Below are 276,929 nucleotides of genomic sequence, written 5' to 3'. Positions count from 1 at the left end.
ACATTCATAAACGTTGGCTATTATCTACCTTTGGGAAGAGGGTCAAGATACCCCACCATCACCACCTACACACACACACACACACACACACACACACACACACACACACACAACCTGAGGAAAAAGTATATGCACCCACTCACAATCCACAGTCCATAGTTCAGAACTTCTGGTCTTGAGAGCCTGAAATTATGTTTGCTCTGCAGGGTGTGCTGATGCTCTCAAGCTTCTGCTCAGAGCTGGCTTGCTTCCCTACTTCTTCCCTGCCCCCAACAAACATACATACTGAGATGTGTTTGAGACCTGGACCTGGCACATATAAATCAGCTCCATTTCAGAAGATGTTGACTTGTGCCCAAAAATCCAGCACCCTCGATGCCTACAGTTCAGACACTGCCTAGATATCGGGTCTCTAGTTGTCTCTTGCCTGCTGCCAGCTCATCTGGACTCTGGACTCCATCTGCCTGCTGGATGGGGTTGTGCTAACTGCAGCCACTCAGCTGCTGGCCGGCACTGACTTCTGCTTTCTCTGCCCTAAAAGGCAGGACTCAGTCTGCATTCTCAGCTGGGATTTTGTAAGAGGCTTTCTGATGAAGGAGCAAGGGTTAAGGGAACCAAGAAGGGGCACCAAGTCACCCAAGGACTAGCAACAGGAGAAAGCCCTCCGTACCCTGAGGCTTAAAAGGGACTAGAGCTTGATTAAAAACTAGAACCATCAGTTGGGCCCTCTTGATAGGATCCGTAGTCACAAAAATTTGCAGCCACTGCCAGGACTACAGTCCAGCAGAGAGGAAAAATTCTCTGATCTTTGTCTCCACCCGCCAGGGTTTTGCCCGTTAACTCCCACTGGAAACTGGTGATGGAGGTTGGGGGTCGGCCTCCCAGGCTAAGAGCAGAGAATGAATCAGAGGTGAAAAGAGAGAGGAAGCCTGCATGTATACCTTTCCCTACAATAACTAACTTCTAGTCTTCCTTCTCAGACATTCAGTAGTCAGTAGACTCCTCTGGTCTGACCAGATTCCTCTTCCTGGCTGGTCCTTCCTTCTCCCATTCTGTTGCCACTCCCCACGTCTTTGTTTATGACGCTCCCTCTGCTTGAAATGCTTTTCCTTCCACTCCAGCCCACTTTCTGTACGGACAGCTCCCCTTCATCTTTAAATCCAAGCTGAAACACACTTTTCCCAATAAACCTTCTCTGATTCCCTTCCTCCACCAAAAGTTATCCACACTCTTCTCTGCTACCCATACACGTTGTTCCTGTGCTAACCATGTCACATGTTCAGTCTAATTTAATTCAGCAAGTAGTGCTGAATTCTTGCTCTGTGTCAGGCATTCTTCTTGGTGCTTGAGATGTAGCTGAAGAGATAACTAAATAAAACACAATCACTGCCATTGTGAAACTAATATTTATTAAGGGGGAGCAAACTTAAATAATGTTTTTAGAACATCAGGAGGTGGTGCATGCTATGGGGAAAAAAAAAAGGTAAAGAAGAGTATGGGAGGTTGGAGAGCTGAGCGGTGCAGTCGGGAGTTGCGATTATAAATAAGGTGACCAACTTAGGCCTCATTAGGAAAGTGAAATTTGAGCAAAGAGTTGAAGATGGCGAGGAATTAGCTCTGCAGATTTCTGAAAGAAGAAGGAACTCCGGGACAAAGGTCCTGAGACTGGAATCTGTCTGACTTTTACTGTCTGAGAATCAGTAAAGAGGCCAGAATGGCTAAAATGGAATATAAGCAGGAATTTTTTTTCCTTGTCTGCCTCCACCAGTTGTTTAATCTCCTCGAGGTATCTATGTTCCCAGTACTCCGCTCTGTATCCAGCACAGTGCCCTCTGTAAATGTTGATTAATTTGAATATTCTCGGTAATGACAGCTTGCTAGACCCAGGGCCTTAGACCCTGACTAGAACCATTAAAACCTCTCTAACCCTGACTCCTATCCTTACCCAGCCCCAGACCACCTTTCCCATAATTTCCTCATTTGACTGCAGGAGCTCATTCTCAGTGGGAGATTCCCTCTGTTGTGTAGGATGGACTGTGGCTGTCTTCCAAGCCTGGTTTCTCCATGAACAGATGTCTAAAATCTCCTTCACTCTCCCAGAGAACCAGAAAGCTACTGTTTCCTGTCACAAACGTATTCTACACCACATCTCTCAATGCCTTCTGAGTACCACGAGGCGAGGTTTATTAATTCTCTTATCTAGACGCGAATGCATTTCCAGAATTTCATAAGACTAGCCCTTGTACACTGTTGACATCCCTATGGTAGTATAGGTTTTGAAGACAAGAAGAGTTAGGATCAAATTTAAACCCTCACTAACTGTGTGTTCTTAGGCAAGTTGTTTAAAGTCAATGAGCTTCTTTCCTCCTTATAAAATGATTCCTACCCAGTAGAGTTAGGAGGATTAAATGAGGTAATTAAAGTAAAGCATTTATTCCTGTGCCTGGCAAAAGCAGAATCGCAGTAAATATTCCTTTCCTTTCCATAACTATGAGTATCTCTGTAACTAACACCCACCTACCCCAAACTCTTTGCACACAGCAATAACGTTTGATTCAATATACTTTCTTTTTTTTTTTTTTTTTTGTGGTACGCGGGCTTCTCACTGTTGTGGCCTCTCCCGTTGTGGAGCACAGGCTCCGGACGCACAGGCTCAGAGGCCATGGCTCACGGGCCCAGCCGCTCTGTGGCATGTGGGACCTTCCCAGACCGGGGCACGAACCCGTGTCCCCTGCATTGGCAGGCAGACTCTCAACCACTGCACCACCAGGGAAGCCCCAATATACTTTCTTTTGATATTGATTTGTGTTCCTGTCTTGTCATATTTTCTGGATTGCTGACACTTGCTCACACCTCCCCATATTGCCTGAACTACTTAAATTCTTATTTGCAACCTGTTCCTGATTTCTGATAACTGCAAATTTCTTCATCTCCAGACAGCTGACCTAGAATGTAGGTGAATGTACCAACTTCTACTTGAGGACTTTTTTTATCCTGCCAGTCTGACTCTAAACTGAAGATTCAGATGAGTTAGAAAGAAGTGTTTCTCCCTGGAGGTAGAACCAGGTTTAGATTAAATAATTCTTGTTGAAGTTTAGGAGTTGTGAATGAGGAATCAAATTCTATCTAGATTTCTTTTTGCATTTTCTTCAAAACTGACTTCTATAGGGGTAGCTTTTTAAAGGATATTGTTCTTTCATAAATAGTTCTTTAAATGTGTTTTTAAAAGTATACTGTTCTTGCACAAATAGTTCTTTTTAATATAATCTAAAGATTATTATTGACTCAAGTACTTTAGTTCGTTCAAGGGGGTCAAATGTAAATAACATTAAAAAATTCAAACATACTTCTTGCCAAGACTTGCTGACCAGTATAAGATTTTCAATTTTGCTTTTCTTGTCATAGTACTTGCTCTTCTTTCTTCATCTCCTTTAAGAGCAAATAATTTCCTAGATGGTTATCATATAAAACAAAAAATAAAGTAACATCATTAAAGTGAGGTCACCAAAGCATCTCATTAGCTTCAAATAGATCTATGCCTCTTCAAAACACCACATTTTGGGGGCTTCCCTGGTGGCGCAGTGGTTGAGAGTCTGCCTGCCGATGCAGGGGACACGGGTTCATGCTCCGGTCCGGGAAGATCCCACATGCCACGGAGCGGCTGGGCAGATGAGCCATGGCCGCTGAGCCTGCGCATCCAGAGCCTGTGCTCCGCAACAGGAGAGGCCACAACAGTGAGAGGCCTGCGTACCGCAAAAACAAACAAACAAAAAAAAACCACCACATTTTGTACCCATATGTTGACAGATGGCAAGCAGTACTATGCTGAACATCAGCAGTTAGAGCAATTGGATCAGCCACTCAGGATAATCAAGCAGAAAACAAATGAGAGATAGTTGGTTGGCTTGTGGTATTTCATTTTGCAGTTTTCCAGGCACTGTGAAGGGTGAGTCCCTACAAATTCTGCCCAATAGTCCAGCACATGGAAATGCTCCTGTCTTTGTTTTTGGAGACCATTCCACTCTGTTAACTAAACCAGTCTTGGAATTTGCCTCTACTCACACCTTTGCAAAAATAAAGTCGATATTCCTACATCATTCAGGTTCTAAAGGCATCTTGGCATGAAGTAGCCAAGTAAGTTAAACTGGTGTTTCTCAACCTTTCCCCATGTCTGCACTGATGAGGAACATGGTACACACACATTAGCACCAGCAAGTGCTTAGAATGGTGGCATGTATGCGTGGTTTGAAAACTCCCTCTGATGAATCTGATAGATCATGCTAGCCATCCTCCATATCCTAACTGAGATCACAAACTTATGCAAAGTTGTGAGGTATTTTGTTGAATAGCAAATCTCCTTAGAAATCACCATAAGTAAAAAGTACAATTTACCGTGTACCTAAGTCACAGCAATACCAGGCAAAATAAACCTAGGTTTTAAGAACTGTCAGCCTAATTTTTTCTTCTATGCCATGGGTTCAGTAGCTAAATCTCCCTTTGTGGATTAAGGGGAACACTTGGCCCTCTGAATTGCACTATGCCACAGCCAGTTTACTGAATCCTCAGGGACCTCTTCAGAGGTGTATCATTAAAACATTTTTCCTTTATCTGAAGGAAACAGTCTTTTAGCAAATCAAAATATGTTTTGTGAAATGGAAAACATTCACTATCTCAGGGAAATCATATCCAGGTTTCAGTCTTACTATCTGATCTGGGTTATGACACCTTTTATTCTCTCTTCTTTTGCTGTTACATTAAGATTTTCCAAGGTCCTATAAAATCCAGTTTCATTATTTTGGATCCTACTTAAAAATAACATTGCTATTACTTTCTTTAACTTTGTCCCAGGGAAAAAAATAATATCATTCTTCTCCTTTCTGCTGTTTTTACCTACTTGGTGATATTGTTAAGTACAGCCTCTATTAATGAAAAGTTTATTCTGAGATTATGTGTGAAACACTCTAAATCAAAACAAAATAAATCAATAACTATGATGTATTGAGCATGTACTATAGGTTTACAACTACGCTAGGTATTGCACGGCTCTGATAATAAAAGAAAGTTTTGGCCACTGGAGTTTTATAAAGGGATCAGAAGTCAGATAACAATATTCTGAAATTTTTCACTTTCAAAACAGTCATCCAGGGCTTCCCTGGTGGCACAGTGGTTGAGAGTCCGCCTGCTGATGCAGGGGACACGGGTTCATGCCCCAGTCTGGGAAGATCCCACATGGCGCGGAGCAGCCGGGCCCGTGAGCCATGGTCGCTGAGCCTGCGTGTCTGGAGCCTGTGCTCCGCAACGGGAGAGGACACAACAGTGAGAGGCCCGCGTACCGCAAAAAAAAACAAAACAAAAAAAACAGTCATCCAAAAATTCCTTTGTCTTTCAACTGCTGACCAGCATTGCCACAATTTTCTTAAATCCCCCGTAAGTGCTTTCAATCCAACTACCACAATGCTTCATTCTATCATTTTAGTGAAGATTACTAATTAGTAATTGACAAATAAGTTTTGTTAGTTGTTTGATGGTTTCTCTGTACACAATATTACCATGTTACAGCTGAAGAAAAGTCTTGTGATATGGTTAGACAAATTGGATTAGAAAATAAGGAAAATATAGGTACTTCCTCTGTCAATAACTGAGTTTAGCTTTGTTTGCATTTGTGAAGGAGTCATTTTTATGCATTTAATTTCATTAGAACACTGAAGATCTGGCGTGGTTTTTTTAATGGAACTTATTTCAATAAATCAGTTTTGCCTGGATCCTTATAAATATCTGCCCTTGAATAGGAACGTAAAGTAAGGTATGGATTCTTGAGCGTCTCACTCACTTTTTATCTTATTTTAGAGGTTTGCTTCATGACATTAGTTTTCTTCCATTCCTGGATCAATGGCCCTTTGACGCTTAAGAATGAATACAGCTCTATCCTTGAGGCAATTTTTCAGGGAATAAAATACATATTAATCTTTCTGTCTTTCAATACCAAATGTATGCAATCTGAGAGTTCCAGAAGAAAACAATTATCTCATTTTACTGATAATTATTGCATTCTTTTTAAAAGAATCTATCACATAAAACACAGTCAAAAATCAAACTTGCACAATTACAAAAGAGAAGGGACATATTTATGAATCCAGGGAACAAAGTTTGACACCCTTGTATAAACACCAGGAAAGTTTGGTCTTCCACATCCATGTCCCCAGCTAACAATGCCAGTCAAAATCCATTTTCCATCACTTTTTCTTCGACAGGACAAAGGTCCACCCGAATCTCCCTACACAAGAAGATAATGTAAGTAAAAAGCACATTTGTCCCATGATCATCAATTTTGCATTAAGGTGTCTAATGAATTGTGAGCCAACGCCTACTCTGACAGGTTCTTGCTTGGCTAACTACTATGCAGTTTGGAGAAGTAACAAGAAATAATGTAAAACTTCCAATGTCATTTTAGAATTATTTTTCCTATAATCAAAAGGTGCATTCATCATAAGAAACTAGATTCTTTAGGCCAAGAGTGACATCAGAAGATTCTTGCAGAGGAAACAATTCTCACATACCTCCAAAAAAATAACAAACCTCAATAGTAATAATAATGACAATAATAATAATAGCTAACATTTATTTAGTGCTGGTATGTGCTAAGCACTGTTTTGGGTCATTTAATCCTCACAAGAACATTTTGAGGCATGGTTGTCTTGGAAGGTAGGTTGACTTCTACCTCTAGGTCATGCAACTTTAGTGTTGGCTCATGGCCCTGAGGAAGAAAGAAACGGAGACCCTGTTTAGCTGGCCAGGTCCAATTATGAAACCCCAAGGATCACTGGCCGATAATTATTACAGAGAAATCACCCTCACTTGAGAGTCCTTTCTGACATCTTAACTCCAAAAGCAAAGGCTGAAATAATTCAATGTTTAAACAGAATTCCTACTGTGCTCGGTATTTAAAGTATAATATCTGGATTTTTATTTCCTTATTTTGGAGCATACCTGAAGCTACAACTTACTCAGAGGCAAAGATAAAAAAAGCATTCCGAATGTGTCCCTGGGTGCCACCTTTACAATTCTAAACCCGATTAGGTGAATTCTAGCTAGTAGGAGACTGGGATCTTTTTATTTTAACCGTTGCCACACCAACTCTACGAAGTCTAATTTAACCTCTAAACCCTGGTGGCTATGGGGAACAGGACTATATAACCAACTAGCTGCAGGAAGCACCCAAAATATAGTAGCTTTAGCATTACAGAGGTAAATGTTCAAATCCCAGCTCAACTAGCTGTGTGACCTCGGGTAATTTACTTAGGCTCTCTGTGCCCCAGTTTCCTCTTCTATAAAATGTGGATGAAAGAATAATTTGAATGAATTTATGTAAAGGACCTAGTACAGCTCTTGTCACAAAATAGGAGCTTAGAAGATAGAAGTCACTACAGTATTATAATAAGATGATTTTTAAGGTTATGTAAAGATGCAGGAACAGCTCCCCTGCCCTCCTCATTCTCTAAATCATCTGTTCACTTTTTGGCAATCAAATAGATATCTGCATACATTGGAATCTGAGCCTCATAGGAATGTCCCCCCAAAGATGACCTTCAACTTCACCACTGTCAGGAGGCCTATCCAGAGGCATAAAAATGAGTGTCCCTGTCACCTCTCCCACTCCTCTTTCCTTTCCCCCAGCCTATGCGTTAAAGGAGTAAGTAAATAAAACACTGTTTCTTTAGAAGGTACATGGCCACTGCTAAGAAATAGCTAGTGATCCTAAAACACTGCGTGTGTGCGTTCTGCTTTGTTTTTCAGTTTTGGGTTATAAGAAAATCATGGCAGAATGATAAATGCTGACTTCATTCCCTAATTGTTGGAGGAAAATACATGGCGACTAGAAAATGAGTTTTACAGATCCGATTACTATTTAATCACCTTTTCCTGATCTCAGACTATTAGATTATAATTAATATATGAATGAAGGTAGGCCCCTGCCCGAGTTATTGCCCAGTGTTGTATAGATTAAACGTGAAAGCATTTATGGAAAGTACAACATGTTAGGCAAGGGAAACGTAAGATGACTTACCCTGCAAGCATCTTTCTTGCCTGACATGACGCCCGCACAGAGCATCCTCGAAGTGATGATCCCATAGGTGGAAACACAGAGGGTTTGGTCGATGAGCTCTACCTCTGCTTGCTGCAAAACAGGGGAGCCTTTATTGTCTGGAAAACACATAGAAGTAGAAATCACAGTAATGATTACATTTACTTTATTAGACAGTTTACTCATTTTCTCCTTTTACCCTCATAACAATTTTTTTAGGTAAATTCTATTATGATAACCATTCTTCTGATGAAGAAATGGAGACTTAAGAGGATAAAGGACTTCACCAGTAGCACAAGAATAGCTAGGAACAGAGCAGGATTCAGACCCAAGGTCTGACTCGACCATCTGAGCTACCGTGCCATACTCCTTCACCAGGTATCTCCGGCCTTTAGGACTGTGAATCAGCAGCAGTTATTACCAATGCTCACTGGTCAGGAAGGTCCCTTAAGCGGAGCATGTTAACTGACATATGGGAGTATCCTCGGAACCATAAAAACATAACACTGTGGATATAGCTCTTTCACTTCCTTTTCTAACCTCTGTGGCTAAGATGATTCAGAAAAATAAACACTCACACACTCATGCTTGTAAAGAAAATGTCCCATGATATGGGGTTTGAATAGACTCTTTCCTCTTGTGATATATGATGATGTAATTAAAGCCCTGAGCGCAGTCCTGATAGGTTATAGGTGTTCGAGCAGTGATCTGCCTTCCCTCAGCAGGGCCAAACAGGTGGTGAATTTCATGATTTCAATAACTAAATGTAGGCAGTTAGCACTGGAGAAGCTGCCCATAGTGAATCTTTAGAGAGTGTCAAAGCAAGGCCAAGATAAGGTTCAAGACTTACAGAAAATGTATCTGTCCTAAGCCCTTGGAAATGACTGCAAGGGAATCCAAGATGACTGGGAGATCAAGGGAAAGCATTAGCTCTAACCTTTGGATTAAAACTTTGGATTCTTCTCCTTACTGTGTATTTAGAATCCTAGGCCATAAAATCCTTGGCAGGACAGACGTAGGGACTTCCCTACCATAAAGTCTGACCTTTGTGCATATGAAAAAAGATGCCCCCTCTGGCTGGAAGAATTGTAAAAAGGTATCCCCTCTGGGTGGATCAATTCTAGGCTGATTTAACCCCCTATGCCTGAATCTGCAGTCTGGGAAGCTAAGGGCAGGCTGGATTTCAGCCCTCACTCTCCTTCACTTGGCCAGTTAGTTGCCCTTGTGAAGGACATACTCGTATTATCCTCCAGACAACTGTCTATGAGTTGACACAGTAAGATGTGTGTGTGTGTGTGTGTGTGTGTGTGACAGAGCATCCTTCACTTCCTTATGAAAATCAGGCAATTTTTTTGGATGAAAGGGAGCTAGCAAACCCCTCTGAGTTTGCAAAGAGCCCATACTATCTATCCAGTGCCTTGCCCAGAGACCTTCCCTTAAGAAGTGGGTCCTGCTTCTTTTTGGGGCAAGGGGAAACATCATAAAACAAGAACTATAATACTCTCCTCCATTCCACCTCTCAGAGTTCTTAGAAGGCTCAATGAGATCATATACAAAAACCCTCTCCATGAACCCTAAAGCACCACATCAACACGAGTTACTACGATCTGGAGAGGAGGGCATGGCGTTCAATGACACACACACACCTGCTTCGTGCCTTCGCCCCCAGCCGGTCACCCAGCACTTCTCTCCACTGCGCACTTTCTGGCCAGCAGGAGGAATGCATATTGGCTGAATGAGCTGTTTCAGGGTCTCAGGCCAGGCGACACTGAGCTGTAGCAAGGCAATATCATAGTCAAAGGTCTGGCTGTTATAGTACTCGTGGACCACGATTCTTCTCACTGGGGAGACGAACTTGGCATTCCCCTGCACGTACATGCCAAGGTGAGCAGTCCATGGTGTGGGGTCGGAGAGTCTGGTGCAAAAGGAATGAAGCATGGAGTCAGAGGCCTGAAGAACCAGACATGGTTTGGAAAAGAGCACTCCACAGAGGGAGGAGGGCTGCAGGAAGGGAGGTCTGACTTTCAGTCCCTATCTTAGTCGTTGCCTCTGTCCATGGGCATGGCAAGAAGCACAACTTCTCTGAGCCTCCCTTGTCTCCTCAGTAAAACCAAAGATGAAGTAAGGTAGAGCAGGGCTGGTGAATGATAGCTAAGGTCCAGAAAATGTCTTCAACCACACTCTAAGGACACGCTGGCGATTTTCTTGCCACCAGTATTTCAGGAATCACACACAGGTCAAGATGGTTAGTGACTGGAATTCATTTGTTACCTTCTCCCTATTCATGCTGACAGTGGTATTCGATGGAGACAGACAGGGCCAGTAAGACAGTGGTCTGGGGATCCTTTTGCCAAATTCAAATGATATGAATACCAAAATAGATGAGAAATCAAAGTATTCCAAGCAGGAATGTAAGGAAACTCCTTCTTGAAAACTACCAGAAGCCTTAAAGGTCACTGCTCTAGGGCTTCCCTGGCGGCGCAGTGGTTGGGAATCCGCCTGCCGATGCAGGGGACACGGGTTCGTGCCCCGGTCCGGGAAGATCCCACGTGCCACGGAGCGGCTGGGCCCGTGAGCCACGGCCGCTGAGCCTGCGCGTCTGGAGCCTGTGCTCCGCAACGGGAGAGGCCACAACAGTGAGAGGCCCGCAAAAAAAGATCACTGCTCTAACTGTTCATACTTGACTATTCACAGGGTCTCACTCCCTATGAGCCCTTCCAGAATTCTAATCCTGACCCCGCTAGCCTGGCATGAAGTCACTGAGGGTCTTGTAACCTCCACCTGAGGTTTCTGTCTCCGTGGGTGCAGCAGCTTTGCTCTGGTGGGGTGAAGAGAATGTGGAAGCTGTGGAAGAAAAATAAGGACAGATCCCAAAGAGTGTGGCCCCTTACCTGCTTAGCTGACATCTCACGGGCAGCACTGGGGACCCAGGGAAGTATTGAGGGCCACGTATTACTTGGAGCAGTTTCTTAGCATAAAAGACTAATGGTGGAACAGAAGTGTAGCCGTTTTAGTCATTAACATGAATCCTGTAACTTCCAGGAGAAACAAATACTCTAATTGTATAAATTTATTGAAATACTCCACTTTAAAAAATTCTGAATGAGAAATGAATGGCATATTTTTGTACCTAAGCTCCAATAGATTCCAAATAAGGTTATTTTTTAGTGAAGTTGTTTTCTGAGCTTCCCTTTCACCCTTAGCTGGTAGAGTGTCTGCCCCATAATAACCCCATTAGTAAAGGCAGACAGAGCCCTTCGGACGACAACCCTAATGGACTTTTTCATGATCCCCCCATGATATTGTGATTTATAATAAGAAATATATACTTGGTTTTCCTTACATTCTGGCATAGAGCTCCTAAAACAATTTCCTAAGTGATGAGAGGGGCAAATGTGTCTTTTGTTATGCTAATGAGGTTACTTTGGGACTGCAGCTAAGGCTGGGGGCTGGTCACCAGGAGAACTAACTATGTGATTGGAGGGTTAGAACTTTCAGTTACACTCCCAACTTCTAGGGAGGAATGAGGGGCTAGAGGTTGAATCCATGGCCAATGACCAATGATTTAATTAATCATGGCTGTGTAAGGAAGCTTCCATAAAATTCCAAAAGGACGGGGTTTGGAGAGCTTCCAGGTTGGTGAACGAATGGAGATTCGGAGAGAGTGGTGCACACCAGGAAGGCATGGAAAATTCTGTACCCTTTCTCATACCTCGTCCTATGCATGCCTTCCATCAGACTGTTCCTGAGTTATATCTTATTATAATAAACTAGTAAGCCAGCAAGTAAAATGTTTCTCTGACTTCTGTGAGCTGCTCTAGCAAATTAATAAAATCCAAGGAAGGGGTCATTAGAACCTCCCCTCTATAACCAGTCAGTCAGAAGCTCAGGTGACGACCTAGGCTTTGGACTGGCATCTGAATTAGGGGGAGAGGGGTAGTTTTGTAGGATTGAGCCCCTAAACTGTTTTGTTTGTTTGTTTTGTTTTGTTTTTTGCGGTACGCGGGCCTCTCACTGTTGTGGCCTCTCCCGTTGCGGAGCACAGGCTCCGGACGCGCAGGCTCAGCGGCCATGGCTCACGGGCCCAGCCCCTCCGCGGCATGTGGGATCTACCCAGATTGGGGCACGAACCCGCGTCCCCTGCATCGGCAGGCGGACTCTCAACCACTGCGCCACCAGGGAAGCCCCCCTAAACTGTTTAATCTGTCTATCTGGGTAGACAAAGTCAGAATTGAGTTGAATTATAGGACACCCAGCTAATGTCAGAGAATTGCTTGGGACTGTAGGAATCCTCCCCCACTCTACACTGGAAATTGGATGCAGAATCGCTACCCTCACGCTCTAAATAGGGATTCCTGTACCCCAGCAATCCCTTAATACCCGTTCTCCACACATTCCCATACTCCACAGTCTTCACACGTTCCCACAGAATTTCTTCTGACTTGAAAGCCCTATCCTGTTTTCTCAGTCTGGTAAAAGCCTGTTCACTCTTGATATTCCTTTGTGTTCTTCTCTTTGTATCAATAATTCCTAAAAAGAATGTTCGGCATACAATTGATGTCACAAAAACAAAACAAAATAAAAAACCACCAGTTGAAATGACTGAATGTGTCCAACAGGGAGCTTCTTCCCACAACATGGGGGCAGGTGTATGGTCTGTGGTCTGTGGTCACTTCAGAGTAAGAATTGAGATGCCCTACCTGTTTCCATGGAAACAGTGGGCGGCCGAGAGAAGCCACTCCCTGGAGATGACTGAGGCACCACAGTAGGCAGATCCAACAAAGTGGAGGCTGACTTGCCATGGCCAACCCCCTTCTTGGGTGTCGGTGCCCCCGATGATGCGGTGGAGGGTGGAGGGACTCCTGCTGCAGCCTTTAGGAAAGGAAGGGTCACACGAATTAAAGGCAGACTTGGAAGAAAAACTGGAAATCCAGTCAAGTTTTGAGCTGGGTTGGGAACTGACTAACCAGATAAGCAATTTGAAATCCCCTGCTTATCTAGAGAGGCGAGATGCGGGTCTGTCTGAAACCAGCACCAACAAATCACTACCTCCCTCCTGAAAACAGGCCTTGACACAGAGTCTCTGTACAATAACGCACATGAGGGGAGGAGCGGACCTATTAGTAACAGCTGTACTGATAAGAACAGGAGCCGTGGAGTTCAGGTTGTTAGGTAGAGAAAAACGATTAGTTCCAAATGCAACAGAATTGAGAGTGTCCTTGAAGTTGTGCTGATTTGGGAGAGAATTTGTAAGTACCAAACAAATGAAAACCTAGTTGGACTTACCTGGTAGCACAGTGATTAAGAATCTGCCTGCCAATGCAGGGAACACAGGTTCGAACCCTGTTCCGGGAAGATCCCACATGCCGCAGAGCAACTAAGCCCGTGAGCCACAACTACTGAGCCTGAGTGCTGCAACTACTGAAGCCCACGCGCCTAGAGCCCATGCTCTGCAACAAGAGAAGCCACCGCAATGAGAAGCCTGCGCACCACAACGAAGAGTAGCCACCGTTCGCCGCAACCAGAGGAAGCCCGCGCACAGCAATGAAGACCCAATGCAGCCAAAAGTAAAATAATTAATTAATTAATTATTTTTAAAAAACCTAGTTAAGAAAAACTAGTTATCAGAGCAATTATTTTCCAGTATAAATAGTATTGATAAGGATACATAATTAACAAGTTGGCACATGGCCAATTAGAAACCACACAACTAATAATAACATAGGGTGGATTACTGTTCTCAGGTCATAGCTAAGGAACGAACCAGCACTTGACATTGATCACAACATAAGGCATAATTAACAAAGTCATCCATGGCATTCCAGTACCTATTTCCTTTCTCATAGGTTTTTTTATTTAAGAGCTTATCCCTGGATTAGAGTTATTAGAAAGTGAAAGTTCTCAGTATAAACATCTAGTGCATGAATGCTTATTATCAAGAAAGAAGACAGAATCCACTCTAGAATTTTTAATTCTGAGAAACCATTTCAGATTCAGTTCACCAATGTTTACTATTCTTCCCTGGCCTGTGGCAACTTCTGCCTGGGGCATTACACCAAGAAGGGAATAAAAATGAAAAACAGATCAACTGAGGAACAAATACAAAGGATCAGAAGGAACATGTTTCTACTCACTGCAGCCTTCCTCATCACTTCCATCTGGACAGTCCGCAGCGCCATCACATTTTGCATTTTGTTTCCTAATGCAAATATCATTGCCACACTTAAAAGTTCTGTTGTTGCACGGAATACCTAAAAGTGAGCAAAAAAGAAAGAATTTTTCCTACTCAGAGACAGATTTGAGTGAATGACACTGAATTCCGTCCACAAAGGATGGCTTAGCCACAGGATCGGTGTTTGCTGCTCTGGGAAACATGACAGAGGGAAATGAAGCAAGCCCACACTGTCCCGTCCCTGCATCTCAGCAGAGCCACTGAAAGGAAGGCAGGCAGGTGCACTAGTTGAGAATCAACCCAATAGTCTCTCCTTTCTTCCACTGTAGGGGAGATGCCAAGCAGTTGGCCATATCCGTGGCTTAAGCCATGGCTTCTTTGCCATTACTTTACCTTGTTCCCCAAGAAAATTTTTGAGCAAAAATCAACACCATACTCAGTCCTTTTATACCATTGGGGGTGGGAGGGAATGGACAGATTTTGTGAATTACTGCACATTTGTTCACAACTCTGGCAGTGTGTGTTTTTGCAGGGGCTAGAATAGACCATACCCTATCACAGTATCTGGCAAATCCCTCTATATCCGATCCTCAGTTTCCTTGAGTCGTGTACAGCATTAAAAGCAAGTCAGCAAGGGAAATCTTCCAGAATTCACACACACACACACACACACACACACACACACACACACGCACACTCCACCCCAGTTAGAGTGACCAACTCTTCCACTTTGTCTGGGCCCAGGAGGATTCCCAGGACCTGGGATTTTCCATGGGGAAACTGGGACAAGTCGATTGCCCTAACCCAAGAGAGATATTTTGATTTGGGCTTAGAAGAGTCTGATTAGAAGAACAGCAAAGGGCAGAGGGCTCCTCCTCACTCTGAGTGCAATTCTGCTCATCCCGGCCATCCTCACAGTCCCTGAAGCCGTCGCAGACCAGAGGGCCGTGCTGCCTGAAGGAGCTGGAGTTGCAGGCAGGTCTAAGAGTCGCTGGAAGGAGAACAGGCAGAAAGCTCGTGAGCCTGAGATATCAGTGGGACTCCCTGATGACCAGCAGTGCCCCTCAAAACGTGCAAACGGTTAAGATGACTTAAACAAAACAAAACATGTGTTTTCTCAAAACTGACACCTCCATGAGGAAAAGCAGATGTTTAAATTTTGGTGTAATTCTTAGCACTTTGAGCTTGTCAGATGTGACTTTTGCTTGTGGAGAAATACATTAAACTCTGGTGGTTTGTTTCTTTAATTACAATTAAATGCATCATAAGATTTTAAGGAAAATAAAAATCATAAACTGTTATCTAAATTGGACTTGTCTACCTTCCTAAACAAAATGGAGTGTCCTGAGATTGGGGGTTTTGTTTTACTCATCTCTGTTCTTCAGGCGCCTGATCAAATAGTAGGTGCTCACTAAAAGTTTGTTGACTAGATTAACGAATGTGAGATCTTAAAGAACAACAGACTTGTAGTCTATTGGTAAGGAAAACTCTCTTTAAAATTATTTTACCCTGAGACACTCATTCCCTGAACTAGGAAATACCAGTGTAAATCTGTTACAATTTTTCTTCTTTGGAATATTTTCGGGAATTGCCTTTAGACCAGTGACAGACACAATATAGTAGCAAGCACTCTTAGAAGGTATAATTCCTTAGACATTTCTGTTTTTTTGAAAAGTTATCATTTTTGTTATCTGCTCCTGTTTTTTCAGAGGTATGTCTTGTGAGGATCAGGGGGGAGGACGTTGCTGCCCTGAAATAGTTCATTTATTTACTCTGAGAGTATCTAGTACCTAGTCAACTCCTAGAGAATAGCTCCCAACATGGCATGATGAGATATGATAATTACTAAAACACAGTCCTTGTTACGAAGTAACAGTAGTCACTTTCATTTGGAGCATAATAGTAGGGAATAAAAATAACATAAGAAACAAAAGCAACCTCAATCACTATACAATGGTATTTATTTTCTTAAGAAATAGAAGACCCTATAGATTTAAATTGTTAATGAAGCCTAAGTTAAGAGGGTTTTAATTTGTTTTGTCAATAAAAAAAAAAGGTGTAGAGTTACAGGTTATTTTTTATGAACATTATTTTTCAGCTAGTTATATTAACTTTAATATTTCTCCAAAATATGAAAAAGATTAAATAGCTTCATCATTGCAATTGTATTGGAATTAAACTCTGGATCTTTAGGAGAAAGTGTTGCCAGTGGTGTCATATGGTCCAGTGAACTATTCTCCCCATTTTGCTCCCTGAAACTGGAGATAGATTCAGGAATTAGGTGCAAATAGTAATGAAAAACCAATACAGAGACTCTCTGCCCAAAATAAGAATATCCAATACCCCACCACTTAGTTATTACCAATGTGATGTTGATGCAAACTATACAGGTTAAAAAAAAAAATCAACTCTTTTATTCTCAACACCTGTGCTCCATAAATGAGCACGCTGAAAGTGTTTACTTCTCTGCAGATTCTGAACTTCTTTCTAGAGGGAAGATCCGTGCTTTAAAATAGGATTATGTTTAAGATTGTGGCTGCTTGATTTACTAACCATAGATCCTCATTCTCTATGATAGTATTATGCATCCCCACACTTGCCACGGCCCCAAAGTGTGCAGAATAAACTTCCCTGCCCCTTGACTGTGGCCTCAGTTATTTGACCGATGGAATATGACACAAGTGATGGTGTGCCAACTCCAAGCCCAGGACTTAAGAGGAACCTTATATTTTTGGTCACCCCTCCTTTGCTTCTACCACTGCCAGGGCCAGGTGCCTAGCTCAACAAGGAAAAGAACCATGAGGAGTAGAACCAACCCCAAACTGAGAAGAACCAAGCTCAGGAGGCTCCACAGCTTAAAACAGTGCCACCCAGCTGAGCCCAGCCTAGATTGGTCCTACCTGAGACAACACAGAGATGAGTGATCCAGGACAAACGATTGCCGTAAGCCACTGAGTTTGGGGGATAGTTTATTATGTGGCAATAGATAACAGCTACAAAGACCCAGGATATGCATCAGCAGCAACAGTGGTCCTGACAAGCTATTTATTCCTAAGAAAGTCATAGTAAAAGCTTAAATACCCACCACAGAAGAGTTCATCACTTTCATCAAAGCAGTCATTTACTCCATCACAGCGCTGGGCCTGAGGGACACATAAACCGGAGGAGCATCTAAAAGATCCAACAGGACAGGCTAGAGACAATAAGACATAGGAAATCTGTGTGGGTCCCTAAAAGTCACCAGACCACATTAACAAAGAAATGTGAATCGTTAAGTGGCTGAGTGGCAACATAGCGGTAGTAATTATACGGTTTCTCCATCAAAGCGAAGCTATAGCTGGTAATTGAAAGACCAAAAAGGAGTATTTAAGAACAAAGAAATCAAACTAATCCACCAGAAGCTCTGAGTCGACATTGCAGCCAGGTCACACGTACAAATTCCTACACCTCCATCCTTGACTCAGCAACCTGGCTTTATCACAGACTTGAAGAAAGAGAAAGCTGGAAGCTGCCTTTGAGTCCAGTATGCTCAGTGTGCCGTCTTTAGAATCCCCGGGGAATTTAAGTGGCCTTCTGGTGTTTCTGAATCCCCTATGACCAGATGCATTATTCTGAGGGTTGGTGCCTTTAATTACATGTTCAAGGGATCTCTATGGCAAAATGTATTAGGAACCACTGATCTTAGAAGTTGGACCTAGAGAGATTAATGACTGGTTTCAAAACTCAGGACTCCTAGGGCACTTCAACCAGGCTACTCATCAAAGATCCATTCCCTGGAATGGAATCTTTAATCCTGGGCTTATAGCTAAACATGATAGTACTAATAAATCCTTTCTCTCTGCCGTGGTCTGAATATTTGTGTGCCCCAGCCCCCAGATTCATATGTTGAAATCCTAACGCCCAGGGTGATGGTAGGGGGAAGTGGGGCCTTCAGGAGGTGATAAGTGATGGAGGCAGAGCCCTCATGAATGGGATGAGTGCCTGCCTTATAAAAGAGGCCGCATGCTAACACATATATAAGAAATTTAAGAAAAAAAAATGTCATGAAGAACCTAGGGGTAAGACAGGAATAAAGACACAGACCTACTAGAGAATGGACTTGAGGATATGGGGAGGGGGAAGGGTAAGCTGTGACAAAGTGAGAGAGTGACATGGATATATACACACTACCAAACGTAAAATAGATAGCTAGTGGGAAGCAGCCGCATAGCACAGGAAGATCAGCTCGGTGCTTTGCGACCACCTAGAGGGGTGGGATAGGGAGGGTGGGAGGGAGGGAGATGCAAGGGGGAAGAGATATGGGAACGTATGTATATGTATAACTGATTCACTTTGTTATAAAGCAGAAACTAACACCCCATTGTAAAGCAATTATACTCCGATAAAGATGTAAAAAAAAAAAAAAAAAGAGGCCGCACAGAGCACTCTCACCCCTTCTGCCATGCGAGGGCACAACGAGAAGTCTGAGACCAGAAGATGGCCCTCACTCAACCATGCCGGCACCCTGATCTTGGACTTCCAGACTCTAGAACTGTGAGAAATAAATTTCTGTTCTTTATTAGCTACCTAGCCTGTGCTTCGTGCAAAAGAATGGGGAGGGTGCATGGTCAGGTCAACCACTAACTCAACGGCACACGATGGAGAGCATGAGCTCCTAGGAAATACTCATGGTTTGAAATAAGAGTTAAAAATAAGATGGCTTACTAGTTACCTGTATCATTGATGGGAATTATAATATTCTGATATTCAGAAGTGTAATAATTCTGAATCCAGAAGCAGGTATGTTAGCATTGGCAAAGAAGGAAGGGTCTAACTGAGCTTTCTCTCAGGACTTAACCTCATGGATTCCTAAGTGGTCAACTCTTACTTTCCCCCTTTTAAAATGGGTTGAGACACAATCACTGTTTCTCCAAGCACAGAGTGGCATCCCAGTGGCAGGAGAAGTGACTGTAGGTGGAATACAGACGAAAGCCTCCTATTTGAATTGTCATATATTTTAATTTCTACTACAAAAAATGCAATTAGATTATTAAACCTCAGAGACTACCGTTTAAGACAAAAAAAAAAAAACGGGTTGAGAATTTCCTGAGTCAGTATCTACTCTTTCCAGCACTAATGACTTCCCTCAGACATTGCCTTTTCTGCTGACCGCTTCCTGGCCACTGTTCCAGCAGTTCTCAGTGTGAAGTTCAACACTCTGCAGGCTGCTATTTGGACTCTCCTTGAAAGACCAGTCCTTCTATGCATCAGAAGCCACAGTGAGTTGCAACTGCTGCCCTCCGATCCATCAAATGTTGGCGTAAACCTCATATTTACAAAAGCTTATGGCTAGCAAGAAGAACAATGAATCAAGAAATTGTCCTATATTTCAGGAATAATGTAAGAAACTATTTTTCAATTGTAACAAACAATGATATTATTTCTTCTATAATTTAAACTTCAGCATAATAAATACATAATTGTATGTAGTATTTATCATATATTTTGTTCTTACTATATAGTTATTTAAGTATTATTATAAAAGTATACTAGTCAATAGCAGAAATAAAGAAGCAGTTTCCATTCCTTAAATTCTCAACCCTTAGAGTCAATAAAGTGTTAGCCTCTGTTTAACCCTTCATTACGGTTTTCTAAGGGGCTGATCCCCGGCTTACGTTGACTGATGTTGTAACTGCCATATTCCACCAAAAGTGGCTTGTCCGAAAGCCTTGAACTGCACTGAAGCTGAACGTGAACCAAGGAGTTGGGCACTCGGAAAATCGTCTGGTGATCCATGTAGGAGCCGCAGTACCTGAGGAGTGAGGGTAGGGGGACACACAGCATGAGGGCCTGTCAACTGCATTCCTGTCTTCTGTCAACAGCGAATTCACTGATACTTTGGTCATTTGAGCTTCATAAACGGAGATGCTTATGGTAGAGCTGATGGTAGTTATCCATCCTATGCTAAGTGATTGTCATTGAGTCACTTCTGTCCCCTTGATTTTCTCCTCTGCTAAATAAAACAATAGCGTTACTACCAACTATCTGTTACCTGTTGCTTTCCTCACCAATACTTATAATTAGAAGAAATACAGGTTTAATTCTCCTAGGCCTCTCTCTTCTTTGAACATAAATAACTGCCTAACAAAAAAAGAATTGCCTACTCTGGCCACAAACCTCTCTGCGGGGCAGAGTGGAACCCATGAACTCAGGTTGAAAACATGCAGAGAATTCCAGCAACACTTAAAGCAAAAGACAACAATCTTTCAATCTAAATTGAACTCTGATATGCACTTCAGGGCTTGTCCTTGGCAAAATTTCAAAATAGTGATGTCTATCTGCAATATTCCCCTACCTTGGTTTTGCTTTGCATCACCTAGGAGAAAATGTCCCTCCTATTAGTAATCCTTGCATGAGCACTGCCGTTAGTGGACCATGAAGTACAATTACACTGGGGCCCATGGTGAGTTAGGCTTCTGCCTTGTGTGAGCAAGACTTTCCCAGGTGTCTATTGTTTCTCAAAGGGAAACAGTAGACACTAGGCTTGAAGGGGGACGTCCTCCACTGGAATCTGTGAATGCCCATCACTCCAGGTCCCCAAAGCATTTGGGAACCACACGTTTCATGGATCAGATGTTGGCATTCAGTGTGAAGAGCACGGGGATAACCTATCATTTTACAGTTCAAAGCATTCACGTATATTTCAGGATGAATCTTTTGCAATTGGCTGAAGTTCAGGAGCTGATCGGCAGATAGACCAGCTCCTGGGATACGAGGAAGAGACAGCAGCTGCAGGTGGCCACCTGGCTAAGCGGAAGCCAGCATCTGAGAGGTGCATGAAAGCCTAGTCAAGCTCTTGGGGCCAGAGTCTACTCTAGTTGGTCATCTTGGGATCAGAAGCCTTCATTCTAAAATCATGATGATTGTTATCTGTATCTCATAGTTTTTATTGGAATTCTCCATTAATATTTACTAGAGTTTTCTTGCAAAGATTAGCCTCACTTCGACATTAAAGAGGAGTTAAGAGGAAGCCTCACTTCGACATTAAAGAGGAGTTAAAGGAAACTCCAGCCCAAGCATGAAACCATGCTTGGGCTGGAGTTTACAGGGGGACAGTATGTAATGGAGCATAGTGGTGGTTTATGAAATGAAAGTAAAATAAAGCGAGAGATTGGAGAAACCCAGCAAGTGTTAGTTTACATGGGCAGACATGTGACAGGTAAGAAAACTGAGACATAAAGAGGTGAAGTAATTTGTTAAAGTTCAAATAGCTAGTAAGCAGAGGCAGCATTAGGACCCAGTTCACCGGATACTAAACCCTAGCACTTTCTAACGCACCAATAGCCTTGCCCTCCGGAACTTTGCTGGACAAAAGCTTAGGAAGGCTGTCCATTTCTTCAGGTTTGTATACTGCATTCTAGTTGCCCTGAGCACTCATACCCCACCCCTGTGTTCTCTGAATTCAAGATCACTAGGCTTCCTGGTCTCAGCATTACTTTTTCTCCCTTCTCCATGACAGACCCAAAGCCTTTAGGCTAACCTTAGCAGCAAGGTGCCAGGAATTAGTTCAGTCAGAGCCTTTCTAATGAAAAGGATGGATAATGGGAAGGGCTGGCATTTTAAATCCCATGGGTACAACTAGTATCAAAAGAATCTGATAGAATTTCAGCCAACCCACAAGACAAAATGAAGAGCTGGTCCTTCAGGGAAAGTATTTAGGGCAGAGAGCTTTCCTGGTATTTGCAGAAGGAAACTATTCATATTTTGGCAGCAATACATCATGGGTGGCAGCGGTTGCTACTTAGGGGGAAAAAGCATCTCATTTTCAAAGCACTGCTTTATTTTAAGCATACAAGCTTACAATAGATTTGTAAAGATTTGTTTTCTGGACCGCTAATTAAATACCAAAATGCAGTATCTTTAAAGCCTTGGGGCACATTCCATAGTATTTATGCATCCAATGTCATTTCCTTAGCAATCCTATTAATCATATTAATCATAGCTAAGACGTCCTGGTGTGTGGTAAGCATCATTTCATTGAATTCTTACCGAAAAACCCCACCTCATTACCTCATTTTACAGACTGACAAAGTGATTAAATAATTTGTCCTAGTTCATGTAGCTACTAAACAGCAAGGCTGCAATTTGAACCTAGGTCTTCTGCCTCCTACTTAATAGACCCTTGATTCAAAAATACTCCCAAAAGGAGTACAAGCCACATGTTAATAATGGATCCAAGAAAACCATTAAATCAGGGAGATTCTATTCCAAGTCATTGACTCTAGGATCAATGACTATTTAGCAAGTCATCTAAGAGTCTAAATGAAATCAAAGAAGGTTGTTCAGGAAAATCATTTAGAAAGGGAAGGTTTCATTCATGGAATAGCTGTGAGCAAAGAATTAGCAGACAAGTCCCTCAGGCTAACTTCACAAGTTTCCTTAGAGTAAACTGAGAAGCTATTTGGCAAAGACAGGGCATCCTGTATTTTTTTTTTAATACAAGACCTATTATAACTTTAGAAGCAAGTAAACAATAACAACAGCTAAAGGATGAATTAAGGGAGAGAGTAAGGACCTTCTAGATCAGTTCGGGAAGCCCAGGTGCCTAAATTTCTCTCAGCTTCTTTCTCCTACTGCACAGAACTGGCTAATGGTTTCTAGCTTTTGTAATCATCAGGACTTCTATTTACTATTTTCCTCCATGGCTGCAATGGTTTTTCTGCCAATTATTTTTGTAAAGTATGGAGCGTGTACATCCATAGCCCAACAGTACAGAGCAGTGATGGAAACAGGGACTTGGGAGCCATAAGGATTTGAATCCTGGGTTAATCTCTTATGAGCTGAGTGACTTTGAGCAAGTTATTTAACTCCTGTAGTCCTCAGTTCCCCTGTCTGTAAGTAGTAAAGTGCAGATTCTCTGGGGGAAAGGAATCCAAGGCTTTGAACTCCTGGGTGAGGCTTTTCATTAGATTCTTCACATATGGAAACCACTTACATGTGCTCATTAATTTCCCACCATCCGTGGTCACAGCCTTTCAAACTCTTCTTGGTTATTGAATAGTTATGGAATTTCAGTGCTATGCCGAGAGTTGATAGAGGAGTCTATGAAAAACAAACGTAAGTCAGAAAAATGACTCAATTGAAGAATATGTTTCAGACTAAGATTTTGTTACTCAGAACTCATTCCTTGGGCTTGCTATTTTAAGGGCATTTTATTCTCTGTGCCCTGTGGCCCTTGGTGGGGTAGACCAGCTCCCCTGAACAAACTGACCTGAAGAGAAGAGCACAACAGAGAAGGAAGTGAGCTGCCTCCCCAGCCCACCCTGTGCTCAAGGAACAGCTGTGATGCCCCAGTGTGATAAGCTGAGATAGATACATTAGATCACCTCTAGGTCTCAGTTTCCTCCAAGTAAGTGAGCTTAACTTTGAAAACACCCACTTGTTAGCAAGTTTACACACTTTCCTCCGTAGATGACAATAATGACAGTTTATTTAAGGCACTATTCTGATTCTTTAGATAAAGGAGGAATGAATCAGCATCCTCTTCATATTAAACCTTGGTATTTCAGAAGTTTCTGAGTCATCCCTACATCTTCTCTGAAGAGATCAAACAAGGGAAGCAGCTACTTATGTGGTACGTGCACAAGTGAGCGCATACACACACACACATTCACATGTACACACACGCAATGCAACTGGCCTTGTGACATTGTATGACATGCACATACGTCACATCTGATATGCCATAATTTTTGTTTTAATTTTCACTTTAGCCCAGGAATTATTTAAGAGAGAGTTCTTACATTTCCAGGGAGCAGAATTTTGGCTTCCCTATTTTCAAGGTTTTAAATTCTATCTGAGCTAGATAACAGATTATTTATTGCAGTATAGCTTTTAATTTTTTAATTTACTAACAATTTTGTTGGGATCAAATTTATGAAGGCCCCAAGGTCATTTTTTTAAAAGGGTAATTTCTGTTTTTATATATTACCAAACTCATTATTTGTATGATTTAATACTCTTCCTAGCCTTATTTATTGTCCCCCACTGTCTCTGTCATGAACCAAGAGAAAGGAAAATCTCTTATTGAAGCACTCTCCATTTCTCTTTGTACTTCATATAGGTTTTACGAGTATTAACGCTATATCCTTTGGTGCATAAATAATTGTAGTAATTAGATCGTTATGTGGATCGCCCTCTTTGTCACTGCAGATTGCTTTCCTTTTCCCACTGAACGCCGTAATTCCAGCATTGTCTGGCATTAAGGCTGTGATCCTTGCTTTCTGATTGCTTACATATGCCTAGTATGATATTGCCCATTCTTTTATTTTCAACTTTACTAAATCATTTTTTAAATTCATTTTGTCTTTTAACAACAACATATAGTTAAGTTTTAGATAATACTTTGCAATTCAATCCTACTGTCTTATTCCTTTAACAGATGAGTTTTGTCCATTGACTTTTATTGCTCTGACAGACATTTGGTTTTTCAGTTATGTCATCATATTTTATGTTATAGTTTCTTTGCTGTATGGTGTGCTTCTTTCTAACTTGTGTTTAAATATAGTTCCCCTCCCGCCTTAGTCTACCTTTGAGAGGAAATGGATTGGGCACTTTATGACCGATTTAAACATAACAACATGGTTAGGCAGGTAGTATGATTCCCATCTTATAGAAGAAGAAACCTAGACTAACCAAAGACAAGCAAATTTCCCAACGCAGACCAGAAACTCAAACTAGTCCTGCATTTCTCTGAAGGCCTCCCTTTTCTCAGCACTGCCTGGAAACGCATGTCGGGAACCCCAGAGGAACAGGATTGTCTTTCATTCATCATAAGACTCACAAGGCTCATGAGAACACATATCACACTTTTTTCACTCTTGTCATTTGGTTATTTCTTCACATTAAAAAAAAGAAAACAAGATGTGAACTGAAAGATAGTAAGTATATTTAAGGAATCAATTAAATTTTCTAGCATGAGAACATATTCCAATGCAATCCTCCACCAAGAAGCTTGCTTGGGCATTGTCACTGAGTTCCAGAGCGCTGAAACAAAATGGATTTATATGCACCCCAAGCAAAAAGCCTCTCCACAGTGAAAGGAAATATGTCCCCTTGCACACTGATTCCGCTGACACAGAATCATACACTATTCTACTTTCATGCTCAGATTGGCCAAGAGACTCTACTGATATTACCGTCCTTGATAAATGGATGGATGAGGTGCAGTTTCACAAAGGATTGCAAGCTATTTCAACAAATGAACGAGAAACGTGAAACTACTAAGTACGCTATTTCCCTCTATGTTCTGTACTCTCTGTTCCCACTGCCCAATGCTGTACCTTTGTTTTGGGAACTTTAACCAAGTAAGGAGAGGAATTCTTCTGATCTGGACCTGCTGTATTTAAATATCTGTCTAGTCAGTGATGGTAACAAAATGCAGGACATACCTTACTTTTGGTCACCCCTAACTTGCCAGTGGTTGTGTACATGTGTACACACAACACAAGAACCCACCTCAGAAGAGCACTGGAAAATTATTTGGCAAATATGCTTGCCACAGAAGCATGGAAGAGAGGCTCCCTTCTGGGGAATTCCATCTATTTCCTGTGTGATATGAGAAGGTGAACTTGCATGGCCCACAGTGATCCCTGCTTATGTCTGGTGGACCTAACTGGGTGGTGCTGGGCTGATGACATCTGTGATAAAACAACTCAAGGGACTGCTTTACTTTTTCTTCTAAGACTCTAAAACAAAACTTATTATTTGGAAAACAAAAAGAAGGAAGAGAGAAGGAGATGAATGTTCAGATAAGTGAATGTTATGACAGATAGGGAAGCTGAACATCTTCAGGAGCCCAGAAAAAGAGAGGCTGTTGAATTTATTTATGGAGGGGGCGTGATCCCTTTTAATCCTACATGGGTCACTTACTATTGGAGTGGCCTCTGGCAAATGCTTTGTCCCCATTTCTGTTTCCTTATCTATAAAACCACCAGAATATTGCTCCTATATCAGAGGTATGCTTTGAAGAGCAAATAAAATTATGTGTGCTGAAAACACTGAAGTACTAAACAAATGTAGACAACATATTATAACCACAAAGTCCTTTTTTGGTTTTATTGATTTAATATCTCCTTCCTGCCCTGTAGTCTGTTAGCTCTGTGAGAGAAGGACTTTCGTAACCTTGCTATTAGGCATCCCTGTACAGTGACTGACATGCAGCAGACATTCAACAAACATTTGTTGAACAGACAGGAGAGCTTGGGAGAAGAATCAGATGAGCTTTAAGTTGGAGCAAGAGTTAATCCTTCTCAGATAAATAAGACCTTAAAAACTCAGCTAGAAGTGAGTTTGAGAAGGGAATTGATTGTTCTTCAGTAGATTTGGAAATCAAACCAGTCACTAAGAAGGATTGAGGATGATAAAATTAACTCTTGTGCAGAAAAGGTTTTATCATGACTTGAGTCAATATTTTTGTTACTTAGGTCATGCAGTTCTTCGTCATTTTTATTAAATGCAAAGATATTTAACAGGTCACAAATTATTTTTTACATGATTTCCATTGAGAAACATGATCTCTAAAGACAAAGCAGAAGCCACAATGAGACAGTAGGAGGGGCGCAATCACAGTAAAATCATAACCCATAACTGCTGGGTGGGTGACTCACAAAATGGAGAACACTTATACCACAGAAGTCCACCCATTGGAGTGAAGGTTCTGAGTGCCATGTCAGGCTTCCCAACCTGGGGGAGGAGGAATTCCTAGAGAATCAGACTTTGAAGGTTAGCGGGATTTCATTGCAGGACTTTGACAGGAGACTGGGAGAAACAGAGACTCTACTCGTGGAGGGCACACACAAAGTAGTCTGTGCACTGGGAGCTAGGGGAAGGAGCAGTGACCCCATAGGAGACAGAACCAGACCTACCAGCTAGTGTTGGAGGGTCTCCTGCAGAAGAGAGGGGTGGCTGTGGCACACCGCAGGGACAAGGACACTGACAGCAGAAGTTCTGGGAAGGACTCCTTGGGATGAGACCTCCCAGAGTCCACCATTAGCCCGACCAAAGAGCCCAGGTAGGCTCCAGTGTTGGGTCACCTCAGGCCAAAGAACTAACAGGGAGGGAACCCAGCCCCACCCATCAGCAGACAAGTGGATTAAAGTTTTACTGAGCTCTGCCCACCAGAGCAACAGCCAGCTCTACCCACCACTAGGCCCTCTGATCAGGAAGCTTGCACAAGCCTCTTAGATAGCCTCATCCACCAGAGGGCAGATAGCAGAAGCAAGAAGAACTACAATCCTGCAGCCTGTGGAACAAAAACCACATTCACAGAAAGATAGACAACATGAAAAGGAAGAGGGCTATGTACCAGATGAAGGAACAAGATAAAACCCCAGAAAAACAACTAAATGAAGTGGAGATAGGCAACCTTCCAGAAAAAGAAATCAGAATAAAGATAGTGAAGATGATCCAGGACCTCGGAAAAAGAATGGAGGCAAAGATTGAGAAGATGCAAGAAATGTTTAACAAAGATCTAGAAAAATTAAAGAACAAACAGAGATGAACAATACAATAGCTGAAATGAAAACTACACTAGAAGGAATCAATAGCAGAATAATGGAGGCAGAAGAATGGATAAGTGACCTGGAAGACAGAATGGTGAAATTCACTGATGGAGAACAGAATAAAGAAAAAAGAATGAAAAGAAATGAAGACACCCTAAGCGACCTCTGGGACAACATTGAACACAACAACATTCGCATTATAGGGGTTACAGAAGGAGAAGAGAGAGAGAAAGTACCCGGGAAAATATTTGAAGAGATTATAGAAGAAAACATCCCTAACAAGGGAAAGGAAATAGCCACCCAAGTCCAGGAAGTGCAGAGAGTCCCATACAGGATAAACCCAAGGAGAAACACCTTGACACACATAGTAATCAAACTGGCAAAAATTAAAGACAAAGAAAAATTATTTAAAGCAGCAAGGGAAAAATGACAAATAATATACAAGGGAACTGCCATAAGGTTAACAGCTGATTTCTCAGCAGAAACTATACAAACCAGAAGGGAGTGGCATGATATACTTAAAGAGATGAAAGGGAAGAACTTACAACCAAGATTACTCTACCCAGGAAGGATCTCATTCAGATTCGATGGAGAAATCAAAAGCTTTACAGACAAGCAAAAACTAAGTGAATTCAGCACCACAAAATTAGCTCTACAACAAATGCTAAAGGAACTTCTCTAAGTGGGAAACACAAGAGAAAAAAAGGACCTACAAAACCAAGCCTAAAACAATTAAGAAAATGGTCATAGGAACATACATATCAATAATTACCTTAAACATGAATGGATTAAATGCTCCAACCAAAAGACACGGGCTTGCGGAATGGATACAAAAACAGCACCCATATATATGCTGTCTACAAGAGACCCACTTCAGATCTAGGGACACATACAGATTGAAAGTGAGGGGATGGAAAAAGATATTCCATGCAAATGGAAATCAAAAGGAACCTGGAGTAGCAATAAACATATCATATAAAATAGACTTTAAAATAAAGAATGTTACAAGAGACAAGGAAAGACACTATATAATGATCAATGGATCAATCCAAGAAGAAGATATAACAATTATAAATATATATGCACACAACATAGGAGCACATCAACACATAAGGCAACTGTTAATAGCTATAAAAGAGGAAATCGACAGTAACACAATAATATTGGGGGGACTTTAACACCTCACTTAGACCAATGGACAGATCATTCAAAATGAAAATAAATAAGGAAACACAAGCTTTAAATAACACAATAGATATTTAATTGATATTTATAGGACATTCCATCCAAAAACAGCAGATTACACTTTCTTCTCAAGTGCGCATGGAAGACTCTCCAGGATAGATCACATCTTGGGTGACAAATGAAGCCTCGGTAAATTTAAGAAAACTGAAATCATATCAAGCATCTTTTCTGACCTCAATGCTATGAGATTAGAAATGAATTACAGGGAAATAAAAATAAAAAACACAAACACATGGATGCTAAACAATACATTACTAAATAACCAAGAGATCACAGAAGAAATCAAAGATTAAATAAAAAAATACATAGAGACAAATTACAATGAAAACACGATGATCCAAAACCTATGGGATGCAGAAAACTCAGTTCTAAGAGAGAAGTTTATAGCTATACAAGCCTACCTCAAGAAACAAGAAAAATCTCAAATAAACAATCTCACCTTACACATAAAGGAACTACAGAAAGAAGAACAAACAAAACCCAAAGTTAGCAGAAGGAGAGAAATCATAAAGATCAGAGCAGAAATAAATGAAATAGAAACAAAAAAGCCATAGCAAAGATCAATAAAATTAAAAGCTGGTTCTTTGAGAAGATAAAAAATATTTGTAAATCATTAGCCAGACTCATCAAGAAAAAGAGGGAGAGGACTGAAATCAATAAAAATAGAAATGAAAAAGGAGAAGTTACAACAGACATTGCAGAAATACAGAGCACCCTAAGAGACTACGGCAAGCAACTCTATGCCAACAAAATGGACAACCTGGAAGAAATGGACAAATTCTTAGAGAGGTATAACCTTCCAAGACTGAAGCAGGAAGAAATAGAAAATATGAACAGACCAATCACAAGTAATGAAATTGAAACTGTGATTAAAAATCTTCCATCAAACAAAAGTCCAGGATCAGATGCCTTCACAGGTGAATTCTATCAGAGATTTAGAGAAGAGCTAACACCCATCCTTCTCAAACTCTTCCAAAAAATTGCAGAGGAAGGAACACTCCCAAACTCATTCTATGAGGCCACCATCACCCTGATACCAAATACAAAGATACTACAAAAAAAAAAAATTACAGACGAATATCACTGATGAATATGGATGCAAAAATCCTCAACAAAATACTACCAAACAGAATCCAACAACACATTAAAAGGATCATACACCATGATGAAGTGGGATTTATCCCAGGGATGCAAGGATTCTTCAATATACACAAATCAATCTATGTGATACACCATATTAACAAATTGAAGAATAAAAACCATATGATCATTTCAATAGATGCAGAAAAAGCTTTTGACAAAATTCAACACCCATTTATGATAAAAACTCTCCAGAAAGTGGGCATAGAGGGAAACTACCTCAACATAATAGAGGCCATATATGACAAAGCCACAGCAAACATCATTCTCAATGGTGAAAAACAGAAAGCATTTCCTCTAAGATCAGGAACAAGACAAGGATGTCCACTCTCACCACTATTATTCAACATAGTTTTGGAAGTCCTAGCCATGACAATCAGAGAAGAAAAAGAAATGAAAGGAATACAAATTGGAAAAGAAGAAGTAAAACTGTCACTGTTTGCAGATGACATGATACTATACATAGAGAATCCTAAAAATGCCACAAGAAAACTACTAGAACTAATCAATTAATTTGGTAAAGTTGCAAAATTAATGCACAGAAATCAATGCACAAAATTAATGCACAGAAATCTCTTGCATTCCTATACACTAATGATGAAAAATTTGAAAGAGAAATTAAGGAAACACTCCCATTTACCATTGCAACAAAAAGAATAAAATACCTAGGAATAAACCTACCTAGGGAGACAAAAGGCCTGTATGCAGAAAACTATGACACTGATGAAAGCAATTAAAGATGATACCAACAGATGGAGAGATATACCATGTTCTTGGATTGGAAGGGTCAATACTGTAAAAATGACTATACTACCCAAAGCAATCTATAGATTCAATGCAATCCCTATCAAATTACCAATGGAATTTTTTACGGAACTAGAACAAATCATCTTAAAATTTGTATCAAGACACAAAAGACCCTGAATAGCCAAGGCTGTCTTGAGGGAAATAAATGGAGCTGGAGGAATCAGACTCCCTGACTTCAGACTATGCTACAAAGCTACAGTAATCAAGACAATATGGTACTGGCACACAAACAGAAACATAGATCAATGGAACAAGAAAGAAAGCCCAGAGATAAACCCACACACCTATGGTCAACTAATCTATGACAAAGGAGGCAAAGATATACAATGGAGAAAAGACAGTCTCTTCAATAAATGGTGTTGGGAAAACTGGACAGCTACATGTAAAAGAATGAAATGAGAACACTCCTTAACACCATACACAAAAATAAACCCAAAATGGATTAAAGACCTAAATATAAGACCGGACGGTATAAAACTCTTAGAGGAAAACATAGGAAGAACACTCTTTGACATAAATCTTTTTGATTTATGATTTTTGATCATAAATCTTTTTGATCCACCTCCTAGAGTAATGGAAATAAAAACAAAAATAAACAAGTGGTGGGGGCTTCCCTGGTGGCTCAGTGGTTGAGAGTTTGCCTGCCAAGGCAGGGGACACGGGTTCATGCCCCGGTCCAGGAAGATCCCACATGCTGCAGAGCAGCTGGGCCCGTGAGCCATGGCTGCTGAGCCTGTGCGTCTGGAGCCTGTGCTCCGCAACAGGAGAAGCCACAACAGTGAGAGGCCCGTGTACTGCAAAAAAAACAAGTGGGACCTAATGAAACTTAAAAGCTTTTGCACAGCATAGGAAACCATAAACAAGATGAAAAGACAACCCTCATAATGGGAGAAAATATTTGCAAACGAATCAATGGACAAAGGATTAATCTCCAAAATATATAAACAGCTCATGCAGCTCAATATTAAAGAAACAAACAACCCTATCCAAAAATGGGCAGAAAACCTAAACAGACATTTCTGCAAAGAAGACATATAGATGGCCAAAAAGCACATGAAAAGCTGCTCAACATCACTAATTATTTGAGAAATGCAAATGAAAACTACAATGAGGTATCACCTCACACCAGTTAGAATGGGCATCATCAGAAAATCTACAAACAACAAATGCTAGAGAGGGTGTGGAGAAAAGGGAACCCTCTTGCACTGTTGGTGGGAATGTAAATTGATACAGCCACTATGGAGAACAGTATGGAGGTTCCTTAAAAATCTAAAAATAGAATTACCATATGATCCAGCAATCCCACTACTGGGCATATACCCAGAGAAAACCATAATTCAAAAAGACACATGCACCCCAATGTTCATTGCAGCACTGTTTACAATAGCCAGGTCATGGAAGCAACCTAAATGCCCATCAACAGCCAAATGGATAAAGAAGATGTGGTACATATATACAATGGAATATTACTTCACCATAGAAAGGAATGGTATTGGGTCATTTGTTGAGACATGGATGGATCTAGAGACTGTCATACAGAATGAAGTAAGTCAGAAAGAGAAAAACAAATATCGTATATTAACACATGTATGTAGAACCTAGAAAAATGGTACAGATGAACCAGTTTGCAGGGCAGAAGTTGAGACACAGATGTAGAGAACAAACCTATAGACACAAAGGGGGGAAAACCGCAGTGGGGTGGGGTTGGTGGTGTGCTGAATTGGGCGATTGGGATTGACATGTATACACTAATGTGTATAAAATTGATGACTAATAAGAACCTGCAGTATAAAAAAAACAAAACAAAAAACAACTAATACTAATCTTTCTTTGGGTTATTTATATAGAAATATGTTAATATAAATGTTTCAGACATTACATGAAATTTCTAAAAATCTTATATGTTCTGGTATAATGTTATAAGTTATAATTCTAGTTATTATTTTAAAATGTATATCTCAGAAGTAACTAAATTTCCTTGTCAATTGCATTATTATGAACTTTCATCAAATCTTTATCTGTGGTCATTTTTAAGTCTTGTCATTTACAGACAGTTCTGGGTATACTCTGATGCTTTTGCAAAAATGTTCCTCTAAAAGTGTTTCATCTTCAAGGAATTCATGGAAAAATCTCTGACAAGTACAGGTTTCTGGTAACTGACTATACTGCTGAACTGAATGAATAAGCATTTTGAGAACTCTAATGGAAAACTGATGAATTCATAAAAGTGCTAAAAAAAGATCAAGATGAAAAAAAATTAATTACCTGGGACTGGGTGAACTGATGGGGATGATTATAATTTTTGTGACTTTCTGTTTGAATAAAAAAAAAAGAAGAAAAAAATAACAAATGCTGGAGAGGGTGTGGAGAAAAGGAACCCTCTTGCACTGTTGGTGGGAATATAAATTGATAAAGCCACTATGAATAAAAGTATGGAGGTTCCTTAAGAAACTAAAAATAGAATTACCATATGAGCCAGCAATCCCACTACAAGGCATATACCCAGAGAAAACCATAATTCAGAAAGACACATGCACCCCAATGTTCATAGCAGCACTACTTATAATAGCCAGGTCATGGAAGCAACCTAAATGCCCAATGACAGACGAATGGATAAAGAAGATGTGGTACATATACAATGGAATATTATTCAGCCACAAAAAGGAATGAAATTGGGTCATTTGTAGAGATGTGGATGAATCTAGAGACAATCATACAGAGTGAAGTAAGTCAGAAAGAGAAAAACAAATATTGTATATTAATGCATATATGGGGAACCTAGAAAAATGGTACAGGTGAACCAGTTTGCAGGGCAGAAATAGAGACACAGATATAGAGAACAATTATATGGACACCAAGGGGGGAAAGCGGCAGGGGGTGTGGGTGGTGGTGTGATGAATTGGGCGATTGGGATGGACATGTATACACTGATGTGTATAAAATGGATGACTAATAAGAATCTGCTCTATAAAAAAATAAATTAAATAACATTCAAAAATTCAAAAAAAAAAAAAAAAAAGAAACATGCTGTCACACAGCTACCGGTGGCTGCTCAAAGCCTTCCAAGAAAGCAATAGCTTTATTTAACCTCCTCACTGAGAACAACCAACCTTGACCTCTGGGGAATGGTGTCTTCGCACAAGTCTGTCCTCAATGTTTCCTGTCTCCCCTTTCCCATCCCCCACCCCCATGCTCTTTTCCTTGTCAAGATTTCCTATTGGGGCTTCCCTGGTGGCGCAGTGGTTGAGAGTCCGCCTGCCGATGCAGGGGACACGGGTTCGTGCCCCGGTTCGGGAAGATCCCACATGCCGCGGAGCGGCTGGGCCCGTGAGCCATGGCCGCTGAGCCTGCGCGTCCGGAGCCTGTGCTCTGCAACAGGAGAGGCCACAACAGTGAGAGGCCCGCGTACCGCAAAAAAAAAAAAAAAAAAAAAAAGATTTCCTATTGTTCAGCATTTCTAACCCTTGACCCAGTGAAACAGAAAGTGATCTGATTTTTTTTTTGTACCCTGACTAAAACTTAATCACAGCAACGTTTAGGGATTTTCCTTTTAAATCTTGTGAGTTACCATGGGATCAACATTTGTTTTATCTCAAAGGACTTTCAAACACTTGATGGAGCTTCTGGGAACGGGGTCTTTCTTGTTCTAGATATTATAAAGAAGATAACTCTGCTTATTGGAGAGTTGAAGAGGCAGAGGTTTGATGCCTTTCCCTCCTCTTTCCCCAGCGCTTCTTTTCTTCTCTTTCCATCTACCCCTCTCCCCACCTTCAGACTTGCTAGTCACCTGAGGCTCTGAGCTTTTGCTGCTCTAAGGCACCAAGAATTGGGCAGTGAGCAAGAATCCAGAACCTTTATGTCTTCATTATATTTTAAATATTTGGGATAATGATAAAAAAATAATTTAAGGATGCCTACTAGTAGGTAGAGATTTGGGTATAATAAAAACATTTCAATATTTAACTGTTAGGACTGTGCACGAACCCTACATGCAGCAAGCACTCTCCTGCCTCCTCGGGGCCTTTGCCTCAGCTCTTCCCTTTGCCCGGGACACTCTTACCCTCAGCACGCACCAGGTTAGTTCCATCGTGTCTCAAGTTTCTATGCAAATGTCCCCTTGTCAGTGAGGCTTTCCCTGACCATCCTACTTGAGATAACAAATCCCAGACTTCCTACCTTTCACACCCCCACCACCCCCACTCAGCTACAGAGCCCCTCCCCTGCTGTATTCTCCATAGCATTGTACCATCGTGGAACACACTGCATGTATTTTACTTGTTTATTTCTTTGTCACCTGTCTCCCCCTACTTTATAGAGGACTCCATGACAGCAGAGCTTGTGTGTGTGTGTGTGTGAGAGAGAGAGAGAGAGATCTCATGCATCCCAGTGTTCAGAATACTGCCTGACACGGAGCAGGCATTTAATAATAATATGTTGAATGAATACAAACTAGACACTGCTTGTCACTTACATCTAACTGCTATGCCCCACAAAAATGATTTCATATGTATATGCTGAAAGAGCAAAGGCGACCTCCCTCCACATTAATATAACAGCTGGAGAAAGAAAAATAGGTTAGACACTGAGATTTTGAGAAACAAACAGAAACCAGGGACTACCTGTCTAGCGCCAGAGGGAGACATATGTACCTTATATAAATTTACACTCTGATTTGCTTATACAGCTGAAATATATATTGCCTAATTCAATTTATTATTTCTTTATTATTCTCATTATAATGCTGATGAAGTAATTAAAAATTAATAAATGAGCTCTACCATAATAAAATAAACTGTTTGATCCTATAACAATGTCTTTGCTCTTTTTAATACAAAGTAAGAAACTGGACAAATAAGCCCCAGTCTGCAAAAAGCAGTTAATTGTGAGCAGCGGCTTGAAATTACAACAAACCTTCATGTTCTAGATAATATATTTTAATAAGGTTTAAATATTATAAAATTAACTGACATTCTTTTTGTAATTTAAAAAATAAGTATAATTAAATTCAAAAATAAATAGCTACTAAAAATAGGATAGCAATATTTTTCTAAGATACTGTTAAAACTAGGCTACCTGAAATTTCCAGGTACACTTGCATTTTGGAGGGTAGTAGCTTGGGTAATATGGACTTGAAATTTTCCCTTCAAAGCCAGTGATTTCTTTGACCAACACTGTGTTTTCACATTCTGAAAAAAATATCCAGTAACACACAATGATTTTCAGTTGTGAGATTATGGGAAATAGACAGCATACATTTCTTTAACTACAAATGCACATTTTCTTGGTCAATAAGCTTATGTATTTTTGAAATTAAACTATTTAAAAAAAATAGTACCCTATGGATGTATAGCTAATATACTGTTCAAAGTCTATACTTGTTTTCAAATCTTTTTTTTTTTTTACATCTTTATTGGAGTATAATTGCTTTACAATGGTGTGTTAGTTTCTGCTTTATAACAAAGTGAATCAGCTATACATATACATATGTTCCCATATCTCTTCCCTCTTGCATCTCTCTCCCTCCCACCCTCCCTATCCCACCCCCCTAGGTGGTCACAAAGCACGGAGCTGATCTCCCTGTGCTATGCGGCTGCTTCCCACTAGCTATCTATTTTACTTTGGTAGTGTATATATGTCCATGCCACTCTCTCACTTTGTCCCAGCTTACCCTTCCCCCTCTCCATATCCTTAAGTCCATTCTCTAGTAGGTCTGTGTCTTTATTCCTGTCTTACCCCTAGGTTCTTCATGACATGTTTTTCTTAGATTCCATATATATGTGTTAGCATATGGTATTTGTCTTTCTCTTTCTGACTTACTTCACTCTGTATGACAGACTCTAGGTCCATCCACCTCACTACAAATAACTCAATTTCGTTTCTTTTTATAGCTGAGTAATATTCCATTGTATATATGTGCCACATCTTCTTTATCCATTCATCCAATGGACACTTAGGTTGCTTCCATCTCCTGGCTATTTCAAATCATTTATTTTGGTTACATATCTATAGGAGGCTATTCCTTTCTTTAAAAAACATGGTTTAAATATATTTTTTCTTCTAGTTTTATTGAGATATAATTAACATATTAACACTGTATGTATATTTTGACATGCAGCACTGTAAATATATATTTTTAAAGCTTCTGAGTTAATTTTGTTCAAATTAGTGTGTATTTGTTGTTCAAGAGATATCCAGTTTTCATAATGTGTTCTACTATTTAAATAAGACAATCTACATGTCTCTTCTTACTGTTATGGTCATCCTTCTGCTAGAATATAAGTAGCCCAAGAGCACTGATTTTCTTTCTATTTTGTTTACTATTTCCCTAACACCTACAGTCATTTCTGGCATACAACAGATGCTCAGTAAATATTTGTTGAGTGGATAGACAAATTCCACTATAATATTTCTGTTATAATTCTATTTTTAACCTTTGGAGTTACAGATAATTTTCAACCTAACACTATCTCAAATATCTAGTTCAATAAATCAATTTTACATTTTGTTTTGTAACAATTTGACAGAGAAAAACCTATCAAAATGAGCCACTGCCCTAAAATAGTGATGAACCTGTAGCTCTCACTATCTACTTAAGCCCAATTCTCTTCCCTCCTCAGCCCCATCTCCCATTCTGACCCCTTTAGCTTTGTTGATGCTCATAAAGAAGTTACCAAGACATGACCTGTAAGATCTGACCAGTTTCCAAGGCAACAAATATTACAAAAACATTAGAGTTTCAGTGAAGGCTCTTTTCATTTTGTTTTGTTTGACTTCGTCAACCCAAGTCAAAAAGAGAAGAACAAAGAGGAGGTCACTTTCTGCTCACTAGAAAAACCCATTAAAACCTCTGGGTTTTGGGCTTCCCTGGTGGCGCAGTGGTTGAGAGTCCTCCCGCTGATGCAGGGGACACGGGTTTGTGCCCCGGTCCGGGAAGATCCCACATGCCGCGGAGCGGTTGGGCCCGTGAGCCATGGCCACTGAGCCTGCGCGTCCGGAGCCTGTGCTCCGCAACGGGAGAATCTACAACAGTGAGAGGCCCGCGTACCGGAAAAAAAAAAAAAAAAAAAAAAACTCTGGGTTTTGCATCATGAGCACTTTCTAGGATGGCACTTATGTGCATTACTATAAATGAGAATTCATGAAAGAATGTGCTAGTTACTGAGCTATTGTCCCTCAGCTCCAAGCCCACCCCTCTCTACTCTGTTCTGCAAGGCTGGGCTGGACTATACAAACCACTTCTGTCCTTCACTACCTGATAGGCTCTGCCAGTAGGGGGTGCTAAAGGGAAACTAGAAGGCTGGAGAGGGAAGAATAAGACTTCACTCTGTTTCTTATTCCTGGGAGTGTCACCCCAGCAATGCTGCTTCACCCTTGCAGTTACTCTTCCTTCCTGTAACAGAGTTGAATCCGTTAGCAGTTTTTCCAACTTCCGCTTTATTGTGTCTCCCTAAAAGATGCCAGCTCAGCTGTCTGGCACCCTCTCCTCAAAGGTCTGGGTCCCAGGTTCATGAACACCTGCCTCCGAATTTATAGACACCAACACCAGCTGGGCATAGGTCTGAGTTCCATTACACAGACCACCTCCCCCTCCTCCAAGCCCTAAATTGTAATCGTTCCAATTCCTTTCCATTGTTCCTCTAGATCTACAGTGCTAGTTGCTTCCTACATGTGTTACATCCATGATACCTTACAGTTTTTTTGTGTTTTGTTTTTTTGCCTTTTGAGTTACCCAGTTAACACCTCTGTACTGAGTCAACAGTTCTTTACATTAAGTTCTCTGTTAGAATAACTAATACCATCTCCCTCTTTGAACCTGACTCAGGGTCCTGACTAATGCAACTAGTATTACAACACAGCCTTGGGAGAGATAAGACTGGAGTATCTATCATAATAAGTATTTCTCATGACTTTTTTTCAATTGGGGAAGCTTACCTTGTTCTGGAATGACCTCGAAATATGCCCGGATTCCTGATAGCCTTGGTATCTGAGGAGACTTAAATATCACCAACATGAGATTATTTGTCGAAACAAATGACATTAATGTTCTTGTGGGTTCACAAATTCTGAAACCAGATAACAAAACAAAAGCACATAAACAATAGGTTATTGAGGATCGGACCTCCATCCACCACTAATTCCACACATTTCTTGGGCCATCCACACAGTTCCTGTAAATCAGACTCTACCAGCCAGGTCTTCATCAATTAGTGGCCAGAAGGGACTACAGATGGAGCGGAGCTGATATAGATGCCGAAATTTTTGTCCAGTGACTAATGAAGAATTCTCTTGGATGGCTGTCACTGGACACTCCTTGAGAGCAAACAAGGTATACAGGCAGGGTATTTAATAGCTAAAGTCATGGGCTCTTCACCAGGGAAAACTGGGTTCAAAACTCAGCTCTATCACTTAACTGGGCAATGAAGTAACTAGTTCTTCATAAATGCCAGTTTCCCAACTCTGAAATGGTAGTAATAATAACAGTATACTCCTCATAGCATTGTGGTGAGGATTAAATGAGATAATAACTAAATATGTCTGGGAATAGTGAAAAGAAACCAAAAACAGTGATTGAGGGGTGAGCGTCAGTGACAAACTTACTTTTCACTACAAATCTTTAGACACTGTTTGAATTTTTAACATGATCATTCACCATCAAAATATAAATAAATAATACTTACATAAAGTACTATTATATACATACATAAACACCATTTAAAATGATAAGATAATTCATATGCCCTTTAGCACAATGAGTAAAAATAGCAAATTCTTAATAAAGCCTAACTGACATTACTAGGTTACCAAAATATTAAGCACTCATAAAAAGATGTCTACTAGTGAGTAAGAAATACTAGGATATGTATATGTATACGTGTGTGTAATTATGTACACGTATGAATGAAAGAATGTATGCAAAAATATAACAGACATTTATTCTGGGTAATGGGAATGGAAGATAATTGACATTGTCTTCTCTGACCTCATTTTCACAATAAACATTGTGTTATCTTTATAAGGAAAATAAATTGTTTTACTAATGCTATGCAATTATAATAGAATATTCATTCTCACATTCTATTGAAACAGTAGCCTTCACTGTGATTGCAATGAAAGTAAAATTAAACCAAAAAAATGTGAAATATATATCAAAACTATTGACTGAAGTTCCCAATGATTTTGACTGTTGTATGCTAGAAGTGAAAAGCAAACACTGTGTCTGACAGGCTCTGGCTAAGACAGGGGGCACTAAACAGGGCATGGGTCAATCTTTGACCTCATGAGTATATACAAAAATGGTTTAAAAAAATCCAAAGGCAAGCCAGATACTGCAAAAGAGAGACATTGTAAAAATTCTTTTCACTTGCCAACCAGAGTGCCTGCATAATACCTATACAAGATGGTGCTCCGGATTGGCATGAGGGAGTCGTAAATGGTCAGGGAGTCGGTGACACAGTTGTCGGCTTCAATCTGGACGGACTCTATTGAGAGACGGATCAGGTGGCCCACTATGGCCACCAGCTTGAAGTGGCACATCAGCCTCCCTGAGGTTGCCGAAATCTCCAGAGGGTAGCGGAGAGACAGGTGATCTGCGTAGAAGTACTGAGAGCAGCCTTTGTCTGTGGAGACAGCACTTTATTTTGCTTTGTTTTGTTTTAGGAATGATTTTTCTAGAAATCTTTATAGAAGAGTAAAGAGCAAAAGAGCTCACATGGAGAATATCTGCTGTCTTTGCCAACCTGGAATCCACTCTCATCTCTTCTGATAATAGCACCTAGATTTTACTTTGAGAAACTACACCTACCCTGTCCATGTGGCTTGGTTGGGGTTAAACTCACCCTAGGTCCAGAAGTGAGCACACGACCCAGACTGACCAATCAGAGCCAAAGCAGCTGTTTCAGGAGTGGGCACGTCAGTCAATTTGAGACAATGAAACTCAGCCCAAGGACTTCTCAAAATACAGGTGAGATTTTTTTCCACCATGGTAGCTAAACTGATAAATCATAAGCTTGGATCTGCTGGTGGCCATTTATGCCACCACATTGAAAGAACCCACTTGATGAAGTCTCAGCAGAAGAAAACAAAAATGCAGAGTCCTGACAATATTTTATCTTAGAACCTGGACCCAACCATGCCTGCAGCCAGCATATTCCACGTATGTCCCAGCAATCACATTTCTTTTGTGCTTAAGCTAGTTTGAATATACTATATCTGTCACTTGCAACAGAAAGAACACTAACAAACACCAGCATGTGAACAGGAAAACTACAGCCAAAAAGGATACTGATTTGGAGGCAGTTGGGGATGGGGAGGTTGGAGGGCAGGGGAGAAACCACAGACATAATTTACCAGATCCTATGGTTGAAGAGTAATCTGACCGAAGCCCAGCTGCATTGAAAAAGCACATAGAAAAAACACTATCAGTCCCAGCATTTCATTTTGTTAGAATTTTGCTTAGTAAAAATATCTTGTCCTTTAAAAGCAATCCAACATATCTGGGATTTGCTTTAAAATAATCCTGTGAGGGTAAAAGGGAGGTTGTTTAGGTATTTAGACATCAAATAGGACAGCTATGAGTTGATAGTTGTTGAAGCTGAGTAGTGTGTAAGAGTTCATTAAACAATTCTCTTTACTTTTGTGCTTGAAATCATCTGCTGTAACAACTTTTAAACATTTTTTGAAGATAAAAAAGCAACTAAACATGGTAATAATTGGTTCTATATCTGAAGTAGTATATGTGGTACAGAATTTTCCACTAGAGATTTTTTTATTGATTCATTACTTATTACAAACACTTATCAACCTACTATATGCCTAACATATATATATATAATTTAAATCAAAATAGAAAACTGCATACATTTTGGGTTAGACAATAATTAAACCACTTTACTGTCAAGATAAATGATGGAATTTGCATTCTGACTGTGTTTTGGGCAGGCCATTTTGGAGCATTGGGGCACACTATAGAACACAGGCGCAGTTCTGTCTGAACAAGGGAAGAAACAAGGAAGGTAAACCTCAGCAAAATTTTCCTTCTCCAGCACCTTATCCCTTGGAGTCTTAGTTTGAAGATGCATGAAGCCAAATTAAATATAGAAAAGGGTACGCTTTAAGAAATTCATTTTCATGTGTATTCTGACCCCAATTCTATTGTCTAATCACTGTATATAACATTTAGCAACTTCTTTTATCAATGTAGCTCCAATGTCTTCAGCTAATCCTGTTCCACTGGGATTGTGGAGAAGAATACAGTCATTCCTCAGTAGCCACAAGGGGATTGGATCCAAGACACCCAAGGATACCAAAATTCATGAATGCTCAAATCCCTTATGTAAAATGGCATAGTATTTGCATAAAACCTATGCACATCCTCCTGTATACTTTAAATCATCTCTAGATTACTTCTAATACCTAATACAGTGTAAATGCTGTGTAAATAGTTGCCAGCCTGTGGCAAATTCAAGTTTTGCTTTTTGGAACTTTCTAGAATTTTTTTTCCAAATGTTTTCTATCCATGGTTGGCTGAATCCACGAATGCGAAGTCCATGGATATAGAGGGAAGACTGTACTTCACGGCAACATTGACTACGACAACGACAGTATCAAGAGTGCTGCAGGAAGGAGTGCTTGAAGGAGAATTACCCAACAATCACCATTTAGTACCACAGAGTCCATGTCCACAGCCAGACCCTGCAGGCTCCCCACGGAGGTCCGGTTTATGATGCTTGTCTGGATGGAGTCCTTCAAGATGGCAGCCACACAGTCCTCACAGAAGATATGGCCCTTGGCATGTGGCATGACAAACACTAGCCAAAAGTGAACAAGGAGGCCACCTTTGTTGTTACTGCTGTAGTGAAAAGAGAAAGAAGTCCAGGGATACCTCTTAGGAAGTAGACTTTCATAAGGAGCCAGTGACCCAAGTGATAAATTCAAGGTGAGGCCAATGGACACATCTTTCAACTGACACATCTTTCAACATCTTTCAAGTTCATCTTTCAACTAACTTCCTTCTTTAGGAAGCCATTGACTCCTATCATGGGAATTTGGAAAGGAAAGCATCATGGTATGTGTATTCTTGTGCTGTGTTCAAATCTAGAACTGTTAGTATATTTTGCATCTCCATGGAGAATATACTATTTCTATGGATGTCAATCAGTATTCACTGCTATTACAAATAACAACAGTTAGAATGTTTGATACTTCACCGTGTCCAGACACAGTGCTAAAGCTGCTTTATCCCATTTAATCTTTTGAGGAAGGTCCTGTTACGCTTCCAGTTTTACAGATAAGGAAATTAAGGTCATCTACAACTCAAAATCACACAGCTACTGAGTAGCAAGTCAGGAATCAAGCCTAATTTGGTTTTCAATCTGACCCTGGAGTAGGAGCTCCTACCTGCACAAATATTGTCATATTTTATGAAAAAAACATAAGATAGTGTTCTATAGCACATAATTTGGGAAATGGAAGGTGAAGGAGAGGAAACAAATTGCTTTACTCCAAGACTTCTCAGTGCCTTTAATCTGCCCAAACGGATTGTGAATCTCTGCAGATATATCAGGGGTGGGGGGAGATGGGATACAGTACAAGGCACACAAAGTTTCCTAAAAATTATTTGACCATGGGATCCTTCTTTGCTCAGAAGATCTCTAGTGACCAGTTTTTTACTGAACATATTTTGAGAGACACTGACTGGTCTGTGTTTTCTGTTGGCCCTCACCCAATATAGTGGATGTGTTTATGGTCATTTTGCCCAGTGGCATTAATACAAAGGTCTAGGATCCCAGTTCTGGAAAGAGGGCAGGCTTTGGTAAATGAAGAAAAAAACTCAGCATGATAGCATGACAAAGAGTTCAGCTGCAGGTTTCCCTGGTGGCGCAGTGGTTAATCCGCCTGCCAATGCAGGGCACACGGGTTCGAGTCCTGGTCCAGGAAGATCCCACATGCCACGGAGCAACTGAGCCGATGCTCCACAACTAATGAGCTGGAGCTCTAGAGCCCCCGAGCCACATCTTCTGAGTCTTGTGTGCCACAACTACTGAAGCCCACGCACCTAGAGCCAGTGCTCCGCAACAAGAGAAGCCACTGCAATGAGAAGCCTGTGCACCACAATGAAGAGTAGCCCCTGCTCACCGCAACTAGAGAAAGCCCGCGCGCAGCAACGAAGACCCAATGCAGCCAAAAATAAATGCATGCATACATACATACATACATAAAGTCTTTAAAATAAATAAATAAAAGGGGTAAAAAAAGAGTTGGATTGCTATTGTGCTAGAAGGGTATTAACCCACAACTGCCCCCAAGTGGTTACTTGAGAATGGCACTCTTTCAGCCCTTCCACAGCCTTTTGAGGTATTACAGCAGTGAACATAGAAGTCCCAAAGCAAGGGACATTCATTACCTGACATCTGCAACTACCGACTGCTGGTAAAATTTGGAGAAGGCAGATGTTGTATAAACCAGGTTTACCTGCAAAAGAAGAACCAAGATGTCTGAAGGCTTTCAAATTGGCTTCCTCTCATGATACCCAGTGTGCCGTAGGTCCAAGCTCTGACAGTTAGCAAGGTGAAAAGCAAGGCTCAAACTAAAGGCCTCTAAGCCCAAACCCAGACATTATTCCTTGAATTCAAATAAATTCTTACTTCCTGTATCAGGGTTACTTACTGTCATTCTGCTCTCTGTGAAGATTAATCAGCTACCTTTATTCATTTATTGCTGTCTTTAGACACCCTAACCAAGCTTAACTGCTGCATTCTGCCTACTCCAAAAGTTAATTTTCTCCACAATGAATAAGCGAAACTCCTTTAAGCGTATTTACAAGGTATTCTGCCCAACCTCTTTTCTACCAATGCACGCCACGGAAAATGTATATTAGCCGCTAGAGGGCGCGTGGTGCCCACAGTCCAACTTCCATATCCCACTGCAGAACTCTCGTTTCCAGGGACACACCCAGATCTTTTAAAACACCATAAATGGATCTCAAAAGAGAGCTATTTCAGTCAATTGACTCTTTGCCCTTACTTAGCATTTCTAAAACCAATTTCTTCTGCCAAATCTTCTCCTCCTGTAGTCCCCTTTTTACATAATAGCAAAATCACCTAATTGCCCAGGAAAAAAAAACAAAAAATGAAAAACCTTAGAAATAATATAGCATTGTGGAAAAAAAAGGGCCATGGAGTTTAAATTCACTGTGCAACACAGAACACATTACCAAGGCATGCTGAGCTTCTTTTTTTTCTTTTTCTCTCTCTCTCTCTCTTTTTTTTTTAACATCTGTATTGGAGTATAATTGCTTTACAATGGTGTGTTAGTTTCTGCTTTACAACAAAGTGAATCAGCTATACATATACATATGTCCCCATATCTCTTCCCTCTTGCATCTCCCTCCCTCCCACCCTCCTATCCCACCCCTCTAGGTGGTCATAAAGCACTGAGCTGATCTCCCTGTGCTATGCGGCTGCTTCCCACTAGCTAGCTATTTTACGTTTGGTAGTGTATATATGTCCATGCCACTCTCTCACTTTGTCCCAGCTTACCCTTCCCCCTCCCCATATCCTCAAGTCCATTCTCTAGTAGGTCTGTGTCTTTATTCCCATCTTGCCCTTAGGTTCTTCATGACCTTTTTTTTTTTTAGATTCCATATATATGTGTTAGCATACGGTATTTGTTTTTCTCTTTCTTTTTTTCTTTTCTTTTGTTTTGTTGTTTTGTTTTTAACTTCTTTATTGGAGTATAATTGCTCTACAATGGTGTGTTAGTTTCTGCTGTATAACAAAGTGGATCAGCTATACATATACATATATCCCCGTATACCCTCCCTCTTGCGTTTCCCTCCCACCCTCACTATCCCACCCCTCTAGGTGGTCACAAAGCCCCGAGGTGATCTCCCTGTGCTATGCGGCTGCTTCCCACTAGCTATCTATTTTATTTTATTTTTTTAACATCCTTATTGGAGTATAATTGCTTTACAATGGTGTGTTAGTTTCTGCTTTATAACAAAGTGAATCAGCTATACATATACATATGTTCCCATATCTCTTCCCTCATGCGTCTCCCTCCCTCCCACCCTCCCTATCCCACCCCTCTGGGTGGTCACAAAGCACCAGGCTGATCTCCCTGTGCTATGCGGCTGCTTCCCACTAGCTAGCTATTTTACATTTGGTAGTGTATATATGTCCATGCCATTCTCTCACTTTGTCCCAGCTTACCCTTCCCCCTCCCCATATCCTCAAGTCCATTCTCTAGTAGGTCTGTGTCTTTATTCCTGTCTTACCCCTAGGTTATTCATGACATTTTTTTTCTTTTTTCCTTAGATTCTATATATATGTGTTAGCGTACGGTATTTGTTTTTCTCTTTCTGTCTCTCTCTTTTTTAATCTGTAAAGTGGTGATCAAAATGCCTACCTCTTTGGGTGGGATGTTAAATAACTATAATAAAATGCATTGAGTGCAATACTAACTATATAAATGGGGTCTACACAAAGCCAGCATTGACTCTGCAGGAGGCCGGGGAGGATTTCACAGAGAAGGAGGCTTTTTGATGGGTCATGAATGACGGGTGGAATTTCACTCCATAGAAATTGGACAGATGGCTTTAGGTCCTGAGTGAATAGCAGCAGAAACCAGGGCTGCCAGACATGTAAATGCAATGATTATTCATAACACAAGTAATGACTGCCTTAGATCACAAGGTTTCTGTTGGGAGAAAGTGGTAAGGAATGAGACTGGGACAATCAGGGGACAGATTTAGAAAAGTGCTTGCCTGCTATTCTTAAGAATCAGTATTTTATCTGGCTATTCTTAAGAATCAGTATTGTATCCTTAAGCCAAAGGAGAAATGTTATTTTTGAAGGATAACTTCAGCAGCAGAGAGGAATGGCTTTGGGTGTTGAAGGAAGAATACTGCCTGGGATTGGAAAAAATGGTAAAGAGATTTTAAAAGAATGTCCATCTCCTTGGGCTAATTTGAGGGATAATTGATATATTGAAATGGTAAAGGGTTTTACACTTTACCCAGTATATAGGAGGCCTTCAATCAATAAAAGCCACTATGCCTGCTACCGTCTTTGCTCGCTCTCTCTCTCTCAGCCCTTCTTCATTTTACACTGCAGAGCGCCTGTCACTGCAGGAGAGTCGCCACTGCTAGGCCACCCTCTCCATTACTGTGCAGATGCAAACTGGCAGAAACTTTCTATTGGTAATAGGTACCAAGAGCCATGATAAATATTCTTCTGTGTGACCAATTATACTTTTAGGAAATCAGCTAAGGAAGTAATCAGAGATACAAACAATTTACATGGCAGTTTTGTTATAGTGTTATCTGTTAATAGCAAAAATTGGAAACAACTTAAATATCCAATAAAAAGGGACTTGCCAACTTGAAGCTATCAAAACTTATGCTTTTTAAAGAATATGAACTTGCATAGAGACATGCAATCTTATGTTAAGAGGAAAAAGTCAGATTATAAAACTGAATATCTACTAATACTCCAATTTTGCCCTATGTCCTGTGTCTACGTGGTCCAGAATCAAAAGGGGCTCTATCTCTGGAGACGATGTTAAAGGAGATTATATTTTTAAAGTACTTTTGTAAATTTTATAAATTTTTACAATAAATACTTATCAGTTCTACAATAGGAAAGGTTTTTTTTTTAAGTGAAGAGATACCAGTGCATCAAGGTTGAAATAAATCTGTATGGATCACAGAATTAATCAGTATGCATGTAATTTCTGTACTGGAAGGCATCTTAAATATCACCTGATCCAATTCTTTTATTTTAGAGATAAGAAAAACTGAAGCTCAGAGAGCCATTTCTTTTGAATTTCAGGAGAAAAAAAAAAAAGCAATTCTATCAAATAAACAATTTTATCTTACAACCAAGATGAGCTAAATCCCATGTTTCCCTGAGTTCTTCCTTCATCCACCCTGCTCACCTGTGACACTGTAACCCCAACCCCTCATCCCTTACCCCCTGACCTCACCTTCCCCAGCCTTTCAAGATCCCCCCATCACCTCACCACTTGTTGCACGGTCCGGGCCACTGATAGAAATTCCCTGGACTCCTTCTGTCGGTATTCAGGAAGAAACTCAATGTTGGTGATGCGAAACATCCCAGCAAAGTAAAAAGCATCTCTGCTTTCTGTCTTACCTGTAAGAGAGGAGAGAAGGTGGTTAGGAGTCTTTCCATCTGTGTGACAGTGAGGCATTGTCTGATATATGTCACTGTCGGGCTCCTGAAATGATTTTATTTTAGACACCTTCTTTAAGCAGTTTTTTTAAATAATTTATTTGTATTTAATTTATTTATTTGTGGCTGCACTGGGTCTTTGTTGCTGCGTGCAGGCTTTCTCTAGTTGCTGTGAGCGGGAGATACTCTTCGTTGCGGTGCACGTGTTTCTCATTGCGGTGGCTTCTCTTGTTGTGGAGCACAGGCTCTAGGTGTCCGGGCTTCAGTAGTTGTGGCTCGTGGGGTCTAGAGTGCAGGCTCAGTAGTTGTGGTGCACAGGCTTAGTTGCTCCACAGCATGTGGGATCTTCCCGGACCAGGGCTTGAACCCGTGTCCCCTGCATTGGCAGGCATTGGCAGGCAGATCCTTAACCACTGTGCCACTAGGGAAGTCCTAGACAGCTTCATATTTTACAGACTGTGAAGCTCTAAATGTAGTTAATAACATCTCTTCTGGACTTCCCTGGTGGGAAGAGCCAGGCAAAGCAAGATGATAGGCCAAAGGAAACCCAGAAGAAATGCCCCATATAAGTGATTCAAACTACCACGAGGGTGCATCTCTCTCTCTGAGTCCACCCATGTGTTTATCTACACTTACTCTTTTTTCTCCTAATAAACACTTCACTTGTTTCACTACTTTCCGTCTCTATGTGGAAATTCATTTCTACAAAGCCATGGGCCAGGGTCTTATCACTGGCCACTGGCCTTCATGGTCTAGTGGCTAAGGTTCGGTGCTCTCACTGCTGTGACCTGACTTCAAACTCTGGCCAGGGAACTGAAATCCTGCTTCAAGCTGATGCAGGCTGAGGCCACCTGAGATCAACTCCTGCTCAAAAACTCTGCCCAGGGAAGACCATGGGACTGGGCATCAGGTGGGCCAGAAACTGCTATGAAGACAGACAAAGACATTGCTGTGTCTGAGATGCCTTCAGGCACCTGAGAATAGCCTAGGGAGATGAGGGACTCTCCTTTCAGCCGTTCCTTTTTGTTACAAGGTCTTACGGGTATGAGGCATCACTCCCAGGCTCTCATGGCTGTGGTATCTTTCTTTCCTGTGACACATGCCCCACGGTATCATAGCTTCCTTCTGCATGTCTGTCTTTCTAGATGAACAGTAAATTATTGTCCTTCAACCCCTAGCACAGGGTAGCAAGTGCCTGACTTAGCTTTCAAGCTCAGTAAATGTTCCTGGGAAGGAAGAGAGAGAGGAAGAGAGGGAGGGAATAATCTCTCTTAGCACAATGCCCAGTGCGTGGAAATGCTAAATAAGTGATGGCTGAATTAAAAAGAAGGTGCAGCCTCTGTGAAGGACAGGGAACAGCCTCCCTGTGTGACCCATCCAGGCTCACATTAGCCCTGTAGTGTAGTGAGGTTGTGGAGAGTGGGGAAGGGGCCAGAGGCCTGAGCTCCTGTCCTAGATTTGTTCTTCGAAGTTATGAAACTGAGCCCCCTAAAACTGAGTTTCTCTGCCAAGTTTATGTCTAAGCTCTCTAACCAAAACTTTACTCCCTTTCTTGTGCTGTACTTGTTCACCTCAAGATTAAGGAGTAGCAAAGAAAAGGGGGATTGAAACAGAGCAGGACCATTCAAGGCCCTCCTGGGTACAAAAGCCTTTCCATTTTCCCCATTTCTTGTTTGTAGGAAAAAGGCTTCAGCCTCCCAGACCTTCCCTGAGTTCCAAAAGGCAGATTCAAACAGTTACTAATTAGAAGTGAGGGAATGCAGAAACAAAGGAAAAGCAGTCAAGAAACAATAGTGCAGAGTCCCAGTTCCTCCTTAAGGGATAAACCTAATAATCTGATACATATCTTTGAGTTCTTCTATAGGAACTAAGGACCTATCCCAGTGGAGGATGGTGACTTCAGGCTGAGCACAATCACGTAGACCCCAGACTGGTTGCAACCAGAAGGCTGATGGTTGAGATTCCTGAAATACCATCCTGTTACCTCACCACCAACCATCAGAAGAAAGTCACACACCCCATAGCCCTCCCCAACAAAATTTGCCTTTAAAAACTCTTCCTTGAAGACCATCAGGGAGTTAGGGTCTTTTGAGCATGAACTGTCCATTCTCCTTGTTTGGCCCTTAAAATAAACCTTTCTCTGCTCCAAACTCCAACATTTCGATTTGTTTGGCCTCACTGTACATCAAGCACATGAACTTAGGTTCAACAAAAGTTATGTTGAGGCAGGAGATAGATGGGCCCTCAGGGCAAACAGTTTGAGTTCATTCCCTGTGGACCATACTCCAGATGGGAATAACAGGACAATCGAGAGAGGACACTGGGTCCTGCCCAGATAGAAGATAAGAGACCACATATTTTATTCTCAAAGTCAGGAGACCTCTCCGCCTACACATGCGTAGACTTCCAAGTGGCCAAATCTACCCATACGCCTCTTTGGTTGAATCCATCTTGGTTAAGAGATGCACACGCGCACATGGAAAGATCCTGAGATATACCAAATATGGACTCTGAACTAGGCAAATCAAAATGATTGTCCAAAGGAGACATGGAAGAAATGCCCCATAAAAGTGATTCAAACTGCCACTTCGCGACTCTCTCTCTGAGCCTGCCCATGTGTCTATCCACACATACTGTACTTCTTTTTCCCCTAATAAATACTTTACTTGTTTCACTACTTTCTGCCTTTGTGGGAATTCTTTTTTCTGCAAAGCCATAGGGCCAGGGCCTTGTCACTGACCACTAGTCTAGTGGCTAGGATTCGGTGTTCTCCTGGCTCAGTCCCTGGATGGGAACCGAAACTCTACTTCAAGCCACTGCAGGCCGAGGCCACCCAAGATCAATGTAACCTTGGACAAATCACCTTGCCTCACTAGGCCTCTTGTATAAAGCAATAGTTGTTTTTGTCTTTGATTTTACCAAGAAAGTCCTTAGATTTTTTTTTTCTGTTGCAGATTCTTTAAAATTTGAATGAAAGCTATGACTTCTACCTAGAAGCTCACACATCCTTCTACTATCAGTAAGTAATCAAGGGATAAGCAATGCAAGAGAGATCAATTTAGCCTTCAACCAGATTACATTTGTCTAACTCTTGAGCTCAGCCTAACATACAAGCCCTCCATGTGAAACTGAGGAAGACCCTGTGGGGCCATCCTGGGCACAAAAGCCTTTCTTTGTCTCCCTTTTTCTTATTTGCAAAAAAAAGAAAAAAGTCTTCTGCCTCTTAGACCTTCCTGAATGCAAAGAGCAGATTCAGACAGCTGCTAATCAGGGAAGTAAGGGAATGCAGAAACAAAGGAACAATCAAGAAACTATAGTCCAGGATTCTGATTCCTCCTCAAGGAATATACATAACAATATCTTTGAGTTCTTCTGCAAGAACTGAGACCACACACAGGTGGAGGATCATAACTTCAGGATGAGCACAAGGTTCCTGGAATACCACCCTGTTACCTCACCACCAACCAATCTGAGGAAAGTCACACACCCTGCAGTCCTCACCCCAAATTTTGCCTATAAAAACTTCTCCTCCAAAACCATCAGGGAGTTCAGTTTTCCTGAGCACGAGTTACCCTTTCTCCTTGCTTGGCCCTGCAATAAACCTTTCTCTGATCCAAGCTCCATTTTGTTTCATTTGGTCTCACTGTGTGTTGAGCACACAAACTTATGTTCAGTAACACATGGTTTTCCTGATGAGCTGTCCATCTCATTTCTGTTAAAAAAAAAAAAAAAATCACAAGCCCAAAATGTAGTCCTTTGCTCCCAAAACTGCAAACCAAGACTTAATTACAGTTTCACATTCTCTCAGGAATGTGACCTTTAAACAGAAATTTCCTGATCAACACTAGTGTGATAATCGACATGATAAAGACCCTGCTATTCCCTTCCCCCAAAATTTGATGGCCTGGCCTGAAACAATCCTTTCTTTTCTTTTGCTAATAGCTTCCTTGCCCCACCCTCCTTCTGCCTATAAAAACCTTCCATTTTGTACACCCCCTCAGAAAGCCCTTTTATTTACTAGAAGGGATGCTGCCAGATTCATGAGCCATTGAATAAAGCCAATTAGATCATCAGATTTACTTGGTTGAATTTTTGTTTTTTAACATTTCTCAAGGCCACCCTCCATACCCAAATTTCATCTATCAAAACTAACCCCTGTTGTTTGTTGAACAATTCTCACTTACTTATACCAGTTTTCCTTTGCTTGTACTGGTCTGTTTTGCTGAAATGCCCTTAACTGATTTTCACACAACCAACAAATTAACTCTTTACAATGATGTCCCGAAACCTTGTACAAAAATGCAAGGGCAATGCAAATGTATCAGTTTAGGGCTGGCAGAGAGCTGAAGGGAAATAAACTGGTTTGCTCTGGATTGGGGTCCTGTGTCTTTTGTGTTTTTCTTAATTGCTCATTGACTTGACCGCCCCCACTAGTCTGTAAAGACAGATTCTTTCCTGTCTACCACTCTGTTCCATGCTTATCACAGAGCTCAGCTCATAGTGGGCACTCCCAAGATGTGTCAAATGAATTTTCAAGAACCAGTTCATGAAGACTTATCTAGACTCTATCCCTGGGCAGGTTGTTGGATGTCTCCCTTCTGTGATTGCAAAGTAATTGCTTGAGGAAAAAAAAAAAAAGTCAACTCACACTCTCTCTCTAGTACTGAACTATGAGATTTTTTGAAAGTAGAAAAATGCATCTGTGAGCTTTTTGAAGGTAGGAGATGTATCTTGGTGTGCCTGATATCTTATATTGTGCCACACAAATTATAGGTGGTCAATTTCTATATGTAAATGAACTGAACTGTTCAAGACAATATTCATTCATTCTTTGCCTATAAATCTAGCTTTCCAACCAAATTTTAATATCTTTGAGAGTACACATATCTTGTATCAAGTATATTAATATGCGTAGGGTGGGAAGTCCAACATAAATCAATAAATGCTGTAGTTACTGAGCTGCTTGGGTAAGCACTCTCTAAGGAAGAACTTAGTTATGACTCCTATCCAAAAGGATCAATAAGACTGACAAAAACAATCAATTGGACAAATAAAAACATAAAAACAGAGGAGAAGGGCTTTCCTGGTGGTGCAGTGGTTGAGAGTCCGCCTGCCGATGCAGGGGACACGGGTTCGTGCCCCGGTCTGGGAAGATCCTGCATGTCGCGGAGCGGCTGGGCCCGTGAGCCATGGCCGCTGAGCCTGTGCGTCCGGAGCCTGTGCTCCGCAACGGGAGAGGCCACAACAGTGAGAGGCCCGCGTACCGCGTACCGCAAAAAAAAAAAAAAAACAGAGGAGAGAAAGACACATGAGTAAAATGAAGCTCAGGGAGCTAGAAATCTAAGGTTGCCTAGAAACAGGCAGTGGGTGGATGAGGAAATAAAACAGCTTAGCATCCCATTCATTTTTTAAAGCTAAAAATGCATTACATTTCTGAACCAGTCAGAAGCTCCTGAGCATTCTCCTCAGCTCTTCTCATCCTATTCCCCCATCTCTGCTCCTCTGGGAAGAAAGCAGTGGTGGTAAAAGAAGAAATGGGAAAGACAATTCTGGCTTCTTCCTTAAAACCTCAACAGTTTTGAAAATGACCGTCAGTCTGAGAAATAAGAAAATTCTATCAGAAACCCCCAAGGTCAGATCGGGCCTGCATTGCTGATGCAGAACTCACAGGGCAAGACTTAACCCCAAAGGTACACAGATTTCAACTCACTGATATAGAGCCACAGCAGTGTCCAGGCTACGACCGCTAAGATGAACAAAAATACTGTGAAGAGAATGATTTTGATTTGGACGTTCCAAAAGGGAGCTTTCTTCTTGAGTTGCTTCTTGGGTTTGGGTTTGGGTTTGTTGACGGGTTTTCTTGGTGGTCGTCTCCCTGGCAGCTTCCCTTGGGCACTGACCACCTGAACTGAGATATTGGATATCTTCAAAAGAATGAAAGAGGTGTTAACAGTTAGAAGTAGTCTAGAGCTTAAATGCAACCACCTAGTCAGGAGAATCTTGGTGCTAAAAGGCCTAAATAAGCCAAATTATTTACATAAGCATTGACTTGCATTGAATCACACAGTTAAGACCAATCAGAAAAAAACAGGAGGTATATGAACTCTAGTGGAATGGTTCCCAGGTCCTCAACTGGTTTCCTCAACTCCCCAACTCTGCTAAACTGACACTGTAGAGGATAGGCCTGAATTTTATGGAGTGTAGACTAGAGGACCTGAAGGTCAGACAGGATTCTATGGGGGTTGATTCATCTGTCCACCACTCTGGGGATGTGTGTGTTTGTACGATATAGCTTTTCTCCCACAGTGTCTTCTGGGCTGAGGCAGATTGAAAGTAAGAATAGAAGTGAGTTCCTCAGAGAAACTAATTGATTTCTTAATTATGGTTTCGTGACCTGGTGGTAATGATACCGAGCAGGACCCTGTGGGACTCCTGGGCACAAAAGCCTTTCTGTGTCGCCATTTCTTGATTACAGGAAATAGGCTTCATTCAGCCTCCATGACCTTCCCTGAGTTCCAACAAGCTGGTTCAAACAGTTGCTAATTAGGGAAGGGAGAGGATGCAGAGACAAGGGAGGAAAAGTCAAAAGAAACAATAGTGCAGCCTTGGGGCAGGGTCCTGGTTCCCCATCAAGGGATATATATAACAGTATCTGTGAGCTGTTTTTCAGATACTGAAATCCCCATCAGGTAGGAGAAATTAACAGTATGCTGCCCACAAACACATAGACCCCAGATGGGTTGGAACCAGAAGTTACCTTACCACCAACCAGTCAGAAGATTGTCTACGAGCTGATCATGCCCTCTTTGAACCATTACTATAAAACTCCTCACTACCCCCTCCAGGTTGAAACACACAGTTTTGAGGGCATTAGCCCACTGTGGCTCCCTTTGCCTGGCAAAGCAATAAAGTTATTCTTTTCTACTTCACCCAAAACTCTGTCTCCAAAAATTAATTCAGTGTTGAGGTACAGAGGCCGGATTCAGCTTCAGTAGGAAGAAAAATGTGAGGATGATGCTCTCGTTTGTGTAGGGATGCAGGACAAGGATCAAACTGATTGTTCTACCATTGCCTCACAAGCATGCACTTCGAAGCCAGCCACTGAACTGGTCAGTGACTCAGGTTTTCAATACAAATGAAAGAATGATTAAAAAATAAAGAATGAAATAGGGGACTCATGTTAGATTAGAAAATTACCGGGTTTAGTGCAAGGTGTTCTGTGCAACAGGAAAAAATACATTATTTAACTCTTTCCCCTCCTCTTTTTTTCCTCTATCCTCTGTCATTTGATGCTGTCAATTCTTTAATAATGTAAGTGAGAGTTTAACTTCTTTGAAGGAGAGATTTATACATGTCAGGGTAACTAAACTTCAGTGACAAAATAACTTTTAAACACACATTCTTTTAAAGGCAAGAATATGGAGCACCAGTTCCAAAGAAATAATCTTTCGAGCTCTCCTCTAAGAATGCTCTCATTCTCTCTCTCTCACTGTTCCCTACAAAGTACATGTCTTCCAGTCTTTAATCCTACCAATTAATGGGATAATATGTGGCCAAGAACATTCTAAATTATTCATGGCTCCCTCATTCTTTTTGCCAAACACTCCTGTCAACCCCTGGAGTGAAATGTAGCTTATATGCCTCCTGCTGAAACTGAACTAGACCAGATCTCATCTAATGTGATGTCCTGCAGGACTGAGGTTGGTGTTTCTAAAGAGAAAAATATTCTGTTGTTGGATGACTTGACTATAGTGTCAAGCTACTTTCAAATATTCCCCCCAAGAAGTAAAAAAGGAAAACACACAGAAATGCTAGCCCATGTAGAACTGACAAGGTCAAGGTTTGGTCTTTAAGTGTGGGAACACATTATAGGCAGTCTCAGTTAGCCCTGATTAAATTTTAAAGTGGAATTTGTGTAGAGATCAGTACCATTTCCCTGGAGTTTTAGAAAAACAGCTGCAAATCAATTGCCAAGTACAGCACTTTAAAACAAGCTCAAATTTGTAAAATCCATTAAGTTCCAAAGGAAAGCTAAGTATTTTATTATTGTTTCCTTTATTTCTGTAAAGTAACTCAGTCTCATTTTACTAAAAGGGTCAGCAATAAATGGTATTCGAGTAACAAAGAAGGCTTCTCTCGATGTACTTACATTCACATCAGCAGGTTTGGATGAAACATCGCTGTTTCCTTTGTCCATTTTTAGTTGTTCTGCAGGTGAACATCCAGAGGTACCTCCAAGCCAGTTTTCAGCCCCTTACATTCCCGCTTGAGAAGAATTGGTTGCCACATTCAAGCTAGCTTTCCGAGGAAAGGAATCAATTTACCTCCACCGGCTCCAGTTCAGAAACTGAAGCTGCCTCATTACTATATAGTGAATGTTAAAGGGACCTAGCAGAGAGCCTTGCAAACCCAAACTAAAGGCTTTTTAATGTTACCCTAATATGAGTCAGGCCTCTCAGAGCCCAGCCTCAAGGCAAGGTTGCCTCACAAGGATACAGTCCAACAACCCCCAAATATTTACAAGTCATTTATATTTTTGTCTGCACCTACTAAAGTATATTATGAGATCTAGTGTATAACCCTCAGCGTTGCTTCTTAGAAATCCCCATGCTGCCCAGGGGAAGGTAAAATGGGTGAAGGGGGTGAACTGTATGGTGATAGATGGTGATTAGACTTAGGGTGATTGTACATTGTAGTGTATATAAATATCAGTTTATAACGTTGTACATCTGAAATTACATAATGTTCCATTCCAATTTTACCTCAATAAGAAAAAAAGAAAAGAAATTCCCCCACACACACCCATTTCTCTTGCTGGCATCTCAAGCCAACTCCAGAAGCCTCACTGTCCAATTCTGCTCTTAGCTTTCCAGCTATACTCTCTGAAAATCCCTATCCAAGAGGTTGGGGGTTTTCCCCCCTTTTTTTCTCCCCCTTCTCTTGCAGTTCTCAGTAAACCCAGGCCTTTCCTGATGAAAATCTTCTTTTCCCCTCTCTCCCATTCGTCCCCATGTCGATCTGAATTAGGTTCAAGGGTAGGAAGCGGAGAGTAATCGTGAGATGCACCGTCAGGGTTTTCCTCAGCACACAGGTGGAACAAGGCTGACACGTTGCACCCCTTGTCCCTGTGACACAGACATGCTTCCCTCTAGACACTGAGAATCAATGGAAAGCTGATCAATTGCCCTTTAAAGGGGAAGCACTGCTCTGCTGATTTGGACACAAACTCTGCATCATTCAGGGGATGGTCATAAAGAAGCAAGTGAGAAAGTGCCTACTGAAAGTGGTGGAAAATTACTAGTTAAAGCCTCACAAACAAATTATGTCATGTTGTACAAATCTGCTTCCTGGCTTTGTTATTTATTAATAACAGTGATGAAATGACTGATAATGCTTTAGCCTTTATAATGATAAGATTGGGAAATTTAAAAATTTCTTTAATTGCCCATCCTTTTTGTATTATTTCCCTTATTTCTAAAATTACTCATTTCACCAATATAAGTAAAATATATGTCCTGGGCAGTGGCACTGAGAAGACTTTCTTCTTGAGAGTCAAACTTTAGACCGGCTCCTCTGAGCTCTCTTTGTGACCAGGCCTCATTCTTGGGTCCTGACAGCAACTGCCTACCCAGTTGTAATAAGAATCTTGCTATCAGCTTAGTGAGAATCCCCCCTACTTTGATATCTGATCAAGTTCTCCATCCTCCATTCTTGATGTATAAATCCTTGTCCTGCCTTTAGCAAGAATCTATCTACCCTTGGTGTTTCCTCTTAGTCATCTCCCATCCACTGACTCCCTCACTCTGCTCATTTGCCATAAATGACCAGCTGTCTTTACTGTATCTGGAATTGAGCTAAGTTCTATTCTGAAGACTCTTTCCCCTATTACACTAGTATTGAACAAAATCTGTCCTTACAGCTTTTCACTAGTGTGCCTCTGTTTCTCTTTGACACCAAGAATGGGAAAGGGGCAGCAAATCATAGGAGGCTGAACTACATATACAGAATTTTAAAACAATCATAAAACCAACTACAGGCTAATTTTTTTTTAATCTCCATTTGCCAGCAATTCTAAATAATTTCAGTGATAAAATACTTTTCTCTGAAAAAAATCTTTGGTATAAGTTCTAAACAATTGCTTCCATTACAACCGAGTTTTAATAATATATACATAAGCTTCAAAATGAGCACAGTTTTATAACTCATTGTTTAATAAATGAGAAATATTATATAGAAGTTAATTTGAAAAACTTCCATTTGTACAGTGGGTCTCAAGCACAAGAGGACTCTATGACACATGCTCATTTTGAGAGTAAGTTTCTAACAGTTTGGAATCATTTAAGTTTACTTGGAGTAGAATCCTTGTCTCCTGTGGTACTGCATATTCCTGCACTTAAACAGAATATTCAACATAAGCAATAATAGTACCATGATTGTAAAGATGAAGAAACAGAATCGCAATTATTTCATATCTGTTACTCCATGTGACCATTCGAAATTAATTAATATTTAAAACAAGTATACAGACTGTGAACTGCAAGGTATAATATTTTATATATAATATTTTTTCTGTAATACTTATTTTGTTAACTACTTTTTCTAGCAAAATTATGCATATAAAGTCGAATAAAACTTTTTAATGTGTTTTGTTATTGTTTTTTCACTTTATTCCATGATTATTACTGAAAATGTGTTCATTGTATCAACTCAAGGATTGTTTAAAAATGATCCCCTCCAGATGGATAGATATATGATAAAGTAAGTATAACAAATGTTAATGTAGAATCTAGGTGTGGATATATGCATTTACACTACAGAATTTTTTCAAGTATATGTTTCAAATTTTTCTTGATAAAATGTTAGAGAGAAAATTATCATCTCCAGGAGTCAAGTCTAGATAAGTCAAGTCTAGATAAGCCACTGGTTTTGAGAGGCAATAGCAAAGGCAGCTGGGGTACAGGAAAGTCTTGGTGAATGAGCTTGTATTCATCTCCTTTTGCTGGCATGGATGTTCTGGTGCAAAAATCCCTTCAATTCCCAGAACACATGGCCAAAGACAATCACAATGGCCAGATGTAAGCTAGTGCTTCCCTTCACAAAGATCTTGAAAGACAGTGAAGAGGTTTCTGTTCCTTTCCCAGGAACAAAGGTCCCTGTGCTGAGGGAAGGGAGACAGGTGTCTGCCCACTGGCTGGTGAGCAAATAGTGTGCAGTGAGCTGGGTCAGAGGAGAAATATCTCGCCATTGGATTCGGCAGTGATCGCTGAGAGCACATAACCTAGCCAATACATCAATTCATTGATGAAAGTATTTAAAATGCTTCAACCTTCTGCCCAAAGATGAGCCCAGCACATCTGAAGGCCTGGGGGTAGGGCCAAGTCATCCATCTAACATGAGCAAGGTTCTGAGCCTCTGGCACAGAAAGCACTTAGCAAGGGGCAGTGGCGGGGGAGTGACACTTCCAACCTTGCCTAACCAGAGGAGACACCGGCTCTCCCGCAACAGATAAAGTTCTTTTCTGCTATTTAGGATCCACTTCTCTCTGTTATGACAGATAGCCATGTGCAAAGTTGTCACCTGATCACCACTCACCACCAAGCTCTCTGCAGAGGGGAGTGAATCCTGAGGAAACACAAGGTTGCACAGGAGCCTGGGAAGCCAGCCTGCCACTTAACACTATCACCCTTGGGGTCCTGTAATAAAGGGACACAACAGTGATCCTAGCCTCTCTTTTCCTGCTGACTCACAGGGAGCTTGATCCTAATCTTTACATCATATCACATGGATTATTTTTAAAAATGAAATGACGTGGAGTGTCTTAGAGAGCCCCTAGATCTGGACTGTTGTAATATCCCCTTAACAGGTTTTCCTCGTCTAGGCTCATCCTTCCCATGTACACATCACTACTAAATACATCTTCCTAAAATAACTCTCCAGTGTCACCTCCATCCTTGACAATGGCAGCCCAGTTTCCTTTTGTTTAGCTCCCTAGTCTGACATTCAAGGTCTTCCTCAGTGTGGTACCAAGCCACCTTTCTGTGTCCTCCCATCACATCTGTTAAACCTGCTCTGTCAAATCATGCAGTTTCAATGTATATTCATCCATCTGTTCACCTACCCTTCTGTTTACTCAATACGTATTGCATGCCTACTATGAGACAGAGGCCAAATATTTTTTAACTGAATAAACTATATCTCTGCCCTTAAAAATCTCTCAATAGAGGAGGCAGACAGGCAAACCATTGATTACAACATTATGTAATAAGTGCTATCAAAGAGGTGTCAACAAAATGCCACAGAATCATAGAGGAGGCTGATATTAGCAGCCCTCTCCTTTGACTCTTGTGCCCCCAGTCCACATTACCTTATTCAAATCCTAACCACTTTCAACAACCTACTTTCCTGCCAGCTTTTCAACCCCAGACCACAGCACTCTCTTCTTCCCCCAACTCAAAGCCTTAATTGTACATATCAGTACTTGAGACTTAAATAAAGTTATAATAATCCATCAAACATTACTTTGCAGCATCTCTCATGTTGTCTTGTCAGTTATTTAGCTTGTCATCTGAATATTCTATCTCCAAGCTCCTTGACCTCATATTAACCAATTATATCTGCAATGACTCTATTTCCAAATAAGGTCACATTCTAAGATAGTGGGAGTTTAAACTTCATCTTGTCTTTGGAACAAATGACACAAGCCCATAACACCCTCAATTTCTGTAGGAGTGGGAGGGACTCTTCGAGGGTAGTCACTCCCAACAGAGTAAACTTGCTTTTAATGGACAGTATTGCAAACATTCTAAAGCCTGGTCATAGTCTGGGGCAGCTGCAGGTGGCATTCTAACCATATTATCTGGATGTTATCCTGAAACCCCACCATGCTTTTCTGACTCCTTTTCCCTCCCTGGTGAGGAGAGGGAAGGATGGTGTAGAATGACGGAGTCATGGTCCAGGAGGAGCTGTTAGTACATCATCCATGATCAGCCATATCAATACCAAGGGATGAATGTTCAAATGAGATTGTCTTACATTAGACCAGTAACGGGAAAATAAGGTGGTGGATGGCTACCGCATCTTCTTTTTCTGGTTCAATGGACACATTAAAAAGATCTCTTGGACTTCCCTGGTGGTGCAGTGGTTAAGAATCTGCCTGCCAATGCAGGGGACACGGGTTCGAGCCCTGGTCTGGGAAGACCCCACATGCTGCGGAGCAACTAAACCTGTGAGCCATAACTACTGAGCCTGAGCTCTAGAGCCCGTGCTCTGCAACAAGAGATGCCACTGCAATGAGAAGCCCACACACCACAATGAGAAGCCCACACACCACAATGAAAGTAGTCTCCACTGGCCACAACTAGAGAAAGTCCACATGCAACAACAAAGACACAATGTGACCAAAAATAAATAAATAAATAAAATTATATTAAATAAATAAATAAATTGTGACCTTTCTCTCAGGTCACACAGATTGTAACTTAAAAAAAAAATAGACCTCTTTCCCCTTTTTAAGTGTGTAATATAAAGAGTACTTAATTTAGTAAAAGCATGTGGTCGGGCTAAGGAGTACTTGAGTAAACTAATCCAGAAGTCATTCTACAATGCATCCCTTACCAGACAAACCATAGAGGGTCAGATTGGCCCAAGTTGGTAAACAGCACTGTCACAGAGAGATCTGAATATATAGAGCTGGAAAAGTTCTGGCTCACTGTAGGTGCTGAATTAACTCAATGTTTGATAAAGGAATGAATCTGCTTCACTAAAAAGTATTGATTTTGGAAATTATGGAAAGGTCACTAGAATACAAAGGAATACTTTTTTAAAGTCAACTTTAGAAACCAGATGAGATCTAGGGTTCAAGACGGCAGAGTAGAAGGACATGCGCTCACTTCCTCTTGCGAGAGCACTGGAATCACAGCTTACTGCTGAACAGTCATCGACAGGAAGACACTAGAACTCACCAAAAAAGATACCTTACATCCAAAGACAAAAGAGAAGCCACAATGAGACGGTAGGAGGGGCACAATCACAGCAAAATCAAATCCCATACTGCTGGGTAGGTGACTCACAAACTGGAGAACACTTACACCACAGAAGTCCACTCACTGGACTTCCCAACCTGGGGGTCCGGCAATGGGAGGAGGAATTCCTAGAAAATAAGACTTTGAAGGCTAATGGGATTTGATTGCAGGGCTTTGACAGGACTGGGAGAATCAGAGACTCCAATCTTGGAGGACACAAACAGAGTAGTGTGCCCACTGGGACCCAGGGTAAGGAGCAGTGACCCCATAGCAGACTGAGCCAGACCTACCTGCTAGTGTTGGAGGGTCTCCTGCAGAGGTGGGACAGACGTGGCTGTGGCTCACCATGGGGACAAGGACACAGGCAGCAGAAGTTCTGGGAAGTACTCCTTGGGGTGAGCCCCCCCAGAGTCCACCATTAGCCCCACAAAAGAGCCAGGTAGGCTCCAGTGCTGGGGTGCCTCAGGCCAAAAAACCAACAGGGAAGGAACCAAGCCCCACCCATCAGCAGACAAGTGGATTAAAATTTTACTGAGCTCTGCCCATCAGAGCAACACCCAACTCTACCCACCACCAGTCCCTCTGATCAGGAAGCTTGCACAAGCCTCTTAGATGGCCTCATCCACCAGAGGGCAGAAAGCAGAAGCAAGAAGAACTACAATTCTGCAGCCTGTGGAAGGAAATTCACAGAAAGATAGACAGAAAGATAGACAAAATGAAAAGACAGAAGGCTTTGTACCAGATGAAGGAACAAGATAAAACCCCAGTAAAACAACTAAATGGAGATAGGCAACCTTCCAGAAAAAGAATTCAGAAAAATGATAGTGAAGATGATCCAGCACCTCGGAAAAAGAGTGGAGGCAAAGATTCAGAAGATGCAAGAAATGTTTAACAAAGACCTAGAAGAATTAAAGAAAAAACACCTAGAAGAATTAAAGAACAAACAAACAGAGATCAACAACACAATAACTGAAGTGAAAAATACACTAGAAGGAATCAATAGCAGAATAACGGAGGCAGATGAACGGGTAAGTGACGTGGAAGACAGAATGGTGGAATTCACTGTTGTGGAACAGAATAAAGAAAAAAGAATGAAAAGAAATGAAGACAGCCTAAGAGCCTTCTGGGACAACATTAAACGCAACAACATTCACATTATAGGGATCCCAGGAAGAGAAGAGAGAGAAAAAGAATCTGAGAAAATATTTGAAGAGACTACAGTTGAAAACGTCCTTAACATGGGAAAGGAAATAGCCACCCAACTCCAGGGGTGCAGAGAGTCCCAGGCAGGAAAACCCAAGGAGAAACATGCCGAGACACATAGTAATCAAACTGACAAAAATGAAAGACAAAGAAAAAGTATTGAAAACAACAAGGGAAAAACAACAAATAATATACAAGGGAACTCCCATAAGGTTAACAGCTAATTTCTCAGTAGAGATTCTACAAACCAGAAGGGAGTGGCACGGTATGTTTAAAGTAATGAAAGGGAAGAACCTACAACCAAGATTACTATACCCAGCAAGGATCTCTTTCAGATTCGATGGAGAAATCAAAAGCTTTACAGACAAGCAAAACCTAAGGGAATTAAGCACCACAAAACCAACTCTACAAAAATATGCTAAAGCAACTTCTCTAAGTGGGAAACATAAGAGAAGAAAATGACCTACAAAACCAAACCCATAACAGTTAAGAAAAAGGTAATAGGAACATACATATGGATAATTACCTTAAATATGAATGGATTAAATGCTCCAACCAAAAGACACAGGCTTGCGGAATGGATACAAAAACAAGACCCATATATATGCTGTCTACAAGAGACCCACTTCAGACCTAGGGACACATACGGACTGAAAGTGAGGGGATGGAAAAAGATACTCCATGCAAATGGAAATCAAAAGAAACCTGGAGTAGCAATACTCACATAAAATAAAAGAGACTTTAAAATAAAGAATGTTACAAGAGACAAGGAAGGACACTATATAATGATCAAGGGATCAATCCAAGAAGAAGATATAACAATTATAAACATATATGCATCCAACATAGGAGCACCACAATACATCAGGCAACTGTTAACAGCTATAAAAAAGGAAATGGACAGTAACACAATAATATTGGGGGACCTTAACACCTCATTTACACCAATAGACAGATCATCCAAACAGAAAATTAATAAGGAAACACAAGCTTTAAATAACACAATAGACCAGATAGATTTAATTGATATTTATAGCACATTCCTTCAAAAAAACAGCAGATTACACTTTCTTCACAAGTGCACACGGAACATACTCCAGGATAGATCACATCTTGGGTCACAAGTCAAGCCTTGGTAAATTTATGAAAAGTGAAATCATATTAAACATCTTTTCCAACCACAATGCTATGAGATTGGAAATCCATTACAGGGAAAAGAGCGTAAAAGACACAAACATATGGATGCTAAACAATATGTTACTAAAGGACCAAGAGATCACTGAAGACATCAAAGAGGAATTCAAAAAATACCTAGAGACAAATTACAATGAAGACATGATGATCCAAAACCTATGGACTGCAGCAAAATCAGTTCTAAGAGGGAAGTTTATAGCTATACAAGCCTACCTCAAGAAACAAGAAAAATCTCAAATAAACAATCTCACCTTACACCTAAAGGAACTAGAGAAAGAAGAACAAACAAAACCCAAAGTTAGTAGAAGGAAAGAAATCATAAAGATCCGAGCAGAAATAAATGGAATAGAAACAAAGAAAACAATAGCAAAGATCAATAAAACTAAAACAGGTTCTTTGAGAAGTAAACTAAATTGATAAACCTGTAGCCAGACTCATCAAGAAAAAGAGGGAGAGGACTCATATCCATAAAATTAGAAATGAAAAAGGAGAAGTTACAATGGACAATGCAGAAATACAAAGCAACAAGGATGTCCACTCTCGCCACTATTATTCAACATAGTTTTGGAAGAACTAGCCATGGCAATCAGAGAAGAAAAAGAAATAAAAGGAATACAAATTGGAAAAGAAGAAGTAAAACTGTCACTGTTTGCAGATGACATGATACTATACATACAGAATCCTAAAGATGCCACCAGAAAACTACTAGATCTAATCAGTGAATTTGGTAAAGTTGCAGGATACAAAATTAATGCACAGAAATCTCTTGCATTCCAATACACTAACAATGAAAGATCAGATAGAGAAATTAAGGAAACAATCTCATTTACCATTGCAATAAAAAGAATAAAATACCTAGGAATAAACCTACCTAAGGAGGTAAAAGACCTGTACTCAAAAAACTATAAGACACTGGGGCTTCCCTGGTGGCACAGCAGTTAAGAATCTGCCTGCCAGTGCAAGGGACATGGGTTAGAACACTGGTCCGGAAAAATTCCACATGCTGTGGAGCATGTAAGCCTGTGCACCACAACTACTGATCCTGAGCTCTAGAGCCCGCGGGCCACAACTACTGAACCCACACACTTACAGCCCGTGCTCTGCAGCAAGAGAAGCCACCAACGATGAGAAGCCCGCGCACTGCAACAAGGAGTAGCCCCCACTCGCCGCAACTAGAGAAAAGCCTGCGCACAGCAATGAAGACCCAACACAGAGAAAAATAAAATAAGTAAATTTTAAAAAACAATTTGCAACTATTATATAAAAATATATTTATAAAAACCAAAGCTATAAGACACTGATGAAAGAAATCAAAGATGACACAAACAGATGGAAAGATATACCATGTTCTTGGATTGGAAGAATCAATATTGTGAAAACAGCTATACTACACAAAGCAATCTACAGATTCAGTGCAATCCCTTTCAAATTACCAGTGGCATTTTTTACAGAACTAGAACAAAAAATCTGAAAATTTGTATGGAGACACAAAAGACCCCAAATAGCTAAAGCAGTCTTGAGGGAAAAAAACAGAGCTGGAGGAATCAGACTCCCTGACTTCAGACTATACTACAAAGCTACAGTAAACAAGACAATATGGTACTGGCAGAAAAACAGAAATATAGATCAATGGAACAGGATAGCAAGCCCAGAGATAAACCCACGCAATATGGTCACCTTATGTTTGATAAAGGAGGCAGGAATGTAGAGTGGAGAAAGGACAGCCTCTTCAATAAGTGGTGCTGGGAAAACTAGACAGGTACATGTAAAAGTATGAGATTAGAACACTCCCTAACACCATACACAAAAATATGTTCAAAATGGATTAAAGACCTAAATGTAAGGCCAGAAAGTATCAAACTCTTAGAGGAAAACATAGGCAGAACACTCTATGACATAAATCACAGCAAGATCCTTTTTGACCCACCTCCTAGAGAAATGGAAATAAAAACAAAAATAAACAAATGGGACCTGATGAAACTTAAAAGCTTTTGCACAGCAAAGGAAACCATAAACAAGACCAAAAGACAACCCTCAGAATGGGAGAAAATATTTGCAAATGAAGCAACTGACAAAGGATTAATCTCCAAATTTTACAAGCAGCTCATGCAGCTCAATAACAAAAAAACAAACAACCCAATCCAAAAATGCACAGAAGACCTAAATAGACATTTCTCCAAAGAAGATATACAGACTGCCAACAAACACATGAAAGAATGCTCAACATCATTAATCATTAGAGAAATGCAAATCAAAACTATAATGAGATCATCTCACACCGGTCAGAATGGCCATCATCAAAAAATCTAGAAACAATAAATGCTGGAGAGGGTGTGGAGAAAAGGGAACACTCTGGCACTGCCACTGGGAATGTGAATTGGTACAGCCACTATGGAGAACAGTATGGAGGTTCCTTAAAAAACTTCAAATAGAACTACCATATGACCCAGCAATCCCACTACTGGGCATATACCATGAGAAAACCATAATTCAAAAAGCGTCATGTACCAAAATGTTCATTGCAGCTCTATTTACAATAGCCTGGAGATGGAAAAAACCTAAATGCCCATCATCAGATGAATTGATAAAGAAGATGTGGCACATATATACAATGGAATATTATTCAGCCATAAAAAGAAACAAAATTGAGCTATTTGTAATGAGGTGGATAGACCTAGAGTCTGTCATACAGAGTGAAGTAAGTCAGAAACAGAAATATAAATACCGTATACTAACACATATATACGGAATCTAAGAAAAAAAATGTCATGAAGAACCTAGGGGTAAGACAGGGATAAAGACACAGACCTACTAGAGAACGGACTTGAGGATATGGGGAGGTGGAAGGGTGAGCTGTGACAAAGCGAGAAAGAGGTATGGACATATATACACTACCAAATATAAGGTAGATAGCTAGTGGGAAGCAGCCGCATAGCACAAGGAGATCAGTTCGGTGCTTTGTGACTGCCTGGAGGGGGGGATAGGGAGGGTGGGAGGGAGGGAGATGCAAGAGGGAAGAGATATGGGAACATATGTATATGTATAACTGATTCACTTTGTTATAAAGCAGAAACTAACACACCATTGTAAAGCAATTATGCTCCAATAAAGATGTAAAAAAAAAAAACAAAAGAAAACAGAAATATCGATCAATGGAACAGGATAGAAAGCCCAGAGATAAACCCACACACCTATGGTCAACTAATCTATGAGAAAGGGGGAAGGATATACAATAGAAAAAAGACAGTCTCTTCAGTAAATGGTGCTGGGAAAACTAGACAGCTACAAGTAAAAGAATGAAATGAGAACACTCCTTAACACACAAAAATAAACTCAGAATGGATTAGAGACCTAAATGTAAGACCGGACACTATAAAACTCTTAGAGGAAAACATAGGAAGAACACTCTATGACATAAATCACAGCAAGATCTTTTATGACCCACCTCCTAGAGAAATGGAAATAAAAACAAAAATAAACAAATGAGACCTAATGAATCTTAAAAGCTTTTGCACAGCAAAGGCAACACAAACAAGACAAAAAGACAACCCTCAGAATGGGAGAAAATATTTGCAAATGAATCAATGGACAAAGGATTAATCTCCAAAATATATAAACAGCTCATGCAGCTCAATATTAAAAAAACAAACAACCCAATCCAAAAATGGGCAGAAAACCTAAATAGACATTTCTCCAAAGAAGACATACAGATGGCCAAGAAGCACATGAAAAGCTGCTCAACATCACTAATTATTAGAGAAATGCAAATCGAAACTACAATGAGGTATCACCTCACCCTAGTTAGAATGGGCATCATCAGAAAATCTACAAACAACAAATGCTAGAGAGGGTGTGGAGAAAAGGGAACCCTCTTGCACTGTTGGTGGGAATGTAAATTGATGCAGCCACTATGGAGAACAGTATGGAGGTTCCTTAAAAAACTAAAAATAGAATTACCATATGATCCAGCAATTCCACTACTGGGCATATACCCAGAGAAAGCCATAATTTAAAAAGACATCTGCACCCCAATTTTCATTGCAGCACTATTTACAATAGCCAGGTCATGGAAGCAACCTAAATGCCCATTGACAGCCAAATGGATAAAGAAGATGTGGTACATATATATGATGGAATATTACTCAGCCATAAAGAGGAACAAAACTGGGTCATTTGTAGAGACGTAGATGGATCTAGAGACTGTCATACAGAGTGAAGTAAGTCAGAAAGAGAAGAACAAATATCATATATTAACACATACATGTGGAACCTAAAACTTGGTGCAGATGAACCGGTTTGCAGGGCAGAAATAGAGACACAGATGTAGAGAATAAACGTATGGACACCAAGTGGGGAAAGTGGCAGGGTGGTGGTGGTGGTGGGATGAATTGGGCTATTGGGATTGACATATATGCACTAATATGTATAAAATAGATAACTAATAAGAAGTTGCTGTTTAAAAAAGTAAATAAAATAAAATTCAAAAATTAAAAAAAAAAAAGATGGCATCTAAAAAGAAAACAGGTAAATTAGGACTTCCCTGGTGGTGCAGTGGTTAAGAATCTGCCAATGCAGGAGACACGGGTTCGAGCCCTGGTCCGGGAAGATCCCACACGCCGTGGAGCAAGTAAGCCCGTGTGCCACAACTACTGAAGCCTGTGCGCCTAGAGCCCGTGCTCTGGAACAAGAGAAGGCTCTGCAATGAGAAGGCTGCGCACAGCAGCAAAGAGGAGCCCTGGCTTGCTGCAACTAGAGAAAGGCTGCGCAGCAACGAAGACCCAACTCAGCCAATAATAAATAAATAAATTTCTATTTTGAAAAAAAATGAGATGAATCAGATTGAAAGGATAAGATTGGGGAAATGACAGAATGGGGGAAAATGAGAACAGTTAGGTTAGAAAGAATGAAATAAATTAGATGAATCAAAAATGGACATGGCATAGGGCAGCATGGAGGAAAAGGAGGAATAAAAACAAGAGGAGAGGCTTCCCTGGTGGCGCAGTGGTTGAGAGTCTGCCTGCTGATGCAGGGGACATGGGTTCATGCCCCAGTCCGAGAGGATCCCGCATGCCACGGAGTGGCTGGGCCCGTGAGCCATGGCCGCTGAGCCTGCGCGTCCGGAGCCTGTGCTCCGCAATGGGAGAGGCCACAACAGTGAGAGGCCCGCGTACCACAAAAAAATAAATAAATAAATAAATAAACAAGAGGAGAAGAAAGCAAAGGGACAGGAGCAACTAATTCATTTTAAGTGTATATTCCATGCCATAATTTGGCCTGGAGAGCACCCCCCTTCGTAGCAGAGCCAAGTCCTACACTGCTTTCTGCAGAGTTAACTTCTCCACCAATTTCCTCTCTCTCATGCTGTTCGATGCTCCAAGCTTCTTTGGAGTTTAGCCCCTTGTCATTCCAACTTCCCCGTAGGCTGTGTACATATTTTGAAATCCGAAATAAATATTGTTCAACTCTTCGCTCATTATCCTAAATCATTTGCAATTACAGACCCCAGCGGCCTTGAAGTAATTTACAAATGTCAAATGAGAAATCCCTTATTATATATTCTTGTCATTTCTGTCAAAGATCAGATGATTGGGAGCACAGCTAAAATCCAGATGAAAACATCAGTGATGTGGTAAAACAAAAATCCTACCCTTCCCACCCTTCCACCCTCAAGAGAGAAGTATTTCTGAATTGAATTAGACACTGTCTCCTAAAAAAATGGTTGGGCTCACCAAGATTTTCTACCCTGACTGAGGGAAGTTACATAGTGTTGCAGAAGGGTTTTGGTTTGGGGGTTTTTTTTTCCTCCTTTTCAATTACAAACTGTAAGTTAAGGTCTTGTTCCAGCCAGCACATAGTGTCTGTGTGTGGTTTCTGTAGCATGAACTCCTAAATTATTTTTTATTCAATTTTTTAATCTCAATTTGATTAAGCTGACCTACCTAAAACCTCAGGGCATCAGGTAAATGTTTACTTGCCAGGAAGTCTCCTGCCTGTCATGCTGTTTTTGATCTCATCTGAGAATGCTACAATACGGTTGGGAGTGTTCATCAGGATGCAGGAGCCCCTCCTGGGATTTTATTGTCTTTCCCAACAGGCTAAGCGCTTTTGACTTATTGAGATGATTGCTGCCATCCTCTTACTTTCTTGTCAAGCATAAAGGGCAGATGAGTGGATGTCTCTGCTAAGTGATCACTCAGTGCATCAATTTGAGGCAATGGGCCGGAAAGGGTTTTATCTTAAACGGTATTTTTGTACTTTCACAAGTTGAATGTCACTAGAAATCCTTGAGAGCACCACCTGACAGTTAGCCACAGCTGCCAAATCTCCTTTCTCAAGATACAGGCTCTTCAGCCTCACTGACTGAATGCCTTAGTCTCTTAGCAAACCAGCAAAAGATGGAGTCTATCCACTGGGCTGGCCTCAGACAGGGAGAGTCATCATTCTCCACAGTCATCCAGAGCCACGAGGCAGGACTATGCAGGTAGGGGGCTCTGCTTCCGGACTCTCCTTATGATAAACCCACATCAGCTGAAGGAGTCTCTGTTCCTTACAGACACACTGAGGGTGGCATGGGGCCTGACATACAGCGGGTGCTCAGTAAATCTTGGCCAACGTATTAATTTTAATTAACAACATGTACTAATTACTATGAATTAATGAATACAACATTGCCAAAGACCTAGTTTCTCTATCCTTATTCCTTTTACCACAGGAGTATTAGAGACTGTTTTGTATTATATTATAGACTGGTTTGCTTCTCAGAATTAATTTTTGTGCCCAGAGAGAATGCCACTTTCACCTTACCCTAATTAAAAGATTCCAAAGAAAAAGAAAGATTTACATAATATTTACATAGCTTTGTAGGAATAATTCTGATCAAGAATCATGAGTTAAATAAAAAAGAATCATAGGTTAAACTTTTATATATAAAACAAGCTACCTTAAGTGTCGGTTACTTGTATACACAAGGGTGCTCCAAATTCAGGAAGGAATTAAGCACGTCTTTTGAGAAGGATCCAGAAAATCCTCCATATCTGTGCTTTCCTGAAGCACAAACAGGTGAGCTCTTCACTGTGCGTTCTCACTGGGGGAAGATGAAGTGTTAGTTGAGTACAGGGACCACGTCTTCACTTGTGTATCCCCCAGAACCTAGCAGTGTGCTTAGGATGGAGAAAACAGTATTGATGGAATTCATAAAACTTTGGAATCATAATGTTCAGAGTTCAAATTCTAGTTCCCCCTTTTACAACTGTTCTACTTCCTTCGACATGTCTAATCCTCACTTTCCTGATCTGGAATGTTATGTCAATACTCACCTTGCAGGATCATTGTATGCATTAAAGGAGATGAATTATATAGATTGCCCAATATTTAGTAGGTGCTCAATAAATATCATTCAAGTGAAATTCCCCTGGGTCATTATTTTTCCCTTCAATTGTTCTGAAGCAGGGTTCCTTCTTTGGCAGAGTTTCTCATTTTGCAATTTATGTGAGTCAATCTCATCCCATCACAAGAGCGATGCAATGTTCTCCCAAAGAATTATTGTTCCAAGAATGTGGAACCAGAATGGCTCTTTAACTTTATCTGACAGAAGGCCATTTCAATATCTGTTTCATTAAATAAAGGTCGGTAGGGTAATATTCACCCTAAACCCATTTGAACCATATGAGTTGTATCTTTGCCCTTCAAAATGGCTTTACATTCTCAGCTCAGGGCTATGAAAGTTGACATATTTATTCTGAGAATATATAATAGGCTCATTGCCACATCAGAACTTTAATTTTGCTGAATGACAAATCAATTAACCACATTTTGCTTTAATTCTCTTGCCTAAGACATTCAAGTTGAATTCTGGAAATAATCATTTCTGTTCTGGTCCCATATTTTGTAATTTTTTTTTACAGCCGATGCTTCTGTTTTTACCAACTGTGTCAACTTCAGAGTCATTAACAAGCATGAATAGCTCATGGATTTAATGTGCTCTTTGGCAGAAATGAAAAATGCTGGGATTTCGAGCAAGGACCCAGAAATCATAAAACTCCTTTGCAGCTGCTGAGGAAGAACATCAAGTTCCACCAACATCCTAGTAGATAGACGTTGTCTTTCAGAATATTCACAAATAGATTTGTGTGTGTGTGTGTGTGTGTTACGCGGGCCTCTCACCGCTGTGGCCTCTCCCGTTGCGGAGCACAGGCTCCGGACGCGCAGACTCAGCGGCCATGGCTCACGGGTCCAGCCGTTCTGCGGCATGTGGGATCTTCCCGGACCGGGGCACGAACCCGTGTTCCCTGCATCGGCAGGAGGACTCTCAACCACTGCGCCACCAGGGAAGCCCCACAAATAGATTTTTAAAGTGATAATTCTGATGGAGTGTAGCGAAATGGCCTCACTTATCTTTTACAGGTGAGTGTAAACTGGTACTCTGGATAAAATTTGGCCATATTAATCAAAAATGGATATTTAGCATCTAGGAAATTATCCTAAGGAAATTATCATAAAGATACATCTGTAAAAAATTTTGTAGTATTAATTTTAATGGTGAAATTTGGAAACATTCTAAAATTTAACAATAAAGGATCAATTAAGTGAAATGTGGTACATCCCTTCAATGGATTTTCAATGGGAAAGTATCCAGTAGTTTCCATATAGAAGAGCTTTCAACATAGAAGGGATTACTTCCTCTTCCTATTTGGTTGGGACATCCTCATGAGTCACATCCTCTTGTTTCTTGAGACGATATTTGCCCTTCGCTTTCTATGAAGCTTTAATGATGAACAGATTGTATCCAAGAGGAACTAGTTTCCTGCAAAAGGATAATGAAGTTGGAGACACTCTAAAAATGTGATGCTGATTGCATATGTATTTTAATATTCTATGATGATGGGCACTAAACTGTGGGCAGTGGTTATCCTGGATGATGGGATTAAGGAGAGTCATTCATGTTCCCTGAATTGTTCAGATATTTTACAAAGTTTTATCAAGAGGGGAAAAATGCTTATGTTGAAATTTAAAAATGGAAAAGTTATTATGCTGGCCCAATGCACAAATACTTTGAAGCTACAGTGATAGTAAATTAAGTATGCTAAACATTAATTGAGATCAGTGTTATTAATAAAGAAGCAGCAAGATAATAAAATAACTATAAGCCAACATCTCGAATCACTGTGCGCTTCCAAGGAGTATTGCCTCAGAGACTCATCTACTATGGATTATGTCATAACTACTGGCAATACAAGGTAATTTTGACTTAATCATATATTTCAGAAAGGATTAATGTTAGAAAATATTCAAATATCTTTCTTTTCTTTGTTGGGTGCACATGATGGCAAAGAATTGATTTGACATGGAAGTTCCCATTTCTACAATTTACAGTATGTCACATCACATGGAGAAAAACTAAGCATCAGAGGCCTAGAAGAAAACAACTCAGTTGGCCTCCTAACCAGTGGTTTTAATGGCATAATAGTGTCCCTGAGGAGACACAGTGTTTGCATAATGACTATTTAGAGTTTATTCTGCCTAAATCACCACTACTTGTAATTAGAAAGAATCATAGCATTCTAAGTAGATCTATAATTTGAGAGAGAAGAAAGTTGTTCTTTATTTTTCTTTTTGGCCATGTGGCATGTGGGGTCTTAGTTCCCTGACCAGGGATCGGACCCATGCCCCTGCAGTGGAAGTACAGAGGGACCACCAGGGAAGTTCCCAAAAGGTTGCTCTTTTTAAAAAATGGACTTGACTATACTCTGGATCCCATCAAACCATTAGATTATTTTGTGGAGCTGAAATGGGTAAAGAAACTATCAAGGATTGGCAACCGCCATTTGAAGTATTTCTTAAACATTGCTTGGGGACAGAGAATCTTACCTTGCTCAGGGCATGTGGCGGCCTTATGCTTATTCACCATTGGCATAACATGAGGAAGATGGCCTTGAATCCATTCAAGAAGCTGGGCTGTTTAAATGGAGAAATTTAGCCTTCAAAATGTTCAAGGGAACTAGGTTTACAAAACAACTTGCAGGAACGACGTACTCATTTCTGCCAATAACACAATAATTTACATTTTAATCTTTGTGCTCTACAGTTACCATAGCAGTGAAAGACACACAGTCAACAGGATTATGTCACTTTCAATGAGGATATAATCAGCAGTTAAGCTAATTTGTGTCCATGGCAATTAAATTTACTGTCAGCAATAGTGCTGCTGCCTACTATGTCATTAAAGTTTTCTGTAAATGTTAACTAAAATGGCAGCCTGCATGGAAACAAAAAGACAAGATCTTATGAAAAGTGAGCTTTGTGTTTCCATTACCAGAAGACCCAGCTGTAGTCACAGCTCTTGGTGGAAGGAATGATATAAAAAGTAGAGAACTGTGGCCTAGTTTGTCTGTCTGGAGTCAGACATTTTCTTAAATCATCTTTCTGTTCTTTAACATATCAGAGAACCAGAAACGGGACCTGCATTCACACTGCAGCCTGGTACAACCTTATTGATGGCATGTCTACAGATGTCACTAGCTTTTAGCAAATCTTTTTGTTTCTGTGATAACAAGGAACCTTGATTCTGGTTCGTGGGTTGAGGCAACAGATGTGTGAAGTGGAGAGCTGGGTGTCTTGGTCCTGTCGGGGACCTGCAACCATCACCATGGAAAGTTTTGCACATTCCACGTCAAGGTGAGCTCTAACTACACTGACCAAATTTGGCCTTTTAAAAAGTAACTTGACATGTACACACTGCTATATTTAAAATAGATAGCCAACAAGGACCTACTGTATAGCACAGGGAACTCAGCTCATTACTCTGTAATAAACTAAATGGGAAAAGAAATTGAAAAAGAATAGATGCATGTGTATGTGTAACTGAATCACTTTGCTGTACACCTGAAACTAACACAACATTGTTAATCAACTATACTCCAATTTAAAATAAAAAGTAACTTGAAAACAAACTTTTATGCATTTCTTTAAGATCTCGGGACTTCCCTGGTAGTCCAGTGGGTAAGACTCTGCTCCCAATGCAGGGGGCCGGGGTTTGATCCCGGGTTGATCCCACATGCATGCTGCAACTAAGAAGTCTGCGTGAAGCAACTAAGAAGTCCGCATGCCTCAACTAAAAAGATCCCACATGCCGCAACTAAAGATCCCAAGTGCCACAACTAAGTCCCAGAGCAGCCAAATTAAACAAAGAAGTAAACAAATATATACTAAATAAATAATAATCATCTTAAAAAATCTCAACCTCTAACCCTGTCTCCTAGAGGTCTAAGACTGAATAAGACTCCGAGGCCTGGATACCACAGGGATCTCTCAAATCACCCTTGCTCAAGTCCACCCAGGAAGGATCCGTCTTGAAATCCAAGCCGCTTCTTCATTGTTTTAACTCTTTTGGGTCCAGGCAGGTTAGAGGCCAGTACATTCTCATAATGGCACAAAGCAGAAGTTCCCGTGTCCAGTGTCCCCTAGCAGACATTCCCTGACCAGCCAGGTCAGAGAACTCTTCCTTCAGAGGGTCCGAGTGAACACTGCTGTGATTTGGCCCTTAAACAAACAACTAATGATACAAGGAGCTATCGGGTATATTGTTTGCTCAGCTAGACTGCAAATTCATTCAATTAAGAGCCACGTCCATATTTCGTTGTATCTCCTGGTTCATAATAGAATTCCTTAAATATATTAGGAACTCAGTAAACTCTTGTTGACTGACTGATTACAGGGATGGTTTTCTAGTCATTTTCCTACATTCAGCACATAGATGGCTTTTGCTGATTACCAGGGCAGTTTTTGAATAAATAAATAAATGAAATAATAGAATGAGACATTAGGACCTTAGTTAGTAATACCTTAGGAAGAATTAGTGAGAGAGATTTAGCAGAAAGGCCATGTAATAGAAAGAAATGAGTGCTGCTCTGGGACCCTAGGAAGCTAGATTTAAATCCTCCTCCAAAACTTAATTTGCTAAATGCTGTTGGAGAAGTCATTTCACCTTTAGTCTCTAGTATTATTCTAGATAAAATACAGGGCTTGGAATAGGTGATTTCTCTAGGACTTTAGAAGAGAAAAAACAAGGAATGGAATATGAGTTCAAGTTTTACTCAGGGCTAGCTCTACAAGAGAGTGGGTCCCCATAGAGCCCATCCAGCTAAAAAAAAAAAAAAAAAGAATTCTCTCAATAAAGAAAATGGCTCAAAAATGGCCCATTCTAATACACTTTTGAAATACATTGTTAGATATTATTTTATTTAGAATTTTTCACATCTATGATCCCAAGTGAAATCAGTCTGATTTTCTTTTCTTCATTCTTTTTTTTTTTGCGGTACGCGGGCCCCTCACTGTTGTGGTCTCTCGCATTGCAGAGCACAGGCTCCGGACGCGCAGGCTCAGCCGCAAAAAAAAAAAAAAAAACTGAGTTCTTAGGTCTTTTCTTTTCTAATTCTGGGAAATTCTCAAAATTATTTCTTCAAATTTTTCCTCCCCTACCTTGATTTTTTTCCTTTGCTTCTGAGGTTTCAGTTATATGATTTTTGGCGCATATCACTTAACGTTTCTTTTGTATTCCCATCTGTTGTACCTTTTTACAGAGTGTCTTGTTTTAATATTCTAATTTATTAACTTGTTCTTTTTATCCATTCTACTATCAATCTGTATTTTATTTTATTTTATTTATTTATTGGCAGCACCTCGCATCTTGTGGTATCTTAGTTCCCTGACCAGAGATCGAACTCTTGCCCCTTGCAGTGGAGTCACAGAGTCCTAACCACTGGACTGCCAGGGAATTCCCTTTTATTTTATTTTTATTTTTTAAGAGACTTTATTTTATTTTTTTGGCTGCATTGGGTCTTTGTTGATGCGCACGGGCCTTCTCTAGTTGCGGCGAGCGGGCTTCTCATTGCAGTGGTTTCTCTTGCTGTGGCTTGTGGGCTCTAGAGCGCAGGCTCAGTAGCTGTGGCGCACAGGCTTAGTTGCTCTGCGGCATGTGGGATCTTCTCGGACCAGGGATCGAACCTGCATCCCCTGCATTGGCAGGCAGATTCTTAACTGCTGTACTGCCAGGGAAGTCCCTATTTTATTTTTTTATGTTTCATATCTCCAATTGGCTTTTTCTTCATAATGGAAGCAATAGCTTCAAGTTTCCAATATTTTCCCTTATCATTTTTAGTATGTTATTAGACTAATTGTAAATGATTCTTCTCTCTGGTCCACAAACTCCACTTCATCTGGTAAGAGTGCTCCAGTGTGTCTTTAGATGACAGTACTTACACTCCTCAGGGGTCTTCCAGTTGCTGCTCATGAGCTCACATTGCGCTGAGAGTATCTGCTACCTTGACTGTAAATGCAAAATGGGGAAGAGGGAGAACATCTCAGGCCCTAGCTTGGATCGATTCTGTTGGGAATATATATCTGGAGCTGGAAATATATTGAGGCAGATTGTTTTTGGAATTACAAACTGGACTCTCTCATTCTCTGTTACTTCCTGTCTCAATCCCAAGCACTCCGGGTAAACCTCCATCCTAGGGCCTCACATTTTTCAACACCCTCCTCTCCAGGCTGTAAGCATCTGATGGGACTGAAGGGGTGGGGGAGCCTGTCAGGGCCGGTGGGATCATGTTGGGAGAAGAAAACGCCTGTGTGCTGGCAACCTGCTGTGTTACCTGCTCCTCCCTTCAGCTGGGCTCTGCACCACTCTAGATTGGGCTGCTTTTCCGCCTCTTAAGCATCTCTGGCACAGCAGTGGTGGAGCCAGGGCATGCGAGAAATAGCACAGGCATAGCCTGGAAGCACTCTCACACACCTAGTCCCACACACCGCTGGTGGAGGTGCTTTCCCATGCCCTCCACCTCCCAATCCCAAACAGGAAACTAACCACTTTCCACCTCTCACCAGGAACTTCCTCCCAGTTTTATTTCATTTTGGGTGGGGATCCATCAACCTCTCTCTCTTGCTTTTATGGCAAATCTAAGGTAAATTTTGAGAAAGGAATTCGGCTTCATGTTAATATAACATCTTTTCAGGAATGGACAATTCACCAGTGATTGAATTGGTCACTAGGGATCCTAGAGGATGAATTCCTGGTTTTTTTTGTTTGTTTGTTTGTTTTTTATTCGGTACGCGGGCCTCTCACTGTTGTGGCCTCTCCTGTTGTGGAGCACAGGCTCCGGATGTGCAGGCTCAGCGGCCATGGCTCACGGGTCCAGCCGCTCTGCGGCATGTGGGATCCTCCCGGACCGGGGCACGAACTGGCGTCCCCTGAACCGGTGGGCGGACTGGCAACCACTGCGCCACCAGGGAAGCCCCTCCTGTTTTTTTTTTTAATATTAAAAGTCTTTAAAAATCTTATGCTGGATCCTAATATATAAAATAGATAAAATGAGCAACGCTCTCATTGAAGCAGGAGTGGGGATCAGAATTCAGCCTCCTCCCCCTCACCCCAGTCCCATGGGAATCCCACAGAACTCTCTATGGAAGGCTAGAACTGCAAAGAATGCAGTCTGAAAAGTCATCATTCTACATCTGGAGTGTGGCAGTGTCTATATTTTCATTTATTTTATTTTTTCTTGTTAATTAACAATTCATTATATGAGTGAAAGACTATTTCTTTTCTTATTAAATGCATCACTTTTTAAAAAAAATTTTATTGACTTTTGGGTGAGTTGGGTATTCATTGCTGCGCGCAGGCTTTCTCTAGTTGCAGCAAGCGGGGGCTACTCTTCATTGCAGTGCGCGGGCTTCTCATTACAGTGGCTTCTTTTGTTGCGGAGTGCGGGCTCTAGGCGTGTGGGCTTCAGTAGTTGTGGCTCATGGACTCTAGAGCGCAGGCTCAGTAGTTGTGGTGCACGGGCTTAGTTGCTCCGCGGCATGTGGTATCTTCCGGAGCCAGGGCTCAAAGCCGTGTCCCCTACACTGGCAGGCAGATTCTTAGCCACTGCACCACCAGGGAAGTCCCAACATGAGTCGCTTTTTTTTTTTCTTGTTTCTACTGGTAGGAAAGAGTAAGATGAGTTGGTGGTCCCCAGGCGTACTTGCCTACTTAAGTGTTCTGTGGATGAGAAAATGTTTAAAACCTTTCTCATCTTAGCTAGATCTCAGTCTTAGACAATGTCCAAGAGTCTTAGGGGGTTAGACCCTGTAAACAACTGTAAGAGAGCAATCTACATTGCTTTCACTTCTGGCTAATGAAGAAGCTGTATAAATGTCTGCATCAGACCCAGAATCTGGCCTGTGGGGATAAAGATTGTTGATACAGAATGGAAAAATGCTCTTTCCTTCAACTAATCGTCACCCGTCCGGCTGATAAAACCACCCCTCTATCAGATAGCTCCTGAGCATCTGCAGCAGAGCTCTTGAAGAGTTGGGGCTTCAGCTTGTTCATTCCTGTGTTCCCCCAGAGTCTGGCATAAAAAGCACAAGGTAGGTACTCAAAAAATATGTGGGAGCCAAAGACCGTGTCCTTGAACTCATGGGTTTAGGCTGTCAGAGTGGGCAAAACTGTTCCTAAACTTCTACTGCAATTGTCAAGATAAGCAATACAACCTTGCAAGGGCTTCCTCAAAGTTAACTTATATTTCTACTGCTACAGCTGGTTGGCCTCTTGAATGAAGTGGAGACCAGCCCTGCCGGCAAAGTCCCTAAGACGAGGAAGGAACTTTACACTTGAAGACACAAGACTAATTTGTTTATTAGGTGCGTTCTATAAGTTGAGGAGGGAAATTTTTGGCAAATAAATAAATAAATAAATAATCAGGTACATGAAGGCTTTCAGGGCAAAGAAGGAGCTCAGGAAGAGGAAGGAAGCGGAGTCTTTGCATAGTTCTAAATGAACAGAAGGTGGCAGCCGTAGGCAACGTGGATTCGCGGCAGAAATGCAGCACTTGCAAAAAACCAGGGACAGGAGGCTTTGAGAAGAGAAGGTCAGAAGGTGACTAACTATTTCTTTATCATAGAGACCATGGTGTGGCACGTTCGTCCTCTCTACTGGGTCGCGGGATGCAGCGTCTTACATGATTTGCCTGGGCATCCCATATCCGGTCATGCCTGCCTGGGAGGCCCCCTTGTTGCTGCCCATCTGCAGGCCTATTACGTTCTGTCCCTGGCGAAGCTGCTCCTCTGAAAATCCTCTCCGATTTTGCTGGGCTTTCCTGGGCAGAGGGAGTGAGATGAAACAATGTCATTCTGTTTTCAAAACCTTTCCAAGATATGCAGTTACACAGGCTCTTCTGGGGGTCACCAAATAGAAAGGCTGGCCTTATACAGAACTATAGTCCTGCCATGAACTATGGCCCTACCCTGAGCTATGATCCTATCCTGGGCTATGGCCCTACCCTGGGCAGTGATCCTACCCTGGGCTATGGTCCTACCCTGGGCTATGATCCTATGAAATATGGCCCTACCCTGGGCTATGGTCCTACCACAAACGGGCCCTGCCATGAAACACGACCTCTCGACATCTTAGAAGCTCAGGTGATTTTCCAGAATTTCCACAGCAAAGAACAAGTGCTGCCTCTCTGGATACTTTCCTCTCAGACAGCTTTCCTGTCCCCCCTTCTCACAGTTACCTCAAGCCCTTGTGAAAATTAAAATCAGCTCTTCTTACAAATCATGTCACTAATCCTACTCCACCTTCCCTGTATGGGGCCAAGGATTAATGTCCCGCTTTAAAGCTGACGGATTTAGGTGTTAGGAGGGGAAATTTCCTACTCTAGACCAGAGGCTTGCAAGCTTTTGTGAAGAGCCAGATAGTAAATAGTGTTGGTTTTATGGGCCACATAGACCATGGTAGATCACTAACAAAATGGGGGCTAAAACCAGGGTTTCAATTGGCCGATATCTAGGAGCATTTCAGACCAGGTTCATTTAAAATGTCACAAGCTGGTACCTTTTCTTAACTGTCAAGAAGAGGAGGGGATTAGGGGAATGAAGAGTCAATTATCTGCTACAACATGCTCTTTTCATCTCTCACTGAGCTAGGGGTGGAGTTTAAGAGTCCTTGCTACCCCTCTCCCCCCAAAGAAACAAACAACAAAGCAAATAATCTCTTTAGAGAAAGGCCCTTTACTGACATGACGATATAACTTATTATCCACTTCAGGCCTCCTCCAAGAGTGACAGACAGCGCTATCAATGGATACACTGGGGTGACAGGACTGTCTCAGGACTCTCCTGGCAAATAAAACATGTTTTCCCTTCATTACATGAGGAAAATAATTAAATAAATAAGTAGATTCAAGGCTACTTGGCTCCTAGTGAAACCAAGTTCAAATCTCAAGAGAGACATAACCTGGGCAGAGCTGGAGGATCCAGGTATCTAGTAGGAAAGGCCCAACGACTTCTGCCCTGGGTGGTATATTGGCCTGAACAGGCAGCATCTGTCTTTCCTTGTTCCAGGGGATTCAGTTATGGGGCTGGGAGTGCTTGTTGCTAGGCTGGACTTTGTGTCAAAACAGCCTCCCGGGAGCTACAAGGCTTCAGATGCTCGCTCTTGTTAAAATCCTCCTCTGCCTGGGGAGGAAGAGGGTGTGTGGCTGGGAAGGGATTTTTACCTGTGAAACCAGGATGGCTCTCCCCGGTAGCAGCCATCATCCTTGGTGACTGCAACGCTGCCTAGAGCCATCAGGGTCCTCTGCACGGCCGCCATGTCCTTCCCTGGAAGCCGAAGGAGAGATTAAAGCCAAGCATGTGTCAGGGCCAAGGAAGAGGGAAGGATGGGGCTGGACCTCTGGGAAGAAAGTTCTCATAGGAGGCTGTAGGCGAGCACATTCAAGGGAGAGGGATACAAGATACTCCTCAAAGTGGCCTGAAGACAACCACGGCCAAGCTTCTCAGAAAGGAGCAAAAAATCAGGCTAATGATTCTCTATATGGTACATGCCAGGGATAGTGAGTTTCTAATCCATTCACAGTTGCTACGTGAATAACACATTCCAAACACTGAGCAGCTCAGACAGCGGTAGGTCCCTGCCCTATGCAGAGGCCCCGGCCTCGGTGGGTTCTGCAGGCGGTGGTAAGGGGAGGTGCTGTGGGTAAGGGGAGGTGGTAAGGGGAGGTGCTGTGGGTGAGCTGGCATGAGGTCTGCACAAGAGGACTTTCGTAAGGACTGGAAAGAAAAAAGGAAACCGGAAAGAAATTTACTGGTGGGTCAACTACACCAAAGCCCAGGTGGCTTCTTTCTTTGACTATATCTGGGTTAAAAGGGTCTAAAATCACCCATGTGCATCAAATTGAGTCTTCACTTGGCTTTTTTAGGCTGGAGGCCTGGCAGATGAAGAAAAGCAAATAAACACAGAGCACTCCAACATGACACAATGAGAAGCTCTTCATTTTGTGCTGCTTGAGAAGAGCTAAAGGGAGACAATAAATAAATGGCTTGTGTGTGTGTGTGTGTGTGTGTGTGTGAGAGAGAGAGAGAGAGAGAGAGAGAAATGTGTGATGTGCTCCCTCACACAGTGGAGGGGGACATTGTCACCCGAGGAGCCCAGGGACCCTTCATCCACTGGGCTACAAGGCAGCCTCCTCTTCCCATCCTTTCTCCCCTCCCCCCTTCCAGCGGACCGACGTGCCCTGGACAAGGAAAGGGAAAGATGCTACTGTGTGGTTGGCCCCGCAATTTAGAACCAGATCGAAGGTCCACGCACGAGAGTGGAGTGCAAAAGCTAAAGGGTTAGGCGGGGGCAGGGTGGCTGCATTCAGCCTGGCAGGGGCTGTGAAAGTCAAGGGCAAGCATTGAAGGTCCTCTTGAGACCGAGTGAACCATCCGTAATCTCCGGCTGGGCTGCTGCAGCCCGGTCACTGGGGAATACAGAATTACAGGGGAAAGGCAGACAGAAAGTGAGAATGGAGCATAACTCTAACAAAATAAACAATTAGGGCCCACAGAGGAAGTCCAGGTCAGGATGTCCATTTATTCAAAGAGGAGAGAGAGACAGCAGATCCTTCTTTCCTTGCTCTCTCCCCATCCCCCGTCCCACATTAACCACAGGATGATTTCCTGGATCCTGAGGCCCTGTGGGATGGATTGATGGATACAAGGATGTGAGGTTCTCAGTGCAGAGCCCCCCAGGAGCAAGGAACAGCTGGGGTGGTGGAGAAAGGAGGACCTGGGCAGCAGATGGAAGGAGGAGGGCACAAGGGATACTGAGAAGGCAGAGAGAGGAAACGCAGAGGAGGTTATGAGAATGATCTTTCTCTTCCGCAGATGAAAAGCATTTCTGTAACTGTCACTGTATTACAGGATACATTTTTTTTTTGATAGAACTGGCATGATGATATTTTGAAGGATCACCGTGGGAAGAGATAGGAAGAAGGTTTGCTTTCAAGCAGTGAGTCATTAAAGAGAACCTCAAGAAACTATGAAGCACATGGAGGCTTAGGAAGGTCCAGGTACATCACTCATCTCTACTCTGTACGTAAAGCACACCAGAAATCTGTTTCTGGTGGTTGGAAACAGCGCGCATCTGGCACGTCCAGGATCTGGGGAAATGTGGAGCCTGGCACCTGGCAACCAGCCACAGATACTACCCTGGAGACCGGGGTGGAAAGCAAACTCTGTTAAACCAAAGACCCAGTCCCCACCACATATGGCTAATGCATATATATCTGCATGAACCCAGAAAGGACACAGGGAATTAAGTTGGGGGCAAGGGTAAGATATCCAGGCCCCCTGACCTATAATTCTCACCCCACCCTCATCCTGGGAGAGTGCAAAAGGAAGTAATTGCACCATTGGGGCAGAAGAAGCTGGGGAAGGAGGCATTAGACAGGAACAAACTGGAAAAGCTTTTTTTTTTTTGAAGAAAGGGCCAGAGACAAGAGATTTGTTATAAATGATAGGCTAGACACTTTATTATAAGTGACCTTGCCCCTGTGGACTTGATATGATTCCTCCCAACGTGTGGATGGGAAAATTAACTCAAGGAGGTTAATTAATTTCCCAGAGCCACCCAACAAGTGAATCAGGGCCCAGATCTAGCTCAGGTCTGTCTGAACTCAAAGCCTGTAATCAGTCCAGGAGGCCACACTGCCATCTCCCATGGGTCCCCAGCACAGGCTGGTTGGGAGGCACGGTGCTCAGAGATCAGGAATGACCTGAAGGGTGGCAGTGGCTGCTTCAGTGCCAGGCCAGAGGGAGGCACTGGAGGGATACAAATGGGGAGTAGTTCTTGGGCCCCACAAAATCTGGGGCACAAACTTCAAATGACCATAAGTCTATGCTCTGTCTGGAATTATTTCTCAAGGTCTCAACCTAAATAAGATGAAAGCAAAAGAAAGCAGTTGGGGCCCAGAGTCCCCCATCAGTTTTCCCATCAAGTTAAAATAATTATTGTCAAGATTCGAAATAACGTAACAAACAGAAATCTGCCTTCTGTAACCAGTTCATGTCTAGTTCATTTTCTAATAGACATTCTTTGGAAAGAATTCCAGTGTTTTGGGCTAACCAAATGGGAGGAGCGTCTCTTTCCAGACTCATTTGTCTTGCCAGTTCAGAAGCCCAGATCAAGTGCTGTTGGGTAGAAGGGGGCGGTTTGTGGAGACTGAATCCTGTAGCTGAGGGTCAAAAATTGAAATGTCTGAAGGAGCAGTGAGATGAGGGAAGATCTGTGAAGCGAACCAGTTATAAAGCAACAAAAGCTGAACTTCTTGTATCCCAACAATGTGTACCATCTGCCTAGAACCCAGCCTGCTGCAGAACATGGTTTCCCAAGCTTCTGGGACTACTTATGGGCTGGGGTTGGAAGGCCTTTTTAAAAATATGAAATTTGAGGTCATCCCTGGACAGACTGATCTGGCGGTCCTGGGGTGGGGCCTGGGAGTGTGTATTTTTAATAATCTCCCCATGTGATTCATGCCATCAGACAATTTTGAGATACATGGGTTTCACCTGGTGACTCCCAACTGGACTGAGCAGAAGAATTACCTGAGGATCTTGAAAATTCAGATTCTGGGACAATATCCTGCGATGATTCTGACGCATAAGCAAGCACTGCCTCAGTACTTCAGCTTTTCATTTTTAAAAGCATCCCAATGTCTGGCATGTGGCAGGCACGAAATAAAAGTTGTTAAGCAGTAATTCCTTGCTTCAGGCTATCGTCCACAAAGTCAGAAGTCACATCAATAGTTAAAGGGCTCTGATACAAGTTGGGAGCCTGCTCAGAGCTCCAGCAGCCCGGAATCTCTTTGTTCCCTGAAAGGTACCCCCAGAAACTTTGGCAAGACAGCTTGAAAACTGCCGCTCAAACTAGTTTTCCAAGAAGAAGAAGAACAGTTCTAAAGAAGTACCAACTAGGTGTTGGGAATATTCTAGGTGCTGGGAAGGCAGGAATGAGACTGAGTCTGGGTGGTGATCAACAGATGAGACCGCTGGCCATAGAAGGAAGTGATACACGAAAGAGAGGGGTCAAATTTACACTAACAGCTCAGGATTTCAATCAGGTTCCTGGACTCTTCTAGCTCTCTATCATGGGGGGAAGCTAATATTAGACTCGAAGTTGTAAAAAGAGATGGTGGCACAGTAGCTCTCCTTGTCAGAACCTCAGAGAGCAACTGACACTTTGACTTGACATTACTGTATTCCCTGTTTATTGCGTTATCACAAAGCAATGTCTCCCCACGTGTGGTCTTACACTCCAGCTACTAAATGGTCATCTCTGGGGAGAGGGACCAAGGGTTCTGCATTATAAGTACCCCTTGCCCCGACCTAGGAATTCTTAGTGCCCATGAAGTTTGAAGACTTTTACCATAGAGATACTTGAACAAGGATTTTGTTCCCTTAATTTTTTTTTATTACTTTCATGCTATCTTACACATGTCTTTGGGAAGAAAAAATAAAAAGAAGGGTAAAGAGAAAGGAAAAGACCAGAGAAATTACATCTGTGCGGTTAAAGTCAGGTTGGACACTCTACTTTCAATACTAAAAATCAGTCTTACATTCAAAACTCTTTGCTTTGGAGTTACTTCTATTTTACATTAGTCTTTTTTTTTTTTTTTTTTTTTTTGCGGTACGCGGGCCTCTCACTGTTGTGGCCTCTCCCGCTGCGGACAACAGGCTCCGGACGCGCAGGCTCAGTGGCCATGGCTCGCAGGCCCAGCCGCTCCGCAGCATGTGGGATCCTCCCGGACCGGGGCACGAACCTGTGTCTCCTGCATCGGCAGGCGGACTCTCAACCACTGCGCCACCAGAGAAGCCCACCCTATTTTACATTAGTCTTGACTCAACCTTGTAACTCTTAGAATACTGGGTTGTTTTTTTTTCATCTTTCTGGGACTTACAGAGAAAGCGGTCAGTGGATGAAGAAACCACTTCTTATTTCCCTGAGTAATAACTTAGACATAGCCCCCAATTCTCCACTCAGAGTAGAAAAATTATTGCTTTGGATAAGGGAGAAATGTCAGAGGGTAGGTTGGGCTGCTCTGCGGGCTTTATGAATTTTTGTTGCTTGCCTCCCTGGAGAAAATCTGTAAGGAAGTGGTTCTCATAGTGGGGTTCCCAGGCCAGCAGAAGCAGCATCACCTGTGAATTGGTAAGAAATGCAAATTCCTAGGCCCTACCCCAGACTTAATACCTCCGAAACTCTGGGGCTGGGGTCCAGCAATCTGTGTTTTAACAAGCCTACCAGTAGATTCTGATGCACACTGCAATTGGAGGACCACCGCTGCAGGAAGAGCCCGCCAAACTCAAGTGTGGTATGAGCAGTGCTTGCAGGAAATGCGGTGAAGGCTGCACTGAGAGAAAAGGAGGCTTCAGGCGGCAGGCATTTCTGTACTATCTTGAGTCACTACAGGTACCGTACGATATCCCAGAACAGCTCTCACATTGGGTGAAATGTCTCTTCTGTTCTTGCTATTGAGGAATGACACATACAGCAACACCTCCCAGAGGACATATTTGGACCTTCCAGGCACTCTGCCCCACCCCCGGTATAAACCAGCCTCCAACACCCAGTCATCAAGGAGGGGAACAGGGAGGCAGGACAAGGCCATGTGTCCCGGATCCTCGTCAGCAGGATTATGGAGAAGAGCAATCAGAGTTGATTGATCTTTGAGTCTTGCCTGCTCTGACATTCTAGAATTCTAGGTGGCTAATGCTCGTTGCCTGGTTAGGCATGGGAACCAAAAAGGCTAGTTGCTGATGGACTAACAACAGAGGAGAAAAAAGCCAACATTTATTAGGTGTCTCTTAGCCGGGCATTGTGCTAGGCATTTTATACAGTTAATTCTTGAAAGAACCCTGCAAGGGAGGTGCTGTTTACAGGGAAGGGAACTGAGGCTCTGAGAAGCTCAGCAGCTTAACCAAGGTCACGTAGCTAGTATGTAGCTAGTTTCCAAAACTCATGCTCTTTCCACAGTATCACGATCCCAGGGTCTGGAATTGACAAAGCAATACTATATCGTGGGGAAAAACATAAAGGGTAATGACCACGAGGTGGAAAAAAGTCAATGAGGACACCCATAAAGGTGGCCCCTCGTTTTGGAGAATGGTCAATGAGGTGAAGGCACCTCAGATGACAGAGAGGGCAAAGGTCATCCAGGCAACCCTACCAGCTGCTGTGTGAGGCGCTTCATGAAGTCTGTCTGTTCTGAGACAGAATATGTGCCCTTCCAGCCTTGCTCCTGCCGCCCTTATTTTCTATTAGTCTTAAAAAAATAGGCCAGTGATAACAGTAATTTGAACATTGCTACCATATATTATGGTCTGTTCTTTCCAGCACTGTGTTAAGCACTTTTAATGCATTATCTCATTTACACCCCATATCAACCCTGTGAAACAGACACTATTATCCCCATTTTACAGCTGAGAAGACGGAAGCTTAGAAAAGTTCATTGATAGGTGGTGAAACAGAGGTTTGAACAGAGTGGTCTAATTTCTAACTTAGGAGCCTGCAGTCTCCTACCTTCAGGGTAAGCTTTCTTTGCAGGCTTTCTGACCAGCACACTCACTCGCTCTCACGAGAGTGAGACACACACACACACACACACACACACACCCCTCATTTTCTGTCTACTCCCTTTCTCTCCTTCCCTGTTTCCCTCCACTGAAGAGATGCTGAAAGCTAACCTCCGTTGTGCTCTCTGAGTCACAGCTGAGACGGCCCCGCCTGCCCTTTCCAGGTTCTCAGGGCGAATCCCAAAGTAACCTGCCCGGCATCTACCTTCTCTCTTCCATGAGAAAGACCTCTCCAGTCCCCTTGCACGGCTCTAAGCTTCCCTCACTTCTCCCCCATCACTGAAGGGAACTGGTCACCCCGCTTCCTCTGAGGGGAACTCCAGGAGCCTTGTCTATATCTCTGAGGTTGGGTTGTTTTTTAGGCCATTCAGCCCTGGGTTCCTTCTTAAAGCCTTGAACCTTTTATTCTGGTTGCCCCTGAGTCCATTCCAAACATTTCGCCTTGCATCTAAAAAGGGTTTCAGGAGAGAGGGTACATCTGGGGCGCCTGCCTGTCTAAACAACTGAAGATAAATGAGAAGGCATCTGGCGAGCCCTGGCTCCTGCGGCGTTATTCATCTGCAACATAAGAGCAGCACAGAGTCATGGGCAGCCATGGGCAAGCAGAGCCCTACTTAGGAAGATGCCAAGCAGGGGAGATGGGAGACCGAGAGCTGCTGAGCCTAAAATGCCTGCAGAGGAGGAGGAGAAGTTCCCAGGCAAGGAGGGCTGGCCGCTCAGAGCCACAGCCACCATGACCACAGTGCATGGGATCAGGAGTGAATGTGAGTAATCTGAAATTTGAGGACAGCATTAAAACCCCAGCCCAGGTGCAGAAGAGCAGGAAGAATGTGAGACTAAGCTAAGGGGATGGCCAGTCCAATAGCTGAGCACACAAACATGGACAACCTCACACGCGCACAGGCACGTCAACACGTGCCAGCCCGCCCAGTGGCATCCCTTTGATTCCAGCTTACTCATCCCTAAATTCACGGGTGACAAGCAGCTCTGGCAGAAGGATCCAGCCTCGCACTTCTCCATGCTGCTGTTCCATGGGTCTCAGTGCTGGGCTCGCCCAAGGCTGCCGTCCCCCCCGCCCCGTTTCTCTGCTCAAAGCAACCCACTTTCCTGTCTCTTGCTTCACTGTATGGTCAGCAGCTCCAGCCTGAGCTGCAGACAGTGCACTTGGGGGATGTCAAGTATCCCCTCCAGCAAATAGACTGAATCTCCCAAACCTCAATCCTGAGCTGCCTCTCCATGGAGGGGGCCGCCAGGCCCTGGTGCCTCTAGAGGCCATTTGGACCCTCCGAAGCATCTGTTCTATTGCCAGCTGTCCTGCCTATAGCATCTCAGCTACAACACCCTGGGAGTGGTCTCCTTCCTTATTTCCTTTAAAGCCCCATCTTTCTTTGCCCTGGGAATGAGACCCCTCAGTGTCTGCCTTGTTCCCTTGTTCTAAGAGCAACACCCTGCCCTGGAGCCCATCTGTCCACCACCCCATCTCAGGCTCCTGCAGTCACACTGATGCCTCTCAACTTCCCTCTTCCCTAAGAGGTATCTGACACACAGGGCTGGGGCAGGTGGTGTAGACTTCCACCTACTCTGCTTATCAGGGACCTTTGTTTCCTATCCTCCTCCCCTTCACTACCAGCACCTCCTGGGTATACAGTTCACCTGTGTGGTCTTTGGAAAAAGGGGAAAGGCAAACAGAGCATCCTCAACACAGAAAAGCACCCTTGGGATCCCCATCTCCCGTAGCCCTCCCAGTTTCTTCCTCCTAGTATATACTTCCCGTACTTGGGGGGTCTCACTGGGACCCCTTCCATTTATACAAACCTCCAAGTACTGGGTCTCTCACCTTCCATCCCACACAGCCCTGAATCATCCTCCCCCTACTCTTCATCTCATCAGTCACTGTTATGACTCAACAGCACACTCACGGTGTAGGATAAGGAAACAGCATCCTGGCCAAAGCATGGCATGGCAGACTAGTTAAGGCCCTACTCTTTGGCATCACGGAGCCTGAGTTTGAGTCCTGGCTCTGCTAATTACTAGCCAGTCATATGATCTATACGAGTGATAATGGGCGAGCTCCAGTTTCATCATCTATAAAATGGGGAAATTCCTAACACCCACCTCCTGGAATTGTTAGGAGAATTGATTGGCGTTATGCAGAAAGGCACGAGTACCATGCCTAGTGTAGAGGAAAATATCAATAAGCAGCAGGAGTTTTTATCAGCAAGGGAAAGTCATCATAGCTTTGACCTAAAAAGCAGGGACCAAGTCTCAACTGTGACCTTCTGTGGGGATTTGGAGGCAAGTGTCCATGAAGTCCAACAGCCTGGCCTGAAGGTCTGAATATCTGAGTTTCTAAATAATGGCAAAACATTACTGATAAACTGATTGGCGTCTTAGGATTTTAACTACTCATCTGTGAAGGAAACAGGAAATGCCAGCTCTGTGTATGACATGGAGAAGGGGGTGAGGATTAAGCAGGCAATGGCTTCTTTATAAGTTGTTTAGTAGAATGGTCCTCTGCTAGAAATCCGTTTCAACCATCATCTGAATACCCCTTTAACTATCATTCTCTTGATCACAGGAGAGAGTTAGTCCATTCTCCCTGTCAGCAGAGCCACTTGGGTCACTACCCTGGGCACCCTCTTGGTCGGGCCACTGATGACAGCTAGTGACAATGAGCATGAGAGTGCAGAGTCGAACTGGCCGTCCTGCTGGGACCTGTCTGTCCCCCCAGCAGGCCCGACGTGGAACAGTCGCATGGATGGTGAGCACATTTGGGCTCTGGGGGACACTAAGCCCTAAGACCACGGGTCCCAAATTCTCTGGCGGTACCTCCATCCACATCACTTGCCCTAATCATGGTGGATTGTTAAATATGTCCAGAAACTTGATTTCCTTTTTATGCCTTGTTAGATTTCTTACATCAATTCACGACTATGAAAGAAAAAAATCATTTGTCACCCTCTCTAAGAAGATACACATCTGGAAGGTATAGTCACAAAGCTCCCAGATAATCATTTAGTAAAAGGGTGGGGTGCTATCTATTTCTCAGGTTGAATGACAGAATTGCACCAGGCAGCTTTGTCTATAAGCCTGGCTGCTGGTGAGTCAGAAGCGTACTCGCCGCCCCCCTCTCCTCCAGGAGCTATCACTTGTGGGGAAAAAGTACATGGTGGGAGGGGTAAGAAGAAGGAGAGGCTTCCGTGTAACCGTTTTAGCTTCCTCTCCACGGAGGCTTCTGTTTACCAGTTAGTTTGCTGGGGTCCCTGCTGTGTTCTGGGGTGTGTGCTCCTTAGAGGAGGAACCCTTTCAATATAGAACATCACGAACTGGGAGGCTAACAGTGCTCGCGGGTAACAGCTGATAATCCCCTCACACGCACACACACGCCTGGAGATACGTGGAAGAACACTGTGGGCAGGTTTCACAAAGAGAAAAGCAAAAGGGTGGGGGGAGGGAAGAATGATCCCAAAGGCACGAGGGCTTTACCTTCCCAAAGGTCCACGGTCTGAAAAATGTCAGTGGTTCTGACGCCATAGATCTCCGCAGCTTTTAGGAACTGGGAGATTTGCTCCATCTGCTTAAAAGCCATCTTTGACTCTGAGATCTTGGGAATGGGCTCTTGTCCGGGTGGGTATAAACTGTTTATCAGCTTGCACAAGACCTGAAGAGGGAAAGGGGGAGGCAGAATCAGCGTTTCCCTTTGTATTTACCCCCCCCAATGCAAAGTGAATCCTGGGCCTCACAGGGCACAGCCCACGGGTTTGAGCGTGGGCCCATCTTGCACCCCAGGAAGGCATGGGTTCTGAGCTGGGTGGTCAGGCTCCCATACCGAACCTCAAAGACCCAGGCGACTCCATTCTCAGGGCTACTCCTGACCACGGAGAGCCCGGGAGTCCTCTTCCCTCCTTTCCTTTTGCTGGGTGAGCGAAAGAAGGTTTATGGGGAGGGAATGATGTGCAGTGATGAGGCCACGATTTCAGACTTTCAATGGAGGGAAGAGTTAGTGGCTCCCGGAGAGATTAAATGATGGACTCTAATATTATTTCTTCTTTCAAAAGGCAGATCAGAATCAGGCTTCAATAACTCATCCAGTAAAAGCTAATGATGTGTAAAGGAGCCGAACTGGGTGGGTACCCCCGGATCCCTATAAACAAAGCGCTGGGCATAACCGGACAGAAGCGTGAGATAGCAGTTATGTAACAGTAAATCACAGCCTGCGGGAAAAGACGTGCTTGTTGGAATCAGCAGAGCCTGTGGTCTCCAACCACCCAAACACACGGGAGCATCTCCTTAAAAGCAGTTATCAAATAAGGATTCCCTTCAGTTTCAAGAGAATCCATCCATTCGACAAACAGGCATTAAGCATCCCCAAGGCTATGGCTCCAGGAAGAATGGGAAGGTGGTGAGTCCTGCCCCTCCAGCCCTTCTTTTGTTTTACTATGTATCCAACCTGTTCCCCTGCGGGAAGGAGTGCCGCCGCGCCCCCCCCCCCCCCCCCCACCGCACCCGCCAGAGGATCTGATGCACCTAGAAGGCTGGAGAGATCTCAGGGAAATACTTATCTCTATTCTCACTGGAAAAAGCAAAAGGACTTCGAATTTGCCAACAACTCAGGAGGAACCTGTGATGTCTGGGATGGGTGGAGAGTCCTCTAATCCAGCGAGGGAATTGTGCAGGGAGCCCAGACCTTCCAGTCCCGAAGAGATAAAGGCATTCCCGTCCCCCTCCCCCCGAGAAGGAGCTTGGCAAGGCGCAGCTCCTCCGGTGGCCTCTCGTTAAAAGAGGAGACCCTGGAGGGTTTCCCAGCCCACCGCCCCAGCATCCGAGATCGCTGCCCGCCCTTACCGTCCCGTCCATTAGCCATTTCTGAAAATGGGCCCTGCCAGGGGGCGGGTGCTGTATGTCCTCGGCGCACTGCAGGATGATCCAGTCCACCAGCTTGTTCTCCAGGTCCGCGTCGTACTTCTGCTCGATCTTCTCCTGCACCTCTCGGCTTAAGCCGTAGCTCGGGCCCCTGTTAGCCATCTCTGGAAGAGAAGAGAAGACACGCGGGGCATCCACACAATAGCAGCAGCAGCCCGGGCTCCCGGCAGACGGGGTTGGGATGTGGCTGGGCCTCCTGGCCCAGCAGCAGCAAAGCCGGCAGCAAGCCGGGCGTGGTTTAAATCAAGGAGCCAATGAAGCCACTGGGGTTTCACCTACAAACGGGGAGGAAAAGCGCAGCGCCAGTGACTCTTAGAATAAAGCCCCTGCCGGTCCAGGGGGGCTGGAAGCCCCCCTCTCAGTCCCGTCTATCAATGAGACGAAACGATGCACAATGACTCACAATCAAGCCTGAAGCCCCCAGGCAGCAAGGGGGCTGGGGGGCGGTCGTTTCTTCCCTCCTCCCAGGAACACTTTGCAAAGGCAGGAACCCTGAGATGGGAAAGAGCAGGTAATTAACAGGCCGGGAGGAAGGCCCCCTTGACGTAGAGCTGCGGATGCTGCATCGCGCCTGGAAGAATGGTACACTGATTCTATTTTCTCATGGCCGAGGAGGGTCAAACCAGGGCCGTTGCTAAGAGCCGTCCAAAAAGCCAGCCCTCTCGTGTGTCAGTCTAGCCCGCCCGCCTCCCTCCCGCTGAGAGCGGCTTTCTCAGCAGCACAATTCTTCCCCCTCCTCTGGGGAACAGCCGGTTGTACACAAGGCCAGCGCACAGCTGCACACGGAACGAGGCCTGTGGGAGGGTCCATTCCGTCAGCTGTCCATCTGTCAGGAGTTGCCAGACCACTTTCCCCCTGCCTGGAGGGAACAGTTGTCTGGTGGGGCAGGAGGGGCAGGGCTGTGAGCTGCAACCATTAACTTGTTCAGCTGTCAGCCAGATTTCATCCCGAAACTTCCAACGTGGTGGGAAACTGTTGTGCCTCAGTTTGACTTATTCAAGGAAAGTAGCGTTTTAATGCCATTTTTAATCGAAAGACACCGAGAGTACGTTTTATAAATTACAAGGAGCTCAACGTGCTAAGAACGCTTGGAGTGAGAGGTCTTGATAGAGTGTAAAGATTTCATCTGTTTAATTAAGGATCAGAAAGGCACCGCTGACACACTGTCAGTGGTAACTGCGTATCTGGTGTGAGCAAACAAGACCTCGGGAGAAATCATTAGACCTAAGTTGGCCCGAAATTTTTATAAATACTGAAGGGCTTGGTAGTTTGTCTTCCTAGACTGTAAGCCACTTGGGAATAAAGATTAAGTCTTGTTGGTGTTGGGTAAGTCTTTGGGTACTTTTCATGGGAAAAAAACACCATAAATTTTGTTCTTTGGTTCATTCAACGCATATTGTTTTTGAGCACTTAACTGTGCCAAGTTCTGTGCTGGAGAGAAATAAAATATAAATTTTTCCTCTAGAACAGATCAATTGACTCAGAACATTAGATAAAACAATTTTAGTACGTGGGATAGCGATCTTTGTCGCTGTGGGTAATTGATTAGAAGCTATGCAGGAAATGACCTCAAACAATACATGTATTGAGAAAAATCTCCTGCCAGCTGGGGCCTGGACTCTTGAAATTTTAATTACTTAGTAGATATGTGGGTGGTTTGCTTGAGAAAAGACTTAGTGGTCAGTAGTTGAAGGCATAGGAGAGAGAGCTCTGTGAAAACCGGTTGTGAGAGAATCAGAGCTTTGAGGAGAGCAGTAGGTTTAGAAAAAGGCATTACAGGGGCTGACGGATGCAGGTCTGCATGCTGCATGGAATCGACAGTTGAAAGAGCTTTAAAGGCAGCAGAGCTGGCTCCAGAGACTTGGAGCTCAGGGGTAGAGTTCAGAGCAGGGAAGTTGTCAGCAGAATTTTGGAAGTCACTCAGTTGCATCTTGGTGGCAGCAATAAGGTCAGTTCCAACCCGGGACTAAGGAAACAGAAGCCCAAACAGGAAGCATGTTATTTCCTCTGTGGCTGGAATTGCTCTAAGGAAGATGTTGGTTTGTTAAAAAAAAAACAAACAAAAAAACCCCAGAAAAAACAGAAACAATTCTAAAAGATGTACATTTGCCTTTTTTTTTTTTCAGACTCTGTTTTGCAGATCTTTTGTACCCGAAGATTTTTTTGCCATTGTAACAAAATATGTGGGGTACTTTAAATGAATGATTGAAATCATGGTTCTGGAGAGGATACAATGGCAAAGAGGAGAGTCCAAGCAAGGCCTAGAAGGTTAGAAGTGTCCAGAAATCAATAGGAAATCATTAAAGAAAAACCACTTGATCCCCTGGGTGGTGACAGTGGAAACTGGCTCAAACTTCTGTTTACTGAGTGCCTATAAATATTATAATTTTTTCAACAACTTTTTAAAAGGGTCTATGTATCTGAGATTTAAAAAAGAAATGAATGAGATATGGCAACATGGTCTACCAGCAACATTAAACTTGTAAACCATAAATGCCAACCAGGTGTCATGCTAAAAATATGCACAGGGTACTCAGGTACATTTATATCTGGAGGAAGAGGGTAGGAAATTAGAGAAAATATTTATGAATGGGATGACTTTAAGTCTCAAAAGAGACTTAGGTGTTTTAAAAACTTAGGTGTTTGCCTAGTGAATGGGATGAGGCAGGAGGGATTGGGAACGTTGCTAGCAAAGGCAGCTTATGTAAGAAGGTGAACATGTTCTAATATCAACAAAGCATAGGGTTAAAGGGAAGAGACACAGAAATAAAGCTGGAATGTCAGACAGTCTCCAGATTACCAAGTAGAGTGCTTGCAAATGTCCATGGTTAAATTTTCAGGAATTTTGAAAGCCAGTTGTTAAACTCAGCCGCTGTAACCACTTAAATTATGTAAGCTTACACTTAAATATGTTATATTAAAAGCAAAGGTTAAATACTCAAAACGGATCACTTCCTAATTTATTTTGCTACATTTTACTATTACTTATGTTTTCGAGGATATTTATGCTTATTGTCTCTATATGGGGTATATACTATGTAACAGTCTGGTACTGGCCATGTCTTCCCAGCTTCCTTTTATTCAGTGACGTCCCAGTGGTAGCTTTAAACCAGCTATGACAAGAGTATAGCTGGCTGTTGGCAAATGCTGCAAATCGGGGCTCCCCTCCCCACCCAGCTAGTTGTTGAATATTTACTGGCCTTGCCACTGGGCTTATGTATCACGCAAATGAGCTTGAGTGTTTTCATAGAGAAAAAGAGCCATCAGATCTGATTTAGGTGCAGGAAAAGGAGAGGGTCAGAATGACTCAAGGGTTTGATTTGTATAACAGGGGTCATGGTTGCACCAATTATTGTAAGGGGACCATAAGCGGGGAGGTACATTAAGGGGGAAGATAATAGCGTTTGGACTTACTGCATTTGGGAGGGCCACCACAATCCATCCCGGTCATTCAGTTTTATGCATCTGGAGCTAAAGAGAAAAATCTGGAATGAAGGAAAGTACTTGAATCATCTGCGTGCAGATAGCAGTTAAAACCAGGAACCTGCGTGAAGTTGCTCAAGGTGAATAAGTAAGTTGCATGAGAAGAGTGCCAAGGTCAGAACAGAAGGGAGTATTAACAATACAAAGTGCGTAAGGAGATGGTGTGGCATGGTCAGGGACACCTGGGGTTAGAGTGTCAGAACGAAGCTCCTGATCTCAATGGTCCTTTGGGAGAGGGAGGTTGGCATATAAACGGAGAATTTCCATGTAGTAAGCTCTATCAAAAAGGCCTCAGCGGAGTGCTGTTCGTGAGAGAGCAGAGAGGACCCATCGTCAAAATTCTTGGACACAGAGATGAGGATGAGGTAGGAAAGGCTTCAGTGAGAAGCTGAGATTTGAGCTTCTTTTCAAGTAGAAGTTTATCTGTCAGTAAAAATCTGAAAGTTCAAGAAAATAGAGAGGACAGTTTCTTCAAAAGACAAATTTTGTTTAAAAAAATTACCTACATTTTTCTAGGTATGTTCTCTAAATGTACCAAAACATCATATTTTTTCATTAAACCAAGTTATGCATATTACATGATTGTGTTTCTAAACTAAAAAGTGACTTTAGGTCTGTAATGAAACGGGATCTTAAAAAGTTATATTGGGACTTCCCTGGGGGCGCAGTGGTTAGGAATCCGCCTCCCGATGCAGGGGACACAGGTTCGATCCCTGGTCCCCGTAGATCCCACATGCTGCAGAGCAACTAAGCCTGTGCGCCACAACTACTGAGCCTACGCTCTAGAGCCCGTGCTCCGCAACAAAAGAAGCCACCGCAATGAGAAGACTGCGCACCGCAACGAAGAGTAGCCCCTGCTCGCCGCAACTAGCGAGAAAGCCCGCGCGCAGCAGCAGAGACCCAAAACTGTCAAAAATAAATAAATAAATACATTTACATTAAAAAGACAAGTTGGAAAATCTTACTGGTTCTTTCCTTTAAAAAAAAAAAAAGGTATATATAAATTCCACCGATCTTCTTTCTTCCTTCAGAAAATGAGTTCCTTAGTTGTTTGTTTTTTTAACAGTTTAAAATGTAATGAAAAGTCGACATATCCCCTTTGGGCACTGCCTTGGGAATGGTTATGTCGCAAGTAATGTTCTCTTTGCTCTGTATCTCTGTGCTTTATAAAATTCAGCCTTGCCCAAAGCTCCTTTCCTTCTCTCCTCCTCACAGACCTTTCTATTGGCTGCTCAGAGAACAGCCTACCGTGTAGATATGTGTCTGGAAGTACCTGTAACCTCAACAGATGCTGCAAAAGCAAATGTATTCTGTGGTCTCATTAGCCTTCCTCTCCATTGGCATTGACCTTATCCCCTTCCATTGCATGCACTGAGATTGTTTAGAGGGGTCATGTCGCTGCTTTTAAATCAGTGCAGGGGTTCCAGAGGATAGGCACTGAGGGCCTGCTGGCTGTTCAAGCATTTACCATGTTACTGAATACAAGGCATGGAGTGGTTTTAGAAAAAAAAAAAAAAGAGCTTTGGGAGAAAAATAGAAAAGCACACTAAAGGAATTAACAATGTACTAGAATACACTAAATCCCACTGCTTCAAACTCATTTGGTATTTATGATGCTAACCTCTGCAAAGCTAGATTAAATTTTAAGACAGCTTTTCATGTCTTTAGATAGTCAAGTTTCCTCCCCCTCCCTTTTCCTAGCCATTGATGGATACCATACAGCTAACATTCCAATTTGGGATCTTGAGGTTAGGAAGTTCCAATCCAGTTCAGTTTCAGAAGACCTACTCACTTCCTTGCCTCCACTTTCCTTCCCAAAGCCCCAAGAATTGTGCCCTCCAATTTCTCACTGGACTGTGTTTTGTGCATATAAAAATACAAGTGAAATGGTAGTGACTCCTACGTGTCATTGTTCTAGACGTGTTGTGCTTAACCCTTACACTTTATTAAATAGGTTTATATTATGACATTTTACAGATGAGGAAACCTCAGGGAGGTTAAGTAAATGGCTCAGTCACAGGGCTAGTAAATGGTGAGCCAGGACTTAAACCCAAGCTCTGAAGTCTGTCTTTAACCACTATATGTACTGCCTCTACAGAAATACTATGTATCTCCAATCATATTTATCACATTTTATTATAATTATGTTTAACCCTAGAAAGCTCTAAAGGGCAGGGCCCTTTCCTCATCTTTCTAATCCTCATGCCTAGCAGTGTCTGGGCAGCTTAGGCCCCGGAAGAGGCACCCTGCCATCCTCTAATAACCCATTCTAGCATCAGGCAGTGTGGCACACTGAAGGTTCGTGTATTTTTGGTTTGTAAATGATTTTTGTTTGGTATGAAAGATATCTCCTAGATTATATTGTATTGCCCTGTAGGGTATTAATCTGCTTTGTATCTGTGTCGGGGTCCCCAAGACCACCCCCAGGTTTGACAATTTTTTAGGAGGACTCACAGCTATGATTTATTACAGTGAAAAGATACAAAGCAAAATCAGGAAAGGAAAAAGGCACACAAAGTGAAGTCTGGGGAAACTAGGCATGAGCTTCTAAGAATCCTCTCCTAGTACAGTCACATAAGTTGAGCTTAATTCCCCCAGCAAGGCATTGTGACAGCACATGTGAAATGTCCACCAGGGAAGCTTGTCAGAGACTCAGTGCCCAGTGTTTATTGGGAGCTGGACACTTGGGCAGTCTCTGCTTGGCACCTACCAAAATTCCAGACTCATAGGAGAGCATTTGTCCAGTACAAACCACATTGTTTGTACAGACAATTTAGGCACAGTGAGCCACTTTGATCAGTTCTGGAATTGTTGCAGGAAGGCAGACCCCTTGCAGGGCCCGAGAGTGGGCTCTTGACTGACACTCGGAAATGAATTGTCCGAGGAGACACACGTGCTGAAAAAGCAAGAGACTTTACTGGAAAGGGACACCCAGGTGGAGAGCAGCAGGGTAAGGGAACCCAGGAGGACTGCTCTGCCACGTGGCTCGCAGTCATAGGTTTTTTTGCGGTACGCGGGCCTCTCACTGTTGTGGCCTCTCCTGTTGCGGAGCACAGGCTCTGGACGCGCAGGCTCAGCGGCCATGGCTCATGGGCCCAGCCGCTCCACGGCATGTGGGATCTTCCTGGACCGGGGCACGAACCCGTGTCCCCTGCATCGGCAGGCGGACTCTCAACCTCTGCGCCACCAGGGAAGCCCCATAGGTTTTACTGTGATGGGATTAGTTTCCAGGTTGCCTCTGGCCAATCATTCTGACTCAGGGTCCTTCCTGGTGGCACATGCACCTCTCTGCCAAGATGGATTTCAGCGTGAGGGTTTCTGGGAGGCAGGCAGGACATATCACCTCCTCCCTCCTCCTTTCGGCCCATCCCAAATTTTCCTGGTTAGTTTTCGGTGGCAGCACCTTGTTCTTTATTGGGACCTCCTGTTGTGAGACAACTCAGGCAAGTGGTTATCATTGTGTCTGGCCAAGGCTGGCGGTTTTGATCAACAGTTCCCTGACAGACTGCTGGGACACTCCTAAAATCCAAGTTCCCAGATGCTAGCCAAGGGCGAACTTTGTAAGCAGGTCTCTCTGAGGAGAAGCAGTCATCTGCTATGTTAACTCTTTTCAGCACAGGAATTTTATCCCAACATTCTTCAAAACCTATAAATGTTTCTTCAATTGTCCTTTGAACCAGGTTTACCATTTGCTGGTTCTCTTACTAATGAGTTAAAGAAATTTTTGACACATGCAAGCTAAATAAAGTCCAGTCAAACTTAAAAGCTAAAAGATACCAATTCAATATCAAGGTTGATTACTGCACAAGCTTATTTTAGTTATTAAAAAAAGAACTTTGGGGCTTCCCTGGTGGCACAGTGGTTGGGAGTCCGCCTGCCGATGCAGGGGACATGGGTTCGTGCCCCGGTCCAGGAAGATCCCACATGCCGCGGAGCGGCTGGGCCCGTGGGCCATGGCCGCTGAGCCTGCGCGTCCAGAGCCTGTGCTCCGCAACGGGAGAGGCCACAACAGTGAGAGGCTCGCGTACCGCAAAAAAAAAAAAAAAACTTTGTATTTCCCTTTCATATTTTCTTACTATCTCTACATTTTAGAAAGCCCTCTGATTTAGATGGCAATCACTTGGCTATTTGTACTTAAGCCACATATTAATAAAACAGGAATGTTTCTGCAGGTAGGTGGTAATATAGATTCATTTCTTCTTTGGAATATGAAATCTGAATATGAAAATATTACATCATTGCTTAGGATGAAATTCCCCCAGTTAACTACAAGACATATACGCCAAAATTTAAAGTGATATATATCCTTTATATATCTGTAAAGTTTTGAGCCCTTAAAAAAGAATAACCTTGATTTTAAGTTCAAATATAACATGCAGAATATAATATATAAAGTAATAGCTTTATTTTGAACTTTATTATGCTTCAGTCATTTCTCTAGTCATTTTAGATTTATTTCAATAAACATTTTCCTATATCTTGTAAACTGCATTTTAAAATCAGAAATAATTTTGCAAATCTCCATATACAATGATACCAAACAAAAAACAAAAAAATCAAGTTTTATTAGCAATTCTGGCACAGTTAACATAAGCATTAGAAGGTAAACATCTCTTGAATAAAAAAATAGGAAATATTTTAATGAAAAAAATCAAGGATTGAAGGAAGGAGAACATTTTTCAAACAGCAGCTGGCACTTTCTTCACAATCTGAATCACTTGTGCAAATACACCATTAAATACTCACATGATATCTACAAAGTAGAGATAAGAGAAACAAACCTTCTAAATATCAGGGTCCTTCATCTGTTATCCAGCTTCCATCTTCTGGATCCATTACTTTACATTCCAACTAAAACTGTGATTCTAGTTAACTACAGTTGAAAGCTTATCAATTAAGTCATCAATAGTGTAAACCAGCAGTTGAATGTCTGCTTTTTCCTTCATTCGGTGATCACTATTCTTTCGGAGGATGACATCTACATCTGTGCTGACTACTCGGTCAGCAACCTGCATGGACGTATGCCATGGTACAATGTCATCCTTCATGCCGTGGAGCAATCTTATAGGGCAGTTCACAGGAATAGGACTATGTAACAAGCAGTAGCGCTCTGCTTCTTTAATGACACTGTACTGAACGCGATAAAATCCTTCTTCACTGTATTTTGATGGCATGGACCACACACCTTTCATCTCTATTTCCTTTCTTACCTATTGGGAAAAATGAGGAAAACAAAAGTATTTATGCAACATTAACACATACAATAGTCTTAATTCAAGAAAAGCAGTCTTTGAAGAAGGGGAAAACAGATAAAAATATAACGATGATAATTATCAGTAATTAACTACTATGTGCGAGGAGCTGTGACAAGTATTTTCCACATAGTATCTCATATGATCCTGATACTATCTGTTCTTATTTCATTTTTACAAAAGAGGATATTAAAGTTAGAGTAATACATATGTTTAAAGTTGAAAGGTAGTTAACTGCTGTAACTAGGATTCAAACAGATTTAACTAACTTTAACGTGTAATATCTTAAAAATCAGGTATTGCTTCATTCCAACTTGAAAGGGAAAATGAAGGGGAGAAAAGTACAATAATTTCTTGGAATCAGTACAGGTGGCATTCATATTACATAAAACCAAATCTTGGGAATAAAAATTGTTTACATTTAAAAATCATGAAACTAAAAGTGCATATACGAGAAGTTAGTAAAATGGGGATGGGGTGGGAGAAGGAGAAGAAGAAAGCATAGTGCTAAAAAAGAAAAGTAAGACAGTGGTTATTCTGGGGCAACCATACACACCCAATTTTACCCTGAATATTAAAAAAATGTAGTTTTTGCCTTTTAGAGTTCTATGGAATGAGAAAAAATTTGTTTGTTGTTGTGGATGACAAAGAAGTCTTCCAAATACTTCCTGAAAACTGAGCATGGTATCATTTCTACCCTTAAAATAAAACGCTGGGTATTCTTTGATTCTTGAAGAATTTCTATTTTTTACATTATAATTTGTCTTAAACAATTTTTCTAGTTAAAGTAACATATACTCATTATAGAAACGTGGAAAATATAAAAAGCATAAAAAGGGACTTCCCTGGTGGTGCAGTGGTTAAGAATCCGCCTGCCAATGCAGGGGACACGGGTTCAAGCCCTGGTCCAGGAAGATCTCACATGCCGTGGAGTAACTAATCCCGTGTGCCACAACTACTGAGCCTATGCTCTAGAGCCCATGAGCCACAACTACTGAGCCCTCGTGCCACAACTACTGAAGCCCACATGCCTAGAGCCTGTGCTCCGCAACAAGAGAAGCCATGGCAATGAGAAGCACACACGCTGCAAGAAGAGTAGCCCCCACTCGCCTTAACTAGAGAAAGCTCACACGAGACCCAACGCAGCCAAAAATAAATTAAATAAATAAAAAACAAAACAGGGCTTCCTTGGTGGCGCAGTGGTTAAGAATCTGCCTGCCAGTTCAGGAGACACCGGTTTGAGCCCTGGTCTGGGAAGATCCCACGTGCCACGGAGCAACTAAGCCCGTGCGCCCTAGAGCCCGTGCTCCGCAATGAGAAGCCACAACAATGAGAAGCCTACGCACTGCAGGGAAGAGCAGACCCCGTTCGCCGCAACTAGAGAAAGCCGGTACACAGCAATGAAGACCCAACGCAGCCAAAAATAAATAAATAAATAAATTTATTAAAAACAAAACCAAAAAACTCTACCTTTTTTTAAAAAAAAAAAAGCATAAAAATAAATAAATCACCATAATCCTATTTCATGGATATAACAACCATTATTATTCTGGCTTATTTCCTTCCAGTATTTTTCTATATGTGTTTGGTTTTTATATATACAATATGTAAAACACTTAGCTATTACAATTCATATACAGTTTTCAGCGCTGGTTTATTTATTCAATATATATATTTCTGGGTTTTAAAAGATTCTATTAAAAGTTTTTAAAGGCTGCATAATTGTCCACTATAATGCATCTAAGATAATTAACTTGACCATTCCCACGCTGCTGAATACTTCCATGAACATCTTTGAACATAAAGGTTTATATGCATATAATAAATTCTTTGGAAAGATTATCACAACTTGAACTAGTAAATCAAGATGTAAATAGCTTTAAGCCTCTTGCAACCATATAATATGAAGGGCATTTCTGTCTAGAAAAACAGATGGACATCTTATCAAAAATAAAGAAAAATATAAGGAAAGAAAAGCTACATACAACATATTTCAAAAATTTTGTATTTAAATTTTCAATGAAAACATTATGATTTTTCCACATTTAAAATTGTTGACTTATTACAAAGAGGCAAAAATGAATTTAAACAGTAAAATATGTATGATATAATCTGTGTACTTAGGAATTTTAATGTCTTTTATAAAATTCCAAAAAGATTTGATTCAGTGTAAAAGCTGTATATCTGAAACCTAGACTTCTAAATATCTATATCCAAATGATTTAAAATTAGTGGAAGCCTAAAAAAACTATAAAATATATGAACCTATATTATTATCATGGGGTACTTTGCATTAAAGCAACATATGAATCAAATATTTAAAGTAAAAATGATATTCTGTTACCTTCAAGCTACTCATGACTGTTCCTGAATTGGTAATTTCAGTAATAAGAACTTAGTCTCATTGATTATTAGATGAAGTGGGAACTATGTTAATTACTGAGACATAATTAATAATAGTTGTATTTTAAGCATCATTGCCCACCCCAACTAGCTCTGTTATCTGCTATTGAGTTGAATGAATATTGTCCATTTGAAGAACAAACTTAACAAAATCTTATATGTCCCAAAGCCTCAGAAAGTACAGAAATAGCAAAAACAGTATTAATCAGAGAAAATGTACAATATACATAATTTCTACACCAAGAAGAAACTAACAAGGCAATGTGGCTGTGAAGCTTAGACTCCAACAGCTGTGCAACCTGCCTGACGCCCTCTACTGTCCAAAGAAGCAGACAATGATTAGAGTTAGTTAAGAGGTAAGTCAAGTTCCTACATAATGAGTAATGCTGGGTCTTAACATTCCCAGGGCTAAAGAAGACAGTAAAAACCTCCACCTCCATTCCCTTGACACTGCTAGTACTGGCTGTCTATGTGGAGAAGAAGAGATAGTGGTCCTAGTGTCTCTGCTCTTTCTTTACACATGCTTTTAAGTTAATAAGGGTCAACACGTTTCTGTTTAAGGATTTTTGCTGGTCTGATTTAGGATTAGCAAAGATGTACCCTGATTTGCAGGCTATAGATCTTCTCAGTCACTTACAGGGTATCTACCATATCTTCCCTCTGAGTGACGGATACACACACATAAAAATAAATGTACACAGATCTTGTCATTTACCAATAACCTCCCAAAATTGTTTAATCAATTCTTTTCCAGTAGGCCATCTTCTTGAAATAATTTCCTATCATGAGAAGCACTGCATGACTGAGTTAGAGAACAGAGTAAGGGGTCCAAGGTTTACATGCAGAAGGATACAATGGTAGGAAAAATTAGCAGCATGAGGACATGGAGCAACCATGTATAAGAAACAATCAAGAAAGTGAAAACAATTCAGAAATAGGAGGTAAGTGCAAAGAAGATCAGCTTTGTAATTTCAGCTCTGATAGGAAATCATATGAAGAACCTGACTATGCAGACAATGCCATTCTTAAGGAAATGGAAAGAACAATGTGAACTAAGAATAAACAGAACAGAGAGTACATGGCACTGAATTCAATGCCGAACTTGAGGCAAATTCAATGACATTCTACCATTCAACACCACACAGGCTTTTTTTCTTCTTTTGCTTTTCCTCCCCCTCCTGCTCCCCCACTCTGTAGAGCAGTGGTTCTCACACTTCCCCTGCGGGCTTGGTTAAAACAGATTACTGGGCCCCACTCCCAGTTTCTGATTCAGCTGGTCTTGGTGAAGCTCAAGAATATCCATTTCTACAAGTTCTCAGGTGATGCTGTTGCTGCTGGCCTCGGGCCTGCACTTTCTGAACCACTGCTCCGGACTGTTTTTCTTTCTGCTAGGGTCTTAGTCCCACAAGTGAAATTTAGAGCCCTAGGAAACATATGCCCAAGGAGAACTTAATTGATTGCAAAACAAAAAAACAACATACACAAAAATAAACAACTATTACCCACCATTTTTTTTATCCTTGCAGACAACTGAAGTGCTTAAACGTATGTCCAATAATAAAGTATAATTAACGAATTCCCTTCCCAATTATTCCAGAAACCTTATTTCTATCATGAGTTACTGAAGAACATGCTAATGGTGAAAAGCACCTTCTTTTTTTAAAGGTGAGAATTAGGAGTAGAAAAAGAATGCTAACTTAGTATCTAGGCCAGGAATGGCAAGTCTCATCTCCTGTGTATGACTGACAGTGTGTGCCCAGATAACTCTTCTGAGAGAGGATCTGAGGCTTTCAGGCTAAAAAAAAAAATAGTTTCATAATTGATTAGCCGTCTTAACATGGTCATAGAATAGGTACTATTTCCCAGAAGCCACAAAATAAGACTAAGAGTTCCAAAAAGAGATCACGATGTATAATTCAAATAAACAAATGTGGTTAATAAAATGTTGCTAAAACAAGAAATTTAAAGTGTGATTTCATTCATGTGGCTCAAATATTTGGCAAAATGATTTGAAGTGACTGTGAAAAAAAGAAAACCTTAAACAGGAGACCAAATAGTTAAAGAAGGCAAAGAAATGGTATACAAAAAGGCAGTTAAGACAAAATTTGGGCCAGTGTAACAAGTCAAAGGACAGATGACACATGAACAAAATTCAAAGAGGGAGCAAAATGACAGGAGGGATACACGGAGGTTGCCTGGGACTTACCTCAACAGGAAGCTGATTAAACTGTGTCACTAGGCTATCCACAGCTGTCGCTACACCAATAAGAGCAACAACCTTTTGTGGCCGTGCGATTGCAGCATGAAGCATAAGCCATCCACCGAGGCTAGATCCAACTAGTATCTAAAAATAAAAACATGTAGTTTTAAAGAGGAATTTCTTTTTCTTTTCTGTAAGGCAGTGAATAATTTCATAGAATGTATATACTTTCTTTCTCTATATTCATTGGCTCCCAGACTTTTAATATTTGGCACAAAGTAAAATTAAGATTATGATTACATTTTGTTAAAGTATTAGGTTTATAATAGAGAATAAACTAGACAAAATTTGTAAAATGAAAAGTAAAATGCTACCTTCGTTTTATGAGAAAGTGAAAATAATAGAACTGATTGATTTGATATTGAAATATAAAAATGGATTGTTAAGACATTTAAAATATTAAATAAATTTTCACATCTAAAGAAACAGCTCAAATGTCATGAGGTTGCAGTCAACAATTATCATCATATTTAACAAAAATAGTCACCTGTGGTCCTTCAGCTAAGTCATCAATTATAGAAAGAACATCTTTTCTCCATTTTCCCACTGTGCATTCTTCTAAGTTACCATCTGAATTTCCAACTCCTGAGTAATCAAACCTGGAAAAAGAGAAAACATATCTGTATTTAGATATCTATGTATTTGCTTCTCTAATTTTTAAGGAAGACAGCACATTAATCATTATTACAATGTCTAAAATATATTAAAGTAAAACTGTGAAGTCAATATGTATTTCAGCAAATCCTACTGTCTTAACCTTCAAAGATCTCTCATAGCCACTTACTTTCTCACCTCCTCCACTGCTGCCAGCCTGGTCCAAATCACTATCCTCTCTTGACTGAACTAATGCAAGTCTCCTAGTAGATCTCCATTTTCATTTTTCACCCTCAAAGTCTATTCCCCACACAGTAGTCAGTGATCCTTTTAAAACAAAAATCATGTCTTGGACAAACCTTCCAAAGGCTTTGTATAATCTTCAAATAAAATCCAAAGTCCTTACCATCCTCTAGCCCCTAACTACCTCTCTGATCTCATTGCTTACTGTTCTCTCTCCCTCCCAGTTGTATCCTTACTTTCCTTTTTGAAGTTAATGGAATATAGCACCCACATTCCTGCCTCAGGAGTTTTACAACAGCTTCTCCTTCCATGTGGACTACTCTACTCCAGATATCCACTCAGATTGCTCCCTCACTTCATTTAGGCCTTTGGCTCAAATGTTACATCTCCGTAAGTCTTCTCTGACCATTCAACCTAAAGTTGTGCTTCTTTCATCATTCTCTAGCTCCTTACCCTGCTTTATTCTCTTTATAGCAAATATTGCTACCTGACAATATACATATTTGATTATTGGTTTGTGGTCTATCTCCCACACTAGAATGGAAGCTCCATATGGGCAGATTGTTTTGTTCACACTGCTTTCCCAGTGCCTAGATCAGTCCCTTGCACATGGTAAGTGCTAAGTGTTAAGTGTTATGTTTACTCAATTAGTAGAAGGAAAAGAGAAGTCCAGAATCAAATTCATCATCACTAGCTCCTCCTCTTGTTTTTCTTTCCTTCCAACTTCCTAGTTCCCCAGGCTCAGAGTCTGTTTGATCTGTGAACTTTACCTCTCCTTCAAGGTCTCAATTCAATAAATCATGAAGTATCATACCACTCCTGCAGACTGCCCTAAACCCTAGTCATACTGAACTACTCCCAATTCCTGGATAAGCCCTTTCCTAACTTTGAGACTTTGCATGCTGTTCCACTGCCTAAAAAGCCTTCATTCCCCATTCAAACTCCTAGTCATCCTTTAAGTCATGTCACCTCCTTTGAGGAACTTTCTTTGACAGAATGTGTCGTTTAGTAGTAGTAGGTCGCTTTCTTTGTACCCAATTAACACTTTTTTTTTTTTTTTTTTTATGTGGTACGCGGGCCTCTCACTGTTGTGGCCTCTCCCGTTGTGGAGCACAGGCTCTGGATACGCAGGCTCAGCGGCCACGGCTCACGGGCCCAGCCGCTCCGCGGCACGTGGGATCTTCCCGGACCGGGGCACGAACCCGTGTCCCCTGCATCGGCAGGCGGACTCTCAACCACTGCGCCACCAGGGAAGCCCCCAATTAACACTTTTCATATTGTGTGTTGTAATCAAGTTTTAAATATATGTCTCTGACTAGAATGTCAGTTCTTCAAGGGCAGACTGTTTTATTTCAAGTTTGTTTTTCCGCAGGGTATAGAACACTGCCTGCCCTGTACTATCCTCACTCTCTCATTTTTTCTCACATGCACCCCTTTCTCCTCAGTTTGGTAAGACTGGTGTCTTGGTGCAGGTCTTTCTCATCTTAAACCTCCCCTATCACAGCAGCCTCCTCATTGTGTCATTCTTTCTCCAAATGGACCTACTTTATACTGTCAGGTTTTGTCTGACACATTGTATTGATATGACATTAATTTCAATGCCTTCCTGTGATATATAACATAAAAATTTAGTGCTTTAGCCTGTTTTTAAAGAACGTATTTTAGTCATCTCAGATTGACCTTTTATTTCTTCTGATGAAACTACTGCTTTAGTCAAACTGATCAACTTGCTGCTCCTAAAAAAGACTACGTTTTCTGTCTCTGTTTTACGCTTCACCCATTTCCTTCAAGTGGAATATCTTCTCCCATCACCTTCATTACTAATATCCCCTCTCAGAGCTTAGTCCAAATGAAATTTTGCTGGAAAGACTTCCCAGACAAGCTGAAAAAAAAAAAAAAAAAACTCTACCTAATGAAACTTGGATAGAATTCACTTTTATTAGTCACAATCATTTTATTATATCCTGCTCTACAAGACAGCTTATGTATTTGTGTCTCATCATTCCTATGAGACTGTAAAGATCCTAGAGGGGAAATACCATCATCTTGTTTTTGTTTCTGCATTCTCCACAGTGGCTAGCATGTGAACCTCACACACTGAGTACTATAATACATATTAAATGAATAGAAGTAGAACGTAAAAGTATAAAGAACTATTTTATTTAAATTTAAAGTATTCAGTATTTTTCTGATTCTTAAAATCTGGTGAAAACTATTAAATCCTAATGTTTTTCGTGTACTTGAAGAATATATATGTGATATATAGTGTATACTCATTTTCTTAGAGATAAGGGATTAAAAAGTGATGGAGGGACTTCCCTGGTGGTGCAGTGATTGGGAGTCCGCCTGCCAATGCAGGGTACACGGGTTCAATCCCTGATCCGGGAAGATCCCACATGGCACAGAGCAACTAAGCCCACGTGCCACAACTGCTGAGCCTGCACTCTAGAGCCCACGAGCCACAACTACTGAGCCCGCATGCCACAACTACTGAAGCCCGTGCACCTAGAGCCCATGCTCCACAAGAGAAAACACCACAATGAGAAGCCTGCCAATCGCAACAAGGAGTGGCCCCTGCTCGCTGCAACTAGAGAGCCCGTGTGCAACAACGAGGACCCAATGCAGCCACAAATAAATAAATAAAATAAAATTTAAAAATAAGTAAATAAAGGTGATGGAGAAAGAAATTAAAATTAGGTATGAAGTGAAGTGGTTTTGGATCCTAGGGAAATAGCGTAACAAGGCAGCTACTGAAGTCTAAATCACGGTTATTATTTCTCCTAAATCCAGGGGATATAGAAGACAGATCAGGGAGAAGAGGGGAGAAAGACACCAACTAATTCTCCTCTAGCCCCCTCCGTGGGCAATCACACATCTCTACTTGCTGTATTTTGTTTACAGTTGCCTTCCAACTACATGGTGAAAATGCAAAACAGATGTAGAGGGCCTTCAAAAAGGAAAATATAAACATTCAGTGATACTAATAGGTGACAATATAGTTCATTCTTGCTGAACCCTAACCAAGTGACAAAGATAATTAAAAAACATTCAGCAGTTTAAAACTTTTAAACATAGTAATGCAATTCTGTCTTAGCAGCCCCAATACTCTGGAACATATTCCCAAATCTAAAATTTTAAATTTTATTAGAAATAATTATGAGAGAAGACCAGCCCTAAAACCATGTGTTTCTGAGCTCCGACTCACTCTTATTTTAGGCATGGTGGCAGGATATTAAAAAACCATTTACACAGAACCGTATGTACTATTCCTTGTGTAATATACAGAACTAACCATTTCCTCATTCAAGATCTAAGTTTCACAGACAAAATCACAACAAAAGTAAACTGAGAAATTGGGAGTATAAATAGAAGATAAAATCTCTTATAACAAGTTAAAATGCAATCAGTAGCTAATAGTGATTAGATTGAAATGAAGTTTGATGAAAGCAAATAAAAAGGAACCTGATCAAATTAAAAATTGTAATGAAGGGCTATACTTTATAAAGTTTTATAAAGATACACTTAGGCTACATTTTAATACAGTATCACATAATTGTCTGTATACATTATAATTTCATTCTCATTACTTAATATACCTTTAAAAAGAAAATTTATTTCATATGCATCCAAAATGCAGAAAACCCCCTTATATGTCCTGTAGGGAGCTAGGAACTGGTTATAGCTCTCATAGTCTCAATTTAAATTCAAGAACTGATAAAATGGGGATTTCTTGAGTCAAATTCTTTTGGGGACAAAGAAGGAGAATGGTGGCAAGTTTTCTGATATCATCATGTTTTGCTCAGGGTAGTCCTCCCCTTCCTGGATAGCTCTTCCTTCTTACCCAAATCCTAACTATTTTTCAGTGTTCCTTTATAAAGTTTTTTCTATCTACTTCGACTCCTAGTTTTCTCTCACCCTATACAATTTAGTATCCGGCTCTTTGACATAATCACATTTTGATGAATATTTCTGTCTAATTTCCCATATGTATTTTATCTTGCATTTCCCCACCCTGATTAAAAGATCCTTACAGGCAACGACCATGTTTTATAATTCTTTGTATATTTCACAGCACCAGTATAGTGCTAGAAAGTCTACCTGTAAAAAATACTCCAGAGTTCTGATCATGAAAATGAAATAATTCAGTTAATTTGATAACAGGAATAAGACAAAATTCATACAATTGACATAATTTTTGCTAATATATTGAATAGATAAAAGTCTTATTTTTAATTCTAAAAGTTTAAAAATTTTTTATTTCTAATTATTTTTTATTTTATTTCTAAAAGCTGTATTTTCTAGACCTATTGAGTGAATGTTAGTGAAACTCTTCTAAAAACTAGATAAATAGATTTTTAGGTTGCTAGTGCTAGAAAAGAATTCAGAAATTATCTTTCGTCCAATCTCCTCCTTTTTATGATGAAGAAAATAGGTCCAGCATTTAACTGACTCATCTCATCAGTTATTGCTAGCATTAATTCTAGAGCCCATGTTTCCTGAATTCCAGGCCAGTGTTCTTTTTACTAAACCATACTATCTCTTCTGGCAAATCAGGCGCTAAATAAATGATTGTTATAAGTAAACAAATCTAATAACAATGTAAACACATGATTTTAGTAAAATAATTATCAGTATGAAATATTAGGAACTGTGAAATCAAGTAGTAAACAACACATCTCCTTATTTATGCTTATACATATTCAGGCTACAGAAGTGAAAGAAAAGAAACTCAGTGGAAATGCGAATTATACAATATTAATTTTACAATACTTTTAAACACATATATTATTTTAAACTACATATTTTAAAAGGAAATAAACAGTGGTCAAATAAATGTCCTTAAGTCCCCAAAGGAAAACCACAATATAATTACGAGATTACAAAAAAGCCAATTAGTATACTGGTTTGTTGTCATGTTAGAATATTGTTTCTAAAGAGCTAAGTTACCACTAGTTTTTTTCTGCCACCATTGTTGGTGTGGCACAAAGACCTTTATTTATTTATTTTTGTTTTTTGTTTTGTTTTGGCAGCGTGGCTTGTGGGATCTTAGTTCCCAGACCACGGATTGAACCTGGACCCTCAGCAGTAAGAGCTCGGAGTCCTAACCACTGGACTGACAAGGAATTTCCCACAAAGACCTATAAAAAAGGCCTTTTAAAGGCTGCACTTTACAAGAACCCTAAATCACAAGATGAAAGTTTACAGACCATTAAAATAAATGAATCTATAAAAATGCTGACATTTGTTCCAGTTGGTTAGAGCAGAAGGAATTCTCTACTGCCATAGTAAATGGTAGTAATATTTTCTCTAAAATGTGTTGTTCCTACCTTATATAGGCGTGACCTAGAGATTTGCAAAACTCCTCAATCGCCAATGCTTTTGTACCATTCATATTAGACATATAGCCAGGGATGAAGATAATTCCTGGACTTTTGCCTTTTAGCCTCTTATAAGCCAGGTTTGGAAGGTCTGGTCGACTAAGGAAAGAGATTGATGTCTTTTGTCTGCAAGCTAAACAAAATACACAAAACATAGTTTGCAAACACAGTTTTTCGAAAACCATACATATTTTTAATCTTAACTTTCTTAACTCATCAAATTGATGTCAAATACTATTTCCATTTAATAGAAAAAAATACAGATGTGAAGTATTAAAGTCACAAGTCTGTGCATGGTATCTTTTAAAATCATGTCACAATCAGTGTCTTCTCTGAGCAAGGTCCAATCAGGATTCTTCCAAAATACACAATGAGAAGGAAATTTGAAGGCAACAAAAGACAGAGACTTGTCAAAAATGTTTTTCTGTTGCTGCTATATCATCTGTCCCAAATAGTATCAATCAACATTCAGATTTACCCTACACTAGTTTTAGCCCTTTCTTGTGAGATTTGTCTTCTTTAAATTTTTTTTTAATGTTTAAGGGATTTCACATCCTCTACTTTTTAGTGGGGAGGGGGAGAAACAAGTTTGGTCTGCCCTTGGGAAGTTGTTTCAAAGGTAGAGGTGCTGTGCCCCTTTTATTACTGATTCCCTCTCCACCCATAAAATCATGGGCCATGGTAACAGCCAATCGTGATTCCATATCTGCTGAGGCAGGTTCAATGAGCAGTTTCCTTACAAGTAACCTTGAATAAGTGCATGATAATACCATTTTTGGAAAAAGATTTCTCATAGGACTCCCAATCACTGTGTTTTATTTGTTGGCCTGGTTTTCTGTGAATGGTACACACAAATCTTAGTTCAAGTACAAAGGCACAATGGGTAAACCTTACAAGATTGTTCCATTTCATTATTTTTAAAGTTCCTTCCCTACTGTAAAATCAATACTTGCTCTTAAAAAATGTAAAGACATTTTAAAAAAAAAAGTCATTTATAATCCCACTTTCTTCTTCCAAAGAAACTAGGCTTGTGTACTCCCCTTAACAGTCCTTTTTCTGGACCAACGGAATCTCTTTTTTGTTACATGAAACCTTTCTCTACTTTATTGTGGCTAATTAAAACTTCTCACTCTCTTCCATGTAAGCTAATAAAGTTTTCCTCATTTTGGATCTGAGAAGTTGATTTTTTAAAAACTGAATTGAAGCCCTTAAAGCTATCCCTTTTATATGTAATCCTGTTTCAGAGTTTCAATGTATAGTGAAATATGCCAAATTTAAAACTTTTAGTGAAAAACAAGGCTAGTAGGAGCCAGTTATGTTGGTTGACAGATTGCAGCAGCAAAAAATTTCATTTCCCATTTCCTTAGCACTCCAAACTTCCTTCATATCCTCTCTTCCATATTACTTTCCAACAGGAAATTCTCCATGAGATAATTACAATTTGTTTAATCTTGGTGAGTTATAACATTATATCCGTGAAAGATCTTCGTACTGTAAGAATTAGCGCAAAGCCTGGGGCATAAGTGTTCAATGAATGTTTACTAAACAGTAAAAGAGTATCATATTCTAGTTAATGTAATGACATACTATACTTTGCTAGAAAAACAGATATATAACAGCCTTTCGGTTGTGTACAATTAAATGTAAGTTAAACTGATAATATGCTTAAAATTTTTAACTCAAAGGGTATTTGCCATGACAATTCCCATTCCAAGCACGATGCATCTGACAGCTGTCTGGCAAGGGTGTGAACACAACAAAACAAAAAAATAAAAAGACATAATTCAGAAAGACAGACTACATATATGGGAGTTGGGAGTGGAGGTAGGGTGGGACGGAGAAGAATCAAGCACAAGGAACGGAAATATTCAGGGGCTCTAATTTTTCGTCCAAATTCTAGTTTCCTTTGTAGAGTAATGACTGCGGTTTTTACTGGGCTTCGATCATGGAAAAAAAAAAGAACAAAAAACTAGAAATTAGGCTTGATAACGGCGTTTATACTTTTCCAAAGAAAATGTTCATACTTTAAAATCGCTCAAGTCAAGGAAGGGTAGGTCTAAGCATCTTAACAGTCACGATCTGTAAACCCTTTAGAACTAGCAGAGAAGAGCAAAAGCAACTAATAATCAAACGCATTAAATGCACATCTGAATGTTTCCTAACGTTGGCGCTTAACAAAGGGGAGGCGGGCAGAGAGGATCCTTAGACTGCAGAGCGTAACGCCACCAACGGCCCGGGCTGTCCAGAATACCCCAGGGCCCGGCAGAGCTCTCCTCACAGCCTTCACCAGAATTGTCGAAAGCGCCTAGAACTGGGGTACTGAGAACCGGGGAAGGGCATTTCTGAACGGGGCGCCAAAAACGCATGGCACAGGAACTGCCGGAATCCGGGATGTTCGAAAGTACGCGTCCTACTCCAGCCTTTCGGACACTGACCTGGGAGCCACCGTGGCGCCCGCTCGGCCTTCGGTGCAAGTAACGTGCTGAGCCCACGGTGGAAGCCGAAGGAGACGGCCATCCAGCCCCACCTGCGACAAGGTACCCAAGAGGGCAGACCCACCCTCGCCATCTTCCCAACAGCCCCTGCGCCCCGCGCCGACCTACAGAGACGCACAGCGCCCAGAAACTGAGCTTGCGCATGCGCCGCCCTCTGGAAGACGCAACTTGGTAAACAGCGCCTGTCCGAGTTTCGACCCCCGGAGAGCGCACATGCGCAGAGCGTCGTCGCTCTTCCCAGCCTTTCGCTGTTGGGCTGTTCTGTCGGGGAGGTGCGGTCTGTGAGTTTGGGATGTTTTGAGCGCCCTCTGTAGGCTGCTTTCTCGGTGGGTAGATACCCCAGGACTGGAAGCGAGGAGAGTAACCCCACCCACCGTTCCTAGATAGGAAACCATCTCATCATCCCGATGACAGTACGGAGCTGAAACATAAAGTGCTAGACTTGCTGCGTTACAAGTAGTTCTCACCACCTGACAGTTTTGACCTGTACCGGAAATGGTTTGAAGATCTGACCTTAATCCTGCTTGTATAAACGCCTGGAGTGGAATCGAACTTTCGCCGCTCCTTCGCCCTTTTAAAGTTTGTTTTAGCTCTTTGTATGCCTGACTGTTGAAATACTCTGACCCCTGTCTCATACTATACGCAAAAATAAATTCCAGTAGATAAACGGTCTCAACAGAAGAATAAAACCGGAATAGTTCTGTTCACCCTGCTCCTAGAAATGATAAGAAAAAATATATAATTCCAATAAAATTGGCCAACAGCTGTGATAGGCAGTTCATATATGTAAACATGATGATCAACCTCACTAACTGAAAAATTGGAATTAAAAAAATAACCCATGCCATTTTTCCTACCCATCAGATTGGCAAAAGTTAAAAAGAACAACTATTGTTCTTTTTAACTTTTTTCCGGCAAGGAAGCTGGGCAATGGGCACTCATGTATGGTTGGTGGGAGGGTATACTGACAAACTCTTTTTGTCAAGTAACCTGACCACCTATGGCAATTTAAAATATGCATCATTTTCAATGCCCTTTGACCCAATGGCCCCAATTTGTGACTATCCTATAGAAAATACTAGTTTATAAGGATGCATATTATCTACTAGAGCACCATTTTTAGAGGCAAACAGAATAAAAAAATGGAATGGCCAATTTAAAAAAATGGTTGAATAAACTGTGGTACAAGGCTTTCTGGATTCCTGCTCTGACACCCTTCAAAGCAATTCTTGGAGGCCTCAAGCATCAACAAGTAAGGACTAGTTTTTTGTTGTTGTTGTTTGTTTTCTATTTAAAACTTACTGTAGCTGGTTTAATACTGGATACAGTGAATCCAGCCTCTCTTTGGAGTCTTGAGAACCTGTCCTATTAGAACACACCAGAAAAGCTGGATAAATAAAAACTTAATAGATCTCTTTCTTGAGAGGTGTATTGCCAGAAACACCTCCTTGACAGCTGCTTGATTTAGCAACTTTCTCCAAAAGCTGCTGAGCTATTTTGCTAGTTCTCCGTTAAGTCTGTTGTAGACTCTAAAGTGACTAAAATCACTAAGGTGATGCCCAATGCACATCACTTCAGCATCCTTTGTATCTTAACAATAAACACTTCTCCCCATGGTTCTGGATATTTGCAAATATTCCCAATCATTCCTGTCCCTGTTCTGTCCCTTTATTTTTGCAGGTCTTCTTTCATTTTATGTGCAGGAAAAAAAAAATCTTACTTGTTCTCATAGTGGGAAAGGCACTGCACAAAAAAAGCAGGGAAACCCATGGACCATCTTCTCCATACACCTTCATCAGTATAACAAATCAGGAAAAATTGTAGCTAGAGTCAAGTGAAGATGCTTTTACTGACAGCAATGGGCCTGAAGTAGACATATTTGTTTCCGTTAACCTACTATCAATGTTGCCTTCATTGACAGGTGTGAAAGGACATACTGTAGAGGGCAGTTTCTTCCTCTGAAATCTGCTGCCTTGTTCAGGGAAACAAATGATGTCCCCACCAAGTAAAGCCTTAGAACTTTAACTTCATACCTGCATGATTTTTTCCCCATCAGAGAGAAGGATAGGTAAACACAGTCCTTCAATCCCCAGTAGTAATTGCATCTGTGCAATTAGACAAAAACATGTCAGGTTTCTCAGGGGTTATCTCATTTTGTTAGCAACAGGAATGTGTCCAGAGATATTTCTGATTACTTCAGTTTATAAACTACAAGTCATAATGTTAGCACACAACAACCTTTATGTCGATTCTACAATGGACTTTTGCTGATTAATCCATCCCCTGTCATGTAACCAATGGGTGACTTCCTAATGAGAGATGAGTTTATTTTCAAATGTGAAATCTGGTCAATATTTTAATCCAAACTCAACATATTTTAACACACATATTGGAAAGGTTTACTATATCATGCAAGGCATAAAGTTGATTAGAATATCTTTACAATCCTATGAAGAGGGTAAAGTACAGTTCAGAAAAGTTATATCTTTATATTAACCAACAAAAGTTTAGCAATTGTGTTTCACTCTCATTACAGGGTTTAGGGGTGCTCTCTGAAAAAACAGATTATAAAAATGTCTTCTGCAATTGTGATTTTGTCCTTCACTGTTCAAGTAAAATCATGTGTCATCCAGTTGCAAAATCTTATTATTGGCAACATGTATACAAACCACTGCAAATTAAAAAAAAAAAAATTGTACCCAGGCAGGCCTGACAAAGATTTTACAGACACTTCTAATCTAATCATTTCGCTTGTACTAGTAAGTAATGTCATTATTTTCTGCTTCTATTCTTTTGCCAAAGTGTAGAAAGAGTACATTCATACTTACAAACGCACACAACATGACAAACCAGGATAAATGGCATTTGAAAATCATTATAAAAGGACTTTCCTGAAGTCATTTCATTCAACAAAAATTAATTTAACTCTAAAAAACAAAGGCTAATTGTAAAGAAAATACATAATAAGATAGTACATTACAGAGTACATTAAGTTGAACTTCATTTGCCTTTTAATGGAATCACAATACTTCTGTAAATAAGGATTTTAATTGGTCTGTTCTTTGGTGAAAACAGCTGTATTTCATAGTTATGTCATGTGAGGCTGCAACAAAGAGAAATCAGATAATATAAAGAAAATCAGCTACTGGTTGCCTTTATTCTCAGTACTGGGAATGGAAAAATCTTCATCAAAATAGCTCCTAAGTATTCTCTTTATTTTAAATTGCCCAATGTGACAGAATGTCTAAGACTGCTTCTTCCGAAAACAAACAGCTTTTTGTTCTTCTTTTACAAAGAGTAGTTTGCTATATATGTACAGTAGCTTATGCTGGTAGTGATTCTTCAAAGTCAACTTCCTGGGCACTTGTTGGCATCAAAGTACCATTTTAAAATGTAGAATAACACTAACTGCAGTTCATCACTTGAAACTACTACTGTTAAACAAAGGTGATATCAAGTCTTTGGTTTTGGTGTAGTACTTTAAAAGTAGGGCCAAACTCCTCGTACAATATATTCCCTTCCAAGCCCTTATTTGCTTATATTTATAAAATAGCATTCAGCAAAATACTCCTTTTTCAAAAAAGCCAGTTGATTACCAGTAAAGTCAATGCCAATGATTTGGGTGCTAAAATAATTTCATATTTTCCAAGTACATATAGACATTTGTAAACGGTTTAGTTTATTTCACCAAAATCAACAATTGATAAAAAAGAATTTATAAGAAATGTTCCTATAAGTGATGCTATTTACGAAAATAGTGTTTTCTTTCTCCTAGGTGCTTCAATTCTTTGCTATTTATGATCAAGCTTTGAGTTATTTATGCTCAAGCTTTGAATTAAAATCCCTTCTTTCCCTTTTACAAATGACTTCCTGTTTATATGAAAACAGTTCTGAGTATCCATAGTTAAAGGGATGGGTCTCTTGGGTCTTTCCACCTGGTGTTGAATATGGCTTTATTCTTGTAAGAAATTATTGCAGTCTGCCCTGAAGTGGACTATTGCGTTAGTTCACTACAACAAGAAGTGAGTGTAACCTTCCGCCCCAGTAACTATAACATCCATCCAGATCCGCATGGCTTCTGGCGATGGGGCCACCATATAGTAGATTCTGTCATGCGTCTTGACGCTAAAGGTAAGTAATGGATTAGGACTCTAAAAAAAAAGGAAAAGAACATAAAATAAAATCTTGAAATTATAATATTAAATATAACACAGAGATATGTGAAGGCTTCTATGTAGCTATTACTTCTGTTCTAATGTAACCTATTCCCTCGCCCTCAACACCTTTCTCAAGATTGACCATATTTCTGGCCTTTCTGCACAAGAACTCTCACAGTGAGCTCACCAGTAGTTTTAGCAGCTACTTGAAAAGCTCCAGCAGGGTATCTAGCTGATAGTGGGTGCTCTAAAAATAGCTCAATAAATGTTATTCTTAGCCCTACTAAGATGTTTCCTTATGATCTTCCTCGTAAGTAGGTAGTAGCTCCTTCTTAGAAGCCTAGCAAAGAGTTACTTGGCAGCGTCTCCCAAACCAATATATACAGAATATTTTCTCATTTTGTCATGATTTATTTTTTCACAAAAAGATCAGCTGCACTAATTACTTTACTTCCATGTTTACTTTTCCAGCACCATTCTGATCATATCTACCCATTATGTCAGAATAACAAATCGAAATTAATTAGAATTCAAAAAAATACCTTTTCCCCTACTTAATTATGCATTCAAATTGTAGGAATCTGAAATTCAATGTTTACCTTATTAGCATTCTTGAGGTGATCATAATAGACTTCTTCAATGGCTTGAAAGTATATTACTCCTTTTAATTTAGCTTCATGCTTGTCTGCAATGGTAGATGAGTGTTAAAACAAATACTTTATCACCACTGATGGACAGGAAAAATTATAATGTCATTATAACTATCATCATTAAAATATTTATCTAGCATTTAAATTATCTAAGATTAATTAAGATAACCTAGGTTAGTACATTAGCCACACTCTATCCTGAAAAAAGAAAAAAAAAAAAAGGTTGGAATTAGCAACCCTAAACAAAAGAGACTAAGTGACTTTACTCAAGGCTCTTCACAAATTAGCAGTCAAAAGGTAACCCAGAATACTGACTGTCAGGTTAGCACACAAAGTGTAAACACCATTGACATCAAGATAAATTATTTCCCCACATTCTCCAAGATAGTAGTTGTAATGAAAATATTAATATGCAGCTCTGTTGCAATGAAATTTGCAACAAGTGTGTTTTTGATTTCTAATTTAAAATAAGATTCTACTTATGTTTCTTTCCTATCAAATTTCTTGTCTAGTATACTTGATATTTTATCCTGTTCTCAACAGAGTTTCATGTCAATAATTTAATGTCCTTTCAGTGCAGCGTTTTCCAAACCACTTCCAAAGATTTCGTCAGATTTGCCATAAAAACCAAACAGAGCATAAAACAAAACAAAAACAAACAACCAAACCACCGACCAAACAGCGTCACTCTGTGGTGCCTAATAACACCAATATGTTCTTGAGACATTTTGTAACTTAAACTCTGCAGGGATGATAACACATGCAAGCACTTTAAAGAATCTCAAAATGATGGATGAGGATACAGAGAAAGAGACTATCATACCCTGTTGGTGGAAATGCAAATGAGAAAGTCTCTTTTGGGAAGTCAATTTGGTCAAACATACACAATGAAAAATGCCAGAATTCTTACTCAGCAATTCTGCTTCTAAAACTGTATGGTATAAGACCTACTCATGCACGTGCACGTGCATTTGGGTTCGTTAGAGCACAAGCTGCAAAAGATCTGCTGGAGCTTTAATAGGGAACTGATCTAATGCTAGACCAGCCGTACACTGCGATCTACACAGCCACTGAAAAGACTGAGGTAAATCTGCAAGTGCTCAAAGAGAAAAACCTTGAAATACTGTTGTGTGAAGAAAGGTATGAACAGAGTGAATAATTTGGTCCTAACTGTATTAAAGAAGAAAGAATACCTATATGGACTGAAACATACATGAAAAGGAATGGAGAAAGTCTGAAAGGATATTTCAGGCTTAACAGTGTTAGAAAAGGTAGAACTTTTGTGATGGGAAGAGACTTACTTTCATTATATAGACTTAGTTCCTAGGGAAACTCTGTTTTAATTAATACCATGTTTGGTGGGTTTCCACCAGTTTCTGTGAAAGAGGAGGTCAATGTGTCTCTCAAACATTTGGTGGAAAAGGTCCTGCAATAATGAATTCATGGGAAAACAATAATACTTTGTTTTTTGGAAACAGAGGTAAAAAAAAATCTGGAGATAAAAGTAAACCTTGTCAGTGTTTCAAAGCAGGCAGAAAACTGGGGAAGAAAACTTTTGTTTGTAGGGGACTTCAGATATGAGGAAGAATCTGAAAAATACAAGCTTAAGAATGAAATACAAATCCCAGAGAAAAGGAGCAGAAAAGAGTGAAGCTGTTTTGTCTGAGTTCTTTTAAAATTTTATTTTTGGAAAATTCTGGCTGAGGTTGTCTTTGGAGACTAGCATGTAGCGAAGTTTTGTTTATGCATTTTGCAGACACTAAATTGGCATTTATTACATAGGCATCTTTTCTATTGTATCAACTAAAGAGACTGTCTCTGGATTCTTATAAAACCCAAGGTCAGAAAGCCCAAGAGAGACAACCTGTGAGGGTTAGTAGACCATTTACTTCAGGCCACTCGCCCCTGTAGCAACTGGAACCCCACCCAAAGAGCCCCTAACTGAAAGGCATGCACCCCCTGCCCTTTCCTCACCCCGATTCTGGGGCTCCGTTGCCACTGTTTCCTTTCTTCCACATGCTTCTTGGTTGCTCACACCCCTATTCATAAACATACCCTGACCTCACACTACAGATTAAATGACTGGACTGTTATTTTTTATTACCTTGATACACTTGGTAACAATTCCCAACAATGCTCATAAATGCTGATACAGTCACCCCAAGGCAGGGTCTCTTCATAACCTCTAGTCTGATTCTCCTCTTACTCAGCAGTTGAAAAGAGGGCAGAGCTATTCTTATGCTGCTAATGGACATATTTCATATGTGATCTACGTGTAAATAAGGGGCTTCTTAATAAGTAAACCGGTTACACAAATACTCCTATATTTATAGAAGATTCAGTAGGGTATCGTTCTCATAATCCATCATTTAAAGAATCCAAAAATATTCCAGTCACTTAATAAATACTTATTCACTAGTTCACTGATAAGCTTCACTCTCTGTGCTGAAATTGTCATTCTAGTATATAAACTACAATTGAATGACTGTCAGTTAAGCTGCCTAATTGTGTGTGACTTTAGAGCATATGACCATAGAGAAATAAATAGAAACCTTTTTTTTTCTGATTTCACGGTTTAAAAGATAATATTTTGGTCTAAAAAATAAATTCCATTTAATATTTATTTGGGCTTGAGCTTATTTCAGAACTAGAATAGACTCACACTTTTTAAATAACATAATTTTTATTATTTCTAGAGGAAATTCATATCTGGTGGACCATATAATCTGAATAGAAAATAATATACATCTATCAAGCTAATATTGCCATTAATTCTATTACTTATCACTCTAATTATTTATTCTGAATTTCATTGCCTTTGTTCTTTAACAGAGAATTCCTGATTTGAATATATCACTCAGATTTTTTTTATCGCCCACCTGCATAATAAGAGAAGGTGCGCTTGTTCCGATCAAAAACAAACCAACGTTTTTTCCAAGTTTTAATTTTTCCACCCATTTTGATGAGGAATCCTCTGCAGGTCTTCTCTGTGATTGACACATGATAACAGGTATCAATATTGTGGCCAGCAGTCTCCACGTGGCTGCGCAAATCAAAGTCTTCCTTCCGGATAGGCAGATAACGGGTCAGAGGTCGAGCCTGGAAAAGCACAAGCCCATCTCATCTATAGCTAATTATTTGTTTTGTTTTAGGTCACAGATGTTTACAAGTGAAAGTGAACTGAAAAGCCTAAGTGTTAAAATGTCCATGTGATTATGAGAACTTAAGCTAAACATTGTCATTTGGAATCTAAAAAGAGAATGGCATTTTAAGAAGGATGCTATGGTATGGGGGGGAAAATGTGGATAAACTCAGGCCAACAGATTCTATTCCTTGAAATGGCCAGATGAGAAAATGGAAACATGTCGTTTACCTTAGCTTTAACAGAGGTACTTAGCACTTAAAAACACAGGGAAATAAGGCATGAAGTTATCTGGGCTGCTCCTTACAGATGAGGCCTCCTCCTCTGTAACGTATCCAGGAGTTCTCCCTGCCACAACTCAACAATAGTTCTCCTTAAATAACCGCAGACATGACACAATTGACTGAACATTATTTAGTAAGTCCAGCCCCCGAGGATGTATGTACATGTCGGCTTGCATACACCCTGTGATAGAAATTGAAGGCAGAGATGGATGTTTTGAAAAGTGAAGCTAAAATAAGGTAAGAAGTGGAATCAAAGCTGTACCCAATGAACTGTCCAGGACGAGACACTGAAGAGATGTACATAGATGTCTTTGATTTTACTATGGCCGGAGTAGAGGCTCATCGAATCTAGGAAGCACATATTACCACGGGTAGTATTTCTAAAATAGTCTTTTATTTTATCCTGTTAAATAACCCCACCCCTTTGCCCTGGGGGAAAATAACCTAATCATACACTTGGAAGCAAAAGTTATAATTGGGATTAAAATAGAATTGTGCCTTTTGGTTTTGGCTTCAGATATAAAACAGGCATGGGTGACCTTTACACTAAATCAAAATGTGACAGAGGTTTGGCATAATGAAATAAAATGAACAAGTTTGACTTTTGCCTTTATTTTGCCTTTGATTTTGTGGTACTTTGACGTTAGACAGATGCCACAGATTTACTGAGCCCTCGAAGCACATGAGGCCTTAAGGCGAGTCTCCAACCGTTGTACTTCAGACTGCCAGCAACTGTGAGGAATAAGGGAACTGGTACCTTTTCCCATGAAGTCTAGTAAGCTTTGGTAAAACTGATTTGAACTTTAAATTACATAGCACTTAAAATTTTATTTTAGTTTCTCAGGAAACATACATTATGTAAGCAGTTCTAGTGACAAGAACAGAGACTCAGACTCTACTGACTGAGATAGGAAGTCAAACAAAGTGGATGGTTTTCCTGAGTTTTGCTTGAGTTCAGGAATCCTGTGCACATGTGTGTGGACTGATGCAGCAAAGGGGAAACGTGTGACAACACAGTGGTTAGGAAAAAAAAAACCCAAAACATGACCACCACCACCAAAAAACCGGGCTGGTAAAAGTATCCTGTTCTGGAGTGTTTGCTTCCAAAAGATGTCTTAATAGAATCCCTTCTCTTTCTCAACTGAGTTTGGGTGTTGTATTTGTTTTCAGTAATGAATCCAGCTGCATTTTCAAAGCTGCTCAAGAAGACATTCTCCTTTTAAATATACTACAAAAAAATGGGTAGAAGAAAAAGTGCCTCTCCAATCAAAATGTGCCACATATAACTAAAGAAAAATATCATTTTTTTAGTAGTTCCCAGTGGGTTTTGAAATAAACACACATTTTTTTTGTCCATTAATGCACATCTTTCTCTCAGCCATTACAGGTCAAGGGCTAATAGGCAGCACAACCAAAGGCATTCTCAGACATAGCATGACCGTCTTCTGAAAAACGACCACCAGGGGGCAACCTACTCCAATCCATCCAGATTGACCAACAAACCTGTGCCCTTTGTTTCTCCCTTATTTTTACTTCCTTTTCAATTAACTTCTGCCTCTGGCTGGTTTCTTCCTGCAATCGTTTTTCCAGGAGTTCTCGGCGTCGTTTTTCTTCTTCCAGAGCTCGTTTCTTGGCTTCCATTTCCCGTTCCTAAATATCATTATGCAGAAAAAATTTTCAGACATACTGGTTATACTTGAATGATTCCAATACGAAAACAAATAATTCTCACTATACAATTCCTGATTTTATAGCCCAGTATATATCTAAGACTAAAACACCCGTAATCACCATTCACAGAACTTTCAAAAGCATCCTGTGCAGAAATGCAACCACTACATTTAATTAAAAATGAAATATTAAGTGAAACACAGCTTGTGACTCTATTCAGTCATTTCATACTAATGACCCCATATATTAAAAACTCTCCATTTTTAATATAAAAAAGGCTCACTAACTGTGACCCAACACCAGTCACAACTTTTGGCCTTTCTTTGATGGCCGTAGGTCCTTCCAATTCCTGTTGTTGCTCTGTGGCTTCCTGGCCGACGGTCACAGAGGAAGTGCCCAGGGAAGTTAGAAGAGGAAAGGAGGTGCCCTTTCAGGCAGGATGCAAAGGCATTTGGGGAATTCCTAAGGAAGTTCAGATTCTGGCTTGAAATACAGTCACAATAACATGGGAGTTTTAATATTACAATAGTGTCTTTACCACGAACTGGCAAGGCAGAGAGAACGCGTAAAGACCTGCCATTCCTCCTGTTCCCCGGCAGGCAAACAAAGGCGCCATTGAAGGCAAAATGTAATACAAAGCATTCATTTCAGTTTATGTCCACACAATATACATTTTACATCATGAAAAATGCTAGTGCAGTAAAGAGCCGTAGAGAACATCTCTCTAACACCCTCACTTCTCAGAAAGGAAAATGGGGCCGGTGGGAATTCCCTGGCAGTCCAGTGGTTAGGACTCTTTGCTTTCACTGCCGAGGACCTGGGGTTCAATCCCTGGCCAGGGAACTAAGATCCCACAAGCCATGTGGCACGGCCAAAAATAAAAAAGGAAATGAGGCCAAGAAAGGTGGAGTGACTACTCCAAGATCACGCTGCTTACTGAGGCCTGAAAACAGTTTCCCAGTGTCAAGTGCAGGGCATCTTGAACTACTACATGAAAGATATTAGGCCTACCCTGGATTCAAGAAGCCTGGTCTTCTCTGCATGAGCTTGCTTCAAAAGTCTCTCCATTTCTTCTATTCGGGCAATATTTGAAGTGCTGGCACTGAAGAAAACACAAAAGCCTTTCAAGAATACTGCTTCTTACTGATGTCTCTTCAACACACACACACACACACACACACACACACACACACACACACGACAAGATCCAATACAATTTAAAGGATGTTACTTACAAGAATCACTGGTCTGAAGAGGCAAGTCAATTCAACTCTGAAAACTGTAGGTGAAACTTAACTTACCTCAGTTTTAAGAGATAAAACATAGGCGAGGAAAATAATACCAAATAAAGTGCTCTACTCATAAATAAACTAAAACCAACTCCTACAAACTGTGTTCTCAAAATGTCTCCTCCAAAGTCTAAAAAGTTTGGCTTGCGGGAAGTCTTCCCGTTAGTTTAATTATTCAGGGATGCCAGACCAACAACACTCTCACCAAAGTTCTATGTAGATGACCCCTAAATTTGGAAGTCACTTTATTTGGTTTGGGATCATGTACCACCAGCTACTTTTTTGTTATGCCTTTTTGCTTGTGGACATTTTATTTCTTAAATGGTGATCTAAGATGGACAGTTAAAAAAATGAATTCTCTTACAGGTGCGATAGAAGGGTAGTGGCCAGTTTTGCCAATAAAGCCCTTCCACCGTACGAAGGAGGAAACTGCATTAAGGGATTCAAGAGCTCCAAAAGTAATGCGTCTTGAGAAAGACATCACATAAACACGTGAGGGAAAAAACCAAAGGGAGTAAAAGCTGCAAGACCAGATAGGATAACTAACAGAGAAGGAGAAGAACTTAGAAATGTTTAACATTAAACAAAATATATTATTTTCCCTTGTTTACATTTTATTTGACTATTCTGGAAAAAAAGGACGATGGCCTAAGTCAAAACTTATTTATTTGGATGTTCCAGCCATGGAGAACCACTGCTATTTCTCATGCGTGTTTATTTGCATAGTCACTTAAATGTATCTTCTTTTCTAGACTCTCTTGGCTATAGAGAGGCTTCTGTGCCTGTATCCTCCATAGCATAAAGCCTGGCACACAGTAGGGGTTCATGTTGGCTACACACATTCATATAAAAATTAATTCATATAAAAATGAATAAGATAATCATTAGTATAGTCTCCCTAAATCATATTGTTGATCAACTCAAACCTAGGATGTTTGAGGGCTAAGAGTTCTTTTGAAGAGAAACATGACCACAGTAATGTAGGACATATGGTTTATCTTAAAATCAGTACTGTGCACATATGTTTATAGCAGCTTTATTCATAAATGCCAAAACTTGGAAGCAACTAAGATATCCTTTAGTAGGTAAATGAATAAATAAACCATACTACATCCAGGCTATGGAATATTATTCAGTACTAAAAAGAAACGAGCTATCAAGCCATGGAAAGACATGGAGAAACTATACATGCATATTACTAAGTGAAAGAAGCCCATCTGAAAAGCTAAATACTTTATTACTCCAACTATATGACATTCTGGAGAAGACAAAACTATGGAGGCAGTAAAAAAATTATATTTTATATACTTTAAGAGCTACTTTGGTTATTTTGTTAAAAAATAATTAATTTTTATCCATGGACACCTACTTGTTCTCTATAGCTACACTTTTGCTATTGATTTAATATTTCCTTGACATGTAAACCACTTTTATTCAGCAAAATTATTGCTGCTCTATGATACTGTGTTGCCACTACCTGATACTTTTGGGGGGATCAGAACTGCACCTGCAGTGAAAAGCAAAAGCAATTGCTATAGAAATTTAGGGTGAAGACTTGTCAATACAATGGCATGGAACAAATGAAATGCCATTTGGCTAGCACCTGTCATGCCAAGGGAGAGCCTGAAGTCACTGAAGATACACTTTGTAATGCATTACCTGTAGCACAAGACACTCATCATTGGTTTCTCCAGCCCACCTAAATTACAAGAGGAGCAATGCTTTCTCCCATTGCTCCAAATTCTGACCTTCAGAAGACAGGCACATTTCTGATCTCATATGTAATTACTGTATGATACTGAATAATACTGAATCACTTGGTCATTAATGGTATAAAGATGACTAGTTTTGGGCTTCCCTGGTGGCACAGTGGTTGGGAGTCCGCCTGCCGATGCAGGGGACACGGGTTCATGCCCCGGTCCGGGAAGATCCCGCATGCCGCGGAGTAGCTGGGCCCGTGAGCCATGGCCGCTGAGCCTGCGCGTCCGGAGCCTGTGCTCCGCAGCGGGAGAGGCCACAACAGAGAGGCCCGCGTACCGCAAAAAAAAAAAAAAAAAAGATGACTAGTTTTGCCTCCTTTCTCTACTTGGCCATATTCTATTTTATCAACTGAAGATTACTTTTTTTATGTGACCAACTTTGGTAAAAACCCATATTCATAAAGAAAAATGAAACTTCAGTCAAGGGTACAGGAATCTAAATAGCAGATTTAGTTTTCAGTGCTGAATAATACCTTTCAGCAAAATTTGAATTTGCTTTTTAGAATATTCACTTTAGGGGCAAAGGCAAAAACAGAAAAAGGAAGAAAAAAAAGCAAACAAGAACATTGTCATACAACAAACAAACAAATAAGCAAAACGCAAAACAAAATTCTCCATAAAAACATAAAACTTTTCCAAGACTGCCTTCAGCATACCAATGTTGCCACTAAATGAAAAGCCAGTGTCCCAGAATATTTATTTTCAATTCATTATCTCAAGCATTTTTTCAGGTTAAGCAAATTATTACTCCTTATAAAATGTCTAATCTTTCTCTATTCAAAAAGATTAGACTATCTGGTCTCTTTGACAGCTGTCTGCCCTCCTCTGAAATCCTCTGGTTTTCAGTATCTCTTCTGAAAGAATTCCCTAGAATAAAATGCAAACACTGGGTGTTGACTATCTAGGGTAGAAAGCAGAATACAAACCTTTGCCTGAAACGAAGGGATTAGAAGTATCTGAAATTCTGGTTGATGTATCTCTTAAAACCAAGCTCAGCCTTGGATGCCCTCAACCCCATACCCAGTCTTGTCCCCGCTCCACACACACACTGCTGGTGGGTAATAACTATAATGAGAGATCAACTTCCTTAACATTTTCTCAAAGCATGAACACAAGGTCAGGGCTTATTAGCAATAGTAATAAGAACATATAATTTTAGGTGGTATTCAGAACACTACACTCTATGAGCTCATTCAATAATTTTAGCAGAAAACAGACTTTATGCAGAATTGACCTTCAGCTGCTGTTTTCTAAGACCCAAGACCTGTTTTCTTAGCTTTATATTTGTGTACAGTGTAAGTAATGATGTTGAAAAAGCAAAAACACTGTCTGGCTCAAAGAACTTTCTGCTGGACACGAAAATGATGTCTCAACAAAAAGTGTAAGGCAAAGGTACCCACAACTCTGAGTAATTCGATAATTCTACCAATGGTTTTTTGTGACATAATAACCACAAGACTAAGTTTATGTTGCTAGAACTTCAGCATGGAATTACCTCTTTAAAATGTGTATAATTTCAGGATATTTTAATACATAATTTTTTAAAAATCTAAAAAAAGAGAAAAATTTTTAGTTCTTTCTTTTTCTACCTGTCTGCAAAAAGTTCCCATTTAGGATGTGCTGTCATACTATACATGACAAACGTTAGTTCCCTATTACCATTTTCCTGATGTTTATCACATCATTTTCCTTCATAAAAATAGGTACAAGCTTATCTTAGGGCAGCATGAATTTTTTTTAGGTAGATGGTGGCACAGAAGAGAAATGCTTGTTTGTTTGTTTGTTTGTTTTTTCTCTCTCTGTCCCTTTTATTTATACTAGACCTTTTGTAGGCATCTTCTACTTTGGCTTCAATTTTTTGACATTCAGAGAATCTGACAGCATATTTAAATAAATACTATTAGTAATTTCTGACCATGGTGATTGGTTAGTTATCTATGACTGCTAGCAGCACTGGGTCAGTTCTCTGCGAAGTAACTATGGAAAATGATCATGGCCACATGTAGCTACCTTCCAGGAATGATCACTCTGCAATAATGCTATCCTCTTAATGTGGCACATGTAGTGGAGTCAATTCTCATTTTCTACCTTTGGAAACCATTTAAAGGAAAAGTAAGTAGGTGAACAAATAAAATTAAATTAAGATTTTGGTGGCCACTGTGCTTAAGTCTCTAGACCTAAACTTCTAATGCTTGGTAAATCTAACTGAAGTGTCTCCCTTTAAGGTAATTTCCTGTACTCACTGCTGCACTGCTGCTGTTACCACCTTTAAATATGAGAGATGGGGTTTGAGGAGTTATCATTTGAAGGGATGCATATTTACTTTCAGTTTTTGGTGGGGATGAAGAGGCAGGGGGCAGAAAATGGAGCAGAAAAAGCCACCAAGATAGGAAAACTATAATATAGAGTGTATTTATTTATTAAAGATGGCTCAAAAATAGACAAAAAAAAATGGTCAAGCTATCAGGAGTTCACCACAGGAATACTGCTTTAAAATGTTCACAATTATTTGGGAAAGTAGTCTGATGTTTTCAAAATAACACCTTGCAAAAGTGCAGAGTGCCTAAGAAACCCCTCTGAGATCCCTATACTTGGAAATGAAACGGCTGCACCGTCAACTTTTATTCCTCCCATCATCATTATACAATAGTTGCCGTGTTGCTGACTTTTGTTTGTGTCCTGTTATTCAAAAGTAACACATTTAATTGGTCGGTTTACTGGCATTTACGAATGCCAGTACTCAAAGTTCTAGGCTTTCTGTCCTGAGAACATCAGCTCCAAGCAACCCTGCATGACTCTTTGACATCCTCCTGGGAGCAGCGGGTATTACGAGAGCTCCTTCAGAGCAAGAGATGGATGGTTTGATGCCCAATTATTCCACACACTCAAGTGTCTTTCATTTTTTAAAAAGTGAGATACCGGGCTTCCCTGGTGGCGCAGTGGTTGAGGGTCCGCCTGCCGATGCAGGGGACGCGGGTTCGTGCCCCGGTCCGGGAGGATCTCACATGCCGCGGAGCGGCTGGGCCCGTGAGCCATGGCCGCTGAGCCTGCGCGTCCGGAGCCTGTGCTCCGCAATAGGAGAGGCCACAACGGTGAGAGGCCCGCGTGCCGCCAAAAAAAAAAAAAAAAAAAAAAAGTGAGATACCGTCTCTTCTAATATTGAATGAAGTGAAATACTAACCCTTCTGACATTAAAAAATAATGGCAGCAAAAAATTAGCTTTATTATTTATTATTACATAACTCCCTACTTAAATTTAAATTAAATTAAGTTTTCCCTTGTAACAAGGAGAAATACCTATAATTCTCAAGGTTGCTTTAGTGTTTTTCCCAAGGGACTCCTTTCCTTCTCTGACAGGATATATCCAGTAATATCAATATTTCAAACATTATGATGCCAGAATTAAAATACACTATATTTTATTTACCACAAACTGTAGCCTCTATCCTTTTCTTCTTTTCTTCCACTCCCCAGATTTCCTGGCTATAATATCTGGTTAGATTGAGGTCTCTCATATTCTTTTCGTTTATGAGACACTAACCCAAAGCTAAGTATACCTTGCTGATATTACTTTCCCTCTGTCTCTGTCACTCCTTTTTTGGGGGGCGGGGGTGAGGAGCAAATGATTCAAACCTTTGTGAAGAAAGAAATTCTATATACACGATGGTAATTTTCCACCCAAATATTTAAAAATCCATCATCCTCTTGCATTCAAGAAACAATCCTCCACTTAGCAGATGAGCAAATCAGGACCGAGAGAGTTCTGTGATCTGCCTGCAGTAGCACAGCAGTTGTCAGGTCGAGCCCCCAAAGCTCCTGTCCCAGCCTGTGACTTCATTGCAATAGAGGAAAGTTTTTTTGAAGGCCATTATTCAACTAGACATTTTCACTTGAGACACACAATTGCTTAATGAACATTGATTAAATATTGGATGCTTGGGGGGTTGAACTCATAATGGTTCTCAGCCAATTGAAGTAGATCAAACAAAGAAAAAAATCAAATATCCCGAGGTATTTATTTAGCCGACACTTACTGAATGCCTACTATGTGCCCAGATCTCTGCTGAATGTGGAAACCGAAAGATAATTAGACATCCTCCTTGACACTGAGGAATGTACCAATTAATTATTGAAGAAAAAAACTGTATGCTGCAATGTGATCAGTGATATAATAGGAAAAAGTATCAAGTTCCATGGAAACATGAAAGAAAAATGCCCTGAAAGGAGAAATTCTCATGAGTTTCCAACTTAAGTTTCAGCTTAAAGGATGAGAAGACTTTCTCCAGGCTAACATGGGAGGGGTTGGGGGACGGTAAAGACATTTTGCAATGTCAGACACTCTCAATGCTCAGTAAGTACAGGCTGAGGGAATAAACAAATGAGAGGATGAATTGACTCTAGATAGTGGTGTGCTGGTAAACTAGCTCTCTGGAGAAAAACAAAACCCCTGATATGCAGCAAATGTCTATTTACGTGGAGTAAATACTCCCACCGTGGCCAATTTCAAGCTACCAACATGACATCACTGATCACAGAGTTAGGAGGAGATGTGCACCTCTGGCTCTTGCCAGCCACTTTGAGCCCACTCCGGCTCACTGTTAACTGTAGAATACTCTATAAGGATTTGTGGAATGAATGAGCATATAAATAAAAGAAAGAACAGATTACATGATCCCAATGCTAGAACCAATATGGTCAAAGGCACAGAGATCTGAGAATTCTTCGCCCTCTCAATGAATAAGAAACTCTGGGAGGTGTATCAGGAGGAGAGAATGAATGGGGAGTTGGGCTGGATCTAGAATGCCAGGCTCTGGGGTCTGACTTTATTCAAAAGGTAGTAGGGCAGGGCTTCCCTGGTGGCGCAGTGGTTGAGAGTCTGCCAGCCGATGCAGGGGACACGGGTTCGTGCCCTGGTCCAGGAAGGTCCCACATGGCGTGGAGCGGCTGGGCCCGTGAGCCATGGCTGCTGAGCCTGCGCGTCTGGAGCCTGTGCTCCGCAATGGGAGAGGCCACAACAGTGAGAGGCCCGCGTATCGCAAATTAAAAAAAAAAAAAGGTAGTAGGGCATCATCACAAGCTTTTTTTTTTTTTCAATTAATTAATTAATATTTGGCTGCATTGGGCCTTCGTTGCTATGCGCGGGCTTTCTCTAGTTGTGGCAAGCGGGGGCTACTCTTCGTTGTGATGCACGGGTTTCTCACTGCAGTGGCTTCTCTTGTTGCAGAACATGGGCTCTAGGCGCTTCAGTGATTGTGGCGCACGGGCTTAGCTGCTCCGCAGCATGTGGCATCTTCCCGGACCAGGGTGCAAACCCGTGTCCCCTGCATTGGCAGGCGGATTCTTAACCAGTGTGCCACCAGGGAAGTCCCCATCACAAGCTTCTGAAGGAGCGCTCTGACTAGATCCATATTTTAGATGCACCTTTGGCCATAATCCCCTAAGACCACCTTTGCTTGCCTCAAAGTATGAACACGAATGTGAATGGTTAAATCCTTACAAAATTTTAATATGCAGAACAGCTAATGCCTTCCTTTCAACAAAACATAAGGGTAAGATATCCTTCAAATTCTTACTCTGTTGCTGGAAATTACTTCTTTACTGAATCAAAAGTAGTCCTAATGAAGGTGGAGTCAACCAACAGAGGCAAATCCATTTTGAAGCGCAGTATATGCGTAAGGAATAGAGTAAAGGAGAAAATGGATTAGATGGTGTGTGACTGGCTCAGTCACACAGGATACAAAGAAACTACTTTCAAAGACCACTATGACACCCAACCCTCTTCTCTACTGCAGAGTCTTTATGTTTCAGATATTTGGGCTTGTACATATACATGGCCCCAAATTGATGGCTTTACTTTTTGAAACCGACAGGTGCTTTTCCAAACCAGAAACCTTCCCCAGGAATACATCTTACCTAGAGATATTGTCAGGTGAGCAGGCAGAGATGCTTGTCTCCATGCTGTCAGAGCTGTCTAGGCTCAGAGTATCAAAGGCCTGGTCCTTGTAGCTGTGATCTGGGTAGTGGAAACTGTTCAAGTAGACATTTGATTCAGATGCTGTGCGGCTGTAAAATTCAGAAGACTTCTGCCTTTGACCTTCGCTCATCTGTTGGTGATTATATCCTAAGGAGAGAGCCATAAATACGTTAGTATGCCTCATTTTTTTCAGTCTTAGATCTTCTAAGGCTTAAACCAGGAACCCAAAACATCTGCCTATGAAACTGGGACCTTGGTCTAATTTGTTTTGAAGCCAAGAAGATCAAAGAAATGGCATAATGCTCAGTGCAAGGAAGAGTTTCAAAGAAGTGGTCTTGGGAATGATCTTTTCTGTCAGCAGATCACTTGACACTTTCCTATGCCATTTCTACATCTCAGCACAACCGAGAATAATACATCAGCACACACACACAAACACACACACAAAACCAAAACAGAAACACATTTAAAGGCCGTGAATCCTCTGATAATAGCTGGGTTTAAGTGAAGCAAGATGACTCTAGTGACAAGCAACACCAGGGTTTACGGGCAGTCCCTTCTTCAGTGGTATTGCCATTGAAAGGGTACTGGATCTGGTCCTAAAATAGGTGGATCATCTAGGTGTAGGATTTGAGAAACCTGTGTCTCACTCATATCACTCACACTTTTAATCTGGTTAATGTTCAAACGGACATTTTTCTCATTCTTTTTTTTCAAATTCCCTTGTCTGCCAATTACTTATTTAAAACACTCAGAATCAACAGTCCTTCCAATGGCTGTATTCCTCCTAATTAGGTTATATATAGCTCTCTTCTTTTTCTGCCTTAACAGCCAGCCTTCAGCTAGTTGGTGATATCAACCGTATGAAAACATAGGGATCCCATCAACAGGAGCAAAAGTTGCCACTAATAAGAGGGGTTTTCCTTACCCTGGTACCTGGTCAGCTGGCACATTAGGCCACTGGCTTGACTTTGTGTTATCCTATGGCTTTCTTCTGGTAGTTGATTTTGGGCATCACAAATCGAATTATTCTTCCTTTCAATTCTCTATTTAGCATGTATTCGGGAATCAGGGGTCATAGTGATAAACAAATCCCTTAATTCATTAAAAAGATGTTTCTTTAACCAGTACCATAGTTTGCAATCACTTTCTCCCTGATCAAATTTACTTACCAGACCTATGAAGAGTTTACAGTTGGACCATCTGGATTTTCCCTGTTTTCTTGTACTTTACCTACCTCTCTATGAGGCTTTTCATTAGTAATGAAATGGCAAAAAGCAGGCCAGAGGGCAAAAGAAGGCAAGTAATTCCAAACAGCTTCCTCAGCTGTTCATTAAATATTTCCATTTAAAAACGGAAGCCACATCCACGATGCTTTAACAAAGCATTATAGACCAAAACTAAATCTGTAAAATGATTAGCGTCCCATGAGGAGTTTGCATGCCATTAGTATGTAGAGCAGTTTTAGATGTCTAAGTGAAAATATGTTAGTTCAGGTTAAGGCATTTCTGGGCAAATAAGTTTCCTTGATATAAGATGTAATTGTAAGTTATAAATATACACGTATGTAAAAACTACACATCACTTTGCTAAGGAAAGATGCAAAACATAATAGCACACCATGAGACTTCAGAGAGAATATTATTAATTGTAATGATTAATGCATAAAAGCGTTACACAAAGCCAGTGCTCTCATAAGCGTGGAGTTTGTGCCTTTTTTTTTTGGTCTTAAGAATGGCAAAATAATTCATTACTCAAATATTTACCTTTGATACTTGAACTTTTGGAATTACTAACTGCTCCTGTTAAATCGTTTCCAATTATTCATTATGAAAAAAAAGGGGGACGATAAAAAAAAAAAAACACCAGAAATTATTTGAAAAGCTCACACACATATCTTTCCTTATACTTTCAAAAAAGGTTCGTTGGCAAGGAAACCTTCACACTGGCACCAACGACATGGAAGACATTTCCTTGTTTTAGTATGAACAAAACATCCCTAAAAGACAGCCCTGTCATTTCAAACATATAAGACTTATCTCCTTGGTGATGACAGGTGCCACAACCTCCCTTCCCTTCAGTTTTTCACTATGAGGAAAAGCCAGTTCCTACAATGCAATTAACACTTTTTTGGAAAAGCAGAAAAGAGGGGGAACGTATTTCTTCTTAAAGCAACTGTATGCCCTGCTTCTCAGATGTTCCAGGATTTTTTTTTTTTTTTTCCCCAAAAGTACCACAGAATAAGAAAATGAACTTACCGCCTTCGGGTGAGGCAGACAGTAAACTAAACTGGCTCCATGTTTTCAGATGCGGCCATGAGGGAGAGCCGTGTTACAGTGTGTGCTGTGCTAAGGACTGTGAATGTAAATTCCCTAGATCACCTCACTACGTGTTTTATTTTTATTTTATTTCTTTGCTCTACGTCTGAGAAAACCTTGCATCACTCTGGTGGTAGGATAAGCACCTTGCATTTTCGTGGCAACTTAAATGAAAAAGGCTGCTTCTAACAAGTAGCTTCCAAGGCAAGATTTTAGTCTCCTGTGGATCCAGTGTGAGTGGGAATGTCCGTCTTATGCAGTCCCTTCTATCCCCGCAACCGGCAGTATTTTACTGATCTCAGTGAACTCAGCTGTCACCTGGCTTAGCCTCCTCCCTCCTGAACAATTCCAAAAGAACAAGTTACCCCTGCAATTACAATCGAGGGCATGGACCTCTCCCTCGTGACCCCAGAATTGCACCAGCGTGATTCCTAAGAGCTGGCTTTAGGATCCAGGCTCTGGCCTGGCCATTTAAAGGTACAGATACTTTCAACAGAAGGACACCATGGAAGCACAGGAGACGGAAGGAGCGTTCCTGGTAGGAGGCCCAAGAAGAACTGCTGTGCATGAAGCAGCACCAGAACAGGTGTGAGCTGGATTAAGCCACTGCTCAAGTACGAGTTATCAGGGAGGGGGTCATATATGTCCTGTTCACCACAGAATCCCCATTTGTTTAGCATTCAGATGTCACAAAATAAAGAGTCACTGACTGAATGCACTTGTTCAAGAAATTCCAAAAAAAGTTTGTTCAGGTTTTTCCATAAGATGTTACTGAAAAACCCAAATGAACTTTTTGGCCAACCCAATATATTAGTGACTAAATAAGGAAGTGGAATGCATCTACTGTTTCGGGTGGGGCAAAGTAAGTGGACTGGAAAAAATGAGACTTCCCCAAAGCCCTGAGACTGCTTGGTTTTTTGTTTTTAAATTATGTAGCAAGAATAATATTCAGCAGTGGGACAGCATCTGAAAAGTAAAAAGGGCCTTGTAAATGCTCTAAATCCTTCCTGTCCAGATAGAAATGGCTGTTTGAATAGGGTATTTTATAAAGTTTATAAAGTAAGACCTGATAATACCTGAGGCTGGTCACTAAGCATAGCACATACCCGGAATCCTAATCAACTCAACTCTCTTCACTGCCCCGGAAGAGCCAATAGGTTGGACGTTCAAGGCCCATTTATTATTATTATTGTTATCGTTATTTTTAATGTCAATCTCTATGAATTCTGGCTAATTGTACCTGAAAAGTGCTTTGTGAGTTAACCATTGTGGGATGTATAATCTCGCCAATATTTTCCAAATGTGTGTTACATACCTTAACATGGTTATCTGGGCCTTAATACAGAAAATGAGATGACTTAAAATTATAACCTCGGTTTAAGAGGATAAAATTAATCAGTATTTCGGACAATTTCTCACCTGCTGAGACATTCACTCTTCCTAACCATAGTCCACAGCCAGAAGACGAAGGTGCAGGACAAGTCAGGAATGAGGAGGAGAATGATAGAGAAAGGGAAAAAGATACAAGATCAAAAAGGATGACAAAGGGCCAGGGAAAATAAACGTCTTCCAACATGCAGTCATTGACCGTGTTAGTAACAATACCAGCTTGACGAGGTAAGATATTCACATTTTTAGATTAAATTTGAGTTTATAGAGACGAACTCAAGAAGTTAACAAAACAAAAACAAGCTTCTGATACATGCACACAGTCAAAAATGATTTGTTACAGGAGAAAAGAAGTTTTCACACATGTTCAACTAGAAAATAGGGAGAATAAAAACAAGATTATATCTATAAAACAATCCTTTTTTCCAAGAAGACATTAACAAATAGTTTTTAAGACTTAAGGTTTGTAAAATGCCATTCAATGATTTGAAGCACAGTCCATCAAACTTTATAGCAAGTCAGTCTTTTAATGCCCTACATTTCTGTCTCCCAGCCACATAAGAATCATTTATTCTAGCCAGCAATTTAGGCTGTTCTTCACTCTTTACTAAGTCTCGAGGCTTAAATGGAATGAATAGGTAGGAGCCTCCTAGATCCTTCCATCGTCTCACATAGTCTGCCGCCTGCCTTATTTATACCTGGCCTTTATAAAGGGGAAACGTCATATTTTACACTTAGCCTACACACATCACAAGGCCCACTCTTTTCTTTATCTAGATCCTGAGTCTTACGAAACGGTGCTTCCGAAGCACTCGTGTTTCCTGCATGGTCTGACCTTGCAATAAGAAAATCAAAACAAAGAGGGTCATGCAGCTGCCGGTCAATGAACAGCAGCTGCACGCAGCATTGTGCTTCTAGCAAATGTGCAACAATTTGCCTCTAACGTGTAAAAAGGAAGAATCATTAGACTAAAAGTCCACCATTGTACAGTTTTAAATCTGATCACTTCTTAAAGATGACAATGACCTTTCATTATTTGCTGGAAACAAAAACACCACACAGGGAGGTTGTCATACCTTTCCTGGGCTTTCCTGCATTGAACAGAAGATAAGAGGACAAAGATTTCATTCATTCTAAAGCTTACAAAGGAATAGTTCACAAGTTGTACAAAAGCCAATAACCATTACAACTTTAGGATCTGAGTCCCTGGACTCTTTGCTTTAAACTCTGCTCTCAGAGATATTTGTTTGCACGATTCACGCTGTCAGGGCTACTAAAAAAGTGCTTATTGAAGGAAGGCTTATACTTACACCATCGTCCTTGATGTATCCATTACGAATAAGCAGCAAAAAGATAGTTCATTTAAGTTAATTTGTGTAAGTCACAAAAATGATAAGACCTATTTAATTTGAGTTAATGAAAAATGTACGAGGTCTGATTTTTTCAAAACCATGGACTTTTACTTGGTGTTTGCTATTTTAATGGAGCCAACAAGTAGTAGTGAAACACAATTCCAAATGAATTATGAGTCATCCTCCTTGGTCCTTGTGGGCTACCTGTATGGGCTTAGTAGAAAATCCTGCCAATTTTATGGTCCAATTTTAGTAGAAAATCCTGCCAATTTTAAAAACTGCAGTCCCTGACCCTTCCTCCTCTGGGCAGGGAAGCCAAGGGTGGCAGGCTGGCCTCACAAGGTACATCACATCCTCTTGGGTCAGCACACATATGAGGCTTCTCTATTTCCTCGGAAGCTGTCTCATCATCACCACATGAAACTCTTTAAGAGGAACACCACTCAGAGCTGCAGCAGGGAAGGACAGGCTGCAGACTTCTGGGATGTACAAAAGACCCAACAGTGAAGAACAGGGGCACAAAAGACAGGTCAAAGACAATAGATTCTGTAGACGGCACCTAATGTGACCTAAGGGAACTGGCTCAGTTCTTCTTCATGGACCTAACATGGGGATTCCCATTATTTGGGGGGAACACAGATGAGAAAAATAGAGATCAAACATCCCTCCAGTTTCACCATATTCTCACAAGAATCCTCTTACACAGTATTGTTTACAGGTTTGTTTGGTATAAAGGACTAGTTTTTCTTACTCTCTATCTTAAGGCAAAAACTTTCAACATAAAGTGTGGGTGCCGTGGCCAGTCCAAACTTTGATGCCTTCAGCCAGTGGGAAAAATCCGTTTAAAAAGAAGTCTATAAATATCACAGAGAAATGCATCAACAGAAAACAGACTTGACCCACAAGCGAACAGTGATTAATGAGAGCCAAAATATACTCATTTATGTTTATTATTTATATACCATAAGAGATATTTTTAGTTTATTAAGAAATTATGATAAAATAAAAGAGAAGTTCAATCAAATGTATTTTATTCAAAGGTTAACACTGTAAACCTCTCATATATTATAAACCACTTTTAGGAACACCATAGCTTCTATTAACTCTTAAATCACTCTGGTAGTGATAGGAAATCCTCATTCAAGTGATATAGATATAGCTCACTTATCCACACACATATACACATTATGTATACATGCATATATATACACCAGTATATAAACATATTTCTAATGGTACTAGTGATTATTCCCTGGTGACGTTAGCAAAGAGGCCGAGCAGTCAGAACTGCCTCTAAGCTGGCTTGGAGGGAAGGGTTTCAATCCCACTAATGAACACATTGAGAGGCCAGACGCTCATCACTCTGTCAGCATCCCCATTCACATCCCGGGCATACATCCATCACTGCATTTACCACACTTTATTGAAAGCATCTGTTTGTTTTTCTCTTCCTCATGAGACTCTAGGCATCTCAAGGGCAAAGATCATGTAATTTATTTGTATTTTTGCTGTCTAGCACCATGCCTGCTCAAAAGTGAGGGCCAATATAAGCTGACCTAAACTACCGTGTTAACACAATAAATCTAATCTGCACAAGAAGCTCACCTCTGGAACTGCCTTACGGTATTTTCTTCTAGCCCCACAAAGACTACTTGAGAACCCCATTAGAGATGCAACATATTACAAAGAAACAGAACATGCTGAGAGTCCAAGTCTACCTGAAACCTAACAACCACATAGAAGAAAAGCTCAACCCGGGCTTCCCTGGTGGCGCAGTGGTTGAGAGTCCGCCTGCTGATGCAGGGGACGCAGGTTCGTGCCCCGGTCCGGGAAGATCCCACATGCCGCGGAGCGGCTGGGCCCGTGAGCCATGGCCGCTGAGCCTGCACGTCCGGAGCCTGTGCTCCGCAACGGGAGAGGCCACAACAGTGAGAGGCCTGCCTACCGCCAAAAAAAAAAAAAGCTCAACCCACTTTAAAAGGCCTAAGGGAAGTCTGTCCTGAGCCACTAGTGCTCTGTGTCAGCTCAATGAGTCTTTAGCACGTGTTCAACAGGGCGGCTCAGCCACAAACCAGGCGAGTGATCTGACTCGGTTAAGTGCCTTGGTAATCTCTCAGGATCTCAGGGGTCTCTTTTTTCCTTCTCCCAATCAAATGGGAAGGTTAGTATTCTCTGTGGGCCTTTCTGATTGGAGAAGTCTACTGAATTTATAAAATACAATGGTTATGTACCAGCCTAATGTGCATATAGGAAAACTTATCTCAGTACAACAATAAGGAAGTATACCTCTATATATCCCTCCCCTAAGTGGACACATGAAGAGTAAAGTTGACTGAATCACTTTGCTGTACAGCAGAAATTAACACAACATTGTAAATCAACTATACTTCAATAAAATTTTAAAAAAATGAAACGAGTAAAGTTGAGGACTTAGGTTGATCCCCTCCCTAACGATCCCCAACTCTGTTTGGTCTCCCCCTCCCTGAGGAATTCTAATGCTTGACAAAGGACATGACACTGGGCTTAAAAGGTACCTACCTCTGAGCATCCTCCGAGATTCTGAGTCTTTGGTCATGGTTGCCAGCGAGTGGGGGAGCACACTGCCACAGCTGTTGCTCTGTCCCAGGGGCAGGTGGCCCTGTGAGAAACAGGAGGAAAAACTCAGGCAAACTGCAGGCCCAACGGTCCTTCTGGACATGGTCACATCGCTGATTCCTAGCTCCTATCTAAGCGCAGAAGGCAGCGAAGGTAGGTCTTTGCATCCCGTGTGTTGATGCTAAATGGTAAAGCCCAGTCGCTGTCCCTCCCCAGGAGCTCCACAGCAGTCTCAACATCACAGCCATTCCTCCAGTGGCAGCAGTTCCAAAAGTGAAGACAGATAGGGAAAACACTGTCCAAAACCACCTTGGAGAACAACTCAAAGTCCTTCATGCGAGAGGAGCAGATGCAGGGACAAGAACGCATGCACATCATGCACAAGGACAGAGCAGATCCACACACGTTACAAGGGCACCAATTTCCATCTGCTCCAAGCGATCGAGTGGGCTGAAAACTGGAGACACGTAACGTTAACTATCCCGGTGGTTTTAGCACTTTTAAAATAGCAAATTCCTTGGAACACCAGTTTATAAAATAGATGAAAACAAAGTGATTAAGGACAAGGGAAGGACTCCAAAGTCTGTCCCACTCAAAACCTCCTTCTCACTTGCCCTTCCCCTCCTCCTGCCATGACCCCTTGGTAAGGCAGCAGAACAGGCGTGAGGGCAGCTCAGGCATCAGACCACATGGATCTACTTTCTAGCTTCAGGGCCGACCAGCTTCAGGTGACCAGGTGGACCAGTCACCTAGCTTCTTTCCACCTCAGTTTTATCCATGTATACAATGGGGATACTAATTAGTACCTCTACTACCTAGTGTTACTGGGTTTTACAAAGAAACAATCCATGTCAAAGGCTTAGCCCAGTGTCAGCTCCAAGAAATGGTTCGATAAATATTTTTTGCCATTATTCCTGGAATCCAGAGCTTATGTCCTCCAATTTCCATATCTGGGATACAGCTACGGGAGTGTGTCACATAAGTGAAGGCTACTCACCACTTGTGTGGTGGTAGAAAATACCCTGGACCAGGTGCTTCGGTCCCAGAGCGTATAATTCCAAACATCCTCTGAACAGGATAGAAAATGCAATTTAGTTATGACGTCTGCCCAACAAGCAAACTTAATGGTATATTATTTAGCATTTCCTTTAGGGGCCTTTGCATGTCAGTCAACATAAGGACAAAAAGACTCACTGAAGGTGAAGCCCGTGGTTCTCCCCGTGTCCTACCTTTGGGGCGGTGCTTCTCCCCATAGTAGCACTGCTGAAATGGGGGGATATGGAAGGTGTGGTTTTCTTTCGAGGCAAAGTGTCACTCAGATAGAGGCCTTCTTGGTGCTGTTTTTTCCTTTCTTCCAGACTTCTAAAATGCTTTAAATGCAAATGTAAAGCAGAATAGCAAAACTTGACTAACTGAAACAGGTCACTGAAGTAATTAAGAGGTATGCATGTACAAAGAAGCTTTGGAATTTTAATACAGAATTTTTAAAAATTACTCAACTTAGACTTGTATTCACTAAGAAAATTGGGCTAGTATTCGGTAAGGTACACTGGAAGAATTTATTACTGAACCTAGAAAAATTCAGAAAAATCCACCTGTCATTTCTGTAGTAGTGCCTGCTGCCCTGGGGCCTCAGGACAACTTACAAGTTATTATGATGGTTGCCATGTGGATGGCAGAACAGCCAGTGGACAAAGCAAGTAAGCAGTTTCTCCCTTTGTCTGTCTGGACAGTTCTGTGTGATGGCACGGATCCCAGTGTGAGGAGAATAAGAAAAGGGAGAAGGAAGAAATGAAGAGAAAGCATAAACAGGGAAGTGGGTTTAAAGTTAGAATCATATTTCAATCACATAAACACACTCCAAATCCACATGTTTCCATATAAGGCATCCTTCTAGACTGAAAAAAGATCTTGGCCAAGGAGCCTCTACAGCAATCCCTCACAGTTAAAAATCCTTCTGTTGACTATTTCATTTTTATTTTCAGATTCCTAAGGCAAAATTTTTGCCAACTCGAAACTTATCCAAATTTTTCTTGGCCTCCCCCAAAATGTCTTCAATAGTAAATTTATTTCCTAGTTAGAGGTTCTTTAGGTTTGATCATTTTTATACTGAACTCAGGCTTTTGAAATATGTAAAAATTAATGCAACTTTGGGTTATCAAACTTACTATCAATCTCCAAACACGCCAATCATGAAGAATATCTGCAATTTAACTTTACAATGATCTGTTTATACTAGATATTTATTAACCTAAAAGTAGTGAGGAGATACAGTCCTTTAACCAAAGGTAATAGATAGTAAAGGTAGCTGTAAGAAAGGTAAGGGCTGGGCATAGGAAACTAGAGTTCACCTACTTTGCGGGGGGGGGGGTGTCTATTGACTGACTCCTTAGGATTTTCTAGGGCCAAATTCACATAAGGATTTGATTATAATGGAAAGGAGTCTCAAAATAGATTTTTTGAATACCCCAGCATGAGTATGCATAGAATGTATCAAATGGAGGGCAACACTTTTGGAATAATAAATTATCTATTTTAAAAAGTGCAATAAAAAACTATTGTTCTATGTACCAAATGCACTGCCTGTGGTGTTACCCTGGACAAGCTACTCACCAATGCTGAGCCTCAGTTCCCTAAATATCAATATGGAGATAGTTCGTATTTCACGGGATTGTTAAAAGGAAGAAATGAGACATTTGTAAAACGTTGAGGAAATTTTGGCTCATAGCAGAGGAATGACGTCTATTATTATGGTTTCAATAATGTGTGAGGAAAATATTTTGTGTTGACACAGCAACTTTTTACACCATGGATTTTATAGAAATAATTATTATGGTTTTGAAAAATACCTGAAGTAAGTTGCAATATTTTGGTTGAATGGGAACTGAAGCATGAGGATGTGAAACTAGCTCAAACATATCAAAAGCCAGGAGAGGACAATCAAGGTCTCAAACTTTCTAACAATTCCCACACTCTTAGGCCATAATAAATGTCCTTAAAAAAAACAGGAGTATGCGTCTTATCTTTTTAAAAAATACCTTTGGAAGACCCTAGCACATATTCTGCAACCCACCTGCCACCTCTTTGTTAGGTTTTGAGTTTTTATAAAGGGACCAGGGGGACTTCCCTGGTGGTCCAGTGGTTAACTTCGCCTTCCAATGCAGGGGGTGCAGGTTCGATCCCTGGTTGGGGAGCTAAGATCCCACATGCCCCACGGACAAAAAACCAAAACATAAAAGAGAAGCAACATTGTAACGAATTCAATAAAGACTTTAAAAATGGTCCACATCAAAAAAATCTTTAAAAAAGTAAATAAATAAAAAGGGATCAGGAAAAACAAAACAAAAAAATACCTTTGGAAAAGTTGAAGAAAAGATTTCACATCAGTTAAGTTTGTTGTTAAGGTGAAACTCTAAACACCAGCTCCTAATTACCTGCTGGTCCTGTTGCTGCTGCCTTCTGTGTTTCTTAGCTGGTAGAGGAGGTGGTGTGTCATTTAAAGGAAAAGAATCGACAGATGTAGCCACGACTTCAGGCCAAGGGGCCGATGGAGGTTGAGTGATAGGATGAGGAGAAAGGGTGGAAGGAAACATAAATCCAGAACAGACAGGTGCTCTTTGCTTTAGAGGAGAAAGAAAAAATATATATGTGTCCATATGAAATGAAAGAATAAGACAAAGAAATGAAATCGATAATCTGATTGTTTTGTTTTCTTATATGTTAATCAAGAAGGCATAAATGATGGGCAGTATCTTTCAATTTAGCCTCTTGTTAAGATCTCACACTGTGAGCAACTTGGGTCCGTAAGAGGTATTTTAATTTACTATTATTTACACCTCCACAGATGTTTTAAAGCAGCTTAATATTAAAAAGAAATCCATACTGCAAAACAAAATAGAAGACAAAATCAAACTGGAAAGGTGATTCAAACCAACAATTTTAGAAAGGCTTTTTGGTTTCTAAGAAAAGTAGGTTGGGCTAAAGTGCTAAGAGATATATACGTGTGTGTGTGTATTTATATATATGTATAGTTCAGTTTTCTGAACTTACTTCTCCTAGTACTCTATACTCTGTACCATATATTTCATGGTTTCTAGTATTATCATTGGTAGAGCACTACCCCCAAATCGGTCTGTTTTTTTCATCTCACCATCACTCTTGGTCCTCTGGTCAACCAAACAAATATTTGTCTCACACACCCTTATTTTCAGTTAACCATGGGTTAATTCTTGACATGAGGAAAGCAGTGAATGAATGAAATGGCATGCCAACACACCTCTTTATTTTGTGGCTGGCTCGCCAGCACAGCTGTGGTAGGCCCAGTGGCAACAGCATCAGCGTCAGCAGGGAACTGAGTGGAAGGGGAGAGATTCGTGGAATTGCCACATGGCTCATTAATTTCATTTACAATGATATAGCCCTAAAAGGAGGAATTCAGAAGTTAAACACAAGGAAAGCAAGAGCTGAGGCATGCGAGAGTATTAATGCTCCAGTACAATGGAGTTAGCTTAGAGCATCACAGCCAGATATCTGTGGTATTATCAGATGTTTCATTAAGGCAGTCATCAACTATTAAAATGGATTTATGGTGCTTACTCTTGAAAAATGATATTTCAAACATTAAAAGTAAATTTTCAGATAAAATCAAAATGACTTTATTATAAATAACCCAATACCTTTGATTTACATATCCATCCATGTCGGCATTCATTCTGTTGACTGAATAGGATGTCACTACACAGCGTTTAAAATCATCGCAAGCAAAAATAAATATGAGACATAAAATCGACAGTGCAATCACTCTCTAATTCAAGAGCCTTTTCCATAAATCTTTATTTTTAGATTTTCCCTTCTTCTTCTGTTTCCTGACAAATTAGAGAGTGAATAAATGTAGACTAAAGGCTACTGGGTTTTGCACTAAGACATTTATAAAGCAGTAATTTATTCATAATGGAATCTTGCTTTTAGGTGTCTCAACAAAATGAAAATAAAAAGGACACTGTTCTCTTGTGAGCCTTCCTTAGCAAGAGAAACGTGTATACACGTGTGCATACACACACACACACAAATCCCTAAGATGAAGTTGCAGCTTGAGGATGTTTCAATTTAAGGCAGCTTGCCCAACTCCCAACTCTACCCCTAGGACAGAGAATTTCCAGTTACTTTTAAATTCGATGATTCAGTTCTGGCTTCAGTTTAGAGAAAATACCCATGAATTAAAGTTGATGAGAATCAAAACTCCTGAATTTATATTTGAGGAAAAGGCACTTGTAAATTACCATGGAAAGTAATTGTACAGACCATTCATGATTTTCACCACACCAATAAAACAGTATGAAAAAAAGAATAAAGGGTATAAATTAATATCTCTTTTTTTTTTTTGCAGTACGCGGGCCTCTCACTGTAGTGGCCTCTCCCGTTGCGGAGCACAGGCTCCGGACACGCAGGCTCAGCGGCCATGGCTCACAGGCCTAGCCGCTCCGCAGCATGTGGGATCTTTCCGGACTGGGGCACAAACCCGTGTCCCCTGCATCGGCTGGCGGACTCTCAACCACTGCACCACCAGGGAAGCCCAATATCTCTCTTTTAAAAGTAAATTGAGTTAAATTTAACACTTGGATTCTTCTATTTGCCCATCAATCCTTTCAAACAGTGGCTCCAGGAAAGGCAAGATATTGCTATGTTGGTGAAGCAAAAATTCCAGGCTGCAAGCAAGGTTTTCACTGAGAATTTATAATTCTGACAAAGTGGAGAAAGCCAGAGTTGACTGTTTATAAATTGGAGGTATCAAAATGCTGCTGAATTCAGTCTTGCACTTCAGAAAGGGGCAATAGATACCATGTAAAGTCTTATAAGATTAAGTTGAAGAAAGGAAGTTGACAACTAGGTTGTCAAATTTATTTTATCTTTGATAATGAATGACAGTGAAGAGTAACAACTTTGAGTTATTCTTTTGCTAAGTTGATAGTAGAATCTTTCAAAACCAAGGTTGGATTCTTTATATGAGTCATAACCATATATCCTAATTAATTGCTTCAAAAATGTACGTCATTTTCCAAAAGTGGGACTTGTTTAAAAGAGTTGGATATAAATTCATGACTCTTTAAAAAAAGAGACAGAATGAGAGTGAGAGAGAGAGAGAAAGAAGGAAAGAGGGAGAGAGAAAGAAAGGGAGAGGAAGGAAGGAAGGAAGGAAGGAGACAATCAAAACATCTTCTGAGCCAAGTCTGCTTGACATGAAGGAGGACACACAGCCACTCAACAAACACAAGAGTTGCAGACACACCAATACAGTCAAAAAGGCAAATTGGATTTTGACAACAGGAGGGCTGCAGAGAATAAGAACAACTCTTGAATAATAGAAAGGAAAAGATTTTATTCTTTTAAGAGGTGAAGTGACCTTAGAGCTTATCTAATGCACTTGGAAGCCACAAGCCCTTCAAACTCAGTATGTCCAGAGTCAAACCGCATTTCCCTCTCAAATCTATTCTTTCCCCAGTCTTCCCTATCTCAGTAACAGCTACTCACCATCAACCTCATTATTCAAACTGGAATAACGGCAGCATTCCTGACAATACCCTTAATTTACTTCATCCCCACATCCAATCTATCAACAAGAACTGTCAACTCTGTCTCCAAAGTATTTCTGCATCCAGCTAATTTTCTCCATCTCTCTTCATTTGTTCAAATCCAAGCCACCGGCACCTCCAGCCTATACTATTGCAATCACCACTATACTGGTTTCCCAGCATCTCCTCTTTATAATCCAGTAGAGCATCCCAGAGTGAGCTTTAACAAATGGACCTCAAATAATGTCACTTCCCTGCTTAAAATCCCTCAGTGGCTTCCCATCCACATAAAATAAACCAAATTTCTTTAACATGACTCACAAGACCCAGCCCCTGCCCACCTCACTGACAACCATATTCCACTACCCTCCATTCACAACCACTCTTTATGCAGTGAATCTGCTGGATCTGTGTTCTAAATAACGGAGAGAAACTAGAAACTGAATGGTCTAAAAAAGTTTTTTGGAAACATTTCACAAAATGCTTCCGAGGGACATATTATTCACTCCTATTATGTGATGAGCATTTACCTCACACACCTACACACACACACACACACTACTTTCGATGAAGGAATTCCTAACTCTGCTGTCTTTTTAAAGGGTTTTTTGTTATTATGAAAAATTTTATGCAGAAGCAAGCTTTTTCTTTAGCTTTTTGAAAAAAAATAAAACTATTTTCTTTCTCAGTCAGCGTTTTAATTTTCCAAATTAGAGTTAAAATATTTAACCATTATAGCAATGTAGCTCTGTAAAAAGGTATTTGGGAAAGGGTGGCGGTGGGACCTGGGAAAAGATGGATGTTTGGGATAAAGAGAGTGTACAACTTAATGTAAACAGGATTTTCCGACTTAGGGGCAAAAATAGCATAGACAAAATTGGGGGGAAAAGGAGAGAGAGATGTTTGGGGGCATTTTCACGTTCTAGAAGACAGGAGAAAGGGAAGAAAGTAGGAAAGAGGAGAAACTGAGAAAGGAAAATGGAGGAAGGAAAGAAGAGAATTTAAGACTAGCTTTGGTCTGGATCCTAAATTTTTTGAAACTTCAAGTTAACCCACAATGTCACCGTTAAGCAAAGTATACACACATACACACACACACACACACACACACACACACACACACACACAGAGTGAATCTGCATTAGACACAAAGATAATCCCTGAAATTCTCAAAGCACAAATAACAAAAGGCAGGAAAACCATCAAAGCATTGAGTGCTTTCATAAGTCACTTCAGTTAGTGTTTTTCCTAGTCAGCTAATCGCATAAAACTGAGGCTCATCTCCTGAGTTCTAAGGTGATATGAGTAGACAAGAAAAATCACAGCTTACCTCTTTTAGAGTATTGGGGTTGACAGGAAACCCTTTGCCCCCAGAGAGGCTGGAGTATTTCTTTTCCAAATTACAAAGATTTTCCTTTTCCTGAAGGAACACAAACTCTATTAAACTGAGTCAACCTTGTATTTCCCTGATGACTAACGACTGAGTATTCTTTCATGGGACTTACTGACTCTTCCCATAACTTCTCTCGTGAAGTGTTTCAATTCCAGTCTTTTGTCTGTTTTTTAAAAATCTAGTTATTGGTTATTTATCTACTGCTTTTGAGTTTGTAGGAGTTTTTAATGTATTCTGGATACAAGCCTTCTGTCATTTCCTCTTGAAGAAATCTTTGCTTACTCCAAGGCCATGAAGGTGTACTTGCACACCTGTATTTTCTAGAATCTTTTTCACCTTAATTTTTATGTTTAGGTCTATAATCTGTCTCAAATTAATTTATATGCATGGTGTGAGGATGAATGGTATTGAGATTCATTTTTTGCCATGTTTACCTAGTTGATCCAGCAACACAGGCTGGACTTTCCTTTCCCTACTGGACTGTCTTAGAACCTTTATCAAGAATCAATAGACAGTATATGTGTGGGTCTATTTCTGGACTCTGTTCTGTTCCTTTGCTCTATATGTCTATTTGTATGCCAGTACCACACCCTCTTAAATACTATGTCATTATAGTAAAACTTGAAGTCAAATAGTATAAATCCTCCAACTTTGTTCTTCTTATTCAAAGTTGTTTCAGCTACTCTATGCCCTTTACATTTTCATATACAGTCGATTCTCATTATCTGCAGTAGTTGTGTTCTATAATGTTGCCATGAACACTGAACTAGAGAATATTGAACCATTGGGTTTCTGGTCACAATATTTTCATCAACTGATTACTGCATAACTTTGTTTTATGTGTGTCTCTTTTTAAAGACATCTTATTTAATATACAACGTTGATACATTAACATTAAATTCATAGCCAACAGCACCATAATTCATGCCTGAAAGCTGTTTATCTAACACATGTATTTTCACCATAAGGCACATCACAGCCTTCCTGCCGTTAGGAACACCAGACAATACTTCAGCACTTGTGAGCCACTTTAAACAGCAAAATCACCAAAAAGCACAAAAATGTGAAAACATGGCACTAAACGGTCCACAAAAAGGACACTTGTTTACAGTAAGAGAAATAAAACAAGAAGGCAGAGAAGTGCCTTGTTCAATCTCAGCTGGGAACATGCATGTCCATTGAGTGACTCAAAATTTTCACTGCTCTGTGCCTGTCCATCCATGACTGCATGACAAGTATTAATTTTAGGGTTACAAATGAATTTTACTGAGCAGATGGATTCACAAATACAGACTGCATGAATAATGAAGATCAACTGCAAATTTTAGCATCAACTTGTCAATTTCTACAAAAAAAATCTGTTGGGATTTTTATTGGGCCTTTGCCAGGAAGACCCACATGCAAATAATTGGAGTTCAAAACAACAGAGCAACTGAGCCAAAATGTTTGAGAGCAGTAAAAAGAGCAGAATATGTTTTACCTATCTGATGAAAAATACGATATTTTTTAAAAGAAGAAAATCAGAATACATACAGATTTTTCATAGTTTGGATTTTCACACTGTGGAGAAAGCATGAATAAAATGTCTTTGCTTATTTTCTGTATTATAGTTAATCATTCAGAGCATCAGCTCATTAATGTGGAGGATTAAATAAAAATGTATATAGAAAATTCTTCCTCAAATTATAATTCACTATTCTTTATTAAAAGGTACTTACTTTGATGGAAGCAACCTTCCCTGAGTTGGAACCTGTGTTTTACTGCAACCAGTGCTGAAAAGGAAATACTTACTCTCTGTAACATCATTATTAAGTTATTCTTTTCTTTCACAAAATGATCTTGTTCTCTCTGAGCCTGCTGGACAATGTGATTAGCTTGCTTTTTCAATGCAGAAATTTTTTCCTGGAGGAAAAAAAAAAAAAAAAACGACCATAGAGATGTACATTAGACATTCAAGGGTTTTCCAGTCTGTCCTGGAAAGGGAGAAAAAGTGTTATAACCTGAAGCACAGTGACCACATTTCATTGATGGTAGGTAGGCAGTGATTATTACCCAGAGATGATGAGCAGTTTCTTTGAACTGACAAGCTCAAGGCTTTTCTTTACCTAAGGCCAAGTGATTCAAAATCTATTTCAAGAACCTGGAAGTCAACAGGAAATCTTGTGTTAGAATATAAATGAATTTTTGGCATCATTTTGGGAGATGCCTCATGAGAAAAAACAATGGAATTTCTTATTTAAACTGAAAGCTTAAGAAGTCACCTTCTCCATCCTCTCCCTCAACTTTATCAGTTTAGTACAGAGCACAGGGGTGCGATTCTAAATTCTGGAACAGGAGTTGAATTCTGGACTGGACATCCGGGTGCTCAGGGCTGGATGGAGGCGGTCATCTGCATAGCATTCCACGAGGCTGCTTCTAGTAGTAGTAAACTATCAGCCATCTGTGAGAACTACTGGGCGATGGGAACAGAGGCATTCTAGAAGAGACTGTTCGTAGAATTATTCTAAATCCAGTTACTATGATTGCAAAAGCAAGTAATCTAAAACAAATATCTAGATTTCAGATTTTCTCTACCTTGGTTTTCACATTTCTATTCATAAATGCATCTGCAGCATCAAGCAACAATGAGTATAACAAGTCTCGGTTTATCTAGTTGGGAGCACCATTTGGCATGTAAATGGCAGGCTCCAGGCTCCACGATCTGCCAAATGTGACACGTGGTTAAACACACAAAGATATTCAGATACAACAGATAGACAGACAGATGGACACACGCTACAGCTATGTTAATAATCATTCTTGTCACATAGCAAGGGGTATATTTTGACTTTTCACATTGAACAACACCTGGCAAAAGTACCTTTCTAGTAACAATGTTCCGTTGATATTCAGCCACTTCACGCAGGAGCTGCTGGGTCAGGTTCTCCTTTTCCTCATCTAGACGGCTCTCACGTTCAAGCTGCTGGAATTCCAGGTCTTCAAAGTGTTTGCTCTCCACATCCAACAGGTCAGCATCCTTTGGAGAAAAGGGAATGAAAACAAGACACACCAGAATAGCTGCAGCGTTCTTAATGTGAAGAAAAAATTATTAAAAGCAAAAAGATCAAAATATCTTTCCACTTGCAACACTGACCAGGGTTAGAACATGATAATCCTCTCTCTGGAGTTAAACCCCAGAGCAGTGACTTTACGATGAAATTGAAAGGGACTGGGGTAGGGGTGGGAGGGCAGCATCTATTTCACCACTGGTTTTAGACTGCTCTGTGGTTGTAGGAATTCTTGCTTTAAATCTACCAGGTGGCTTTAAAATGGATCATGAAATATAAAAAGAATTCAATAAATAACCTAAACATTATCTGCAGACCAAAGGTGTGACATAATCTCTTGAGAAAAATTCCTGTTTTCCACAAATTTTCAAATGAAATGAGACTTTAGTATAAAGATTAAATTCAATATTCCAAAGTTGTTGACTATAAAAAAAAAGATTCAAAAGTTGGCATACATGGGCTTCCCTGGTGGCGCAGTGGTTGAGAGTTCGCCTGCTGATGCAGGGGACACGGGTTCGTGCCCCGGTCCGGGAGGATCCCACATGCCACCAAACGGCTGGGCCCGTGAGCCATGGCCGCTGAGCCTGCGTGTCCGGAGCCTGTGCTCCGCAACGGGAGAGGCCACAACAGTGAGAGGCCCGCGTACCGCAAAAAAAAAAAAAAAAAAAAAAAAAGTTGGCATACGTAACAGATTAGAGGTCTCTAAGAGGAATATATGTACCTCAAATGGCATACCACACAAGGCACTGGGATGTGAGGAAGGAATATTAGAGCTTCTTTATATTTTTTTTAGTTTTTCTTCTTCTTTTACAAATTCTCAATAAATGTTCTCTAATGTACTTTCAAGTAGAGTAGTATATGTACATTATTTTAAAAGAATATATATATTTTAAGCATGTATGCAATACATATAATATATACATTTATAATATAATGTGACCTATATGTATGTATATGTAGGCATGCATGCTCAAATAATTTTTTTTTTTTTTTTGCGGTACGCAGGCCTCTCACTGTTGTGGCCTCTCCCGTTGCGGAGCACAAGCTCCAGACGCGCAGGCTCGGTGGCCATGGCTCACGGGCCCAGCCGCTCCGCGGCATGTGGGATCTTCCCGGACCGGGGCACGAACCCGTGTCCCCTGCATCGGCAGGTGGACTCTCAACCACTGCGCCACCAGGGAAGCCCTCAAATAATTTTAATGAAGGGAGAAGTCACCAAAAACATTTGAAGATTGGAGTTCTTAAACTGGGCTTCTGTGAATCCCTTAAAATTGTTTACAAACCTTTTTATTAGAAACAGTAGGAGCCAAAGCCTTCATCAAGCACAAAGAATGACTCGAAAGGTTAAGCACTCGAAGGGTTAACTGAAAGGTTAAGATTATTCTAGGAATAATCTTCAGGACATTTAAGAACAAACAGAAATCACAGAAGTCAGATAGTCTAGAAGAGGCATTCTCCAACCTATGAGATGTCTGAAGACAGGAGTGAATCTGTATCTCAGCAGAGACTGCTGCATGTTGTATGAGTTGTTCTCCCATCTACTTAAAAAACAAAAAAACAAAACCACACACACAAAAAAAAACCTCCTTATTTTGGGAGCCTTTGACAGAACTGTGAATGTGGTATGTATAGAAGATTTTTTTAAAAATATGATTTATAAACAATTAATGACCATAAAAGAAAAAGGCAGTTAGGCTACATGGCTCATAGCACTACATGGGTAAAAGTGCCAGGGCATTTTTTTCAATCGACACATTAAAAAGAGTTGGATAAATAAACATATGATAAGTTAGATCTATATCAGTATTTAAACACACCACCCCTTCCCCTGGTTTTTATATAAGTGATAAACTTATATATAAGTCTTCTAATCAAATGGAATATTTTTCTATCTTCTGGAATGAGTTTATTCTGGGGATGATTCACAGAAGGACTATGTGCTACCATGAAATTACAACCAACACTATAGCAACAAGATTATTATGTCAACACAGACAGTGTATTCTCAAAGCCTAAGAACAGGAAAAACAATTTGAAAAACATATTCAGCATTTCTTAAGGCTCCTTTATATTTTAACTGGCCAAATGTAAAGTGGTCTTGGTTTCAAGTAACTGGGTGACATTTCAAGTTTATCAGACATTTCATGCTTATAACTTCTACAGGAATTAATGGATGTGGACCAAATCTAGTCACTGCTAAAGGAACTGAGACATAACACTAGTGTTATGTCTTGAAACAAAATATCTGTAGTCTTAAAACATCAGTGATATGTTTATTCATACAGGCCTCCATACTCAAGTTTTTAAGGTTTTTCAATTAAACTTGGTTTGCAGCTAAAGCTTATTGAGATAAAAATTTGAATAGGCTTTTTTTTTTTTTTAGTTTATAAAGAATCTTCATTCAAAGTGGGCATATGGCTCACAATATATACACTATGCTAGTCAGTGGCTTACTCCACATCTGGTTAATGTGCAACATATGCTATTTTAACCACATGAAGGTCACAGAGCCATTAATTTATTTGTAGTAAATATTTAAACCACTACATGAAAATAATAGCACACTAGGCAGGAAAGTTGAAAATTAAAGCTTAGCTCAGCACTCAGATTCCTCTGGTGTAGTCATCTGATCAAGTTATCTAAACCATTAAAACGTGTGTATGTAAACTTACACTGTGAAAGAAAAACAACTTGGGAGGGGAAAAACTTTTACAAGATTTTAGATAAGAATAAGAATTCAAGAGATGGAATTTGGGGGCAGGAGTAGTTTAATTGAGCACAGAATAATATATACAGGAAGCTCAAAGTCAAGTGTATGACCAGTTGAGTGAAAATTTTAACTAAACTTCTCCACTAAAAGAACATGACAAATCTCTACTGGCTGGCAAGTTCAAAGGCCAGGCGTGAAAGGAAATAAGACAGCTGTGCTAAAGAAAATTCAACGGAATTCCTTTCTTCCTTCCAATAACTTTTGAGAATGTATATGGCAGAAGTTTACATGTACAACTTTATGTTTTCTTTGCCTAGTAGAGGAACAGAAAGAAGAGACTAGACGTGGAATGGCCAGGAGAGATTACAGGAATAATCTTATGACAGCTCAAGGTCAATTTGAAAGCAAATTTAAATGGAGCTTAGGGTTTGTTACTATTTCTCCATCTTATGTGCTACAGTCAAACACTTCTTTGCATACTTTTGGAATTTGGAAAAAGACAATGGAAATCATGTAGTACGATCTTCTCATTTTATACAGGAGGATATTGAGGCCCACAGAGGTTGAATGACTTGTCCAAGGTTAAAGGATAAACTCATTGTAGAGCTAGTGAGAAAAAAAAAAGGCTAATTGTAGATATCACTGAACAGAATTGTTTAAAGATCAAGAGACCGAAATCAACCATTCAGCTGAGTAAATACCAAAACACCACAATACTATCCTAGCCAGTCCTCTCCAGCAGATGCAAGGCTCAATTTTCTTCAGGGTTTTTTTCTCACACTATTTGTATCCCAGGGAACAATTCGATTGGTGAGCCCGTTATCAACTACATTAAACCATGGGCCATGCAATCAACATCGGATGAAAACTGTATTCTGCTTTAAAGCAATGATTTAGGGGTCAGAAGCCCAGTCATAAATCCATAGTTCTGCATGCACAGAATCATTCTACAGTTTTGGCTTAAGTATTTGAGACAGAATACAGTTTAAGAAAATGATTTTCTTCCTATTCATTTATTTTCTATTTTGTCTGACTTGCTGCCTAATGAAGTTACTTGTAATAAAATCAACTTTATCGAATCTAGCTTAAATGCCTTGGGGAAAGCTTTGTAATGAAGTGCTATTCTGAAGTGTTCGAAGTCTGAAGGGAAATGAGTTGTGATAAGACAGGAAGTTCCAGTATGAATGGACTTCTCATGAAATAAGTGAACTTTTTACTGATTAAGCCAAAGGACTGGTGAAGAGTTATTTTGGTCATCATCCTTCCCTGGAAAACAGAATTAGTAGTTCTCTTAGTATCAGGTGAACAGAAGCTAGCACGAACCGGTTTTCTCTCCTAAGGAAAGGGGTTTTATGATAAGAATTTTGCACTCTGCTTGGAAACGAAGAGGAAGGAGTCTTTGCCTTCAGTTAGTGGAATAGGCTGTCTGTATCATTTCCTTTCCTCGTTTGTAGTCAAAATTCTTGGAACATATACAAATTTATGAGTTATCCTATAGAATCTAACAGATTAAGCAAATTAAGTAATTTGTAACTACTTAATTACAAAATTACAAAATAAGTAATTATTCATATCATGCTGACTCCAGGTTATTAATAGAATATATCAATTTTTATTTGAAGCAATATTTATGAAGAATACAAACAATAACTGGATAACTAAAGGAAGGGAAGAACAAAATACACAACCATGCTTCTGACTACATAAAGCATTATGGTGACTATGTAAAATCTTTAGCAATAAGGCAAGTTGAAAAACAGTAAACAAATATAAAAAAATCAGTTTCCCAATCTCTTTTGTGAACTGGCATAAACACAAAAAATTTACAAGCTAAAATAATTTTACAAATACTATTCTTTTTCCAATCATTTTTTATCTTAAGACTTTCAGAGCCTTGGGACACTGAGGGACAGGAAGTTTTATCTTCTTATAGCAAATTAAGCTGTACACAATAAAATGAGTAAAGGGGAAGAAACATCTTTGAAACTTTTTTTGATCCAACCTTGTAAAAAATTAAAAATATTAGAACCGTTACACTGTAGTGTCACCTGTCGGTACTGGGTACTCTTTATTCAACCTGTACAATACACTGAAAAGTTTCAACTGTAATTTTTCATAACCTAGTGATACTCAGAGATATCAAACATATTTGTATTCAAGGTCATCTTAAACATTTTCAGGGGTGTGCTATCTTAACTGACTTTTTCCCAGTTGCCCAAGAAGGTACAGACATAGCAATATGAATAAACCTAGTCTTCTTTCCTACTCATGTGGAAGCATAAGTTGCTATTGACTTAGGACTAATTACTATTAGGCTCCTTTAGAGGTCCAAGACTGTTAACGACTGCCTCTCCAGAGTCACAGTCTATTTGGGCTGCTGTTTAGAGCAAATAATACAGCTGTCAAGTGGCTATGAAATATCAAGTGGCCTTGCTAGTGTCTGCAAAACTTTCCACCTAGGAAGATAAGTATCGAGGTCGTTTCAACACTGCCAACATTAAAGATCGAAGAATAACCTGATAAAGTTCAACTAGAAGATCTACGCTTCACGAAGTTTTAAAAAATATGAAGCTTGTGTGAGAAAATGTTGAATGCCCTGCATCTTGGGTCTTGTTTGATTGTTGTGATCATGCTAATGAGTTCAAGGTCACTAAGAAGAAGAAAGGAAAAGAAAAACAAAATGATGAGTGGTGGTGGGGAGCAAATCAGAGAATAGAAAAATTTGTGGACAGGAGTATACAAACAAGAGGAGGAAAAAAAAGAAACATTCGAGGGCAAACAGGACTCAAGATGCAGCAGAGAACAGGATGCAGGGAAAGACATCAGCCGATTTAAACGCTACAGTCTTGCTGGTTACATGTCAGTAATAGCTCTCTTTTGTTACAAAAAAGGACTTGGGAAATGTTTTCGCATTATTAATGAGGCAAAGGATTCCAACAAGGAATTTTTCAACTGATTAGCATGGAATATATATGGTCAGCATGCATATTTCTATTTAAAACGTATCTAATGACCAGAATTTATGCAAATTTATGCTATGTGAAGGAGGAAGTCATAGGTAAGTGGAACTTAATTGAAAAAAAACAAAAAAACAGAAAACAACTAGCACATTCCTGTTTGCTACTGACCCTCTTCAGTTGTTGTTGCAACTGTTCCCTCATGGACTCAGGACAATTGTCCAGCTGGGTCTTCTGCTCGGAGTAAAGCTCCTGAAGCCTCTCTAGTTTTTCCCTTTCAGCATCAAGCTTTACCTTCTCCTGAAGTTCAGAAATCAGAAAATAGAAGAATAGCGATTACCTTCACACCCCAAGCAGTCGTTAGTGAACATTTCCCAAGGATAACACAAACAAGCAAGCACACACAAACTCCAGACATCCTATGAATGTAGAAACATATCTTGTTAGTGACTAGGATAAGGGGGTATAAGCGGAAGTAAGGACAAGGGGCCCCGTTTCTACATTCTCCAAACCCAGTCCACTCCATCGGGTATTGGCAACGACCCCTGTCCTTCCTTCCTCCCTTCCTTCCTGCCACCACGTTACAAAAGCAGGGGAAGCCACCGTCATATTGGTCAATGGTCAACAAAGAACAAAAGAAATGCCAACTGAATTCCTAAGATAGCCCTGCAAAGAGTCGCTTGGCAGGGAACCAGACAAAGGATGGCGGGCGTTTACCTCAAGCACTGTCAGAGTCCAGTTTGCTGAAGGCATGTGTTAAGGAAGCCTTGGCAATTATTGAAATTTTGTTCTCAGGTTAGAGGCACATTAGGTGCACAAGTTGATACCCTGGTCATGTGGAACAGTTCTAGCTCTTTGGCAAACTTCAGAGCTTAAGCAATTAGAAAATCTGCTGCCCGGGAGAGCGTCTAATTCAGACACCGAGAGAGCTAGCAAAAATGCAAGACTGACAAAGCAGCAAGAGGAAGGCATATTAGACAGCTCAGATGCACCAAAGGTGTGATATTTACTGTGGAGATAAGGACTTTCCTACAATGACTGACATAAAAAATAACTGAAACATGGACCATGGAAAAAAAGAAAGGGTCAGAGAATGGAAGAAAGGAGACAATAACACTAAATCCCTCCCAAGTCACACACTCCAAAGTGACCCTGGACATTCTCCAGGGTATAACAGGCAAATACTATAATACAGTATCACACGGTCTTCCAAGGACACCTCTTAAACCGAGAAACAAAACTTCAATGCGTTTAGTGCCAGTTTTCCCATCTTATGTTCCCCTTACAATACTCTGAACCCTTGAAGTAAATTTCAGACCTAATTCTCTCCTTGTGTAACACTCTCAACCTAAACTAAAGCACTTTAGTGGAATGGAAGCACCACCACCCTTTGACCTCTTCAATAAGCAAAATATTTACCATCACCTGACTTTCTTATGTTCACTATTGATTTGGTAGAAATAAAACTGGCTTCTAAGCATATCACAGAAAAAATTTTTTAAAGGATGAAGATTTGAAGTAGCCCTATAAATTTATACTACTCTCATTTCTTCATCCAAATGGTCATGATTTCCTATGTAAACATATACATAGATTCTTTATAAAAGATGTTCGAGTTTAAGTCTAAAATTATATGACATCAATACTTACACAAGTACACTTGAATCTCCACTTTTGGCTTACATTTTAAAATGTCAAGGGCATTTTAGAAATGTATATTTTGATTTAGAAGCACTTTTTTTTTTCTCAAAATGATTACATCTAGAAGTGAGAAAACTGAGAATCCTACTCCATATATCAACCTAAAAATGATTCTACATCTTAGAATATAGCAGACGGTAACAAAAGTTTCCTAAAAGGGAATTCCCTGGTGGTCCAGCGGTTACAGCTTGGCGATTTCACTGCCAAAGGCCCAGGTTCAATCCCTGGTCAGGGAATTAGGATCCCACAAGCTATGTGGCCGAACAAAAAAAAAAAAAAAGGAAAGAAAGAAAGTTTCCTCAGTCTTACTGTGAAGTGTGCTCACTGTGCACAGCTGCTGTGTAGGAGTGAGAAAAAGTGATGGCATCATTCACAGAATAAAGGATTCTCAAGTGTTACCTCACAGTAAAATTGAATATACTAGTGCCAGTTAGATTTAGTCTTTAGCTTCAGAATTAATAATTTTTTTCCCTTAATAAAACCAACAATACAGAACACCTGTTGTCTTTGGCTAAGAAAATGTGTTATTTCCCTTGCATGCAGATCTAAGGTTGCCCTATTACACAGCAAAAGAATTTTGTCCACAAAGAGTTCTATTTCTAGGTGTTGTATCACCAGAATTTGCAGCCATTCTAGTTTCAAACAGAAAGTTAAATAAATAAGAAAACTATTCATTCCAATCAAATAGCAAAGATGCAAAGCCTTAAAATTTAAAGTAATATTTTATAGAAAACACTGGTACAATATTTAATAATATGGAAAGGCACTGGCCTAAAACACAGGTCTCAACTCCGAAGAAATAACCAAACTATTCCTCTGATGCTCTCAATTTTTAAATTGCTAATTATAAGCACAAATAGACAACTAATAAAAAGTATCTTACGTTTACATAGTGCCTTCCTTCTGAGGTGCTCAAAACGTTTTGCAATTCCATACAAGGGGGCAGTTAGAACCATTATGCAAGCAGACACCATCAGGACCTTCTGCAGCTTCTCTGTGGTTTATCCGTAATTCTTTGACCACTACCTGGGTCTCAGAGTGACAGCTCAGTGGGGCCGAAGCTAGGGCAAAGGAAGTGAGGGGAAGGATGAAAGAGGGACTAGTGGCAGATGGGCCCGGCCATATACCACATGGGGCCACAGACGTGATATCACTCCTACAAGAGCCAAAAGTAGACCACCTCTGAGCCAGAAAGAAATTAATATACCTCTCTTCTATTTACTGTCCAGGAAGTTTTCAAAGAAAAATTAGCTCTAGGCAAGCAGCTAATTAGAGCTGAAAATATCACCTTCTACAGCGAAGGTAAAATAGTTGGACAAATTAGATGACGTTCCAGGGTTCAGGGATTCTAGCTTTTTACATGTAAAATATGAACACTGGGTGTTATTCTCTTCCCCCCAGATTTAAATTAAAGTCACCTATTCTAACTACTATAGGCATAGCAATATTTTCCAAACATCAAATTGGGAGACAGCACAACATTTTTTTCTTAGGATTCATAAATTTGGTTTCAGGAAATAAATGAATGAAAATGCATTTTTAATATATTTAACAAATTTAACTTTGTGGAAAGAATAAGATTATAAGGAATCGGAACACTCCAGGAAGGTCCAGATGTAAAGGGTGTATTTATAAAACAAAGACCAGAACGTGACTTCCCTAGAAACATAGACACCTCCAACATTCTCGAATTGACTTGTCCTCTCTTGATGGGCCAGCAAAAATCCAGTTGGGTCACAAGTTCATTGTAAGATTCTGTCTATTTTGCATATTTAAGACTGAGGTTTCTGGGAATTCCCTGGCGGTCCAGTGGTTAGGACTCCACACTTTCACTGCTGAGGAGGGTTCAATCCCTGGTCGGGGAACTAAGACCCTGCAAACTATGCAGTGTGGTCAAAAAAGAAAAGAAAAGACTGATGTTCCTAAAGTGTATATAACGCCAAAGGTAAATTTTTCACCAGCAAATGAAAGTAAAAAGCAGTATATAAAATTGGGCCTACATCTACTTCCATGGTGAGTTGTTCATTCACTCAATGAATAAATATTTATAAGGGGAATAGAGACAGAGAAACGAGGTAACTTGATCACCGTCCTCATGAAGTGGTTCTTAGCCCTGACCACATTAGAATAAGCTGGGTGAGCTCTTAAATATACTATTTCCCAGACCTCCACTTAGAAATCTAGGGGGTATAAGGCTAGGGAACAAGCTTTTTAAAAATCTCTCCAGGTGTTCTCATATGCAATCAGAATCACTGATTTAGCCACCCAGAATAATGCGAGAGGCAAAGGCAAAATTAATTACAATTTGATTTTTGTAATGAAGACATAGGACATTAATACAGAATCTACCGAAACTTGAAGACATTTGGCCTTAGCACCTTTCCTTCATAGTATAAAAGTCCTCTCTTACAGGTAACACCCCAAATGTAAAATTTTTACTTTTAGATTAAATGCCTCAAGTAAACCAAAAGAAAAAAAGAACTGTGAGATTCCAATATCCGATATGCTTTCAGAGAGGAATGATTCATTTCACTTTCAGAGGCAGAACGACTTGCTTCTAATCATACAAATGATCAGGAGTGGTTATAAATTTACCCTAAATAATTTGAACATGTACACAAGAATTGCCAATAATCTTGAATAAACTTAATAATCTAAGGATTTCTCAGGACCACTGATTTCGCCAGATCCGTGGTTAAAAGACAATAATAAATTTTCTCTTTTTTTTTTTTGAAGAATGCTCCTTTATTCATCTTATGAAGTCTATATAATTTTTTTAACATCTTTATTGGGGTATAATTGCTTTACAATGGTGTGTTAGTTTCTGCTTTATAACAAAGTGAATCAGTTATACATATACATATGTTCCCATATCTCTTCCCTCTTGCGTCTCCCTCCCTCCCACCCTCCCTATCCCACCCCTCCACGCAGTCACAAAGCTCTGAGCTGATCTCCCTGTGCTATGCGGCTGCTTCCCACCAGCTATCTACCCTGTGTTTGGTAGTGTATATATATGTCCATGCCTCTCTCTCGCCCTGTCACAGCTCACCCTTCCCCCTCCCCATATCCCCAAGTCCGTTCTCTAGTAGGTCTGTGTCTTTATTTCTGTCTTACCTCTAGGCTCTTCATGACTTTTTTTTTCTTAAATTCCATATATATGCGTTAGCATACGGTATTTGTCTTTCTCTTTCTGACTTACTTCACTCTGTATGACAGACTCTAGGTCTATCCACCTCATTACAAATAGCTCAATTTTGTTTCTTTCTATGGCTGAGTAATATAATAATAAATTTTCTTTAAGTTGTATTCTCGAAGGAACGAACTGAAATTTAACTTGCTGGCTCTATCTGAATTCCAATACTACACGAAAAATTTCTGAATACCTATAAAAAATAATTTTACCACATTTAACTAATATTTGGTAAGCAGATGGTTCAAGGTTACCCTGAAAAGATGCCTACTTCATTTGTCTATAGGGTTGCCAGATAAAACAGAGGATACACAGTTAAACGTGAATTTAAGATGGACAACAAATGATTTTTTAAATGTAAGTATGTCTTAAATAATGCATGGGACATAATTATACCAAAAAATTATTCTCTTTATTTGAAATTTAAATTTAACCAAGCATCCTATACATTTTTTCCTAATTTGGCAGCCTTATTAGCTTGATAAAGATTTTCTTAAAAATTAAGATTCATCTTTGTAATTTCCAAACTGTTCAGCATAGACTCCAGCACGCACTAGGTACTCAGGCCATGTTTATTGAAACACTGGGTCAAGTTTGGAATCGATGCAGTGATATGTTAAAATTCATAGTACCTAAGCCATCATTTTTAAGGGTAGCCCATCCAAAGTCCTCTCCATACACCCTGAGAGTCCCCTTCCTTCCAGTTCCTGAGCCCTGTGGGGTGGTTTGAGAGGCAGGCATCCTCAGAGGTTCAACATTAGGCAATTGTTTTAGACCCAAAATCACTTATCTGAAATTCTTAAGGCCAGATGTGTTCTAGATTTCAGAATATTCTGCATTTGATAGAGGTAACACAGTTCATATAGCATATACCGTATGGCATTTCCACTGAGGTCTGGGGCAAAACCCTGTAATCAAACATGTTTCTGTGTCTGCATCTACTTATGAATATTCATATTGAGTGTGAATATCAGTCCAAGTCAGGTTTTGAAACCAACTAAGTTTTGGTGCCAACCTTATGAAAAGTTTTTTTCCTCTACAAAAGTTTTCAGAATTGCAGAGGAAAGATTACGGACCTGTGTCCCCAGACGGTTATTGCTGAAAACCCATTCTCTGCCTGCCTCTAAAGAGGCACATTTTTATGTTACTTTCCTAGGCTTTTTTTTACCGTTGGCTTTGACTTTTTAATTGCACAGTTGATGGATGTTTAGTGTAGAAAACATTGGAAAATCAGAACACTAAGGATTTACATAATCAAACAACCACCAGAAAAAAATCACACTAATCAGGAACCCTGTTGATTTAATCCCCAAATCCCGTGATATATTTCCACTTCCTCTAACCAGGGAGCTAACTTTGAAATGTAAGAAAGAGGCACGGGAAGGGCTGGGTCTCTTCTGAACACTGCCTGTGACTTGGCAAAGACTCTGCACTCAAGAGGCATTAACACTTTGCTGAGGAATTCTGGGCAGGCTCTGTGTCTTCCCCTGGCTCTGAAGGAAAGATGGGGAGGAAGTAACAGGTACTCTGGCAAGATAATGATGGAGAATACAATTTAACCACTTAAGACACAAAGCTATATGCTTATTACAGAAAAATTAGTCAACTAATTCAAGATTTCACCCAGGAACGTGTTGCATGGCGTAGACTGATTTAAACTTCAGCTCACACCTTTAAGTGTGTTTAGCTATAAAAGTGTGCAGACCAGTATAGCTTACAAAATATCACAACCTATCTGTGTGAGGACAGATCCTTAAACAGAAGGATGGTTTGAGCTTTGTGATCACCGTCTAGGTGATGGAAAGACTCTTCAACAATACTAGGTAAGCAGAGCCTTTCCTTAACCATTTTATTTAATTTCAGTACAGCTAACTTTTCATTGTCATATGCTAAGGAGCAGGAATGAGACAGATAATCCAAAAATAGAGGAACTGAAAAACTATTTTTAGTTCTGAATTTTTTATGTAGTCAGAAATAGACAAAGACAGAAGGAAAATGTACATAAACAAATGCAGGAACACTTTCATACTTTTCAGCAGTCGCCCCAAATCAGGCTTTGCCTTGGAGAGGGAAGTGCAGGGGGAGGGAAGCCGCTTCCAGCTTTTGCCCACACTGAGCTTCATGGTTCTGGTGGCTTCCCCACCCCCAGTCACCAAGCCCACCAACCTAATACAGTCTACCAGCACAGAGGTTAACAAGTCTCTCTCCTTTCTCTTGCCCTAAGAAACACTATGGATTATTGCTTACTGCTTCAAATAAACATCCCCTCTGGGTTTATGTTCGAGTCTGATACTTTTTTTTTTTTTTTTTTTTTTTTTTTTTTGCGGTACGCGGGCCTCTCACTGTTGCGGCCTCTCCCGTTGCCGAGTACAGGCTCCGGACGCGCAGGCTCAGCGGCCATGGCTCACGGGCCCAGCCGCTCCGCGGCACGTGGGATATTCCCGGACCGGGGCACGAACCCGCGTCCCCTGCATCGGCAGGCGGACTCTCAACCACTGTGCCACCAGGGAAGCCCCCGTGATACTTCTATTTGTTTAGGGTTTATAAGTTCATAGAGATTCTATTTGTGATGTGGCTACCGTCTGAGAACACAACAGGCAGGTGGCATTTAGCTCAGAGCCGCATGGAAACAGGTGCACTGATGTTCCTGACAGTGGTCCCCATAAGGACGGTGAAAGGTCAGCCCAGGGAGCCACTGCAAAAATGTTCAACAAATACACAATTAAATACACTGTCTATATTTTATATTGTATATGTAATTATGTCTACAGTTTATATTTTATATGGTAGCATACAATAAATAGTGGTCACCTATGAAATACATTAATTTATATTAAATATGTAAAATAGAATGATAGCTCCCAAATCAGCTAAATGAAACAATGCTAAAGACTGGTCTTGAGAGCCAAGGAAACAATGTCATTAACTTCACACCAGGATTTGAACTCTGAGGTGTTACTGAACTTTCTTCCTATGGCTCCAGGCCTTGTCTCCAAAAAATGAGGGCCAGACTTACAGGATGTGCTATTGACATCTGAATTGGAGCTTCCCCAACAGGGATATCTTTTCAGGTTTTGGTTTTCTCATTCCACAGTTTATATCTGACAGCAGCAACAGGTGTATGGAAAAGGAAACGAGATCCAAAAGGGCAAAGGCCATTTCCTTCTTCTGTCTTACGCTCTGGCTCGACGGGCAGCGTGATTACAAGCCCCTGGCATGAGCACTTGGACAGACCACCCCAGCTGTCCTGAAACTTGGCTGCACGTAGCTCTCAGGCAGGTGTTTGGCTCAATGTTTCTGTTCAGACCCAGCCAGGACTCACTGTTAGCAGGAGATCCAAGTACAATATTCCCGAAGAACATTGGGCGGTATTCCGGCACCTATTATGAGCTGGATAAACAGTGGATAACAGTGCCTGCCTCTATTTCACAGGCTAGAGAGGGAAATAAATATCTGACAAGCCCAAAACAAACATAAATTATAAAATGTGATTTGTAAAAGGACTGAAAGAACAACCGAGAGAATGTAATCTGAGCTGGAAAGGGCTAGTAGGGTTTTTCTGAAAAACTAACACTGAACTTAAGCGCTGAAAGACAGGCAACCGACAAGGCATGGAATATAGGAAAGGGAATTCCAGGCAGGGCACGCTGGTCTGCCAGGGACCTTGGCAGGGGTAGAGGGTGGGATGGGTCTTTAAACAGACAGAAGGAAGGCTGCCATGAGAGTGGTGCGAAGAGGGGAGAAAGGTGATAGAAAGGGTCAGGACAGGTACGGAGTTTAGATTTATATAAAATACGGGGGAACACAAACCAGAGTGATATGACCTAATTTAAATTTTAAAAGAAAAATCACTCTGGTTGCTGTGAAGCAAACAGACTGAAGGGAAGTAAATGGAAATGGAACTCAAAAGGAAATTTTGATGATTTAGAAGAGAATGCTATTAGGGGAGATGCGGAGAAGTTAGAGTAATTGAAAAATAGCTTTGTAATCAGTTAGAAGTGGGGGTGATAGAGAAAGCAGTATCAAGATCTACTTCCAGGTTTCTGTTTGGACATATAGGTGGATAGAGATGCTATGTCCTGGTGGGAAAACTAGAGGAAGAACAGGATCAGAGGCAGGGGAAGTGTATGGAAGGCCAGGGGAGGGATGGGATCAAGAGTTCGGTTACATCGTGTTCAGCTGGAAATACCTGAGAAATATCTCAGTGGAGATATCAGGTAGGCTACAGGATATGAGTCAGAAGTACAGAATAGGGTTGTGGGCTAAAGACATACATTTGGCAGTCACCAGCATGTACATGTTATTTGAAGCCATGGCTATAAAAGAATGTGAGAACAGAAGAGAAGAGAGATCTCAACAAGAGATGGTAGATGTTAACCAGAAATATTGTGGTGACCATTTCACAATGTATGCAAATATCGAATCGTGTTGTACGCCTGAAACTAATATAATATTATATGTTAATTACACCTCAATTTTAAAAAAAAGTAAATGATTCAAAGCATATATCTTAATTCAGACCAATGAAAGCAAGCAGAACTTTTCTGTGGACTTCTGGGGAAGTCTGAGCTTGCTCCAAAAAAAAAAGAAGAAGGTTCAGATCAGAGACACTGTAACAACTGGCTGGATAGAGGCAGAGGAAGAAGGAACGGGAACTCGGGTGGAAAAGTCAGAGAGATAAGTAAGAGAAAGAGAAGGAGAACCAGAGGAGTGTGGTACACGAAGGCAAAGGGGTGGGGGAGGGGAAGTGTCAAGGAAAAGATTGTCCCTTGTCTTGAATTCTGCTCAGGAGTCTGCTCATAAGAAGGCTGAAAAGCACCCAGTGGGTGGGTTAGGCAGCACCAGGGCTTTTAGTGGTCTTAACAGGAGCAAATCTGATGGAGCAGTGGAACAAGAATGGGAGGAATGGTGAACTAAGCAGGAGAACACACAGTATACTGAGAAAACTGTTTGAAAAGCTTGGCTATGCTGAAGAGAAACTAGGTAAGGCAGGTGCTGGAAGGAACTTTATTTTTAAATAATAATAATTTAAAAAAATAATAATATTGGCACACTGACAGTACAGGTCCAGTAAAGAGGGAGAGGCTGGGGGGAGTTCGGAACAGGACTGTAGACCTCTAGATGGTGGGACGGTACCCTGGGCACATCCAAAAGGACTGGTATTTGAGGGGAAGAGAGCCTTCCTTAGTTGTGAATATGAGACGCTCTAATTTCTCAGTGAAGTAGGTGGTGAGATCATCTCAGAGCCAGGGGAATGAAAGTGGACTAGAAGTTTGAACAGAGCGAAGGTATGAAATAGCCGTGCTATAAAACGGTAGAATAACTTCACTTGAGAAACAGAGAGATGTTGCCAAGCAGTAATGGGTCTCTATTTGAGTTTGGTTGTCAAGAATATGCAGTAACATCATCCAGCTCAGTCTGCTTTCACTTCCCTCATTCTCCTCTGGAATCCCTCACCCAAAGCCAGTTTTTGCCATTTTTCATATCATGTGATGACAGACAATAATCCCACCTTCCGAGACCAACTAATCCCCTAACAGCTGCATGAGCTGATTCTATACTTCAAGCTCCCAGCGTCCTCTCTCCTATGCACAGCCTCTATCAAGCCACCAAAACAATAATAGGAAGGATGGAAGTAGCCTCCTCCTTGCTTGTTTCCACTCATGTTCCTGGAGTTCTGACTCTACCTTACTTAGGTCTGGAGAATATAACACAACTGTGCCTGGGAAGTGAGATTTAGCATTGACTCAACTTGCTTCACTTTTGTGTAGAATATGATGCTAATGACAGGTAGACAAATAGAATTTATAGGTCATGTCATATGCGGGCTACACAAAGATAAACAACTACATGGATGGGGAAGGCAGACAGGTTCACAGGGAACCTGAGACCCCATTCCTATGTCCCGCAAGCTTTCCAGTATGACATAAATAGTAAAATACTAGTAAGCACCAAAACAAAAACATCTGATGCCTCCAATGAAAGTTTCTCGCTGTATCAGTGCGGAAACTTTGAAAACCATGATCCTCCTGTACGGCAGAACTAGACAATCAATCCTTCGATGTGGTTTTCAGCTTTTAAAGAAAAATATAGCTATTACCCAAATGGATTCTTTACTATTTCAAAGTCTAGAGCTCGAAGGCACATACATAAAATTTAATATGAAAAAGATGTGCATTTTAATCTTGATAAGCAGGCAACCAAGATATTGACATGTAGCTTTTAATCTGACTTCAATTTCTGACAATATCTTTTTGAGCTCATTCTCTGGCACCAAGATCAAATGCAAACAAAGAGAAGCCTAAAAAGGAAGCCACACTGAGCAGAAGTCCTTTCCACATATTACCGCTGGAGTTTACTCAAACTGAATTTCTTTTCTTTTTCTCAGCTTAGTGGAGAACGTGATGAGCAAGAAAGGAATGTGTTCCAGCTCACTAGTTTTTCTTTCTCAAACTGGAATTTTAATTTTTAATTTAGGCTTAGTTCAGTTGTAACTAACTCAGAATTTGAGAGGAGAGTAAGTGAAATATTTTCCACAAAAAACAGACAAGCAGAAAAACAAAAAACCCAACTACCACCCCGAATTCTAAAAACTGCAAGTAATTCTTCATACTCCCTAGGAGGTATCGGCTAACATTCAGGTTGTGGCCTGAAATGTGTAAGCGTTTCACAAATATTCTTTTCCAAAATAAGTGTCAGCTGTGTTTCACAGTTTTCACTCAGCAGTGTGTGAGGATCCCCTGAAAACTGCAGTGCATTTGTCAAAGAGCAGTGCACTTGCACTGAAGCCAATGGCAAGGCGAGACAGATGAAAAGCATGGTTCCCATTCATCTTTTTAATAAACAGAAAAATGAAAAGAAATGAGGCAACCATATTTGAATATGTTTAAGCCACCCTTACAGGGCAATGCTGGAAAGAAGTTCCAAAGTCCTAAAATGATTCTTTAAAAACAAAGCAGAATCAGAAGAGCAGAAAGGCTGATTGGAAAAAAGCAATTCACTCAGCTCAAGCAGAATAAGCTGGCATGAATACTGGCTCAAAAACTAAACAGGCTCTACTATCTTAGCATCAGCTGCTCTGCAACTGACAGTTCTTAATTTGCAACTACTTACCTCATCTTAAGACTTTTTTCCAGTGCCGCTATCTCCAGGAACATGACACACAAATCCAAAACCATGGCAATTCATACAACATTTAAATTCAATCAGATGGAAGCACCATTTTGCCTGTAAAATTTGTATCAAATATAATTTTCTTTTACCTTGGTCTTTTCACCAACAATGTTCTTTTCCAGTTCTGCTATCTTCCGGTTTAGATGATCCAAAATCTCCTTCTCTTTCATAAGTTCAGTTGTTTCTGACTTTTGTTCTCCATCCAAGAGAGCACATTCCATATCCAACTGAGGACACAAAACAAAGCTCAGAGGGGTTTCACCTTCAGAGAAATTTTCAGCTGCCCCCTTTAGAGGTGTATTTTTAACAGCTACAAATTGCAAAAAGTATTACCATTATCAGTCAGATTATGGAGCCCAGAAAACACTCTAGAGAACCCATGTGAGACTCAGGATTCCTATATGAGAAAGTGGAGAGGCCAGAATATATTTGCTAATATATTTGCTAAGAACACAAGTTATCTTCTCATTTAATTTTTCTATGATAACCCCTTTTCTGCTTACTTCTCAAGGATATTTTGCCTATTCGCTTAGATTCAAGCTCAAGTGTGAACCATCTTGGGAGCAGCCACGTCTCTGCTTGTCCCTAGAGCATGGGAAATGAAAATTACACTCAGCCCAGCACGCAAGCGCTGCATTCCTAGCAATGCCAGCAGGAGGGACTCCCCAGGGTCTGTGCATAAGATGACAGGTGAGCAGTCCCCTTCCACACATGGGCTGACTGCATCATCCGTGAGTACAGACATGCAGATCCTTCTTAGGCAGGGTTAGCTGCTTCTTCTCATTCCATGGAGGTATTAAAAAATTGCCCCTTTCTTTAATTATGTAAATCCCCCCATAGTGCCAAGATGATACCCAACTCATACTTAACATGCTCAGAAAATGTCTGTTGGATTTGAACTTAAACGTCTAAATACATAGTACCTCAGCTGACAGGTCTTGAAGCAGCTCAGAAAGCATACGCTAGTTAAGACAAGGTCGGTTATATAGGACGCACATTAAAAATGGCTTCATATGTTCATCTCATTGGATGAAAAAAAAAACCCAGAAAGAAACATTAAAAAAAGGCATTTCTACTCCACATACGTACCCATTTTACACAGCTACAAATTGCTCCTGTTGACCTCTATGTATTCTGCCCCCCAAGGCCTGTGCCCTAATAGGCATTGATATAATTAAGCTAAAGGAAAGAAAGAAAAATGAGAGAGGGTAATAAGTGAACTTGTGGTTTATACCTCTCTGGAAGATTCCTCCATCTGGTCATTTATATCTTTGATTTTTTGTTCAAGTTCCTCAAGGTTGTTCAGAATTGCTATCCGGGACTCTTCCATCGCAGTCAACTCCTGAATCCTTTGTTCTTCACTTATACCCTCTGGGGTCTGTGATTAATCAACAAAGAAAAGGGCTAGTCACACTTCAATTCCAGAATTTCCCAGTTAATAGACCAGTCACAAGTCTAGTGTTTCACAGTCTGTGTCTATTCGGATTCTATAATAAAAGCATCCTTGTGATTTTTTTATTTGGAACTCTGCATTTTCCCATAGACCCTCAGTACATAGGAGCTTAGTTTAGCTCCTACAAACCAACTTCAGTGTACAAATTCGTGTCCTTTTAAAGCCGAAATAACTAAGAGGTTATACAGAGGAGGAAGTTGTGGTCCACGGAGATTGTCGGGACTTCTCTCAGGTTATAGACAAAGTTCAGCAGAGCAGAGAACTAGAATCTGGACTAGACTTTCAACAGCCTCCTCAGGGATGTCTCTTGGGCACGCTGCTACCTTCATCATAAGCTCCATACTCTCTCCCGTCTCCAAGTGAGTACATCTCCTACCACAGCCTCTAGAATCCCTGTTGGGTCCCACTGCTAGGGTTATCTGCTAATGAGCAAGCACTCTTATTTATTTCCTTTCCAACACAAGGTGGAGAAGAGGGACATGGCATTTGGCCTCACCTCACTGAAATGTTTCCCAAAGTTAATAACCAGGACAACACAAGGCTTTATTACTTTAGTGACCCCCCCAAATGATTTAAATCTACACACTTAATATTAATTCATGTTTCAGTTTTTGCACTGGCACACTACTTATCGGTCCTTATCCTACGTAATGATTAAGACACTAACTGGGCCAATGCACTTTTGTGACATGAAATAGGATACTGGCCATTATTCATAAAATTATTTCATGGAAAAACTGAGATCCTTAACAAGGAATGAGAAAGTCAGGAAAGAAATTAAGTGAGAGAGGGCATACTTATACCCCAAACAGAGTGATGACAAATGCCCGGGAAAGAAAGGAACATTTAGATGATACACACAGCCAAAATATGACACCAATTATTCTAAGAAGAGAATACAGTGAATTGAAAACAGCTTCTTCTCTTAAGAATTTCAGGCTAGTTGTTTTGGATATCACCTCGTGGAGACCAGTCTTTCTGTAAGTGAAGGGGCACCCGTATTGGTGTATTATTTATTTAATTTTATCTCTCTTTGAAAAAGAAGTAATTTCTTTACACCAGTAAGTCAATAATTATATAATTTCACAATTGGAAATTGGAAACAGCAGCCTAGTTAAGTAAATTATTGAAGATTACTCATTAACCACTGAAAAGAATATTCAAATTAACTAAAGAAACCATTAACATCTTGTGCTCCTTACTAAGTTCATTTAGTGTTTAATGATCCTAAAAATTACTGTAACACGATAGGCATCATGTTGGGTTCTTTATTCTTTATTCATATTCTTTATTCTTTACCCTACTTCGCTGCTCCTGAAGATTAAACCATTGAGAAGTCAAGTATCTCAGGTTGACTAGAACAAAGGTATGCAGGCCTTCCAAGCCTTGACATTTAGCTTTTGTTTTTTGTTTGTTTGTTTGTTGACATTTAGCTTTTAAATTGTCATCTTGATTCCAATATCCTATGAACTAGTAAAACAACTGCTGACCTTTCTTCACATACAATGAATCTCATTGTCCTAACGCTTGGGTGCCTGTTTTAGGGCATGAGGAATGCCTACAACAGTGAATGGCATTCCTAAATCACTGACAAGTAATCCTAGCAGGAAAGCTTCAAGAAGGCCAGTATCCTGTCCGGTCAAAATTTCATATTAGGTTTCAACTTCCAGCATGGTTTAAAAATATTTCTCTCACTGGTGGAAGCAAAGCATGAAAAGAAAACAAAAACTGAACAATCTGCAAAACTATAAAGATAGATAATAGTGGCAATTATAAGTATCTGCACAGCTCAAAGTTTCTAGAAAATTTATCACAATAGGTATGTTTAATAATAAACAACTTGAGAGTCTGCAGCAATAAATGTTATCTAGGTAATGAGTGTTTTTTATTGTTAAGTTGTTTACAAAAAGCAAAATCTTCAAGAGGCATTCTAAACTCTGGTTTGTAATAGACTGGGATGAGGATACTGTAATATCATTTATATCCAAATAAAAAAACCATAGAGAGCCAAGGGTGTAGTAGCCACTGAATAGCTTTAGTTTATGGTGACAGAGAAAAGTGAAATTTTGATCTATCCGGGTTTTTTTTTTTAATAGTAATGTATAGGGTACTACTAAGAGTGACGTGTTTTAATGAAAGCATATATATGTGCATCCCCAAATATTCTGTCTTTGAGGTAACTTGATACACACACACACAGAAAGGGGAGACAGTAGGGACAAGACAGTTTGCATCAACCTTTTTTCTTATTCTTTGCAGATTTCTTCTTAGAAACCTCTTGCGACCAGAGAAGTTTACGAGTGTGAGGGCTTTCCACTGCAGACAGAATGATTACTCAAGAAGAGAAGAGTGGAAAAGTTTTCATCACAAGGGAAAAAAACATTTTTTGGCAAATACATGAGGTGATGGATGTTAATTAAATTTATTGCAGTAATCATTTTGCAAAATATGTAAGTCAAGTCATTAGGTTGTACCCCTTAAATTTATACACTGCTGTATGTCAATTATATCTCAGTAAAACTGCAAGGGAAAAAAAAAAGAGAAGAGTGAGCTATTCTAGGCTTTCAGCTCAAGTGGTGGTAGACAGGTTCACAAAAGCCAATTAAAATGAGCGTATTTCCAAGGTCATCTACATCTTTAAGTCTTAGGTAAAGCAAAGTCTAGAATGGTAAATCCCAGGCTTCCTAAATATCATTAACATCTTTGTTTCATTAAACCAGCTTAGAGTGCTTTTCACATTTCTCTCTTCTCCATTAATCCTACGAACACTGTACTTTGTTAAGTAACTAATCCAGTGAGCAGATTACTCAAAGAGGAAGAGCATCTAAAACAAATAATCAGGACTTCTTTTTCTTTTTTAAGATTCTTCCGTCTTCTGTCTCGAGGTAACATACGTCTGTCTTCAAAGAGTAATAAATGAAAAACCCATTGCCTCTCAGCTGCACTCTGTCTAAGCTGCCGTGTGGTACCCAGAGGTGCCCTTGATGTTCCCTGTGTCTAAAGGAGGCACAGTCTTCTATTGCATGCCACAGGGGAGCTGCTCCAAGCTTCAAAGGCCTCCTATTTCACAAAAGCATACTGGAGCAATGAAAAACATCTGTCATGATCCGCTCATTTACACCCAACAGCTTTCTTGTCAAAGCCCTCTTCAGGAGGAAACCTATTTCCCAAAAGTTAGATCTTAGAGCACACAGCTCACCACTTCAGCAAAAATCTGGTAGATCTCTGTGAAGGAAGAAAGGGAAAGAATTTAACACAAAAAGGCAGTGCAGGAAGCCCAATAGCTGATGACAACAGCTCAAATGTTCAAATGATGGGTTATTTACTTTGCCTGAAACCAACAACTTTTGATTTCTACCCCAGATCCTAGTTTCTAACAGTTGCAACTTTCTGGCAAGAGGGACAGATGTCTTATCAGAATTACTCTCCCTTGAGAATAAGTAAGGTAAACCTGGTCATTAGAAGAAAGAAGAATTGAACAGTCCAGAGTCCTGATGAATACAATGGGAGAACTCCATAGGTAGATAAGGATTTCTGACTAGGAACATTCAGTCAGAAAGTCCTGTTGCAGCCAAACAAACAAAAATAAAACCAAAGACACAAATCTCCCTGAATAATACGCCCTGTGATAAACTACCTGCAGAATTTAGTATGATAACATCTTTCTCTTAAAGAATCAGTATGTGTCCTCTTATAACAAAAATCTAATTAATGTACCTTTTTAAATTTTTGGCTCTTCAGGCATGACTGCCAAGAAATTTAATGGTCAGGATTACTTAAATAAATTAATAAATCTAATTTATCTTTCAATAAATAAATTCTTGTGACTATGGTACCTGCTTTTTCTCTTATTTACTATTTTTGGTGTTCAGACTTTATTCTAATAAAATTGATGTCTTTTATTATAAGATCTCTTAAGTCCTTTCTAGAAAACGAGTAGGGGAATAATTTCTTTTTATTTCATAGAAAAAAACTTTCTTAACCTGTGTGAAAAATATAGCACCAAAAGATCTTCCCTGAACTCCTTTTAAGAGATCCTCAAATTTGGAAGACACTTTTAGATCAGCAAACAACTGGAAAACTAAGTAATGATTATGACTACATATAAACGTCCTATACATTGAAAAAAATCATTAATAAAGCCAAGGGGAAGACAAATCATGATAAAAGACTAATTTCCTTACCACAAATAGCTCCTACTACTGAATAAAAACAAGACAAAACATTTTTTAAAAATGGGTGAAGAGGAAGACAAGGAAGATCAAGATGGCAGAGCAGGAGGACGTCGAGCTCACCTCCCTGACGAGCACATCAAGAATACTTCTAGTGGGAAGACGTGGAGTTCGCATCTCCCCACAACTAGGGCGCCTGCCAGTTGCTGGTGGAGGACCTCAATGCCCAAGGAGATGGGAGGAACACCTGAGCAACTGGGTAGGACATGGGGGGAGTGAGGGGGGAGGAGAAGTGGAGGCTGGACATGACCGGTGCCCCTGAGGGGTGGCTGGGAGCGGGGACAGGTTCCCACTCCTGGAGGGACCCTCAGGGGCTTGGAGGACCAGGGGGAGCACACCTAGCGTTTCCCCAGCCCAGTCGGGCCCCAGGAAGCCTGCGGGGCTCTCGGGCCAGGTCCTCCACCTTCTGAGGCCCCCTCCGGCTGCGTTGGTCCTAGTGGGGTAGGAGGGAAGTGGGGGGAGAAGAGGAGAGGTGGATGGGAGGGGGCCTCAGGGATCAGAGGACCAGGGGAGGCACACAAGGCATTTCCCCCACCCTCTCAGCCTCAGGAAGCCTGTTGGCCTCCCAGTCCTGGTCCTCTATTCTCTGAGCCCCCCTCCAGCCTTGTGGGCCCTAGGAGGGAGGGAGGAGGAGAGGCAGTCGGGGAGGGGCCCTCTGGGATCAGGAGGATCAGGGGAGGCACGGAGAGCATTTCCCCACCCTCTCAGCCTCAGAAAGCCAGTTGGGGTTCCAGATCTGGTCCCCTGCCTTCTGGGGCCCCCTCCTGCCGTGTGACTCCTAGGAGCATAGGAGGGAGAGGGAGAAGAAGAGAGGCCAATGGGAGGGGCCCTCCGGGATCGGAGGATGAGGGGGGAATGTGCCTAGTGTTACCCCTGCCTACTCGGGCCCAGTGAGCCTGCTGTGGTCCTGGACCTGGTCTTACAACCTCCAAGGCCAGAGGCACTCCTGGGCCCCTCCTGCTGAGCCTAAGCCCCACCCCTCCCCAGGGCCTTTTTGGGCCCTGTGGGTCTTAAGCATATGCCCCACCCACTGCCTAAACCTCGACCCCCACAGCTAAGGCCTTTTCCGGCTTTTTTTTTTTCTCCTCTTTTTTACTATTGTGCTCTGTTTTACATTCAGTTTGTTGTTTCATCTATATTTTTATTTTTTCATTCTTCCTAACATATTTGTTACTTTTCTAATCTTATTTTACTTTTTATTCTTTGTTATTGTTCTCCTCCTTTTTTTCCTTGTTCTTTTTTTCTTCCTGCCCCACACAGTCTGTGGGATCTTGGTTCATGAGCTGGGGGTAGGGCCAGAGCTCCAGCAGTGGGAGCACCAAGTACAAACCACTGGACTAACAGAGAACCTCAGACCCCAGGGTATATTCATCTGAGTGAGGTCTCCCAGAGGTCCTCATCTTGGCACCAAGTCCCAGTTCTACCTAACAGCCTACAAACTCAGTGCTGGAAGCCTCAGGCCAAACAACCAGTAAGACAGGAACACAATCCTATCCCTCAAAAAAAAAAAAAAAAAATGAGACGACAAAAAAAATATGTCACAGATGAAGGAGCAAAGTAAAAACCTAAAAGACCAAATAAATGAAGAGAAAATAGGCAACCTATCCGAAAAAGAATTCAGAGTAATGATAGTAAAGATGATCCAGAATCTCAGAAATAGAATGGAGGCATGGATTGAGAAAATATAAGAAATGTTTCACAAAGATCTAGAAGAAATAAAGAGCAAACAAAGAGTGATGAACAATACAATAACTGAAATGAAAAATACACTAGAAGGAATCAATAACAGAATAACTGAGGCAGAAAAACGAATAAGTGAGCTGGAAGACAGAATGGTGGAAATAACTGCCAAGGAACAGAATAAGGAAGAATGAAAAGAATTTAAGACAATCTCAGAGACCTCTGGGACAACACTAAATGCGCCAACATTCGAATTATAGGGTCCCAGAAGAAGAAGAGAAAAAGAAAGGGTCTGAGAAAATATTTGAAGAGATTACAGTGGAAAACTTCCCTAACATGGGAAAGGAAATAGTCAATCAAGTCTAGGAACCACAGAGAGTCCCATATAGGATAAACCCTAGGAGAAATACATCAAGACACATATTAATCAAACAAAAAAAAATTAAACTCAAAGAAAAAATATGAAAAGCATCAAGGGAAAAGCAAAAAATAACATATAAAGGAATCCTCATGAGATTATCAGCTGATTTTTCAGCAGAAAATCTGCAGGCCAGAAGGAAGTGGCAGGATATACTTTAAGTGATGAAAGAGAAAAACCTACAAATGACTCTACCCAGCAAAGATCTCATTCAGATTCAATGGAGAAATCAAAAGCTTTTCAGACAAGCAAAAGCTAAGAGAATTCAGCACCACAAAATCAGCTTTACACCAAATGCTAAAGGAACTTCTCTAGGCAGGAAACACAAGAGAAGAAAAAGACCCACAAAAATAAACCCAAAACAATTAAGAAAATGGTAATAGGAACATACTCTCGATAATAACCTTGAATGTAAATGGATTAAATGCTCCAAACAAAAGACACAGACTGGATTAATGGATACAAAAACAAGACCCATATATATACTGTCTACAAGAGACCCACTTCAGACCTAGGGACACTTATAGACTGAAAGTGAGGGGATGGTAAAAGATATTCCATGAAAATGGAAATCAAAAGAAAGCTGGAGTAGCAATTCTCATATCAGACAAAGTAGACTTTAAAATAAATACTATTACAAGAGACAAAGAAGGACACTACTTAATGATCAAGGGATCTATCCAAGAAGAAGACATAACAATTATATATATTTATGTACCCAACATAGGAGCACCTCAATACATAAGGCAAATACTAACAGCCATAAAAGGAGAAATCGACAGTAACACAGTAATAGTAGGGGACTTTAATACCTCACTTACACCAATGGACAGATCATCCAAACAGAAAATGAATAAGGAAATACAAGCTTTAAAGACACAATAGACCAGATAGATTTAATCGATATTTATAGGACACTCCATCCAAAAACAACAGAATACACTTTCTTCTCAAATGCACATGGAACATACTCAAGGATAGATCACATCTTCGGTCACAAATCAAGCCTCGGAAAATTTAAGAAAATTGAAATCATATCAAGCATCTTTTCTGACCACAATGCTATGAGATTGGAAATCAATTACAGGAAAAAAAAACTGTAAAAAACACAAATACATGGAGGCTAACAGTGTGCTACTAAATAACCAAGAGATCACTGAAGAAATCAAAGAAGACATTAAAAAATACATAGAAACAAATGACAACAAAAACATGATGACCCAAAACCTATGTGACGCAGCAAAAGCAGTTCTAAGAGGGAAGTTTATAGCCATTCAATCTCACCTTAAGAAGCAAGAAAAATCTCAAATAAACAATCTAACCTTACACCTAAAGCAACTAGAGAAAGAAGAACAAAGAAAACCCAAAGTCAGTAGAAGGCAAGAAATCATAAAGATCAAAACAGAAATAAATGAAATAGAAACAAAGAAAACAAAAGCAAAGATCAATAAAACTAAAAGTTGGTTCTTTGAGAAGATAAACAAAATTGATAAACCTTTAGCCAGACACATCAAGAAAAAAAGGGAGAGGACTCAAATCAATAAAATTAGAAATGAAAAGGGAGAAATCACAACTGACACTGCAGAAATACAAAGGATTACAAGAGACTACTACAAACAACTCTATGCCAATAAAATGGACAACCACAAAGAAAAGGTCAAACTCTTGGAAAGGTACAATTTTCGAAGACAGAACCTGGAAGAATTAGAAAATATAAACAGACCTATCACAAGTAATGAAATTGCAACTGTAACTAAAAATCTCCCAACAAACAAAAGTCCAGGACCAGATAGCTTCACAGGCAAATTCCATCACACATTTAGAGAAGATCTAACACCTATCCTTCTCAAACTCTTCCAAAAAATTGCTGAGGGAGGAACACTCCCAAATTCGTTTTATGAGGCCACCATCACTCGTACCAAAACTAGACAAAGGTATCACACAAAAAGAAAATTACAGACCAATATCACTGATGAACATAGATGCAAAAATCCTGAACAAAATACTACCAAACAGAATCCAACAACACATTGAAAGGATCATACACCATGATCAAGTGGGATTTATCCCAGGAATGCAAGGATTCTTCAATATACACAAATCAATCAGTGTGAAACACCATATTAACAAATTAAGGAATAAAAACCATATGATCATCTCAATAGATTCAGAAAAAGCTTTTGACAAAATTCAACACCGCTTTATCATAAAAACTCTCCAGAAAATGGGCATAGAGGGAACCTACCTCAACATAATAAAAGCCATATATGACAAACCCAAAGCAAACATCATTCTCAATGGTTAAAAACTGAAACCATTTCCATTAAGATCAGGAACAAGACAAGGATGGCCACTCTCGCCACTCTTATTCAACATAGTTTTGGAAGTCTTAGCCATGGCAATCAGAGAAGAAAAAGAACTAAAAGGAATACAAACTGGAAAAGAAGTAAAACTGTCATTGTTTGCAGATGACATGATACTATACGTAGAAAATCATAAAGATGCCACTAGAAAACTACTAGAACTAATCAATGAATTTGGTAAAGTTGCAGGAAACAAAATTAATGCACAGAAATCTCTGGCATTCCTATACACTAACAACGAAAAAACAGAAAGACAAATTAAGGAAACAATCCTATTTACCATCTCAACAAAAAGCATAAAATACCTAGGAATAAACCTACCTAAGGAGGCAAAAGAATTGTACTCAGAAAACTATAAAACTGATGAAAGAAATCAAAGATGATATAAACAGATGGAGATATATACCATGTTCTTGGATTGGAAGAATCAACATTGTGAAAATGACTACACTACCCAAAGCAACCTACATATTCAATGCAATACCAATCAAAACACCAATGGCATTCTTCACAGAATTAGAACAAAAAGTGTTACAATTTGTATGGAAACACAAAAGACCCCGAATAGCCAAAGCAATCTTGAGAAAGAAAAATGCAGCTGGAGGAATCAGGCTCCCTGACTTCAAACTATATTACAAAGCTACAGTAATTAACACAGTATGGTATCAGCACAGAAACAGAAATATAGATCAATGGTACAGGATAGAAAGCCCAGAGATAAAGCCACACAAATATGGTCACCTAATTTATGACAAAGGAGGCAAGAACATACAATGGAGAAAAACAGCCTCTTCAATAAGTGATGCTTAGAAAACTGGACAGCTACGTGTAAAAGAATGAAATTAGAACACTGCCTAATACCATACACAAAAATAAACTCCAAATGGATTAAAGACCTAAATGTAAGACCAGACACTATAAAACTCTTAGCGGAAAACATAGGAAGAATGCTCTTTGACATAAACCACAGCAGGATCTTTTTTGACCCACCTCCTAGAGTAATGAAAATAAAACAAAAATAAACAAGTGAGACCTAAGGAAACTTAAAAGCTTTTGCACAGCAAAGGAAACCATAAACAAGACGAAAAGACAACCCTCAGAATGGGAGAAAATATTTGCAAATGAAGCAATGGACAAAGGATTAATCTCCAAAATATACAAACAACTCATGGAGCTCAATATCAAAAAAACAAACAATGTAATTAAAAAATAGACATTTCACCAAAAAAGATATACAGATGGTCAAGAGGCATATGAAAAGATGCTCAACATCACTAATTATCAGAGAAATGCAAATTGAAACTACAGTGAGGTATCACCTCACACTGGTTAGAATGGGTATCATCAGAAAATCTACAAACAATAAATGCTGGAGAGGGTATGGAGTAAAGTGTACCCTTTTGCACTGTTGGTGGGAATGTAAATTGAAACAGCCACTATGGAGAACAGTATGGAAGTTCCTTAAAAAACTAAAAATAGAACTACCACATGACCCAGCAATCCCACTACTGGGCATATACCCTGAAAAAGCTAATTCAAAAGGATACATGTACCCCAATGTTCATTGCAGCACTATTTACAATAGTCAGGACATGGAAACAACCTAAATGTCCAACAATAGATGAATGGATAAAGAAAATGTGGTACATATACACAAAGGAATATTACTCAGCCATGAAAAGGAACAAAATTGGGTTATTTATAGAGATGTGGTGGATCTAGAGTCTGTCATACAGAGTGAAGTAAGCCAGAAAGAGAATAACAAATATCGTATATTAACGCATATATGTGGAATCTAGAAAAATGGTACTGATGAACCTATTTGCAGGGCAGGAATAGAGACGTAGAGGTAGAGAATGGACATATGGACACAGAAGGGGATGGGGAGGGTGGGACAAACTGGGAGATTAGGTTTGACATAAATACACTACCATGTGTAAAATAGCTAGCTAGTGGGAACCTGCTGTATAGAGCGGGGAGCTCAGCTTGGTGATCTGTGATGACCTAGATGGGTGGGATGGAGGGATGGGAGGGAGGTCTAAGAGGGAGGGGATGTAGGTATGCACGTAGCTGATTCGCTTCACTGTCCAGCAGAAACTGACACAACACTGCGAAGTAATTTTACTCCAATAAAAAAAAAAGGATACATCTAAATGTGGAGCTATTCTTGCCGGACACAAACAGGAGTCTGCAAGAAAGGCTCTTCTACAAACAAGGCTGTAAAGATCCACATGGCATCGGGTAGGAAGAGAGGAGAAGCAATCAGGCAAGACCCACACATTTAGCAGGACACAGAGGAGAAGGGAGATATGATGGGCTCAGAGATCCTCCCTGCAGAGTTAGGGGTTTGAACCACCTTTGGGCACACCAGCCCTGGGGTCCAACACAAGGAAGACAAGTCCCCTTAGCTGGTTTGAAGACCAGTGGGACTTAGAGAAGGGTTGTAAGAAGCCGAGACTCTACTCATGAAGAGCAGGTGCACATGCTTGCCTACTCTAGGGAACAAGGGGGAGGAAGCAGATTTAAAACTGTGTGGGGTTCTGGCTGGTTTCCCACAACTACTCCTGTCTTCAGCAAGTGCCTGACCCAGCTGCTCTTGCTCCTGTGCAGCTCTCTACTAGGATGGAGGTGCTTTAGGGGGTGGGGGGGAGTGCACACTTAGAGGAAATGAACCAGCTTGGACCCGACCCTCAGGGCTTCTGTTCCATCACCTTGAGCTCTGATCACACCCAGATAGGGCTGTGACAGCCACTGAGCATAAGAGAAGCCGGCTTGCACCTGGCTCTGGCTCTAGTCCCTCCATCTCCAGCCCTACCTCTCACCAAGGTGATAACCGCCTGCACACCCCAGGAGAAGATGTGACCCATGCTCACTTCAGATTCAGCTTTCCCACCAAAGCCACTGGGCACATGCAAACTGCATAGGGACACTCCCATGCAAGGATACTCCTTCAAGACCAGGATAGGTAACTATTTCACCTAATTTCATAGAGAAAGAGAAAGTTAAACAAATGGGAAGACAGAAGAAATTGTTTCAAATGAAAGAACAGGGAAATAAACCTGAAGAAAACCCTAATGGAACAGAGATAAATAACTTACCAGATAAAGGGTTCAAAGCATTAGTAATAAGAATGCTAACTGAACTTGGTTAAAAAAAAATAGATGAACACAGGAAGAATTTTAACAAGGAACCAGAAAATATATAAAAAAAAAGAAAGAAAGAAAGGAAAACCAAACGGAGCTCAAAAATACAATAACTGAAATGGAAAATATACTAGAAGGAATTAATAGCAGATTAGGTGATACAGAAGAACACATAAGCAATCTGGGAGAGAGAGTAATGAAATCACACAATCAGAACAGCAAAAAGAAAAACAAATTTTAAAAAATGATTAAGGGGCCTCTGGGACAACGTCAAGTGTTACAACATTCACATTATAGGGGTCCCAGAGGTTGAAAAGAGACAGAAAGGGATAGAAAATGTATTTGATGAAATTATGGCTGAAAAGTTCCTGAAGTTGAAGAAGGAAACAGATTTCTAGTACAGGAAGCACAGGTAGTCCCAAACAAATGAACATAAAGAGACCCACATTGAGACATATCATAATTAAAATGGCAAAAGCTAGAGATAAACAGATAATTTTAAAGACAGCAGAAGAAAAACAGAGTCACATACAAGGGAATCCCTATAAGGCTATCAGCTGATTTTTCTGTGGGAACTTTGCAGGCCAGAAGGAAGCAGCATGATATATTCAAAATCTTGAAAAGGAAAAACCTGCAACCTAGGATACTCTATCCAACAAGGTTATCATTCAGAATTGAAGAAAATATGAATTTCTCTGACAAGCAAAAACTAAAAGTTCATCAATACTAAAGTGACCCTAAAAGAAAAAGGTCTCTTTAAGTGGAAAAGAAAAGGCTACAACAAGAAGTGAGAATTTATAAGAAAGGAAAAATCCCACAGGTAAAGGCAAATATACAGTAAAGGCTGTGGATCAGTCACTTAAATAAGTGAGCATGAAGACTGAAAGACAAAGATTGTAAAATCAACTGTAACTACAATAAACAGTTAAGGGATATGCATGAAGATGTAAAATATGGCATCAAAAACACAAAACATGGGGAAAGGGAGTAAAAATGTAGATCTTTTAGAATGTGTTTGAACTTGTGATTATCAGTTTAAAACAAGTAGATAGAGCTATAGGTCAATACATGAACCCCATGGTAACCACAAATCAAAAGCCTACAATAAATACACAAAAACTAAAGAGAAAAGAACACAAGCATATCACTAAAGAAAATCATCAGACCACAAGGGAACAAACTAAAAAAAGAGAAAAAAGCAGAACTACAATAACAACCAGTAAATAAGTAAGAAAATGGCAATAAGTACACACCATAATCAAGTAGGATTTATTCCAGGGATGCAAAGATGGTTCAATGTCTGAAAATCAAGCAATGTGATACACCACATTAACAAAACAAAGGATAAAAATCACATGATCACCTCAATAGACACAGAAAAAGAATTTGACAAAATTCAACATGTATTCATGATAAACTCTCATCAAAGTCAATACAGAGGGAACAAATCTCAACATAATAAAGGCCATTTATGACAAACACACAGCTAACATACTCAATCGTGAGAAGTTGAAAGATTTTCCTCTACAATCAGGAACAAGACAAGGATGCCCACTCTCAGAACATCTATTTAACATAATATTAGAAGCCCTAGCCACAGCAAGCAGACAAGAAAAAGAAATAAAAAGGCATCCAAATTGGAAGAGAATAAGTTAAACTGTCACTATTTGCAGATGACATGACCATATACACAAAACCCTGAAGTTTCCACCAAAATTTAATTGGATTCCCCCACCACCCCCAAAATGGGACCTAATTAAACTTAAAAGCTTTTGCATAGCAAAGGAAACCATCAACAAAATGAAAAGACAACCTACTGAATGGGAGAACATATTTGCAATGATATGACCAATAAGGAGTTAATATTCAAAATATACAGCTCATATAAGTCAATATCAGAAAAACAACTCAATTAAAAAATGGGCAGAAGACCTCAATAGACATTTTTTCAAAAAAGACATACAGATGGCAAACAGGCACATGAAAAGATGCTCAACATTCCTAGTCATCAGAAAAATGCAAATCATAACCACAGTGAGATATCACCTCACACCTGTCAGAAAACAACAAAAAGTCCACAAATAAGTATTGGGAAGAATGTGGAGCAAAGAGAACCCTAATACACTGTTGGTGGGAATGTAAACTGGTAGAGTCACTATGGAAAACAGTACAGAGGTTCCCCAAAAAAGCTAAAAACAGAACTACCATATGATCCAGCAACTCCAATCCTGGGCATATATCTGAAGAAAACAAAAAACAGTAATTTGAAAAGATATATGCACCCCAATGTTCATAGCAGCATTATTTACAATAGTCAAGATATGGAAGCAACCTAAGTGTCCATCAACAAATGAATGGATAAAGAGGATGTGGTATATATAGGCAATGAAATATTACTTGGTCATAAAAAAGAAAGAAATTTTCCCATCTGCAACAACATAGATGGACCTGGAGGATATCATGCTTAGTGAAATAAGTAAGCCAGAGAAAGACAAATGCTGTATATTAGCACTTACATGTGGAACCTAAAATAAAAATACCAAACAAATGTAACAAAACAGAAACAGACTTACAGATAGAGAGAACAAGCTATTGGTTACCAACGGGGAAAGGGATGGAAGAGAGGTAAGATAAGGGTAGGGGATTAAGAGGTACAAACAGGCCTGGGGCCCCCCTTTCCAGAGCCAGCCATGGCGTGCTGGGCGGCCCCAAGGCGTGGCCCTCAGCTGAGATCAGGGAGCCCTTCCCTGGCCCCTCGCGCCCTCCCAGACCAGCATTGAGTGGGGGATGACTTGAAGTGGGTAACAGCCCTCTGTGGTGACAGCCCTCGCTGGCACAGTCTGTTTCTGGACACGTTTTCACAGTCTCCTGCTGGGGACCGTTTTGTTCTTCCCTGGGCAGCATGAGCTTCTCAAGTTGCCCACAGACCGGGGCTCGGCCCACAGGAGCCAGAGTGCTGCAGGCGGCCCCACAGGGGCAGGCTGCGTGCCGAGCAGGCCTGCACTCCCCCTGCCAAGGACTGGGACCGGAGAGCGGCTGCACTGGCTGCTGAAGACAAAGCAGAAGGCGTGTCCTGCCTCCACTGTGTTCTGGGCACTGAGCAGCTGTCACAGGCCTTGTTGGTGCTAGGTGAGGGTCCTGAGCACTCCTGCTTTGGAGTGGGCTCCCCCGCGGAGCCCAAGAGGGGCCTGGCCCCAACAGCTCAGGGTCCCTGCCAGCCCCCACGTCTCTGGCCCAGGCCTCAGACCCGTGTGTACAGGGCAGGGCGGCTGGCACTAGATGTGTGGGACTGGGGACTTCCTTGGGGACCGAAGGACTGCTGGGCCAGTTGGGCGTGTGGGAGTCACTAAGGGGGTGGCCCGAAGCAGGCTGTGGGGGCCACAGAGGGGGGCCTGCTTCTGGACAGGCCAGGGCTCCAGGGTTGCTCAGCCCACATGCAGCACTGTTTCAGGCCTTGCCTGCTGCCCGCAGTGTCCCCAGGAGCTAGTGCCCCAGGGGCTGAGCTCCACTGGGGGTGGGGGTGGGGGAGCAAGGGGAGAGGTGGGGTCAGCCTTCTGCCTAGGCCAGCCATCATGAGATCTGGTTGTGCTCCGTGGTCAGACGAATCCCGACCAGCCCTGGCTGAGAGTCTCGTGCTCCTGTGAGAGCTGCTGACCTGCTTGGTGTGGGTGGGTGTCTATAGGCCATTGCCTCAAGCCCTGTTTATGTTTTCCTTTCACTAAGTTTGGGTTTATTTTGGTTGGGTTGGCACTAATTCTTAAGATGCTGTGAGAACCATTTCATCCGAATGCCAAATAAATTTGTGTTCTGGGAAAAAAAAAAAAAGAGGTACAAACAACTATGTATAAAATAAATAAGATATAAGGATAGATTGTCCAATGCAGGGACTATTGCCAATATTTTATAACAACTTTAAATGGAGTACAATCTATAAAAATATTGAATCACTATGTTGTACACCTGAAACTAATATAATACTGGAAATCAACAATACTTTAATTTTAAAAAGTTAAATAAATAATAATAAAGGTGTCCTAAAGACAAAAAAATGGGTGAAGAACATGAGTGTCTCAAAATACAAATGAACAACTAAAAATATGAAAAGATGTCCAATTTTATGCATAATTAAAGGCAAGAAAATTAAAACATCATTAACTTAGCATATTAAAAATTTTTGATAATACATAACTTTGGCAAGTGTATGAATAACAAGGTGCACGGATAAACTCTTACTCAGTGTCACCTGGAAATACACAGTCTTTTGAGAGTATAATTTGGGAATATTGATTAAAATGAATAATATACAAACTCTTTGACCTACCAATTCCACTTTTAGTAAGTGATCCTACAGACACATTTGCACAATTGTGCTAATATATATTTTCCAGAATATTTGTTGCACATATATTTTGTTGATAAAATACTGGAAACCATTTAAATAGGATTTCCAAACAATAAAATACTAGTCAACCAAAGAATGAGGCAGAACTGTGTATAGTAATATGCAAAGATGCTCCAGACATTCAGTGAGGGGAAAAAAAATCGTACAGAACACTATACTTGTATATATGTTATGTCTATGCTTATAATATACGGCCATATATGCACAGAAATACTGAGAAGGCGTGTAAGACACTTTGTGTTTTTCTCTCTCAGTTGTACAATTGGAGGGGGCAGGGAGAAGAGAAATTGTTTTTCTTTATACTTTTCTGTACTGCTACATTTTCTAGAGTGCAAATTTGTTACTTTATAGTAAACACCCTAATTTGCTGCACCTTGCTTAGCTGATTACCTCTTAAATTGAAGCTTCACTGAAAACAGTTTGGAAAACAACCAGGATAAAACCTCTAGTATCTAGGCCAGTGCAGATGCATATGGTTCAGGCCCTAAATTTAATCTGTGTGTGTGGCCGGCTTTACCTTTGGTAGGATGCTTAGATAAGCGGACTCGCTGGAAGCTTTCAGAAAGGCAGAGGAGGGCGGTGGGGGAGTCCTGGTGAGGTCCCTGATCAGTTCATCATTCCTGGAGCTCCTGAGGGAAAGGAAGCTGGCGCTACTCTGACTGAGGCTCCCGAAGCCTGCCAGGTCTGCATCGTGGAGAGAGCTTTTCTGGTGGCACCTGTATCTGGTGTCAGGGCTCACCAGGGCTTCTTCAAACACGGACTCCTCGTCAGAGAGCTGCAGCTTCTCCAGTTCCTTATTGATTTTCTGTACATCTGCCACAGTGGTGCCAGTGGACACGTGACTGTCAGGCTTTGTGTACTCAGCACAGAGACTGAGGATGGTCTCCAGACGCTGTCTCTCCTAGAACACAGAGGAGGGAAGGTCAGTGAGTTTGTGAGAAGGAGACAACTCCGAATAAAAAGATGGAAGCGGCTGGGACCCCTGGTGAATTCAGCCCACACATAATCCCACAGATACTTGGCTGGTGATGTTTTTCATCATCTTTGATGAACCCATTTATAAATCCAGATGAAACCTAGGTTAACAATGCCTGATTTTCCTCTCAAATTCAATTCTTTATTTGTATATCCCAGTGCTGATCCTAGCACATACTAGCACTCAGTGAGACCTTTCTTGATTTATCAATTCTCCAAACACTTCAAATGTTTTCGTTTAATCTCCTTTTTAAAATCTTCATCCCCTTCCCTCCCTCTACTATCCACCTTCAACAATATCTAGCTCATTCATCACTGTAGACTTAATATTTCAGTTTAAAATTAATTCTCTAGGGCTTCCCTGGTGGCGTAGTGGTTAAGAATCCGCCTGCCAATGCAGGGGACATGGGTTCGAGCCCTGGTCCGGGAAGATCCCACATGCCGCAGAGCAACTAAGCCAGTGCGCCACACTAATGAGCCTGCGCTTTGCAGCCCGCGAGCCACAACTACTGAGCCCGTGTGCCACAACTACTGAAGCCCATGCGCCTAGAGCCCGTGCTCCACAATGAACGAAGAGTAGCCCTCGTTCACCATAACCAGAGAAAAAGCCTGCAACGAAGACTCAACACAGCCTAAAATAAATAAATTTTTAAAAAAACTATTAAAAAAATTAATTCTCTAACTTCCTTATAGAAATGTCATTCTACTGTTTAGACACACAAAAGGAGAATGCTACTCTAGAAAAGGCTTCATTTGAAAGGCATAATAACTAGGTCTTCAATTTTTTTCTTGAAATGCTTCAAAATTTTTAAAACTCTTTTTTATGTCTTGTCACCATATAAAGGTCTTTCCCACCAATTTCTCAAATGAAAAATTGAAATGATTTTTAAAAAAAGAGAATGTCACAAGAAGATGAAGAACATTTAATGTCACGTCCAGATAGAAAGAGAGCAGCATATTTCAAATTCTGAGATCATTCAATCTTTGAATCATTTAGCTGGAAAATAAAATGACAGTTTATTTGTCTAAAAAAAATTAATATAAGGCCATTGATGTCTATAATGGTACCACTAACTGACACTTCACCAAGCTCCCCATGTAAAACACATAGGTATTTATGATTTTTGACTTTAAGTAAACTTACTATACCTTTGTGAACAAGGGGATATAGTTTATAAAATGCTTATCATAAACCTAGACAGCACTCTTTGGAGTGGGGAATCTCAACATCTTCACCTTTCTCATTAGCCCAACTGCCAAAGTGAAAAAAAATAATAAAAGAGCAAAAATCATCTTTGGTTTTTACATCTACCACATTGAAAAGAGAATTCAAAAGTCTTCCATAGAAAAATGTTTTCCAACCTAAACAGGAGGGAAATCCAAAAGGGAGGGGATATATGTATATATATGGCTGATTCATTTTGTCGTGCAGTAGAAGCTAACACAACATTGTAACGCAACTACACTCCAATAAAAATTAATTTAAAAAAAAAAAGAAAAAGAAAAGAGAAACGTTTTCCAAACTGGTTATCAGTAACAAAATAGAAAAGTGTTAAGTAGCCCCGGGCTGCTGTTTTTAATATCTAATTGCAGAAAATTTGTAAAAACTAAATTCTGAAGGTAGTTCTCTTTATTAGCGGAAGAGTATCAAATAGAAAAGTCAAATAGGAACAGACTAACATAATTCCCTGGTTTTCATTAAATACATCCATTAAATGACAAAATAGCATGAAATGACTTTCATCTGTCCTCTAAAGTACTCTCCCCACCCCAAAAATGCAACAGTTTGATCAAAAGGACTATTAAACGGGTTCTTATAAGCCCCACCTCCCTTTCACTGCCTGAACTTCTGGACTCCAGCTGCAGCTCCATCCTCATGGCCTCGTCCCACGGAAGGCACTCGGCTGCACAACCTCATCCCAGGCGCTTCTGTACCCTGTCCATCCAGGAGCCCTGATGCTTATTTATCTCTGTAGCCGCTACCAGCTGCCAAGCCCTACCCACCACCTCAGCTTTGTGGGGAAGGAGGGGGGGACACACAGCATTCATTGCCTTATTTTAAATTCCAACAATCTAGAAAAGTCTGCATGTGAATATGCAAAGACAACTGCAAAGGCGTATGTGAGGAAGGGGACAGGAACAAGATGTTGTATTTTACCCCTTCTCAAAAGCATCTGCATTAGAGGCTAATCTCCAAAGAAAAGTTCTCTTTCTGCCATGTAGGTGAATTAAGTTGAAGCATCTAAACTCAGTCTTTGCTAATCTTCATAGATGACAGTGCGTATGCATTCACCTCAACATTCACTACATTTGGGATTATCAGAAAGTTGTCAGTTTCTATTTACCAGGGCACTAATGAACAGTGTGGTCCTCAAAAGCATGAAAGGTACTTCTGCCCAGCCTGTCATACATAGCAAAATTCCTCCCACATCTCCTTCCCAAAATAGTTTCTTTTGCTGCCAATGCCATTGCTTAATTCCAGAGGGAATAAATGATCCCAGCCAGAAGATGAATGCTATTTCAGACAGTGAAACAGTATTCAAAGGCGGGTACACAGGAAGTTTGGTCTACTGCTATGTGCTTCTCTATTCTTATCACCCCATTCACAGCCCATCTGTTCAGGTTTGAATCACACATGGATGCAGCACTGCTGCCCACGAGTCTAACAGAAATCCAGGCTGTGCTGAGACACACTGGCCCCATAAGAACTGCATCAAAGAAAAATAAACTGATGATGAGAAGTGCGTCAGAAGAAAGTCTGCGAGGCATTTCAGAAAGCACGAGAAGCCTTTTAAGGAAACCCTGCACAGAATTTACCCTCATAACTCTCCCTTGAGCCCTCTTCATCTTTCCCATTCATCACGCCAATATTCTCCACTCTGCATGACCTAAAACGAGGGGGGCCATTCCACACAGGACACTTTTGAGAATCAAATAGGGCACTATTAATAATTACGCTGGGACAGCAAGCGCAAACTGGCACTGGCAACCTGAGATGTGTGACTCTATTCCTAAAATTCAATTTTCTTTGAGGATTCACCTAACAACCTGCTGAATTAGGAGGCTACCCTCTTTGACATCTCCAATTCCTACCCACCCTTCCAAACCAGCAATCCACACAGCATTCTCATGAAAAAGGCACCAGTAGAGAGCCCAAATATCTAAATGGCCCAAAACATTGGTGTTAAGGGTTTAGAACGTAGGTCCCTTTGAATTATATTATTTAAAATACATTTTAATTTTTTCTCTCTCTCTCCATTTTCCCTTTCATCCAACTCCATATATCAAAGAAAGCTTTGAAGGGGACAAAAGAGCTTAACAAATATACCTGAAGGGGGGACCAGGAGAAGATGGCGGAAGAGTAAGACGCAGAGATCACCTTCCTCCCCACAGATACATCAGAAATACATCTACACGTGGAAATGCTCCTATAGAACACCTACTGAACGCTGGCAGAAGACCTCAGACCTCCCAAAAGGCAAGAAACTCCCCACATACCTGGGTAGGGCAAAAGAAAAAAGAATAAACAGAGGCAAAAGAATAGGGACGGGACCTGCACCAGTGGGAGGGAGCTGTGAAGGAGGAAAGGTTTCCACACACTAGAAGCCCCTTCGTGGGCGGAGACGGGGGATGGGCATGGGGGGAAGTTTCAGAGCCACGGAGGAGAGCACAGCAACAGGGGTGTGGAGGGCAAAGTGGAGAGACTGCCGCACAGAGGATCGGTGCCGACCAGCACTCACCAGCCTGAGAGGCTTGTCTGCTCACCCGCCGGGACGGGCGGGGGCTGGGAGCTGAGGCTCGGACTTCGGTCGGAGCGCAAGGAGAGGACTAGGGTTGGCGGCGTGAACACAGCCTGAAGGGGGCTAGTGCGCCACGGCTAGGCGGGAAGGAGTCCGGTAAAGTCTGGAGCTGCCGAAGAGAAAAGAGACTTTTTCTTCCCTCTTTGTTCCTGGTGCGCGAGGAGAGGGGATTAAGAGTGCCGCGTAAAGGAGCTCCAGAGACGGCATGAGCCGTGGCTAACAGAGCGGACCCCAGAGACGGGCATAGACGCTAAGGCTGCTGCTGCTGCCACCAAGAAGCCTGTGTGCGAGATGCTAGGGCTGCTGCTGCCGCCACCAAGAAGCCTGTGAGCAAAAACAGGTCACTAACCCCAGCTCCCCTCCTGGGATACTGTGCAGCCCGCCACTGCCAGGGTCCCGTGATCCAGGGACAACTTCCCCAGGAGAACGCACGGCGCGCCTCAGGCTGGTGCAACGTCACGCTGGCCTCTGCCGCCGCAGGTTCGCCCTGCACTCCGTACCCCTCCCTCCCCCCGGCCTGAGTGAGCCAGAGCCCACGAATCAGCTGCTCCTTTAACCCCATCCTGTCTGAGCGAAGAACAGATGCCCTCAGGCGACCTACACACAGAGGTGGGGCCAAAACCAAAGCTGAACCCTGGGAGCTGTGCGAACAGAGAAAGGGAAATCTCTCCCAGCAGCCTCAGGAGCAGCAGATTAAAGCTCCACAATCAACTTGATGTACCCTGCATCTGTGGAATACCTGAATAGATAATGAATCATTCCAAATTGAGGAGGTGGACTTTGGGAGCAAGATATATTATATTTTCCCCTTTTCCTCTTTTTTGTGAGTGTGTATGTGTATGCTTCTGGGTGAGATTTTGTCTGTATAGCTTTGCTTTCACCATTTGTCCTAGGATTCTGTCCCTCCGTTCTTTTTTTTTTCTTCTTTTTTTTAATAACTTTATTTTATTATCCTACTTTATTTTATTTTACCCTCTTTCTTTTGTTCTTTCTATATTTTCTCCCTTTTATTCTGAGCCGTGTGGATGAAAGGCTCTTGGTGCTCCAGCCAGGAGTCAGTGCTGTGCCTCTGAGGTGGGAGAGCCAACTTCAGGACACTGGTCCACAAGAGACCTCCCAGCTCCACGTAATATCAAACAGCGAAAATCTCCCAGAGATCTCCATCTCAACACCAACACCCAGCTTCACTCAACGACCAGCAAGCTACAGTGCTAGACACCCTATGCCAAACAACTAGCAAGACAGGAACACAGCCCCCATGCATTAGCAGAGAGGCGGCCTAAAATAATAATAAGGCCACAGACACCCCAAAACACACCACCAGACGTGGACCTGCCCACCATAAAGACAAGATCCAGCCTCATCCACCAGAATACAGGCACTAGTCCCCTCCACCAGCAAGCCTACACAACCCACTGAACCAACCTTAGCCACTGGGGACAGACACCAAAAACAACGGGAACTACGAACCTGCAGCCTGCGAAAAAGAGATCCCAAACACAGTAAGTAAGCAAAATGAGAAGACAGAAAAACACACAGCAGATGAAGGAGCAAAGTAAAAACCCACCAGACCTAAAAAATGAAGAGGCAATAGGCAGTCTACCTGAAAAAGAATTCAGAATAATGATAGTAAAGATGATCCAAAATCTTGGAAATAGAGTAGAAAAAATGTAAGAAACATTTAACAAGGACCTAGAAGAACTAAAGAGGAAACAAGCAATGATGAACAACACAAATATATAAAATAAAAATACTCTAGAAGGGATGAATAGCAGAATAACTGAGGCAGAAGAACGGATAAGTGACCTGGAAGATAAAATAGTGGAAATAACTACTGCAGAGCAGAATAAAGAAAAAAGAATGAAAAGAACTGAGGACAGTCTCAGAGACCTATAGGACAACATTAAATGCACCAACATCCGAATTACAGGGGTCCCAGAAGAAGAAGAGAAAAAGAAAGGGACTGAGAAAATATTTGAAGAGATTATAGTTGAAAACTTCCCTAATATGGGAAAGGAAATAGTTAATCAAGTTCAGGAAGGACAGAGAGTCCCATACAGGATAAATCCAAGGAGAAACATGCCAAGACACATATTAATCAAACTATCAAAAATTAAATACAAAGAAAACATATTAAAAGCAGCAAGGGAAAAACAACAAATAACATACAAGGGAATTGCCATAAGGTTAACAGCTGATCTTTCAGCAGAAACTCTGCAAGCCAGGAGGGACTGGCAGGACATATTTAAAGTGATGAAGGAGAAAAACCTGCAACCAAGATTACTCTACCCAGCAAGGATCTCATTCAGATTTGATGGAGAAATTAAAACCTTTACAGACAAGCAAAAGCTGAGAGAGTTCAGCACCACCAAACCAGCTTTACAACAAATGCTAAAGGAACTTCTCTAGGCAAGAAACACAAGAGAAGGAAAAGACCTCCAATAGCAAACCCAAAACAATTAAGAATATGGGAATAGGAATATACATATCGATAATTACCTTACTGTAAATGGATTGAATGCTCCCAGCAAAAGACACAGACTGGCTGAATGGATACAAAAACAAGACCCATATATATGCTGTCTACAAGACACCCACTTCAAACCTAGGGACACTTACAGATGGAAAGTGAGGGGATGGAAAAAGATATTCCATGCAAATGGAAATCAAAAGAAAGCTGGAGTAGCAATTCTCATATCAGACAAAGTAGACTTTAAAATAAAGACTATTACAAGAAACAAAGGACACTACATAAAGATCAAGGGATCAATCCAAGAAGAAGATATAACAATTGTAAATATGTATGCACCCAACATAGGAGCACCTCAATACATAAGGCAAATACTAACAGCCATAAAAGGGGAAATCGACAGTAACACGCTATAACACCCCACTTTCACCAACGGACAGATCATCCAAAATGAAAATAAATAAGGAAACACAAGCTTTAAATGATACATTAAACAAGACGGACTTATTTGATATTTATAGGACATTCCATCCAAAAACAACAGAATACACAATTTTCTCAAGTGCTCATGGAACATTCTCCAGGATAGATCATATCTTGGGTCACAAATCAAGCCTTGGTAAATTTAAGAAAATTGAATTGTATGAAGTATCTTTTCCGACCACAATGCCATGAGACTAGATATCAATTACAGGAAAAGATCTGTAAAAACTACAAACACATGGAGTCTAAACAATACACTACTTAATAACCAAGAGATCACTGAAGAAATCAAAGAGGAAATCTAAAAATACCTAGAAACAAATGACAATGGAGACAAGACGACCCAAAACCTATGGGATGCAGCAAAAGCAGTTCTAAGAGGGAAGTTTATAGCAATACAATCCTACCTTAAGAAACAGGAAATATCTCAGACAAACCTAACCTTGCACCTAAAGCAATTAGAGAAAGAAGAACAAAAAAAACCCCAAAGTTAGCAGAAGGAAAGAAATCATAAAGATCAAATCAGAAATAAATGAAAAAGAAATGAAGGAAACGATAGCAAAGATCAATAAAACTAAAAGCTGGATCTTTTAGAAGAAAAACAAAATTGATAAACCTTTAGCCAGACTCATCAAGAAAAAATGGGAGAAGACTCAAATCAATAGAATTAGAAATGAAAAAGGAAAAGTAACAACTGACACTGCAGAAATACAAAGGATCATGAGAGATTACTACAAGCAACTCTATGCCAATAAAATGGACAACCTGGAAGAAATGGACAAATTCTAAAAAATGCACAACCTGCCGAGACTGAACCAGGAAGAAATAGAAAATATGAACAGACCAATCACAAGCACTGAAATTGAAACTGTGATTAAAAAGCTTCCAACAGGGCTTCCCTGGTGGCACGGTGGTTGAGAGTCCACCTCCCAATGCAGGGGACACGGGTTCGTGTCCCAGTTTGGGAAGATCCCACATGCCGCAGAGCGGCTGGGCCCGTGAGCCATGGCCGCTGAGCCTGCGCATCCGGAGCCTGTGCTGCACAGCGGGAGAGGCCACAACAGTGAGAGGCCTGCATACCGCAAAAAAAAAAAAAGCTTCCAACAAACAAAAGCCCAGGACCAGATGGCTTCACAGGCGAATTTTATCAAACATTTAGAGAAGAGCTAACACCTATCCTTCTCAAACTCTTCCAAAATATTGCAGAGGGAGGAACACTCCCAAACTCATTCTACGAGGCCACCATCACCCTGATACCAAAATCAGACAAAGATGTCACAAAGAAAGAAAACTACAGGCCAATATCACTGATGAACATAGATGCAAAAATCCTCAACAAAATACTAGCAAACAGCATCCAAAAGCACATTAAAAGGATCATACACCATGATCAAGTGGGGTTTATTCCAGGGATGCAAGGATTCTTCAATATACGCAAATCAATCAATGTGATACACCATATTAACAAATTGAAGGAGAAAAACCATATGATCATCTCAATAGATTCAGAGAAAGCTTTTGACAAAATTCAACACCGATTTATGATAAAAACCCTGCAGAAAGTAGGCATAGAGGGAACTTTCCTCAACATAATAAAGGCCATATATGACAAACCCACAGCCAACATCGTCCTCAATGGTGAAAAACTGAAACCATTTCCACTAAGATCAGGAACAAGTCAAGGTTGCCCACTTGCACCACTCTTATTCAACATAGTTTTGGATGTCTTATCCACAGCAATCAGAGAAGAAAAAAGAAACAAAAGGAATCCAAATCGGAAAAGAAGAAGTAAAGTTGTCAGTGTTTGCAGATGACATGATACTATACATAGAGAATCCTAAAGATGCTAGCAGAAAACAGAGTTAATCAATGAATTTGGTAAAGTAGCAGGATACAAAATTAATGCACAGAAATATCTGGCATTGCTATACACTAATGATGAAAACTTTGAAAGTGAAATTAAGAAATCACTCCCATTTACCATTTCAACAAAAAGAATAAAATATCTAGGAATAAACCTACCTAAGGAGACAAAAGACCTGTATGCAGAAAATTATAAGACACTGATGAAAGAAATTAAAGATGATACAAATAGATGGAGAGATATACCATGTTCTTGAATTGGAAGAATCAACATTGTGAAAATGACTCTACTACCAAAAGCAATCTACAGATTCAATGCATTCCCTATCAAACTACCACTGGCATTTTTCAAAGAACGAGAACAAAAAATTTCACAATTTGTATGGAAACACAAAAGACCCCGAATAGCCAAAGCAATCTTGAGAACGAAAAACAGAGCTGGAGAAATCAGGCTCCCTGACTTCAGACTATACGACAAAGCTACAGTAATCAAGACAGTATGGTACTGGCACAAAAACAGAAAGATAGATCAATGGAAGAGGATAGAAAGCCCAGAGATAAACCCACGCACATATGGTCACCTTATCTTTGATAAAGGAGGCAGGAAAGTACAGTGGAGAAAGGACACCCTCTTCAATAAGTGGTGCTGGGAAAACTGGACAGGTACATGTAAAAGTATGAGATTAGATCACTCCTTAACACCATACACAAAAATATGTTCAAAATGGATTAAAGACCTAAACGTAAGGCCAGAAACTATCAAACTCTTAGAGGAAAACATAGGCAGGTCACTCTATGACATAAATCACAGCAAGATCCTTTTTGACCCACCTCCTAGAGAAATGGAAATAAAAACAAAAATAAACAAATGGGACCTAATGAAACTTAAAAGCTTTTGCACAGCAAAGGAAACCATAAAGAAGACCAAAAGACAACCCTCAGAATGGGAGAAAATATTTGCAAATGAAGCAACTGACAAAGGATTAATCTCCAAAATTTATAAGCAGCTCATGCAGCTCAATAACAAAAAAACAAACAACCCAATCCAAAAATGCACAGAAGACCTAAATAGACATTTCTCCAAAGAAGATATACAGACTGCCAACAAACACATGAAAGAATGCTCAACATCACTAATCATTAGAGAAATGCAAATCAAAACTACAATGAGATATCATCTCACACCAGTCAGAATGGCCATCATCAAAAAATCTAGAAACAATAAATGCTGGAGAGGGTGTGGAGAAAAGGGAACCCTCTTGCACTGCTGGTGGGAATGTAAATTGATATAGCCACTGTGGAGAACAGTAAGGAGGTTCCTTAAAAAACCACAAATAGAACTACCATATGACCCAGCAATCCCACTACTGGGCATATACCCTGAGAAAACCATAATTCAAAAAGAGTCATGTACCACAATGTTCATTGCAGCTCTATTTACAATAGCCAGGAGATGGAAACAACCTAAGTGTCCATCAACAGATGAATGGATAAAGAAGATGTGGCCCATATATACAATGGAATATTACTCAGCCATAAAAAGAAATGAAATTGAGTTATTTGTAGTGAGGTGGATGGACCTAGAGTCTGTCATACAGAGTGAAGTAAGTCAGAAAGAGAAAAACAAATACCATATGCTAACACATATATATGGAATCTAAGAAAAAGAAAAAAAAATGCTCATGAAGAATCTAGGGGTAAGACAGGAATAAAGACACAGACCTACTAGAGAATGGACTTGAGGATATGGGGAGGGGGAAGGGTAAGCTGTGACAAAGTGAGAGAGTGGCATGGACATATATACACTACGAAACGTAAAATAGATAGCTAGTGGGAAGCAGCCGCATAGCACAGGGAGACCAGCTCGGTGGTTTGTGACCACCTACAGGGGTGGGATAGGGAGAGTGGGAGGGAGGGAGACGCAAGAGGGAAGAGATATGAGAACATATGTATATGTATAACTGATTCACTGTGTTATAAAGCAGAAACTAACACACCATTGTAAAGCAATTATACTCCAATAATGATGTTAAATATATATATATATATATACCTGAAGAAAATGTTGCACAATTATTTTCCTTACTGGTTAAAAAATATGTTGTGGGCCGAGTGTATGTCTTTTGACCTCAGAGCTCTCTTTATTTTTCAGAGGAATATGTCTGGCACTGACCCACTTCAGTTCACAGTTCTCGGTCAGGAACTCTTCCATCTCCTGAACCCATCCAGTCCCCTTGTAATCAACAGCAGCCAGTCTAGGCCCTAGGCCTGTGAATATAATCTAGAAATACATTATGCGGAAAATCAAGTGCTGATACTTAAGCACAGGTGAAATCTTTGTTAAAATCCCTCTTTTAACAGCCACTATGGAGAAAAGTACAGAGATTCCTTAAAAAACTAAAAATAGAGTTACCATATGATCCTGTAAACCCACTCCTGGGCATATATCTGGAGAAAACTATAATTTGGAAAGAAAGATGCACCCCAATATTCATTGCAGCACAGTTTACAATGACCAAGACATGGAAACAACATAAGTGTCCATCGACAGATGAATGGATAAAGAAGATGTGGTGCATATACACAATGGAATATTACTCAACCATAAAAGAGAATGAAATTCATGTTGCAGCAAAATGAATGGGCCTAGAATTATCATATTAAGTGAAGTAAGTCAGACAAAGACAAATATCTTATGATATTGCTTATATGTGGACTCGAAAAAAAAAAGTACAAATGAACATATTTACAAAAAAAGAAATAGACCCACAGACATAGAAAACAAGCTTACGGTTACCAAGGGGAAAGGAGGGCAGAGGGATAAATTAGGAGTTTGGGATTAACATATACACACTACTGTATATAAAATAGATAACCAACAAGGACCTACTGTATAGCACAGGGAACTATACTCAGTATTTTGTAATAACCTATAGGGGAAAAGAATCTGAAAAAGAATATATATATTACATATTATATATATATATATAGAGAGAGAGAGAGAGAGAGAGAGAGAGAGCTGAATCACTGGGTACATCTGAAACTAACAGGACATTATAAATCAACTATACTTCAATTTAAAAAAACCTCAAGAAAAAAGAAAAGAAAATCCCTCTTTTATAATTATATACGTTAGGTCATTTATTACATAAAACAAAGGGTTAACCTTTAACGGTTAGAAATAATTTAGTTGAAAGGAGATTTTTCTCTAGTTAAGATGACCTGTTATAACTGATAAAAAAGACCTCTCTCTTCTGTTAACTCTAGGGATTCAATGTTTCCATATCTTCAGTTCAATAACAATCTATTAAGTTACTCTGCCCGGTAACATACTGGGGATACAAAGAGGAAAAAAGACAGCATTTCTAGCCTCAAATCTTTCACAAGAGGCACAAATAGTCAATCAATTAAAGAAACAGTGATAACAGAGGTTTACCGAAAGCCAATGGATTCTTTTATGGGAAAGCAACGCACAAAAATTACAGAAAAAGAAATGTGAGTTGAGTCCTAAAGGATAAGTAGTCTGGTCTGTTGGACAGGTGGGCAGGGCATTTCTGTAAAGGAACCATATAATCAAAGGCATAGAGTCATGGATTCTCATAGTATGCTCAGAGATCAGCAACTACTATGTGGCTAGAGAGATGAGGTTCTTTGGAGGAAGAGGAATGAGGTACATGCAAGAAATGGGCCAAATTTCTTCCTCTTTATATCAGGACTTGTTAGATCCCACTACCCTAAATAAACTTTGGGAATAAATTCATAGGGTATACCAGCAAGGGTCAGAGACCTTGGTCTAAAAGTGGATGGCAGAATGAGAAGAGTTGGAGCTGACGGCAAGTAAGCAGAATTTCTAGGATTCCACGATCAAACTCTGATGTCTCAATTAGGTAGGTCAATAAGGAGGAAAAACAGAAGCAATGGCTAAAAGTCCTTTCTGTGGGTCTATTTGTTTTTAGAGATAACTCCCTTAGGGTAGAGATAAGTCCCTGGGGCTTTTAAGATCAGTCCTCTTCTTTCTGGGCACAGAATAAAATGGTTCTTCTCTTCCCAACCCCCAAACTGGATATGACTGTCAAACTTGCATCAGCCAATGAAATGTGAGAAGCAACAAGTGTCACTTCTGCCTGAACGGCCAGCACAGGATTCATTACATGCCTGACTTTGTCATGGCAGCGTGACACTCCAGATGACGTTGGTTCCATCAGTCTGGGCCCCGAGTGAGGAACTGTGGAGCAGAGGCCTCATTCATCCCAAGCTGGCCATGGGGTATGAAGGAGAAACAGATCTATGTTGTGTTGAGCTTTTGAGATACACTTGCTATATAATAAAGAATTTGACTTTGCCCAAAGAGAAGTCTGCCTCTGCCGTTGGCTTCTGGAAGGTAATCTATTTCATACCTGATATGAGTGTTTTTGTTCATTAGGGCAAGTCTGGCCACACCAGATAATCTTAGGGTGGGGACTGGACACTCCAGAGACACCAACCACGTGATTTCACGTGGGTGCTTTGGGTCATGTGGTGTCAATCGACCTGGAGACAGAGATTAACAACGTGGACAATCAATCAACTATGGATTGTGTGATGAAGTCCAATAAAAACTCTGGACACCAAAGTTCAGGTAAGCTTCCTTGGTGGCCTACTCCATGTGTGCTATCACACACCAATGAAAGTAGAGTAACGCATCCTGACGCCAAAGGGAAGGGACAGTGGAAGCTTCACATCTGGAAACATCTGACTCTGCTTTATACATCTCTTCCTTTGGCTGATCTTTGGCTGTAGCCTTTCCCTGCAACAAACAATAATCGTGACTCTAATAGCTTTCAGTGGGTTCTGTCAGTCTTTCTATGGAATTATTGAACCTGAGAGTGGTCTGGGGAACACCTTGAACTCGCAGTTAGTGTCAGAAGTGAGGACTGGTCTTGGAGACTGTGCCTTTTAACCTTGTAATTGGCCTTACACTTACCCAAACATTGCCCTAGTATTGTTTTCATCAGTTGAGGACAAAAGATCTGATTAAGAAACTGTATACATAAGTAAGGAGTTTTTATTGCTTGGTTTTACAAATTATCTTCATGGAAGTCAGTTTAATGTGTTTAATGTGTGCTAAGGATATTTTATTTTACTTTATAGACTGGCCGGGAAGTCTACCTTCAGGCTTGTGGTCAGGAAAGTACTTTATTCTGCCACCCTGAGTTTAAATAGATGCGCACGTGTGCCATCAGAAGGGCTGAGCTGGAAGGAGGCACATCTGACAAACAAAGGAGTAATGGTTTTGTGTGACTGTATCTGCTCTGGAGGCAACTGCAAGTTATTTAGAGAGGTACTAATAATGTGACAGCTACTAATTGATCAACAAACATTTGTTATACACAGATTACTATTAGGACGTTGCATCGCATACAGCTGTTCTCCTTCCATAGTAATGGACAACTCAGTACTGAGGGAGAGTTAAGACATATGCAAATAACTGAGGCAACACTTACCACTCAGTCAGTTTTCAGTACCTGTTTCTCAAATATACTCAGTACACTCAAATGCACAAACACTGCCTAAGGAGATCAAGGCCATCTTGCTTAAATTCCCTAAACTTCCCTCCTCTATCATCTTTATCTAGCTGGTCCTCCTTTCCTCACTGTACCATAGTGGTTAAAAGCATGAACTTTGGAGCCATGCTGCTTGGGTTTGAATGCTGCTTCCATAGCTACTCGTGTGGCCCTGGGCAAGTCATTTAGCTTTTCTGAGTCTTAGTTCCTCATGTATAGAACAGGGGATTACTGGAGTATCTACCTTATAGGGTGGTTGTGAAGATTTTAAAATATATATATAGATAGCTGGCACTTAGAATGCTGTCTGGGACACAGTAAACATAATAAAAGAATAAGCTCAGTTACCTAAGGAGCGTCCCTCAGTCTTTCCAAGGCAAAGCCCCCTGCTTGCGCCATTGCGTCCATTTCTCTCCCACCTTCTTTGTGGCTTTGGTCTATTAATTATCTCTCCTCCTACACTCTTATTTCCTCTCTATTGACTCCTTCTCCTCTGTCTGAAAACGTACTCAAACTCCTTCCCTACACCCCCAATAACAATTAAATTATCAATTAAACAACTAATTATCCTTATCAGATGACGCAGTAGCTCTACCCTTCCACTTCCCTTCCTTCCTTCATGCCCCACCACTCCACACTCCCAATCTCAAAGAAGTTGCCAATGTTCAACACGTCACTTCCCATCAACCCCAGCCCTTTGCAGTCTGGGGCAGTGTGTCCTGCATTTGTGCGTATTGGACACACGGTAAGAGAAGGGGGCACCTCCCACTTCTCCAGGAAAATTAGGGGTAAAGTGACCAGAAACAGGAGAAGCACTTTGAAATAAAGATACTTTCATGAAGGGAGCTTGGTAACTCTCTCTGTCATCTTATATTTTAATGATCTGCGGGGTAAAATGGCTTTTCCCTCTCACAGAACCACTGGATTTTCAGGGCAGAATCTGTGTTAAGTTTGATTAAGTGGAAAGAACATTTATTTGGATTTGAAGTTCTGGACTTACCAGATCCATAACACAGAAGCTCAATCTTTCTAGTCTATTACCTGGTCTGTAAAACAGAGATTGTAAAATTAGCACCTACCCTTAAGTTCTTGGAGAAACGGATAAGAGTTTGTGTATGAGAACATTTCATACACTTTATACTATAAAGTTTAAAACTGGTGCCTGAGCAGGTCCTCAGTGTTTGTTAAACAGGATTAGAGATGGTTCCCATTGTTCCCATTTCATGTGTATGACGTGAAATAGACAATTGTCTTGTGGGTCCTAGGGAACCATCTCTAATCCTGGTTAACAAACAAACCTGAAAAACAAATCCAATTGTTTTCAGGCAAAGGAAATATAGGAAAAATATGTTATGTAGGCAAATGGCTCCCTGAAAATTCACAAATCGATGGGGTTCCTTTGCCAATCTGGAAAGAGAAAGAATGCCCTCATTGCCCAAAATGCCTCCCCATGGTAGATCATGTGCCTGAGCCCAGTCGCCATAGTAACCCAGGGAGGAAGGAATTTTTTCTGTCACTGACTGCCATTTGGTCCTTCTATCCCCACCGTTACAGAGCAACATATATTCCCTACAGCATAAGTCCAGTGGAGTAGCTTCTAGAAAGAACTACCTTCCAAAAAATCCATCTCCTATCCAGTGCACACTTCACCCTTGACATAAAACCCACTCCCTGGGCTTCCCTCGTGGTGCAGTGGTTGAGAGTCCGCCTGCCGATGCAGGGGACGTGGGTTTGTGCCCCGGTCCAGGAAGATCCCACATGCCGCGGAGCGGCTGGGCCCGTGAGCCATGGCCGCTGAGCCTGCGTGTCCGGAGCCTGTGCTCCGTAACGGGAGAGGCCACAACAGTGAGAGGCCCGCGTACCACAAAAAAAAAAAAAAAAAAAAAAAAAAAAAAAAAAAAAAACCCAGTCCCTGCCCTGTGAGTACATGCCTCATTCAAATACCTGAGGAGTTTATCACATCCTGCCTTTGCTCATACCCAAAGAAATTCAGTTCTTTTCATCTTATTTCATAAATGTATCCTCACACTCCTGATCATTTTTTTTTAATTACTATTACTCATAGCCCCTTAAACCTGCTTGCCTCTACTATTATTTTTAGCTGTGTCCCTCTCCTAGAAAGAGTTTATATTTAAAAAATATGTATGAATATAAGTATATGTTTAATTATTAACACATTTATAAAATATATTTAAATATTAGTTTCATCGCTTAATACATAATTATATGAATTACATATAATACATGTGTATGCTGAGGTAACGTTTATTTTTATTCTCATTTATATCAGGCATGTCCTAAAATACTATCACTTGATTAAATTAATCCTGTTACTTTTTAATCCAAGAATGTTTTCTCAACTTGCTTTTTCCACCTCTATCTATTCCTTGCATTTGCTAGGCAGACTCAAGTTAATCTCTGACCACCTAACTAGGATCTTCTGTATTTTACTCCTTTCCTGATGCCTTTTTTGCATCATTTTGCCATTTAAAATCAACTGACAGACATGCAAGTTTTGATAAGTTTTACTTTTATAAAATATCAGTCTTGTGGTGACCTACTCTTAAAATATTACAAGATGCCATTTGAAAGAAAATGCCCGTTATGAATGACTACATAACAGAAAATTTAAGGGGGAAAATAATACACTTCTCCCTACAGACTGAAAAACATTGGCTGTAAAGAAATGAAATTCATGTGATCAATATAATCATAATTTCCACAGTGTGTAAGAAAAATATGCCAGGTATTTTTCCTCTTACACAGACAGGGTTTCGGAAGAAAATCTACATGGTGTCTGAGTCCCTCCTGTTAAAGAAATTATGCTATTGTTCTATACCATTAAAGAAAACATGACAAAACAAAAGTCCAATAGTACTGTCATTTCTTTACATCTTCACCTTGGCTTAACTAAGTTCCAGAGGATCTTTTTGTTTTGTTTTGTTGTTCTTGTTGTTTCTCCTGAAAGACCACAGTTTACAATATACAATCCATTGAAATACTTTTAGAATATTATGTAATACCTTATATTGTTCAATCAAAACCAGTTCATGAGAGGTATCAAAACTCAATTTTCACATTTGAAAATCTATCCTAAAAAAATAAACTCTTTTTTTTTTTAATGCACAAAGAGGTTGGTGGAGTAAAAATGTAAGAAAGTATAACAAGTGAAAAAAAGAGACTGGGCTATCACATATCAACTGAAAGTACTGCAATGCAACTATTGATGGGAGATACATCTCATGGGAAATACTATGTGTTAAAATTTAAAAAGCATGCTAGCTGGCTTCCCTGGTGGCGCAGTGGTTGAGAGTCCGCCTGCCGATGCAGGCGACACGGGTTTGAGCCCCGGTCCGGGAAGATCCCACATGCCGTGAAGCGGCTGGGCCCGTGAGCCATGGCCGCTGAGCCGGTGCGTCCGGAGCCTGTGCTCTGCAACAGGAGAGGCCACAACAGTGAGAGGCCCACATACGGCAAAAGAAAAGAAAAGAAAAAAAAAGAAAAAGAAAAAGCATGCTAGCAAGTTTTATATATAGAAATTCAAAATAAACAATGACATGTCTTCTTTATTTGAGCTGTTAGGAAAGTAACAATATTTTCCTTTCTCCCAAGACAACTTTCAAAAATTGCAACCTCTGTCTAACATGATTTAGGCCTTGGTCTTCATGAGCTGATGGAAAAGACAAACTTTCAAAGTTCTGGCTCTGTTATTCCATAATCAAAATGAAAGAATAATACACGTCTGAAGAAACTTGTTCTTTTTAACTGTACTTTTAGCATTTTCTTAAAATTATCTTTTTTCAAAATCTGAATTACAATCCCAGAGCTGGGATAGGGTCTTAGCCATTTTGAATGAGAAAAACATCAATTTTTCCAAACCAAAATTCTTTTGTAAAACATGCCCCCACAGAAATATTTCCCCCTTGCAGTCAATTAGACTTCACCAGAGCAAAGTTCTTGGCTATTCTGAACTTTCAAAAACCAGTCTCACCGATTTCTGCTTTTGGGAAGATGGTGTAGAGGTCCTTATCCCTATTCTTCTCACTAAGTACTACTAAGAACCTCGGACATTTTAAATATAAGACAAGCATAAGACCCTGAAAAATGGAGAGAAGGCAGCAGATCAGTTAGGAAAGTAGGGACTCAAGGAAAAGCACAGAGACAGGTTCCCTGGGATTTTCTTTTGCCTCATAAATCCCAGACTTAGAGTTGAAGAAGAGTCAACAACATCAACAACCTCGCTCAATCGCTAGACAATTATGCAGTGAAAAAAGCCAAATGCAAAAGTTTACATAGTATGTGATTATATTTGTGTAACATTCTTGAAATGACAAAATTATAGAAATGGAAAACAGACCAGTTGTTACCCGGGGTTGAGGAGGAGATGAGGGTAGGAGGAAAGTAGGAGTGGCTATAAAAGGGCAACAGGAGAAACCCCTGTGGTGTTAAAACTGTTCTGTACCTTGACTGCATCATCATGAATATCCTGGTGTAACAGGGAAGAACAAATCTGACTCCATATTAGATCTGTTTCTTTTACTTCAACCTTTGTATTTTATTGCTTTTGCTACAAGTTAAGAATGTTGCCTATAGCCTGAAATACACGATAGGCCATTCTCAAGGGTCTTTTTAAAAAATTATACTTTCCCATTCATATAGAGATACAAAGTTGCAGAACACTGAATACCATTTGTCTTATTGGAGGTTTACAGGAACATCATGACTGACCTACAAGGACAGCTGCAAGAACAAAGGATTCCGACACCACGAAGTATGCAACAACCAACCACCCCCTGCCCCTTTTAGTATAAAAGAAGCCTGAATTCTAACCGGGGTAAGATGAGTCTCCTGGGCACTAGTGCACCATCTTCTCGGTCTGCTGCCTTTCTCAACAAAGTTGCTATTCCTTGCTCCAACCACTCGTCTCTTGATTTACTGGCCTGCCATGAGGCAAGCAGTATGAGCTTGGACTCGGTAACACTGTCTGTGACACTGTACTCGAGTGTGCAAGATGTTACCGCTGGAGGAAACTGGGTATAGGGTGCACAGGACCTCTCTGAATTATCAATATTTCTTATAATTAATTGCATGGGAATCTACAGTTACCGCAAAATAAAGAGATTAACTTTTTTTAAAAAGTGCCTTCTAATATGTCTTAACGTACACATTGAGATGGCTGAATCAAAATTTTTCCATTGAAAAAGTGATGAATGTGTTTGATTTCTAATACTTATTTTGGACTTCTTCATCTTTTTCTTTTTTTTTTTTTTTTTGGAAGAATCAATTTCAAACTTTAAAAGCAGTCTTCACGGCAAATATTCCCATAAATTGTTCTAGAACTAAGAAAATTTCTCATTATAAGAATTAGCCAGCACAGTCACTAAATCTAATCTTTGATGAGAGATGTTTAAAAGGCAGGTCAATAAATGGCTTTTAATTTAGAAATACTAAGTAATTTAACAACAAATATGGGGATCACTTTTCCTATGAAGAATCAATAGTCCTCCCTCATCAGCCCTCTCCCATGTACCTGTTGGTATTGACATACTGTATTTTCATTCATGTAGCTTGTACAGTTTTCTATATTGATTTATCATTTTTACAAAAAGAATGTGACTGTTCCTAGACATAGTGGCATACAGGGCCTCCTTTTAGTCTAAGTTACATTCTGTATTTCAGCATTCAGCCCGAGAACGCTAAATTATGCTGCATAAGATGAACAGTACACATCCCTCAGGTCTAAGCAGGGATTTTTCAATGTGTGGCACCATCAAGAGGCAGGAGCTTGTACTGTCACTGGAACAAGAACCTAGGGTTTGCTCTCAAGTATAGGGGACTATTTTAACACAAAATTACGCTAAGACTTTGGCTCAGTTTTTCCCCAATGTGGAGTCACTAGATTATTGCTAAATGCTATTTTTTCCCTTCCCATTCCTCTTCTACCCATCTAGCCCTCCAACTGAAGAAGAAAAAAAAAGACTTTTTATTCTCAGTTAACTGGGGACAGTTGGCAACTCTAATTTGCTAAGAATTAATTCCTTCAATATTTACTGAACATCTACATTTATGCCAGCAATTTGCTACTTAAAAGATAAAGTCTTTATTCTCTAATGACCCAAGGTGATCTGACCATAGATAACAGTCTACTTTATATTATCTACTAGTTATAGACTTACTCTTATTTTATTAGAAATTAAAGAAGTTGTCTTAGAGAATGGATAGCTTATTTAGTAAGTAGACAGTATTACCAATCTCATCCTGTGCTGACCAATATCCAATATATTATAATTAATTTCATCTTTTTTTTTGTAGTTTTTCTCAACATGAGAAAATTTTAAAATACATGGTTCACATTTATGGCTCACATTGTATTTCTGCATCAGACTCTAAAAATCATCCAAACGAGTCATGAAAGTAAAGGGGGCAGAGAACTGACTGGCTGTTTTAAACATTAGAGCTAGGAAAAGCAAGGCTCCACTGAAACAAATCATTCTAAAGCTTATTTCAAACCTGAAGATTAAATCAATTAATGAATGAATGGACATTCTGACACAGAATACAGGAAGAGAGTCATAATTTCTAAATATCCCTTTAAAAAGTGTGAGCCATCAAATTTATTTGGTTCGTAAACCAACCTGTCACCCCATTTGCAGTTTAACTGACTCACTTCCCACTACTGCAACCCTTGTTTTTTTTTTTAAATTAAAACTATAGTCAGGATGTAGCAAGAGGAAGGGCCACATCAGGAAGCAGATGCCTTTCAAGTCAGATGGGAGTGCAAAACAGCTTTCAATACTTAAGTTTGCCTTCACATTTCAAACACATTCTTCTTAGGAAAAAAGGAAGATGGCTAGAAAGCCATAGACATTCTTATAACACTGTCCTTTCTGCTTCCAGTGAAGAGGTGGTGTCAAATTTACAGTACAAAAAGGTCTGAATGACCAAACTGTCTTTTGGGGTCAGGAGTCACTAGGAAGTAAAGGCAGCAAGAAGCAGATATAAAAGCAAAACACATCCACAGGTAGACTAACTCTCACCTGACAATGCTCACTCTTCTTGAGTTCCGAAATTTTCCTAATTATAGAACTGAATTATAAAGCCTGTTTACTCTCTGGTCTTTAAAATAGTATCTGTCTTACCACCTTAAGGAGATTAGCGAACATACACTTTTATTTTATAAAATTCCATTTTATATAACTCCTTAAATATGCTCAATTATACTTTTAGTTAATTTTAGAAACATTAGACCTATTGTCTACTCAAAAGTACACAAGCCTTGGTTTTGTATGATTCTGGAGAGCACCAATTCTTACAAAGAATGCTACAAATTTTTCAGCATAAAGAAAAATAACTCATTCTCATCTTTTTATTTTTAATTGAAAAGTGGAAGAGAATTTTCTGTTTCTGGAAGTAAAAAGAATGCATTTATGCTGACATATTTGCATTCTTTTGTGGAGAGCTTCACTGTTACCAAGAACTAAGTATGTAAACTTAAGTTTGAGATGTCTGGGAACTAGGGGAGCAGCCTACGGCCACAGAATAAGGAAAGCCAGAATGAATATCATTCAATCTTTCTAAAAACATGTGTACAATATTTCCCATACTCTACCCATCTGGCTACAAGGTGGATGCCCAGAAGTGAGCAAGACAGGCATGGTCCCAGCCCTTTGCAACTTAAAATTCTTTAGTTGTAAAGCACTTTCAGAAACGCTATTAGAACAAAACATCTTCTAAATTGTAGAGAATCACTGTCGCAGACATTTCACCTATTCACATAATAAATACCATGGAAGTATTATTACGTGTCTTGAAAGAAAGTCAACCTCATCTCCGGGGTGGCAGAATATGTAAAACGTTAGAAAATCTTATTCCATGGTGCCTCATGAGAGCTGGCATCATATTACAACTTGCTGGAGAAATGAACACCAAGTGTGACCCTACATAGTTCTAAACAGTGACAATACTGTATATCAAGGTACCACAGATGACTGCCATCAGCCAGAAAGAAAATAATGGATTGCTACAACTCAATTTGTGGGAATCTTTTGGTTCTCCACAATAGCACACAGATGCTTTTGGTGATGTAACCAAACGAATACTCTTAATAGCAGTAGGGTTTGCTTTAAGTTTTGTATTTTCCCCTTTTCTTCCCAAAATGACTTTAACTGCCCTGGACCGTAAGATGAACTAGATGGGCATCACTACTTCTGTATTACTGGAAGGGAGGCAGGTATCAAATGAGATGAATAAAAGAATATCCTGTCTACTTTGTAATGATTTCTTTAGCCTTTCAAGCATCTAGTTTGTCAAAGGATCAGCATCCCAGCCCACTAGAGGTACCTTATCCATTCCCCTACTTGGAAAACAGCTCAGAACTGGGAAGTTTAAATGACCACTGGCCAGCCCAGAAGGATGTCACAAGGTCTACGAGCTGAAGTGCACACACTTCATGCACACAGGACCCTCTTAAGACCTCACTTGCACCTAGTAACTCTTAGTTGGCAGTAGTTTTAAACAAGTCTTGATATCTGGTTTCTAAAAATCATACATTTAAAAAAGAAGGCTGGCTTAATGACAAAAGAAAAATTGGCAGCTTAGAGCAAGAAAGAAGAAAAATTATAAAAAAACAAAACAACTCGACTAGCACAGCAGTTGGAAGCTATTTAATGTTGACTCACTGTGGACAGTTGTACCCCATTAGTAGGCCCTTAGAGATTCATGACTAGGGTTCAGCCTTTTATACTCCATATAATTACCTTGAGTTTTCAAATAAAGATTGCACAAGTAAAAACATCCAAATGAAACACTGGGATGATCACAACTCAAGCTAAAATATACTACAGAAATTATGCTTAGTGAATCAACTTTATCCTGCTTGGTTTCCTCATTAATGAATTCAAATAAATTTTTGGCATCTATTAATTCTATATTTGTCTAAGAGTTGGGTTTATTTTTTGAAAATTATGCTTTGACAATTTGGAGGTCCCAGTGGACTCATCCTGTAGAGTCAATTAAACTGTACTGCTCATGAAGAATAGCTCATGGGCTGGAAGCCCAGGCACAGCTTTTCTTGGCTCCTGGAGTAAACCCCATATGGCAGTAGAACTTTACCTTCACTGACTCACTATCTTCTGAAATTGTTGTTTTCCTGCTCTGGGTTTCTGATTCGTGTCTACATTTGATCGGGGTTTTGGATTGCACACAATCAGTAGTTATCCACATTGATGGTGCAATGACTGGGAATCTGGTTTTATGATCTGACCACTTGGTGAACTCTCAGGTAGAACTGGAAGCTACCCTTGCTCTGGTGAGAGATGGCTGAGCATTTATTTGTCATCATTTCTCACTTGTTTGTTGTTTCTCTATTTGTGAACTCAAATCAGGACAATTTTTTTTACCCAGTCTCTGTAACTGAGAAAAAAAATCACTGTGTGTGAGTGAAATATTTTCCTACTTCCTGAGGATAATAATACATTAAAATAAAGGACCTCTATTATGATTGGTTTATAGAGACTAATAAGCATTTAAGTAAATCTAACATTCCCAAAATACCAAAAACATAAAAAGGAAATTCTAAAAATTTAAATGTGTTCTCCTTTAGAAAAGACCTTCCTCTTCAAAACTGTTGACTTCAGAAGCAGTTTTCTTTGCCTTAGAAAACAAGTTTAGATGAATAAAGTGGATCCTTACACAAATTATCAAACACTGATTTGATAATTTGGTTTAAAAAATAGCTATATGTCTTTACCTTGTCTTGTCAGTGTACAGAATAATACAAGTTTAATTTCATCTTTAAAATAAGTTTGGATTAGTTTTATCATAAAGAGATTACTTTCTCTGAACTTCTTTACTAGTTTACTGAAACGATAAGCTTCTATATACAGTGTAAGATTAAGAAAAACATAAAATTTGTGTTCAACCAAACAGTTATAACTATGACAAACCTTTTTATATCAATAGTAATTATGTTCTGTGATGTGTCAGCTTAAACACAGTTTACAATATCTTAAGTTAAGGGCTTCTGTCTGGAGTGTCTGATTGTTCCAGAAAGTGAAAGAAGACCATGAAGAACAAAAATTGACGGAAATTAAAAAATTACATATTTGGATGTCAGGGAGATCAAGATAGTGGAGAAAGAGGACGTTGAGCTCATCTTCCCCCAGGAACACACCAAAAATACAGTTTTCTGCAGAAACTTTGCAGGCCAGAAGGGAGTGGCATGATATATTTAAAGTGCTGAAAGGGAAAAACCTAAGACCTAGGACACTCTACCCAGCAAGGTTATTATTCAGAAGTGAAGGAGAGATAAAGAACTTCTCAGACAAGCAAAAACTAAGAGTTCAGCAATACTAAAGTGACCCTAAAAGAAGTGTTAAAGGGTCTTCTCTAAGAGGAAAAGAAAAGGCTACAACAAAATGTTTATAGGAAAGAAAAAAATCCCACAGATAAAGGCAAATATATAGTAAAGACTGTGGATCAACTACTTAAATAATCGAGCATGAAGATTAAAAGACAGAAATTGTAAAATCAACTATAACTACAATAAACAGTTATGGGATAGACATGAAGATGTAAAATATGACATCAAAAACCCAAAAGTGGGGGAGGGGAGTAAAAAACGTAGATCTTTTAGAATGTGTTTGAATTTAAATGACTATCAGTTTAGAACAAGTAGATATAGGTCAACATATGAACCCCATGGTTACCACAAATCAAAACCTACAATAGATAGACAAAAACTAAGGAGAAAGAAACACAAGCATACCACTGAAGAAAATCATCAAACCACAAGGGAACAAACTAAAAGAAGAGGAAAAAAACAAGAACTACAATAACAACCAGTAAACAAGTAACAAAATGGCAAGAAGTACACACTTATCAATAGTCACTTTAGGGCTTCCCTGGTGGCGCAGTGGTTGAGAGTCCGCCTGCTGATGCAGGGGACGCGGGTTCGTGCCCCAGTCCAGGAAAATCCCAAATGCCGCAGAGTGGCTGGGCCCGTGAGCCATGGCCGCTGAGCCTGCGCGTCCAGAGCCTGTGCTCTGCAACGGGAGAGACCACAACAGTGAGAGGCCCGCGTACCGCAAAAAAAAAAAAAAAAAAGTCACTTTAAATGTCAATGAACTAAATGCTCCAATCAAAAGACATAGGATGATGGGCTTCCCTGGTGGCACAGTGGTTGAGTGTCCGCCTGCCGATGCAGGGGGCACGGGTTCGTGCCCAGGTCCAGGAAGATCCCATGTGCCATGGAGCGGCTGGGCCCGTGAGCCATGGCTGCTGAGCCTGCGTGTCCAGAGCCTGTGCTCTGCAACGGGAGAGACCACAACAGTGAGAGGCCCGCGTACTGCAAAAAAAAAAAAAAAAAAAGACACAGGATGCCTGATTGGATAAAAAAAGAACAAGACCCATCTATATGCTGCCTACAAGAGACTCACTTCAGAGCTAAAAACGCACACAGACTGAAAGTTAGGGGATGGAAAAAGATATTTCATGAAAATGGAAGTGTAAGAAAGCTAGGGTAGTAATACTCATATCAGAAAAAGTAGACTTTAAAACAAAGTCTATATCCAAAGACAAAGAAGGGCATTATATGACGATAAAGGGATCAATACGAGAAGAGGATATAACACTCATTAACATATTTAGGTGCTCCTGTATTAGTTAACATATACCTAATATAGGAGCACCTGAATATATAAAGTAAATATTAACAGACATAAAGGGGGAAATTAACAATAATACAATAAAAGTAGAGGACTTTAACACCCCTCTTACATCAATTGACAGATCATCCAAACAGAAAATCAATGAGAAAGCAATGGTCTTAAATGACATATAGACCAGTTGGACTTAACAGATATCTACAGGACATTCTGCTCAGAAACAGCAGAATACACATTTCTTTTTAAGTGCACGTGGAACATTCTCCAGGAAAGATCACATGCTAGGACACAAAACAAACCCCAACAAATTTAAGGGTCTAGAAATTATATCAAGCATCTTTTTCAACCACATGGTATGAAACTAAAAATCAATTACAGGGAAAAACACAAACGTGGAGATTAAACAACATGCCACTAAAAAACCAGTGGACCAATGAAGAAATCAAAGAGGAAACCAGAAAATACCCTGAGACAAATGAAAATAAATACACAGGGACTTCCCTGGTGGCACAGTGGTTAAGAATCTGCCTGCCAATGCAGGGGACATGGGTTCAATCCCTGGCCCATGAATATCCCACATTTCGTGAAGCAACTAAGCTCATGTGCCACAACTACTGAGACTGTGCTCTAGAGCCCACGAGCCACAACTACTGAGCCCACATGCCATAACTACTGAAGCCCATGCACCTAGAGCCCATGCTCTGCAACAAGAGAAGCCACCGCGATGAGAAGCCCGCACACTGCAATGAAGAGTAGCCCCTGCTGACCGCAACTAGAGAAAGCCCATGTGCAGCAACAAAGACCCAACAAAGCCAAAAATAAATAAAATAATTAGTTAAAAAAAAAAAACACAACTTTCCAAAACCTATGGGACACAGAAAAAGTGGTTGTAAGAGGGAAGTTTATAGCAATACAGGACTATCTCAAGAAATAAGAAAAATCTCAAATAAACAACTTAAATTGCCATCTAAAGGAATTAAAAAAGGAATAGAGAGCACAGAAACAAACCCATATACTTACGGTCAATTACTCTGTGACAAAGGAGGCAAGAATATACAATGGAAAAAACACAGTCTCTCCAACAAGTGGTGCTGGGAAAACCGGACAACTACATGTGAAAGAATGAAATTAGAACATTCTCTAACACCATATACAAAAATAAACTCAAAATGGATTAAAGACTTAAATGTAAAACCAGAAACCATAAAACTCCTAGAAGAAAACATAGGCAGAACACTCTTTGACATAAGTTGTAGCGGTATTTTTTTGGATCTTTCTCCTCAGGCAAAGGAAACAAAAGCAAAAATAAACAAGTGGGACCTAATTAAACTTCACAGCTTTTGCAAAGCAAAGGAAACCACCAATAAAACAAAAAGACAGCGTACTGGATGGGAGAATATTTGCAAATGATATATTCAATAAGGGGTTAATATCGAAAATATATAAACAGCTCATACAACTCAATTTAAAAATAGGCGGAAGACCTGAAAAGACATTTTTCCAAAGAAGACATACAGATGGTAAACAGACACATGAAAAGATGCTCAACATTGCTAATCATCAGAAAAATGCAAACCATAACCATAGTGAGATATCCCCTCACGCCTGTCGAAATGGCTATCATCAAAAAGACCACAAATAACAAATGCTGGTGAGAATGTGGAGAAAAGGGAACCCTAGTACACTGTTGGTGGGGATGTAAACTGGCAGAGCCACTATGGAAAACAGTATGGAGATGCTTCAAAATACTAAAAATAAAACTACCATATGATCCAGCAATTCTACTTCTGGGTACATACCCAAAGAAAACAGAAATCAGTAATTTGAGAAGACATATGCACCCCAATGTTCATAGTAGCATTACTTACAATAGCCAAGATATGGAAGCAACCTAAGAGTTCATCAACAGATGGATAAAGAAGATGTGGTATATACGGACAATGGAATATTACTCAGCCATAAAAAATAATGAAGTTTTCCCATTTGCAACAACATGGATGGACCTGGAGGATATTATGCTTAATGAAATAAGTCAGCCAGAGAAAGACAAATACTGTATGTTAGCACTTACATGTAGAATCTAAACAATAAAACAAATGAATAAACATAACAAAACAGAAAGAGACTCACAGATATAGAGAACAAACTGGTGATAACATGTGGGGAGAGGGATGGAGAGGCAATAGAAGGGTAGGGAATTAAGAGGTACAAACTACTATGTATAAAATAAATAAACTATAAGCATATATGGTACAGTATAGGGAATACAGCCAATATCTTTTTTTTTTTTTCTTGCAGTATGCGGGCCTCTCACTATTGTGGCCTCTCCCATTGCGGAGCACAGGCTCCAGGCGCGCAGGCTCAGCGGCCATGGCTCATGGGCCCAGTTGCTCTGCGGCACGTGGGATCCTCCCGGACCGGGGCACGAACCCGTGTCCCCTGCATCGGCAGGTGGACTCTCAACCACTGCGCCACCAGGGAAGCCCCCAGCCAATATCTTATACTAACTTTAGGTAGAGTATAATCTATAAAAATGTTGAATCATCATGCTGTACACCTGAAAGTTATACAATACTGTAAATCAACTGTACTTTAATAAAATAAAGTTACATTAAAAATTTTAGATTTGCAGAAAGGGAGCTTATTTGACTTCCTTTATAATATCTGCAAATAGTTAATTCTGTAAAGATGTAATAAATGTTAAAACTTTGGCAAAGTTTGAACAACATTGATGAGTTTATTTATGAAGTAATTTTTTTATGAGAAGTATCCTATTAATGTAAAACTAAAATGCAATTATCTCTTATTGAAATTACTTACTTACTTACCTTGGAGAAATCAGCCTATGCTTACAAAAGATAGCAAAAGTTTATTTATTTTTTTTGTAATCTGCCCAGAGAGAAGAGTTTCAGTATTTCACAAGAGTAATCTTTTGTGCCTTGTCCTAACTGGGATATATACTTGCATATTTAAAATGACCAAAAACAGTTCCTCATCTGATTATTTTAAGATTTATTGTTTATAATAAATAACTTATTCTCACTTTATTAGGTAACCAAACTGCGAACATTCATTTTTCTCAGGCATCCACAACGCTATATTATTCAAATAACATAATCTCTGATTAATATTTGATTTCGCCTTACCAAGATCAGACCTTAAATTCAGGAAAACAAATTTTTTCCAAGATACCTTCTACATTTGAACTGTCTTTAAGTTTTCCCAGAGGACTATTGGGCAATGACAAAGAATTTTTTTCTTAACCTTACAAAAAGAAGAATGCTAGAAATAATTAGGTTTATTTGTTAAGCCCCTTCTTGATAAACAGCTCAACACTATCAAGAAATGCATAGGAAGATTTGTCAAATCAAATGAGAAGCTCAGCCTTCCCTAGGCTAATTTTGTACAGGCAAAATATTATAACATAAAGTTCAGTGATTGCATACTTTACAGAAAGGCCCTGGATATATGTCAACGTCCTCACTCTCTGTAGTACGTTCTCACCCTCAGGGGAATCACTGATTAAATAAGACCAACATGGGCTTCCCTGATGGTTCAGTGGTTAAGAATCCACCTGCCAATGCAAGGGACATGGGTTTGAGCCCTGGTCCGGGAAGATCCCACATACCATGGAGCAACTAAGCCCATGTGCCACATCTACTGAGCCTGTGCTCTAGAGCCCACGAGCCACAACTACTCAGCCTGCATGCCACAACTACTGAAGCCTGCGTGCCTAGAGCCCGTGCTCCACAACAAGAGAAGCCACCGCAATGAGAAGCCCGTGCACTGCAATGAAGAGTAGCCCCCTCTCGCCACAACTAGAGAAAGCCCGCACATAGCAACGAAGACCCAACGCAGCCAAAAATAAATAAATAAAATAAATGAATTTATTAAAAAAAAATAAGATCAACATCTTATTGCCTAATAGAAGATTTAAATTCTCTTTCTCGTTGAAACTGTTTGTTAAATTAACCGTAGATTAACCATAGCCACTTACTTTTACCCTCACCCAGTAGTCCACGATTTCCTCTCATGCTTTCCTAAAGACTCTGCTTAAGTTATAGGTGAGGATGTGCCTTTAACAAAGAAAGACAGTCTCAGAGCCTCGTGGACAGAACTTTACCAGATACTCTTCACTCTTGATATTCAAAGAATGGACTTAGGGTCAGAGGCTGACAGAAGAGCTGACATTACATAGACAAGTATGAGATAGTACTAGAGGCTAAATCAGATTTTCAGGACTTCTTTTAGTTCAGAAATAGATAACTTCATGAAATCAAATTAATGACCCAAGGTTAGAGGAATAAGAATTAATTACATAGAACAGATTGAACTGAAACTGGAAATCTAATTTATGAATGTGGACATGTATTTTGTAAAATTATTGGCATTATCTTAATGTTCTATCTTCTGATGGGGAAAACCCTTTTAGCATTCATGCTGATCTATCTCTATCCATCAATTTAGTTGACTCCGATGTTGCAAACTAAATGAAACATTCTTTTAATGTTAGTTTGTTCTCCTTGGTCCTTCAGATTCAGGAAGAAACATTTTTTTCTGAGACTTTTTAATGGCAATAACATTATTTGCATGGGCTCAATAAGAATCTGTCCTCCCTTTTACTGGAATATAATCAGACAAATAGACAATACAACAGAGGCCAAATGTAGAGTGTCTTACTTAAAAATTAGCCTCACTTCATCAGATATGACAAGCCCCTTATTAAGGAGAAAGGGTTATAACTTCATATCTGAAGCTAATACCCAAAGCTTCTCCCAAGAAGTTGAACTAGGACCTGTTTGTGGCTTACAGGGCACCAACCTTATAGGCAGTAAAAAGGTCACTTGCTGGGTAGCCAGGAACCTTAGCAGATTTGGGAAAACTAGAGGAAAGAAAAATTCACCAACTCTTATAAGTGCTAAAGATGAAACCAGTTTGGGACTTCCCTGGTGGCGCAGTGGTTAAGAATCCTCCTGCCAATGCAGGGGACACGGGTTCAAGCCCTGGTCCAGGAAGACCCCACATGCCGCAGAGCAACTAAGCCTGTGCGCCACAACTACTGAGCCTGTGCTCGAGAGGCTGCAAGCCACAACTACCGAGCCCACGTGCTGGCCTAGAGCCCATGCTCAGCAACAAGAGAAGCCACCACAATGAGAAGCTTGCGCACCACAACAAAGAGTAGCCCCTCTCACCTCAACTAGAGAAAGCCCGCGTGCAGCAAGAAAGACCCAACACAGCCAAAAATAAAAATAAATAAATAAATAAGAGTTTGGTTTCCTACCCTTAGAACAGAAGAGTAAATAAAAGCATTTAAGGAAGACCTCTGGAGTGATGAAGCCATTGAAATGCTCTCCTAGGTAACTTAATAAATCATAGAAGTTGATTCTCTGGCTTTATCAATGACAGTTGTTCAGCACAGTATAGCACTAGATTTGCTATCTATAGACAAGAAGGCTTTTACATGCTAATTAAAAGTTTTTCTAGCTTATGTCAATGAATCAGGCCCAAATACAATGCCTTTTGTGATCATGAAAAATCTTTGGAGATTATTTATGATAACAAAGGAACTGCCATACTGGAGCACCATCTAACATCCACCCACAGAATACCAAATTCTCTAGGGGTATACACATTCGTTTTCATTCACTATTAGTGATTAGGATATTTGGAAACTCTGTAAGGATAGACATTAACTTATCAAAAACTGTGAGTGATGTGAATAATTATTTTTCTAAAATTTCAAGCAAATTCTGTCCTGTATAGATGCAAAAGTTTCTGTTCATTATAATCCAGAAGTTATAATTTTATTGTCCTGTAGGGCATTAACTAGCTTTGTATGTGATTCAGAAATCTTATTCCAGCATACTTTCTTTTAGTAACTAAAATACTTTTGATACTCCTACACTTCTGTAAATCAGCTTTACCATCCTGCAGCTTCCCACATTAAGGAAATCATTAATCATTAATGAATCAAAATAATCTTACAGGTACTCACCCTAAAAAATTATGCTTAAAAGAAAATAGAAAAATGCAGCAGTTTGTTCTTATTCATTAGTGGGACTCTCCTGTTTCCTCTTTTCTTATTATTTTCAATATTTTTACAGTAATCATAAATCCATAGAAGAAGACAACTCAGTAATTCTTTTTGAGCGTGTGTAGTTTGGAGTCACTATATGTATTAAGATATGGCTGAAGGGAGTATGGTGTGTGTGTGTCTATATACAGTGCAGAAAAAAGGTTGAGCACCATTGGGGCAACCTTTCAACTTTACAGACAACTTGCTATACAGAGAAACTTACTGCCTAATTTCCAATGAGTTGTCATTTCACTGATTATTACCATCATAGCATATACATGCAAATTTGATGACATAAGTAATACAAATCAGTGTTTCCTCATAGTCTTAAGAGAGAAGTTTGTAAGACTTTTAAAGTAATTCAGTAAAATTCACAGCTATTTTTGTTAGATTTATCAAGAATTTATACTTGTGAGACCTCTGCAGAGCAACTTAATATAACATTAGGCACACGTAGGCCTTCAAACTATCCATTTGTGACTAATAATAGTGATCTGGGAAGAGGAAGGTTAGCAGGAGGAAATCTAGGAAGGGACCAGTGGCTGGTGCCCATGGAAATTCTACACATATATCCTTGGGGTTTGTCTCCAAGAAGTTATTCAATGAAACAGTGAGGTCAAGTCAGATGAGAAGATTACCAATCGCTCCATCTCCTGCTCCCTGAGTCTCTCCTCCCTCTGCCGCCGGTGATAATCCATCAGGTCGTCTCGTCCTGAAATGGAGCTAATGCTGCTTTTCCGTTCCCGAAGGACAGGCTGGGGGGTTCCTGAGGCCTGTCTGAGGCTGTCCGGATCGGCATCATCAAACTCAACAGACCCACACGAGTAGTTCCTCCTGGCCGCAAACGCTCTGTCAAGCTCTCCGGGAGGGAAGGAATGACCTGGGCTGGTCCCCAAGTAGGAAGCCCTATCCAGGTCATCAGAGGTACAGGAGGAGGTGGAGGCCAGCAGCATCTTCCGGGCCACTCGAGGACTGGCAGGGACGCTGAGGGTGGAACTCACATAAGGATTGCCCTCAGAGGCAGAGGTTTTATAGGGTAAAGCTCCTGAGCTCAAAGAAGAAAAATTCAGGTAATTGTCATTGTCTGTGATGCTATGAGGTAGATCCTTTTCCCCCAGTTTCGTTCGTTTGTAATTGCCCAGAGAGCTTCTTGGAGGCAAACTGAGCGGTGCCAGCTGGTTCTCTGTGGCTCTGTGCAGCCTGGGGAGAGATCGGCTGTAGGCACCCATGTGACTGAGGCTGCTGCCCGAGTACTTCCTAGTTCTTAAACTGATGTTTTCAGGTGCCAGATCCTTGTGTCTGGTCACCTTGGGCTGAAGTGTCAGGTTGTCCTGGATGCTTATTTTCCTGGCTTGCTTTGGGCTTGAAGGCATGCTGGCTGCCCCTGACCTACCGATGGGCAAGGAGCCAGTATCGCTCAGGGAACTTCCATTCCACATGGTCAGGAGTGAGCCGGATGCTTTTCGGCCTTCCAGCCCTCCGAGAAAGTAGACATTGTCGTGGGATTTATTCCTTGAGCTGTATTTGGAATAGGGAGGCTTCTCTGAAAGCCTCAAGGACCTTTCAGTGTCCCGGCCTGTAAAATGATCAAAGTCTGTTCTCCCAAGTGGATATCCACTAAGAGAGGGTGAAGTGCTGCGTAAAGGGGTGGGAGGTTTCACGGAAATATTTTTGTCATTTCCGTCACAAGAGAACTGCTTGGTTCCCTGGATTTTGGCCAAGGAGGGGCTACTTCTGACACTGGTTCCCAAAGGAGAAGGGCTTCTTTTAGCAGGCACAGGTTGTGAGAGGGTTAAATAGGAACCAGAATAGTCTCCATTGGTTTTAAATCTCAGACTGGAAGAATATTTCTTCGGGCTCAGGCTCTCCATCATGTTTTGGGAATCGTTTTCGAGGGAATTCGCCACAAAGCCCGCCTCTAAGCTACCATTCTGTAAATCCAGCTGCTTTTGCATGTGGCTCTGCTCTGCCATAATCTTGTTGGAATCTGTAAAGGAAAAAAAAAAGAGAAAGCTTTACTTAACAAAGAAGATTTCAAAAGACGAACCACATTTTTCAGCCTACATCAGTACAAATAGGTTTGCAGTCCAATCTGTTGTAATTAAAAAACACAAACGCTGTTTTAGTAATAAACCTAGAAAAGCTGTCTTGCAAAATGAAGATGAATAAAGATCACTGATCTGGGATGTTTCTTGTACAAAAGAAAAATAACTCAAGAGGACATCAATGAAATTTGAGAGGAACAAATCCCTAACCAAGTACAAGTGCAAGATGAGGTTGGTACCTAAAAAAGACAAGGTCCCTTTAGTTTTCTAGTCCCTGGAGGACCACCTGCTTCCTGAGTACCTAGCAAAAACCCAAAGGGATGCTGCAATGGGCCTTCCTTTAGATGTCTCTGCAAGAATCATTAACCGCTCAGAACTTAAGTCCTGAGGAAACTACATTCACATTCTGGCAGAGAAAGAAAATTTTGTGTTAGACGCTGATCAATAACATGAGGGTTAGAAGATGATTCTTTAAAGGGGGACTATGAGAGTTACCTTCTCAACAAAAAGACATAATAAAGCTCCCGCAACCACCAGAGAAACGTAGGTAATAGTAGAGGAAGAAGTGTCCCCCATATTCCTGACATATCAGGGTCAGGGTGGAGTATTTAAAAACCTGAAACTGATGCATCCTTCAAGTTCCCAGGCATCCCAGAGGCACCATGATCATCCTTGATCTAACTCTCTCCTCTCATGGAAACACCTTTCTCCTTTTGCACCCATCCGAACCCACCCATTCTTCCAGGATCAGATTAGGATTCTATTTTCCACGATGAAAAGAAAATTTTTTTAATGGATGTACCCATAAGAATATGTTGTGGACCCTAGTTTGAACAATATTAACTTAAGAAACTGCAGTTTTAGTCTATGAAAATGTCTTTTTAATCACAAATTATCACTGTAAATGTGAAGCCTTATATTTCAAACGGATAAAAATATTTTCTTTAAGTTATCATCAAAGTGAAAACACAATTTAAACATAAATTTGAACTCAGGTACTGCTAAGACGGTCCTCCAACTCCTTAGGCACCTCAAACACTGGTTACTGCATCTCTGCACTATATATAAACAGTATTACTTATGGTTAGTAATCAATATCATAATGTGTGACCAAGACACAAGTTTAAGGCAGAGGGTTTTCTAGTATTTCTATCGTATCTCCAGCCCCTCCTGACTCCCATCGCCCCAGAGGTGAGACACTCAATGAACGCAAGTTTTCAATGTCCATCACAGCCTTCCCCACTCCCTCCCAGCCACAGATGGAGGACCTTCACCTTGCTTGCTCAGCCTCAGAGATTTCCTGGGCAAATGCAGGCAGCCCAATAAGGAACTGCTTCTTACCCAGAGAGTGGGGCAAAGAAACAGTTTGGCTGCTTAAATCCTAGAGATGGGCTGAGTCCTCCTACCCCTCAAAGCTGCAGCTTCCCACAGGAAGCTCTGCTTTGGGTACCTTATCCTCCAACCCAAAGCCCTACCCTGATGGATAAAAGCATGATTGTCTTTTGAAGTGGACCTCAAAAAAATTTTTTGAGATTCTCCTTTAGAATTGCCTCCCAGCTGGGATCTGGCCCTGCCATCTGGCTCTTGCCAGGTCTTTCGTTCCTCGGGGACAGTGCCATCTCTGCATCCAGGAAAAATGTCCCTCTCGGCAATTGTCTGCCACTACCAATTCTGACCTCGAAAGCAACACCAGTCTGCTTTGAGCTATATCTCACCATGCCCCCTTGGAAGACTGAAACCACGATGATCTCTAGTCTTGGTTCCTTCTATTCCCGACTAACTTTACCACATGTTTTTGCTATGTTGAAATTCCAGCAAACGTTGGTCAATTCCCTCAAGTTAAATGTTTTTGAATTGAGGAGACAAGGAAGTAGGTGGATCCTGGGAACATTACCATGTTATTTAATAAAGGGGAAAAAACACCTTAATTGCCCCCAAAATAAGGGAGAAAATCAAAAGCTATAGCATATCATATGAGTGAATATTAAGCCATTTAAAATCTTATTTCAAGGTATGTTTATAGCATTAAAAATACATTAATATAATGTTAAGTAAATTTTAAAAACCACACATACAATGAGTGCAGTCTTATATATACACCCACAAATACACATGGATTACACATAGATGTTCAAGCGAAAATCTGGGGAATCATCACTGATCCCCTCTATCACTATATCCTCTATCCTCTACCATCTCTATCACTTCTCTGTTCCCTCCTTCCTCATTTTATCCATCAACAAATCCTATCAATATTGTCCTTAATCCACAGTCTCAATCTGATCATTTCTGGATATTTCCACTGTTACCCCCCATTACAAGCCAATATCTTCTCTTCCCTTGTCCATATGCGTATTCTATAACAAGAACAATGGAATAAAAGAAATCACACCAGTGATTTTTAATTCACCTTTCTCAAACTAGTTTGTAGTTTCCACATTTTATACAATGTGTTTGGGTTACCTTAACAATGAAGAAAAAAAATTAGTGTAAAATATTAGCATACAGTCTGCAGCAATACTTCATTTTTAAGTTGATTAGACTCTCATTTTCCTAAGCTCTTGCCCAATTTTTGATCCAGATATTAACTCTTCCGAAAAAGGTTACTTTAAAGAACTTCTTCATCAGACTAAATACGTAAATATTTGAAAACTTCAACATTTTTTCCAAATCTTCTAAATGACTCAGGCAAAAATGACAATTATGCAAATTTACCCATTCCATACTTTATGCATCCGAAAAACTGCAAAATCAAACATAACACCTTCCCTAATATGAATAAAGTGAACAGAGTGGTTACAAAAAAAGTCTCTAGGGCTTCCCTGGTGGCGCAGTGGTTGAGGGTCCGCCTGTCGATGCAGGGGACGCGGGTTCGTGCCCCGGTCCGGGAGGATCCCACATGCCGCGGAGCAGCTGGGCCCGTGAGCCATGGCCGCTGAGCCTGCGCGTCCGGAGCCTGTGTTCCGCAACGGGAGAGGCCACAACAGTGAGAGGCCTGCGTACCGCAAAAAAAAAAAAAAAAGAAAAAAGTCTCCAGATGTTTGCTGAATATGGCTTAGATAATATATTTAGTATGCTCATTTTTTAATGTAGTTATTAGATTATTTCATTACTTGGAGTGATTCTGCTTATTGTATAGAAAAAAATTAAAATCCTAACAGGTAGTTTCAGGTTCCTCATTCATTGACTAGGTATTAAGTGCCTACCATGTATCAGACTTCGGCTTAACAGGCACTAGTGTTGCTCACTATTATTCCCCTTCTCTCCTTTCAGAAACAAAGCAGTGCTGTTCTGCCTCATTCCCATGACATTAGGTGTGGCTATGTCCCTTGCTTTGATCAATGAAACAGGAGAGAAAGTGACATGTCAGTTCCAAGCTGAAACACCAAGAGCTGGAGCATGATTCGCCGTCTCCATCCCCTGCTAAGATGACTCACTTGTATCCAAGTCTTAGCCTACCTCCCTCAGTGAGGGCAATAGAGAGCAGGGCCTCTGCCAATCCAAGATCGTCTTAAGCCACTGAGATTCGGGAGTTGTGTGTTACTATGGAGGTGTTAATCTTCATTAAGTGCCTACTATAAACCAGGCTTTAAGCTAGGCCCTGGAAAATATGTGGTCAAAGATACCATTTCCTGCCTTCACATAGCTGACAGTCCAAAGGGGAAAACACACATATGAATAAATGCTATATGGTGTGATGCATGCCTTGATAGAGGATTGATTGACAGATCGGTAAAGGAGCGTGGAGAGGGGCTAACCCAGTGAGACTGGTAGTCTGGGGAAGTTATCATAGAAAGAAATGACAATGGAGTTAAGTCCTATTGAAGAAAGGGAATCTGATGGGTATTATCCAATGGTAGCATAAAGCCACCTCCACACCTAAAATTTTGTGGTTTTAAAAATATAAACAAAATCTCAAGCCCATCTAAGGTCAGACTACTGGTACATCCAGCAAACATCCTGTCTCTGACAGAATTAATAACAAAAATTGTGTAGGAAAAAAGCAACAGTTATTTTCTATATTTAATAACTATGTATTTCTCTCTCATAGTTCTCTAGATCCTTTCCCATCTCCACCACCATGTAAGATATGCTCTCTGGGGTCCAGGTCTATGCCTATCTTAAATGTGGTTTAAATTGGACAGCAATCCTCCAACCATTTAGGATATTTTAGATAAGGATACAAAGGGAAATCCATAAGTGAGATGTTAGAATAACAAGAAAAAAATTAAAGCCAGTTAGTGGGGAAGACTTTGGTTATAAAGTAGTGCATACAAAATAGGAAACAGAGCTAAGATAGTGCAGAGTTAGCCATCCAGAAAGCAAGGCAGAGCAGATGCTGTTTAATGGAAGTCAGCAGCTAAGCACTGAACCCAAACTCTGCATTTTCAATATTTGCTCTAACGGCGCAGAATTGAGGGTTTATGTCAAAAAGGATACTTAAAAGCTTAATTTTTGACTCAGCAGCATAGGACATTAATGTCATTTTATATGATAAAATGTATTAATGTATTTCAACCAGTTTGCAGTTGCAAATGCTACTTAATCACCCAAACAAAATATTACCAAATATCATTCCCTCTTCCAACAAAACTACATAGTATCAAACTACTAAAGGGTATTCTTACTACCCTACAGGGTGGCAACACTTGGCCCCTCTCTCCTCCTCACATACACTTTTTTTTTAATCAAAAAATTTAATTAGTGGGAATTCCCTGGGGGTCCAGTAGTTAGGACTCCATGCTTCCACTCCAGGGGGCACAGGTTCGATCCCTGGTCAGGTAACTAAGATTTCTCATGCCTCGCAGCTCAGCCAAAACTCGCCATGGCCAAAAAATGTAATTATTGACGCAGTTTAGTTGGCCAAACAAAATACAACACCAGAATATTCCACAGTAGTACTAGCTGAAAGATCAGCTTTACAGTCTCTAGGGAAGAGACAAGCAGGACATTTGCAAATAATAAACCACATCTGAGAAACAGCCATGCAACATTTCTCCACCACACATATTGCAGAAGAAAGCTACAGATGATCTGGAGGGAAGAACATTCCAGAGAATATTTTAAGATATTCATGTCTGATACCCCGGTTTTTCAGTTCAACCTTATTGGGTCTGTTAAGGATGTGTAAAAAGTTGTACACTTAAAGATTTATCATCAAGTATAAACATGTAATTCACTCATTTTCCCGAAGCTGAGTTTACCATAGCTGAGTACATATGTATGTATACTTGTGTCAATTTGAGATCTCTTAATCCCATAAATCAATTCAACTCAAAAGGTGGAGAATCACACAGGTGGTCTTTCTGACCCTAGGAGTGACAATAATGGTTCATGATACCTCTCTCTCCTTCCCCAGTTCCAGGGTGTTCTTTTCATTGCGGATGAGATCACACGAGTGGAGGCCTAGAGGTGGGAAAAGCATAGGGAAATGTAGAACAGGAAGCAGTAATGTACTCTGAATGAGGATGAGAGCTAAGGCAAGGAGAGTAGAGGCAGGAGGGCAGAGGATACAATGGGAGAGACTGGGTTTAATTCCCCAGCAGTGAGGGAGATAGCAACGTGATGGAGCCCTGCAGACAATGTATTAGAGACTGCAGCTGAGGTTAGGAAAAGAAAGCAGAGGAAGAACTAGGGCTGTGGGAGGTGAAAGGGTACACTGCAAGAGGTGTTGTCAAAGTGACACACAAGAGAGAGGGCGGCCGGAGAGAGGTCTATGTTAACACGTGTAAGAAAGGTGAGGAATTCTCCGAGGTTTCTAGCCTGGCTTCTTGATCTCCGCTGGTGTATTTCTTTTTGCTTTCCTGTACATTTTATGTAAACAAAAAAGAAGTCTCATGGAAATTATAAAATCACTGCATTATGTTATTGTGGAAGTAAAACAGCCCCAAGGGCACTAACGGCTCCATATACTGCACGCATACGCACAGAAACAGAACCGGTGTGGAGAAGGGAAGAAGGCATCTGGTGCCCATCTGAAAGAAGAGACAACACCGGGTCGTCTAAACAGGAAAGAAGTTAATGTGTGTTGAAACATTTGGGCTTACTTTCCAATCCATAAATTTAATCCCTCCAGAGCTCTCTTGTTATTTTATCACCTGAAACATATATCATCTCATTGTCGATTAGAAAATGCCAGGAGTCATTTAGAGATCTCTGGAAGGTACCACGGAAAGTCACGGTACATTCTTCCTTAAGAAGAAAATTATTGGAAAAACTAATCTCAGGGATCATGTTTGTAAGTTTCTTGGTAGATTCTTTCCTCTTTGCCACAATGCTGGTATATGTTTTAAAATATAATTCTCCTGCTCCATTTGTACCAAATAACACCACAGTGAAGCTAATCCCATCCAAACTGTAAGTCACTGATGGTGACTTCAGAGCACTGTGATGGCCAGAGCTGTAGGGATCTTGGTTTCAAGATAATGAATACACACCCAGGGAGCAAAGTTTTAAAAAATGAACAAATTAAAATGAAGTATTTACTGTGCTGTGTTGTGTGTGTTGCATTAGAAGTAGGAGTCTTAAAGTCTGGCCTATATATATAAATGCAGTTTTCCAGGTAATTTATACCAAGAGTTTGGAGGATTCTTAAATTATACAACACGTTACTTGTCATTTTACATCGCCGTGCACAAACACTTCTCAGGATCACCCAATATAGCAGGAATTAATCAAAGGGGGAGTGCAAGCGCAAGTGATAGGAAAGTGGAAATCTTTTCATATGGCTGGGGAAAGGGGATGGATGTAGATTACAGAAGCAAAGTCAGAAAAAGAATCTTACCCAAAAAATCAGGAGGGTTTAGGCTAAAATTTCCACTTTATGAAAAAGTTTGAGTCTCTGTTTTTCTTATGAGGGGCCTTAGAGCTGAGGTGCTGGCTCTGGGAGCACATTTTGCCACAGACAGTGGTTGATGCCTGGTGTTTCAAACTCTCCCAGCACACTGGTGGTCCACAGGCTGGCCTCTTTCAGCACTGACGTTTACGGTATGGCAATGTTTTAAAGCACGTACTGATGACACGTAATTGAATTCAGACACCAGCTTAGAGCAGTCTGTCAGAAGCAGTGCCATTGGGGAGGTGGCGGGGGGGGGGGGGAGTTCTGTGGTGACCAGCGGTGCCTGAGGGAAGAAGCTTTTAGAGGACTGAATAGGAAAAACTAAGAAATTTATTTCAGCCCCAAACTCCAAGCTTAAGAATGGAGAACAATGGACACAAAAACCTCCCTCTTTTCCCACTAATCCCAACATGAAAACATGATGAAGGGGGAGGGGGACTACTTAGAAGCTTCAGGAACAACCACTTCCTTCTCTAGCAATATTCTCATTTCAGACATCCAAAAGCAGCCTGTTTTCCCCACCCTCCGTTATCCAAACACCATCCTCAGTTAAACAAACCCTCAGTCCTCTGGACTCCGCCTTTGCAAATATACCCTCCTTTTCCACAAGTATTTCCTTTCATCACTAAATCCTCAGCCTCCTGCTTCTCTACACACAGCCACACCTCTCCACACAGCCCCACACCCACTGGCAAACACCTTCCCAGATCCTCTCTTCTTCAAATATCCCCTCCTATGCACAGGTTTTGTTTTGTTTCTTAATTTATTTATTTTACTTATTTATTTTGGCTGCTTTGGCTCTTTGTTGCTGTGCGCGGCTTTCTCTAGTTGCGGAGAGCGGGGGCTACTCTTCGTTGTGGTGCGTGGGCTTCTCATTGCGGTGGCTTCTCTTGTTGCAGAGCATGGGCTCTAGGTGCTTGGGCTTCAGTAGTTGTGGCACGTGGACTCTAGAGCACAGGCTCAGTAGTTGTGGCGCACAGGTTTAGGTGCTCCGCGGCACATGGGATCTTCCCAGACCAGGGCTCAAACCCATGTCCCCTGCATTGGCAGGTGGATTCTTAACCACTGCACCACCAGAGAAGCCCCCATGCACAGGTTTTGTAAGCATCCCTAAATCTGGACCTTCCCACTGTCTCAACATCCATCCCCACAGAACTTCATCTCCCATTCATGCAACCTGGCCTCCTAAACTCTGTTCCTTTAAACTGTTCCTCCACACTCAAGATTTTACGTCTCAGCGCAGGGAGGAAAAAAACAAAAACCATAAAACCAAACTTCTCTTAGTGGACACTGAGCCCTTATTGGTTTTTTGCAAATAAACAGAGCAGCAAATGGATTCTCATTCCTCATTCCTTGCGCCATGTTCTCTGTCATTTAAAGATCAGCCTTTTTGAACAAAATAATTATTATCTACTAGATACATGCAGATACATTGATAATCTCCAAGGAGGGCATTTTTATCTCTCAAAAGGACCCAAGAATAAGGAGGATGTTTTGTTCTTTCAGACTGAGCCTGTTACAACAGTAAATCTTACTGTATGCAGACAGACACACGTTCACAGACACACAGAGACAGACATACACTGCCCACATGCCCATAGCAGTCTAAAAGGCACAAAGACTGTGTGACTGCCAGAGGAGGCTCTTCAGAACCCAGGCAAGTTGAGGCATCCTCAGAATTTGCCAGGTGTCGGGGTGATGCATGGCAGGCTGGGGAGAAAGGGAGGACCACTGGAATGCTGATATGATCTCAGGACACTGATTACACAGTTCCTTTCTTGGTTTTCTTGTTTTCCCTTTTGAATTTTTACTTTATTATGTTCTGAAAACAACTAAAAGAGGTAAGGGAGACCATTAAGGAAAGAACAAAAGTATCAGATGATGCCACAGGGAGGAAGGGAGCACAGAAGGGACTGGGGCGTGATGGGGAATAGGGGGAGGAAATGAGAGATGGAAGAAGTGATGACAAAAAGTAAAAAAAAAAAAAAAAGTTTCGGCTTCTTCCTATCACAATAAATCAGTCTACCCCATGGTACCATTCCTTTCTGTCATCTCCAGCCCACTGAAGTCTAAGCTCTGTCAAAAGAAGTCCAGATGGCATCCAATGGTTCCTAAAGGTAATCACAATCAATAGCAAAAACCATATTCAAATGAGGATCTTTATCTCCTGTGACAGAGGTTCCTTTTAAATAAGTCTAGATTGTTTTATATGAGGAATTCTTAAGAATCTTAGAGGACTCTTGTAAAGAGGGTAAAACATCAATAGGGATGTTTAAACCATTTTGTGCCAGTCCCTTGAATAAGACTTGTCTGCCTGAACTTTAAAATATTCTTTAGACCACCCAAGGAATTTGGCTGCACGCTTCCTGTGATAACTCTTTTCAGCCTGTGAGGAAGGCAGGGGAAGAAGGACAGAAAGCAGGAAAAACCTCAAAAAACATTTGGGTCATTCAAATTCCCTTCCCACTTGCAAAACTCCTGACTTTTATCTAAATATTCAAGATGTGACTTTTACCAATTGGACTCACATTTGTGTTTATATCATTATTAAAACAGCTTTTCAATTCTGCAGCCTGTGGAACGAAAACCACACTCACAGAAAGAAAGACAAAATAAAAAGACAGAGGACTATGCACCAGATGAACGAACAAGATAATCCCCCCCACAAAAAAATAAATGAGGTGGAGATAGGCAACCTTCCAGAAAAAGAATTCAGAATAATGATAGCGAAGATGATTCAGGACCTCAGAAAAAGAATGGAGGCAAAGATCAAGAAGACACAAGAAATGTTTAACAAAGACCTAAAAGAATAAAAGAACAAACACCTAGAAGAACAAACAGAGACTAACAATGCAATAACTGAAATGAAAAATAGACTAGAAGGAATCAATAACAGAATAACTAGGGCAGAAGAATGGATAACTGACTTGGAAGACACAATGGTGGAATTCACAACTGTGGAACAGAATAAGAAAAAAGAATGAAAAGAAATGAAGACCGCCTAAGAGACCTCTGGGACAACATTAAATGCAACAACATTCACATTATAGGGGTCCCAGAAGGAGAAGAGAGAGAGAAAGGACCCGAGAAAATATTTGAAGAGATTATGATTGAAAACTTCCCTAACATGGGAAAGTAAATTGCCACCAAAGCCCAAAAAGTGCAGGGAGTCCCAGGCAGGATAAACCCAAGGAGAAACACACCGAGACACATAGTAATAAATTGGCAAAAATCAAAGACAAAGAAAAATTACTAAAAGCAACAAGGGAAAAACGACAAGTAACATACAAGGGAACTCCCACAAGGTTAACAACTGATTTCTCAACAGAACCTCTACAAGCCAGAAGGAAGTGGCATGATAATATTTAAAGTGATGAAGGGGAAGAACCTACAAACAAGATTACTCTACCCAGCAAGGATCTCATTCAGACTTGATGGAGAAATCAAAAGTTTTACAGAAAAGCAAAAGCTAAGAGAATTCAGCACCACCAAACCAGCTCTACAACAAATGCTAAAGGAAACTCTCTAAGTGGGAAACACAAGAGAAGAAAAGGACCTACAAAAACAAACCCCCAAAACTTAAGAAAATGGTAATAGGAACATACATATTGATAATTACCTTAAATGTAAATGGATTACATGCTTCAACCAAAAGACATAGGCTCTCTGAAAGGATACATAAACAAGACCAATCTGTATGCTGTCTAAAAGAAACCCACTTCAGACCTAGGGACACATACAGACTAAAAGTGAGGGGATGGAAAAAGACATTCCGTGCAAATGGAAAATAAAAAAAAGCTGGAGTAGCAATATTCATATCAGATAAAACAGACTTTAAAATAAAGAATGTTACAAGAGACAGGAAGGACACTGCATAATGATCCAAGAAGAAGATATAACAATTATAAATATTTATGCACCCAACATGGATCACCTCAATACATAAGGCAAACGCTAACAACTATAGAGGAGGAAATCAACAGTAACACAATAACAGTGGGAAACCTTAACACCTCACTAACACCAATGGACAGATCACCCAGACATAAAATGAATAAGGAAACACAATCTTTAAATGACACAATAGACCAGATAGATTTAATTGATATTTATACAACATTCCATCCGAAGACAGCAGATTACACTTTCTTCTCAAGTGCACACAGAACATTCTCCAGGATAGACCACACCTTGGGTCAAAAATTAAGCCTCAGTAAATTTAAGAAAACTGAAATCATCTCAAGCATTTTTCCAACCACAACCCTAGGAGATTAGAAATCCATTACGGGGAAAAAAATGTAAAAGACACAAACACATGGAGGCTAAACAATACATTACTAAAGGACCAAGAGATCACTGAAGAAATCAAAGAACAAATCAAAATATACCTAGACACAAATGACAACAAAAACACGATGATCCAAAACCTACGGGATGCAGCAAAAGCAGTTCTAAGAGGGAAGAATATAACAATACAATCCTACCTCAAGAAACAAGAAAAATCTCAAATAAACAATCTAACAACCTAATGCAACTAGAAAAAGAACAAACAAAATCCAAAGCTAGTCGAAGGAAAGAAATCATAAAGATCAGAGTAGAAATAAATGAAATAGAAACAAAGAACACAATAGCAAAGATCAATAAAACTAAAAACTGGTTCTTTGAGAAGATAAACAAAATTGATAAACCTTTAGCCAGACTCATCAAGAAAAAGAAGGAGAGGACTCAAGTCAATAAAATTAGAAATGAAAAAGGAGAATTTACAATGGACACTGAAGAAATACAAAGCATCCTAAGAGACTACTACAAGCAACTCTATGCCAATAAAATGGACAACCATGAAGAAATGGACAAATTCTTAGAAAGGTATAACCTTCCAAGACTGAACCAGGAAGAAACAGAAAATATGAACAGACCAATCACAAGGAATGAAATTGAAACTGTGATTAAAAATCTTCCAACAAACAGAAGTCCAGGACCAGATGGCTTCACAGGTGAATTCTATCAAACATTTAGAGAGGAGCTAACACCCATCATTCTCAAACTCTTCCAAAAAACTGCAGAGGAAGGAACACTTCCAAACTCATTCTATGAGGCCACCATCACCATCACTATCTCCCTGATACCAAAACCACATAAAGATACTACAAAAAAAGAAAATTACAGACCAATATCACTGATGAATATAGATGAAAATATCCTCATCAAAATAGTAGCAAACAGAATCCAACAACACATTAAAAGGATCATACAACATGATCAAGTGGGGTTTATCCCAGGGATGCAATGATTCTTCAATATACGCAAATCAATCAATGTGATACACCATATTAACAAATTGAAGAATAAAAACCATATGATCATCTCAATAGACGCAGAAAAACCTTTTGACAAAATTCAACACGATTTCACGATAAAAACTCTCCAGAAAGTGGGCATAGAGGGAACATACCTCAACATAATAAAGGCCATATATGACAAACCCACAGCAAACATCATTCTCAATGGTGAAAAACTGAAAGCATTTCCTCTAAGATCAGGAACAAGACAAGGATGTCTACTCTTGCCACTATTATTCAACATAGTTTTGGAAGTCCTAGCCACAGCAATCAGAGAAGAAAAAGAAATAACAGGAATCCAAGCTGGAAAAGAATAAGTAAAACTGCCACTGTTTGCAGATGACATGATACTATACATAGATCATGCTAAAGATGTCGCCAGAAAACTACTAGAGCTAATCAATGAATTGGGTAAAGTTGCAGGATACAAAATTAATGCACAGAAATCTCTTGCATTCCTATACACTAACAACAAAAGATCAGAAAGAGAAATTAGGGAAACACTCCCATTTACCATTGCAGGAAAAAGAATAAAAAACCTAGAAATAAACCTACTTAAGGAGGTAAACTACCTGTACTCAGAAAACTATAAGACACTGATGAAAGAAATCAAAGATGACACAAACAGATGGAGAGATATTCCATGTACTTGGATGGGAAGAATCAATACTGTGAAAATGACTATACTACCCAAAGCAATCTACAGATTCAATGCAATCCCTATCAAATTACCAATGTCATTTTTTACAGAACTAGGTCAAAAAATTGCATAATTTGTATGGAGATAAAAATGACCCTGAATAGCCAAAGCAATCTTGAGGGAAAAAAATGGAGCTGGAGGAATCAGACACCCTGACTTGAGACTATACTACTAAGCTACAGTAATCAAGACAGTAAGGTACTGGCACAAAAACAGAAATATAGATCAATGGACCAGGATAGAAAGTCCAGAGATAAACCCAGACACCTATGATCAACTAATCTATGACAAAGGAGGAAGGATATACAATGGAGAAAAGACTGTCTCTTCAACAAGTGGTGCTGGGAAAACTGGACAGCTACATGTAAAAGAATGAAATTAGAACACTCCCTAACACCATACACAAAAATAAGCTCAAAATGGATTAAAGACCTAAATGTAAGACCGGACACTATAAAACTCTTAGAGGAAAACATAGGAAGAATACTCTTTGACATAAATCACAGCAAGATCTTTTGTGACCCACCTCCTAGAGTAATGGAAATAAAAACAAATGGAACCTAATGAAACTTAAAAGCTTTTGCATAGCAAAGGAAACTATAAACAAGATGAAAAGACAACCCTCAGAATGGGAGAAAATATTTGCAAATGAATCAATGGACAAAGGATTAATCTCCAAAATATATAAACAGCTCATGCAGCTCAATATTAAAAAAAACAAACAATCTAATCAAAAAATGGGCAGAAGACCTAAACAGACATTTCTCCAAAGAAGACATACAGATGACCAAGAAGCACATGAGAAGCTGCTCAACATCACTAATTATTAGAGAAAGGCAAATCAAAACTACAATGAGGTATCACCTCACACTGGTTAGAATGGGCACCATCAGAAAATCTACAAACAACAAATGCTGGAGAGGGTGTGGAGAAAAGGGAACCCTCTTGTACTGTTAGTGGGAATGTAAATTGATACTGCCACTATGGAAAACAGTATGGAGGTTCCTTAAAAAACTAAAAATAGAATTACCATATGACCCAGCAATTCCACTACTGGGCATATACCCAGAGAAAACCATAATTCAAAAAGACACTTGCACCCCCATGTTCATTGCAGCACTATGTACAATAGCCGGGTCATGGAAGCAACCTAAATGTCCATTGACAGACAAATGGATAAAGAAGATATGGTACATATATACAATGGAATATTACTCAGCCATAAAAAGGAACGAAACTGAGTTATTTGTAGCGAGGTGGATGGACCTAGAGTCTGTCATACAGATTGAAGTAAGTCAGAAAGAGAAAAACAAATACTGTATGCTAACACATATACATGGAATTAAAAAAAAATGGTTGTGATGAACCTACGAGCAGGACAGGAATAAAGACGCAGACATAGAGAATGGACTTGAGGACACGGGGAGGGGGAAGGGTAAGCTGGGACGAAGTGAGAGAGTGGCGTGGACATATATACACTACCAAATGTAAAATAGATAGCTAGTGGGAAGCAGCTGCATAGCACAGGGAGATCAACTTGGTGCTTTGTGACTACCTAGAGGGGTGGCATAGGGAAGCTGGGAGGGAGACGCAAGAGGGAGAGGATATGGGGATATATGTATACATATAGCTGATTCACTTTGTTGTACAGCAAAAACTAACACAACATTATAAAACAATTATACTCCAATAAAGATGTTAAAAAAAAAAGGAAAAAAGACACACGCACCCCAATGTTCATTGCAGCAACAGCCAGGTCATGGAAGCAACCTAAATGCCCATCGACAGACAAATCGATGAAGATGTGGTACATATATACAATGGAATATTACTCAACCATAAAAAGAACAAAATTGGGTCATTTGTAGAGATGTGGATGGACCTAGTGACTGTCATACAGAGTGAAGTAAGTCAGAAAGAGAAAAACAAATATCGTATATTAACGCATATATGTGAAATCTAGAAAAATGGTACAGATGAACCGGTTTGCAGGGCAGAAATAGAGACACAGATGTAGAGAACAAACGTATGGACACCAAGGGGGGAAAGCAGGGGGTGGGGATGTGGTGGGATGAATTGGGAGATTGGGATTGACATGTATACACTGATATGTATAAAATAGATTAATAAGAACCTGCTGTATAAATAAATAAATAAAATTTTAAAAACAGCTTTAGCAATATTTGAAGGAGACACAATATGAATGTAATAAGTATATATATATATATATATATGTTATAAATTAAGTTCAACAGAATGATGCGGTAGGGAAGTTCTCAAATTAAAAGCATGCTGTCTCCGGACTTTCCTGGTAGTGCAGTGGTTAAGAATCCGTCTGCCAGTGCAAGGGACACAGGTTCAAGCACTGGTCCAGGAAGATCCCACATGCCGCAGAGCAACTAAGCCCCTGTGCCACAACTACTGAGCCTGTGCTCTAGAGCCCGCGAGCCACAACTACTGAGCCTGCGTGCCACAACTACTGAAGCCCGCGCGCCTAGAGCCCGTGCTCTGTGACAAGAGAAGCCACCACAGTGAGAAGCCCACGCACCGCAACCAAGAGTAGCCCCCACTCGCTACAACTAGAGAAAGCCCGTGTGCAGCAACGAAGACCCAACACAGCCAAAAATAAATAAATAAATACATTTATTAAAAAAAAAAAAAAAATGGTGTCTCCGATTACAGAAAATACAAAGAACAGAGGAATACATTAAACAACACTATGGAGACAGTATCACTTAAATCTAAAACATGTGGAAGTCTACAGAAAAATAACCAATGTCTTCAACCAGCAAATGACAAGGAAAAAAATAAGAGAGGGAACAGTTCTAGATTTAAAAAGAACCAGGAGATACACCAATTAACAATTAAATGCAATATGTAGACCTTGTAGACCTTGTTTGGATTCTGTTTTGAACAATCCAACTATTAAACAAAAATTTTATGTGACAATCAGAGAATCTGAACACTGACTGGAAAAAAGATATTTTAATTACTGCCATTTTTGTTTTTAGGTGTGATAATGATTTGCTGTATTTTTTAAAAATCCTAAGCTCTTAGATTTATATTTTAAATTTTTATGAATAAAATACTACAGTATTTGGAATCTGCTTTATAACAATCTATGTTTGGGGGGAAGTAAGGTCTACAGATGAAACAATATTAGCATATGTAGGTAACTGTTGAAACTGAATGATGGGTACATGAGATTTCACTGCATTATTCTTTTAATTTTTATGTATGTTTAAAATTTTCCATAATAAAAATATTTAAAAAGTAAAAGATGTGTGCATTCCGAAAACCAATATGAATAAAAATATATGAATATATACTGACTTAAAAACGATAGTGGCTCAGTTTACAAAGAAGGATGTGTTCATACAGTGGCTCCTTGCTGATTTTTTAAAAAGTACGAAATACTAACCTTCTGTCATATTGAATTAAGCTCCTAAAAGCGGATTTTTTTTTTTAAGTACCTTGGAGAAATCTGAAAGGAAATGCATTGTCTAGATTACAAGTATCAGGCCATTATATTTCGGATACTTGCAAGATAATGGTAGGTCACAGTAGCTAAATTTCACTACTATGCATATTCAAATAAAACCCACCTCTTCAGAAAGTTAAAATGTAAACACAAAAACTGACAAACCTGCCATATCTTGAAGAATTTCAGCCTCAAAAAACCATTAAAACACACACACACACCCTTCCATATTCATGCTAAGACAGAGACCAACATACTTTATAGATTCTTAAATTATGTGATGGCTTCTCTGAAAGTGGGAGAGTTCTTTAGGTAGGAAATTACAGACCCATATTTTCAGGGTTCTTTATAGAATCCTAAGATAGCTTTAGTTGAAGATAAAGGTTTCTAAAATTTTCCCAAGTAAAGCAAATATTTCCAGATGTTTCTTATTCCTGATCATTGGCATAATTCATCCCCGGGTTTAGGTGATTCTTACTGTAGCCTCTGAACAATCCTCCTGTATTATGTGATCACCACAGTGAGACAAAGCCAAGAAACAGAGTCATGGAATAACTAGGTTGGAGGTCTTGAATGTCTGTTTGCATCTGTGCTTCAGATTTACTTCCTGAAGCAGAGGGGTACTCCAGGAAAAAGCATCCTCTAAAACCAATTTATGCAAGAAAAATATTGACTCTGGGATCACATGGGGATGAAGATGCTCTCTCTTGACCCTGAAACCACCCCTATGGGCTGGAATTGGAAGCTGAGAGTTGGTGGGAGCAAACTCTTATCTTTACAGCATCCTGTCCCCATTCCACACTACCGATCAAAATACATTCTCTTCAGAGTCAGCTTCTGTTTTTTCAAAGTAACATTCACCAAATCCAAACGTACTATTCTCCATTCCCTTACCCAATACTTGTGAACTGGGAATAGTCAGGGGATAAGTAGGCTCAGGATGGATGGAACAAACACAAGGTGACCACATCACCCATGGTCATAGTGTTTTTCCCTTTAACTCAAAAACTGAGTGGATGGGTTTTAAAAAAATACTATAAAGTAAACAAAACAAAACAATAATGATACCATCTCTTCATTACTTAACTGTAGGTTATGCAAAGTGGGTGTTATAGACAATATTTCCCTTTGTTGCGACCTACCTTTTTTAACCATTTATTTTGCTTGGAAGGAAAAGGAAAAAGGACTTGAACCAGCAGAGGTCAGTAAACAACTGACTACACTAAATTTAATCAATGCTGTTTTTTATATCTGACCAAAAGCCCTAATAAAGGAAATGGTTACATTAGGATGTTATTTTTATTGTCATGGCCAATCTAGCGCAAAAAATACGGGACAGACTGCCAGGAACATGAGTCAGGATACCCGACCCTCGTCCTGGTTCTGCCAAAATAACCAACAGAAGAAAGAGCCAGAGCAAATCCCTTGGCCCGTCTTCACCTTGTTTTAGCAGAGGTTTCTCCATATTTAAAATGGTGAGGGTGAACAAGATGTTCTTTCTGCTCCAACTTTCTAGGCTCCCATAGACACAGGTTAAATAACACAGGAGTGCCAGTTATACAACGCAGGAAATGGAAATGACTACAGAACAGAAACATGTTTTAGTGATAAGGTGGCAGCTAGCTACCTAACTGGGAAAAGATTGCACCGGTGCGGTTGCCCATGACATTCCAAGGGCATGGTAAATTATTTCAGCATAACGTAGTGGGGAAGAAGGCCTGGTCAGAGTTATGTTAGTGTAATATAATACGGCTATTTGATTCGGCATGATGTATAAGAAATATTTTGTCTACATTCCCATGGCTTGCAATTTCCTTACTAAATATGTTTTCAAAAACCTACTTCTGCAATGATGTAAGCAGTGTGGCAGCCAGACCTCACTTCCCAGTCCCCTCTGAATATCTCTTGACTATGAAGCACTACTCAGGCTGCATCTGAACTGGACAAACAAACGCAGAAGCTGGCTTTCCTTTGCTTTTACCTGCCCTTGTTTTAGCAATACGGTGCTCAAGAAACAAATCAAGGAGAAAGATGGTAACTTTTAGCGTTTTTGCCATTCCTTATGCTGATTCCACAAGCACATCGTCATCTGGAGAGGTCACATGTTGCATGCAAACAAAATATTCTAAGATGATCAACACTGATTTCCACTGAACTCTAGATTTAGCAGCAAATCTTGGAAAAAGCTGACCCTGCTTGAGGTAACAATATTAAATATAGGCATGAACAAACTTTTTCTTCCCCTTAATTTGCAAAGTAAGGAAATGGAGTTCATCTAATAAACTCAACCCACTCACACTAAGCAAAACAAATATCTCTTGTAAAAAACCTCTCAAAAAAGTCTCCAGGTAACTCAGCCTGTTACTCTACACCTTATTTACCTGTTTCTTTGTATGGCAAGCTTCTCCAACCCCTAGCCTTCCCACTGAATTTCAATAAAAATGATTTTTATATTTGGGTTTCCCCTGTTGATCATTAGCTGCTATAGATAACAATCTTGCCTTTAAAGCAGATACAGCACAAACCTTCTTTTCAACATCTAAAAACATTCCTAAATATCATGAAAACAACTCTGCAAATTAACCCTTAGAAGGTTCGAATTTCTGGGTGGCAGAAACAAGTTCTGCCTTACCAAATACTCATTTTGAAGGGATTTGAAAACCTGAGCTACCTTTTTTGGTTTTATTCACTTTCAAAAGATAAGAGTCACATTAATCAAACGCCAACAAATATTTCCAGCCAACAATTATAAAAAAAACAAACTCATCTTCTCTTCCATCACCTGAAAAATAAGTAACAAGAATGACTACACGACAAAAAAAAAAGAATGACTACCCGAAAGGTGATCATGAAAAGGGTGCTATACCCCTTTACTGCAGCACCTGCAGCCTCTTTAAAAAGTCATCACTTCTGAATCATTTCTAAATATACTACTATGTACTCGGCTTTGAGGTACACCCATTGGCTAGTTGTCAAAATGATAAGAACCTACCACAGCGAGGTTCGGAGCTCTTCCAAGAAAGGCACACTAAAAACTTCTCCTATATTTCCAGAACCTCCCAGATTTGAGGATTATAACTACCGTGGCAGGACCACTTAGCACACAACTAAAATCCATAATCACAGGACTAATGGATAATCGTAATGTAAAATGTGAGAGCAGCCATATGTGCACAACTTTTCTGATCGTCAAAAACTCTGAGGGCTTCCCTGGTGGCGCAGTGGTTGAGAGTCCGCCTGCCGATGCAGGGGACGCGGGTTCGTGTCCCGGTCCGGGAAGATCCCACATGCCGCGGAGCGGCTGGGCCCGTGAGCCATGGCCGCTAAGCCTGCGCATCCAGAGCCTGTGCTCTGCAACGGGAGAGGCCACAACAGTGAGAGGCCCGCGTACCGCAAAAAAAAAAAAAAAAAAAAAAAAAAACTCTTTGAGATAACTCCTTTCTATAAGCAGAGCTATTCACAAATACATGCTTTTTACACTCTCCCAGAAAATGAACAAAAACTTTATATTACTATCATTTTCTTCCCCACTAAGTAAACAGATGGAAAGATACAGACTGGGGGTTGTACAAGAAAGTACAATGAAACAGGAGTTAGGAGGTTCTCACTGGCCAAGTGAGCAGATTCAGATAAGAGGATTTCTGAGATTCCTTTTACCCCCATTATTATTTTGCCCTCTTCCCCCAAGGAAGTGCCAAGCTTGAAATGTCTTCAGATTCCTAACCCAAGTTCTACGCAAATATCACATTTATCTTACATATCCACTCATCAGCTTATGAATATCCCTCACAACTGCCCCAAAGCATGCTCATTTCCTTATATGCCAGGTGTCTTTTTTAACTCTGTATTCAGGAGGCCTCTCTCATCCTCTCTTCTCTCCAAGGCAACCCTATCCATTCATGCCCTCTACTCTTAACCCATAAGGCAGGGAGGAAAAAAAATCTCAAATGTTCTGCTTTGTACCATAGCATCTGCTGTGAATGTGGAACCATCTGTTGCCCACTTTGCCATGGGAAGGATGGTGCAGGCATCAGCCGTGGAGTGTCACAGGTCGCACAATAGAATTATGTTCTTCTTGGGGCTGACACACCCAGGCATATGCTCCACAGTCACCATGGCTAATGCTACCCTTCCCCCATCAAAGAGTTTATTTATTTCCTCACAGAGAATGTGACCTCTAAATTCTCACAAAGGGTCAGGTCCATTTTTTAAAAACTTACATATGCCTGAATATCAGTTTCTAAATTCTCTAATCCTGGGTTTTATCTAAAACTAACATCTGTCACTAACACACTTGAGACTTTACCAGTCACCATCTCTGGGCATCTCAGTTTTTGCGTCTATAAAACAAAAAAGTTGAGCTCAGTGATCTCTGAGGCTCCCTTGCACCGTAGCACTCCAAAATTCTGTAATTTTAAGCCAACTCAAAGTCAGTGAACACAAGTTCCTTCACATCTATGGTATATTAAGACTCTTAATGCCAAGGACAAAAGAATCTGCTGCAGACAAAAAGGTCTCTCTGTGTTGAGCAAAAATACCGTCAGTTTCTAGAAGATCCAAATTAGATTAAGATCCCTAATCTTGTTAACATATGTCCTCAAGGTAATACCCTAGTGAAGAGTTTGGGGCTAGATATTCATTGTTTGTGTGTCCTGTGCATTATAGGATATTACACAGCATCATCTGAGGCCTCTACCCACTAGAGGCCAGCCCCAGTTGGCAACTGGGGTTGTCCCCTGCCCCGAGTTGGGACAACCAAAAATGTTTCCAGACACTGGCCAATAACCCCTGGGGAGCAAGTTACCCCCACTCCACCCGCCTCCATTCAGAACCACAGCTGCTGTGTATACCAGGGCTTTATAATAAAGCACATCACTTAAAAGTTGTTTTTGTTTCAAATAGATGACATTTCCACAGTTAATAAGTAAAGTACATCAAGATCTAACAGTCAGATTTATAACGCACATGTATTCCACTTGGAAGATGTACAAAACCACTGTCTTTCCAAGTTATTCATAGAGCCAACCGCCTTTCTGCTAAGGGTTGAGAATTAGCATACAGAGTCATAACCTCAACTGCTCTTTAAAAGTATTTAAAAGCAATCACGTTTTTCACAGCAAGTCCTCTGGTGCACTCCAGAATCAACCCCTGCATTACAGTACAGACCTCAAAAGAGGGCTTTGAGGAAAACAGCAAAATTCAGTGGTGGGTTTAATCACTTCAGCTTTTTCTTCCCTCTCTTGTGCAAAAGCCAGTAAATAAAATGTTTCTGAAAAGGTTGCTAAAGAGTTCCAGCTTTCGTCTGGTGTTCTTTAAGATAGGAGGTAGCAAGCTCTTAGGAGAATTTCCCAGCTATCTTTTCCTCCCTCACTTCAAATAGGGATCCAGGAGACACCCCCTAAAGTCAGTCCTCAGCCCAAAAGAACAGCGTCTGCCAGTTGCATGGAACAGACTGAAGCCTGCAAATTGAAATGATGGCTACTCCTAGCCCAACATCTCATTTTTTCATTTGTGAAAAAGGCTGGGATTTGCAAACCTCTGGGTCTCAGGAGGTGAAGGCTACACTAGTCAACTAAGAGCAAAAGCTCTATTCCCCCTCACTTTTAAAGGAAACCCCAGTTATAAACGTTTTGGGGACTTTACAGAGTTTCTCAAGTACATATAATGTTTAAATTTCCACATTAAATATGTAAAACGAAAACAATAAAATAAAACACAAAACCTTTTAAATAACTTAAGCCCAGGATATGAAAAGGGAATCATGAATAGACACAACTGTTACTTTTCAAAGAACCTTAGCTCTTTATTCAAACAAATATTTACACAATTGAGGGCAATGGTACCGGGGATGTAGCCATTCTGTTAAAATAGTGGGCAGCTCTAAAGCTTTATTTATCCCAAATCCAACTACTCTGTTGCTATCCTACCAGGAACCAAGAATTCAAGAGCTCTCAGGGCAAAAGTTTAACTAACACTCTGAAACTGTGAACTTCATTTAGACCTCTCCCAGCTGAATTCAGATGTTAGAATTCTCGGAGACATATCTCAAACGCCTAAATTAAGCCAAACTAGGAAGCTTAAAGTTACGCGTCCAATACTTGATAATATATATCTGTAATTAATACATTCATACAATGAAGGGAAATGTGGCTGACATATATTTACACTAAAAGTACGCCACATTTTTATGCCTCTTCTTCTAGTTCCACTCCCAGCTGCGTCTGGCTGTGACTAGCTGTGCATTCTAGAACTGTTGAGAGCTTCTTTAGAGCAGCAGAAGGAAGACTTCTAGGGATGAGGGCAGGGCCGGGCGAGAGGATTTCCAGCCCCGGGAAAGTCTACCGACATAAAAGGCTGAGGGCGCAGTTCCCGCTTTTACATGAGAAAGGTAGATGGGTAGCAGGTTCGACTTCCGAAGCTCTTTCAAACAGGAAACCCCAAGTCTGGAAGCGACAGCCTGTCAGCCTCTTAATTTCCTGGCGGTGGCGGGAGTTAGCCCGGCCCTCGGCGCTTTAATAAGTGATGACTGCTAGAACTAAGTTATTCAATGTACCAGCAAACATTTCAAGCTGCGCCTCGGCCGTGCCAGGCGCGGGTGAAACAGGGGTTCAAAACATTCTCTACTTCCAGCCGCTATCTCTAGGGGTGCGGAGACCGCCCCAACCATAAATTTTGGGGGGCACCCAAGGCCAAATGGGAATTTGAGTCTCTGGGCGGTTCAAACTAGTGAGCCCCACTCTTGAAACAAAGTGAGTCAGGAGGGCAGCTAGCTAGATATTTGGGGGAGGGGGTCTTTTCTGAATTCCGCGCCCATACCATCCAGCAGCGGACTCTTTCCTCCGCCCACGGCGACAAAGCGGCTCTAGCCCCAAGATCCCGATCCCTCTCTCCTTGGGTATTCCAGACTTCTCGGCAAAAGTTGCCTCAGGCTCCCCCAAATCCCGCCCGTTTCCTACAACTGTTCTGCGAGCTGCTCTTCCACCCCGCCACTGCCTCCCCAGGATCCTCTCAACCGAGGTCCACCCATTCTTGGGGTTCGGGGCCCCAGAGGCTGCTCAGCCCGGGCTCTGCTAACCCCAGCCCGAGCTTTTGTCCCTGCAGCCCACAAGAGAAGCAAGAAACTCTGCGTCCCCGGCAGCCACTCACCGTCTCATCTTCTCTCCGCGCCGCCGCTCTCCGCCGGCTCCAGCGGCCCTCGCCTGGCCCTCGCCCCGCCTCCCTCCCACCCTCCCTCCAGCCCCGGACCCCCGGCCCCGCCGCAGCTCCAGCCGCAGCCGCCCGGCCACTCAGCACGCGCTGTGCGCAGCCAGCGCGCCCCTCCTGGCCCCGGCGGCCACTGCCTCCTCTCCGCCCACAACCCTCGGCCGCGCAAACGGGCGGCGACCAACTCGGCGGCGGGGGAGGCGACGCCCGGGGGATGCGGCCCGGACGCGCGGAGCCTGCGCGGCCCCTTCTACCCCGCCGGCCGCCGCCTTCTCCTCACCTGGCGCGTCGGCGCGGCCGGGTCCCCAGGGCGAGGGAGGGAAGGCGCGCTGCGGGCACCCAGCCGCCGGGTGCGGTCCCCCTCGGGCCGCGGTGGTGGGCTCCGCGCGGCTCGGTCCTGTGCCCCGGCCCCCTTCGTAACCACCGCGGCGGGCACCGAGGGACTCGGAGCAGTGAAGTCGGTGAAGGTGCCAGGCAGTTTGCAGTTGGGGCTTTTACTGCTGCAGCAGGGGTCTGGCTGGTCTCCCCATCACGGGGCGCCAGCTTCTCGGAGCCGCGTTTACAGCCGTGGTAGAAACCTTGTGGCAGGCTTTCCTAATGAGCTGGAAGAGGGCGGGTGGGTACACGTCCTCGAGCGACGATTTCCTCGCCCGACGGTGAGGTTTATACCGGGAAACTCCAGGTGACCTCACCTCCTCCCGACAGTTCGCCCGCGGGCAGGCACCTGATGCGTCAGAAAAGCAGTTTTGCAAAATGGTTGGGGAACGGCCTCAGCGGAGGATTTTAAACTAACTTGTACTGATTTCGTTTCAGTTACTTCTCTTGAAAGTTTCTATATTTTCCAACGTGTTTTTCTCGTTGCTGCAACCAATGAAAACAATGCTGATGTGAACGGCGGGTGTCTCCACGGAAAGGGACCAAATGGACCCAGGGCGGCCTCAGTCGATCTCCGCACGAATGAGTGTGAGTGAACCTCTTCCAAGTTCTGGGTGAATCTCTGGGCTTACAAAGAGGCAGGTCGTCGGCCCTCGCGGAACTCACAACAGCAAGAAAGAGCACAATAAAGTGCAGACTAATTTATGATCACTATGGCTTTGGTTGGCCAAGTCGTTTTAGCTCCTAGCAACAGTGTCATTAACAGTGTAGTGACAGAGATAGCTGATGTTCAGGATGGTTAATAAGCTTCCGGATAATGTATACAAAGTCCCTGACACCACGAGTGGCACTCAGTAGGCACTCAACAAATAGCTTATTTATAATGCACTTTTCATCTGTGCAAGTAAAAGTCTGACTTCTAATTTATAGGAAAGGCTCACCTATGAACTGCTTGGTGTTTTATAGGAATTAGTTTCCCCTGTCTTGGCTCTTTTCCCCACAGAAACATACAGGAATCAATCCAACACTTAAATGCTTCAGCAGTTTCCCCGATTGGATCATCCCATCACCATAAAATCATGTTATTTCTCCCATCTTAAAAACTCTCTCTTGAATCCACTTCCCCCTCCAGCCACTTGCTCCTTTTTTTCTGCTCAGCCGCAGCAAAACTCCTTTAGCCTTGTTAAGAAAAGCTGTCTCCAAGTTTTCTCTACCCATTTATTCCAATTGGGCTTTTGCTTCTGCTCTGTCCCCTAGGACGCATCCTGTCAAGGTCAAACTCCTAAACTGGACATTTTCTCAGGGCTCATCTCACTCGAACTATCAGCAGAAATCAATGGTGGAACACTTGTTCCTCCTGGAAAACTTTTATTTGGACTTCCACAACTTTTTCATGTTTTTTTTTTTTTTCCCCTACTCCATTGCTTGCTCCTTCTTAGTCTTCTTTGGGAAGAAGATTGCTTGCTGGTCCCTTCTCTTCTCCCAGTGTCTGAGCAGGAGAGTCCCCAGAGTTCGGGCTTTGGATCTCTTGTCTATCAACACCCACACCCTTGGTGATCTCACGACACTAAAGATCACATATGTGGTAATGACTCCCAAATTTTAACTCCAGCCTGACCATCTCTTCTTGAACTGCAGGCTCCAGGCTATTGCCCAGTTAGCCTACTAGGCTACTCCCACATAACATTTCTGATACTAAAATCCTGAAATTCCTCCTTCTGTCTCCCAACCACCCTGTCCCAAATGAAGTTTTCCTCATATCAGGCCAAAAAGCTTGGTGTCATCCTTGACTTTTCTGTTTCTCTCACATTTCAAATCCAATCCATCAGAAAAAAATTTTTCAGCTCTACTTTTAAAATAAATCCAAAATTCAACTACTTAACCACCTCCACTGTTAATTAACACCCTAATTTACCATCACATCTTGACTTTATCCTTGCCCTGTTTCTACTTTTGTCCCCATGAAGGAAGTTCTCAACACACTGCCAGAGCGATCGTTTTTAAACATTGAGACAACTCATATCACTCCTCTGCTCAAGACCCTGCAATGGTCCCCATCTCAATCAGGGCTAAAGCCAAAGGCTATAGAATGGCCTGGAAGGACAATACATGATGTGCCATTCTTTGATTTAAGCTCCTACTTCTTTCACTTCACTCACTTAGTTCCTGCCATAATGGCCTCCTCAATATTCCTGGACTAGAGTCCTAGACAGTATGCTTCCATCCCAGGGCCTTTGTGCTAGCTGTCCTCTCTGCCTGGAATTCCTCCCCCACCCCAAGTACCAGTATGGCTTACTCTCTCACTTCCTTTAAGACACTGCTCAAACGTCACCATGTTCCTCAGGTCTACCCTGACCACTCTACTTAAAATTTAAAAGGCGTTCCACATACTAGTGAGCTTTCTTTATTATTTTTAATGACAGAACGATCACCTTCTATCCTATTATAAAATGTATTTTTCTATTGTGCTTATTATCTGACTCTCCTCACCAGAATGTAAGTTCTGTGCAGGGAGGGATTTTTGTCTGCTCTCTCCAGTGATATAGCCACAGTACTCCTAAAACGATGCCTGGCATGTAGTTGGTGCTCAAAACTGAATGACTTTGACCCAAAGCACTATGGGTGCAAACATTTTGTGGCCTCGAACGATACCAGCAAGACTCCTGACTAGACAGACATCTCAGAGACAGTCGTTCTCCCTCTAAGGTTCTGAGGAGAATGTTTACCAACACAACACACCTAGAATGGCCATAGTTAGGTTGACAATATTCATATCTAAGAAAATATAGCTAACACTTATTGAGAGCAGTAGTTACTGTATCTGCCAGGTGTTTGTCCAAATATACTACAGTCTTAATTAAACTAATTAATAACAACGCTTTGAGGTAAGTACTGTTACTACTTCCCTTTTGTAAGTGAAAAGGGTGAGACAGAGAGAAGTAAATGGTCACTCAGCTAATAAGTTTGTAGAGGCAGAATTGGACACAGGGCAACCTGGTTCTAGAGTTCATGCTCTTCAATACTCCCCTCCACCTTTTCTCTAAATAGGAATGATACTAGAGAAAACATCTGTATAATGAGTAATTCCAAATCACTAGACCAGAAAAAAAATGATCCTCATTGACCTTCCTTCACCATCTTGTTTTATTTGTTGACATCTCTGTCTCTTTTACTATAGCCAAGCTCCTTGAAGGCTAGAGGGGTCATTTTATTCACATTTGCGTGAACCACACTCCAAGACTTGGTGCATGGAAAGGGCTCAAAGAGTATTCGTTTAATGTGATTTTGTAAAGTGACTAAACTCAGCAAAACATCTCACTTCCAATGAGTTAGTATGGTTTTCAAGAGTTTTCATAATGCCACGGCAACCTGAAGATAGAAGAGATCAACAAGGTACAAGGGTTATAGTAAATGTGAAAAGCAGACCCCAACATCTTAAAATGTATAGAAGGCGCTCAGAGTTTAACACCTATTATTATTGCAATAATTGTTATTACCAGAACTTTTTTAGTTATGATGGTATTTTGTGTGTGTGTGTGTGGTACGCGGGCCTCTCACTGTTGTGGCCTCTCCCGCTGCGGAGCACAGGCTCCGGACTCACAGGCTCAGCGGCCATGGCTCACGGGCCCAGCTGCTCCGCGGCATGTGGGATCTTCCCGGACCGGGGCACGAACCCACGTCCCCTGCATTGGCAGGCGGACTCTCAACCACTGCGCCACCAGGGAAGCCCTACGATGGTATTTTTTTAAATAGAAAGAAAAAATAAAAAGACATGAGCACTTTCCTTCTACTTCTTCCATTTCCTGGGTTCTTTAAAACAAAGTGACCTATTTAATCACAGATCCAGCCACACCTACCTCTGTTGCCACACCTACCTCTGTCTGCCATTCCCTGTTGTCCACCAGGGATATTGTGTTGTAAACTGCACAGCAGAACTTCCTTCCCTGTTCCCTTCTCTAGGATCTGTAGTGGTTACAGTACCTGATGGTACTTTTCTTTAGCCACCCCTCTCAGCTAAGGAAAGGTGAAGTGTTGCACACAGTAATATGATGAATTATTTATGTATTATTTCATTTGGAATTAGTTTTCCAAATGGCTGGTTGGACTTGATTAGCTCATGTCCTGAATCTGTACATCTTTTCCTCTCTCTGCAGTAATAACCTAAAAAATCTTTGAAGCTTTTAACTTGGTCACTCTCAACTCTTGTCCAATTTGTGGAACAACTGTTTATACTAAAGTTATCTTTAATATTATGCCTATAAAAAGAATCAAGAAGTTTTTATTTGCAGAGTGCAGTGGAAAGATCATTGATTTTAGAGTCAGGGAGATCTGGGTTTAAACCCTGACTCAGCCCCTTTACCAGTCAGGTAATTTGAGTGTGTTATTTACCTTCACTGAGAACCATATTTCTATTCTGGTAAATGGGACTGATAACACCCAACCCATATGTTTGTGAATTAATGTGATAATGTAGACACCACTCTTTGCACAGGAGATAGCACCCAGGGATTACTCAAAAGTGTAGTTTCTTTTTTTTTTTTATTCTTTTCTTTTTTAATGAAAATAGTATATATTTAAGGTAGACAACATGAGTATTTTATGGACATACACGTAATGAAATGATTGTAACAGTCAAGCTAATTAACATACCTTCTCACAGTTACCTTTTTTATGTGTATAATGAGAACACCTAATATCTGCTCTCACCAAATTTCCAGTATTCAACACAGTATCGTCATGCTGTCACATTAGATCTCTAGACCTATTTATCCTTTAACTGCGACTTTGTACCCTTTGACAAACATCATCCCATCCCCCATCCCCAGCTCCACCTCCTTGCCCCTGGTAACCACCTTTCCACACCTACCTTCTATGTGTTGTAATCCACTTTCTTAGGTACCACATGTAAGTGAGATCATGCAGTTTTTTTCTTTCTGTGCCTGGCTTTCACTTAGCATAACGTCCTCATCAAATGAGTAGTTTCCAACCACACTTGCCCTTTTCTGGAACTGTTATTAATGACATCAACCATTGTGTTGTACTGCCTTATAGACGTTGAGTTCCACTTCATAAACTCCTTTTAGAATTTAGTGCTAGGGACTTCCCTGGTGGCACAGTGGTTAAGAATCTGCCTGCCAATACGGGGGACACGGGTTTGAGCCCTGGTCCAGGAAGATCCCACATGCCACTGAGCAGCTAACCCCACGAGCCACAACTACTGAGCCCGTGTGCTGCAACTACTGAAGTCCGCGCACCTAGAGCCTGTGCTCCGCAGCAAGAGAAGCCACTGCAATGAGAAGCCTGTGCACCTCAACGGAGGGTAGCCCCCGTTTGCCGCAACTAGAGAAAGTCTGCAACAACGAAGACCCAACGCAGCCCAAAATAAAAAAATATATATAATAAAATTTTTTAAATTAAAAAAAAAAAGAATGTAGTGCTAGGATAAATTTTCTCTCTCAAAAAAATCCAAGTACTTTCGTTTCTTAGAAAAGGTATCTTCATCTATTTTAACATTGGATTTGCAATCATTGTTAAGGAAAACGGTGTAAACCAATGTTTCCCTTTGTATCCTGTTTGTAAGGAAGCACAGTGTCAAATTTACTATTAAATTATTGTACTATTATAAATTATAATTTTTAATATATAGTAGCACAATTTAATGTACTATATTATAATGTATAATGTAATAGAATTGTACTACTATAAATTAAGTTATTAAATTATTGTACTAAAGATTTTTGCTTCCTACTCTTTTTTTATGCCTTCAATGCATTCTTATTCCAATAATCTTATTGGATACTTGGATTTTACACTGTGTTCTCATATATATATTCAAATATATTAAGTATAAATAACACATTAGCTCATCAAATTAACACCAGAAAATTAATCAAAATTAAAGTGGAAATTTATCCCCATGTGCTTCCTTATGTTCAAACTATTAAAAGACTGGCTCTCTAATTATGAGAATAATTTAAATACATTTGGAGCACCTGATTAATTTCTGCATCAAAATGTTTCTTTCTGATCTGTCTCCATTTTTTTCTGTGAGTTTTATTGGAATCAGGCAGGAAAAGGATGCTGTGTGTGTGTGTGTGTGTGTGTGTGTGTGTGTGGTGTGTGTGTATGTGTGTGTAGCCCCTTTAGATTAACCTATCACAGCTGTGTTTATCTGGTTTACTTTTCTAATCATCTGAGGACCCTGAGTTGATCTACTTTTCCTGCATGGCAGATTTAAAACAAGGAGTTTTCTTTGTAGCTTAGCTGCTCATCACAGAAAAAAACAGTGCTCTATCAGTGGTAATCCTTGATATTGCTGGGAACTCAGTTTCTCTTCTCTGTTGATCTTGTTTAATTTTTCTTTCATCTGACTTTCACCATCCCTCCAGTAATCTCATACCTTGAATTCAAGTTCCCCTATAATATAACATAATATAATATAACATAATATAATATACTATAATTTATGTATTTATTTTGGAGCCATGTCTTACAGGGATAAGTGTTTGACGTGCCAGATATATACAGACTTCAATGCACTAGAGACTTCTGACAACTCAGAGCAGGGGCCAAGACTCAGGTCATGAGGCCTGTTAAACACAGAGGCAGATTTACTAAGCATCTACTCTGTTCCACACAATATGCCTAGATTGGTGGGAAGTGGAGATAAAACAAGACATTTACTGTGTGTCTATACATAAGGAATTTACTGCCTAGCATATAACTAATGTGATCTTGTAATACAAAATCTAAAGAAAATGATACAAAGGAGTTCAGAGAAGGAGTATCTCTGCCCAATGAGTCTATCAGGGAAGACAACGTGTGTGGCCTTCATATTGAAAGAACAGCTTCCCAGCAGAGGAGACAATATGCACAAAGCAGCTGGGCGGTAAAGGCAGGTTAGGGAAGTGGTGAGTAACGCAGCCTGCCTGAACCTACAGTACATGGAGGGAGGCTTGGGAGATAAGATCGAGGGAGCTGGGGAGGCACTTGCGGGGAGGGAAGGGATGAGGCCTTGAATTTTAGATTTTACATCTAGTACCATGTTAATTATGTCATTTCCTTGCTCTAAACTTGCACTGGCTCCTCCTTGCCTGACAAATACAGGAAGAGCCAGTGGCTATGTGGGAAGTGGAAACTGATTATATAGGAGTAGGATGAAAGAGAAAGATGAGCTCCAGCCACAGAATTTAAACACTCCAATAAAGTGGTCCAGATTCTGTTTCCTAATATGTTAAACAAAGCTCTCAGTCCAAGAAAAAGCTGCTCAATTGAATTTTCACTAAGGGCCCAGTTAAAATACTGAATTTCTGCCCACTCCTGACTGCCATCCATTTTTTAATCTTTGGATGACTCCATAGTTACAGATCCTGAGTTCTCACAGAACTAAGTACGAAACAGGTAACTTTTGACTATTATGGTCAGGTGTTGAACCGGAAATTCGGTGACAATATTCCAGTGAACCAATTGTGTCACCTGGGACTTAGGGCTACTTGCTTGACCTTTTTATTTATTTTTTTAAATATCTTTATTGGAGTATAATTGCTTTACAATGTTGTGTTAATTTCTGCTGTACAACAAAGTGAATCAGCTATACGTATACATATATCCCTATATCCCCTTCCTCTTGAGCCTCCCTCCCACCCTCCTTATCCCACCCCTCTAGATCATCACAAAGCCTCGAGCTGATCTCCCTGTGCTATGCGGCTGCTTCCCACTAGCCAACCATTTTACATTTGGTAGTGTATATAAGTCAATGCTACTCTCTCACTTCGTCCCAGCTTCCTCTTCCTCCCCTGTGTCCTCAAGTCTGTTCTCTACATCTGCATCTTTATTCCTGCCCTGACACTAGGTTCATCAGTACTGTTTTTTTAGATTCCGTATATGTACGTTAGCATCCGGTATTTGATTTTCTCTTTCTGACTTTCTTCATTCTATATGACAGACTCTAGGTCCATCCACTTCATTACAAATAGCTCAATTTCATTTATTTTTATGGCTAATATTCCATTGTATATATGTGCCACATCTTCTTTATCCATTCATCTGTGCTTGACCTTCTTAAATATTTCACATTATGGGGGTAATTTCTCTCAGGGGAGTTGTTAAGAGAGCTAGTAAAACGTTATTACATACCACCCATCTCTGACTAGATATTTAGCATCAGTGCTCAAAAATTTCTAAGTGGTTGTTTGAAGCATTTATTTCTGAGATACAGATAGTGATGCTTATGACTGGTACAGTTCTTTTAGACTCATTTGAATGTCTGGCTATTCACAAGAACTAGGCATTTCTATGAGTTACAAATATGCCTAAAGAAGGTAATCGAAATTCATTTACTGGGTTTCTCAAATGGGAACAAAAAGAAATTCTATTCAAAAGGTCCTTCTCTGGGTCTTCCCTGGTGGTGCAGTGGTTGAGAGTCCGCCTGCCGATGCAGGGGACACGGGTTCGTGCCCCGGTCCGGGAGGATCCCACATGCCGCGAAACGGCTGGGCCCGTGAGCCATGGCCGCTGAGCCTGCGTGTCCGGAGCCTGTGCTCCGCAACGGGAGAGGCCACAACAGTGAGAGGCCCGCGTACCGCAAAAAAAAAAAAAAGGTCCTTCTCTTATTGTTCATCTCAAGAGGTTGATCTCCAGGGTATGTGTTATATTTATAACGTTGACATAAGAATCTCCAGAAATTTAACGTGGGATAGATACACTCTACCTTTAATGTTAATATTAAAAGTTAGCTTTATAGAAGGTGTATGAACCCAAGAACTCACAAGAGGGAAGTTACAGGTATTGAAATGAATTTGCTAGTCAAGAAGGCAAACGTGGATATGATTAAAGAGTGCATTTCCTTCCCTCTCTCCCACCCCTGCTTGCAGAAGTTTCTGTGGCTCTCCCGCTGGTTCCTCTCCAAAAAGCCCTGATAAGGTCTGAGGACCCCAACAGCTGGAGTGCTGGTGGAGGGAAATCACCTACATGCTCTTCATTCCTCTGGTCTGTTGAGCATTGATGGGCAATGTTATCAAGACAAGCCCTGATGTGGTTTATTGGTTTGCTGTCTCACAAGCTAGTTTTGTCTTTCATCCTATCTGGCTCCTGAGTTAATCGAAGTGATGATCCAGGTGGGGAATTCCTTACACAGGCAATTTTGAAGGATCCATATGGGTGGAGGGCAACATTACCTCTAATGGATAATTCACTGGTAGTTAGTCTCCAAAAGAAAGTTTTATCTCTCATGGGCTATTACCATCCATGTTCAATTCCCTATGACTTTGTAAATAGTTGAATGCTTTGATCCTATTGGAAATATCAATCCCTTGTTTTCCATTCAAACTGCTCCCATCTTCAGTACAAGAAAGGACAGGATGAGGTAAAGGGCAGTTGCTGAGGGATTACTCAGTATTTGAAGCTTGCACTTATGGCAGGGATGTGATGGCCGGGGATGACAGGAGTAAGCAGACATTGGAATGATAAGCTTCTGAATCAAGGCTCTGTTCTCAATAACACAAATTAAAATTTGTGATTATTTTATTTGTCTTTTTTTTTTCTCCCCTCATTCCCTCACCTCCCCCACCCCTATAATTCTAAGCTTTGTGAGGTCAAGGCACTTCTGCATTGTGTACCATTATATGCCCAGTGCCTCCCCCAGTACTTCATACGTGACAGATACCATAAATTATTTGTTGAATAATTACATAAATTGGTCTTGAATACTGAAAATCTAAGTTCATCACTTCTACACTTAAGAATTCTTCAGTGACTCCTTCAAGACGTGAGATAAAATAAATCCAGAATCCTTGTTTTGGCATTAAACAAATAAACAAAAAAGTAAGTCATCTGGTTACTCCAGGTTATTTTCCTAACTAGTAGGTCACTGTTTCCTCTGCCCTCTCCCTGCAAGGAGGGGACATTTCAATCATCATAAACAACTTGCAGTTATTCACAAGTGTCATATTCGTTCACCTCTTTCCTCATAATCAGCAATAGTAAGTGCAGGAATCATACATTCCAGAAAGCTTTTCCTAACTCCACCCAGGTTTTGGTTAGGAGCTAAAGTACTTCATGTTATTGGATTGCAAATTTTCTGTTTTATCATCTGTCTCTGCTCAAGACATAAACTCCCTCAGGTTAGAGGGCTGTGATGGTTAATTTTATAGCAACTCGGCTAGGCTATGGTGCCCAGTTTTTTGGTAGAACACCAGACTAGATGTTGCTGTGAAGGTGTTTTTAGATATGATTAGCATTTAAATCAGTGGACTTTGAGTAAAGCAAATTACCCTTCATAACATGACTGGGCCTCATCTAATAGTTGAGACCTTAAGAGCAAAGATAGAGGTTTCCCAAAGAAGAAGGAATTCTCAAGATTTTAACATAGAAACACTACATTGCTTTCCAGCGTGTCCCCCGGAACCTGTGTTCAAGACTACAGCATCAGATCTTGCCTGAATTTCCAGTCTTTGGGCCTGCCCTGCAGATTTCAGCCCTGCCAGCCCCCACTATGTAAGACAAGTCTTTAAACCACCCTCTCCCTCTCTCTCTCTTTCTCTCTGTCTCTCTATCTCTACCTCTATCTCTAGCACTCTCCCTCTCTGTCTCTCTATTATATAAAATATAAATATATATATATATATTTCTCTATATACATATACATCTCTTGTTGGTTCTGTTTCTCTGGAGAAACTTCAGTAACCCAGGAGCTTTCTATTTTAACTCCTGTGTCTAAAATGTAGCACAATAAGTAAATGAAAAATTAAATCTAGCTTGAAATCACCCTCCCTTACTAGAGGAGGACTTTGCAGTGCAGAGATGATCAGCTAATCCTGGTGAGGTCAACTAAACCAGGTCCCGAGCACATCCCTGAGCACCCGCTCCCCGTCCCCTGGTAACTTGATCATCTGATGCATATTAAAAAATAATAAGGAAAATACACACTTTATGAATCTATTTATTTTGTTGATGCTGGGGAACACATTACAAAGATTACAACCAGCACTGTGAGCCCTGAATTGGAGAGCTACTGAGTTGGAGCCTCATCCCCGACCCTGCAAGGAGACAGTAGGATCAGCTGCTCTTCTAGAGCACCTAAAACTCCATGTCTTTCCCTCTGCATCCCATCCCACCCCTTTTTGTGTGCATCTTGATTTTTGAATGACTGGTGAGTCACTGGAAAAGACCTCTCCACATCAGCTGCTTTGGCCTGCCTGTCACTCAGCACCTGGTCCAAACAAAACCTCAGCACGTGCTCAGTGGGGTAAGTAAGCACATGATCAAAGCTCCAGGCTAGAATTGACAGCCTCAGACTATCTTCCTGGTGTTTGCTGGACTCCCGGGTTTATCCTGGGAAATGCCAGGTCATTCCCAATATGCATCACAGAGAGTAGGTACTCATAAATATTTACTGAAAACCTCTGAGGATGAAGTGCACACAAAGGGAGATCTCACGACATGTTGCCCGTCACCAACTCTGTCCTCCTTGGGCTCTTCTCTCTGGGCATTATCCTCCTCCATCAGGATCTTCTGCTGAATCTCAAAGGAGAAACTGGGATCAATGCCAGCCTGTGCTCAGCAAGAAAAGAGAGATACCATGAGTGGGAAGCTGGAAGCTGAGGTGACCTCTGAAAGCTGCAGGTCAGCAGAGCTAACATCTAGGAAACACAAACTGCTGTCGAAATTGAAAAACAGATATCCTGGGTCATCCTATATTCCCACTGCTGACTATCCTTTAGGATGACAAAACTTTCACACTATCAACACTAACCACCACCAACCACCACCGACAAAAGCACACTTTTGGATAAAATAATTAGAGATTTTTTTAAAAAATGGATGCTGGCAAACAATCAATGGGCAAATATTTAGGCAAAGAGAAGAATCCGTTTTTCACATAGTTTCTGCTTGGGGTTTACTGTTGCTTATTTTCTATTTTTCATCCCATGCTTATTATTTACCAGCATGTTAGGTACTTTGTCTTTATTATATCATTTAAGTTTTACAAAATCTCATTATAGAAAAGGAAGCCAATGTCCTTGTTCTTAAGAGCTCCCCACGGAGCTCCTGACTTTAAGTCAGACCTCCCACAGCTCTCATATGTCCAGTTTTCTCTGCAGACTCAGGGCTGCCCCAGGAGATGATGTGGGCCCACCATCATGTTAGGGTTCCCATTTGTTTGGTACTTACTATGCCAAATATTTCTCATTTGATTTTCACGATGACTCAGATATGGCATGAGGAGGGGAATTCAATTTTGGACATGTTGGGTTGGAGGATATCTATAGATCAAGTGAAGTGCAGGGAAGAGATCATGGCCATGGCTGGAGATGTATATTTGGAGGATGCAGATTTTTTTTTTTAATATTTTATTAAAATATTAAAGTTCCTGGGAGAAGATGGAGGGGACAAGGTCATCTTACAGTTGGAAGGCTGGCCTTGACTAGGATATATATTCCTCATTTCAAGAGGATGAATAAAGGAAAGGAGAGGGGGATAGATACCTACATAGGTCAAGAGCTGTGTGATGGAAGGAGTTAAGAGTACAGGATATTTACATACTGAGGGCTTTATTCTTGTCAGTGAAGTGCAAGGCCAACTTTTCCATTGAAAGTCTACCAACTGGAAAATTTTTGTAGGAGCTAAATGCTGAAATATAGACTTCCATGAGTTACATTAAAAAGAAGCTTGATTCATTTTGTTGTAAAGCAGAAACTAACACACCATTGTAAAGCAATTATACTCCAATAAAGATGTTAAAAAATTAAAAAGAAGCTTGAAAAACTTTTGTGCTACAAATAATACCAAGAAAGAAAAAACACAACCCACAGAATGGGAGAAAATATTTACAAATCATATATCTGATAAGGGACTTGTATCTAGAATATTAAAAGAAACTTAAAATTCAAAATGCTCATAGGATCTGAATAGATATCTCTCCAATGAAGATATACACATGACCAATAAGCACATGAAAAGAAGCTGAACATTATTCATTAGGGAAAAGCACTCCAATACCACAATTTGATACCACTTCACACCCACTACACTGGCTATAATGTAAAAGACAGATAATATCACATGTTGGAAAGGATAACATGCTTTGGGGATGTAAAATGCCACTTGGGAAAACAGTCTCTCTGTTCTTCAAAAGATTAAACACAGAGCTGCAATAAGACCCAGCAATTCCACTCATAGGTATATACCCAAAAGAGATGAAAACATGTTCACACATAACTTGAATACAAATGTTCATATCATCACTATTCATAATAGCCAAAAAGTAGAAACAACTCAGATGTCCTTCAACTGGTGAATGGATAAATAAAATGTGTAAAATAAAATGTGTAAAATAAAATGGTATATCTGTATAATGGAATATTATTTGGCCATATAAAGGAATGGAGTACTGACACATGGTCTGACATAGATGAACCTTGAAAACACTATGCTAAGTGAAAGAAGCCAGTCACAAAGGGTCACATACTGTATGATTCCATTTATAGGAAATGTCCAGAACAGGCAAGTCTATAGAGACAGAAAATAGATTGGTGGTTGCCTAGAGCTCATTGTGGGGAGTAGTGGAGGAGGGGTAGGGAGCGACTGCTAACGGGCAGGGGGTTTTTCTGGGGGTTGATGAAAATGTTCTAATATACACTGTGGACAACTTTATGAATGTATTTAAAAAATACAGAATTCTACAATTTAAATGAATGAATTGTATGGTTATGGGAATCATATCTCAGTAAGCTGTTTAAAAAAAAAAAAAAAAGGAAACGTGAGGAAAGGACTATTGACAAAGGCAAGACTGAGGAACACTACTGAAGACCAGATAATAATAACAGCCATTATCTTTGAGGACTCGCACTAGGCTAAGTGATTTCCCTGCATTATTTCCTTCACCACGAACCCATATATATTAGGTCCTTTTCCCTCATTTTACAGACAATACAATTAAAGCTCAGAAAACATAAGGAACTAGTTCAAGGTCAACAGCAAGAAAGAGACAAAATGTAGCCCCCGGTCTGGGTCAGTCTGGAGCCTGTTTCTTAGTACCTGCACTATGCTGTCTCCCACAGGTTTTGCTTTTCTATTTAGCTTCAACTTTCTAGGTTCAACACAAATGCCAGTGTCTTTAGGCCCACCTCTTTCTCCCCAGCACGCCCACAATTCTCTGTCTACCAGTCTTAGAGTGGTAGACAGCCTTTTCATCTCTGAGTTAATAAAGAGATGTAGAATAACTGCATCAATAAATTAGCACTCTCCTTACCCTCTCCACACTCAGGAGTCCTAGAAGCATGACCATAGCCCCGTACAGAAAGATTTCCCCAGGCTCAGAACACTGACTAAGAGATTAAGTAGCCAGGAGCTCAACTCAGAGATAATGCATCTTTCCCTTCTCCTCTTCTTGGAGAGGGTAAGAAGAAAAGAACAAAAGCTAATCTCAACTCTTAGATAGAGAGACGACACCCACCCCTACCCTTAAGCTGGTTCTCTCAGGTTTTGAGATCTTGATGCTACCTGCCAGCTTTCCTCACCTATTAACTACAAATAGACCTAAATTAGCCCCTGGCATGTAGTAGGGATTCAAGAAATTTTATCTTCCTTTTCCATTCATTTCACAGTCTCCCACCCTGTCCCCCACAAGGCACTTACTGTTTACGTGGAACCTCTAGTCTGGAATGGGCTGACTATAAAAGAAGGGACAAAATACAAAGCTGGCTCACTGAGCCGGTCTGGGCTCGGTGATCATAGCAGAATCCTGGGGACCATTTAAGCTGAGGCACTAAGGTTCTCCTGAGGAAACTATGATATCTGTTTACATATATCCTAACACTACGTTTATTTTCATAATATGAGAAGCAGCAGAAGAAAAATAATTCTTTATAGTAAAATATCCCAATGTTTATGTGGGCTTACATTGTGCCAGACATTGTATTGGTATTTTTTTTTAATTGAGGTAACACTGGTTTATAACATTATATCAGTTTCATGTACAGCACTATAGTCTGACTTCTGTATATGCCAAAGTGTGCTCACCACTAAAAGTCTAGTTTCCATCATCACCATACAGTTGACCCCTTCATCCATTGTGCCCTTCTCCTCTGGTGACCACTTCTCTGTTCTCTGTATCTATGTATGTTTGTACTGGAGTCTTTATAGACATCGTTTTGTCCTCACACAACCCATGGTTCTCTTATTGGACAGATGAGGAAATAGAAGGTAGAAGAGCAGGAATAATTTCTCCAAGGTCACTCAGTCAGTAAGGGGAGGGGGCCAGAAACCTCCCAAAGGTCTGTGTGACTCTAATGCCAAGTCTCTCCATCTCTCCCGACACCTCCTCCCACATCATTTCTGTTACCACCGAACACCGTTTCATGGAGGCTGTTCTGCTAAAAACAGTACAGAGGAACGCAATTCTAACATGAAAATATGTTTACAAGCAATCATCCTATATCAATGCAAAAATACTAGATTAAACATTTAAAAACAGGACACAATACCACATTAAGATAATGTACCATGAGCAAGTGGGATTCATTTCTGGAATGCAAGGATGATTCAGTATTAGGAAATCTATTAACATGAGCAAGACATTAGTAGATGTAAGAGTAATAATCACATGACTATTCCCTAGATGAAGAAAAAAGTTCTTGAAAGATGCTTCCTGATTAAAAAAAAAATTGCTCAAGAAAATAGGAAATGATGCATATTTCTTAAAGCCAAAATTGTGTTTAATGGGGTAATATTAGGGGAATTTCTAATAAGATTAGGAAAAAGTCAGGAATGTCCACTATCTCTGTTACTATTGAACACTGTCCTGGAGTTATTAACCAGCAGAATTTAAAAAGAGAAAACAATAAGGGGTACAGGAATTTAGTTAAAAGAAGTAAAATTATTTTCAGGTGATTTGGTAGTTTACCTAGAGAACCTGAGAAAATCAATGATAAACTAACACAAACGATAAAATGAATGTAGTCTTTCTAAATGCTAAAGATAATGTTAATTTTAAGATAATTTCAAACAATTTCAGAAATAATTTCAGAATAACTTCAGCAAAGCTGCAAGAATAACACAAAAACATTCTTTCTGAAACCATTTGGGGGTACGTTTGGAATGTGGTGCCCATCGCTCCTGAATAGTTTAGGACATTCTCCAGATAACCACAACATAAGGATTAGAATAAGGAAATTATCACTGACGGACACTGAATTCACAAACTCCATTCAAGTTTAATCAATTGTCCTAATAATATTCTTTATAGGCTCTAACATAGGACCATGCGTTGCATTTAATGGTCATGTCTCTTTATCTTTTTCCAGTCTGGAAGAGTGCAGCATGGGTGGCCTCTCATAGGCTAATTTATCCTTACTCCCATCCCCTCTGCACCAAGGGTGCTGGAAAAGACAGAGAGTGACTGCAACCAAATGCTATCTTGTCAGACATATAGAATGATTAACTGCCTGAGTGGGTAAAGAGATGCCTGGAAGGTATGTTATGCTTTTATCTTCTTTTATTTTTTACCATAAAAGTTTTAAAGCAGACTGTAAAAGTAGAAGTATATATAACCATTCACTCTTTGCTAAATTCTTCTGAGTTAGGATGTTCACAAGAAAAAACTGTCTTGTTTCCAAATGGTCTCAGACACTCTCTCTTAAATTAGATTTAACAGTATATCTCTTAGATCAGCATATTCTCAGGTCTCTTTCGATCTTCAAATAAATCTCAGTTAGGGAGCTTTTTCCTAGATTAAATTTTAAACAGGCACACAGAGAGCACAAATATCCCCATTGTGTTAGATATGAGTCCTAAGTAGGTTTAAAAAGTCTAATCTGACTGCCTGAAAGTTCTGTTAGGAATTCTTAGAAATCTGTCAGATTACCACTAATTCCATGGGGCGGTAATTTGAATTTCTTTTTTTTTTGTTAGATTACTTCTCTTTGTTTTTATTTTATTTTACATATTTTTAAATAAATTTATTTATTTAATTTATTTATTTTTGGCTGCATTGGGTCTTCATTGCTGTACACGGGCTAGTTGTGGCAAGCGGGGGCTACTCTTCGTTGCAGTGCACGGGCTTCTCATTGCAGTGGCTTCTCTTGTTGTGGAGCACGGGCTCTAGGCACATGGGCTTCAGTAGTTGTGGCTCTCGGGTTCTAGAGTGCAGGCTCAGTAGTTGTGGTGCACGGGCTTAGCTGCTCCGCGGCATGTGGGATCTACCCGGATCAGGGCTCGAACCCGTGTCCCCTCCATCGGCAGGCGGATTCTTAACCACTGCGCCACCAGGGAAGTTCCTTGAATTTCTTTATACGTAGAGCCTACAACTACTTTTGCCTAATTATATTTTATGATAATCAAATCATTAGCTTTCATCCATATTGACAGTCGACTGTCTGAAGGTGTTTGAAAGCATAACAGGTATGAAGGTAAAAGTTATGCTATGCTTGTTTGATGAATCTTTGTCCTCATTATGTTTCCTGGATAACTTACTTATATATATTATTGGATAGTCCTTATTCCTTCAGTTCAGATAGCTTTCTTTTCCGGACGCGCAGGTTCAGCGGCCATGGCTCACGGGCCCAGCCGCTCCGCGGTATGTGGGATCTTCCCGAACCGGGGCAGGAACCCGCGTCCCCTGCATCGGCAGGCGGACTCTCAACCACTGCGCCACCAGGGAAGCCCTAGATAGCTTTCTTGAGCTAGTGTAAATAATGACATTGAGAGTTCCCAAGAAGGTTTTTTTGTTTGGTTTGATTTGTTTGTTTATAAACAGCAGATTCTAGATTTCCTTGAGTGCCTGGGGTCCATGCTTCATTAAGTCGACTCAATGGAAGTGTTTATGGATGTTGATATTCTATTTTCTAGTCATCTCCTTGGTGGCAGAATTACACCCCCCCCCCTTTTTTTGCTACCCCTCTTTGTGGGAGCCATTTTTCGCAGAATAGGTTGGAAAGAGAGAAGGGGGTTGTGGGAGGGGTCAGTTACTCTTCGGGGCTGCCTGGAGGCAAGGCGACACCTGGGAGTTTTTTTTTAAATACAGATTCCTTAACCCTACACCAGAATTTCTAATCAGAATCTATGGAGGTGGATCCACTAATATGTATTTTTAAGAAGTTTCCCAAGAGATTTTTCCTTGACTAACATTGAGAAGTTGTGTTCTACACATTGGTTTAGCAGAATGATCCCAACAAAAACCTAAGAGTTGGGGAAATGATGCTCTATATCTCCTTCTTAGCCAGTCATAACTTGTATTGGCATATACATTTAAGAAAAGTCTATTTAATCTTAACTCAGCATTTCTCCAATTTATTTGAGATAGAACATACTTTTTTTTTCTTGATGCAATATATATTACTATAGCACACCCAAAAGCACAAACTTTGTGAAATATTGGTCTAGAGAATATGACTCACCCTGTCACCCGCTCTTAACTATTAACAGTCAGCAACTCTTTGATGCTTGGCAACTCAGTGATAAATGTAACCACAGCTATTCATTAGGACTATTACACAAGGTTTCATAAAGCCTTCATGCCCAGTGTTATTCTCTGGCTCTTCCTCTGCTTAATCCTGAACTTTAGATGAAAAAAAAACCAAAAAACTGAGAAGAGTTATGGTCATTAACATACATTGATTGCTACGTGCCAGGCTCTGTTCTAAGCTCTTTGCAGGCATTATACCAGGTAATCCACAGTCCTGTGAGTAGTTTGTATTATTATAACAATGTTTCAATAAGATGCTGGGGAGGGGCTTCGCTGGTGGCATAGTGGTTAAGAATCCGCCTACCAATGCAGGGAACATGGGTTCGATCCCTGGTCCGGGAAGATCTCACATGCCGTGGAGCAACTAAGCCCGTGCGCCACAACTACCGAGCCTGTGCTCTAGAGCCCGCGAGCCACAACTCCTGAGCCCACGAGCTACAACTACTGAAGCCCATGCACCTAGAGCCCGTGCTCCGCAACAAGAGAAGCCACCGCAATGAGAAGCCCGCGCACTGCAACAAAGAGTAGCCCCCGCTTGCCGCAACTAGAGAAAGCCTGCATGCAGCAACGAAGACCCAACACAGCCAAAAATAAAATTAATTAATTAATTTTAAAAAAAGATCCTGAGGAACAGAGAGATTAAGTAGCCAAACCTAAGAAAATACACAGTTAGAAAGTGGTGAAGCAGATATTACAGACATTAAATCCGACTCAGATTTAAAGCCTATCACATTAACCACTCATTATTTTGCTTGAGCTTTACTCATCCATCTTCCTCTACATGCTCCTCCCTGAAAGTCTCATTCAGCCAAAGTTTGACCTTGGCCATGGCTTCCTAAGCATGGCTTCCTTGCTCTCTCTTTTGAACCACAGACCCACCTTCTTAGCTGCTTGTTAGATATCTCAGGGAGGAGCTACAGCTGGAACCTTAAGCTCAACATATCTCTAATAGAATCTCATCTTTCGTCTCCAAACTTACCTCTTCTTTTGTGTCCCCTCTTTCCAGTCATTCATGTATGTCTTCATGTGACACATGTGAGCCCCTACTATGTGTTTGTACTGTACTCTGTTGAGGATACACAGAAAAGTGAATAAGACTCGGGTTTTTACTCCTACTGTCTACTGCTCCATAATGTCAGTGAATGCATGCTCTATCATGTCCTCCTCCTCTTTCTCTGTTATGTCCTTCCAGATGAATCTCCAGCAGCTATTTTAGTCTCTAAATTATTTGTAAATTATATTCACTTGAAAGGGAATTTGATTATCCTGGATTATTTTCCTACAACAGGTCACTGGCCCATCCATAGGTCTTGTGGCAGATGGTATTCTAACGAGGGCAGCAGCATCCCACATGCTCTTCTTACAAGGTGATGTCAATAGTCCTTCAGCATGAGTTGGGGTCTACATTTCCTCCCCTTGGATCTGTGTGGGCCTATAGCTGCAGTGGAAGTAATACTAAGTGATACTTTCCAAGGCTGAGTCCTAACAGGCAAAACAGCTTTGTCCTGGCCCTTTAGGGATGCTTGTGCTTGGAACCCAGGCCCCAAGCCGGAAAGACTACATAGAAGGTGTTTCAGGTGACAGTCTCCACCGAGGACCCAGCTGACAGCTAGCACCAACTTCTAGACTAGGGGGTAAGCAAACTTTCAGATGATTCCCATTCCTGGCCTTCAATACACTCTAGCTGATGCTGAGTGTAGCAGAGACAAGATGTCCCCTCTGAGACTTACCTAAATTGCAGATTTGTGAACACCATAAATATTGTCATTGTTTTAAGCCACTGCATTTTGCGGTGGCTTGTTAAGTAGCAATAGATCACCAGAACAGGTGCCCACCTTTGTTTCAGTCAGCTATTGCCAGGGACCAGTTCCCCTGGCAGGAAGCTCACTGCCTGGAGGGAGTTGTTGCCAGAGAGGCAGGCATCATGATTAAATGTCAGTTATGTTCCATGTTTTTTAAATGTTTAATGCTCTCTAGCACATAACAAAGTGTTTTACATGGAGTATATGTCAAATAAATATTTACTGAATTGAATTCAAATATAGTGTGATAGTAAGAACATGCATTTTGCTGTCAGATATACTAAATTTCAAACCACAACTCTAGATGCTACAGCTCTGGGGTAGGGAGTAAATTGCCTTCCCAATCCATCAGTTTCCCTTCTTCTGAAACTGATGTGACCATTAAAATACTTAAGGCATGTAAAGTGCCTAAGAGTTTGTGGTTCATGGTAGATCTCTCTCCCAATCCGTCCCTCACTCTCAAATTTTTAAAAGGAGACATAAGGATAAAATGAGAAAAATTGAAAATGATTATGAAGGATACTGAATGCATGGTTAAGGTCTATTTTTTAGGCAATGGGGATTATAGAGATGTGATATACACAAGATAATTTTTGAGAAGATTAATATGGCTCTAATGTGTAGAATGAGAAACCAGATAGAGAAAAATCACTTAGGAAGCTAAAGTCAGTGTCTAAGCATGTTAGGGTCTAAATAGTATCTTAAAAATGTAGTCAGGTGATATCAGGTCTGGATTAAATGGCAGGATGATATTACAAAGTAAGTTTCCATAGACTTTGAGTTGGAGTCTACAAAGGAGAAGCATAAAGGACAAGAGAATCCAAAACTGACAACAATATTGTGACAGCATCTATTAAAAATTATTCACATGGGATACCCTAAGATCCAGCAATGTCATGCCTAAAAATCTATCTTATAAAGAAGTGATAGCAAAAGTACTTAAATTATATGTGCCAAGATATTTACTGCAGCCTTGTTTGTGATAGCACAACGTTAAAAAACCGAAATCACCATCAGTCAGGTAATGGTTAAGTAAACTATGGTATATCTATGCAATGGAATCATGTGAGTAAATCTAAATAAACTGACCTGAATACATCTCAAGTGAAAAGAGAAAGTTATAAACCAATATGCATAATGTCATCTTTTGTTAAAAGCAGAAGAAATGCTTAAGTGTCAGAAAAGAAAGACTGAATTAAAGGCTATTTGGGAAGAACTTACGTGATTTTTTCAGAGTTGCTGATCATCTATGTTATTACATTTTAGTAATAAAATTGCATGTCATAAATAATAAATATGAAAACTGCAAAAAAAAAAAGAAAAGAAACACTGAAATTCATGCTGTTTTCCTCTGGAGACTGGGAATGTAGGGCTGTGGGGTGGCATGGTCTTAAAAATATTTGAATAATTTGTATAATTTTCTGTTTTGGTATTCTTCGTTTTCTTTCTTTAATAAAAACTTAAAAACGTTTTAAGTTTGCAAATTCCATACCAATACAAGCAAACAGTATCGTTAACAGAAACAGTTGAAGATTCGGGGAAAGATGATGATTCCACATAGGTTAATGTGTAGTTGGTAGAAAGAGCTGAATTGTGATGGGAGTTGTGGTAGCTGTTGGCAGTGGTTGAAGGTGTACGTGAGCAAGACTTCTGGGTCCTTCTCTGGCAAGGATCAGACAAGAGATGTGGTCCACCTGGGCAGAGCTCACAGCTAAGACTGCAGTCAAAGGCAAGACTCCTGAGCCAACATCATGGAAAACAGCACCACAGATCTTCTCTATTTCGGTCCATCCCAGAATTGGAGGGAATAACTCTCCCTGACACAGCCTGTTCATGCTATCTATGAGATGCCCTAATAATTAACTCTGGGCCTTCCAACCTAATATGAATGTTGGTAGGTAATGCAACATCTTACTGGTGAATTAGTCTTTATGAATTTATCTATCCCCAACTTGAACTTAATTATGTTTTTAACCTGGGGTACATCTATACCTACATACATGTCTATATTTGTATCTATATTTACATCATGTATATTATCTATATATCTGGCTAGATGGATAGATATAGATAGATATCCCTATCTGATATTCTCATATCTCATATGAAATAATCAGCATTTATTCAAATTTATATTTGAACACTGCTAGGTGTTGGGTCATATTAAATACAGGATAAACATACTATAAAAATGGAGCATTACATCGGGCATTACAGTGGTATGTTATAGGGCCAGGGTTTTATTACAGGAGTACTGATTTCTTCTCCAGATGGATTTAAATTGACGGCTCTAAGAAAATTTTTGCCAAAGATCCCCTTCTAGCTTATCGACCCCAGAAATGTGCTTACCACTATTCCTGGGAATATCCCATTTTCCTTCACGGCTTCAAAATGCTTTGGGCAAAAAAAAAAAAAAAAACCCAAAACAAACACTGTATATTTTATTAAGTGAATATTATCTGACCTTTTTTTTAGCCCAATCATGACTATTTTTTTAGTACATGAAATCCTCTTTTAAAATCTGTTTAATATACCTTCCATTGGGTCATTATTAAATAATACATTAAAATTTTTTAAATGCATATGCAAAATGATTTGGAGACGTCCCTACAAGATTTGTGAGTCTACTGTCTACCGTTTCCTTTTATTTATCCTATCTGAACAGGCATAGAGATTAAAAAAAACATGTCATGATGACTTTCTTTTCTGTTTTTCTTTACAAAGCTAGAAAAAAGGCATAGAAGTATAATTAGTTGCCCAAGATCCTATAGCCCTTCATGGAGACAATGATAATCTTATACTCCGGGATGTGTTGCCTCCTTTTGCTATTTTCCTTATTCGTGATGTTTAGAAACAAAAGATTTATATGTGCCCCCAAAGTTATATATATATATACACATATATATATATTTATTTATTTATTTATTTTTAATCACTGCTATGAATCCATATGCTATTTTATACATGCAACTCAAGTAAAGAATTTTTGATTGCTTTAACTATGTCATTCTCTTTTTTTCCAAGCAGAAATACCAGCCCTGGATTTCCTGCTTGTCCTCATGCCGTATATGCTGCCAAGCTACTCCAAAGTGAAAATGCCAATTTCCTTTACAAATTACTTTGTGCTCCTGCTATTAATCTAATAGAGATATGGAAGTGGGCAAAAGAAAAGAAGCTGCTCTTCTGGCAATAAGGAACAATCCCGAGATCAAATTGCACATTTGTGTAATTGGAGGCCTACTCCAAAATTACACATTTCTTCATATGGTTTGGTTAAACAGTTGAAGTTGAGAGTAGACCCTGACTCTATCTCTTAGGAATTAGAATCATTTATAATCCCTGTTTCTTTTGACTAGTTCTGCCAGTCGGTGATAAGATGTAAGACAAAATGAGATAAAAACAAAACAGAATTTTTAAAAAACTATTGTGAGTTTAAGATCTAGTAAAATAATGTGGGTAGTCTTCTAGAATCTAGTTAAATAAAAAAAACAAATAAAATTCTTAGAAATATAAGATATCAACATTTTTTTAAACAAAAGAACAATGGAAGGTCCAGGAAGATAAGAGAGGACAGGAGTAAGTTTGATGCCTTCACGCAGGGAGGTGAAATCATTCATCCCCTAGTTTGAGTTGTTTTCCAGTGGTGATGATGGATTTGAACAATCCGTCCGAACCTTTTCACCCAGTTCCTCTCTTTACCAATTGCAGGCCTCTGCGATGGGGCAGTGTGGATGAGATGTGAGAAGATAAATGACTCCCCAGAGGTTTCTGTGAACTTTATCCCTAGTATCTTGGCTCTAATGCTGATGATAGAAGAGAAATGTCTTAAATTCTGGGTAAACAGTCACTTAACTACTCAGAACATTTGGAAATTAGAAAAAAAAAAGGAATATTTTTCTCTGTTCATTTTGATTTCATAAGTAACTGAGTTTCCTTTTCTCTGTCTAAGAGAAAAGATCCAGAAGATGCTGACTAGATTGTAAGCACCAGAAGATCACTATGATACACTCATCTTTATATTCCACTGTGTTTGGCACTTGTCAGGGTCTCAATAAATATTTGTTAAATTGAATTAATTGAATTGAATTAATTGTGTAAAAGAGGAGGTATAATCTTTTAGAAACAAAAACAATTTAAAAATCTTGATAAGAAGTTTAAGTACATCATTCAATCTGTGTTCATAGATCAACTGTAAAGGGGGAATTAGAGAGGGGAAGTCAAAAGATAATCTACTGACTGATATATAATTTGGGGGTATCCACTTTTCCTGTCACGTGTGGGAAATATCACCAGCGTCTAAATCAATCAGTGCACGTAAGGATAATGGGGATGGGAGCACAGCAACTTCCCTTAGCTCCTGTTTACAAGTCCAACTGACATCAGTTGCTGTAACCTTTGTGGTCTCTCTCCCTTATTTGACTCACTTTGTCCCAGAGAAGAAGCACGTCTCATTAGTGCCTTTAAGAAATAAACTGGCGCTGCGTAGTTGGGAGCAAGCTGACCTCAGGAAGTACACATTTTGGTCTGCTTCTTCTGCGCCTAAGTTGTGAGGAGGCAAGTCCTCTAGTGGAAGCTGTGCTGTGGCTGGTGGGTAAGTCTTTTAGGAAGCCCGCTGTTGTCATGCGCCCAAGCCATGCATTTCTTTATGATCTTTATCAGTAATGAGGATGACATTTTAATCTCCTTCTGCCAGACTTCCATGTCTATCTTTTCATTATTTTCAAACTTGATTGGGAAAAGAATGTTACTTTTTGGTCCCTTATAAGGTACTTATACTGGCTCCAGCAACTCTACAAATCTATAGTTTGCATCTGGTTATCTGAGGTGTATTCATTTATTCGTTCAGCCATTCATTTGGAAATAGTTATGGAGCCCCTAAAATATACCGAGTACATATATGGTAAGCCCTGGGACCCTACCCATAAGGAACTCACATTCTAGAGTATTTATAAAGCAATTTGACAAATGGGTAAGCACGTAGCTTCCCAAGAAGTAACAGAGTCTAAGCTGAGTTACTCATTTTTTTGGTGTTTTCTTAACTGAGTCATAACCCAGTAGGATTTGGTCAGGCGGTAGCTGATTTACCTGATCAAATCTGGTCTACCTGGTCAGAGCTAAGGGTGAAGGGGCAGTCAGGGGCTCAGTTCTGAAAGACCCTCCCTAAAAACCTAGACTCTGCCCAGTGGATAACAGGCAACTGTGAAAGAGATTAGAGGAGTGATATGGTCAGGTTTCTGTCCATAAAGTCACTTTGATAGCTGGGAACATCTGTCTGAGGAGGACAAGCCTGGAGAGACCAATTTGCAGATTGTTCTGGGCGAGAGACTCTAAGAATGTGATTTAGCAGCACTTTTGCTTACTTTTGTTTTACCTTTCCTTTTTTTTTTTTTTTTTGGCAATCTTGACATTTTGTAGGATTAGCAGTAAGAGCTCTGATGATGATGACGATGAAGAAAAAGAAGATGATGATTGCTAATGTTAAGTTCTTGCTATGAACTGCCACTGGGCTAAAATGTTTCTGTGTATTAGCTCACTTTGTAGTCACTAAAAATGTATAAGGTAGATAGTATTCTTTTGCATTTTATGTATGAGAAAACTAAGGCTTCAGGGGTAAAATAACTTGCCCCAGGGTGTACAGCCAGCCAGCAGTAGACCTGGGACTATCTGACAGTTTCCAGCCTGTCTGACTTCAGCTTCCATTCTGATGACCCTGTGCTCTATGAAAAGTTTCATAGCTCTTTACCAAGCACTTTCTTATACAGCGTCTCACTAGAGCTCTAACAGGATCCTTAGGTCAACCTTCAATTCACTCCAAACAGAGTAGCTCATTCTCATTTAACAGAATCATGCTCAAGAAAATTGTTTGCGATATACTTTGAAATCACAAAATATATTGCTCTTTATTTGTACATTGATGACCGATTTAGTGCCGTTTTAACCAAATTTTAGCAGTCAAATGTCTTCACCTTACCATCTAACAGATATATACAGAATGAATTTTAATGTTAACTTTAAGTAAATAAGAAAATATTCTGTAAAATATTGTAGGTGAAGTGATTTCTGGTTTATCTCTTGCTATGGATTATTCATTCAACATTCAAAAAGTACTAAGTACGTAGCACGTGTTACGCACTACTCCTTTTAAGAGTATGGAGGAATATAATCAGTAACTCATTCAGATTTGCTCGTGCAGAGCACAGCTCAGTCCATTGTACAGAGGTCCTCAATATCTGCTTTCAGAATAAATAAATCCAGTGAAAGAAAGCAAAGGAAGTACACTGTCTGGGCCCAAGCATCAAATTAATTAAATTAATTAAATTAAATCATTGTACTACCTTACATTTACTAGTTTTATTCCTTGGAAATCTTCGGATTAGTTTTTTCTCCCCACCCATGTTGATAAGGTAAAGGTGATTGTATTGCTTTACATTCACTTCGCATTAGCTTAGATAAATAAGTTAGTTATCTATTTATCCAGGATTGTGAGTGCTTCATCATTTATGTTAGCATTACTTATCCCAAACCTCCCAGTTTTAAACAGAAACCTCAAAGGGCCATAATGAACAACTTGTCATTCTTGGTGAATGGACTTGTAATAGTTACAAGGGTGCTTCCAAACCACCCAGCAAGTTCTGGCTGGAATCAGGCCTACAATTAGAAACTGCAGATATGTAGCCTGCCTTACTCCCAGTGATAGGCTGTCTCTCCCAGAGGGTGAGGGTTCTGGTTCCTCTAATCTTCACTCCCTGCCCCCACTCCCACCTCCTCACCACATGACGTGACCCCACCTCCCTGCTCAGAACTGCCAAAAGACTGTGGATGGCAGAGTTCCTGCATTCCTCCCCTGGCACTGGAGCAAAATTACAGCATTACTGTTGGGCTTTAAGGAGTTCCTCTTTGTTCTACTTTTATCACGCTTTCTTGTGTTCTGACTCTAACAATTTGAGAGAAAATGTAGCGTCCAATTCTTGTTTTAGCTGCCAAGATTCCACAATGCTTAGGCAAAGGAAGGAAAAATGGCGCAGGCATTTAAATTTACCCAAATGCCTCAGAAGACTACACTTTCTGGACATGAATAAAGAGGATGTGAGTAAACTTATTCCTAATGTGCCAGGTTTATCCCTTTGAATAATTGGATAATTCCAGCAAATACCATGTTGAAAGTTTTACTTGCCTGGCTTAGTTTTGAGGCTTCATTTAAAAGACTATTTAATAAGACAATAAAGTATTAAGTTTTAATGTGGTATTAATATAGTAATACTAAACTTACTAAGGAGAGATGGCAAAGATAAACTTAAAGATAACCCAGATTTCATTCCAGGAAACTCTTTCCTAAATTAAACTTCTTAAAACTACCAAAGAGAAGCTAATTGCTTACATTTCAACCTTCCTTTCCTTTTCCAGCTCTCTTATAGACTAATGATTTAAATGAGTTAAAAATTGAGAACATTCAAGTGAAAAAAATCTTCATTTCAGGGGTTAGTTACAAAGAAATGTGGTTTGTGTATCCCTCCCATGGAAAATGCTTATTTATCTAACTTTACTACAAGCATTTCCCACTACACCTGGCTTCATTAAGAGTTCTAGGACCTCCCTGGCGGGAGGTCCAGTGGTTAAGACTCCACATTTCCACTGCAGAGGGCACAGGTTAGATCCCTGGTTGGGGAATTAAGATCCTGCATGCTATGTGGTGCAGCCCCCCTCCCCCCAAAAAAAAAAGAAAAAGAAAAGAAAAACGTTCTAAAAGATGAGAATCTCTTGAAACTAACATCTTAATGTCTCCCTACAGATCTCTCCTTTTGATGGTGTAAGAATCTTCGTATATTATTAAAGTAGAAATGTATTGACAGAGTTAAGACTCTGGGTCCAACATATCAGAGAAAATCTCGGCCTTTTGTATGTTTGTGGAATTGTTCTACAGTGATCTGTGTTTGTGACAATTACCTAGATTACGGAAATCTGTGGGCTTAAGCAAGTCTTTTCCTTTTTGGTATTTCTATTCTCGCACCTATACATTATTGATAATGTTAAAGCTAAAAAGCCTTCTTCTCGGGGGTACACCATGGAATAGCCATTCTTTGAACTCATACATTGAATGTTAAGTTCTTAGTGTGAGCAGATGAGTCTATCAAGATATGCTACAGAAAGGTGAAGTAACTAGAAATAGAAATATAAGGAACAAATTTTCCATGATTCCAAGAACATCCAGGCAGAATAAATTTAGGCATCAAGACTAAAAAAGCTACACTGATCTGCGGCTTTTCCCCCCATATTGTACGTACTCTAAAATGTCCACTAAAGTTTGAATCTTTTAGGATACTCTCAACTCCAAGTCTGTCAAAGTAGTTTAAACCATATAGAAAGTCATTGACTCGGATAAGTGGGCATCAGTTAATGGACTCAGATGCGTTTCATCTCAGCTCTGTTGAACACAGGCTTCACCCTAAGGACAGTTGTCCTCATAACTGCAAGACAGCTGCCAGCTGCAATCAGGGATACATGCTTTTTTCTTCCACTTCCAGTGTAAAGGAGACTTGCTTCCTGAAGCATCCCCTAAGGACAAAGAAGGTTTTTCCCTGGAAATCTCTAGCAGAAGCTCGTTGATCAGTCTAATTTGGATCACATGCTCATTTCAGAACCAATCACAAGAAAAAGTTATGTAATAACCCTTTGACCTATCAGCCCATTGAGGACATGGACTGTGTCGGGAAGGAGTGGATATGTAAACATTATTATAGTCTGTTGGAAAGGAAGAAAAGACAATGCGTGCTGTAGGCCACCAGTAATGTCCACTCCAGAGTTCCTGGGAGGAACATGGCCAGACAGTAAGGACTAAAACCGTTATGACCATTAACCCACAGTAAGATTGCATGTTGAAGCTACCAAATGAGTCAGATAAAAGATCTATTTATAAGGAGAAGTATTGACCCTGATTCCCCAAGACCCCATGGTACAGCTAAGGATTTCTTTTTTCTTCATTTCTCAAGGAGAGGAGAGAGCATGTTACAAGTTGTCTGCAAAAAGGTAAGTAATCGAGCAATAATTCTGTGACTGACCACTCTGCTCTCAAATACCATTTGAGTCTGAGCTTTTTGCATCAGAGCTACATGTGATGAGCCTTCGATGGTTATAAGACTTGGAATTGTAAAGACAATGAGACAGTCAATAGCCTGCTTCTGGCTACAGATCCAAAAATTCATGCATACTGATCGTGAGTTTACATTTGTCTCCAGTAAGTTTA

At 40.4% G+C, this 276,929-nt stretch overlaps 4 protein-coding genes and 1 long non-coding RNA gene across 10 annotated transcripts; 1 reads left to right on the top strand and 4 right to left on the bottom strand.

The window, feature by feature from the left end:
• Window positions 1-6,103: 6,103 nt before the first annotated feature.
• TMPRSS7 (transmembrane serine protease 7) lies at window positions 6,104-56,374 on the bottom strand. 2 transcript variants are annotated; one of them, XM_030836764.2, is made up of 18 exons: window positions 56,327-56,374; window positions 53,888-54,101; window positions 48,008-48,138; window positions 44,391-44,458; window positions 42,643-42,836; window positions 41,336-41,374; window positions 40,377-40,605; window positions 38,921-39,051; window positions 36,062-36,174; window positions 23,230-23,336; window positions 19,910-20,046; window positions 17,341-17,448; window positions 15,136-15,246; window positions 14,218-14,334; window positions 12,784-12,955; window positions 9,730-9,998; window positions 8,066-8,202; window positions 6,104-6,274 (listed from the first exon to the last, which is right to left on the bottom strand). In XM_030836764.2, the coding sequence occupies exons 1-18, from the start codon at window positions 56,372-56,374 to the stop codon at window positions 6,104-6,106; spliced, it is 2,496 nt and encodes an 831-aa protein (XP_030692624.1). The 2 variants fall into 2 exon arrangements, with proteins under 2 accessions (XP_030692624.1, XP_060153550.1); XM_060297567.1 differs by lacking the exons at window positions 41,336-41,374; window positions 53,888-54,101; window positions 56,327-56,374 and having other exon boundaries at window positions 42,643-42,833; window positions 48,008-48,100.
• Window positions 56,375-80,248: 23,874 nt separating this feature from the next.
• TAGLN3 (transgelin 3) lies at window positions 80,249-93,829 on the bottom strand. Its single transcript, XM_030836762.2, has 4 exons — window positions 93,372-93,829; window positions 92,013-92,187; window positions 82,130-82,232; window positions 80,249-80,728 (listed from the first exon to the last, which is right to left on the bottom strand). Exons 1-4 carry the CDS (start codon window positions 93,549-93,551, stop codon window positions 80,587-80,589), a joined length of 600 nt encoding a protein of 199 aa, XP_030692622.1. The 5' UTR covers window positions 93,552-93,829; the 3' UTR covers window positions 80,249-80,586.
• Window positions 93,830-101,478: 7,649 nt separating this feature from the next.
• Window positions 101,479-115,701, bottom strand: ABHD10 (abhydrolase domain containing 10, depalmitoylase). The gene is given in 6 exon segments (XM_030836758.2): window positions 101,479-102,142; window positions 106,794-106,931; window positions 107,335-107,446; window positions 113,012-113,195; window positions 115,498-115,668; window positions 115,671-115,701. Coding segments are annotated over 6 exon segments (981 nt in total). The 3' UTR covers window positions 101,479-101,797.
• A 2,534-nt stretch (window positions 115,702-118,235) lies between these two features.
• Window positions 118,236-247,055, bottom strand: PHLDB2 (pleckstrin homology like domain family B member 2). 5 transcript variants are annotated; one of them, XM_060298048.1, is made up of 20 exons: window positions 246,992-247,055; window positions 222,081-223,429; window positions 189,087-189,470; window positions 172,113-172,256; window positions 170,968-171,105; window positions 158,986-159,114; window positions 152,961-153,116; window positions 151,892-152,002; window positions 150,038-150,127; window positions 146,415-146,558; window positions 145,573-145,758; window positions 143,368-143,508; window positions 142,082-142,181; window positions 138,222-138,242; window positions 134,424-134,631; window positions 126,473-126,563; window positions 125,294-125,440; window positions 123,244-123,463; window positions 120,314-120,399; window positions 118,236-119,708 (listed from the first exon to the last, which is right to left on the bottom strand). In XM_060298048.1, exons 2-20 carry the CDS (start codon window positions 223,413-223,415, stop codon window positions 119,568-119,570), a joined length of 3,972 nt encoding a protein of 1,323 aa, XP_060154031.1. In that variant the 5' UTR covers window positions 223,416-223,429; window positions 246,992-247,055; the 3' UTR covers window positions 118,236-119,567. The 5 variants fall into 5 exon arrangements, with proteins under 5 accessions (XP_060154031.1, XP_030692611.1, XP_060154033.1 ...); XM_030836751.2 differs by lacking the exons at window positions 138,222-138,242; window positions 145,573-145,758; XM_060298050.1 differs by lacking the exons at window positions 143,368-143,508; window positions 145,573-145,758; window positions 146,415-146,558.
• A 362-nt stretch (window positions 247,056-247,417) lies between these two features.
• On the top strand, window positions 247,418-263,740 carry LOC138842656 (uncharacterized). The gene is made up of 4 exons (XR_011377382.1): window positions 247,418-247,515; window positions 247,862-248,011; window positions 257,814-257,917; window positions 263,728-263,740. It is a non-coding gene; the product is annotated as an uncharacterized lncRNA (long non-coding RNA).
• The last annotated feature ends 13,189 nt before the right edge of the window (window positions 263,741-276,929 follow it).

The sequence above is a fragment of the Globicephala melas genome, chromosome 4, assembly GCF_963455315.2.
Source record: "Globicephala melas chromosome 4, mGloMel1.2, whole genome shotgun sequence".
NCBI lineage: Eukaryota > Metazoa > Chordata > Mammalia > Artiodactyla > Delphinidae > Globicephala > Globicephala melas.
The sequence above is the reverse complement of the archived record's forward strand: the minus strand, read 5'-3'. Positions and strand labels throughout refer to the sequence as shown.

Coding starts and splice junctions, on each gene's coding strand:
- TMPRSS7 (XM_030836764.2), bottom strand. CDS start 56,374: ATGGACAAAGGAAACAGCGATGTTTCATCCAAACCTGCTGATGTGAAT. Junction 40,606..41,335: donor CTCTTCAACCATAGGATCTG/GTAAATTATGTC, acceptor CTGTCTCCACAG/ACAAAGGCTGCTCTCAGTAC. Junction 9,999..12,783: donor CACTGTTTCCATGGAAACAG/GTAGGGCATCTC, acceptor CTTTTGCACCAG/ACTCTCCGACCCCACACCAT.
- TAGLN3 (XM_030836762.2), bottom strand. CDS start 93,551: ATGGCTAACAGGGGCCCGAGCTACGGCTTAAGCCGAGAGGTGCAGGAG. Junction 92,188..93,371: donor AATGGCTAATGGACGGGACG/GTAAGGGCGGGC, acceptor TTCCCTCTTCAG/GTCTTGTGCAAGCTGATAAA. Junction 80,729..82,129: donor GAGCCATCCTGGTTTCACAG/GTAAAAATCCCT, acceptor CCCTCTGCCCAG/GAAAGCCCAGCAAAATCGGA.
- PHLDB2 (XM_060298048.1), bottom strand. CDS start 223,415: ATGGCAGAGCAGAGCCACATGCAAAAGCAGCTGGATTTACAGAATGGT. Junction 189,471..222,080: donor AGCAGGAGATGGAGCGATTG/GTAATCTTCTCA, acceptor TCTGTGTTCTAG/GAGAGACAGCGTCTGGAGAC. Junction 134,632..138,221: donor AAGAGTGAATGTCTCAGCAG/GTGAGAAATTGT, acceptor CTCTCTCCTTAG/GATATAATCACCAACAGATG.